General features: G+C 37.9%; 2 protein-coding genes across 3 annotated transcripts in view; one reads left to right on the top strand and one right to left on the bottom strand.

Annotated features, from left to right (window-relative positions):
* Positions 1-88,398: 88,398 nt before the first annotated feature.
* Positions 88,399-248,071, bottom strand: diaph2 (diaphanous-related formin 2). 2 transcript variants are annotated; one of them, XM_066649669.1, is made up of 6 exons: positions 247,951-248,071; positions 197,097-197,261; positions 184,527-184,662; positions 157,867-157,959; positions 150,635-150,685; positions 88,399-91,109 (listed from the first exon to the last, which is right to left on the bottom strand). In XM_066649669.1, the coding sequence occupies exons 1-6, from the start codon at positions 248,038-248,040 to the stop codon at positions 91,051-91,053; spliced, it is 594 nt and encodes a 197-aa protein (XP_066505766.1). In that variant the 5' UTR covers positions 248,041-248,071; the 3' UTR covers positions 88,399-91,050. The 2 variants fall into 2 exon arrangements, with proteins under 2 accessions (XP_066505766.1, XP_066505767.1); XM_066649670.1 differs by lacking the exon at positions 150,635-150,685.
* Positions 248,072-274,624: 26,553 nt separating this feature from the next.
* Positions 274,625-288,358, top strand: part of LOC136674058 (hemicentin-2-like) — a 25,036-nt gene continuing 11,302 nt past the window's right edge. Inside the window, exon 1 of the mRNA XM_066649914.1 lies at positions 274,625-274,858. Within this exon, the coding sequence (XP_066506011.1) occupies positions 274,625-274,858 (234 nt within the window). The remainder of the gene's footprint in view (positions 274,859-288,358) is intronic.

Raw genomic sequence — 288,358 nt, 5'->3', positions numbered from 1 at the left:
CTGCTAATAATGGAATCACTAACAAATGTTGCTTTTAAGCAAGGGGCTTGGGAACAAGGCACACAGAAGATTCCACTACAGCTGTCACTAACACTCTCCACTCTCTCTCTCTCTCTCTCTCTCTCTCTCTTTCTCTCTCTCTCTCTCTCTCTCTCACACACACACACACACACACACACACACACAAAATACAGAAAATCTGTCAATATTCAGAATTAATCTCATACTTATAAAATGCTCCAGCTTCATCAACTCTTGGAAGAATCGGATGTCTATGTAAACAGCTTGTTCTCAAAAATCTGCTCAAAATATGCCAGTGGACATAAGAGGGACAGAATCACAGAGGCTTTTATCTTCTTTTCCCTATACACTGAATAACTGCTGTAAGGATTTCATTGCATCTGGCCACAAAACATTAGGTCAAGTATTGATGTTTAGTTCTAGATCCCACAGCATTCCAGAGAACAAACAACAGAAGGTTGAGGGAGCTTTATACTCTGTGTGCTTGGCCTTGAGTATGGGAAGTTTAAAATAATGTGCAGTTTTTCAGAGCATCATACGATGCTTTTTTCACTGCATGGTACATACTTTACTCGACTCTATTCAGCTCTACTCACTTGGTACAACCTGGCCACAACTCCAGGGAACCTTTGTAAATGAACAGGGTATGAATTTAGTGGCTGCTGTCATGAGTCAGATAAAAACAAATGTGATCTCTACTGTAGCTTGGAGGTATTACAAATGACTAGTTTGTGCAGGATGTCTGAATTTCATCTTTATTGAGAAGGTTCTCTGGCAATAAGTGTTCAGCAAGGTTTGCACATCACTATTTAGCCCCTACTCATGTTTTCAAGTATCAATTTGCCTAATGGAAATGCAAAAAAAAAAAAAAAAAAAAAAGAGTATAGTAGAGTATGTATCATGCAGTTGTAAAACACCAATATCCTTTTGTTAAGAACTTTCTAGGAGTTCTAATGCTGCCCTGCCAGTAGTTTGCACATTGGCAAGGAACAGACTGTTCCATTTATTTCAGGAGAGATTACACAAATATGCCCCTATTTGGACCTCAAAAAAAAATGATTTCATAATAAGGAGTTAATATAAACTTTTAGACATACTATGCATTATTGTATGACATTATTGTACTGAGCCTCCACTATAAGGAATGTTAATTTCTGAACTGATTATGCATACAATTTTTATTTATTTCTTTTTGGCTGAGCTGTAGATGAGATTACAGTGTGCAGGTGATGCTCCTCTTCATATTTGATTTACTCCTGTGCCAATTTGGCCTGAGTCATGAGCAAAAACTATAACTTTGGCTTGGGATGTTTAGGTTTGGAGGGGAGCAGCATTTTTTCCCCTACATTCATTTGCGAATTGAGACTCTGCAAACCAACAAACCAAGTGAGTTATCTCTGGCTGATTGATCACCAAATCAGAAATCTCCCATTCTGCTCAAGCTGATGCCATATGGATTCCCCCAGAGCATGTCACGGGAAAGTGGGTGAAGCAGAAGAAATGGTGCAATCAAATGCACTGATGTGCACTAGACCTAAGCCCAATGCTTTTTTTACAGGAACAAGGAAGTCTCATCAGAACTGCAGTGATTCTGCTGCCAATCGCAGGCCCAGAGAAGAACTGCAACAAAAACAGATCATAAGCGCAACCCACTTCACCCTGCTATTCAGTGGTCAGGACCACCACAGAGCAGGTGTGATTTTTGGTGGTAGATATTTCAAAGCACTGTGATGGTAATGTGTTAATGTGTGTTGTGCTGGTACAAGTGGATCAGACACATCAGGGCTGCTAGAGTATTAAAGCCCTCAGAGTTACTGCTTCATTGAGAATAGTCCACCAACCAAAAAATGTCCAGTACAAATCATCATGTTATGTGTCCACTGATAAAGGACTAGTGGATGACCAGCACAGACTGTGCAGCAACAGATGAGCTACTGTCTCTGTTAGGTAGGGGTGTGTAAAAGAGTGTACAATGGGTGGACACAGTACAAGCGCAACACAGTCCAACACACCACCACCACCACATCATTGTCCCTGCAGTGCTGAGAACCTCCAGCATCCAAATCATACCTGCTCTTTGGTAGTCCATTGAAGGGAAGGGTAAAATGTAGATGAGAAATTATGCCAAGAAACAGAGGAACTACAGAACTACAAAGTGTTATTTTATGGTCACAAGGTAGGTGTTCCTAATCCAATATAGATCACGGAAGCCATATCATCATGCCAATATAATGCATTCCAGGTCTATGCTGAATTTCTGAATTTCAGAAAAGTGTGGGATATTTTGAAACTCACCATTCTGTGGTTCCAATACTGACAGTGTGATATGATTATGTAGTTGTGCCATGCCCATAAAAGGATTTCCAGGTCGAAGGTGGATTTCTCTATGACAGAAATGAATGGGATTTTTTGCTGCTCAGTGAATAGGAAAATCACTGCTCTGTGATAAACAAAACTAGATAAAGACATTTTTTTCTCTGAATGTGCATGTATCTCCTGGATTATAAGGATATTAAAGAGTCAAATTTTGAATGATGCTGAATTTTGAAAAGCTAACACACCATTACCACCACCCCCCATGCATACCCCCAAATTAAGTCATAACAAATCCACCTCAGACCTGAAATTCCTTTTATGGGCATGACAACCACTACAGAATGACACATTACTTCAGTGTGGTGTGTGTGTAGTAATGGAATATAGGTTACTGTGTCTCTCTGGAGAGTAAATGTCAGACATGTCTACACATCTGTTATAACAGATTTCTGCTGGAATACAGTTACACGGTTCTGCGTACAAACAGGACATGCACTCCTTACTGCAGACACTCTGTATAAATAAAGCTGCCTCCCACAGCACTGGGTAGGGTAATAGAGCTTCCTCCAACACCATTTGGATGGTGGAGATGGTGGGTGTGGTGATTAAGGTCCAGACATAATCATATCTGACCTAACTGATGTTTTAGTGACTGCCAACCAATCCTCACAGCAATGTTTGGTAATAATATTAAGCCCACATAGTGCACAAGTTTAAAATAAATTTAATTATAACTCATTATAAGAAACTTATGAGGCATTATTAGAGTTTATAAGCATGCATACAAAACATTTTTACCAAAATTACCAAGATTTTTAAATATATTTATAAAGACTTCATAAATTGTGTTTCAACTCATTCATTAAAGGCAGATTGCTTACTTTTTGTTTCCACAAGGAATAATGCTTAAAACATCTAAAATTATCTGCCGATGGAATAAGATACATTCACTGGATACATTCACTTTAAATAGGTAAAAAAAAAAATCTAGAAATAGGTTGAATAAACTTATAATACCCATATAATAATTTCAAGGAGAAACATTGGATATTTTGACTAGGTCTCAGACCAATTCACTGAATAAGATGTCATTGTTTTGTACTGAGCCTGAGCTCAAGTGGATATCTGGAACCCTATCATTTTTCTTGGAGTGACACAAGCTGTCTTAGACAGCAGGAGTTAAAGCTGGAAATGCTCACCAAAAAATACATATTATTTAATGTCTTTTTTGATTCTCTGAGGAAAACTGCAATATTTCAACACTGCTCAACAAGATAAAAACATATACACATTGCAACAAACATTACTCCTCCAAACCTCCACTGAGAAGGTCATGTAGAACAGACTAAAGGGAATAATGGAGAGAAAGGGAAAAAAAATAACAGTTCCTATGAATCTTGTGTTCTTTTTATATTTGCATTTATCAGAGGGTATATTATATATTGTTATTTGATGTAATAATTTAGCCACTGCGTTGCAATGCTGGTCCCAAAGCCCAGATGAATAGGAAGTGTTGCATCAGGAAGGGCATCCGGCATAAAAACTGTGCCAGATTGATGGTGCGGATCATGGTTGATCTGCTGTGGTGACCCCTGATGGGAGGGAGCAGCTGAAAGAAGAAGAAGAAGAAGAAGAAGAAGAAGAAGAAGAAGAAGAAGATTATTAGGTGAAATAATTTCATTATTTATATATAAGCTGTTATATGGCTTATAATGTCATAAATCTGTATTGTTGCTTAGTGTTGGTAACAACAGCAAACTTTACATTATATAATAATAGAACAGAATGTTAGGGTTTATACTAAATTCTAACATGTTTTAATAAGACAATCTACAATGTCCTTATGAACACATTGTAATGTGTTATAACATCTTGCATTCCTTTGACATGTAGCATTGTATGCATGTAATTTAAAGTATGCTAATTATTATAAGATATTATAATATATGCAATAATCACATTTTATAAAGCCTTGTTTATACATTATTCATAGGAATTTTAAAGTATTCTCAAAGCTAAAACACAACTTATGAAGAGTGGCACTTCTCCTTTTATTTTTATTTATTTCATGTTAAACAAATATCATCAGAGTAAGAATTAACAACTTCTTTAATAAAAATGTTTTTGTTTTTTTTCACTCAAGATATTTTCTTTTTTTGTGAACCATATGTAATATGACGATAGTTTTTAAAGTTTAATGTATTTTAGAGCTTTAATGAGATTTATATAAGGATAAAACAACAATTTTATTCATTAAAACTATAAATTCTCCTTTCTTATCGGTACTGTGTCATTAATCTGATTTTTTTTTTTTTTAAATACACAGTTTGTACACTTTAGAAAAGCCTGAAATAATGAGATATAAACCCTCCCCAAGTTGTGTGTTCTCTGAAGTGATGGAGCGACATCCGATACCTTTGGGATGAGCTGGAATGAATGATTCAATAATAGTCATCCAAAATCTGTATCTGACCTCAATGTTCATGTGGCTGAATTCAATCAAATCCTCTCAGTAATGTTTAAGAAGCCACAGAAATACTTAATCAGATACAGGAAAACCAATGTACATTAATGAAGCTATTTCTAGCAGCAGACATACATCCTACATTTATCATAGTCATATTTGCTAATGGAATTCAAATTACTATGGATTAAAATCACACTGTTGATCGTTTGATCATCTCAGCATGAAAATATTTTATGAGTTTGGCCCAGCCCATCCTGCTGGGGAAGGTTTCTCTATTGTACTTGGCAAATAAAGATGAGGAATCTTCATGAACTCTATTAATTTTAATATTGTTGACTGCTGGAATCGTTACTTGAAATAGACTCTATCATTCAAAGACTCATTGATTTTCAATTTTTCCCACAGTAATGTGTAAAATATCACAGTGTTCAGGTAAATCTCACCTCTTCCTAAGTATGAGAGGTCAATCTTATGTTATTTTCTTATAGAAGTTTGATTATTGTCCATTTCATAAATTATATGTTTAGACAAAGAAAAATACACCATACAAAATTCAACATTTCTACTGTAACAAAGGTATTACAGTTAGCTTTTCCCTCTTCACTGCAGAAATGTGCTAATGCACTGAAAAAGTTTTTTTTGTTTTGTCTTGTTTGGTTTGTCTTTACTAATATTTCACCTTTAAATCATGTACGAACGTTGTGTATTGAACGTTGTGCCTGTTTTGCATCATGGGATTACCTTCATGACTGAGGAAAAAGTATCTCAGTAGGTGGCACATTTAAGGTATCTAAGACATGGGACAGCCTACATGTGGAGAGAATGCCTACTTTGGCATAAAATTATCTTTATCATACTTTGTTTATGTGTGTGTCACTGTGGGCGTTTATCGTGGAACATGACTCCGGATATAAGTAATCAAATTTGAGAATGATTATAGCATTTTAGAAGAGAAAAGAAAGTAGAAAAGAATTTATTATCTACAATTTGGATATTCATCTTCGATCACTTATGGCATAACAACACAAAACACGAAATGTATAACTTATATAACATAAGGGCATTTATAAGATGTTATGTTGAAAATAATAACTTCAAATGCCTAATAAAATTCAATGTTTTTTTTATGATTATGATGTATTTTGTGAAACCTGAGACCTATGAAGTAATACACTCTTGTTTTATTTTGTTTAATCACTTAAAAGCAATAATGCAATATATTATGTCTTCCATATAATGCCCTAATGCATATATTAATCTTATGAATACAGGATACTTAGGAAGCATTACCAAAGGAATAAATACTGAATCAGAATATGAATCCTATATTTTATCTTTGTAATGCATTATGCATACCGCAGCATGATATTTCTCATTGTTATGGCAAGTGAACGGTATCAAATGCCGAGACTGAATCATTCGAATGGTGGATACTGACATGCAATCCTCAGAGGATCGTAAATTAATCTGTCAGTGAGAAATGTCACCTTAGCTCTTTGTGATAGACTACTAATTCCTTTTTGTTTAAAAAAAAGATACACTGTGGAAAGAGATCTCAGGTGAAAACAACTTAAACCTTTTCAAATATTTCATGTTGATTAGTGCTCATTATAAGATTGGTTTAGGCATACCATCACATTTAACAAAATTTTTCATACATTCTAAATTATCTGCATTATTTTTTATTGATAAATGCAATAATGACTAGACTGACAATATTCTTTCTTTTTAAAGCCATTTTATCAAGTAAACTTTTCTTTTTTCCACTGACAGGTAATTTCAGGAAATATTGTTCATTCTGCCTTACTGATTACTGGGAAATTAATAAGAAACTTTCTCAAGGTTAACTCTCACACACCGAGCAAAAATATCTATAAATAAGTTGTTAAAATGGGTAATATTCTTAAGGGAACTTTTTCATAATAATATCCCCTTTTCCAAAAAGGATAAGGCCAAAAAGAAAAACCCCAAAAAATATTTTTATAATTAAAAATAGATACAAAGTAAGTTTTTACAGTTTATTGCTGAATTGTATCCCCAATTATTTTGTTATCGCCAAAATGCCTCTTAAAGGGAAACTTCTATGATTGTGGGGAACTGCAGTTCTCTCTTGTTTGTTTATGTTCAGAAGCTCACCTTTTGAATTACCACAGAAACGCATTTGTAATTTATGTTGTTTAGTTTTGTAGTATCTTTGGTCTGTTTAAATTCATGGGGTTAAATTTGGATATATGTCCACCTTAAGTAATCTGAAACATAAAAAAAAATTAAAAAATGAGTCAATATTGTCCACCTACAGAGCAGGAATAGAGCAATATCTTTATCTTCATGCTTGTCAATATTTGGAATTCTCTCAGTTGTCTAAAAAGACAGAGATAAAGCTTAGCTGGCCAGTTTATAGACATTTACAAACACCATGACTTTGTAAAGACATTAGACATGTATTGAGCATACAAAAATATTGGAGAGCTAGCAAATGGCGAGCAAACATCCTCAGAATTTTATAAAATTATAAATGAATTTTTAAATTAAAATCATGAAAAATCGCCTTTAGCATCACCTTTGTATGATGTACCACAGAAATAACTGGACTTCAGGCAGGTCAATCAAGCACACAAAGCTGTTTATGAAGCATTGTCAACTGGCATTAACACCTTGTATTGTCAACATACTGAGAGTGTGTAAAAAAGTTTTGATCCCCACAATGTGATATACAGTATTACTGCAACACATAATCACACTATGTGCAGGGAGCACATAAACCTGGAGTAACAGGTTGCTAGCCATAGCCCCCATAGTGTAGCATCTAGGTTAGGTGCCTTACTAATGTAGGTTAGGTACCTTACTCAAGTGTACATCAATCATTCTATGTACCCTTCCACCATTTTCCTGCCTGTCTCTGGAACCAAACCATTCACTATCCACTCAAGCCTACATCTCTAACGTAAGTCCACAGCTGCCACAAGTGTCTTGTTTTTATTGTAATTTATAACATGTTCCAATTTTTTTAGGTTTCAGAAATATTCGATTTATTAATCAAATTTGAGTTTATTTCACTTGACTGGAGATCATTTTCACAGTGCACAGAGGAGAGCAGCTCAGTGACATGAAAAGTTGTATTGTGATTTGAATGTTGTGCCAATTGGGAGCAAATTAGTGCTGAACTTTTTGGTGGAGAATTGATACTCCTCCTTGTGCTTAGTTTGCCTCTAATTATCACAATGCTTTATGCAGAGGACTTTAAACCTCTACATTAGTCTAAATGTCTCAGGAGTTTTTAGGTATAGGTTAATGAACTGCTGGGTTTCAGTTAAAGAGCAAATCATAGCTCAGTGATTATAGCCAAGTGTGTAATATTTCTGTATTATTGTCAGATTTAGGCAGTATTCACTTGTACTGTTAAATTCATAATCTCAGATCTAGCTGAAATATCTAACATTATATGAGAACTAGATAGCATTTTTACCTTAACATTACAGAGTGGTTGTGATGCTTCACTAACCTGTAACAGGGAGAATAGAGCTTCTATTATTGTGACTCTGGGCTTGGCACTACAGAAGCTGCAATAAGGTAGGAAAGCAGCCCCACTATCCACCCTTCCTTTTGATATAAAAAATATATTACCTCAAAAATATATTACAGTCTGCAACTATAGGAGGCACCCATTAGCAAAACACCAAATTTTGCCTAGAATTCCTTTAAGTCACACAAATCCAGGGACCTGTAGTTTGTGATTTCAAGTCTCGCTCCGGGTGAGAGTGCGAGTGAATGTGTGCAGCCCTGTGAAGGACAGGCACCCCCTCCAGGATGTGTTCCTGCCCTGTGCCCAATGATTCCGAGTAGGCTCTGGACCCACCGTGACCCTGAACTGGATAAACGGTTACAGACAATGAATGAATCAATTAAATATTTATTATTATTATCATTTCTTAATTAAATTTACAGAGAAGTGTCTTATTCCACTGACAGACAATTTTACTGCTTACAAAAATGTAAAAATAATATGCTTAAATTCATACATTTTCTGTGGATATATTCACTCAAGTAAAGTAAAGCTCTCTAGGAATATGTAAATCTTGTAATATTCATAACTGGTAATCTCGTAATGTGAAAAATTGGATGTATTGACTAGATATTTTTAATTAATGAGATATATTTTTGTAGTATAGTTACAGAACTGCAGACACACACACCCCCACACACCCCACCACACACACTTTCCTGTAAATGAGCTCAGCTGAGGGATTATTTCAGTGTCTCTAATTATCATGCACAGCTCAGTCTATGTAAGATTTGCTTAGCCTTTGGCTTGTCAAATGATTATATAATTGCTTGAATTAATAATGATAAGTGGTAACTTAGAGCATAAGTTTGTGTGGAAAATGAATGTGAGCCGAGTACAAATGTAAAATACCATGAATTAAACTAAGGTACCTCAGTAAATCCCTTTTTTTCCCAGTAAATATGGCAGTTGACCTGTGTTATCTGCAAACTCAGTAGTGAGTATACTCTTGATATTTATGCAGTTTATTAATATTTTATATACATGTCAGGGTGGCACACAGTTAAAAATGCAACTGGTAGTGTCACTGTCACACAGATCCAGGGCTCTGAGCTTATGCATTGGGTCAGGGGTTTAGAGTGATATCCCAGTGTCTGTGTGGGTTTCCTTCCTCCAGGTTAATTGGTTTCCTCCCAAAATCCAAAAACATATGCCGGTAGGTGGTCTGGCAATTCAAAAAGTGCCCCTAGATAAAGTGGTGTTTGCCATTCTGTACTAATCATCCAACATTAATACCTGATCTTGCAAATGGCATTTTCCCCTGCATGATACCTACTGGAGTTTGCTTTTCCACTAGGCAAATCTGCTACCTGTTAGTTCCTGCTCCAAGTGACCTTTCTGGTTGGCCAGAGAGATTTCTCAGTCATGGCAAAAACAGACATTCTCTCCAATTTGTCATTTTTAAAATCTCCTTGCTACTGTAGTGAAAATATTTGTTTTTATCCAACTCACAAGGACAGCTCATAAAATTACACTGTGGTCTATTGAAGAGTTTCAAACACTGCTTGGAGCTGTGGTTGATGAAAGACTCCAGTGAGAGTTGAACGGTGCAACTCGGAACAAAAAATCTACTGATCTGTCTGAACTGATGCATAGAGCTGTGTTCAGTCCCAAAACACAACAACAACATGTGAGTGCATGATAAGTAAACTACAAATAAGGTTACCACCACTGGAACAGTGGTTTCCAAAGCTTGTGGTTCCTGTTAGACATGGAGTTTTGAGACATCATAGGTTACATTTCAGGGGGAGCTATGTTAATTATAAAGCTACCAGCCATGGTGTACCAAAAAGTATACAGAGCTGAGCCAAGACATACCATACAATGGACAAGTGTCATAATGTTTGTGTTTCTGAATGTCATCAAAACAGTTACATTTTCATCTCTAGAGGTGGATACAGCAACAAACAGGGGAACCAACTCCTGATTCTGAAGAAATGGTGAATGAGGATGTAACCAGAAATTCATCAAAACATTTTTATTATCTTTGAAATGGGTCCTACGTTTTATTAAAAAAAACATCTGTAATGGAGCAAGTATAATATAAATTCTCACAAGATCAGAACGGCGGAACCAGGCTTTGGAGCACTTTTGAAGCACTGCTATTTTGTATTTCTGTTCTTATCCAGCTCTGGAAGGGTCATCCCATTTCGTAGGTGAAAATTTTAACCAATACATCTTGTATCTCAGTTCCAAGGGGCAAGATGATACTTGAAAACAAGGGGTAGAGGAATGCCTAATGCAGTGAGCTGGCTAGAGGGGTATAAAGCACCTAAGCATTTTGCTATTATGTTCTCTGCATTTTGGACATATACCAATACTTTTGAGATGGGGTGGAATAGTGTTTGTTTTTCAAAACTTATCATCCAAAATCAGTGACTAGATAATGGATTAAACCTAAAACCTTTACAGAATATGAGATATTCTTATTGCAGTGAAGGGGAAACAAAAAACTGATTAACACCCTTCATTCCCGAAGCAATGTTAGATGAGCATGTCATATATTTTTCCATAAAATAGACCCTTCACAAGGTCAGAACTGAGAGCCCATTTCACTTTGGCAAATAGTTCAGAAACTCCAGAGTGTTTTCCTTAGAAGGACAGATGTTGAAGAGGTTGGTAATGTCAGAGGAGATGAGGGGAGATGAGGGAGAGATCCGTGCCAAAGTACACGGTTTTAGAAGCAGACACAGGTATACATACATCCAGCTTGGAGGCACCAGGAGCTGGCACATGCTGAAGTGGACTTGGCACTGAAGCTGGAGAACAGATGTTAATCCAGGACAGATAATTACATCAGCACCAAGAACAGACATTTTTCCACTTAATTTCCGTCTTTTAAAAGTGTGACTTCTCCCAGAGGCTCTGACAGAACGCCCCCGGACCTGTTTCCTGGGAGAAAGCCCAGGGAGGCCAGCTCTTCGTCTGATAGGAGGTTTTCACAAAGCTCTTCATCTCAGCGGGAGTGAGGAAGAAGGGGAGGGAGGAGAAGGAGGGGGATCTCAGAGCTTACAATGAGGTGAAGCTTCGCAAAAAGCCTCCATTTGTCCTGTTTTAACTCATTTACACACAGGCCCAGCCATTATTACCATAAATTAACACTGTGAGAATTAATAGCTCAAAGAAAATAATTCTGTTGATGTCTCCTGATGTCTTGGCAAGTGAATTCATCTTAAAATCTGGTTGCTGTATAATACATAAAAAATGATATTGAACAGCTACTTCATATGATTTGTGTAACTACATATCCAGTTCAAATTTCTGTATTTTTGGGTGTCTACCTGGAAATACTAGGCACAAAGCAGGAATGCATGCACCCTGGACAAGATGCCAGTCCATCACAGTGCAGAACACACTCACACATTCACAGCCATGGGTGACTTAGTCCATTTCCACCAACGTAGATCCGGTTTGTTCCTTTTCGCAAACTGTATGAACCATCCACCACATTTCAAACAACCTAAATTGGTTTGTGAACCAGAATATTGTGTTCCATGAACCATGACAGTGTCTGTGGGCATGTTGAGCTAAAGAAGCTCCAGAAAGAGTGTGGAGCTTCAAATGAAGTATTACCGCACAGTGGAGTTGGACGAGTCATTTACAGCATATAAATAAATAAGTGTGAAAACATAGCAGTAAAGTGCTGTCTGTGTGTTTTCTGGGACTGTGTGCATTGGCTACTTTACTTTGCTGTGCACAAGCCCTGCCAGATGGCTCCAAAATCCAAAAAACATTTCCACTTGTGTATCATATATCACTCTGATCTAAATCTGCTGTAAATTGGATGAACCATGACTTTGTCTTGCCTCTATCTGTTTATATATGGCAAACCAAGCAGTTGAAGCCAAAGTTTTCTCAGTTCTGACCTGTTTTGGGATGTTTGTCCAATTACAAAAAAGGATGCAAGAAGATCAGTAAGTAGCTACACATTAGCCAAAACGTAGTTACTATGGTCATTAGCAAAGACGTCACTAGAGATTTATGAATAGGGGGCTAAGCTTGCAGCAAGGCCGACATGGTAGAATAGTAATACAACCCAATTAACTAGCTTCCTGGTATCGCATTTAATTAACATATTTGAACTGTGTTTAATGTAATTTTACTGAACTGTTCAATAAATTGTTTCTTAGGAAGTGAAAAACCTATTAACTACCTACATTGAGGAACTCACTTTCTCTTGCATGTTCCACTGCACCAGAAGAGACTGTGGCTGCTTCTGGAACCAATAATGTACATTATAAGTGTTGCTGCTGGGCTGAGGCCATCTTCATCCAGTTATGACAGCAGAAATAATGCATGTTATACAAAAAAAAAAAAATATTATGGCAAAACTTTACATTAATGTAATTATAGAATGAATAATGATTAATTTCCCATTATTTGCTCAGTAGTTAACTCTTCATTAGCTGTTACTTAGTAGTTGATTAAATTACTAGGCATTATTAAGAACCAGTTTCAGTAACCGATGATCAGAACGCCAGGGTCCCCGCCCTCGGCTGCCACTCAATCCACAATGCATCAGACCCGGATTACTACTTCTCCCACAGGTGGTGGGCCCATGGGAGAGTGGACCCATGTTGCTCCTTTGGGCTGAGCCCGGCCGGAACCCATGAGTGAAAGTCCAACCACCAGGTGCTTGTCAAGGAGCCCCTCCCCCAGGCCTGGCTCCAGGGTGGGGCCCTGGTAAGGGAAGCTGTGCCCTTGTTATACCTTTCATCAGGGTCTTATGGATCACTCATTGTCTGGCCCATCACCTAGGAACATTTTGCCATGGGAAATCCAACCAGGGGCTATTGCCCCCGACAACATATCTCCTAGGCTTATGCACACAAACCCCTCCACCACATTAAGATGGTGATCCAGGGAGGTGTCTTTAGGGGTCTACCAGATCTTTATGCTCTACAATCAATTCTTGAATTAAAATATCAATACTGTGTTGGCCACTTCAAGCTCACCTGTTTTCTGAGGGAAATGGATCAGAAGTGCCCTGTCATCTTCCCTCTCTTTAGTAACAGAGAGTAGAACCATTAGAAACCAAAATACATTTTATTCCTATTATTAGCAGACTGTCTACCTTATAAAAAAATGTGTCTGAAAAATAACTTCAAATCATCTCAGTCAGTGTCCAGACAGTAAGCTCAAATATTCTATTAAGATCACTTATATGGGCAGCATCCAGGAAGAAATCTATTACTAACAAATAGGTACCAAACTGCAAAACTAAATATATTCTCTGGTCAGCTGAAATAAACTTGTTTGGATCACATGAGGTTTGGCATGTTTTAAGAGAGCCTTGCCAGGCGCAACACAGTGGCTGCATAGTGCCAACACTGAAACATGGAAGGGTTCAGAGGGTGGAGGTTGGAATTTTATAAAGGGCCGCATCAACCCTTGTGTATGTACCAAAACACTACATGACAATTCAATGACAATGATACATGATGTAAACACATAAAACACACAAGCCAAACCATTATGCTGCCAAGAATGTCCCTGGACTTGAATGAAATAGAGAATGAATAGAGAACACCTAAAACGGTAGCACAAATTTTTCACAGATCTGTGCTGAACCGAAGACCTCTATGTGAAAGAGGCTTCAATCTGTTGTTATATATATATTTATATATATATTACTTTGCTATATAAAAAAAAAACATTTAAATATAAACTGGTAACATAAAACATTCTGTTTGTCCTACAATATTAAAATTATTGTACACTCATTTTAAAATTATATGGAGTATTACAAAAGTAGTTTTTCTGGTAAGCAGTGTTTAATATGATGTTCTTTTGTCTAAATCTTGCTAATTCTTTGTATTGTCAAACAACTAAAACCCTGATTGTGAAAGTCAGTGTAATTTACTTTAGATCTGATACAAGTGGTAAGAAAAGCTACTCAAAAATGCTGTAGTAGTGTTGTGTATGTAGCATCACTCTCACACCACTCGGGCTGCACTGGGCAGTGTCTTCTTTGTAAACATTTTAAAAATAAGGCATGACATATAATAAGTACCTATTAAGTAAGGTTTAAGAGAATTTAAGTAGAGAGTAAGTTAATGGTTAATAGTTGCCACGCCCTTGTGTGTTCCTGCTCTTCTTGTGTCTCTCTTGTTTCCAGTTATCTCTGTTGGTTTTCTTTTGTGTCAATAAAGTTTTTGTTTTATTCTGTTTTATTGCATTTGCCTCTGCCTCTGTCAGTCCGCCCGTTCGTGACAACTGTAGAAATATATGTTTATTACTGGGTACCTTACAGTATAAACACTTTACAAATAAGGCACGTAACTACGTTTTCCCAATACTTTGTACTTCGTGTACATACATGGGTAGGACAGGGAATATGCTTCAGTGTCATCTTCCAAACTTAGTAAAACTTAGTACCCAGTACGTTCCTGTAAATTACTCTTAAATACCCTATAATATAGGAAGTGCGGGCTGAAAATTAAAGTGTAACCTGTACTTTCCTTTTTTTTAATGTAACCTGTACTTTTCATTTTTTTTTAAACTACCTGGTACTTTCCTGTAACTTACTCTGTACTCTGTAATATAGGCAGTGCAGGTTTTAAATTAAAGTGTAGCTTAGTACCCGGAACGCTGCTGAAATTAACCACTATGTTTGATGTAAGTATAGCTTAGTACCTTGTAAAATGTAAAATAAGCTGTGTGGGTTGTAAACTGTAGTTGTAGGAATCAGAATTTAATTTAGCATCCTCACTGCAAAAGCTAAAATGTTTGGCCTGAAATACATATTAACTAAGTAGTATAAATACAAAACCTGAACATAAGGAATAATAAGGAATTAATTAATTAATTCAAATTTCCAATTCAAACTCAATTTTTTTTTTTTGCTTATTTTCTTCCCTTGTTCTTTTCCTGCTTCATTCTGTGGGACAAACTGGATTGCAAATGCAATTACAAAAGTAGTTGTTGATATCATATATACCCAAAAACTTTTTGTGAGAAATAGTACAGGTTTATACAAGCATTATTAGGCTTCCAATTATCTACTTTTGTAGGCTTCCACTTTATAATTGTGGCAGAGGCCATTTCATGTTAGTGGTGTTACATGATACAAACGATCGCAAGGCAATTGTAAAACAGGCCTAGCATTACCTGCCTGTACGGTTGCAATGTTTTTGGTTTGTGCTCCACATGTCATGTGACTGTTCCTCCTGTCTTGTGCCTGCTTCCTGCTTGTTCCCAGGTCATGTGATACCCTTCCCTTGTGTTTCTTGTGTCACATATCTTAATCAGTTCCCAGGTGTTTCTTGTATGTGTTGTCTTGATATAGTCCTTGTCAGTGTTTCCTGGTTGTGGGTCATTGTAGATGTATGTATGTTTGCGGTCTGTGCTTCATGTCTCTGTTTCATAGTCTTGTTATTTGTTTAAAGCTTCTTGTTTAGCAGTCTTGTTTAGTGTTTAGCCTTCTTGTTTAGTGTTAGCACCTTTGTTCTGTTTAGTTCTTGTTTAGCATCCTAGCCCTAGTGTTTAGCATCCTAGTCCTTGTGTTTAACCCCTTTTTCTAGTTCCCTAGCATTTCTGTCTCGTTTCCTTGTGGTTGTAAATAAAGTGTCCTGCACTTACCTCCGCTCCTATTTCTATTTCCTTGACCACACTGACACACCCCAACACCCAACTTGTAACAACTAAACTAATGCATAGAATTTCAATATATTCAAAATTGTTGTTACATGCCTTATTTCCTGATTTTTCTTGAATAATTTCAATAAAATATCAATCAATCTATTAGTAAAATATTTGTAATGTAGCTGATAATAAAAATATACGTCTACTGTCATATCATTAACTGTGCTTATTTTTTTACACTAAAGAGGTAGTTATTATGTGTCCATTTAAAATGTTTGTAAGAACTTACATCTATTATCAAACTCTTTACTTAGTCTTTACTATATTTTATCATATGCCTTCCTTAACAGGTATTTACACTTCAAATTATTTAACATTTTTGTAAGATACCTGCACAGCAAATTCTCCAGTGTTAATTCAACACTATTAGTGTTGATTTAACACTGGTTAATTTACAGTGTGGTAAAAATTGCATAGATATCATTTACATACTCTGTACTGTACTTGTTTTTACACCCTACTTAACATGTACTTATTTTGTACTTAAGTGCAACAACAGGGCCATAATTTAAAAGGTTACCCACACCAACATGCAATATACTTTCCAATACAACTTTTGTGCAATTTTTGAATGTAAAATCCTTCTAAGTTGAGTTTCTATTACACGCTTAAAATAAAGTACTACAAAAGGTTCTCTGAGAGATGCCATCATGAGCACATTTGGTTCCATAAAGAATAATTTTCACTAATACCTTTTAAATGGTCACTGTGACCCTGCACTGTATAAGCGATTGCCTTGGGTCACTATGAGGTGTTTGGTGGGACTGGCACCCTGTCTCGAGTATATTCCTAACTAGATACTGTAGGCTTTAGACCCAACAAAATCCAAATCTTGATAAAGTGGTTACAGAGAATGAATAAATTAAAATTGGACAAAAAATATTTACACTACTTGGTGGAATACAGAGACCCGCTCCGGGTGACTGTCTGTGAGAAGTTTGGTGTGTTCTCCCCATGTCGGTGTGGGTTTCCTCTGGTTGCTTCTGTTTTCTCCCACAGTCCAAAAACAAATGTTGGTAGGTAGATTGGTGACTCAAGAGTGTGTCCTCCAGGGTGTGTCCCCATCTTGTGCCCAATGATTCTGGGTAGGATCCGGACCCACTGCGACCCAGACTGGATAAGCAGTTACAGAAAATGAATGAATGGTGGAATATTAATGCTGTGATTTGATTGCACTCAGCCACATGAATAGTAGTAAGGTCAAGTACTGATTTTGAACGATCAACTGTGGACCACAAAGATCACTCAAACTTGAATAAAAGATATTTGATAAAGCTACATCACTCCAGAGAATACAAAGTGCTTTTGGGATTTATAGTTCCATATTTGACAACAGGACTGGCCATTTTTTGTCCATGTATGACTGCTCTTATCTGTGTTATTTGGTTAAGACTCTTCTGTAAAAAAGGCATACATTATGTCCAAAATTAGTGAACATTATAGAGGGAATATATGCTTTTTTGTACATATAAGTAAATATGAGCAAATAGAAATTACTTTTCACTCCTTCCCTTTTTGCTAACAAACATGATATTTTCCCTCTTAACACTAACTAAAATAAAATGTGTAGTCCTCCGAAGGGTAACTCCATGGGTTTTATAATCAGAGGGGAAGGCTGCATTAACTGCCCTCCAAATTTACAGCTTTAAAGACATTAGATAATTCACGACGTAGAACTCACAATAAATAACAAATGCGAGCGCAGGTAAATAGGCTTCCATTCTGACTGTCATTGATGGCAAAGGCAGTTTTTTTTCCTGCCCTTGACAAACCATGTGGGCTCCAATAACCTCAGACAGCACCTCGTCTGGATGCTAACGTCCTTCATGGACTCACTGTCAGAAAGATGTATGACAGTGATAGTGTGAATACTCAGGGCTCATACATCTCTGTACGTAGCATGTTCCCATCTTATTTACTGCAGCTAAAACCTCAAGTGAAGGAGAATTGGGCAAAAAAGACTTACTATAGATTTCTAGTAGTACTAAAGATTACTAGAAATATATATAAATATATATATATATAGAGAGAGAGAAATATATACTAGAAATTTCTCTCTCTCTCTCTCTCTCTATATATATATATATATATATATATATATAATTAGGTAGAGTAACAGAGGGAAATGAAGTGTATGGTATCGAACTGTGCAGACAGAGAGAAATAAAGAGAGAGAGAGCTGCTTCTCCTATTGATTACTACCAGGAACTTACTTTAATGTCCTTGGAAAGTACAGCAGGTAATCCATCGGGTTATTAATCTGGGAGGGGCCAAAATAGATCTGAAGCCAAATAGCAGATTTCTTGGGAATTCCCATTACAGAAAAGGTGTTAGATTCAGCCGGGCATTTCAGCAGCAGCTAAAAGGGAACAGCCTTAATTCTCTGTAACCCATTTCTCCCCTGACCTCAGGTATTATGATGTTTGACCCAGAGAGTAGTAGAAGGGAATTGAGCTGAGATTTGTTTCCTGATGGAATTAATTTGGTGTTACTTATCGCCTGTTGGCATGGAGACACAGCAAGTGATTGTGCCCTCCCCCCACACCCCCACTCCTTCGTGGTCAGAATGTGATCGGAATGACGAGTTCTGGGAAAATGGATTGTGCATGCCACTGGAGAATGACAGACCATAATGACTCTGATAACAGCAATGGAAAACCAATGGAAAAATTCTCTGTTTAGAGATATAAATCCTGTACACGGAATAAAAACCATTAAAAAAACCATAAAACCATTAATAAAGGCTTTATACATTTAAAAGCACACATTTATTGACCTTTGCCGTATAACAACTTGTAAACGCATGAATGCAAAGTACTATTAGGTGTCAGTTATAAACATCAAATTAAAAGAAATAAACACTATTATATCAGTCTGTGTGTAATGAATGAGCATAATATACAAGTTATATATATATATATATATATATATGTGTGTGTGTGTGTGTGTGTGTGTGTGTGTGTGTGTGCTCAGTACTCCCAAAAAAAACTTTTTAGAAAATCTAGTGTTCATCTGGCAGTGTAAATCTGTTCATGAGGCAGTGCATTGTTACATTCAACTCTGATTACAAGAAATTAAGAGGGTGGTCTCATTTCCCTCCATCTTCAGTTGCTGATGACACATCCCCACTACCTTCTCCTCCTCCACCTGCAGTCAGTAACATATTTTACCTCACCACACAAAGCCAGTCCAGTCCAGTGTTTATTGTCATACACTGCTGTATGCCATAGGCTAACTTTGTTGAATTTATCACCAAACTGGACTTGCAGACCCTCTCTCAGGACAGAACTCGTTACTATGTAGAGGACTAGCTGAAGTTAACCAAGCAAATGTGACTTACTTTTCTTTTTATAATTCTTTAAAATAATTTGAACAAATTATGAATGATTTCATAAAGCATCATGAATGTAAAATTCCTAGGATATGCTGCTGGCTATTTTTTACTTTAATGCTGGACTGCACTGGATAGCACTGATATATAACTTTTTAGAGGGTGTGGAACTTTGTTCTGGAGTCACCTGCCTTCGATCTCTAGCACTGATTTGGTCTCTAGGTGTTGAATCATATGATGGACGACAGACAGAAGCTGAAAGTGAGAACAGGACAGGGCAATGGATTAAAAAGATGTGTAACTGAGAGAGAGAGAGAGAGAGAGAGAGAGAGAGAGAGAAAAAGTGATGAGGGATTTGAGGCAGATTGAAGTTCTCTGTCCCTCGGGTCAGAACTCTGTTTTGCTAAGTTCTCCAGGTCCCAGTCCACAATATGTCTCAGTTATGTGTTACTGCTTCTGGCAAATCCTGAGATGAAAATTAAGTTTGTCCACTACCTCTTTAGTATCAGACAACAAGAGAAACACTCTACATGTTGAATCAAACGTAAATTCCTAGCACTGTTACATGACATAATAAATTGGAAAAGTTCTGGTCCTAAAATCTGATTGACTGAGCTGCATTAGATGCCATTGTAGAATAATATACCACCTCACAAAATTTGAATTCCATATTAATGTGCCATTGTTTTAAACCCAGCCAATTCTACTTTATGCAATTTCTCCTTTAGAGTAAAAGTACCTTCAAAACATAGACAAACGTGTACTTTTCTACCCAAAAATGTGAACACACATGAACAGATTTTTTCTTTCATGGAGTGGCTATGCCACATTCATTTAGGTAAACATTTGCCTCGATGTTGCCTAGCAGCAGTGTTCATTCTTAAGGGAATACATTGTGTGACAGTAGCTTTGATAATTTAACTTGTTAAGAAATAATGCACCAAAAACACCAAACAATTTGAATAATCATAACATATTATCAATCATAATGAATCAAACTGAAGATGGGCAGATAAGCAACAAATCTTTATGAACTATTGCTAACACAATGTCAAAGTACAGTAATATACAGTATTAATAAAGAGAACAATAACTGAACTGATTATCTCCCCATGATAGGGCCAAAGCTTAATATTTCACTTAATATAGCTGTCCTTTGCACATAGAACATGAGGTGAGATGAAGTGCTTAATGCCCAGGTCACTGCTATAAATAAGTACTTAGCATGTGAAAATATTCTAATATTTCTCCTTATGAGACAGCTGTAAGCATGTTACTCTAGTCAGTCCTAAATGTTTTTGCTTGTTTTAAATGATTTAAATCCCGTCAGTACATTATTCCTTTACCGTGTTATTTTGCTTGCTATATTTTCTTGAGGGCATTAAAATATATCTTAATGTAAAACAATCACTGGGAAAAAAAGAACTTAAAACAAATAAACAGAATCTAGAAATAGGTCACAATATTACATTCTTACTACGATTCCATAATGAGAATTACTGAAAATATTGATTAGACATAAGAAGCTGTGGCTTAACAGAGATCATTTATTTGCATTGTGTATACCCTGACTGAGACAAGATGGGGAGGTTCATGCTCAGGTGTCAGAACGAGCAGAAAAAAGAGAGGGAAATAGAATAGCTCCACTCTGTAAATGACACCTCCAGTGTGAGGCGTGTTTTGAACGAAAGCGATATCAGTAAACACGAGAGAAGCAAGCGAGGACTTGAGAAGCATGGAATGGAACAGAACACAGCCCTGTTCATAAATATTAACCTAGCGTCCAAATTGAATGCAAATAAAGCAAGATAAAAAAGCGAGGCTTTGTGCAAAAGCTCATCATCACAAGGAGGAGGAGGCTCTGCTTTATCAGGCTTCAGCTGTCAGCAACGTCAATATCTTCAACACGGAAATGTCAGACGAGTGTCTGTGTGTGAGTGTGTGTGTGTGTGTGTGTGTGTGTGTGGTATTTTACTTCACTGTTTGCCTCCAAACAAATCAATACCTCAGCACTGCTCATATGTAACTGTGATGTAAATCAGTTCACTGTTCCTTTGTAACAAGGCCAGGATTTCATCTCCTCAGGTTAAAAGCTCAGATCAAATGTTATCTGCCAGTTTATTCTGAGATTAATGTGTGTGTGTGTGTGTGTGTGTGTGTGTGTGTGTGTGTGCGTGTGTGTGTGTGTGTGTGTGTGCATGGCAGGAGGATGTACAGTTTTTTTTTGTGGCATTTACCTACAACATCCTAAAGAAAGGGTGTTGTAAAGCCACAGAACTGTGAAAAAGAAATGTTATCTACTCATCCAATATCCATCCATCCATCCATTATCTACTGCTTATCTGGGTCTGGGTCTGGGTCATGGGGGAAGCAATCTGAATAAAGAAACCCAGACCTCCGTCTCTCTAGCCACTTCTTCCAGCTCTTCCGGAGGGATACCAAGTCATTCCCTGGCCAGTTGGAACATGTAGTCTCTCCAGCATGTTCTGGGTCTTCCTGGGGTCTCCTCCATGTTGGACATGCCCGGAACACCTCACCAGGAAGGCGTCCAGGAGGCACCTCATCTGGCTCCTCTCGACATGGAGGAGCAGTGGCTCCACTCCGAGTCTCTTCCGGATGTCCAAGCTCCTAACCCTGTCTCTAAGGAAGAGTCCAGACACCCTGCGGAGAAAACTAATTTCAGCCGCTTGTACCTGCGATCTCGTTCTTTCAGTCACTACCCAGACCCATAGGTGAGGGTTGGGAGGTAGATTGAACAGTAAATCAGCGAAACTGTTACAGATGCCACACATCACTAACTCACAGCAAAGAGGGCACCCTGTTGCAGCATCTTGTTCACTAACCTAATTTGGAATCATTATGTGCTTTTCCACCAAAATAAATTGGTTCCTAAACCAGAAATGTTCCTTCCCAACTGGAACCAAAGAAGAGTAGTGCGATCAGTGGTGTCTTATATGGCCATGCAGAGCTAAAGAAGCTACAGAAAGAGCATAGGGTCTCAACTAGAGTTACAGTGCAGTGATGCTTCTCCTGGTCATTTACAGTGTGTTACATTGACATTGGTGAGCTGGGTAAAAGACCAGAGGACCAGGTAGGACTTTGTATGTTTTCACCTTGAAATGGGAAATAAAACTAGGAAAATGCTGCATCTGTGTGTTTTCTGGGCCTGTGGTCAGAGCAATATGAGATGCATTGGCCCCACTGTTCACAAGAGTTCTACCAAATGTGACCACGGGGCTATGAGAACTGGGGCGTTGAGCAATGTTCAGTTCAAAAAATAAAAACAGCACACAAATACACAACTAGTAAACAGTGCATAATTTTACAGCTGACATTATTGTGGATTTCAAAGCATGCACTTCATGTTGGGATGGCATTTTGCAACATGGGCTTGCATTTCACAGGGGAGCTGTGCCTGTGGAAAAGCGAAAAGCTAAAAGTGAGTCGCGTCGAGCCGAGCCAAGCCTAGTGGAGTTGAGCCGATCCTAAGAACTGGAAAAGCACCATTATAAACTTGCAAGCTCTTTGTTTGGGGATGTGCATCGGTGGTTGTAGGGGGGATGTGTCTTGTTCTCCCTATGCTTTAGCCTTGCTGAAGGGACCTGGAGTGTAAGTAGGTGTGACTGTGTGAGTGACTGTGTGTGTGTGTGTGTCTGTTGCCCCCTCCATGGTGTATTCCTGCCTTGCGCCCAATGATTCCAGGTAGGCTCTGAACCCACCGCGACCCTGAATTGGATAAGGGTTACAGATAACGAATAAATGAATGAATTATGAGGTAGTATATATGCTTTGTAATGCATTATGAATTCATGTATAGAGTTTTATGAACACAGAATTCAAAGGAAGTGTTATCAGCACCCTAAGAAATGAGTAGTCTTGCATGGTTTCACATCACTACAAAACACCCATATGAAGGGTAATAGCAGTTGCTCTGCAGAGAGGGGAATTATCTCCAGATCACAGAGAGAAAATGGTCTTGTGCATGCCTAGTTGAACAGCTTCAAAGTTAAAAAAAAAAAAGATGGAGGGAGCACAAAACAAAACATGGAGCTTATTCAATTTACAGCATATTTACTCTGGGGGATTAAAACCAGTGTAAGTGCTACAATTATGAACTACAGTATTGTACTGTAATGAGGAACATTGTTGTGCAAACTCTCATTCGTATATCACCGTGGGTTTAATGTAAGCCATTAGTCATTGAAATCGAGCAAGAGTGCTTTCCATGAATCTAAAGCAACTCAAATATTGAGCAGTTATTTACTCCCTCTTAATCTAGCAGCTAGGGGACTATAAAGTTTAATATCAAAACAAATGAAAATACAAAAAAATTATAATAATTTAAAAAATCAATGCATTAATCCTTTAAAGGTTTTAACACCAAAAAAATACACAAATGAATAAATATTGCAGAACATCTGCTTCTCACAATTCTAAATTTGTTTTTCAAAACAGAAACTACCAGACTTTTTTTTTGGATAAAAAACTGCAAGAAGCATCTGGAGAAGAAGTGAATCAGGATCGTGTTCTGCAACATGTTCAAAAGCTATTCTTTAGGATCATGTCCTGCAACATCCAGATTTAAATCCTTCTGTGAATGTTTTGTTATTTGTTTTACTGTATTGTAATGCTGTTAAAAATAGTCAGTTCTGAGTGATCTATATTTAGATCTTTCCATTTGAACGTCTGCAATACTTCACCATTTAAAGAAGTCAACTAGAAAACACTAAGTTCCACCATATTTACTTTATCTCTTTGTTGAATTCTCACTCATTTATTACAAATACAAAGCCTCATCTTGTGCAGTTTTGGACTTGAACCTTTTTTTTTTTGGCACAGGACTGCATGTATCACAATATATTATAAGAATTTAATTATGACTTACAACAAATTCCTTTGTTTTCTGCTTTCAAACAACATTTAAATGAAGGCGTATTATTTACAGTGGGAGGGAGCAAACAGGGTAGGCCATTAGAAATTAATGAATGGCCAACTGGTCGCACAAATGAAGCAATTTGCACTTATTACGGACCTGCAGCTAATTACAAAAATAAAGGAGGATGCATTATAAAAGTGCTCCTTTATTCACAAGCCCCAATCAACCCTCTGTTTCAGGCCTAATGTTTTAATCAGCGCACAAGGCTAGTCCCCCTGCTCGATTATTGCAATTCAATTTGGCATATTAATTATAGACAATGCCAAAGGGCACTTTCTCTCTTAGTGGGTTCAACCTGATGAGCTTTTCCTCATTTTGTCCTCTTCATTCTCCCATCCTGAAGTGTTTGCTTATCTTGCACCTATTTAGCATGTGTTTACATAGTATTGTATGCCTTAATTCATATTGCATTTGTCCCTGGACTTGACCAGTGATTAGACAACTCAGTACGTTAATTTCCCAAATAATTATCTGGAAAAAAAGAAGTAGATTAATAATGCCAGAAATGAAACCTCATGCCTGATTCTCAAAGAAAGTGGAAACATACTGGATTCTCAAGATACAAGTAATACTACATTCCCAAATCAGGGGAGGTATAATTACAAAATTACCAGCTCAAACAGAAAAAAAAAAATTTCCTCAGTCACAAAGTGTATACACCTTTTTACACCACTTACCCAGACCACAAAGAAGAGGCTGTTTAGGCCAGATTTCTAACTTACCTCTCACACACTATCAATCCTCTCATACACACGATCAATCATCTCACATTCACCATCAAACCCTTCCACACACGCCATCAAACACTCTCACACTTGTCATCAAACCCTCTCATGAGAGTGAGTGTGAGAGACACGCGAAACAAAAACTCAGTTTGGCAGTATTCCTCTTGTTGGTTTATGTACTACATGTCTTCAAGTAGGCCTGGTCTCATACATTTGTTTATCCATTCATTCAGGATCTCAGGAAATATCCAAAGTATTTCTGTAAGTAAAGGGTTACTTACAGAAATAAACAAAGTGCGAAGTCCAGCACTCTTGTCCTGTACAGTGTTAAAACACACTCTCCCTCTGTGCAGCACACTCTATTTAGACAGATCTTAAAGACAGTACACACAGTTCTAGCAAATTTACAAAAGGTTACAGTTATGTTTTAGGGTTAGATTTAGGGTTAGGAGCATTTTAAGATGGATTTTTCAAGTCGGTAGCTCTTAAAACTTTCTATGAACATCCCATCACTGCAGTAAAAATACAAACTGTTCTCTGGGACAAATTTACATGATGTTTTACTTTTCGTTCATTTTCTCCATATAGAGGTAAATCACACTGCATCCAAAATCAGTACAACTTAAAGTCAGTCAGTTTTAGGGTGACCATATCTTGGGTTTTAAAAACGAGGATGTCTGGGGCAGGATGGTGACTTGGGGCAAGATGGCAGAATGGTGGAAAAAAGTTTACCGAAGCTGTCGTCAGTTTTGAAATCCCAGCCATATGGATTTTTGAGCCTTAAAAAAGAGGACATGTCCAGGAGAAAGAGGACGTATGGTCACCCTATGAATTTCCGATTTATTAGGGGTATCTACAAAGTTTTGGACATATGTCCTTGTGTGTGTAAAGGACTTCCTGGCACAGACTTTCTCACACACGCACACGCACACACACACACACTGCCAGATGGGCTCTGCTTTTATGAAACTAATCAAGGAGGAATTCACTCTCTCACAGACCCCAACATCTCACATCCATTATTCATTGCCAGTGAAGAGAGAGCAAGAAAGAGAGAGAAATAGAGACAGACGCAGAGAGTATAAACTAGGAGAGGAGAGAGAAGGAGAAGAAAACAAAGTTAAGGGAAAATGAGAAAATAAAAAGGAGAAATGAGAAGAGAAGAGAAATGACGAGAAAAGGGTGGCAGTGAGGAGAAACAAAAGTAGAGAGAGAGGGAGAGAGAATGCTGTCATGATAACATAAGGCTCACTTTAGCATGTCATCCTGTTGTGCTGCTCCCCACAGGAGACTGCTGTAAGGGTCATTACCAATCAAACTCACCTGAAAGCAGTGTTTGTGTGTATGTGTGTGTGTGTGTGTGTGTGTGTGTGAATGTGTGTGTGTGTGAGAGAGAGAGAGAGAAGGAGAGAGCGTAAGCACTATTTAACTAGCAGCATTAAGAGTCACATGAATGTCCAGTGCCATTTTCTTTTATGCATTTTTATATTTCAAATTATTTCAGACTCTAAATGCAACATTTATGATTGTAAGGAAACACTGTTTTTTTCAGCTCCCCGTGTCTTTTAAGGTGGAAATGTATATTTGAGGGGAAAATGAACATTGCTGAAGTTGAACTTGTCTGTAAATTGTTATTCCATGTGGGGATTACCACAGTGTGTGGTCTGTGTTTACTTTCATGCAGTTAATGCTAACCATAAATCAATATTACCCACCTGTGGAGCAGGAATAGAGCAATACCCTCATCTCGGTTCATGCTTTTCAACATTTGGAGGACTTTGAAAACCTCAAGATGCTGTTTCTGTGCCATTTACAGGCACTGGGGCTTCTTCAACACATTAGACATGCAAGCAGTCTGGATCGCTAGCAAACGGTGAGTAAACATCCTCAGGAATTTGTACATTTTTTTTCCCCTTAATATTAAAACCGTGAACATCACATCTGATATTTGGTCATTGATGAATCTCTGTCCATTCATTTTTAATAAAAGGTGTGGATGTTTTTCTTCTTTTTGTAGTCAGAAAAGAGGTATAAATTCCACTAGGGTTAAGTATTCTCATTCTGGTATGTTTCATATAGAATGGCTCTGAATAGCTGTTAATATCTCTTGAAGAGGCAAAAAAAAAAAGGGTGTGATTCCCCTTAAAAGCCTAAGAATAGCCCGCCATATGCTGCACACTGATGGCTACAAATTTCTTGATCACCACCGTCGGTTGCTTGGAAGGAAGATAAAAAAGTAATTGATTCTGAGCTATGAAGTGTAGGTTCCAGGTGATTAAGCGCGTAAAGATAGCTCTGGTCACTGATGAGAACTTCAGGTTATTTATATATGAATTAAAAGGCTTTAGACACCTTCAATTAGTGCTTTCATCTACTTTTAGGTTCACCAGTATATCCACAGTGTATTATCTCTGTAGAAAAGCATGAAATAACAAAGGATATCCTGGAGCACCTGTACATGAGCATCCGTTTACCATGCCCGATCACAAGTGTGGGCACGGGAGGTCTTTGGCGCGATGGAGCTCCATCAAATAAATTGGGATGAGTGGAAGTGGTGTTAATCATCCACCTGGCTAATGTTTATGTAGCTGCCATCAAACCCTCACAGCAATGTTCCAGTATTAACCGTAGAGCCTTTTCAGAAAAGTAAATTCTGCAAGAGCAGAAAAAGCAGCAACAAACTTCTTATACATTCATTGAGATGAGTGGTTACTGAAATTCCAGTTGAGTAAAAGCAGAGGACCTGGCATCCCCGGTGACACATGGTTGGGCGTGCGAGCTTTGGGATTCCTGTGGAGAGTTAATGCCTTGGTGTCTTCAGCAAGCTTTAATATCTGCATCAGATCATCACAAACCTCCTGTCTCTCTTCTCCTGTCTTTCTTATTCTGTCTCACCGCTACTGTTTACCCGCTCTCTTGTATTTGCTCCTGTCTCTCTGCTTTTGTTTTACTGCTCCTATGTCAGTCTTCATATTGCTCATCTCATACCTATCTGCTCAAGTCTCTCTGTCCTGCCTCACTGCTCCCATCTCACCACTCCTGTCTCTCTCCTCATGTCTCTTTTATTCTGTGTCTACTCATGTCCCACAGCTCCTCTCTGCTTGTGTGTCTCTGCCTCTGTGTGTCTCTCTTCTCTGGTATCTTTCTGTTTTTGCCTAACTGAGCTTGTGTGCAAAATCACTGCTTATAAAGGTTCTGGAGGCAGCACTGCCTTCAAGGCAGAAGCAATGTAATTGGTTAACAGCCAAAAGGCGGGGATGTATGTGATTGGTTAGCCCACATAGGGTGGAGATGTTCAAATACAGGGCTACCCATGGGTTGCAGTCTGATGATTAAACCATATTAGGGACTGATTGTCTGGTTTCAGAGCACAATACTAATTTAAACAAATGGGAAAAACAGATACATTTATCTCAGACACAGCCCCTCTCCCTGCATTTGAGGGATTCTTATAACATTATAACACAGAATACCTCCACATCTATGTAAAGATAAAGGATTGGACTTTGTAGAATAATAAGGAATAAAAATCTATTTTCTGCATTAGCATTTTAATCATAGGATCTAATGGAAAGGTGTTAGAACATTAGACTCGAGTGCATTGCTCTGCTCTTGTGACTGAATCTGTGCGAGTCATACAAGCTTCAATAATTGTCTTATTTCTCTTGTTTTGTTACATTTTTTATTTTTTTTTTTTTTTTTTTTTTTAGCATGTATGAGAATACAGACACAAGCCGGTCTAATTGTTTTTCTATCTGGGACAGTATTATTAGTTTCACTGTCTGTGATGTGAAAGTAGGGGCATGGTGCTGCTTTGGGACATGGCCCAAGATCCTCTACTGAATGACACAGACAAACTATTCTACAGTGTGATGTCAGTTGCAACCCTTGAATAAATCGTGAAAGCTCCACCTAGACCCCTGTGGCTTTTCTGCTACATTTAACACATTTCATATATGATTTCTGCCTCTAAAGGAGCTACAGAGGCCACTTTGTCTTAGCCTGTGCCTCAGAGGAAGCAGTGTATTATTGTGTAACATTCAGTATCCTTCAGAGGCACCAAACACAACTCAAATGTGCAGGAAAGTACTTCAAAATCTGCCTTTTGGCTGGTAACCAATTACATTCATTCTGCCTCAAAGGCAGAGCTGCCTCCAGAACCATTTTGAGATCTTGATTTTGCACACAAGCTCTCACTGGTTGCGCCTAATTGTTGCTGTGTCACTGCTCGCTTCTCTCAGTGTTACCTCACTGTTCCCACCTCTCCTCTCCTGTTTCTCTGCTCATGTCTCTTTGATTCTGTCTCTCACAGCTGCTGTCTCACTTCTATTCTGTCTTTTCATGTGTCTCTCTTTCTTGTTCTTCTCTCACTGCTCCTGTCTCTTTCATCCTGCCACTTTTCCACTCCTGTCCTTCTCTGCTTCTGATTTACTGCTCATTTCTTTCCTGTTTAAGACTCACGGCTCCTATCTTTCTGCTTATTTTTCCCTGCTAATGTTTCACTGTTTTTAACCTATTTCGCTCTTGGTTCAGCTGCCCTGTCGCTTTGCTTCTCTCGCACAGCTCTTGTCTCTCTGCTCCTTTCGGCTTTGCAGAGGGTATTTGGGGACACCTTTTCTTTAATCCCTCACTCTTTTCAGGATGACTTTTTCAGGATATTCAAACTCTGTCAGTCTCTCTCTCTCTCCCTCTCTCTCTCTCTCTCTCTCTCTCTCTCAGTTCCTCTGCTCCTAGGCCTAAGAACATAGAGATCTTCATGTAAACACTTCTGAAGACTCCTCTTGAGTTCGGTGTTGGGTTTTACGAGAGCTGAGTGGAGCTCACGATGAGAACTCAGAGAAAAGCATGGGGATTTTCTGCAGAATGTTCATGTTTCTCTGCTTTTAACTTATTTTTATTTCAAAAAGAATGAGATTTTTTTCCACATCCAGATTGAGAGCAGGGGAGATGCAGCTGATCGACTGCCAGAGCTGTGCGTACTGGATGTGTTAGTGACATGAAAATCGACTTCCCAGGGAGGAAGAAAATAAAAAGAGTGAGATCAAGGGATCTCATGTGCAGGGGTAGAGGGGTGGAGAAAGAGAAAAGATGAAAAATAAAAGAGAGGAGAGGAAAAAAAGCAGAAGTTTGGAAAAGTAGATGTCGAGATTTCATTGCAGTTTTATTGCAGTTTCTGTTTGAAAAGAGTGGGTTTGGGCTCAATAGCACGTGTAATTAGTCATAATTTATGGCGCCTCCTCCCCCGTGACCCTGCTGCTCAGAATTCCCAAGACACTAGCGAGACCATGTTTCTCCTCTCAGCGAGCACCACTCAAATGATCCACAGCATCCTCGTAATGACCCACTCCCCACCAGCTCCCACTTCGCACAAGGTAACCAAACGTCACTCTGCACCAGCTCAGTGAGGCGTTAGCTCTCATTTCCATCCATTAAAAAAAGATTAAAGATGTGAAGAGAAGGGCACACAAAGTCCAATAAACACTGCAGCCGCAGTAGCAGTATGTTGCTCTGTCAAAAGTTCACCAGGGGATAGTCACTGTTGCCGGGTACTTGCTCAGCATTGCTTTCATCCCGCACGTTATTGTGTTATTTCCTGTAGTTTTTAATTGGACTTTAGCACAGCTGCATATATGAAAGTCTTCTGAGTTTATCTGAGGAAATATTTTGATGCTACAGGTTTTAACCATGTGTATACAGCAGCAGAGTCCGTTTTAAGTCTTACATATCACATAGGTCACATACTTGTTGTATATATTGTGAATGTACAGTAGTCAAAGGTTTGGACATGTCATTCCATGGTTTTACTTTGTTGTTTATTATTTTCTACATAAACAGTAGCCACCTTTTACTTTGATGACAACTTTGCACACTCTTGGCATTCTCTCAATTAGCTTCAATAGATCGTCACCTGGAATGGATTCAGTGGACAACTGTGGCCTTGTCAAGCACTGATTTGTAGAACTGCCCGATTTCTTAACGTGTCTGAGACCATAACTTTGGTTGTGCAACGGTAGGGGCTGGTACACAGTTCTATACAGTGACTAACCCTATTCCTCCAATAACTAATGAGAAGATGAGATGAGAAGAAAGTCCAAATTTTGACTGGTTTTATTTATATATATATATATATATATATATATATATATATATATATATATATATATATATATATATATATATTTATAAATATCTGTGAGGAGTGCGGTGTGTTCTTCCTGTGTCTGCGTGGGTTTCCTCCCACAGTCCAAAAACAAACATTGGTAAGTGGATTGGCGATTCAAAAGTGTCCGTAGGTGTGAGTGTGTGAGTGAATGTGTGAGTGTGTGTGTTGCCCTGTGAAGGACTGGCGCCCCCTCCAGGGTGTATTGCGCCCAATGATTCCAGGTAGGCTCTGGACCCACCATGACCCTGAACTAGATAAGTGCTTACAGATAATGGATGGATATATATATATCCATGAAAAGGAGATATACTTAAGAAAAAGTTCATGTGAAAATGAAAAAAAATGTAATCATGTGCAAATCAATACACCACACAATTAATTGAAAATAATGCATACATGCACCCATTTTGATCACAGCAACACATTCCAATACAGTTGGGAGGATTGGGCAACAGAACACTGGTTAATTTATCTATAGTTCACCAAAAAAGTTATTTTAGGAGCATAAGACTTCTGCACATTACTGTATATATGTGTGTAAGGCAGACTTGTTCATGTGGTGGAAATCACTGCATGGGCTCAGAAACACTTCCCATAACAAAAAGTCTGGAAACACTGTTTGTCTCTGCATTCACAAACACAAGCTGTAGCTCAAGAATTCTAACAAGAGGACTTATATAAACAGGTTCCAGAAATAGCACTGCCTTCTCTGGGCCCAAGCCCATTTAAGATACACTGAGAGGAAGGAGAGGAAGTGGATAAATGTCCTGTAATCTGACAAATCGAAATTTGTCCCTTTTTTTGTAAATTTGCTGAACTTTTGGAAAGAGAAGAGGGACCATCCAGTTTGTTTGAAAGCCAGCATCTGTGATAGTATGTGGTGCATTAGTGCACATAGTGTACATACCTGCTGAACACTAAATACAAGTAGTTTGGGGCAACATCCATACAATGAATTTTTCTGGGAAAGCTTTGTTTGTTTTAGTAAAACAAGGCCAGTTCCTATACTGCATGGATTGCAACATCATATATCTTTAGGAAATGACTCCAAGCACTAAACTTCTTCTGATATGTCACCCATTAAAAACAATTGGCGCATTAAGAAAAAAAATAAAAGATACAGTAACAGAGACCCTGGGGTATTTAGCATCAATGGAAAAACATTTCACTTTCAAAACTAGAGTTGATGTCCTCAGTTCCCAATTATTTAAAGGAACGTGAAATGAAATAAAATGAAATGAAATGTGCAATTACTGGTCAATTTACAACTTACAACAAAATGTGTCTTCTGCATTTAACCTATTCATGCCATTGAACACATACCTGGAGCAGCAGGCAGCCATTGCCAGCACCCAGGGAGCAGTTGGGTGTCAGGTGCCTTGCACAAGGGCACCTCAGCTGTAGGTTAGGGAGTAGGGCAGTGCTGTTCCTTCACTCCCATCACCCCCTGCAGGTTGTGGGGATCAAAACAGCAAACATCTGGTCTCAAACACACTCATCTTACCGTTAGGCCATGGCCAATTAACCTTAAAAATATTGTTAACCTCTGTGTGGTATTCAGGGACCTTTTTTCATTTTTCATCAAAGGAAATAAAACACAGTTAATTATTTTTTCTAACTCAGACTTAGCCTTGGCTCATGTTTTGTGAAGAATATGTATTAGAACACATTTTCACACATAACACACACTTTACACTCCCCTTACACATTTATATTACATACAGGATGTTCGGGTCCACAGGACCCATGGCTAATAAAGTGTGTACCTTCACTCTGTCCTCCTCCTGTCTGAGTGTGTGTGTGTGTGTGTGTGTGTGTGTGTGTGTGTGTGTGTGTGTATGTGTGTGTGTGTTTGTGTGTTTTCTGCCCCTGCTATCCCTGGACAACTGTCTGTAAAAATCTGATTGTCACCACTTAGTCCCTAAGTAATGTCCAGAACAACTCTTATTCCTTCATTAATAATAATTTTTTTTTTTTTTTTTTGTAACTGTAAGTGACTAATCAAGGAATGAAAGTTGTCCTGGACATGTCTCTGTGGATCACTTGTAACATTTTTTGTTACATTCCACAAGCTGAGACAGAACCTCCTGCAGAAGAAGCTGACCATGGTGGGAACCATGTGGAAAAACAAGCCTGAGCTTCCACCGTAACTGCTGAAGACAAAGAACACACTTTCCAGCTCTTCCAAGTTTGTTTACACAGCCGACATGTCCCTGGTATCCTATGTGACAAAGAAAGGCAAGAATGTGGTACCTATGAGTATACTGCTCAGGGATGGGAGAATCTCTGGCTAGGAGCATCAAAAACCAGAGTTCATCCTGGATTACAATGCCACAAAAGGAGTGGTGGACAACATGGACAAGCTGGTGACTGCCTACAGCTGCAGAAGGAGGACCCTACGCTGGCCACTGGTGATATTCTTTGACATATTGGACATTTCAGCATACAATGCCTTTGTCATTTGGACGACACTGAATCCAGAGTGAAACACAGGAAAGCCCCAGAGGAGATGCCTCTTTCTCAAGGAACTGGGAAAAGCACTGGTGAGACCTCAAATGCAGAGAAGGAAACGTGTTCAAGAACAGCCCCTGCAGCCATCATGAGGAGGATTCCGCTGGAGAATGCTGCTTCAAATGTGTTCATTCGCAGAAATCTTTTCCATCTCTTTTTTTCTAAATTATCCACTTTTTCTGAGCGTAAGATTTATTTTTATTTATTTATATACTTTTTGCAATATTTGGGTGTTTTGTGGAAAAAAATATATGTTAAAAATAATATATAAAAAATATATGTAAAAATATGTTACAGAAGTAAAAATGCCCCATCCCTAATTTTTAGGAAAGTGTTGGTGGCTTTAAACTTCAAAACTTTAATATTTTTCAAAAATTAAGGCAACGTTCCAACATTTAAAATATTGTCATTGACCCATTAACAATTGAATATAGGGTTTAGTGATTAGCACATGATTGCACTGTGTGTATGAAACATGTGGGTTTTGTTTTCTTCTCATCTCCTTCACCCTTCAGGTTTTTTCTGTTTGCTCTGGAGGAGCTGGACATGTGCTTTATTATCGATCAGTAAAACTGCAGGGTGTTACAGCTCTCCATTTTACAACCTTCCTCTAATCTCTCCCCTACCGTCAAACCCAGGGAGATGAGGAGGTGAAGAAATGCCAGAGAAAATAAACTTGAAAACAGGACATTACAGGAGTTACATGGAGGTTTGTGGGCAAATGCTCATTAAATATTTTTTTTTTAACAATAAAGATATTAACCAAATGGTTGTTCCTATTTTATTGCAGTAATGGTCTCTAAGCATTTGGGAAGTCTTTATACCAGATGCTGGAGCAGTGCTGTAAGGATTTGGTGGAATTCTGCCACAAAAAAACCTGAGCGAGATGAAGAAAAGAAGGCAAAAGGCAGCTGGCTTGACCCCAGTGGATTAATTAGTCCTCTTGTGCCCACGATTTGGAGAAAAGTGAGCAGGAATTGCAAAATCATTAGCTCAAAGTAAAGCAAATGGAAGCAGGAACTCTAAATTTTTCTCTCTAACTATAAAAAGCATGTGCATAAATTGCAAATCATTCATGGAAATTAATATTTATTTTTATTAGTGCTGGGCAATAAAATGATATTGATTTGTTTTGTGATAAATATTTGCTCGATAACGATGATAAGCTTAGGGTTACTCTGTACTCCTGCTATTATGGTAAATGAATGTAGGTTGTAGTATCCTGTTTACTCTGCTTTGGGGTGTATTTTGTCTGGTATGGTAACCCCCGGTCACAAGCGCAGAAAGGGAGAACCTTGACCTCGCACAAAGTGGGATTTTCTTCAATCAAAGTGTATTTTCGTTTTGGGAAATATTTGCGAGAGCACTATTCTTTGCCTGAGGCATTTTTCCTCACACAAAATTATTTTCTCTCACATTTTATTTGGATCTGACGCCATAGATCAGCCTGGATAAGCGGTTACATGTTACATACAATGAATGAATGAAAACTCAAAATGTTCTGGCTTTCCCATCCGTTACAAGCACTGTTCTAAGCCTACTAATGGGTTAAGTGCAATATTTTAAATTCTTCTTAATCGATCTTTTGCTCGTTCTACCTTTTTAAACTGTTGAAGTGGTAATGCCCTATGAATGTGTTCATGACACAAGACATAGATATTACTTTTTTGTGGTAAGAAAATTTTATTGTTCCAGTGAAAACGTTCTTTGTGAATTTGAGTTATTAGCATTTATATATATATATATATATTACTAATATTTTTGAGATCGATCAATATAGAAAAAATGATAACATTTTTGGCCATATCACCCAGCTCAAATATTTACCCTTGTCATCTACGAGGCTCTGTATTATGGGCTGGGAGCAAACACACACCTGGAGAGTTGGGGGTTACATGCCTTGTTCAGATGCACTTCAGCTGTGGAGACTGAATGAGGAGAAAATGCAGTTATTTCACCCTCTCCTCCCCTGTAATTCCTGCCAGTCATGGGGATAAAACCGGCAACCTTGCAGTCCCAAGCCTGCCTCTGTAACCTTGAGTGAGGATCACCATCACTGCAAGCTGTCCCACAGAGTGATGGTGATCCATCACTCCAGAGAACATAGAGATCAACACTGAGAGTCTTTTTACTCCTCTAGCCCACACCTGACATTGCACATGTTGGGCTGAGGGCCCATCTGCTGCTGTTCCAAATCACCCCATTTCATTTATTGCTTTTCTATAGTAATTATACACACAGTGTGTTTAAAACTAAATGTCAGTGTACACAACTATAAAATAGAATAAAAAACTAATTTTTGGACATATGGTGTAGAAGAGAAGAGAGCACAAATGTCCTGAAGAAGTGCTGTGCACAGAGGAGAAAGAGCAAATACAAAAATAAAAAAGTGAGATGGTGAAAGAGTGGAATCCTGTGCTGAGATTCCCCTGCAAACATAGACAGCACAGACATTAACACTTTGCTAAAAAAAAAATACAGCTTTAGCAAAGCCTCTTAGCACAGCACCACAGGTTACACAGCATTACACTGCTGCTAGTGGCTAATGGCTAAATATTAGCAGCTAACAGCTAACCCCTGCCAGGCTGGAGTGAGGTGGTCCACAGCCAGGGAAGGAATCTATTCTCTCCACCTCCTAATTCGCTTTTATGGTTTTAATCTGATTATGTGTTGTTGTCTTGCTGTTTTTTCACTGGGTCTCTTTGGAGTATTAGCTTTTCATTTTTGACCACCATGACCCAAAAAAGAAAAGGACAAAGTGGCGCACACCAGATTTATGAATTTTGATTAAAATGTCTTTATTCTTTAGGGTTATTGGTAAAACGTTACCGTACAGCTACATGAAATTACAGTAGGTAATACTCTATTGGTAATGATTTAGACCTTAAACTTAACAATTACAATTAACCATTAAGGAATACTTAAAAATATCATCATACCTAATGTGCTCTCAAATTTCACCTGGTAAATGAACGTCCAGTGCTCAAAGGCAATGTTTGCAATTTTAAAACACTTTTTATATAATTCAGAGGATGTCCCTCACCATCTGCTGGCTATCTGGTCTGTTTGCATATTGGAAAATATCTTGTTTGTACATGGCCCTGGCTCTGTAAATGGAAGGGGAAAAAAGGTATCTACCTAAAATGGCTCAGGCATTCTCTGTGTGTCACTGGCTGAGTCACAAGGAATGTCATCTGGAGGAGTTTGGACAGTGAAGAGACCCTGAAGTAGAGATGTATGAAAAGTATTGAGGACGTCCCTTAATTTATGCTCCATAGATGGATATCATTGACTATTTTTGCTGTTACAGATTACTTAATATAGAACTGACACCAAATTCAGGGGACTGCTAGCTGCATAAAAGTAAAAACATAATGAATATGCTACATATGTGGTGGACAGTAACGAAGTAAATGTAATTGGTTACTTAAGTTGTTTTTGTGTATCTGTACCTTACTGAAGTTTTTTTTTTTTTTTTTTTTTTTTTTTTTGTGGGACTTTTTACTTTAATGTCACTACATTTCAAAGTCAAAAACCTTTTAGTCCATTACGAGAAATCTGTCATTAATTCTGTCACATGCATGCAAAAATAGTAAATTTGCAAAGAAAGAATGGGTAATCACACCAGTCAGTTTACAGTGCACACTTTATTAAAGTGAGGTGGCCCAGACAGAGCTCTCCAGGTCAATGTCAGTTCAGCAGCTTCAAGTGCCAGTGGGAGAGCGTATGCTGAAACTACTACAGCACCCCTGGCATCATTTTTTGTGAATTTATACAAACTCTTTTCGTTTTTTTTGTTGAGTGTGTTTATGAACAAAGGCATGCAATTATTTTATTTTTTTATAATTAAACTTAAACTTGTAACTAAAATTAAATTCACAGCAATTCGGTTCTACATAATGAACATTTGTCTTCAGTGTTTTATGCTTTTTGATACATTTAATATATATCAGTGCCAGACTAATTAATTACATTGCATTTAAATATTGGTGAACTAAGAGTGACTTGAAAAAAAGTGAAATGAAAAAAATACCTGTGAGTCATAGGGCATTTTACTTTAATGTTACATCTCTTGGATAAAAAAAAAGAAAAAAGACAACAACAATTTGCTGGATTTGAATCAAAAGAGCTGAAGAAGCTGTCTCACACTGTAAAAATTATATATATATTACTTCCACAGAACTGGTTCAGTTGAAAAGACAAGAAAAAAGAAAGACATCACAGAGAAACAGCTGGTGGATTCCAGTCCAGCTGGGCTCAGACTGGTGGCCAGCGATAAAGTGAAGGTTAATAGATAGCGGATTGGACAAAATGAAAAGTATATCATATTTACAGCCTGTGCCTATCTGGCCTGAGTTTGACAAAGGGCTAAATGGCAGTGTCACTGCTGTGCTGACAACTCTCCAAATGCAATGTGTCCCAGTGTGTGTGTGTGTATGTGTGTGTGCTGAGAGGGTGATGTGATGTGGCAGGCACATCTGCGTCCAGACGATTTTGGTGCACTGCACAAAAACAGCATTAAAGTATCCACAGGAAAGAGTGGAGGCCATTCCTTGCTTTGGCGAAAAGATGTAAAAAAAAAAAAAAAGAAAAAAAGATCATTGCTATCATTAAAGTGAATTGCCTCAAACAAGAAAGAGATCTGCTTAATATTACTGTGCTTTCTACCAGACAACAATGAGACTAAGACATTTTCTGCTTGGATATTTCTCCTGAGAAAGAAAAAGGAAATGCATTTGTCTCCTATTGAGTTTTGCTGGAGATCTGACTATGCTCAGGTTTGCTGTGATAATAACACTCTGAACTAAAGACAAGAACTCAAACACTCAATAACACTAAGGACATTTTCCCACCTGCACTTTTTGGTTCATTTAAATGCAACTCTGCTTCATTTTCTTTTGTAGTGCAGTTCTTTCGAGCAGGTGTGACAGAAGTAATCACACTGAGATGTGGACCAAAACAACCACACCAAGACTCGGTCCAGTCCCAAATGAACTCTGGTGTGGTTTGTTTCTGGTGAAAATGTGATCTTACCTCTATCTGACCCAACTAGGTGTATGCAGCATTGGACATTGCACGCAGCAGAGCAGCGTCTATTTGGAACGATATATCCGCTGCCCCTGCTGTGCAATGTGGCTGAATGGGACACACACCCTTGAAGTGTTAACATGACTATGGCTTATACACGAAACACACTGGTTTGAAACCAAACTGGGCTTAAATTTACAGCATGTTATCAGACGCTTAAACCTAAATATGTTGAACATTGTTGTGTTCATTTATAATAATATCTTATGAATATTTGGAGGCTGTGACCCAAAAGCTTTAACTTTCTGCTGTTTATAAAAAACAGTGAATCTCATCTCTCACTACATAATCCTCACCCACATACCGGACACATCTCTTAATGCTTTTCTGAAAAGGTCACCTCAGCTTTTCTGTTTAATTTTACACCAAATCTATGGAATATTAAAAATACTCAGTCATGTCTGACCAATCGTCAATGAGAAGATTCTCACGTGGTTTGTGGCCACACATTTTTTCTCTGTGTGAAAACAGTCCAAGCCAACGGAAAAACCCTCGAGTGCTGTGTCCCAAATGGTTCCCTGTTCACTGTTCCCTATATTGTTCACTATATAGTGCAATCTTATAGGGAAATGAATTCAGGAGGGTAGTGAACACTTTTGAACATTATCTTGAGCGGGTGTTTACCAAATAATTCAGTGGAATTTGAGTAATTTGTTATCGTTAGTGTACATGGGTTGTACACTACTTTTTGCAGTGCATTGTTGGATTGTTTGACTGCACTAAAACTGCACATCTCTACTCAAAAATGTTCTGGAGGCAACACTACTTCTGAGGTAGAAGGAAAGCCATTGGTTACCAGCCGACAGTATGTATGTGATTGGTTCAAAAGGACTGGGCGGAGATTTTAAAATACTGTTATATAAGTAATTTGTTTTCCTTAAATGGAGGATAATGTAGCTCTGTGCCTCTCAGAAACCTGCAGAATGTTCTGTTGCCTCTTGATCTCTGATTGCTGCCTCTGAAGAAGGTGGAGAATGATGAACAATAATGCTTTGCTTCCTAAGAGGCTACAATAATGTACTATTCAGCTTTGTCTTAGCCTCTGCCTCAGCGGAAGCTTGGAATTATTGTATAACATTCTGAAATTCCTACAGATGCAGCAGTCATAACTGAAATATGAAGTAATATATACTTTTTCAGAATCTGAATCTATAACTGGGCGCAAGGCGGGAACACACCTTGGAGGGAGCACCAGTCCACAGGGTGACACACACACACACACACACATTCACTCACACCTACGGACTTTTGAGTTGCCAGTCCACCTACCAACGTGTGTTTTTGGAGCGTGGGAGGAAACCGGAGCACCCGGAGGAAACCCACACAGACACAGGGAGAACACACCACACTCCTCACAGACAGTCACCCGGAGGAAACCCACACAGACACAGGGAGAACACACCACACTCCTCATAGACAGTCACCTGGAGGAAACCCACACAGACACAGGGAGAACACACCACACTCCTCACAGACAGTCACCCGGAGGAAACCCACGCAGACACAGGGAGAACACACCACACTCCTCATAGACAGTCACCCGGAGGAAACCCACACAGACACAGGGAGAACACACCACACTCCTCACAGACAGTCACCCAGAGAAGGTCTCGAACCCACAACCTCCAAGTCCCTGGAGCTGTGTGACTGTGAACAAAATAATATGATTTTTACCAACAAATTATGAACCAGATCTAAGAAAAAAAAAGTTAAATTTCACATTTATTCTTCCAGATAAATTTCTGGCAGAGAGAGAGCATGAGGGTCTAAGCCCATTCTGTTTTACCAGTCACATTCATCCCCACCAGTTGCCTGTTAACCACTTATATACCTTCTGTTGAGTAGTGAATTTGCACGCATACTTGGGCACTATGAATTCTGACACTACTACAAAATGGCGGAACCCCAAAATAGTGCACTGTATAGTGAACAGGGCACAATTACCGACACAGTGCAAGAGTATGAGCTACTTAACTGACTTTGACCACAACAAATGAACTACAGGTGTGTAAAATGCCATAGAAACTTTTTTGATGCAGAAAGTAACTTTACAATTCTTATCTATGACAGAAGTGTTTCATTTTTGACTGATGATGGTCCTCTGAGGAATTTTAGGAGAATTTGCACTGAATCCCTTGTACCATCAATGAACAAATTTTGAATAATAAGAAATAAATTCTGTCCAGTGTTTCAGGAATTAAGCCACCACCTATCGTTCTTGTCAGTAATTTCTCAAGACAAATAGCATGACTACCCAGCCCAGACACCCCTTCAAACCCACACACACACATACACACACACACACACACTCACACACTCTCTCTCTCTCTCTCTCCCCACCAGCAGACTGCCTGCACTAATTAGCAGGGGAGGTGTAGAGGAGAAATCATTACTTCATCCATACACAGTTAACCCCCCCCCACTCTCCATCCCTCCATCCCTCCACCACACACTGCAGGGAGGGGGGAGTCCCACAGAGAGAGTGAGAAGATGTGAGCTGAAATCAAAACGAGGCTAAATGGAGAATAGGCGAATGAGCAGAGGAGGGAGGGATGGAAGAAAAAAAAAAGAAAGGTTGAGTACATGGGGCTAAATTAGAGTTAACGAGATGAGGAGAGGAGCGAAGCCTGTCTCTGTCTACCTCTTGTCCCACTCTTATTTTATCCCACCCTACAGTACATGTCCAAATATTTGTAGACATCCCTCACTCAGGTTCTGTGTAGTGTAAAGCTTTTTTAGAAGAGTATAAGGTGTTAATGCAGCAAATCTGTAAACTTTTGATCAATAGGCTACTATTTTGGCTACTGTTCATCTTGACGGCCCACTCACCCCGCAACCAAATGCAACTGGCTAAAATTGCTGAAATTTAAAGTGCATCTTAAACAAGCCTAACAATGGAGGAGAGGTTTGAGCTACACAGCAAAAAAGTACCATAATTCATACATAGTACAGTTCATTGATTATAAAACTAAAATTACTACACCCAGAGAGGGCAGTAGTCTGACAGGGAGATGGGAAGTTTATAGTCTCATATAAATTGTTTTATATTTTTACAGAAACTCCTATTATATACAGTGCACTGAGCACAGTATAGAACAGAGAGAGACAGATACAGGCCATATTTAAACATTTATGAATGTGAATGATCAGGACAGGCATATCCGAGCCATGGAAATAACATTTAATTGTTGAATGAGGTTTGTATGTGAACACAGCCAAAAAAAAACAGAAATATTATCAGAAACCATTAAACAGTGCTGAGGATTTTACTGGGTGCACTATATTCTACAAACACAAAACATACCTTTACTTCCTTTTATGATTATTTTTTAGTTATTTAGAACTTAGTGATATGTCATTGTAGCATGAGGTGAGGCTGTGTGTAGTATCATTCAGACAGTAATGTTCCCCACCAGGGAACAAGAGACGCCACAGCATTTGAATATGTATTGATTGCATTGCAGTAGTTTACGTAAAAACATAATACAGATAAGATGTGGATAGTGTACATAAGTATTCATGTTTCAAAATCAATGCCAGGAACTGAGAAAACAGAATAAAACCTGCCATCATTGGCAGCAGGCTGTAATTGTTGAGGTTGAAGTCTGATTGATGACAGAGAGCCCAAGAGATGGTGTGGACACCTCCATGTGTATGAGTGGGCTCTCTCTCTCTCTCTTTCTCTCTAGCCAGGAGCATGATTCATGAGACTGCTGCTTTTCTCTCGACCCCAGCCACCCTGCAGCACAAACCATCAGGTACAACTCAAAACAGTTGCACCCTTCAAGATTAATGAGCTAACTCAGGATATAGCACAGATCTGGTGCTCAAGTGCATTCTCTCTCTCTCTCTCTCTCTCTCTCTCTCTCTCTCTCTCTCTCTCTTTCTCTCTCTGACACTGGCAATGCTTATTTGCAAAGATTCATTCTGATTGTAGATTACAGCTAAAAAGTTTATATTCACAGTCTACACTGATAAAAATTATATGTAATTTATAATATTATGTGCAAATATGTACAAACTTTTAGTGCAAACATTAATGTTTGCCTTGAAAAATATATATATATAAATAAATAATAAGAAAATAAGACATGTACAGAATGCACTCACAGTTTTTAAATGAGTAAGTGATCAGCCTGGTCACAGGATGTAGCAGTTCCCAAGATACAACTTAACCCAAGGGGAAATATCATTCTAACCCTTAAGATGAACCTAAAACTAAGCCTAAACCTAAGCTCCAAACGATCAGAAGCAGCAGGATATTATTTTCCCTGCAACGCTTAAATTACCTTCCATAGCAATCTACCACACACTTCCTTTAATACATCTCTGAGTACATGACAGATAGATTTGATGGATTGAAACAGCATTATTAGTAGACGGGAGCTCGCTTGTAGTGACTGTAAAATAACTATGAATCATAAATAGTCCATGTACAAGTGCTGCACTTGAGTATGAGTGCTACAAATACCTACAAAGACTTGTTTTCCATGATATACTTTACATGCTAATTTTGTTAGACTTTTGAATCAGATACAAACATTTGCATGGGTATGCTTCATCTTTTTTAACAGAACATAAGATTAATTTATTCATTCATTCATACATGGAATCATTGGGCACAAGGCAGCCCTGGACAGTCCATCAAAGGGGACCATAAACTTATCCAATCAGACATCATTTCACCTCAGTCAAATTTCTAGATAACAAATGATTACACATTGGCTTGATATACAGTACCAGTCAAATGTTTGGACACGCCCTCTCAGGGAGGGTTTTCTTGGTTTTAGGCCATTTTCCACATATCGCCAATGTCCAGCACCAGTCAAACGTTTGGACATCTTCTCATTCAGTTGTTTTTATTTGTTTTTTTTTATTTTCTACGTTGTAAATGAATGTGGAAGACATTAAAACTATGACGGAAAACATATGGAATTATGTAGTAAACTAAAAAGGGTTAAACAAATCAGAATATATTTTCAACTTCAGATTCTTCAAAGTAGCCCCCTGTTGCTTTGATGACAGCTTTGCACACTCTTGGCATTCTCTCAATCAGCTTCATGAGGTCGTCACCTGGAATGGTTTTCATTGACCAGCTTTGACCTTGTCAGGAGTTAATCTGTAGAACTGCTTCTTCATGTGTCTGAGACCATAACTTGGGTTGTGCAGAGGTAGGGGCTGGTACACAGATCTAAACAGTGAATAGCCCTATTCCAACAATGACAAATGAGATGGTGTGTCCAAACTTTTGACTGTCATTGTAAACTAAAGAATAAATAATTTTTTCTTAAGAGATATATCTGAGACTTTTTGTCTTCTTATTTGAATTTGATGTTGTCTAGCAAAACTGCAGAAGTATTAAGGAGAAAGTACAGAGAAACTCCAAAGGAGACACATGAGATTTCTTGGCTTCTTATATCTGAGCTGCAGGAGATTTCAAAGCCAAGTCGGCACCATCTTTCCATTAGATTGTCTTGCTGTCTTGAAGAAACTACAGAGATATTGAAGGAAACTACAAAGCTATTAAACAGAAATTACAGAGCTATTCTTTCCATTTTTCTTTAGCGGAGAAGAGATGGAAATGTTACCTAAATTCCTGCCACTCGTGTCTGGACACAAATCGCCAGAGGCAAACAACGAGACAACAGAGATTAACCAAACAGGACTCCGAGACGGAGTGGAGTGTCTGCGAGTTCTGCCGCAAACTCTCAGGAAACCGCTGAATATTTCAGTGTGGCTCAGTTTGTGTGCAGGCTTTTAAATGGGCGATCTTTATTTCATGGGGACAGAATGCATTAAAACCTCCCCAAAAGCCATAAGCCTGTTGCATTCCCTTTCCATTTCAGTGCTGCACTTAAACTAAGTGGCTCTTACAAACACAATGCACTTTAGCTGTTTGCTGTTTCTCTCCAGCTGAGCTTTACCTTTCTCTCTCTAGAAAACCCAGAGACTCTGAAAGGTGAGGAGTTAAAGAAAGGTTAACCTCATGATTACAGGCCTTATAAGCAGCTGGAACCAGCCATGTTATCCATAAAAAGGTATTTGAGTGACACATGGAACATAGTGAGCCAGGAAGACAAATACACACTATTTTAATTATATATATAATGAAAAAAAAACAAAATAGATTTAAGCTGACAAAGGTATAATATTTATTAAGTGCAAAATATGCTTTAAAGCATTTTTATGTAACATAATATTGTAAATCAGAAATCAAATATTTTCTTGCTCTTTTGTCATTTTAAAGTAATTGTTGCATAATCTGAAAAATCCATCCATCCATCCATTATCTGTAACCGCTTATCCAATTTAGGGTCGCGGGGGTCCAGAGCCTACCTGGAATCATCGGGCGCAAGGCGGGAATACACCCTGGAGGGGACGCCAGTCCTTCACAGGGCAACACAGACACACACACATTCAATCTGAAAAATGTTAAATGTAAATAAATAAACTAAGTTAATGATAGCTAATATCAAAATCACTGTTTTTAAATTGTCTAAACCAAAATTCACACATGCAATTTATCCCTGTGAAGTCCTAGGTCACCCTCAAATACAGTGTTACAGACAAATGTTCTACATGCACCCTGTAATCTAAAATGAAATTCCACTGAAAAAGCATATAGGGACCTCATAATGAGACCCAAATTTTATGGACATGGTCAGTGAGCTAGCCGGGGTTTGCCTATGGTTCTACAAAAAAAAATAAATAAATAAATAAGTAAAATAAAATAAAAAAATATTATTCAGCATGTATTCATAAAGATTCTCTAATGGCATCCACTGGGACAGCAAGCCATCCCACCATCTGAGAGAGAGAGAGAGGGAGAGAGAGAGAGACAGAGCCTGGGAGACATCTTCATCACCAACAGAATAGAAATGATGCCCCATAGGGGTCTATTAGGGAGCTTTTACATACAATGGAAAAGACTGGGGCCACGGAGCAGGGAGACAAGCTTAAACCTGGGCTTAGTGTCTCCCAGGAGCTCAGGGTCAGTAATGAGAAACATCCCGCATTCGAATCTGTACAAACCAAACACTGTTTCACTTTGGAAAAAGCAAGGGATGCACTTAGCTGCAACAACAAGGACTTATGAAGGTGATTTAACTCAAGTAGACACAACAGCAGAATTATTTGCACTATATGGACAAAGGTTCATCTAAAGCTTCTTCTGAAATGAAGGGTAGTAATCAGGGCATTGTCCCCTCTTTGCAGCACGAGATGATGAATGTTGCTGTGAGGATTTAATGGCAGCCAGCAGTGTTGGTAAATATACTTTTAAAAAGTACAGTACAAGTCAAATATTTGGACATGCCCACTCAGGGAGGGTTTCCTTTGTTTTGGGCCGTTTCCCACATGTTGTGAATGTACAGCACCAGTAAAAATCTGGACATCATTCAATGGTTTTACTTTGTTTTTTATTATTTTCTACATTGTAACTGAATATGGCAGACATTAATTATGGAATAACATATATGGAGTTATGTAGTAAACAAAACAAATGTTAAACAAACTAGAATATGTTTTATACTTTAGATTCTTCAAAGTAGCCACATTTCGCTTTGATGACAGCTTTGCACACTCTTGGCATTTTCTCAATCAGCTTCATGAGGTCGTCACCTGGAACAGTTTTCAGTGAACAGCTGTGGCCTCCTCAAGAGTTTATTTGTGGAACCGCCTTCTTAATGTGTTTGAGACCATAACTTGGGTTGTGCAGAGGTAGGGGGTAGGGGCACAGTTCTATACAGTGACTAACCCTATTCCTCCAATGACTGATGAGAATATGTATCCAAACTTTTGACTGGTTGTGTATTCCATTACAGAATACAAAATGAATGTCTAAAATGTCAACTGTGTTGTATTCTTTTACTTTCCTTAATATGAGTAACATATTCTGAATACTTTGGAATACATTTTCTTACATTTTGAAGTTTGGAATGCTGGCTAGAACATATTGTTTTCGGTACAAAACTTCTTGTTTGCTGGGTTTGTTCAAATCTTGCATTCACTCACTGTTAACTCTGTTAGACATGCTTTACTTGGTTCACCTTGTAGACGTAAAGCCAAAGAGAGTAGCTAACCTCTTTGCATAGTTTGTATAAGTTGTCCTCTAGTCCTTCATCAGTGTACATAAGACCCTGAACACAGGACACTGTTGGCTGGATATTTTTAGTTGGTGGACTATTTTCAGTTCAGCAGTGGGACTGATGGCTATAAAACCTCAAAAAGCACTGTTGTGTCTGATCCACTCGTACCAGCACAACACACACTAACACAACACTGCCATGTCACTGTCAGCGCAGCACAGAGGATGATCTACCACCCAAATCATACCCGCTCTGTGGTGGTGCTCACCATTGAAAAACAGTGTGAAATGGGGATAAGAATGTATGCAGTGAAACAGGTGGACTACAGTCTTTAATTGTAGAACTACAAAGTGCTCCTGTATGGTAAGTGGAGCTGATCAAACATACAATGAATGTAGATACAAAGAAGGTGTTCCTAATCCAGTGATGGTTCAGTATATTGTTGCTTTATAATATATATATCGATATGGTAACATTTTAAATTACAGACCACTAATTACTGGGTAAATACAGGTTAAGTACCTGTTAAGTAAGCCATAAGATAAAATAAGTAATGAGTAAGTAATGGTATGATAGTAGAAATATGTGGTTATTACTGGTATCTTACAAACATTTTACAAATAAAGCACACAGAAAGTACAGAGTAAGTACCTATTAAGTAAAGTGTAAGATAAAAAAAGTACTGAGTAAATAAACTTTATGATACTAGGAATGTGTGTTAATTACTGGGTATCTTACAAAAACTTTACAAATAAAGCCCGTGACTATGATCAGAGTCCATTTGTACCTCTCAGCATAATTATAGATTATAAAATTTAATTTTATAAAAAAGTATGACAGTCTATGCAAGTGACTTTTAATGTAATTTTTTTTATAAATAAGGAATGCAGCTACTATTTTGAATTGACTGTAGTTCTGAATGACCCTCCAGGGTGTGATCCCACCTTGCACCCAATGATTCCAGGTAGGCTCTGGACCCACCAGAACTCTGGACCCTGAACTGGATAAGCAGTTACAGATAATGAATGAATGAATATAGTTCTGAATACAATTATAGGTCCTTTAAAATTATTTACAGTGCACATACAGAGAAAAACATGGTCAGCTACTTTCATTACAGGCACTAGCAGAGTTTCATGGGGCTTTGTACACATTAGGTTCAGAACATGTCATTTACCACAATAATAAATCACATATTTTACAGATATTTTACACGGTTTAGCCTATATGTATTAATATATGCACATAGCTGACTAATGTTTGTAAGATACCAGTAATACACCGCATCCCTGAAATGGATTAAGCAGCAAAGATGATGATGATGATGATACCAGTAAAAACCTCATGTTTGTAGTATCATACCCTCAGTACTTTTGACTTTATGATTCACTTAAAAGGTACTTACTCGGTACTTACCCAGTAATTAGCAGGCTGTAAATGTGTTAGCATAAATACTCTATACTTTATCATAAGGCATTATGTATAATGTATAATAAAGGTATTTATAAAACATTATGAATACAGGATTCATAGAAAACAAACTTCTTTCTTTTACTTTTTCTTTTTTTTCTGATTTACAATTTATAATTTTGTCTACAATTTTGAAGATTAAGAAAATCCTTCTAGAGTCACAGCAACGTTCTCATTTTGTCTCGTTCTTTTCTTAAACATGTCTGGGCAAGAGATCTCGTCATTTCTTCCTCCTCAGTAACGGAGAGCTCGTTCATAATTGGCGCTCATTAAACCAAGATTGGCATGGCACTATTTTGGCTTATTAGCTTAATTGTCTGCTTATGTAGATGGAGCAGATGACATTGAGGCTGTCAGAGCCAGAGGACAAGCTCGGGTTCGAAGCCAGATCTCATCATCAGCTCAGATGATTCATGTACACCACACAGAGTTAGAGTAGAGACTCGTTAAATGAGCTCACACATCCATTAAGGACAGTGAGACCATAAATCAGATGCAGATTAGTCATCAATCAGTGACGGAAGCATCACCAGGAACTGGTGTTCAACTCCATGTTCGTCTCAGCTCAGCTCAGCTGGTCTCAGTCATGAGGAGAGCGAGACATTACAGCTCTCGCATTATCATATACTTCTAACAGTCATTGATTCTAGAAAAGTCCCTAGAAAAGTGGGATGTTCTGTAAAATGCAATAAAAACAAAAATGTGTCACTTGTTTTCATTTCCTTCCTGGATTTCCAATGTTTTCACTAATAACTTGATTGTATTTAGTAAATGAAGATTTTGAATTTGATGCCTGTAACCCAGGCTTTAAGTGTTTGGGATGCAGTTTAACACAAGATGCTCATTGTAACGTATTATTATTATTATTATTAATTGTTGCTGATTTGAAATTGGACTATTTGCCCTTCATTGCTTGATACAAGATTTTTTACACGTACAAAATAAAATAATGTGAATGTTTTCTTTCTACATGTGTCACTCAAAGATCACATATTTTTGTTCTTATGGCATTAATAGAAATATTAATTATATATCCTGTATCTTTCATGTCTGTCTAATTTCTCCAAGAGAACAAATGTATCCAGTCCAAAGGACTGTTCTGCTATGATATTTCTCCTGAGATTAAGAAAACTGAGCCAAGGAATTTCACATCTCCTCTGGTGTTTTAATGCTGTTCTCAGTAAAGTCTTCTTTGTGACAATGCCAAATGTAAATAAGTATTGTTCATATAAAAGTAAATTGAAAAGGACTGAAACTAATTGAAAATTCTAGTATATCTGATCATTTTAATTTTGCCTCCTCTGAAAATGGATTGGGAATGGAATTTTAACGTAATCTTTTCATTCTTACATTTATAAAATAAACTGTTTTAATGTTGAGGCTGTTTATAATATACACAATTAAGTTTGTGTGTTCTTTTTAAAAAGTACTTTTACTCTAGTCAATGTTTTATAGTCAATGTGTGACTGTCTGTGAGGAGTGTGGTGTGTTCTCCCTGTGTCTGCATGGGTTTGCTCCGGGTGACTGTCTGTGAGGAGTGTGGTGTGTTCTCTCTGTATCTGCGTGGGGTTCCTCCGGGTGACTGTCTGTGAGGAGTGTGGTGTGTTTTCCCTGTGTCTGCGTGGGTTTCCTCCAGGTGACTGTCTGTGAGGAGTGTGGTGTGTTCTCTCTGTGTCTGTGTGGGTTTCCTCCGGGTGACTGTCTGTGAGGAGTGTGGTGTGTTCTCTCTGTGTCTGTGTGGGTTTCCTCCAGGTGACTGTCTGTGAGGAGTGTGGTGTGTTCTCTCTGTGTCTGTATGGGTTTCCTCCGGGTGACTGTCTGTGTGGAGTGTGGTGTGTTCTTTCTATGTCTGTGTGGGTTTCCTCCGGGTGACTGTCTGTGAGGAGTGTGGTGTGTTCTCCCTGTGTCTGCGTGGGTTTCCTCCGGGTGACTGTCTGTGAGGAGTGTGATGTGTTCTCCCTGTGTCTACGTGGAACTCCGGTTTCCTTCCACAGTTCAATAACACACGCTGGTAGGTGGATTGGTGACTCAAAAGTGTGTGCAGTAATAAACTATTTTTACTTTAATTTCTATCAAAGTTTCTATCAAACATTTATTGTTATTTATTGTTTTTTATTATGTTATTTTTCCTTTCTCCACTAACTTTATGGATTCTGAAAATTCATGGACCTAAATATGTTAATCTGGCATATGAACTAGGTGTGAGGAGTGGTTAGTGTGTTTAAATGTATTTAAGAGAATGTGAGGGTATATAGCTGATGGTTTGTGTGTTGAATGATATGAATGAGTGACCTGTGTGAGTGTGTATGTTTGTGTGTGTGTGTGTGTGTGTGTGAGAGAGAGAGAGAGACAGACAGACAGACAGAGAGAAAGAACAGAGAATGAGTGAATACAGAAATGGAATCAGATACAGAGCACAGTCCTTTCCTCCACTCCACAAGACTTAAGCTCTGTTTGATTGGCACATTACATGCGTGGGAGTTCTGGCGCTTCTCTGCTTTCTGGCTGTAATGAGAAAAATGACATGTTCACTCGGTTCAACATCTTACAACGGCTCTGAAACAGGAAATCAGACCTTTTACCCTCACTGGAGCACCATTGTGTGCTTTCTTTTTTATATTTTCTGTGAGAATGAGAGGGAAAAGCACATAAAAAGCTTTCTCTGAAACAAATCAAAAGATTTAAATTCTAAATTTCAAGGGCCACAGAAAATAGAGAGGTCATTAACAGCCTGTTTATTCTTATTTATTTCTGTGTATTCTAATGTCCAAAACAACACACAACATACAGCCTGTCAAACCAAGACCTAAAGCACAATTCAGACGAGTGCCATATATCTTAAGATCCATCCAAAGTCAAGTTTATATAGAAGGTCATCTTTGAGTGAACAACTCCCACTCCTTCTGCCTTGAACACGGGCACAAAAATAAATAAGTAAATAAATAAATATAAAGTGTTCTGCATTTTCAAGATGCCTTGAATTGAATGGGTTTTCAGTTCAAAGTGGCCAGAAGTTTATTCATTTTGCTTGGGGCAGCTCCTTTAAGATGAAAACTTCTCCCAATAGAGGAATGCCAAGGTCTTAAATTCAAACAGATTTAAAAGGTGGTTACATTTAAATACAGAACAAACTATAAACCAAAGGATTTACTGCAAAGCACATTCTTTCAGTAAGAAACAGTTTTCACAATCTTCACTGTTCTCCAAACACTCAGATCTCTTTCACAATAGACTCCCTGAGGTGTCACCGATACAATGTTAGAAACTTCTGAGAGTGCAACTTTCAGTTAGAAACTAATGGTGGATATATCAACAAATGTCTGTGGATACACATTCAAATTTGTGATTACCCATTGAAAACACATTGAAAAAATTGCTGTACCTACATTTTTATCACTAAAGTTACAAAAACTGTAAACGCACCTTTAAAGGTGCAGCGGTTGTTCATGTCAGTTCTGTGAAGTTACATTTGGTGAACATTTGTAAGCCTTCCTTACAGAGCTGTGTAAAAGCACATAAGTCCAGGAGACGAAATTGGGAGTATGAAATCAATACTACTTAAATATCTACAATTATAATACAATAAGATACAATTATGTTGCTTATTTAAAGGTAACATCAAAGATTTTGGGGAAACACTGTTCTGTGGATTGTTTATGTTCAGAAGCTCCACATTTTAAAGGGGAAATAAAATACAACTGTTGTTTTTAAGTGGCTAAAGTTTAACTTGTCTGTAAGTTTTTATTTACTGTTTGATTTACCACAGAAACACCTTTGTGATCAAGTTGTTTCATTCTGTAAACCTTTCAGTCTTGTCTTTACTTTCATGCAGTCAGCACTCTCCTGAATTTAGAGTTCCATTTACAGCAAAAATAAGTCAAAATTACCCACATATGATGCCGGAATATAGCAATATCCTCATCTCAGTTTATGATTTTCAAAATGTGGTTGCCTCTCTGTTGTCTAAAATTCAAACTGCTGATTTTCTGCCATGAGAAGAGGGAGAAAAAGCCTACCATAGCAGACACTGATTTTTACCCATTTACAGACACTGGGGCTTCGTAAACACATAAGACTCGTTTTCAGCATGGTTTTCAGACTGGAGACCTACCAAATGGGGAGAAAACATCCTCAGAAATGTATGAAAAGTGTTATTTAAATAAATTCATAGACATCGCCTTTAAAAATATGAATATGTACCCTTGAGGGTACCACCAAAGTGACAGTTATTCTGAGATTGTAAGCTATGCATAATCTATTTAAAAAAACATGAAATAAATTGGGATACACTGGAACAGACACACATGAGCCTAATGTCAGCATACTCGATGCCAAGCATAAAGGGTAGATAAACAACCCCCTGCATCACTGGGATATGTATTCTCTGATGTATTCTCTCATGATAGATCTCCATCCCATTACGTTTAGACAAGGCAAAGTGGTATTTGTAATCTATAACGAATCATTCAAAAAACAGTAAATGATTTAACTAATGATGCGAATGATGTAAAGTGGCTTTGCAACGTCTGTTGTAAAAAGTTCTATATTCATACATTTTGGTTTGATTTGACTTGACTAATGTTGTTAAGGCAGAATGCCATCAAATCCTCAAAGCAATGCTGAACCAGCTATTGTGAAGCCTTCCCAGAACCATATAATCTGTTAATACAGCACAGAGGAACAAACTCCTGATGCACTTCAGTCTCACAGTGTGCTCAGATTTGCTGAGGTAAGCTAAACTCTCATCTCTTCTCAGCTAATTTTTCTTTGTCTAATTTTATTTCATTGTATTATTCTGCAGGAGGTAAAATGACAGACAGAGCTATAAGGTGTTCCATAACTTGAAGCCGTTCAGTGGTGTTTCATCATCACATTGGAAAGACAGAAACTTCTATTAGAAGAAAGCCTTACAATGGGTGAGTACGTTCAGAGCAGTGGTGCATGGAGTCCACCACTATTTCCCTGGAAAGTGAAGCAAGAATAAGTTGGGAACTAAAGTGGGAACCTCTCTGCCTCATCAATTTCGGCTGTTTCCTCCTTCCAAAAATAGGAAGTTCTGTCAAAGTTGTAATCAGCACAACTCCACCACAACAGGGTCAGATGGGTAATGTGTTTCCTGAGCTCATTACTCTAGCAAGACTGAATCTGTTCCATGAGAGAGAAGCACTCTATGTTTCAGATGAATATCGTATTTTATCTTTAACAAATCGTATAACTATGGAGGTGTGACTTAAAATGCAAAGAAAGCAGGCTTTCAAACATAAAACATCTCTCTGATGCACTCTTTCTCACAGGAGTGTAATGCAAGGCCTCTTCTACATTTCTGCTCAAAATACCTCTCTCAGTCGCTATATTCAGATTCAAAGCAAAAGTGGTTTAAAAAGGATGTAGGTGTGGTACATTCTAGAAGTAAAATATACGTCCAAAGATCTACGTTCCTTTATAATGAATTAATGCTAGTGTTAATTTAGTCAATGATAAATATGACAAATTTATTTGTTGATGGCAAAATAGAGGAAAACTGAATAAAAATAATAATTTGTAGACAAAATATGACCAAATGTTTTTCACTTTTCATCCGCAAGAAAAAACAAACTATAAAGGGAAAGACTAAACAATTGCTCATTCTGATTTGAATACAAAATAAAATCAGGAAAAAAGGTTTCGTCTGTTTGCTGTTGTCATGGTGACAACACTCAAAGATATAATTCTTTGGAAATTGACCCCTCTTCATTACCACTGTTTACTTTAATTCTCTTCCCTTATTTTAACAGTGGTTGTGTTTCACTTGAACTATTGCCTGCACTGCCCCAAGGACTTCCAGAGGTACTGCTTTATTCTACCTACATACAGTGCATAAGCTTTCAAAGAATGTCAAAATTAACACAGATTATGAACAGAAGGCGTTGTACATATTAAATACTGCCAAATTGAACACTGCTGAATGAAGCTATTTTAAGGTGCATCCATTGCACAGGATGTATATTATTTATAGAAAAACATAAACACAATGCAATGAAAGAGATGAGACTCTCTAAAACAATAAATATGATGTGATGCTTGTAAGCCAGAAATGATAATCCAACACCAATAACTCACCTCACTCATGTTCTTGTGGCTGAATGCCATCAAATCCTTACAACAATGATCCAAAATCTAGCACAACCAAAGCCAAACAAACCCCCTAATTATTAGTACTCTGGACCTGTCCATGAACATTTGGACAGACAGTGTTCTTGTGTTTGGATAAATCTCTAGTTTCCATGCTATTTACCCTCTCTCTCTAATCTGTTCCAAAAGGAAAGCCTCAAAGGATGCTGACATCCCCGCAGAACTAATAATATTTGGACGAGAGCCTGGTAAGATCGACCATCCACAACAGCTCGACGAGTTCTGGCTGAGACACTTGAGTCGTTTTGCTCCAGAACATGAGGTTTTATAAAGAGGAGGCTGAAGAGAAGAGAGAAGTATCCGGGCGGGGGTCTGTTATTGTGGCTCAGGTGAACAGCTGGACTGTGTAGTGTTTGGCTGGCAGAGAGAAGTGGCACAGCTGGTTTTTAAGAGGAGGCGCCCCCTGGAGGCCATGGGAGGTCACAGCCTGCTAGGCCGCGAAGCGCCGTGCGGCAGGAGCCACATGTTGAAGCAGAAAAGCCTTGATTTCACTGGACAGATGTTGCTCTGCTTCGTTGGGTGTCTCCTTGCACCTCTGTCTCATTTATTTGGCCCAGACTCCAACCCAGCATCCTCCATCCCATCATCCTCTTTGCAAACCCCCCCTCGACCCACCGTCTGGCACTACCACAGATGCTCCATTTCACTCATTTCCTCATGGCAACACTATCTGTATGACGATGGGCCTCTTTCTTTTCTTTTTTTTTGGTGGTGACTTAGGTTGCTAGATGCAAAATATAGAGCCTGTAATAAGGCAAGCACCAACGTCACAGGACTCAGAATATGCCAAAAAATGTGCATATTTGTGTTGCCACACTTAAAATCAAGTAAAATACCACATGCAAAATCACATTGCTAGTGTTAGGTGGAGGAGATCACTGATTGCTTCTTTAAACACTTAATTGAAATACGGATGAGTGAATGTTTAATTCAGTTGGCTCTACACGTTGGTGTTTGAAAAAGAGACATTTTTCTCTCAATAATTTATGCTTCGTTTCCTCATGGCAACAGCAGTGCTATGATTATGTGCCTTCATTCAGTGCCTTAAGTGGCTAGATACAAAATAGGCTGCCTTTAAAAATGAAGCATCAAGGCCTCTGCACTACCAGAACACAGCTTTAAAAAGTTCAGTGTTTAGTATACTCCAAAAAGGGGCTATTTAACAAATGTCCAATGGCAACCTTCATTAAAAGCATCGGCATCATGAATGGGAGAATGACCTTCAGTTGTCCAGTATTTTAAATAATTTTAAACCAAGATGAATACACACACACACAATCACATTTGCTTTTTGCTAATTTATTGACCAGCTCAGAGCCACGATTGAAAAGAAATGACACAGTCCACAGAACCCAAAGAGAACTTGGCACATAAAGCCTCCCATTGTGAGTGAAGCTCCCAGGAATAAACTCCAGAATAAATGAGTGCACTTTCTGACCCAAGGGGCTGAGTGACATGACACCTGAGGAGCCGCCAGCATCCATCAAACGCCAGCGTCAGCAGTGTCCTGACAGAGACGAACCGAGACAAAGACAGGAGTGAGTGACAGACAGAACAGAGGAAAAGAAAAGAGGAATGACACCTCGTCTGGACCATGATGTGACCTCAAACACAAACTGTTTTTAAAGGTACACTGCGGTCTCTGAGCAAGTGAATTTATTGATTATCAGATCTATCATTGAGTCTGCCCTAATAATATATATATATATATATATATATATATATATATATATATATATATATATATATATATTTGTGTCTGTGTGTGTGTGTGTGTGTGTGTGTGTGTGTTTTGAAGAGAAGATTTTCAGGAGAAATATATATTTTTAAATAGTTAACATGTCAATTGTTTTTGTTGTTTTTAATAGTAATAATAAGTGACTGACCATTTTGTCTTTGAAACTTTCAGACTTCGAAAAACACTCTGAAATGGCCAGATTTCAACAGTCAGGGTTCCATATATCACAGACCTAAGTAAACAATCCTGTTAACTTTTAGTACAGAACTTTCAAGCTGCAGGTGGAGGGGGATGTTGTGATGAAGTCCTGGATTCATTGCATATTCATAGAACCATACAACCAGAATGAATGCAAGGGTTCAAACCATGGCTGCCTCATTAGAAGATGTATTTTTCTTGGAAATTAATTTTACAATTACTTGATTGGATGTATTTTAAGATTTAATGCATTGAGCAAGAAAAATGATCTGCCAGTGTTTTTTTTCCCTGTGTAAGATACAAAGCTGAGAACTTAAAAAATGGTAAACTATCCATGTATATCAACAAAGTATCCCAATGAGGTCCAATTAGCATAAAATACATTTGTTCATCCAACATTATAAATCAGAAGATTTATTCCTTTAAAGTTTATTACTGCAGTTATAATCTGTACTTTTAATGGATCTGTCAGGACTGCGGCAGACACACTTGCAATAACACAATGACTTTTAATTATAACAAAATATAACTAAACAGAGACTTGGATAATGCGAGATACGTAAATAAAGAAAGACAGAGACCGAGAGACTTGAACAGAGAGCTAAACTGAGACCTAGACAAAAGGGCTAAACAGAGAGAACTAAACAGAGTAAACTTGGACACAGAGCTAAACAGAATAAATCTGGATACGGAGAGCTTAACAGAGTGAACCTAAATGGAGTAAAGACACAGACATGAGACAGGAGAGATGCAAAGACAGACTTCAAGGGAATGAGTAACAGATGAGACAGACCGAATGGAGATAGCAAAATAAAGGTAGAATGTCCAACAAACAGGAAGGGACACAAAGGAACTTAAATATACAACACAAACAACAGACACCTGGAACAGATAACGAGAGGGCAGGACTACAAAGGAGACACTGACGAAAGGGTGGAGTGAAGGTGGGACTAGGGCGGAGACAGGAACAATAATAAACAGAACCATGTGCAAGAGCACATGGTGGAGAAAACAGACAGGACAGGACCAGGTCATGAGATACATGCTGGCAATCTGCTGTGAGGGTTTTATGGCAGCCTGCTAAAAGAGGGTACATATAAAGGAAAAAGGAAAACAAATTATAAACCTTTGCTTAGGTGATTAGATGCACAGGAGTAAAATAAAAATAAATAAATAGTTCAAATAGCAGAAAAGCAGGTATCAGTAATAACATTTCTGATGTAAATTTTGAAAGTTAAGATTGACATAAAGGTCTTTAATTTTAGTGTTTCCTGAAGCATATTCCAATCTTTTGGGGCAGATGACTGGAACAATGAGATGGCAAAGGTGGAATTTGTCTTAGCGACTTTCAATTGGATGTACCTGCAGGACCTGGTGTTATACAGTATGTAGCATACAGTAGGGGTATCAAACCACTCTAGCTCATACTTGGCATTGAGCATGGTAATTATAGGCTCATGTGCAGATTTGCTAGAGTTTCCAATATCATACCATCTCCACAACATTTAGCACCATGTCTGTGGCATTTGCTATCCCAATGCATCAACTCTAGGATATATGATGAGACTGATCCAGCACAGACCTTTACTACAGGCCTCCACTATACCATACAGCCTCCAAAGTTGCTTCCATCCATACAGTTTTAAAGGCAACATTCACAGTTTTTCTATCGAAAAAACACTTTTTATAAAATTCTGAAGATGTTTCCTCAGCATTTACTGCTCTCCAGTCTATTTTCATGCTCAAAACTGGTCTAATGTGCTTATGAAGCCCCAGTGTCTGTAAATGGGTAAAAAAAGTCAAAGAGAAATTGTTAGGTGAGGATATTGCTCTACTGCTCCAGAAGTGGGTAATATGGATATATTTTTGTTGTAGATGGAACTGACTCTAAATTCAGGAGGAACTGCATGAAAGCAAACACAGACTGAAAGTGCAACAAAACTATAATACAAATGGGTTTCTAAATAAATAGGGAAAAATTAAGCTTCTGTATTGTCCCCTCAGAAATAGCGCTCCACCTTAAAATACACAGAGCCTCTAAAAATAAACAAACAATCATTTTTTTTGACCACAAGAGAATGGGTCTCATTTTGTGTGTCTTGATTCCTTCAACCAGTTTTGAGGGATGATTTCTATTTCCCACAGACGCTTTTGGCTTGCTTAGGGATATTCATTTTGTTTCTTTCACTATATCTGATACTTTTTCAGGAGAAATTTACATTTTTAAATAGTTAACATGTCACTTTTTTTTTGTAAGTCTCAGTGACTTACCATTTTGTCTTTGAAACTCGAAAAACAGTCTGAAATGGCCAGATTTCAACAGTCAGGGTTCCATATATCACAGACCTAAGTAAACAATCCTGTTAACTTTTACTGCAGAACTTTCAAGCTGCAGGTGGAGGGGGAAGTTGTGATAAAGTCAGGGATTCATTGAATATTCATAGAACCATACAACCAGAATGAATGCAAGGGTTCAAACCACGGCTGCCTCATTAGAAGATGTATTTTTCTTGGAAATTAATTTTACAATTACTTGATTGGATGTATTTTAAGATTTAATGCATTGAGCAAGAAAAATGATCTGCCAGTGTTTTTTTTTCCCTGTGTAAGATACAAAGCTGAGAACTTAAAAAATGGTAAACTATCCATGTATATCAACAAATCAATCAATCAAAGTATCCCAATGAGGTCCAATTAGCATAAAATACATCTGTTCATCCAACATTATAAATCAGAAGATTTATTCCTTTAAAGTTTATTACTGCAGTTATAATCTGTACTTTTAATGGATCTGTCAGGACTGCGGTGGACACACTTGCAATAACACAATGACTTTTAATTATAACAAAATATAACTAAACAGAGACTTGGATAATGCGACAGGATACGTAAATAAAGAAACAATTGCTCTACTGCTCCAGAAGTGGGTAATATAATATGATATAATTTTCTAATATTATACAAGAGTTTTATTAAGATTTTTTTAAACATTTAAAAAAATAATAATTACCACTATTTAGAAAGCCATGTGACATCAACATTAGCTCTTCATGACAACATACAAAAAATATACATAATCCTTTATAAATGTTTATTCTAATTTGCTTTTAAAAATCAGGCTGTAAAATGTGAAACAGGGAGGTGAAATTAAGGGAGGGTTTGGAATGCCCCACTGAATAAATGAATGCAAGAGGTGGAGACATGGTGAGCTAATTTGTTCGACACGTAAATGATGAGAGTTTGCAGGGTATAGGGCTGAGGGGAGGTGTTCGGGTGTGGTCCTACTCCCACAATTATGTTATAATTAGTCAAGTGGCATAGCCATTGGGTGACATTAGGTTCTGTCATGACATTTTCTGGGTTAAATTGACAGGGCACTTTTGTGACAACTGATTTTGTAGCTTATGTAGGTGTCATATTGCCTTCTAAAATGTGCTCTATTGTACAGTAATACCAAACATTTTAATATTTGATGCATAAAGCTTCATAGCTCCTAAGTACACTACATTAATACCATGTTTATTTGGTAAATCCTTTAGTTAAACAATCAAGACACAAACACAACATTGTTAGTTTTGGCACCTATTCATTATTTTTTAAAACAAGAAATTGCCCCCAAAATAATTACATCAACCTTTTCTCATTCTTCTTCGGAGAAAAACAGAGAAAATCACATTTTAATAGCTCTGGTTTTCACTTCAAATCTTGTGTTAACAAATATTTTTGTTGGCAAAACAATTTGGGCTTTAATAATTCAAGGGAAATGCAGAGGCTTGCTATCTTTATTCTGCAGTGGTTTTGCTCTGACGGTTGAAGGCAGAGATCATGTTCATTTTCTGACAAAACACGCAAACCTCTGACCCTATTTCTAATGCATTATTTAAACAAATTCTGCCGAGAGCTTCCTTTAACACGGACACAGGAACGAAAGCATAACACACGCCACTGTGACCTAAGAGTTTCTGGCAGCAAGAATAAATAAAGGCAGTTGACTTTGAGTGATGGTCATGGACAAATGTGCAAATCCTCATATTTCGCTTTTAACCTTCAGCTCTGCCTTTAAAGGCCGCGAAGATGAGAGCCATAAAGAGGCAAGGACTGCCTATAAATTGCTTCTGTATTTTGTAAACATTTACAGAGCTCCTTTTAGAAGCCCAGAAGTTATAACCTATAGTTACAAAGAAAAAGCCAACTCTAGACTGGGATCATTGCAATAGGGTTAAGCTACGTGTGCATGTTTTAATCACAGTGATCAACAAGATCTAATGATCTAACACTGTCAGAATGAAATGATGAGTTCAGAAGGTTGGAGACATTATTAGAGTTGAACAAAAAGAACAAAAAACAATATAAAAGCTTTATCAGCTTAATTACTTATCATCAATTACTCTAGCATCACTGCTGTGTCTGATCCCTTTGTACAGTGCACCAGACAGTACCACACACTAACACGCCACCACAATGGTGGTCCAGTGTGGGTCCTGACCATTGAAAAGCGGGGCGAAATGGGGATAAGAAAACAAAAAGAGAAACAGGTGGACTACAGTCTGTAATTGTAAAACTACAAAGTGCTCCTGTATGGTCAGTGGAGCAGATAAACTGGACAGTGAGTGTAGTAGATAAGTAAGTGTTCCAACTCCAGTGTAAATATAATATTAGCACTTTCTCTGGGTGTTTGAAAAAGTGAACAGTTGTTCTTTTAATCAAATTTTGATCAATTAAAAAAAACAAAAAGGCCTTTCCTCTAGGGCAGAGTTCATGAGGCTACATGCTTTCATAAGCTCATCATAACAATTGTCATAACCATACACAAACATTGATGAAAGCTTATTGCAGTCTGTCATCACAACAGCTGCTTTTGTCAGTGTTGTTTTGTAGCTTAATATAATCCAAATGCCAAATGCATTAATTTGAAGTGTAAAATCTGATATCTTGTTGGACACCTTCCAGGCAGAATAGTTACAGCTTTGAAAAATAAGGGAGTGTGAGAGAGATAGAGAGTGAGAGGTGGCCCTCAATGTCAGCGGCGACACGGCCACTTTATCAGAAACCCTGACCACGGCCGCGAGCCCGAAAGGAGAAAAGAGAGAAAAAAAAAACTGAATTATTCCATGTTTTGTTGTTAGATGCAACAAGGACAGAGAGAAGCCGGTCGCGACCTCAAGCAGACGGAACATCCCGGACTTATCGACTACTCTGTCACCCGTCCGGCCCACGCCTGATTTGACATTCCATTAACGGCTCCCCTGAGGAGAGGACGGAGGGACGGGGGATGGAGGGAGGGATGGAGGGATGGAGGGGCAGGATTTACAGAGGAGAGAGAGCTCACCCTTCACCGCCACCCATTAATGCACCACTCTGGCCTCTGGCACACTTACTGCTCCAGTGGAAGAGCTGTATAAAGCTGGACAACACACAAAAACACAGCGATACATACTCTGTCTCTCTCTCTCTCTCTCTCTCACACACACACACACACACACACACACACAAACAAACACACCCCAGAGGAAAGAGCTCTTGCTAAAAGTTGCTTGTATATAGCTCCAAAGACTTAATGGTGATTCTCTTAAAATACTTCAGGAGAAATGGCATCAGAGAAAAGAGAGGTGAGTCACTTCTGACCTGATAAAAAAATACATAATAAAAATGTAACAGATGTCATCAAAACTGAGAAATGATGAGAAATGTTTGAGTCCCACTTATTCGTGTGTGTGTATGTGTGTGTATCTTTATTCACTGTCACGTCTCTCAGCTGTAGTTTACTGCAGTCTACTGTAGACCTACAATGTGCTCATGTATGGTCAGTGGAGTGGAGATAATAATCCAGTGTAGAAACAAGGAGGGGGCCATAATGTTATGGTTTGTTGATGTGCGAAACTTTAATGTGATCGGCACTAAAACTATAGTGAAGACATACAGGGGTTGGACAATGAAAGTGAAACACCTGGTTTTAGACCACAGTAATTTATTAGTGTGGTGTAGGGCCTCCTTTTGCGGCCGATACAGCGTCAGTTCGTCTTGGGAATGACATACACAAGTCCTGCACAGTGGTCAGAGGGATTTGAAGCCATTCTTCTTGCAGGATAGTGGCCAGGTCTCTACGTGATGCTGGTGGAGGAAAACGTTTCCTGACTCGCTCCTCCAAAACACCCCAAAGTGGCTCAATAATATTTAGATCTGGTGACTGTGCAGGCCATGGGAGATGTTCAACTTCACTTTCATGTTCATCAAACCAGTCTTTCACCAGTCTCGCTGTATGTATTGGTGCGTTGTCGTCCTGATACACGGCACCGCCTTCAGGACACAGTGTTTGAACCATTGGATGCACATGGTCTTACTGGTGCAGTGTGGAGTTAATGAAGATTGTCCACCAGGCTGCTCCAATTTAGCCATGACACCTCCCACACTACAATGACAGGTGTTTCACTTTCATTGTCCAACCCCTGTGTGTAAGTTTTTGTGACTCTTTCTCTTTTCTCAGAAGCAATATCTGAGCAAAATAAAAAATAAAAAGTCACCTGTCCTCCCAACTGAGCTAAAACTACAAAAACATGAATGGGACCTTAAGGAGTTCTATTGACTTTTCCTTGCTGTTAATACACAGCAAACACAGATACACAAACCCACACAAAGGTATAACTGGAGCTAAAGGCAGAAAATTAGGTCATGCACTGTAGAAATAGAAAGAGCAAGGGGATAATGGAAAGCAGAGGAAAAAAAAAACAGACATGGTCTGGAAAAGCACAGTAAACTTTTGTGACAATGACTTTTTTTTCCCGTGTTGTGTTTGAAAGGCGAGTGTTTGTCCTTTACAGCGCAGTGCCACAATAAAGGCCAACAACGGGTGACCAGCCTGGGCTTTTCAGCCTTGATTCTGCTTGGTGTAGCATACAGCCAGCAGCCGTTGTCCTGAATACACTCGGCACATACTTGTCTGAATCACACTTCAGGGACGCCGCACACATCATGATATAAATGTGTTTTATTACCACACAGCTGGTGGTAAGGCTGGAGAGGGTTTTTTCTGAAGCCCTCTTTTTTGGCCTTAGTGACTTGACCACCTGTTCAGAATAAAGGCCACCAGCTTGGCTTCCTTTATAAACTTACTCCTGTACTGAGACACTGAGACACTCTATAAAGCACTGTGAAAACAGGGTTCATAGGAAGTGTTTCCAGCCTTCGCTGTCAGACCGAAACCGTGCATCCCTGGTATACACTGTGGATAATTTTCTTTGCGACTGACCTATAGAACTGCTCCAAAATTACAATGACATATTCTTACTCTAATATTCATAGTCTGTTTCATAAACAGTTTCACTTCAGTTACCTTTTGGGATATATGTGGTCTTTATTCAATAGTGATGATATATACACTTAATGTTCAGTCTTTTGGGCCGTTGAGCCTTGGGGAATAGGGTGAGTTTAATAATCTTGAACTCCTCAGTGTCAGAAAGGGACCAAATACATTACATCAAAGCAAACGTTTTGACATTGTGTTTAACATCTTAATCTAGAAGGAAATGGTTGGGCTATAATACAGGAAAACACACACCCTGAACTGTATTAAATATTAATATGAGAGGTACTGACACACACATCTGTCTCAGAGCACATTTTTTATTTTAAATTTTTGTGTGTATAAAGCCAGGGAGACTGTTGCATGTTGAGCTGGGTCTCTGATGAATTCCCTCCTTTACCCCTCACTTCTCTCAGTAATGACCCAGCGTCATCTCTGACATCTCTGTTTGCTTAACCTCCAGGATAACCATCTGACTACTGTGCACATGCACACACACACACACACACACACACACAAATACAAACATCATTCTTATTCGGTGTAATACAGTGAGTTTAACTGTAGACCCTACTTCTATTACACACTGTGTATAACCTCTGAAATGACATTGGATGCTGTGGAGCTCATCGCACCCAATGCCAAATATTGACTAGAGGGGTATGAAGCCATGCCACAGCTTTGCCAGAAGAGTAGTGATTTTAAGGCAGCAAAAGATCAACAAACTCCTTTCTTTCATTTCAAAGAAATATTAGTGTAGTAAACATGTCCAAATGTTTAGACATATAGTGTATGTATGTATATATGTGTGTGTGTGTGTGTATGTATATGTGTGTGTGTGTGTGTGTGTGTGTTTTCCCAGTCTGCTGGGAGGGCTTTAGTTCCGTCTGTCTCTCCTTTGGAGGCACTACACAGCCGGATCAGTGTGGATGGCTGAATAATAACGGAGTTTATGAAACGTGACGAAAGCAGAGCTTCTGTTCATGAAACGGCAATGAGGGAGCTACGGCTCGGCTGCTCTACATCACACTCACCTTCCACTGCTCTGAAAAGGGCAAAACAATGAGGGAGGAGACATAAATGAGTGTGAGGTAGAGACAGAGGGATGAACAATACTGTGCATACTCAATTCTTTAAATTCAACACCAGAGATTTAAAAGATAATCCTGATTAATACCATCACAATGGCAAACAAATATTAAACAATTTAGTTAACACTTCTTATTTATCATGTATTCAATATGCTTTATTAATTCAAGATGTTACACAGCAAATATAAAGCTATATAATGTCTGACATTGTCTAAAAACATGTGTACTTTTATACTAATCTCTTTAATGAAGATGAGTTTGTAAATCCATAATGCCAGATTTCATAATGCATAAAAACATTATGAAATTGAATAACATAATCTGATAAGCACTTTGTAAAAACTATAATTCATTAAAGCAAGGCAATGGTACAACTGTTTAAGAGAAATATGCCACGAGTTTGAGCCAATCATTTTAAGTGTTTTTCACTCTATGAGTGTATTCATAAACCCTTTTGAATATGATATTCATAAAACATCAATTATTTTTTTTTATTTTAATTAAAGTAATTGATTAATTAAATAATTAATTTAATTGTTTTATTTTTAATAAATAATAAATGTGTAAACAACGGATTCTACCAACTGCATTTCCAGAAAAGGGTCATGTAAATTAAAGCAGAATGCAGTGATGTGCAAATAATTTATACCCTGTATTTAATAGTGATTAGAACAAGGAAAATATTTCAAATTTAGAAATTGAGAAATTGTATTTGGAATGGGGCGACACAAAGCAGATGCCCCCCAAATGCCTCACATTTATCCAGTCCAGGGTTGCCGTGGGTCTGGAACCTAACCGGAATGACTGAGCGCAAAGCAGGAACACACCCTGTAGGGGGCGCCGGGCGCCAATCCTTTGCAGAGCGACACACACACAATCACTCACACACTCACACCCGTGGACAATTTTGAGTCACCATTCCTCCTACTAACGTGTGTTTTTGGACTGTGGGAGGAGACCGGAGCACCTGGAGGAAACCCTCGCGGACACGATGAGACAATGATCTGCCACTGTGCTGCACAATACCTCACATATGCCTGACAAATATCTAGCAGATTTCATATCTGGACTTTAAAATATATTTTTAACTCCATGGAGTTAATAGTGTTGTGACTGGCAATTGGATGAGCTACAGACACAGGTTGAGGAAAGAACTACACTAGAACTGTACTTGAACTACACTCTCTGGGCTATATTCTGTACTTCATATTTTTCATTTGTAACAATGGCATTGTCTGCACCCATGTTTTGAGTTGCACCACAGTCCTGGAGAAATACTGTTTCTTTTAACTGTGTAAATGTGTATAGGTGACATGACAATACAGGCTCTTGAACCTGAACTTCAACAATATATAGTTTTTATGAGCATACATGTGAATACACGAAGGCTTTTCAGTAACACAAGCAGACAGCTACATTTTCATTACAAAAATATTTATTTCCCTCCAACTCTCAGTGCTAAACAGACAAACCTTCTGTCCTTGTACATTCTCTTATCTGTATTATTTTACTTTTCTTATGTGTGCTTTCACTGTAAACCAGCATAACAACAGATTTTATTGCTCATACCTGGGCTTGTGTACAGAAAAAGCATTGTGTTACTTCTTATGTGTGTTTTTATGAAGGTTATTTTAGAACCTAGAGAGACTCATTAGGGGTTCCTCCTGATAAAGGATCTTGTAATTTGTGACCCCTTGTCACCGATGAGTCACATAGTACGCACACCAAAACCACTTAAAAAGAAGACACGTTTTGGAATACGAAAGGTACAGAAATTTGAAAAGATGTGCAGTATGTACATGGCATAAGATTTACTGAGGTGATGCTGAAAAGTGTCCTGTGGTTCGATGAATCAGAAACTGAAATTGTGTTTTGTTATTCATCGATGTCATGTACCCTGGGCTAAACAGTAGAGGAACCATTCAGCTAGTTTTAAGCACACAGTTTAAAAGCATGCATCCATTATGGTATGAGGGTCGGTCATTAGTGAACATGGCAAGGGTGACTTACGCATTTATGCTATGATATTTATTTGTCTCCTCAGTTAAAATATGTTTTAAACAATTGAGACATCGTTGGCTTTGTTTTTATTTACATTTTGGAATGTTTGAGTTGTTATTTAAATAAATAAATAAATAAATAAATATTCATTCATTCATTATCTGTAACCCCTTATCCAATTCAGGGTCGCGGTGGGTCCAGAGCCTACCTGGAATCACTGGGCGCAAGGCGGGAATACACCCTGGAGGGGGCGCCAGTCCTTCAGAGGGAAACACAGACACACACACACATTTACTCACACCTACAGACACTTTTGAGTCGCCGCTCCACCTACCAGCGTGTGTTTTTAGACTGTGGGAGGAAACCGGAGCACCCGGAGGAAACCCACACAGACACAGAGAGAACACACCAACTCCTCACAGACAGTCACCTGGAGGAAACCCACGTGGACATGGGGAGAACACACCAACTCCTCATAGACAGTCACCGGGAGCGGGAATCGGTCACCCGGAATGGGGGCCCCTGGAGCTGTGTGACTGCGACACTACCTGATGCACCACCATGCCGCCCTAAATAAATAAATAAATAAATAAATAAATAGACAAATAGGCCAAATGCTTGCAAAATGATTCCTTTTGATGGTTGTCACTATAACTAAAGTAGGAAAAGCTGAATGATATATTGGACTTAGAAGGGATAAGATAACCATGTATTCATGCCCTGGCTTGGCATCAGAATATTTGAGGTGGAACTGCTGGATTCTGCAGCAAAAATGTACCTCAGAAAAAAATAAAAAATAATAATTTATCATCCTCTATTTCACCACAATTTTCAATATCATACAGAGGAAAATAATAGTGAGGAAGCAGAAGGCTTATTAGTGGTTCTCTTCCAATTCTTTATGGGAAACAGATGAGACAATAATGAGACACAAGCAAAACTAAAGAGATTGCCAAATATTTTAAACCTTGGTTTTTAGTTTTTAGTTTTTAACTTGATATCGCCACCAAAACTTAAGAGGAAACAGATGGATTTACTGAGGTCTTAATCTCAGGAGGCACATTTGACCATCAAGAGGTTTATGCTAAAGTCTCCTTTGTCTTTCCATCATTATTCTTTGTTGTCTAGGAGAACCTACAAAGGTATTAAGGTTTTACACACTTAATACTACACTTTTCAATATTTCAAGCAAAGACACAACCCCCATAAAATGACATGACTTTAGCCAACCTAAGGTTACCTTTTGTCTATGTGGCAAGTTCAAAGGTTTTTACAGTCAGTCAATCAGTCAGTACACAAAAATGCTTCTAGGGACAGAGAAATATATCTAGACCAGGGGTGTCAAACTAAATCCACGGAGGGCCGTGTGGGTGCAGGTGTTCTTTCCAACCACGCAAAAGCCCCACACTACTGAAAGTCAAGATCTATTGATTAGATCCAATGATTAAAAACAGGTGGAATGAGGTGTGGCTTCTGTGTGGTTGGAAAGAAAACCTGCACCCACACGGCCCTCCGTGGATCTGGTTTGACACCCCTGATCTAGACTATATTAACAATATTTTCACTTTAAAAAGATTTTTTATACATTTCTTCAGGGAATTAAATGCCATTTGCCAAGTTTAGGTCGCGTCATTATTTATTCAGAATGAAGGCAGACTGCATCTATGTTTCTGTTCAAAGGTTAATGAAGAAAGATTAAACTTTCCTTTCTTCATTTAGATCATGTAGTTTTCCATTTGTCTTTTGCTAGCAAAGTAAGAATAGTGACATGAGACAAGAGTCCGTGTGCTATGGTTAGGACTAATAGAATTATGCAAAATCAGACACAGTAATTAATATACCTTATTTCAAAATAACCACTAATTAACTGGAAATTATTCAAAGGCTGTAAACATATTCTGATAACACATTACATATATAGGATATTTTACATATCCTTTACTACTCCTGTTCTTTTGGATGAAGTGGTTGTTGACAGGTTTTTAAATTAATCAAAAGTTCCTTCTCAATAGGCAGTTTTCCGGTTTTCATGCATCACTGGGAGGTAACAGACGGTCAAACGCCAGTAACATTAGTCAACTGTTGTATCAAGGTAGATTATTTGTAAATAATTGACTCAATAATAAAGCACAATTTCAGAGTTGGATCTATCTATTTGTTTTTCATTGATATTTATTTAAAGTTTCGTTTAAGTTCTGCTAATATTACAAGCATAATATGGACACTATCTTGATTTTTCTGGGATATAACAACATTTATTTGAGACATGTGCCTCAGTGAACTTGGTCTAAAATGCCCCTGCTTTGGGACAATGGGGACCCCAATCCTCTCTTTTCATGGCCTTGGGTCCATAATCTTCTGTGAATTTTGGCAGGGATGTGATACCCTAGGTTTTTTTTCCATACAACTTCTGCATGGTTCTGTACACTTTGTCATTGTTGCTCTTTAATGTGAAGAGTGCTAAAGTCAGATTTTTATTCACCAGTTTTCCCATTTCACCTCAAATTCTGTAGCAAGGAAAATTTACTTGCTTGTTCACTGTATGAGGATGATTATTATATTTTGTTCAGTTCTGTGGGTGAATGATATGTATGAATGAAAATGTTAAGTAAATAAACATAATGCTGAGAGGAATGGCACAGGGGCGCAGCAGGTAGTCTCGCAGTCACACAGCTCCAGGGACCTGGAGGTTGTGGGTTCGATTCCCGCTCCGGGTGACTGTCTGTGAGGAGTGTGGTGTGTTCTCCCTGTGTCTGTGTGGGTTTCCTCAGGGTGACTGTCTGTGAGGAGTGTGGTGTGTTCTCCCTGTGTCTGTGTGGGTTTCCTCAGGGTGACTGTCTGTGAGGAGTGTGGTGTGTTCTCCCTGTGTTTGTGTGGGTTTCCTCAGGGTGACTGTCTGTGAGGAGTGTGGTGTGTTCTCCCTGTGTCTGCGTGGGTTTCCTCCGGGTGACTGTCTGTGAGGAATGTGGTGTGTTCTTCCTGTGTATGCGTGGGTTTCCTCCGGGTGACTGTCTGTGAGGAGTGTGGTGTGTTCTCCCTGTGTCTGTGTGGGTTTCCTCAGGGTGACTGTCTGTGAGGAGTGTGGTGTGTTCTCCCTGTGTCTGCGTGGGTTTCCTCCGGGGGACTGTCTGTGAGGAATGTGGTGTGTTCTTCCTGTGTCTGCGTGGGTTTCCTCCGGGTGCTCCGGTTTCCACCCAGAGTACAAAAACACACATTGGTAGGTGGCTTGGTGACTCAAAAATGTCTGTAGGTGTGTGTGTATGTGTGTTGCCCTGTGTAGGACTGGCGCCCCCTCCAGGGTGTATATTCCAGCCTGGCGCCCAATGATTCCAGGTGGGCTCTGGACCCACCGCGACCCTGAACTGGATAAGCGGTTACAGATATTGAATGAATAATGTTGAGAGGAGTCATGGATTAGAATGGTTTGTTGCTTGGTTAATCCACAGTTAAAAGAGAACCATCTTCATATTGAGGTTGGCCCAACTGCTAAAAAAACAAGTCTATGCCTCAGTACATCTGTGAGCTTTCATTAGTGTTGTTGTGTATAAGGACGTCTAAGTATAAGATGTATAAGAAGGCATTATTATACTTCCCCAATATCAGCTAATCTTACAGTTCAGTTATAAATCTCTATCCAGAACATAAACAACACTTCCAACATATTGCTGCTGTCTAATTAAAAACATGTATCTCCATTTTTGTGGGTTTTTAGTGTATAACATCATTTGAACACAGCAACTGTCCGTCACATTCCGTGAAAATAGATGGATGATGAATGTATCAATTGAAATGCTCCAAAATTACTTGGAAAACAATTTTTTTACAAATTTTTTTCCTTCTTTCTGTTTTGGGTGATACATGTTTTTCACGGGACAGTAACAATATGTTGTGATTTTTTGTTTGTAAATTTCTTTTGTTATATCATTTTAACCAGCAGGTATAAATTATATTACAACAGAAATGTATAAAAGCAAAAATCACAACATATTGTCACTGTTAATGCATGTCCTTACCTCAGTCTCCTGCATTGTGTTTTTCAGCTCCTGTTCCCCATCTGCTTTTTTTTTTTGGTGTGTCATTGGAAACATATGACTGATAACACCCTATTACCACCGCATGTAAAGTTTATAACTGTGCCATGAATTCCCAACATTCTTTCTAGCAACAACAGATGTGGCAAAATTCTGATAGGGAACTTAAGGGGCTTCTTAATTTAACTCCTCACATTCCAACCCAAATTAAATAGGCAAGTTTGTTTTATTTGCTCATTTTTGTATGTGTATGCCTGACGATTGGCAAATTACAAGAAATAAAATAAAATTAGAACTGCTCACATTTAAAGTATTATTTTTAGAATACCTCTGAGGGCATAGAATGCCAGGATGATTCCCTTTTGGTTGAAGTAGTGTTTGTGATGCAAAACTAATCATCCACCTTCAGCACTTGACCTCACTACTGTTTCTGTAGCTTCCATCAAATCCCTAAATATATATTTCATCCTCTAGTTTACAGACTACCCAGAAGACAGCAGAGGCTGTTACTGGCGCAAAAGACGTCCACATACCTGTATCTACAGAAAGCAAATTTCTAGTGAAAAACTAAGTGATCCTAGTATGCCAAAACAGCATAAATTCTTATGTTCTCTGTCATGAACTGTGCTTGTTTTTTTTTTTTTTTTCTTTTAAGAAAAGCAACTGCATTACACCTTAAACTGCAGATTTATCTCAAAAAGCCTTCTATACGTTCTTGAGAATGGTTCAAATGGAGTCTTCTCCTTGACATTTAACAAAGAGAAAGCCCAGGGCCAATATATTATCTGTATTTATGGCAAGAGTGAGGGTTTTACACTGGAGAATATTGTGGTCAAGACAGGTCTCATTGAACTTTATTGTACATTTTTCAAACCTAGGGGAATGTGTTCATTTTTCTTCTTACATATTCATTCATTATTGGTGTGTGTGGAATTGTGTTTAATGCTGAACAAATATGACAAAAACACATATACATTATGACCCACTTAGAGACTAGAAATTGAGACTAGAACTGCTATCTGTGCAAAAATCTTTTTTTTTTTTACTTGTCACAATAGAGCTTTTCTTTTTGAAGGTCAGGAGTGATATATTACAGTTTAAGCAACAAAAGCATAGCTTAATAAAATAAGACAAAATTAAATAATAAATAAGTGATAAGCGTGACCCTGAACTGGATAAGTGGTTACAGACAATGAAAGAAAGAATGAATGAATGAATGATAAAATAACATACAATAAAACAAAGAATATTGGAGACCATACTCAATGTTTTGTATTGCTAAATGGTTATTTTAAATAAAACCATGTTTCAAAATATCTTGAACATATTGTAAAATGCCATAAAAACAAGAATCTGTAATTTGATCATTCTATTAAAACTTCATTTAACAGACAATATGTAAAGACAGCAATTCCTATGTTTTCACTGTTTGAGCAACATGATTGAATTTTGTTAATAATAACAATTTTAGAATGTAATGCTTGCAACACTACAGAAAAATGTGGTAATATCAACTTAAAATGAATTACACTTTTTAATAGTTTGGCAAATTATCATAATTGTTGAAGTTTTGCAAGAGTCATTTTTGCCCATTCTAGCCTGATACATCCCACCCCTAAGTCAGCAACAGACATCACTTTCGTGAAGAAAATAACCCAGGATCCACCATGGGCCTGTGATGTTCCTTGCAGAAACCAATAAAATGACGCCTTGGAAAATGGAAAAGCACTAACCCTTTAAGTGTAATTAGAACCATTTATCTTTATTTAGACGTGTGGGATTTGAGTCATGTTTTAAAATGCTGAAGGGAAAAGCCCTGTTTAACTGTAGTTATGTAAATGTATAATCATCAGGCAGTTCAGTTCATAATAAGTAATATATACTTGATAAGAAACCAGACATTTATGCACAAATATTTCTGTAATAATGTAAATGTCTGATCAATAAATTATGCTCTATGTAATGGAGGTAACAGACTCGTTTAATAAATATACAGAAAAACTCAATCTCTGGTGTCCATCAAACGTCATCAAAGTGCACACTTCCAGGAAGGGCTTAGGGCAAGAATTGGGCCAGGAATTCTGTGTCTATGAAGCCATACTTGCACTTGCAGAATAAGGCGTGGCCTTTTCCCACATCAGAAGTATTTTTACAAACTTGCGACTCACTCATATATGAAACATGTCCTTGCTCCAGTTAGCTCTAGTGTTTGATTAAGATAAATATCTCTGCTGATAATGAGGCTTTTCCTACTTACAGCTCTGTTTTGGTTTATGTAACATAAACTTATATTAAACATAATGTTTTGCCAATGTTTTCCTATTCTGCTTTGTGTTTAAGAAGGTTTAGAATTATTTTACACGTCATTTGTAGCGATAATGCCTTACACATTTTTCTTAAGAGGACATTTTTATGTTAACAACATAAAACTTGTTTTGCAGGCAATTAAGGTGCCACAAATATTATCATTAAAGGTGTTGACATCGTAGATAATTAGCCTTACTCTTTTGGTTCAATGAGTTTCTACAGTGAAACCTGTTTATTAAATTACACTTTAAAATGTGTATACATTTTCTAACCTAATTAAAAATATAATACATAAAAGCATGGATTTGGTTGGTCAGATTAAAGTATATGTTGTAATTTCAAGAAGCTACCCATCACTATCTCCAGTGATTCTTCCTTCAAGGGACTTTCCCTTGCAACTGTTGCCTTCAGCTTGCTTTCATTGGGCTTTGATTTAAATGTTCTGTTCTGATACTAATTATGTGAAGCTGCTTTGTGACAAGGTCAGTTGTAACAGGCACTATATAAATCAATTTAATTTGATTTGATTTGAGATGCTTTTTTGTGTTATGAAACAACTATTTAGTTAGATATACAGGTAGAGAGATATATAAGAGATTCTATTTTAAATATGGATGTGAGAAAACTGCTATATGGAGTCTAAAGTGGGTAATTAAATTAGCAATCTGATTCTTTATCACAAGAAATATATAATTGTTTGTTAAATATATTAGTGTTTGGTCATTAAATTACATATTTATTTATTTGTTTGTTTCTTTGATTTTAGACAATGTAGTTACCCTCCAGCTAAAATCCAGTTTTTAACCTTGTCAACATGACCATAAAGTTTTTTTTTAAGTTATTTTTATTTTAATGATATACTAGAAAATACATCATGAACAAATTAAATCTGTCAATGCCAAGAGAGTGCATTTCTGCCTTCCAATTGGTTCAGAAACCAAAGTTTTTTTTCCCATTATAAGCCAAAGGAACCAATCCTGTCAGCTTGGCTTTGGGCTGCAGGAGAAAGGCTAAAAGGTATATGGAGAAGATCCACATGCATTGAAAGAAGAAAAAGGTGAAAATTTACATTTAAGTAAATTTTAAAAGATTAGGGGAGTTTATTTCTTGGAAACATCTAGTTGATATTTAATTTTAAGCTTGTAGGATTTTAATTGATTAAAGTATGGGGACTTTTATTTTGTACACCATTTACTTATGTGATTAACTAAAGTGGTTTTATTTTAGTTAATATCTCTATATTCTCTGTTATACACCCATAATACAGTGCAAAGCCTTGTCTCCACACACTGAGTCTATGCAAGGGCTCAAGCTTGGCATTTTCTGCAGTAATGTTGACACACTGAGCGAATATTTACAGAGCAATGTCAGTATCACAGAGTCAATAAAGACTCTGTATATGAGTCACTGGGCCTTGACTCAGCCCTACACACACACACAACGATTAAATCATAATCTCCTTCACATTAACAATGTCCAACATCTCTATTTTTATCCAAACAAACCCTCTTTAAACGACTGACCATCTGGTAAAAACAGCACAAATCAATACTGACCCAATGAGTCACTACCATCACTGCGTTCTATACTGATAAATGTACATAAACCATATACTTATAAATCCCTACAATCAGTAAAATGCTTATGAATTCAGTACTCAATTTAAAATATTTTTTAATATTTTGAGTCATAAGCTCTCAAAATAATGAGAAAGTATCTCATAATAATAAAATACTATGACTAAGTATCTCATAATAATGAGATAGTGTCTCAATATATTGAGATAACAACTTGCATATGAAAGAAATTGGCACCTTTCTTAAGGTACCGAAAATAATTTGGTGGAATAATTTTTAATTTGGCGGAAATGAGCTTCAATAGTATGTCATAAAGGGTTTAATTAAATAATGCCTTGGTCTACAGTATGTAATTAAAATATAGTATGTACATAAAATGAATATTGCATTTTTGTTTCATCCATTCTGTATCCAACCACTTATACAGCGCCCTCCATAATTATTGGCACCCCCAGTTAAAATGTGTTAAAAGCCTTAAAATAAATAATTTTTTATTGCAGAAGCATAATCTCACTCTGAACAAATTTAGAAAAAAGCAACCTTTAACTCAAGTGAAAAAAAATCCTGACTAAGAAATAATTATTTCCCATAAAACGACCTGTTCTACAATTATTGGCACCCTGAACAATTTCTTGGAAATAAATGTATCTGAACCATTTATGTCATTTCTACTGCAGTGTATAAAGTGGATCAAAGTATCTAGGAACCTGTAATTAGTAATACATCACTTCCTGTTTCCCTGGGGTATAAATATGGTGTTACACAGAGGCCTGTTTCTATTATTCACTCTTAAACATGGGAAAGACAAGAGAACACACTATTCAAGTAAAGCAGATGTGTGTCGACCTTCATAAATCAGGCAATGGCTACAAGAAAATAGCCACTCACCTGCAGATGCCCTTATCTACAGTCAGAGCAATCATCAAAAAGTTCAGAACATCTGGAACTGTGACAAACATCTGGAACTGTGACAAAGCCTGGAAGAGGACACAAGTGTATCTCGCCACCACGCACAGTGAGAAGGATGGAAAGAGAAGTAAAAATTTCACCAAGAAAATTAAGAGAATTGAATCAAATGGTAGCATCTTGGGGTTACGAGGTTCTCCCAAACAACCATCAGGCGCTATCTACATACCAACAAGCTGTTTAGGGGCATGCACGGAGAAAGCCTTTTCTGAGTTATAAGCGTAAAAGGGTGGAGTTTTCCAGCGGTACTGGGATTTTAACTGGGACCGTGTGCTTTGGTCAGATGAGACCAAGATAGAGCTTTTTGGCAACAAACACTAAGTGGGTCTGGCGTAACACCAAGGATGAGTATGCAGAAAAACACCTCATGTCCACTGTAAAGTTTGGGGGAGGATCGGTGATGCTGTGGGCCTGTTTCTCCTTCAGAGGACCTGGGAACCTTGTAAGGACACATGGGATCATGAACTCTTAGGACATTTTGAATCAGAATCTGGTGGCCTCTGCCCGAAAGCTGAAGACTGGTCGTCATTGGGTCTTTCAGCAAGATAATGACTCTAAACATGTGGCCAAATCAACTCAGAAATGGTTCACAAGGCACAAAATCAAGCTCCTCTCATGGCCATCTCAGTCTCCAGACCTCAACTCAATAGAAAACCTATGGGGTGAGCTGAAGAGGAGAGTACATAGGAGAAGACCCAGGACTCTGGACAATTTAGAGAGGTTGTGTAAAGAGGAATGATCGAAGATGCCTCTTTCTGTATTCTCCAATCTGGTGAAGAGTTATAGGAGAAGATTAGGTGTTCTCTTATTGGCAAAAGGAGGTTGTACAAAGTTCAAACACCAGGGGTGGCAGTAATTGTGGCACACGTGATTTCATTCAAAAGATTTATTTCTTAATGTGGGATTTTTTTTCCCACCAAATACAGGCACTTGAATTAAAGTTGTAAATGTTTCTCTTTTTTGCATTTTGTTCCTATATTATTAATTCTAAGTTATTAGAAGCCAAAGAACACTTCTTAAACTAGGTTTGTATAATTTCCATGGAAAAGCATGAAATGAAAACAATTAATAAGGCACTCAGTAAGAGATGCACATGAGCCTAACATCACCATGTCAAATGGTGACAATCTGTCAGAGGGCCCCCAGCATTACGCAGTGTGTTCTCTGGACAGATGGATCCTCTTTCATTACTTCTGCGACAAGTTTGTAGTGGTGTTTATAATGCAGAGCTAGTCATCAAGCATAGGAAACTGATTTAATTGATACTGCCATAAAGTTCCCACAGCAATGGTCTTTTATCTGCAGCGAAGGGAGAACAAACTCCATATTGATGCCCTTCATTGCAGAAGGAATATTAGAATAGTATGCCCTACAAATGTTTGGGCGTAGAATGACTCAAGAGCATATCAAGGCTAGCCTTACAAATATGTTTTCCTTTTTAATTAATATTGAAAAGAAGTAGTCTCTCTCTCTCTCTCCTGCTCTCTCCCTCTCTCTCCATGTGAAAACAAAGAGTGTTTTCCTGAAGTTGTTTATTTGCACGCATGTACATACCAACTATATCTTGTTTCCTTTCAGCTGGAGCATTATTAATGACCCAAGGTTAAGGTGAGAGGTTTTAGAGTAATAGTATGCAGCCCTGAATGGAGGACCTGTGTTATTTTTTCATGAATATGTGTTTGTTTGTGTGAGTGTGTTTATATGTGTGTCCCTGCTCTTGTGGTCAACCCTTTTATCCTGGTGTGTGTGTGTGTGTGAGCAAGTGAGTGAGTGAGTGTGCATGAATCCCATTGGGAGTACTTCAGCCAAGGGCAAGAAAAGAGAGAAAAACTTTGGAGAAGCTTTTATGCACTTCTGAGTGAAACGATCCACAGAAAGGCTTTTATAAAAACTCATTTTATTCTGGAATACACTTCCAGGGGGGCACTTACTCAATTATGATGCTTTTCCTCCTTCCTTCCTTTCTCCCTTCCTTCTTTCCCTCTCTCTCTCTCTCTCTCTCTCATATCACGACCGTTAACATCACTAGCTCCATGGGCTAAGAGAATTCGCCTGGTTTGTGATGCATCATGGGATAGAGGTCAGCATGTGCAGCAGAATGGCCCAAAGCATCAGCAACACTCAGCTTCAGAAAACATGCAGAAATACATAAAAGGAATAGCAGGAATCATTTGGCTTAAATAAAAAATAAAATAAAATAAATAAAAAATAAAAAAAATACACAATCAGAACACAGTTAATTTGAAAATCAAATAAAAACTCAAAAAAGCTGACAATAACTAACACACAAGGGAAAAAACACTTAAAATGTACCTGGGATTATTTGAATAATTATTTTCCATTCCTCATTAAATATTGCAGTAGTTACATGCGGATACCTAATGTTCACAGTTTTAATTATATATATATACTTCTACATATATGCAATACATTTTACATACTTCTTTTTCAGATTTTCCATTCCATCTTAAACTATGAGACAAACACAGAACATGCTAGAAGATTGGCAAATTCATGCTCATGCCTCAATGGAGCCATCAGCATGTGCTCTTGTGTCTCACGTTCATGTCTTTTCACACAAATAGACCTCTGAGGCAGGCTTTCAGAACACATACACACACAAACCTACTCACCTCCAGGGCCATTGTGTTGTGAGTTCCAAGCCTATTGGTGTGTTCTTGTGCCTGTATGTGTTTTCTCTGTGTCCTCCCACAGTCCAAAAACACATGCTCGAAGGTCACTTGGCTATTCAAAATTGCCCATAGGACTGTGTGTGAAGTGCCCTGTCATGGACGGGTGCACTGTTCTCTGTGTGGTCCTGCCTTGCACCCAATATTCCATATGATCCTAGGCTCTGGACCCTCCCTGACCCTGAAATGATAAAGACAATGAATGAATGAATGAATGAATGAATGTTGCATAACAGACCACTGTTATTCTTTATTTGTACAAGTCTCTTCCTGCAACAATAACAGCCAGAACACTATAACTTAATATTTATGGAACTGTTATGAAAAATGTACCATGCTGCTGAATATTTGTTTGAATAAAATGACAGCAGTGATTTATGAACCTCACTCAAATGATTGCCACATAAAGACACGCTCAGTTTATAAAGACTTGATGCAGCAAGGCCTTCACATGTTTTATTACAAGATATTATTAGTTTAAAATTTACCACAAAATATCCAAGGCCAGAGGAATGTGTTGTTGCTAGAGTTTTACAATAAAGTGATAGGAAAATATGGAAGATAAAAAATATTTTATGAAAAGACCATTTACTGATGTTTTTCAAAAAGTTTTTAATATTAAAGCTTTGTCTTTTTTTGAAAAGTTTTGCAGACACTTCCTCATACAACAGTTCATCTGAAATGAAAATGATTTATCAGGGTTTTTTTTTTCTCTCTTCTGATAAAGCATTACAGTACATGTGGAAAATTGTTTTGAGGATTAAGTACCTGAGGTCAGGTGCAGACTTTGGATGATTAGATCAATCACTTTAAAAGGTCCAAACATAACTGGACGAAGCTCAATACAACTACAGAGAACACACAACACTGTGTTGGGGAGACTCATGCCCCTCTAGTCCATGGTCTGTGTATAATCAAACATGTCTGAATCTCTAGAAAATCACTAATTAAAGCAGTGTCCGTGGACCTTTGGACAGTCTACTAGTACAGGGTGAAGCTCACACAAATACACACACAAACCAAAAGAAAAAAAAAAAAAAAGAAAAAAACACACATGCATAAACTTGAGCTGAGTTGAGAGAAGTTGCAGACAGAATGAGAACAGTTCTGTGGTTCTTTTATATCCCAGTTTTCCTAGCTACATTTCAAAGCAGAAAGAATGCAAAACACATCAGAATTAAGCTGTATTTCTGCTGACGGCTCACTGGTTAGAACACTGAGGGAGCAGTGTGTGTGTGTGTGTGTGTGTGTGTGTGTGTGAGGGGGCTGAAACTGTGTGTAGCTGTGAAGGAATAGAGATTGGCAAGAGATAAAGAAATAAAGAGAGAAAAAATGAGTGTGTGTGTGTGTGTGAGAGAGAGAGAGGGAGAGAATAAGGGAGAGAGGGAGGGAGTAAGAATGAAGATGTATGAGTGTAGAGAGAGATTTTGTGTGTGCGTGTGTGGTTGAGCTCATCTACTTACCTCAATGCGAAGATAATAAAACAAACAATAAACACACCCCACACACACACCAGTCTCATTATTGTTATTTCCTTTATCAGCATTCATCACACACACACACACGCAAACTACTCTGGATGGGGTCGCCCATCCTTCATTTTCATTTCTGAAAAATTAGCTGTTGCATATTTAGGCCAAAAAGCAGCAAGAAAAGAACAGAGCTACTCAATCCGTCTTGTTTCTAATGAGAAACAGACCTTAGAAATAGATCTGGGAGATAGACCTGAGAAACAGAACCGAGAAAACTACGATTTTTTTTAGGAATAAGACATCAACCACAACTGGTTGACAAAATATGCATTATATGGGATTACTGACATAAACAATATCTTTTGGAAAATAGGGATGAGTGAAACAGTTTGATTAGTACATACATCAGTTTGAAACAGAAGCACAGCATTAAAGATTACTGTTTAAAAGGTAATGTCTAGGAGTGTAGGGAACTGCAGTTCTCTGGTTTGTTCATGTTCAGAAGCTCCGCATCTTTTAAAGTGGAATGGTATTTTAGAGGAAAAAACGACTGCTGTTTGTACATTCCTGAAGTGCAACTCAGCCCTCTCTGAGTGTTTGAAATATACACTTTAGGGGGTGAAAGCTGAGCTTGTTGGGGGTGGGGTGATGACAATGATGCCAAGAGATAAAGGCAGGGTCATCATGATTTTTAGCCCTACGGTAAACATTGACACTCAAGTGAGATGCGCAGGTGCCCGTAGGCCCCATTCCTCCTCCAATGCCAGACGTGGAGAACCCTGTGACCATGGGACCCCAACTCTACAGACAGAGTCATGAACCATGCTCTCTGCTGGAGAGCTGCTGCTGGACTAACAAGGCTCTCCTCGGCTTTTTGCAGCTGCCTGCTGCCAGAGCCAGGGTCCAGTTGTCTGTGGGGCTTTCCGTTGTACTCCCCTCCTCTAAACAGCTCCGTTATCCTTTTCCAATGGGGAGAGGCACCGTGTGCCACTCAGAGCTGCAGGGGAACTTCCCCTACACTCTCAGAAATAAAGGCACAGTAGAAGTTCTTTATTGTTCACTAAAGGTACAAACAATTTAAACCTATCTTTAAAGGTACAGCAGTGGTGTTAAAGTCCAGTTATGTTCCCTAAAGGTTCATTATAATCTCTTCTTTTTCAGAAGAGGTGAATATTTGTAATCTGAAATATTCAAGGTCTCAAAAAGAAGAGACTTCATGTGAGTGAAAAAATATATATAATAAATAAATTAAACATAACATTAACCCTGAGTCGAAATATGTTTATAATACAAATAACATAATTTACTTTTTAAAAGGAATTTGTGATAGTGGTATAAAAGTAGAACAACTACCGTCACAATGAATAAACTACATTATCATTAGCTGTGTGATCTTTTACTGATCTACTTGCCATTAGTCACATGATTTGAATTAACCAATGAATGAAGAATCCCATGCATTAAAAAATTGTCTTTCTCCTACCCAATTTGCTGACAGTGGTAAAGAGCAGGTGTCTTGAAAGGTCAGACAGATCAGCATTACCAAGTATGAACATTCAGAATGTGTAAGGTCATCTGTAGAAAAAACGGACATCCCCAAGTCCACAGTTTGAAATGCTATAGAGAAATGTACAGCTTTTGAACCTGCAAACTGTCTTCTAGGATGCAGTGGTAAGAGTCAAATTAACCAAACATTGGTGTGAGTGGTTGAAAAAAACAGCACCTATACAATCCAAAGAGCTTCAAGCTGATCTGGATAGACCTGAAGATGTGGTTTCAACCCGTACTCTACCCAGCACCACACAAAGTAGGATTCATGGGGGTCTTGTTACTGAAGGATTTTCATAAAAATGCATGTGATCTTTGCCCAAGCAAACAACCGTCTTCTGGAAAAAGCTCTGGGGACTGATGAATCCAAAACAGAGCCCTTTGGCAATGCAGAGCGTTGATTTATATGAAGTGTATTAGGAAAATCACACCCTGCAGATCCTGTAATATTGCGGGGCTGCTGTGCTGGAGGCCTTGAGGAAATTAAAAGATTCAAGAAATCAGAAGGTTATTAAGATATTTTACAGTGTCTGAGTCAACGAAAATGGGTCCTTCAACAAGATAACAACCAAAACACACATCCAGATAAAAAAGGTTTAAAAAGGAGAAGTTAACTGGTCACATTTCAGTCCTAAACTAAAAACCTTGGCAAAGAATTGGAATCTGCTGTATTCAAGAATAAGTGGAAAAAGGACCTGCCATCAGAAAAAGTGCAGTAGACTTGTAGATATAAATATAAAATAAAATATATGGAGGCTGCCTTTTTTGCCAAAGATTGTGCATTTTACAATAGTACATGTACTGTACAAAGCATTTCAATTTTTTATTATTTTTTCTTAATGGGAAAATGCCTTGTATGCGTTTAAACCACACCACAGCCCTGAAATGGATTAAGGGGCAAATAATATGATGATGATGACATTTAAACTGGGCTTGGTACTGGAAGGTTGCCTGTTCAATCCCCTAGTTCAGCAGGAACAGCCATGGCTCAAATGCCCTTGAGCATGGCACTGAAACCATAACTGTTCCCTGGGCACCGGGTATGGCTGCCCCCTGCTCTGAGTTTGTGTTCAAAGCCCCAGTTCAATAGTGTGTGTGTGTGTGTGTTCACTGCCACAGATGAATTAAATGCAGAAGACACATTTTGTTGTACAATGAAAAATAATTGCATATAATACTTATAATTGCACATTGTCATTGCACAAATAAAGACCTGTTTAGTCTGAAATCAGTAGTAGTATTATGCTTACATCTCATTGTAAGTATGGGATGCCCTTTAGCAGCTACACATGAGTTTAAGGCCAACATGCTCAATTGCGTAGTTGGGCTAGAGGGGTACAGAGGCCCCCAGCATTGAGTTGTGTGTTGTTTGGGGTGAAGGAACTTCATCCAATACCTTTGGGATAAACTTTGGGAGTTAAATTGTGTTTGTGATCCAAAACTGTGCAATAGGGGCAGCGTATTAGTAAACATGTCTACAAACATTTGGACATTGCACATGGTTATTCACATGTTGTTGTGTTCACCCTGTGTCTGCAAAGGTTTCCTACAGATGCTCTGGTTTCCTCACACAGTACCAAAAACACATTGGTAAGTGGATTCAAATGTGTGCATAGGTGTGAGTTTTTGAGTGACGGTGTGATGCCTGGACCCACCATCATGCTGAACAGGGGGGAAATGGTGAGATATATCGAGAAATAAAAGGGGAGAGTGCGAGAGAGAAAAATAAGGAGGGCGTGGTAGAGAGAGAAGTGCGTGTGTGTGTGAGGGGGGGAGTAATACAAAGCTGTTTTTAAGCATTAATACACTGGCATTATCTTCTGCTGACAGTAGCTTTGCTTTCCAAAATCATCTGTCAACTCAAATGGATGTCATTCTTGTAGAAATAAAGTACAGAGTGGATAAAATCATTTTCTGTCTAACCCTCAGACACAATTCTCTAGAAAAACGCTGTTCAATTCTTATAGAAAGATGGATTTATAACAGAGAGAGGTTAACTACCATCACACAATTTAACACCTATGTACAATGTTATTTGTTATCAAATTGCTGCAAAGGGCTGAAAATGTTGTACATTCTGACCACATTCTGAGAAAGCTGCATATGACATAAAGGTGAGAGCACTTGTCCAGACACTTTCTGGATGTTATGATGAATCTATAGATCATGGTTATACAGTGTGGGCCATTTATATGGATACGCCTTATTAAAATGGGAATGGTTGGTGATATTAACTTCCTGTTTGTGTCACATTAGCATATGGGAGGGGGGAACTTTTCAAGATGGGTGGTGACCATGGTGGCCATTTTGAAGTCGGCCATTTTGGATCCAATGGGAAGCTGGTCATGTGACACATCAAACTTATTGGAAATTTTACAAGAAAAACAATGGTGTGCTTGGTACTTTATTCTTTCATGAGTTATTTACAAGTTTCTGAGCACTTATAAAATGTGTTCAAAGTGCTGCCCATTATGTTGGATTGTCAATGCAACCCTTTTCTCCCACTCTTCACACACTGATAGCAACACCGCAGGAGAAATGCTAGCACAGGCTTCCAGTATCCGTAGTCTCAGGTGCTGCACGTCTTGTATCTTCAGAGCATAGACCATTACCATCAGATGACCCCAAAGATAAAAGTCTAAGGGGGTCAGATCGGGAGACCTTGGGGGCCATTCAACTGGCCCACGATGACCAATCCATTTTCCAGGAAACTGTTCATCTAGGAATGCTTGGACCTGACACCCATAATGTGGTGGTGGTCTTGCTGGAAAAACTCAGGGAACGTGCCAGCTTCAGTACATAAAGAGGAAAACACATCATCATGTAGCAATTTCGCATATCCAGTGGCTTGAGGTTTCCATTGATGAAGAATGGCCCCACTGTCTTTGTACCCCATATACCACACCATACCATCAAGATGTGATGGCAGCACTTTGAACACATTTTATAAGTGGTCAGAAACTTGTAAATAACTCATGAAAGAATAAAGTTATGTTAAAACCAATTTTACACATTGTTGCACACCATTGTTTTTCTTGGGAAATTCCCAATAAGTTTGATGTGTCACATTACCCTCTTTCCATTGAAAAAACAAAAGTTGGATCCAAAATGGCCGACTTCAAAATGGCTGCTTCAAAAAGTTTCCCCCCTCCCATATACTAATGAGCCACAAACAGGAAGTTAATATCACCAACCATTCCCATTTTATTAAGGTGTATCCATATAGATCATGGCTTTATTCAATGATGAGTATACAAAAAAAGGCTTTGTTCAATTATTTATAGCCTTTAGGGGGCTTTTTTTTAAATCAATGGCTATGTTTACATACAAAGATTTAAGGCAATTCTGTTGAAATGAGATTATACATTCAGACTAAGCTGTTTGGCTGCACACAGAGGTATGTGTCTGTGAGTGTGTGGTGCCCTGTGATGAATTGGCACCCCATCAAAGGTGTGTTCTTACCTTGTGCCCAGTGATACCAAGTAGGCTCCAGATCTACAGAGACCCTGAACAGGATAAATAGATTATGTTATGGAAAATGAAGTAATCACATCCAAAATTATAGGGCATACATAGAATTAGTGTAGAGGTTAGCATGATAACAAGCATCACCGGTGTTCAGTCAGAGTTAGTGGCTCCAGATTTATGGAGCTGGCAACTTTGGAATCACCTCCTTGAATTAATTTCCTTTCACACAATGTTTTTATTAATTAAATCTGTTTTAACAAAAGCAGTGCCTGGGAAGTGATATATGATCAATTAGTAAATTGTGCAAAGTTCTGTCTAAGTTCGATATGGGTTGGAGAACACACTCACCGCCTTGCGCCCAGGATCAGACCATATTGAATGCTGTAAATTTCAAATTAATCAGGTAATGAGATATAAGAATTCCATTGGCTATCGTGCTTCTGTTTCATTGATTATTGACAGGATTACCAACTCTCATGCTCAATCACAGCTTAACCAAAATTGCTTGAATTGAAGTAGTCTAGATTGAGTAATACATGCACACATAATGTATTTAGTTTGAGCTTTAAATCAGATTATTAAAGGATTACCTTATCAGTCTGTAAGAAAACATATTATTATTATTCTAAAGCTGTCAGCATAAAAAGTTTGAAAATGTATGTGTTCTGACCATTTTATAAAAAAGCTAGATATAAAATAAATATAGGAGCATAAATATTGTCCAATTATTTTATGTTACTTAAGATGTATCTGTAGAGCTTGATCTTATTAGAACAACTTTAAATCAATGCAATTATCTACAAACTTTTTACTAATCTTAAGAATGTAGAATCATAAGAATTAATTTGTACTTGAATGGTTTTACATTCATTTATAGAAATATACTTTCATTATAACATTCATTTATAGAACCACCCAATCAAAAACTTTAGGAGAACACACACACGCAATTTGAGATTCCATAATGTTGGACGATCTTTTCACGTATTCAGGAAGAGTCATTATCGCCATAGTTATATGTCGCTTTGTTATAAGCAGTGCATAACACATTTGTTTCGGTCTTGTTTGGTAATCAAAAATGTTTTTAAACATGTATATTTAATAAAAGCTCCCATTATACAATAAGCATCAAATTCATTTTTTTTTTTTAAATCTTGGTTGATAGTATGTACAAGACTGCTTTATGCTCCTGTGTGTCCCTGTGATTAATTATCTATGTGCTTTTGTTCCTGTCTCATCATGTTCCGCTAGCCACACCCTGCACATCCATTGATCCGTTGAATGGTGCTCATGTGACAGAGAGCACAAGCCACATTATAGTTTGAGAAATATGGTCTTTACAAACTGCTGAGTGATCATTATAACAGTTACTAAAGTATTTGTAAATTTCACACAAGAGAACTTCTCATTTGAATAAAACAAGCAATGAATGAGTTGATGCATGATGAATATAACATGAAGTATTGTGAATGCTGATTGAAATGTTAAACCTTATGAATAAAGGTTCATCCTACAACCTGGTGTATTTTTAAGTTTATTGAACAAAGACTTTTATTGACACCCCCACCCCGCCCAAATATGTAACCATTGAAATAAATTGAAACCAGCCACAGGAAAAAATAAAACAATTCATGAAGATTTTACAAATATAAATCATACTCAAGACAACCACACGTAATATTTAATAATGTTGACATAAGGAAAGGTAGGCAGGGCTATGGCAGCTTAGTACAAGAGTACAACATTCTGAGCATCTTCTGAGCATTCCTTCTTCTGTCTCGTTCTGTTTAATCGACTTTAATGAACAAAAATAAGACAAATTATGGAAATTACGATTGAAAACTGCTCACAGATCAGTGTGTGGGCTGTCATCAAATTGCAGTGAGGCACAATATAAACAGGCCAAAGTGAATATAAACACAACAGGGACAAGTAATTCAGAGGAGAAAAAGAAATAAAGAACCCTTCATACATGCATTTAAAAACCTGTTCCCGTGGTTCTGTGTTATTCTTTGAAGTCAGATTTTAGATTCAAACAAAGTTTAATTTCTGAATTATTGAGGGCTGACATTTTTATATTGAAATATCAATTTGAAAAAATCAAGATTTGTTTGCAATATTAATTGTAGCCCACATCACCAATAACAACAATTTATGATTGCTGGGAAAATGTTGCTAATTTATAACAGAGGCAGTCAAACACTTTGCTGTTTACATGATTTCAACCACAACTAAATGACAGCCCAACACTCTACAATCAAAATAAAAACACAAATCTTCTCAGTCGTCTTGTCTGTAAAACAGGACTGAACTTTAATTCACAGAAAATAACTGCAATTTAAATCCCAATCTCAATTGTGGTCAGAAAAATCACACTTAGATCAATCATTCAGCTCTAGAAGGGACTCCTAGGTTTAAAAACCTAAAAATGGCACATTCTTTGAAGTCTACTAACACAGAGGCTTCATTAAACATACATAAGCATTCAATAACATTTTTAAAAAGCAATATATAAATATTTATGAGCAGCCAATTTCAGCAAGTCAGTCATATCAAATGTTATAGAGGACACAAAGAAGTATAACCACGTATAAACATGTGTAATTATGTCCTTATGAGCACACATTCAGCCAGACTTGATGACATCACACACTCTTGTGTAACAAAATGTTATATATGTTAGTGTAACTGCTTAAGAGCAGTTATTGGAGGTATTATATAACACATTTTAAACACATTTGCAATGCCTTATGAATAAAAATATGCTCATAGGAGGTGGTACCAAACATGTTTTTATTTTATTACATATTTATAAGATATTGTAAGAACTACTTTGAAAATGTTATGTAATGCTTATGAAAGTGTTGTGAGACCACTATGTAAGTCACTTCCAAATGAGGCATTTCTATAGCCTCTATAGCATCAAAGGGGCATAACAAGCCTCAGTCAGTCTATAAAATATTCTAAAATATTCAAATGGAATCACATCACACGCATATAACACGAGGTACAACAACCACTATGGAGTAATACAATGGATTTAATATAAAATATAATGAGCTCTATTATAAACTGTGGCTGCAGCAGAGAAACCCTTCAAAGAACATTTTTTTATAATTATAATTTTTGAAAGTGTATTTTTTTCATAATTAAAACATCACACAATCATAGCCCTGGAATGTGTCCAGTGCTTTTATGACATCTTTCTTTTGCTTTTAAAACACATTAACATGAGTTTTGTAAAGAAATAATCATCACACTATGAGAATATTAGTGTACTTTAAACATTTCATTTGATCAAACTGAAAATAAAAATTAAAACTAATCCCTTTAATAAAACCAAAATTATTCAATGATAAAAAAGTAGTATAAATTGCATAAACTGCAATTTCAATAAATTGCAATTGCATAAAATGCAATTTCTTTCTTGCTGTAACAAAGGTTTGACAAAATTATCAAAATGTATGCAACGTATTTTATTTTGATTTTTATTTTTTCTTACTTTTTGAGAGTGACCTCCAGGGGAGACAAGAGTAAGGGAAAAAATTCATTTTGCAATGATCATGCATGTTTTCTTATTCAGGATTCTTTTGTTTTCTTTTATAATTTTACATCATTTTACTTCATTTATGCTTTTAATTATAGCCTCACTTTCTTAATTCTTATAAATTACATTCTCTCTCTCATTTTTCGATTTTAACTAGCAAGATATTTTCAGACTGAAAACATGGGCACTTTTCTGCTATGAATCTATTATCTGTTGTTCTCTTTCCTGCTCTTACTCAAACTTTACAATATATTCCTCACTCTCCAGCATCGGCTGTAGTAAGAAAAAAAAATTGAAATACAACAAACTCCTGTTAAAGTTAATAAGAGCAGAAGAGTAAATAAATTTAACCCCTGTGAGCTTAATCTAACACAGCAATCTGTTACTCTCTCTCCATCTCTTTCTTCTTCCACTCTGACTCCAGCTCCACATTCTGCTGTTCTTTTCTTTTCTGCTCTTCCTCCAGCGCCATAATCAATGCTTCACTGCTCTACTCTTACTCCTGCTCCCCAGTCTATTCTGATTAATAGATGTTGTATCTGGAGTAAAACCTGAATGAAAATTGAATGTTTTTGTTAATGTCAGTAAGAGCAGAAGAGTGAAGTATGTAATTAACATGAATTTTAAATAGCACTGGGAGCTGGGAACAGGAAACAGTTTCTTTGTGTTACAACTAAAATAGTCAAAGAGCTTGCTCTTCTGAAGATCTCATGCCAGAAGCGAATGCATTCATAAGGTGTAATATGCCATACATAATGCGTTATAATGCCTGACACAAGAGCTTCATGAACATAAATCAATAACCATGTGTAAAAGGTATAACAAATTTGGCTCATGAGAACATTTTAGAAAACAATGTTATATTTTTGGAAAGAGACATGGTAATGAGCAATTAAACCTAAGATTATAAATCATAAATCATTTGATATAAATCATTTGTGTCATGAATATAATGCCAACAAGCTCATGCCAGGCATTATAAGGAAGCATGTGTGCCATTAAATTAATTTAAAAATCCTCATTAATACAGGATTTATGGGAAGATTTACCAAATGTTCTTGTAGATGTTGAAAGATTTGAATATAGCGCTATGCAAGATCTTCATGAACCTTGTGAAAGTTAAGTCTGGACTGGAATTTTAAAGTGGGTCATATAAGTCTGCAATTATTCTAGTTATTCTTGAAAATAATATTTGGGGGAAAAAAAAATTACTTTTGAGTAAAGAAATGTGATACTCATTGTATCCTTGTGTAATACATGATTATGTGTAATATAGCGGTGCTCTAATGCATGTGCAGGATATGCTTGAAGTGTTTCGATTAGATTAAAAGCTTTCATCTTTTAAAACCACTGCAGATACCTTAGGGAGAGCTGAATTCCACATCGCTAACGTCTCCTCACAAAGTACTTAATGATGTCTTATTAAGTGAACACATCTTCAGTCAACTCAATGTTTTAAAACAAGTAAACTCGTCTAAAAATAGGTTAAATAATCTCATAATATTATTACAACAGTATAATAATGAGGAACATTAGACTAGATTTATGTCTTCACTTAATAGGATCCAACTCTTGCAGTGTATGAAGTTGTATAGTTTGAGAGACTATAGAGTGAGAGGCGTTATTTTGAAGAGAAACTTGCTGCGTGGCAAATCAATCAAGCAGAGGTTTTTTGTTCAAATCAATGGCAGTCCCTTGGCTGATATACATAGCTGGCCTTTTCTCAACAAGACGACAAAGCAAGCCTTGTGTAAGTCCAAAATCCAATACAAACGTATAGCAAAAGATCAAACTGCATCTAATCATAGATATCTGAACAGTTCTCAGAAGTCAGAACAGGAAAGGGCAGGACAATGGAAAAAGACGATAAACAAAACCTGCACAATCACAAAGATGGTAAAAACAAATATTTAAAAGAGTTCCTCTAAAAGAGTTAACTAGGCCCTTTATAAATTGAAAAAGTGAGAGAACACACACACACACACACATACACACACACACACATATATATAATTTGTAGGTAAGGCAGTGTTACAGTAACTAAACTTGTGAAGTTGTAAAAAAATTCTCTGTTGTTTTGATCATTGTTTATGTTGTTTGTATTTTTATGTATATGTTGCTTGTGTTTGTGTGTGTGTGTGTGTGTGTGTGTGTGTACACACTACAAAACTGTCTTGACAAGTGTACCAATCTTAAAGCCATTAAATATATTTACAACATAACTTGAAACCAGGAGTAAGTTTAGTTGTTTTGGTAATTAATTTTAACTAGAGAACATGTATTACGTGCTCCTTTTATTATTTTGTATGCATTAAGCTTACAACATTCTTAAAGAATTCTCATAATGTAAAGTATTAAATATATTTCCTAAGTTTAAGAGATATTCTTTGCAAAGACATAATTTTTGCAGTGTGTTTGTAGCAGTGAAGCTTAAATATTAATCTCTTCATTTTGTTCTTTGTTCATGTTTGTTTAGATGTGTGTGTGTGTGTGTGTGTGTGTGTGTTGTTAGGGGTCAGGCCCATGCCAGATAGCACACATGCAGCTGGAGACCATGTCGGTTCAGGCCTCATTGTCCCTGCTCTTGGGTCTTTGGCACTTGGCTAACGTCCGCCAGCCAGCCATCATCGGACCAAAGGGTTGTGGCGCGAGCGAGATCTTTCCAAACCAGTGCGACGGTTGTCTGCATGAAGAAAACAGAAACAAGAAGCGGGAAGTGGCATGTAAAAAAGAAGTCTGAATTGCAATAACACACAAGAAAAATACAAAGTGATTGTCTGGCTAACACAGTTCCCAGGTGGTTGCTATGGGGTTGATATGTAGTTGATTTGGCATCCCTTGTTGTTGCTAGGTGATGATAAGTGGTTACTATGAGGTGTTTTGTAGTTTGCTATGAAATGTACATTTGAATGTGGTGCTCAAAGTGGTTTCCAGATTGCTGATATACACGTGCTATGATATTCCATGTAGTTGCTAGGGATTTTCTTTCCAGGTGTTATGAAATTTCTGGTGGTTGCTAAAGTTATACTATGTGGTTAATTTAGAATTCCAGGTAACTGCTAAGTTGTTGATTTTGTTGCTCCATTCTACTTTTATTTTTATAACTTATCATTCATCCCTATATAGGGTCAACGTTAAAGATGTTTGCAATATTTAAATCATATACACAATCAAAAAATGTGTATATGCAAATTACCCTTGTGCAGTGCTAATCAAAGAGGCCATTTTTTTAGCTAACTACTGAACAGGTGAGTTAGTGTTCTCCTCCAAGCTTGTTGAGCTCGAATGACTTTATCTTAAGAAAAGCTGAGACTGTCAATCAAAATCACTATATATATATTAAAATAAAATACCGCGACTCTGAAATAGAGAAGTGGAAAAGAAGAAGATGATGATGATGATGACAAAATAAAATAAAAAACCAGTAGAGGTGAAAGATAGAAGGACCCATACAAAGGAAAAAAGAGAGAAGGAGGAACAGATCGAAAGGAGAGAGAGGAAAGTAAAGAGACCGTCAAGGACCAGAAGTAGTCTGGGTCTGGTTTTTGTCTTGTGTGTGGTGTCACTGGAGTTACACTCAAGAGCTTCTCCACTTTCTTCATAACACAACCTGGCACACTTAATGCTTGTATACACACAGCCCTGAGCAGCAAACACACACTCACAGCTGCACCTACTCATACACTCAAACACACACACACACACACACAGACTCATCCACACATACAAACTCTCAGGAGGCCAAGGGCTGTGGAGAGAGACCCTGAACACACACAGAGCCATGATTTAAACACATTCAAAAGGAAGCTGCTGCTCTTTCTAAATCCCCCCACACACCCACAAGGGTCCTTCTCTACTAACACACTGTAATATGCTCTGTATATACTATCATCTTTGGTATATGTCTTAACAATTTAAACACATCTTTACTACAGTTTTTCATCTGATTTTACTTACTTCCATAGCAACAAGGTATTAATTAAGGGTATAAATATGGTGTTCCCTTTTGTTGCAGTGAGATGTGAGACTCATCTGAGAAGTTGTTGTGAGAATTTGGTGTCATTTAGCTGCACACATTAAGGTCAAGTGCTTATTTTCGATGATTAGTTCTGGATCATAAATATCGTTCACTTCATACCCTTCTAGTCCACACTTTGCTTTAACATTTTATTAAATACAGTTTTTTTTATTTGTTTATTTTATGCATCATTATTATTATCATTATTATTATCATTATTATTATCATTAATATTATTATTATTATTATTTAGAATGGATTGTTGCCACGTGTTTTTGACTTTCAGCTTTGACCCATTTGAAGTGTGAACACCAAGATCAATCCTTTGTATAAAACACTTGGCATAATAAAGTGATTCCAAATCAGAAAAACTGGACAAATTAATGACTGTTACGACCACTAGACCTCAGTGCCACCAAAACTACTGAGACAACAATGACAGAGAAATGAAGCTTTGTTTAAGGGAGCAGACCTCTTCATTTCAGATGAATGAGCTCAGAGAGAGAGAGAGAGAGAGAGAGAGAACGTGTCAGAACACAGAACCCAGGAGCAAGGTACATAACTCCAGAGTCAGTTTTACAGCTGGTCAAACAGAAAAGAAATGGAAACGAGAGAGAGCATGAAATAGAAATAGAAATAGAAAGAGAGAGAAGCATAGAAGAAAGAAACAGAGAGAGAGAGAGGAAAAAAGATAGAGAGGAACATAAGAGAAAGAAGCAGGAGAGAGACAGAGGTACACACACACAGAGAGATAGCGGGAAAAACAGTAGAGAGAGAGAGAGAGAAAGAGAGAGAAAGAGTAGGAGGAAACAAATGATCTAAAATCTAGAGAGGCAGATGGAGGGCGATTGGCCGAAATTGCTTCACAGGACAATTTTCGGCTGCATTAGTCGATGTTTAAGATGTTGAACCTTGAACTTCATGCATTTCCATTTGCAGAAAAAAAAATTCAAGTCTTTCATCCACTTCAATTCTGAAAAAAGAGAAAAAGCCACCGAGGAGTTGGGTCTCGCCCTTAAGGCAGAGCGCCAGCAATTACATGAACAAAAACAAACGAACAAACACAAGGATACACTTATCACACTTTGCTTTCATTCCCCTTTTTCCATTTTCTTTTTTTTTTTTTTTTTTGATTTGCAAGTCCAAAGAACACTCCCTGTTTTCTGCCTCGGCCTCTTCCTCTTACCCCAAGACCTTGGCTCTCCGAGATTCCGTTTAGAAAATAACGTCTTTCGCTTATAAACGACGGGGGTCAGCTCATCTCCGTCTACGTGGGAGTGAGAGAGGAGGAAAGAGAAGGAGAGAGAAAGAAAGATTAAAGAGGAGAGGGACCGGTCGAATAAGAGAATGCAGAGACGAGAGCAAGGATGAGAGGCGAGAGGCAGAGAAAACACAAAAGCAAAGTCTAAGCACAGCTATTGCTTTTCAATTGCTTCAAAAGGCACCTATTTTTGTAGGTATACTGAAGGCTGGCATGAAGCCTGTATTGTATATTGTTTGCTTTGTTTATTTATTTATTTATTTATTTGTATTATTTCTATTTTATAGGTTTATATATTTATTTTTGTGTTTTTGGAAAGTGTGGGGTCTCCCAGCAGTTCCTTCTTAAATTAAATACAGAGGAAGAGGAGACTTTGGGAAGATATAGAGCAGTACTTTGAGATGACTGCCTCAAGCTTGAGGAAATTCAAATAAATCTATTGTTAAAACAAAAGGATGAAATAAAACCAATGGGTGATCACTCTGAACAGCCCTGTTTCTTTACTTGAACTTAAAAGCTTTCTATCTTCTGATCTTAGGCACCGACCCATCTGGACACAACATCCATCTACAGGAACACTTACACACACACACACACACACACACACACACAAAAAAAAAAACAGCTATTTCTACAGGGAAAAACAACCATCACAGTTACTCCCCCTCTACAGGAACCAAAACACATCCACAAATAAAACAAAGTGAAATTAGCAGAAAACTAACTGATAGTCCTCATTAGGACACTGTTGTAAAAACATATTAAAAGATTGTTCATCCTATATACACATTAACTCTGTAAGCACTTATACAGTTCAGGGTCGTGGTGGGTTCAGAACCTACCCAGAATCACTGGGGCGCAAGACGGGAACACACTTCGGAGGGGGCGCCTGTCCCTCACAGGGCAAAACACATTCACACATGCACTCACACACTCACACCTACAGACAATCCAGAGCAGCCAATCCACCCACAGCAGGTGTCTTTACACTGGTTGAACATTTCATGATGCATGAATAAATAGAAATGCTCCAAAATTACTTTTTTTCCGGTGTCATAACCCACTGACTTTTTTTGCAGGTAAACTCACTTCAAACCAGTAAAGGTTTATTTAAAAAATTGTTTAAATCTCATGATATTCTTACCACAATTTCACAATCAAAAATAATAAATACAGTGTCTAGATTTAAGATGATTTCCCTTGAGAACAGATCCTTGTTTGCAGTAAAAAATAAATAAACAATAATATAAACTTCTGAGAAACTAATCACATCTGTCTAACACAATTATTGACCCCTCTTTACCTGTTTCTTCCAGAAGAGATGTCTCCAAGACAGAAATGAGGAGAGAGAGTGGTGGAATCAAGAAAACAAAAGAAAGACAAAAACATCATTCCATGTTTCCAGTGGGAAAATATAGACACTCCTGAAGTTAATTAGACAACTTTGTTTTAGGACTGCATCTAGGGGGATGAGCCAGGGGCACGGCACAATGACACGAAGAGGAAGACAGGAGACAGGAAGAGGAAGGAGAGGTCGTCCTGGTGTTACATCTAGGTTTCATACAATTTATATTGGCTATGCATTCATTCAGACAAATTATGATATTTGAGTATCCGTTAACAAAGGGTTAAACACAAAATAAATGACAGACCAATGAAGAGCTGTACTTTTATGTTTTTAGGCTATAATAACACATCATTATCAAGCTGTTAACAATGCATACTTAACAATGTCTTTAACGTCACTTTCTTAACAATGCATACTTAACAACAAATCCTCAACAACCATTCTGAACAACATCTTCAATAACACATCCTTAACAACTGTCCTAAACAAAGCCTCCTATACAACACACACTCTACAACATGTTCTCAATAACATGCCTCTAGCAATGTACTTTTATGTCCTTATAAATGGTTAACAACATCTCGAAATGGATATTATATTAATCCATAATGCATTGCTAGGCACGCTTAAGCCGTGTTTATAATCCATTATTGCATATAATATGTGTGTGTTTAATGCACTTTGGCATAAAGTCATGCTTATGAAGCCTTTTCATACATAAAATATGAAACTTTTATACAGTAAATATATTTTTATAAAGTCTTGAAGGCAAGGTTTTCCATTTTAAAAAGTTAGCAAAAAAGGCTTTTTTCACCCCTAGTTTTGAGTTATGGAGCTAACAGGGAGAGAGTTGAAAACCACAGATGCGTCGAAAAGTGAAGTCAAAGCAGAGTTTGAGCTCTTTGAAGAGATAGAGTTGAGACAGATGAGAAGCTTTAGCTCCAGCCAGGAGAAAATGGACAGAGAGAAGAACTGAGACCATGCCTTATCCTCAGGAACCTCAAACAAACACCTACGCACACTTACACATACCTACAGACACTTACTACACACACAAACACACACATTCACACACACTTCAGCCAGTGTACTGTACGGGGCTCTGAGAGGCTTACAGCAAAACAGAGAAAAATCAGAAAACTTGGAAATTTACATACAATAATTGACATGGACAAAAAGACATACATGGATTTTACATGGATACATACATGAAAGGCCTAGAAGAGGCATTTTTTCTTAATGACTGGCTGATTGACTGACTGACTCCTAATGTTGAAACGCACATGCAAGAGAAGGAAAACTATTTCACTGAGAGAACTTAAGGTGGCGCTAATACACCGTCTTTTCAGCCATATTCAATATATATAAGCCATATATTCACACGATGCTTTCCCACCGACGATTAACGGAACGGTTCCAGTTCGTGAACTACATCTCCCCTGTTTGGCACATTATCTCCAGCGACATAAACTGAACCAGAAAATTCATTACCAGCTGGAAACAAAGAAGAGTAGGTTCTTCAGCGTAAACCATGGTTTCGTCCGTGGGTGTGTCAAGGTTAAAGAGCTCCCAGGTTCCATAAAACACCTTAGGTTTTCCCTTAAGGGAAAAACTTGAGTGAAAAAACTTAATTTTCTTTCAACCAAGGAAAGTACTTAAGTGTTTTGCATAAAACCTCAGATATGTCACTTAACTAAGGGAGAACGGTAATGGATTTACTGTAGGGACTAAGGCTTGGTTGCAGTAAAGTTCCACTGTTTCCATGACAATGACTTAACTACACAAACACTGAAAACCATTGTATGAGAGTTGCCTTTGCAGGGTTTTAAAAAACAAAATGGCAAGTTCCCTTAAGGCGGCATTTTTTCTGCAACACACGTAACTACAGGGGATGTTTAAGGCAAATCTTAAGCTATATTTTCACTTAATTAAAGTGTTTTACCGGGTCTCAAATACAATGTCATCGACCAGTGGAGCTGGGCAGGGTCATCTATATGAATAATTAATAAAAAAAGACAGGAACACGCTCTGTTTGTGAGTGTTTCTGGGGCTGTATTTGTGTTTTTTCACCATGCATTTTGGCCTCTGGGCAGCATGGTGGCGCAGCAGGTAGTGTCTGCATGGGTTTCCTCCGGGTGACTGTCTGTGAGGAGTGTGGTGTGTTCTCCCTGTGTCTGTGTGGGTTTCCTCCGGGTGACTGTCTGTGAGGAGTGTGGTGTGTTCTCCCTGTGTCTGTGTGGGTTTCCTCCGGGTGACTGTCTGTGAGGAGTGTGGTGTGTTCTCCCTGTGTCAGCATGGGTTTCCTCCGGGTGACTGTCTGTGAGGAGTTTGGTGTATTCTCCCTGTGTCTGCGTGGGTTTCCTCCGGGTGACTGTCTGTGAGGAGTGTGGTGTGTTCTCTCTGTGTCTGCGTGGGTTTCCTCCGGGTGCTCAGGTTTCCTCCCACAGTCCAAAAACACACGTTGGTAGGGGGATTGGTGACTCAAAAGTGTCCGTAGGTGTGAGTGTGTGAGTGAGTGTTGCCCTGAGAAGGACTGGCGCCCCCTCCAGGGTGTGTTCCCGCCTAGGCTGGGAGGCTCTGGTATTGATTCCAAGTAGGCTCTGGATCCACCGCGACCCTGAACTGGATAAGCGGTTACAGATAATGAATGAATTAATTAATTAATTTTGGCCTCTGCTGGGCATGGTTAGTTATGTTTCTCTGTTGTTCACAAGCTCAGCAGGATGCCTCAGAACCCAGCAACATTTACACAGGTATTATATCTCACAGAGAGAGCAGGACTGCTGAATTTGTCTTATTTCACGTGAGTGTGTGTATTTGTCTGAAATATTGTAAAGGGAAGTGGTGGGGACACAGTTTGTGGCATTAGTGTGTTTGTTAAACTCCATATAGATGCGCACAGCCACTTTAAACCTGACATGCTTTAACCTGTTACATTGAATAAATAAGTAATCGTAATTCTTAAAATCAACAAAATGTTCTTGGTTTTCTTTGTTCTTTGGTGGTACATCACTATATTATATAGTTGCTCCTGCATGTTTATATTTGTTTCTGCATTGATTAGTCCTGCACTCCACATTTTCTGTACAACACAATCACATAATAAAAACCACATGTCAACAAAAGACATTGATGTGAAGCACCAAAGCTTCTCCAGACCTTGCAGTGGCAAGGGTAAGTATTAGGGGCTTTCCTGTTTTTGAAATGACAGAAACACCTCTGTGACAGTGGCTATATGGATAAACTAGTCTTGCCTAGCCTTGTTTTGCAATACCACTACATACATAATATATACTAATACATATGCACTAATTCTAACATTACAGTTACTACTATATGCACCAAAACAGAATGCAGAGTGCCATGTTATTTACAAAAATGTATATTTGCATATTAACAAATAAACTCTAGGAGCCCAGCAAAATGATACATTATATATATATATATATAAACCGAACCTAGAGTTCCAATCCCTGACTAGAGAAATATTCCTGCCTACATTGTTGTCAGGGTTTAAACAGAGCAGAACAGCAGCTTTCTGAGTGGCTGATATTGTTTATTTTGAGGTTGAGACATGAGCTCTTAAGTGCTCTCTCTACTGTAACTCGAGAAAGCGAAGAGTCTCTGTGAAAAACGGTGAGGCAAGACGCTGTAATCCCACTCTGGGTAAAGTATGTGTGTGGCTGGTGAAGTGTGTGTGTGTGTGTGTGAAAGAGCGAGAGTGTGTGTGTGGGTAGAATTAGAGGTGTTTAGAGGAGCAGTGGGGTATTTGTCAATTCAAGCAAAAGCATTTACATCAAAATTCCCACTGAAAGAGTCTGAGACACTCTGGAAAACTCACTGAAATACTCTAAATGACTCTGAAAGTGGACTGTTTACAGATAAGAGAAGGATATTAAATGCTAATCAGACAGTTTTATCTGAGCTGTACTGATCTGAAATCATGCAAAGCAGTCTATTTTATACCTTAATCTGTAAATGTTGTGTAGCATTACACAACTTTACCAGTCATCTGTTACCATGTTTTATCATCAAATTCTGAATGGGAAAATGAAAAAAAAAAAAAAAAAAAAACACTAGGGTTTGTGTTTCAGAATATGTAATTCTCAGCAGAAACTTTTCCCCAAAAATGCACCAACTGCATCATTCAGTAGTAACACTTGCTATGAATCTTGCATTTGTCATGCTTCAAAGGCGCATTCATAAAATCTTATAAACCTACACAATAACTTAGAATGTCTAAAATTACTTGCATAACATATCTTGCAAAAAGCATGCACAGCTAATTTCAAAGCCAGAGTATGTGAGTTCACAAAATCAGGACATGCTACGATTCCTGTTCTTAATATCAGACCAGAATCTTGTTGTAGTATCTCAGTGTTTACAATATTCTTATGAAATGCATTATCAGGTCATATCAGGTCATATAAGCTTTTTATAACTAATTATAAGCAATACATGCTATTACGTACGCCTTATAAATGTACTTATATACACTGAGTGTCCAGAGGAAGTTGTACTCATCCAGACAAAACATGGCCAACATTCAGACAGGATTCAAATTGGAGTTAAAAAAGCTAAATAGCTTAATTAATGCTTTCTATCATGGTTCTCAATCAAAGACAGCCTCTCTTCAGATGTTCTCCCCAAGTGAGTGACCCAGAATTTTAGCGTTTTCTTTTTTACTCTCTATATCTTCTTCTACCTCTATTAACATTCCAGCCTCCCATTGTAGTACAAAGAATGTCTTATTAATGGAAATAATCTTAAATGTAGTGAATATATCTAATATTCCCCACGACTGTTTCGATAATTTTACAAATATTTAACTTATTTCTAGATATTTTTGCAGCTTATGCATCTAGAGAAAGTGTTTTACTCCATTGGTGGACCATTAGGATTATTTCAACTCAAGATGTTTTGTTGCTGTTTTCAAAAATATGACCTTAAACAGCAACACCAGGGGCTTTTTTGTCCTACTACTTTTCTTCTCACTCCTTTAGGGTTCTGTGAGAATGGCTGCTATCTGTCTTCACATAATTGTGGCAGGACATTTTACAGTAAGATTCTACTTAAACCGCATAATATTAACGAGCAGGAATGGTGTTCCTGTACAATGACCAACACTGGGTGTAGCTTACTGGCTTACTTAATGGCTTACTGATCACTAGTGATTACTTTTGTGAAATATGGATATTGTGACCAGCTCATTGCTCACGAGTTGCTTTTATTTTTGTGTGTGTGTGTGTGTGTGTCAGCTGTTTTCTCGTTCGGCGTCGTCTTCACATCACCTGACTATAAATAATAGTTAAATAAATTCTAACAGAGATTACTACTTTGAGAGACATTTCTCACATTAACAGTCGTAAACAACCAAAACGAATGCTTCCAGATAATGTTTTTGTTACTTTTTTTTAAATCACACTGGTGTTGCTCTTTAAATATACCTAGATGATCTAAAACAAGCAAGCAGTCTAGACGTACATTAAGAAGTCTTGTAATAGTCTTACAATAATCACACAGTGATAAATACCAAATAAATGGACTAGATTCAGGATGATTTAAGACTTGTGCCTGTTGCCTGAATTACATGGGTATGGCTTCTTGGCAGATTTTACCCTAGACTCCCAACATTCAGACCCTCCGACTCTGCTTTGGTTCATTGTCATGTGTTCTCTCTCTCTCTGGTCAGGGATTGAAAGGGGAGCTTGGTCTGAGAGTAATGTCTGCTGACAGCTCAGCACACAATACGGCACAGGAGAGCTGGAAATCACTACACATGTCGATAAACAAATGCTTATTTTTAGAGGAGAGAGAGATGGGGGTTGCTTTAGTTTATCTCTGACAGCTCTGTAGCAGCAACAAACAGAGAAACGAAGAGAAAGTGTTTCTGGCGGCCAGTGAACTCAGACAAGTCTGCAATCTCTCTGTCTCTCTTAGACTTGCTCTCCTTTTCTCACTTGCTCTCTTTCTCTCCCTCTCCCCCCACCTCCAGACCCAGCAACAAGACCCCTTTTGATTAGAAATGAAACGAAAGGCCTGACATTCTCAAGCCTGCCGTGATTTCTCATCAGCTCCATGGACAAACGAGCCGAGTTTGTGAGCCGTGAGACCAGCTCAGTCTCATAAAGAGCCGGAAAGAGTGGCAGGTCTCGGGATGCTTATGGGCACTATCCACCAAAATAAAGTCCGAGAGAAAGCAGCAAAGAAAAGGCCAAGGCTCACACGGATGCTCAGAGCAGTCAGATGAGATGCCTTTTAAAATCGATCATAGCCCTGGGCTAATCCTCACCGCTCATCATCAACTCTGAGCCTTGGTGAGAAACTCCGCTCCAGCTGTGAGATGAGTGAGTGCTTATAGACAGGAGTGGGAAAAAAAGAAAATAATAAAAAAGAGGGGGTAACAAAACAGTCTCTCTCTTCAGCAATGCGGGTTCTCAAGAACTTCCTGCTAGTAAGACTTCCTATGACTCCTACATTCATTAGGCTATAGATATACAATCACAATGTGGTATATAATGCCTTACAATGCCTGCCATTACACTTAGATATAAAAGTCTTCATAAAACAATAGTGTATATGTCCCATAATGCATTGCACATACTAAACTCAGGACTAAAGCATGCAGTGGCATTTCTGGAGCATGTTTTTTAGAAAAGGTTTCTGCATGGCACAAAAAAAGGGTTCTTCTATTATCACGATGTCAGGCTTGTTACAATAGAAAAGGGTGCTACAGGGTTTTCAAGTGTTCAGGGTCCTATATAGAACCATTTACTTTCATAAAAAACCCTATTAGGACCATTATGTTTAAGAGTGTACGGTTAAGTTCAACATGGGCATACATTTAAAAAAATAAAGTATAAACATTCTTAGTTTCAACATTCATTTGAAATACTGTATTGGTGATATTTTCTATTTAATAAATGTTTAAATGATTTAAATGATACATGTTTATGTTTACTATTCGCACAGCATCCCAACTATTCTGGAAATTTCTGTGTTTATACATTAAATCAACAATTGTTTAAAGACAATTAGAGAAAAGAATGCTGAAGAGTTTATAAAGTGTGTAGGAGTGACTTTAACAAGGAATAACATCACTCCTTTGTGAAATACTCCTCCACAACTGGCTACATTTGTATTTAATTTCCTCTCTGAGGTTTGTAAACAGCAAATTTTGGACTCGTCTTGTTATCATCGTGTATGGTATGTTTAACAGAAACATACTTCAGTGCTCAAGTGTGTGTCACACAATCCATGAATTCACCAGCAGAGGAGTAGAATCAAGCTCAAAGTTTTCAGCCAAAGGCAAACATGCAGTTTTATCTTGTACTTCTACTTATACACACATTTTACAATTATACAAAATAAGGAAAAAAGTTTTTGAAACATGATATAGTGTATTTTTTTATATCAAGGGTGTCTAATCTGCCATCCTGCCAGTGTCAGTTTTTTTTTCTTGGTATGGGGTGGGTGAGGGAAATTGTTGTTATTTAATTATTGTCACTATATGGATTCTTTATATAGTCATTTTGTTGTTATTTTGCACAAGGGCCCTTTTATTCAAAAATACCATTTTTATTCTAAGAAAAACCTCCAAATAACAGTTTGTGCCAGTGCCCCAAATATATACAAAGGCAACCATTACAAAATGACTCAAAGGTGAAAACCACTGCCCACAAACTGGCACAAAACTGAATGAGAAAGCTTCTGAAAGCACACAGAAATAGGCCTGAGCAATAGTGACTAGTGAATAGTTATTTAGAATGGTTTCAGCAGTTGTTTATATTTTTACATTACTGTGCTTTGTATGATTGTTTTCAGTACTGTAATTGAAATGCACATTCTACTGTAGCTGTTAATTTGCCTTCCCTAAGTATTTTGCATTTGACTAATTTTTTGACTACCCACAGCCCAAAAGGCAGAAAAAACAGTAGAGAGTGAGAGTGATTGCGCTTTGCAGGTAACTGCACTCATAAATGTTGCTGTAGTGTCAAGTGAACCATACTCTAGATGATTTACTTGGCTACAGTAAGTACCGTGAGGTTTACCATCACCTGTAGTAGCAGTGGGGTGAACTGTAATATGTTCAGGACAATTTAGACACTGTGGACATGTTTGTGTGGAGAATTTTGGTCAGTGGGGTATGGGATCTTGCGGATAGGTAAGTCTGGTTCAGTGAGGAGCAGTTGGGGCAGATTGGGGCAGATGGTTCTTGAGGTATGTCTGGCCCTCAAGTCAAACTCTGGAGAGAAGAGTGGCTAATCCATCAGTTTTCCATCAGCTAGCCGAGATTCAGGCCTGGAGGGCTTCTTGCCTACCGTCCAACACCGACTGGGGCTCGGCAGGATGCTGGACGCCTGGAGGATGAGACTGATGCCAGAAAAAGGGCCCAGATCGAGCCCAGAAGGAGGTGACCTGCTTGGGTCCAGTCTGGTGCCAGTTGGGCATCATTAGGGTACCTAAGCCAAGGAACCAGAGACTGGACAGAGATGCTGCCTTGCATCAACCTAAAATATTAGCATTTATCCATAGGAACAATGATTTAGTGACAGGAGCCATTTGGCTTTGAATTTTTTTAGGATAATTGGACCTTCCTTCAAAACTGTATTATCAACATGTAACTGCATTTTTATATATGTAATTGCATTTGTATATATGCATCTATATGGAGTTATGGCATGAGATTGCCCTTGTTAGAGCATGACTGGAGCCCAGAAGGGTGTGACCTGCATTTAGTAGTCTGGTGCCAGGACCACAATGCCAAAAATCACTAAGACCAGACAGTGCTGGGCATAGCATTTATCCATAAGGGAAAGTATTTAATGACTGGAGACTGCAGGCCTGTATAGGCAGGTCAGATATTGTGGAATGTTTCTACCTTTGGAATATGTATGGGAGAAAAGTCAGGAAATAGAAAATGCACAATTCTGAAATATATCAGCTGGAGATTAACAGTTGTGTGAAAATCCAAGAGAAAATCAGTTAATGTATCCTTCAGGGAAAAAACCTGAACAACTTTTAGTGCACACTATTTGGTTGCAGGATATATTAGATAAGTACACATTCTTTTGGATTATATATATATATATATATATATACACTTAATTTTTTTCTGAAATCATCAGCTACTTTTTTTGATATAGGAGTATTAAAAGCAAAATACAGTGTAAACTGTTGAAAAAAAAAGGGAACCTTCGTTTTACTTATGTTGCTACTGGGCAGTGTTTCCATTGGCTGTTCTGCTGCATAGGGCATAATTTCAGATGCCTGTTCTGGGCGGGGTCAACATAGGAGCACAGCGAATCAAAACATGCTTCTGAAAGAAAATATGTGCATAGCAATATAAATTAGCCAATCCGCATCCTTGAATTGGACCCACACTGGGCGCTTCACCTGCTCCCCCAAAGAGAGTCAAGTCAGTGACGGAGTGAAGACCTGATGGTTATTGTTGAATAGCCCTCTGCGGTCGAAGAACACACCGGCACGTCAAAATATTTTGTGATGTTTCTATTACTATCTTATAGCGATAACACAGCACAGTTCAAACACTCTCTGAATGTGTAGGAACTGGTCTTTCGATTGCATCTGATTGCGAGACTGTACGAGACTTACATCCCGAGCTGTGAGCCTGTGAAAAAGCTTGAGGCAGACCTCCTCTGCCTCTGGCCGTGTCTAAATGGTGGATTCACTTGTCTGTCATCTGCATCTCTCTTGTCAGTGGTGAATCCATCAGTGTTTTTGTTTGAAACTGATCAATGGACGATCAAGAAATCACTAAGGACTTACCCACCCCTTCAGTTACCCTCCATGCTTTATTCAGTCAACGTCAGAGAAATGGCTTGAAAAACTTTACATGCGCTGAAGTTGGTGCGGAGCATTTGAAAAACAGCGATGAGGAGAACAGGGCTTCAGAAACGGAGGGGCTTTATGCACATGACAAAGGGAAAACAAAGTTATAACTGGTTATAGCTTTTACACAGTGAAGCATATACTTATGGACAGGCAAAGAGATTTTACACAGTAACCTAATTAATGTTTCATTTTGTCAAAGTTGCATGAACATTTTGTCCTGTGAGAGTGAGAGATGCACTTTTACTAAATTTAATTTGAGATGATTATTACATATTTATACAGTATTTCATTTATACAATCCCTTATTTTTGTGAGCCTAAGACTCTGATAAAACTATTTCAATCACAAAACAATTAAACCATATGAGTAAAGGGATGTTTTCACTAAAATCTGGGTTTTTCAGGGTTAGAGACAGATTTTCTCTTCATATAATGCTCTAAGTCACATGGGCATCTCAAAGAGTGAGCTGAGATTGTTCTGAACATTTTGATATAAAACATATGGGCAATATAAACCATGTACTTTAAAGGTGAAATTTGCAAACATTGAGAAAATGTCATTAGACCCAAAAGAGTTAATTGATTTAACCCATTTTATGTAAAAAAAAAAAAAAAAACATGATGAAGAGCATGTAAATGTGAATTTAAGAATGAAGATTCACTACATGCTCTAAACTACCAACATTATGTGCCACTATAGTTATATTTCACGTAATACAGATACTAAAAGCAAGGTTAAAACTAACTAAATAACTAAATAAATAAAAATATGTGGAACAATCCTCAGATATTTGTATAAAATCCATGAAATATTAGATACATGTACTTGAGTTAAGCTGGTTTTACTTACAAAGAAATACTTTTTTTCCAGTGTATGCAACACCAATTTGCCTGACAGTGTACTTACTATGTGTTGCTATGTGAGCTAAAGCTATTGAGACCCCGACTTGGTACTGATGGCATCTGCACAGACACATCGCAGTATGACATGAGATTTAATGGAGTTGGAGATAGAGATGTGTCTGAGCGCTTGTGTCTTCTCTTGTCTCTCACTCGTTATTTATGATATGTCTCAAAAGCAATCTCATTTTAAAAAGGAATAGAATAAAACAATCTATCGATCTACAGCCGTATCAACACTCCATCTGTGTTTATCTTTCTATTTGGATCCCCATTGTGACTCTTGTTTTTTTTTTTCCTCTTCACCCACACAATGCATTTTCCTCCTCTATTTGTTTAGTGATCCATCAGTCTATTTACCTTATCATGCTGCCAAACCATCCATTTACACTTCCATCTGTCTGTCAGACTACATCGTACTATCCATTCGTCTAACTATCTCTGTGTCTACTTATCCCGCTGTCAATCAAAGCTCCTTCCCAGCCATGCAGTTTTCTTTGGCTTCTGTACAGGCTTCATGATGTAGTAAAGTTGAAAAAAAGCCTTGTCTGAGTTTCTGCCTCCAGGTCAAGACTAAACCATGCCTCTGAATTACTGCTCATAGAGTGTAAAGATTTTGCTGCTTTTGTCAAGATATCATTACAGCTGATTTAGAGAATGAGTTTTAATCTACAGGCAGGTATTATTTATTGAAGAAAATAGAATTTTCTGCATTAGTTCTTCTCAAGATACGTTGAGAAATTCTCTAGGCATTCATTTATAGTAGAAAAGAAAATGTTTATCTCATAACATTCTTACAAACTCAGAATGAGAAATATTGGTAACACAAGGGAACATTAATAATTGATACTTAGGGCAGTATAAAGTAATAAGACATTAAGTAATAAGCATTACTAAACAATTAAGTAAAGTCACAAGTAAATATTAAGTAATGATTGAAACAAGAACGAGCATTAGTTTAATCCTTAAACAAAGCTAGTTTAAGATACTTGTTGTTTCTTACCATTATTTAATGATTAATTGTGACATTACCTTACAATTTAGTAAGGTTTATTTATCACTGTAGTGATATAACATACCCTTATTTTAAAATGTTGCCAAAATAATAGCTACCAAAATAATGTACACACAGGTCAAAAGATCACATTTGCAGTGAAAATAATACAATCTCATCTGCCCATAAAGCTTTGAAAATGTCAGAAAGATTAGAATGTGTTTCAGAGTTTCAGAACCTCAACACATTCAACTTTCAAAAGGTGCTCAATTTCCCCAAAGAGAGTCAAAAGCTTTACAGAGTGTCCATTAATGGAAGGTCCATTTCTGAAAAGAAAAATAAAATAGCCCATCTCCATCTCTCTCCCTCTCCCTCTCTCGTTCCCCATCTCCCTGTCTTTCAGTCTGAAGATGCCTTATGCAGACGCATAGCTAAATAAAACATAGCGTCTCTTCTTTATTTATTTACCTATCTGTCTTTTGATGTTGCTCTTGGTATAAAAGAGAAAAGCACAGAGATCATGGAGGGCTGAAACCTGAGGCCATTCGCTGAGCTCACCGGCATCAGACAAGAGGGTTTTTTTTAACACGGTTTCTGAATCATTCATGTCAAAGGAGTCCCTAATGTACAGCACACTCATCCACTGATGGGCCACTCTTTCACCTCTCAGACCTATCAACTCTATCCATCCCTCCATCAGATCCCTCCATCATAGCCCTAAACACGCAGTCGATGCATCACTTGCTTTCTTACTGTCTCTGTCTCTCTCTCTCCTCGTCTCTAACTTTTTTCCTCACTTACTTCCAGCTTCCGTTGTTCATAGATCTTTTAGTGAGTGAAATATATTTTTATATTGCTCATTTATACAGTAGTCCATGATGATATAAGTTGGTTTTTAGACAATAATATTGTTGTATATGATTTTTAAAATTGTCTCTTTCCATTGGCTGAAATTTCAGATTGTTTCATGACATCATTCTTTTTCCATTAAACCCAAGTAAAATGAGCACAAATATCAAGTACGCTGAATAATCTCATAATATTTTTAAAATAACAAGAAGCTCAGAATAAGAAATATTAGATATATAGACTAGACTTAGATGTTTTCTTTTCTACATAACACCATACCTCACTCCTGTTCTCTGTCTTTTGTTCTCTCAGGCTTCAGAGCTCTTTTTTCCATCCTAACTGGAGGGTTTTAAGTTTTCATGCCTTCCTTCTCTTTCCCTTAAGTGCAGTTTACAGCAGAAGAGAAGCGACACTAAATCAGACCCAGTTTTTTCCTGATTCAGTGGTTTATTGTAAAACAATAGTGAATATGAACGATCCCATGGCTGTGACCATAGTGTCTTAAGACTTACTTTAAGCGTCTCTAATAACTCTATAGTTAAACAAGTAAATAACTGGGGGTGTTGTATTCAGCGCTACATATTAATTGCATTAGTTCACATTGAGCAAATATGCAAACTTTTAGTCATTAAACGAGTGTATCTTGATTAAAGCTATGTAATTACATGTCAAACAGTAGTAGAAACTGACGTTTATTAATAGGTGTGTTTATGTCTAACTTCACAGTTATGAGAGGCTCCAGTTAACTGCTGCAGCAGATCCCCTGCAAAGTAGGTGTGTACATTGATATTACTTTGCCATTCGTTTTCTGTTGTTGCTGTAGTTTAGCCATTATTTTGCGATTGTCCAGATTTATTTTTTTTTCTGTACATTCTTAAAAAAAGAAGGTTGTTCCAGGGTTCTTTAGTAAAGGCTCTTGTTCTGCTATTGTTCGGTCATTATTTTGCTGTAGATAAGCTGTTATTTCACATATTATCTGTCTGTTGTTTTCCTGTGGTTCAGAGACATTTTGCTGTTTTTCAACTGTAATTTTGCCTCTATTTTGCTGTTTTTTTTTTTTTTTTATTATTATTTTGCAGTTATTTTACCATTGTTGTGCTGATGTTTGGCGTGGGCCAATGACATGTCCCCACCGATGTCCCGGCGACAATGGATTTCACACGAATGAAAAATTCATCTGCACTGACTTATTTATTCGGGAGGAAGATTTCTGCAGGGGAACCCCCCAGAGACTTGCTGGCATGCAGCCCGCCACCACTTTAGCCGCAAGGTTTTCAATAAAACAAGCAAACAACACGATTCCAACACCTATAAATAAGTCAGAGCTCCTGAATAAAGTGCTGTACACAGGACTCTGTCCCAGGATCCTCATCACTCTTTCATGGAGAAGATGCATGGACCCAGGCATCTCTGAACAAGAGAATAAAGACCGGAGCACCATGGGAACACAAGGACAAAAACACCTCATCATTGTTTGAATAATTTGTACTGCAACGTCATCTTCACACACTGAAAAGTGAACATGGGACAATTACAGGGATTCAAATACACCTTTTGAGGTAAGAAGCAATTTACTAAGGAAACCTTGAATCGAGTCAAAATATTTAAAATATTTAAAATATATGACTACAGCTAAATTATGTGCCCATTTGTAAGTTAAAATATTTGTCAGTGGAAAACTTTCATTCACTGGAAAAAAAAATCACTTCATATTCATCTTCATCTTCAAAACCATAAGTACTAAATATTGTGACTACATTTATGATGGTTTTTAATATGTGCCCCCAAAACCTCAAATCTATTTATTTCTCCCCAGTTTCCAGAGTCTCAGACAGGTCCCAATCAAGCCTCAGGAACAGTGTTCTTAGGGAGCGCTGAATATTCAGCGAGATTTTGTGCCAGATGCTGAGGCATCTGTGAGTGTGAGCAATTGTTAGAGAGTTTGATTAAATCTTGTGACAGAAATGTTGTACTACAGAGAGAAGCAGAAAAATAAAATGTGGGCCCTACACCTGCCAGGGATCCGCCTACAGCTTTAACTGCTGATAAACACGTGTAGATACAGGGGAAAAAAATCTGCTGTGCACTTATCACAAAAATCACAACTGTTATCAGGCTTCCAGTTTCAATACACAGCCAAACAATAAACAAATGATCAACCCACCTTATAAAAAAGCTGAAACTAACAGAGATTACTAAATCGTAATCCTTGACAGAAGCATAGTTTGAAATTATCCTCCAGATTTGAATGAGACACTTCACGTATATAAAATCAATCCTTACAATTACAGCTCCCCCTGCAGTGTAATTCATTTTAACAGCACTGCCCTGAAAACCAGGTGGAGTGTGTGGGGGATGGGGTCTTTGGTTTCCTACCCTCCTCCAAAAGCTACATAGTGCAGTTTCTGTAGTGCTCAGCACAGAGTAGCAACACTGAAAAAGATGACACAATGCAACTGTAGGGTGTGCACAGGAGCAAAAATACCAAACCTTTAAACCAATTTTCCTTTAAAACAAAACATGCATAGAAATTGGAATATCTTAAAATGATAAGTATTAGACTGACTAAATTTAAGTTGTGTTCAATTAAGAGACCATTATCTGCAATATAGTGTTGTTCAATATTTGTATTTTTTTCCTTTCAATACCAAATGCAAAACCAACCCAAGACAAATGTCCAGAAGACTCCATTCCACAAGACTTTTTTTTTTTTGGACAGTAATGTGGGTCATCCCCCTCTCAGCCGGTGGCTCTCTGTGTGGCCTGTTCCTGCTGTTCTCTCCCTCACAGCTCTCCATCTCTCCACTGCCCTGAGGCAACACACCTGTGTCCGGCACCTTCCCTGGGATCAATTAGCATTAAAGTTTCACCCAGAGCTCACCCTCCATTCAGAAGCTAAATGGAATGTCTACAAACCGGACCTGACCCTATACTGGACTGTGTACTCTGATTTAAATACAACGACTGGTGACCAAGGCACAGTCCAGCATTCACAAACAGATCAACTTCACTGTCACTTCAGCTGAAGTCCACAAGAAATTGTGGAATATTAAGACACAATGCCAGGTAGAACTGCAATGATTTTGCATTTCCAAAATAAAATGTCGGACACTGTGTATAATGTAAAGAAAATTAAAATACAATGATGTGCAAATCATTTAAACTCTATATTTAATTAGAAACTATTTAAAAAATAAACATTTTAATGTCAAACTTAGAAACAAAACAACAGATATATATGTAAACATATATTTGCCCATTTTTACTTGGATGTCAGCAACATCTTTCCAAAGTATTTGGGAAAAGGTTATGTGTTGTATCACCTCCTCCTTTAACAGCCCTTTTAAATATTTGAGAACTGAGGGTTAATATTAGAAGCAGCCATGCTGTTATCATATATACAAGGTGATGAAAAGATGTTCTCTGTATGACTACATGCTGCTTCAAAATCTGTATATATATATATCATTCAGCATTAGCGGTACCTTCACAATGTCACACATGCTTTAAAATGCATTTACAACAAGCCATAATGCCCCTCTCATTTTCAGTCTTCATGAGGTGGCATCCATAATTTCAGAAAAGTTGGCAGTGTTCTATGATCTTTTCTATATGGTGCCTTCTTTGCATGCGTGAGGTTTAACTTGCATTTGAGGATGCAGCAACAAATTGTGAACTAAAACACAATAATTCTGTGAAGAATCTCTGAGTCTATGCAGTAATTTCCACTATAGTAACACGACTGTTTTCATTCAGTGCCACTTGAGGGTCAGAATATCACCGCTAACACTGGTTTTGTGCCTTGTCCTTTATATAGGAAGTTTTTTTCTGGATTCTCTGAATCTTTTAATAATATTGTAAACAGTAGATTATGAAATCCCCAAGTTACTTACTATTTTAAGTTGAAAAACCAACATTCTTGAAATGGTGCACTATTTGTTCACACAGTCCTTAACAGAATGATGAACACCTCCCCATTTTTACTTCTGAAAAACTCAGCTCCACCATTTTGAAATATTCAACAACAAACAAGTGAATTGTTGCAGGTGAAGGTGCCATGATTGTTTACAAAAGGAACATCCAAGCAAAGATGTGTCTTGGCTCACCACTTTCTGCCAAACGTGAAGAAATGAAGAAATAAACAATTCTCAATGTAATATGGCAAAAAAAATAATATAATAATACTATAATAATAATAATAATAATAATAATAAAGAATAAAGTTGGTCTTGACCATCTACCATAAAAAAAAAGGAAAAGATCCAGGAATCCTGAATAAATTTCAATCCACATTCGTCAAGGCCATAAACTGTTGAGTATGAATGACCTTCAAACCCTCAGACAGCACTGCATGAGAAACCCTCATATCTAAGGGTGTTTTTATATTTAAAAATATGATCACGTTGGTCAGTGAAAACACTGGAAATATTTGGTGAGTTATATTTTCAAGACAATTTACAAATTAAATTTTTTTTGTTAGTTTGTTTTTATTGCATTTTACAAAAAGAAAAAAAAGTCCCAGCATTACTGGACATGGGACATTTGTTGTTAATTTATGATTTTTAGGTTCATTATAATTATAAAAGAACGACTGACTATTGATTAAGAAACGGAAGCTCCAGAAGCTTCTGTACAGAATGTACTCTTATACGCTCTGAAGGGGTGAGATGTTTCTGAAAATTCTCAACTTATGCCACTCTGTGCTTTTGGGTTTAGTCCCCAACTCCTCTTTCTCCACAGTTTCTTCCTTCTTCCCCTATTTCTCCTCTTTCATCACTTTGTCTTCAGCAGGATGTCACAGCCGGTTCTAGCCTTGGGGCTTGAATCCGTTTATGGCTTATCTACCTGTTCTGGTTCCATTGGTCTCCTGATGGTTCCCTTCACATCATACTGTGGCTCTGGCCATAAGATCTGACAGATATGCCTTGTATACAACCCCCCAGCCCCACCCTAACACCCCCAAACAACTGCCTCCCTTCACCACTACCTCCACCTTTTTACTCTTCCCGCTTCTCCGCTTCCTCATCATACTTGTTAAGAAGACACAACTCCTGATGTTGTTGTGGGATACTTGGTAAGAAGCTAGATCTCTAAAGAATTTATGTTTATTAGGTTACTGCATTTATTATGAAGAAGAAGAAGGAGTAGAGGAAGGTTCTATACAGGACATACTTTCATGAATTCTGAAGGGGCTAAGTGTTTCTGAACATCTGCTGGTACCATGTGCCTTTGGGTGCATTCCCCACACATCATTTTCCTCCTGTTCCTCCCTTCTTATCTTCCTCTTCCTCTTCTCCTTTCCTTCATTGCTCCTCAGCAGCAGGGGGTCACAGCTGGTTCTAGCCTTAAGACTTGACCCGTTTGGGTTTTTCTACCTGTTCTGGCTCCATCTATCTCCTGACGACTTCCTTCACATCACACTATGGCTCCGGCCATGAGATCTGACAGATGTGCCCTCTGTACAACACCTCCCCCCCCAAACACACACACACACACACACACACACACACAAAACACATCTCCCTCCACCACCCTGTGAAAACCTACCCACCCCCATCCCCACTGCCCAGCAACACGCCTGACAGCTATCAATAGGATTCCAGCAGAGCGGTGAGCAGACGGCTGGATAAACACAGGGGGAAGAGGCATAAAAAAGAGAGAAAATCAAAGGCCGTACAAGGTACCCTATTATCCCCAAGAGCAGGAAATAATTTGCTGGCAATTTGTGACTCATTTTGGTTCCTTCTGTGTGAGGGTGCTATTTGTTGGAGCATAAAAGAGAGAGAGAGAATGTGTGTGTGTGTGTGTGTGTGTGTGTGAGAGAGAGAGAGAGAGAGGGGTCCTTCATATTTAAAATATAAGCTTCCTCAAAAATGTCATAACAACCAAGACCACTCATCCAACACAAATCAGGTCCTTTAAACCACACTGATCCACCAAAAAAATAAAAATAAAATAAAATAAAAAAAATCCCGCATTCATTAATTAATTCATTCATTATCTGTAAGCGCTTATCCAGTTCAGGGTCGCGGTGGGTTCAGAGCCTACCTGGAATCAATGGGCGCAAGGCGGGTATACACCCTGGAGGGGGCGCCAGTCCTTCACAGGGCAACACACACACATTCACTCACACACACACCTACGGACAAACAGGAACCCACTACCAACGTGTGTTTTTGGACTGTGGGAGGAAACCGGAGCACCCGGAGGAAACCCACGCAGACACAGGGAGAACACACCACACTCCTCACAGACAGTCACCCGGAGGAAACCCACGCAGACACAGGGAGAACACACCACACTCCTCACAGACAGTCACCCGGAGGAAACCCACACAGACACAGGGAGAACACACCACACTCCTCACAGACAGTCACCCGGAGGAAACCCACACAGACACAGGGAGAACACACCACACTCCTCACAGACAGTCACCCGGAGCAGGAATCGAACCCACAACCTCCAGGCCCCTGGAGCTGTGTGACTGCGACACCACCTGCTGCACCACCGTGCCGCCCTAACAATCCCGCATTAATAATTTAAATATATTGAGAATCTGTTATGTACAATACATAACTTACATAGCCTAATGCTATGGTTGTATAGTTGCATGTAAGAATGAATAAACACTTTACAAAACACAAACATAATTTAGTTAATTTCATCATTTCAGATGTTATAACAAACTACAAATATATTTTACACCTAAATTTATGAAGTCATTTCCTCTCACTGTCTAAAGAAAAACATCTCCATATTTGTTGATATTTAATTTACCACATCGTTTGAACACAGCAGCTGTCTTTCATGATGAATGGAACAATAGAAAATGCTGCACACTTGTGTGGAATCAAATCAATTTACACTGACTTTATCCTTCTCCTGTAAAGTTACTATATTGGAGATGCGTGTATTTCTTTGGACAGCAATGATCTGCTTCAGATTATTAAACACAATTATACCTGGCATCTTAGAGCTTCATCATTAGTCTTAAGATTGAAAATACCTCCACTGTCCATTTAATCAGGGCCATTTTGTAGGTTTACAATTATGTAGTCTAATCCATCTGTTGCTATGTAAACTTTGTTAGCCTCATTTCACACTGTTTTTTAATAGTTGAGAACCCCATATATTAGGCTGAAGCATCATTCTCAGCACTTTACTAGAACTGGTGTATTGGTTATGTGTTTTTGTTTTTTGCACTGGTAAAATTGGATCAGACACAGCAGTGTTGTTTGAGTGTGCTGCACAGTCATAAAACACATAAAACACAAACATAAAACACTGCTTTTCTATCTTTCCGGTAGGCTTTGTGGTTTGGTTTCCACGTTAAGCTTAGGGTTAGGTTTACAGTTAGGCTACAGAAGGCTGCTTTACCATGCCAGGTTGCCAGATATTCAGATCTCTTTTGTACATTTACAGGTCCTGGGAAGGGTCTTTAGTAATGTATGTATGTTTTCACCTTGATACCAGATGACTCTCTATGTTGGAACAGCTCTGTTTCTGTTGGATTACAGTCCTGTAAATCCATGTTCAAACATGGATTTGTCATAAGTCTATCTAATGAGATTTGTGCCAACTTTCACCAACATCTGTGTTAAGCATAAACACAGTTCACCATTAAGGCACAGTGCTCACAGGAGGATTGCTCACAGAGGGCTTGGGAGCTGGGTGTACAGTATGTTCAGTTGTGAAATTATATTTGTCCTAAGGTTACAACATACTGAACAGGCCTATTCTACATATAATGTAATTTATCCTTAAATTATCTGCATCTATTTCTCTATAATTGTTAACTACTGTAAACATACAGTATGATAAAAATAGTATATTACTACCTATATATTCAAACTGATATTATTACATAATACACCTATTGTGTAGAACTTATAGCTGACAGGTTTGGGGGTGGGGGTGTTGGGGTGTTGCGTAGTGAGGGTTATAAAGGACTGTAAGGACAATGCTTCAAGTTCCAGAGGAGAACATGTAAAAGACTAAAGGTCCTCAGTGACAACTCCACTGGGAGAGGAACATCTGTTCAACCAGCTGTTCTCCTCTGGTTTACACACTGCAGTACTTAAAGGTGGCCTTTAACATTATACAGCTACAGAGGAGAACATTAGCTTATGCTAAATCCTAATAACTCAAATTCATAGCAAAACAAACCAATTATTAAAACATTATCCAAAACAAATATACAAAACCAGATGAATTGTTCCTAATATCTGTGTAATTACAATTTATATCCAATGTAAGAACTGAGGATATAATCACACATGGACTAGAATATCTTAATATTATGGACTAAAATACACATAAAACCTTATAAGAATCATGTTTCCCTCTGTATGTTGTGACCCTATTTACTGTGGGATTATGTAAGCTTTAAAGAGGGGACCATTTCTTTACTTTAATGCCTGTACATATTCATATGAGTCATGGTTCCCAGTCTAGTTGAAGTGCCTCTAATTACTATTGATACAAAAAATAACAATGTACTTACAGTTAAAACATTTACTATAACAGATGAATTAGAATGACATAAGATATGTAAATACACATAAGCACAAGTTTAAATTTTAAAGGCCAGTGCACATTTACCTGTTTTCCTGGGTCGCTATTTATATTGTATCACTAATAATCAATGCAGTTAGACATTAATTATACTGTATATGTTGCAACTATGTAACTACAATACTGAATATTCATTATTGCAGATAGATAGCACAATTTACGTAAACAGAGTTAGCAAAGTTTGTTTTATGTAATCGATATATAGCAATAAAAACATCATTAGAGCCAAAGAAGAGTGCTGTAGTTCACCTCAGCTGTGCTGTTATTTCACGACAACACACGACCTTGTGTTCTAGTGCTTTATACAAAAGTTCAGGTAATAAATAAAGTACAAAATAAACCACGGATGTGGTGTCAAATGTGATTATATTTAAAAACAATTATTATACAACTGTTAAATCCTTTAGCCAAATTATAGTTCTTCAATAAGAAGCAAGTTGCTACTCTACTGCACTGCACACACCGCCCAGAATGGATCAGTTATAGGTAATTAACACCTCACTACAATACCACTAACCTGCCGAGTAAACTACCCACACCGCTAATCTGCTAAATACACTACTCCATGTAAACTTACATAAGCTCAAAATTTTTTTTATCTAGCCCAGTTTGCTTAGTCGAGCTGCAACTATCTCAAATTTCGGTACGTTTCCTTTGTAGGGCACTATAAGTAGGAAGGTAACTTAGTGGATTTAACTGGAAAACGGTGCATTATACTTCTAATATAACACTATCCACTGAACCATGGCTAAATGCCTTAATTTTAAAGATTCTGTGCTCAGTTATATCAATATAATGTTAGTGAACTATGTAGGGAAAGAGGAGTGATTTGAGACACCTCCATTGGGCTCTCTCCCCACTGGTATTACTTATTAATGTTTTAACATAAAACTACACTGATGATTAATGTCTTATTTTTTTATTTGTCTTCCATAATATTTTATTTAATGCCAATCACTGCCTTTAGTCTGCATTTATTACAAGAAATAATTTAAACATATATGTATATAACAGTGAAAACTAGTGTAAGTGGTCTATGATTTGTATCTGTACTAGTAGCAGTGCATTCCCTCTCAAGTCGACTGAATACAGTTTATTGTTGTGAAACATGAGCTGAAGGTAATTTACTGGTGAAACCTAAGGATAGAGTTGTTCGCAGTTCACAGTGGTTGTGAAAAAACAGTGCTGATATTGCAAAATAACAGCATGGTTAGAACGCTTCTCTACCAATCAGAGTGCGTGATCGGATCTAACTGTTGTATAAGCTGCTCAACATAAAGTGGGACCAATGACTTTTATAATTGTTGTTACACATTACTATTACATGTGACAAGACTGTAATTACTAGTGATGTATTCACTGGTGGATTACAGTACACAAGTTGACATGTGTAATTACGTGTATTTACTCTGTAGTGTGTGAAAATATATGTAATAACACAAAAGTGTTGCACATGTATTTACATAACTTATACTACTGTAATCCATCTGTAACAGTGAACACATCACCATTACTGGTGTATTTCTGCATACACACACACACACACACACACACACACACACACACACACAGAGCTTCTTGTCTAAGGTCCAAGTGCTTCATTAGTGTTGATTCCTTGCCAAGGAAAATCATGCAAGAGAAAGAGAGAAAGAGAGAGCGAGAGAGAGAGAGCGAGAGAGAGAAAGAAAAAGAGAGACATGGGGGTGGTACTATATGGTCTGTTAAGGTCAATGCCCCTTCCACTGGCTTACTCTTTAACATTGTATATTTATACACATTCACACACTCATACACACACACATCTCCAGAGAAATCACACAGAAACCTGGCATCTCCACTGACTTGGCTCGACCTCTGTGGGCCGGGTCGGAAAAAGGCCTTGGTCAAATTAAGAACTTCCAGCCTCCTCGATACTCACTGTGGAGTAATGAGCGAGAAACTCAGAGACACGGTGCTCATACTTATTCCATATAAACTAAACATGTGGCTTCAAAACAAGCAAAACTGTCTGCCAATGAAATAGTGCTGAAAGAGTGTAATGATCTCACTATATTAGTAATACATTTTTTCTTGCTTTACGATATGCATTATATAATTGATATTCACTACAAAATAGAATAGAATAGAAGCTATTTATTGCAACTGAGCAGAAGCACAAACAGTTTTAAGGTGGAGTTATATATATTTGCTTTAATCTAAATAAAGCGTGAGGCAAACCTCCTAAAGAAAGTTGTTGCTTTAAATCAGGACCATGCCTCTGTCATTTATAAAGTTTTAATTCTTGCTTCTGCGGGTAGCTGCTAATTTTTCTCAGCACATGGCACTTCATTAAAACTTGATTTTTCTGTTGAAGACGATCCGTCTCAAATTAGACACAGACACTTGGACAGCTGTGGGTTTGTCTTCATTTATTTATTTTAGTTATTTTAGTTATTTATTCCACAGAGCTGCTTCTATTTTTAATCAAGTCACAGCCCCTGCCTTGAGCCCTACAAGGAATACTCTTCCTTCATCTCTCTATTCCTTTCTCTCTCTCTCTCTCTCTCTCTCTCTCACTCCCTCTCACTGCAGTTCTCTCCAGTTGTCTCCTTTCTCTCTCTCTCTCTCTCTATTCCATGATTCCATGGTCTCTCTCCTCCTCTTACTGCATCTCTCTTCACTTGTGTCTTCTCTTTGTTCCTCCCACACTCTGTTCCATGGTCTCTCTAAATTAAATAATGGAGATATTGATGACAAACATACACACACACACACACACACACATACACACAAAAGCACTACAATACTTATGTGGAGACCAGTGGAAACATAATAAATAAAAATTGCTAAAATAAAATCTTGAATAGTTGTTTGTTGTGTGAGAAAAAAAAATCAATTTCCAACAAGTTTGTTTAGAGACCATTGTGAGAAGGACAGAATAACGCCATCTTATACCTTCATTCTCTCTCATTCCCTCGCTTCTTCAATAAGAGGTTGGCAGTGTTTACTTGCTCCTCTCTCTGTTTTTAATTTGACACCTGTTCTTATTCCTTTTCCATCACTGTAATCAGTCTGAAAAGGGATGATCCATCACTATTTTCTCTCTTTTTTCCGGCTGTTGCTGTTATTTTATTTTTTATTTTTTTATAAGCACCTGTTTTTTTCTGGTGCATTGTCAAATTGCAAAATATCTAGGTTGCTCTCCCATGGCTCCAGGGTCCTGGGTGACTGTGAGAAGTTTCATGTGTTCTCCCCGTGTCCACATGGGTGTACTCCGGGTGCTCCGGTTTCCTCCCACGGTACAAAAACACACGTTAGTAGGTGGATGGGTGACTGAAAATTGTGAATAGACGTGAGTGAATGTGTGAGTGTGTGCCACCCTGTGAAGGACTGGCGCCCCCTCCAGGACCCACTTCGACCCTGAACTGGATAAACAATATACACTGCTCTGCCATTACACAGAAGTGAGCTCTTTTCTCTACTCACTGTCCATTTTATCAGCTCCATTTACCATTTACCTGCACTTTGCAGATTTACACTCTTAAACATTGTGGTTCTACAAGGGTTCTTTATTAAAGGGAATGGTTCTATATAGACCCATGGACACTTAAAAAGCCCTTTGCAAGATTAAAGGGTTCTTTGCATCATGATGTGGTTCTCCATATTGAAGGAGATTATGCTATAACTGCTTGTATATAGCACCTTACAGAAAAGGTTTCTATAGGGCACCAAAAAGAGTTCTTCAGACTTGTTACAATAGAAGAACTGTTTTTGGTGGAATTCATTTCTAAAAATTGTTGTACACATTAGAACCATCTATAGCACATTCTTCAAAATGCAAAGCACACTTTAATCATGGAAAAACATTATTCAGGTGTTCAGGGTTCTATATAGAACCATTTTCTTTACTAAAGATCCCTTGTAGAACCATCATTTTTAAGTGTGCATAGTTAGAGACTGTAGACTATCTGTTGCTCTGCATACTTTGTTTCCCCTTTTCACCCTGGTATTCAATAGCCAGGAAACCCCTAACACAATAATTGTGGGCAAGCGTGGCCTAATAATTAGAGGACAGGTCCTGGTTCCATGGCTGAAGTGTCTTTGAGCAAGCCACAACTGCTCCCTGGGCGCCGGGGATGGCTGTCCCCTGCTCTGGGTGTGTGCTCACAGACCCTAGTGCACTAGTGTTTGTGTGTGTGTGTGTGTGTGTGTGTGTATGTGTTCACTGCCATAGATAGTTTAAATGTGGAAGACATATTTTTTGTACATTGTACAATGACACATAATTGCACATTATTATTATTATTATTATCCGAGTAGACAGTGAGTGGGCCCATTGATTTAAAAACTCCAGTAATAATGCTGTGCCTAATCCACTTGTACCAGTGCAGTGCATATTAACACACCACCATCAGGTTAAAGATACACCATCCAAATAAATCCTGGTCTGTGTGGTCATAAGAGCCATGGTGACCACCTTGTGCTAACAAAAAGCAAATAAATAAATAACATATGCACTACAGTCTGTAATTGCACAAGTACAAAGTACACCTACATGGTCAGTGGAGCTGATAAAACAGAAATTCATTTTGATTTTAATATTATGGCTTTTTCATTAGGATATTTTTCTAAGAATATTGATAGATTATCCAATTCTTTTAGAAGGGTTTAATGTTTTAAACACTTTTATTAAGGGAAACAGGCCAAATTATGTGTCAAAAGAAGAAAACAAAAATAATAAATACAATCAGCAATATTTTGAATAATTATCTTATTATAATAATCTAATAATATAAAAAAAATATGAAATATTTTAATTAGATGTGTGGTGTATTCACTGACTAGGAATTATTTTTAGCAGAGTTATATTTGAAGGGAGTCGTGTGGTGAGCCGCAGCAGAATAAACTCAGTTTGACGTTTGGCCTCCTTCGTCGTCATCATCATTGAAACACAGCAAGACACACAGCCTTATGGGACTTAGATTATGCACACATACCAACACACACACACACACACACACACACATATGGACCTGCAGCCTGTACGGAATTACGTGGTTTACGCAGAGTCATTGAGACTGACAGGGAGCAGTAAAATATGCATCCTATTAAAGTTTTGTATAACTGCCAGTTTAAACCCCCTTAAACCTAGAAAATGTGTATTATCTGTAGGAATTATTTTGCTTGTTTTATACTGAGTCAAAAAAGGGTCAAGAAGATTTTGAGTTTATAAAACAATAGTCACAAATGTAACGGAATTTGTAACTGCGTTTGAGCAACTACATACACATACAACTAAAATTCACAAATGTATTGGAATGCACACATTTTAAACAACAACAACAAAAATAATACTAATTTAAAAACACAAATGTGAAAAATTGTAATGTATAGAAATAATTTTTAAATGTGTAAATAATGTGGTGAATGTGTGAATCAGTACCTTCTCAAACGGCTTAAAATGTGCAAAAGCAAACATTTCTGAGGTTCCAAATGTGACAATGGGTTTTTTTTAATGTGGTGGGAAAAATCCACACATTCACCTTCTCTGCTGCGTGTGAGGAACCTCTTTTTGCAGGTGCAGTTTTAAGACCCAATTTGACGGCCAATTGATGGACCAATAGGAAAGATATAGCTGAACCAATCAGATTGCCAGGTTTGTTTAACCAATCAGAACATTGATTTGTTGCTGTGAACCATAGCACTTTTCAACCAAATGAACTCTGGTTCTTGAACCGTTTCTGTTCCTGATTCTTGGAACCTTGGTTCTTTCCAGTGAACCGCTGCGTTTCTACACGTTTAAAAGGGAACCAGGAAAACTGGTGCTGTTAGGTGCTATGCCATGTACGTTGGTCAGAGGTTACGTTGGTCTTGGTTACGTTTCTCCTCTGTTCTCAACCTCAGCAGGACAGCTCTGAACTCTGCAACATTTCCATAGTATTATATCTCACTCTGGTCTGACTCCACGGTAAACAAAGAATAAATGACCCTATCATGACTCTAACAGTTTATCTTTGGTTCTGACGCTGTGAACCGCGGCAGTTCACTGAAAAGAACCAAGGTTCCAAGAATCAGGAACTGAACCGGTTCAAGAAACAGAGGTCTTCTGGTGGAAAAGCGCTGTGGGTGATAGCAACAAATCAATGTTCTGATTAGTTAAACAAACCTCGTGATCTGATTGGTTCAGCTAAAGCTTTCCTATTGGTCCATCAATAGGCCATCAAAACAGGGTCTTAAATCCTCAACTGCAAAAAGAGATTTGCACACGCAGCAGAGTCATTCACAAACTCCCACTGTCACATTTGGAACCTTAAAAAGGTTTGCTTTTGCACATTTTAAGCCATTTGAGAAGGTACTGATTCATACATTCACCACATTTGATTTACAAATGTAAAATCTTTTTTATAAATTTAAAAATTATTTCTATACATTACAAATATTTTTTCACATTGGGGAATTGTGAATATTTTCCACATTGTGGGTCTGTAGTTGCTCAAACGCAGTTACAAATTCTGTTACATTTGTGAGTATTTTTACAAACTCAAAACCTTTTTGAAACTTTTTTGCCTCCATAGTTTTATGTGATTTTATTTTGCTTAAGTGTGTTATTGCACCTGATCTGCCAAGAGCAAAAATCATAATTACATTTTCACTGAAGCTGAAAATAATACTTACAACAATCATATAATGAGAAATGTTACCTACATGAACTAAATTTAAAGTGAGTCTATTTAATTAGGTTCATTGTTTCACAGTGTGTAGAACCAAAGAGACAATAACATCATCTCACATCTCGTAACTTGGAGACAAATATCCAACTTATATTATCATGTCCCTGCTCCAGCTCCGTTTTATATATACATATATTAAATGGTTATTTTAGTCACTGTATAGCTGTCAGAAATTTGTTTATTCATCTATTATGGATGGCTAACCCTTTGCTCTTTTGCTCCCCATGACACGTTTTTTAAAAATGAGCAAAAACACATTAAAACAAATTATTAAATAAAGGCTTCAGGGTCTAAAAATGGTGATTATCTCCCTGTGTCTGTTTCTGGGCTTTGGTTAAACAGCAGATTAAGGCTAAGCTGCGAGGTGAAGGGCCTGGCGAATCGAGCCCATGCAAATAGAACAGCGCATGGAAATAGACATAATCTCAGCAAAGCCATATTTTCCAGGAGAAAGGAACATGTCAACTTGTCTGCCACAAGGCACTATAAGCCCTTTATGAGCTCTCAGAAGGCTGCAGCACTTGGTGGAGGGCAGAACCAATTAGCTTAAGTTTAGCAATCCACATCCCACACTGATAAAAGTGCTCAATGCTCAACGAAGAAGTTGTCCCACAGACTTTTTGGATATTGGATTTTTTTTTTGGCAGCTCTGCCCATGAATCCTGTCTTCTTTATAAACACATTTATAAGGCAGCATATGACACATATGAAATCTTATTATGTGGTATATGTTTGTGAATTTTGTTTTAAATCATTATATAGACATGCACAATGCTTCACTGATGATACAAAAACATCATCAAAACATTCTTTAATACGTCCTATTGATTTATTTATTTTTTTTTTTTTTGCTTTTATAAGGCAGTTCATGGATCACAAAATTGTAGTTCATAAAACAAAATTATATAACTTCATAATGTGTAAATTATCATGTGCTTTAATAAGAATTTTGTTCAAAACTTACCGAAAAATGTTCAATGTAATTTCTATTCTATCTGAAGATTAAACAATAGATTTTATACTAAACATGTACCGTGCTGTACAATCACCTTTTTGGGAATAGTTGAGTTTATTTGTTTTTTTTGGTAAAATGAAATAAAACCTCTGTAATATGTCATATATGATTATTTAACTGAGAAAATGTTTTTATAGTCCAACCTGATTGAATTTTGTAAATATAAACAAATTTGATATCTGCAATCAACTAAAAAGCAAAAGTAGGGACAGAGGCCACAATGTGATATTACCTTTCCTGACAACTTGGCTGAAATAACCAGGCAATTTTCAGTAACATGTATAGCCCTAGTGGCAGCATACATCTCTCTAAAATCCAGATATACATCTCAGCAAAATTGGTAACTTTGCACATATGCAAATCACCCATCCCATAGGTACTTATGCGTCCCAATGCCATGAGAGACGCTGGCTTTTACATTTTTCACTGGATTGTCTGAAATGTGGACTTATCAGAATACAGCATAGACTTTCACTGTATTTTCAGCTATCTGAGAAGAACTTGGGCCCAGACAACACAGTGTAGTCTCTGCCTATAATTCATGTATTATTTTCTCTTTGTGTAACAGAGTATGATGCTTTATAATGATTCCAGTGAGAATGCTTTCTTGAAATTCTCCTGAGCCCATGTGTCTATATTAATCAAGGTAACATGGTGATTTACTTCATGCATTGCTTTCTGAGGGCACAAAGTTCATGCACATTCGATAATTTCATTTCTGGCCTTACCATACATGGACCAAGATTTCTAAGGATAGCCTGAATGTTTTCACAATGTTATGGTCTGCAATTAGTAAAAGGCAATACATTTGCAAACTTTCTCTGAGACATGTTGTTTTTCAATTGTCTCACAATTTGGCAAATGGTAGTGAGCCACAAACAATATTTGCTCGCAAAGACTTTGGTATGTATCTTTTATATTCACCTACTTATGCTGAATGTTTGTTTCCACTGTTGTTTTCCACTCATTTTGCCCAGTTCCAACTTTTATGAAGTATGCTGCAGGCATGAAATTCAAATTTTCAACTTTATTTAAAAAAAAAAAAAAAAAAAAAAAAAAGAACTGAAATAGACACAACTATTTCAGTGTAGCCAAAAAACTGAAAAGCTTTCATTTGTATATTTCTCAGTTAAAAAGGTTGGAAATAATTAACAAATTAAAAAATAATAATAATAAAAATGTGCTTTGTACCCAGAACCCTCATATAGGGCATTATAATGTTATATATTTTATATGTTATATATATATTAATGTTATAATGTATAATAATAATTATAATAATACATTGCATTTAAATAGAGTGTCTTTAATACCAAAGGTCCCTTGTTGGTTTACATTATCTATTACACTTTTTTTTATTAAATGTTTATATTTACACTTATACATACTGCTTTAACCACACATTACATGAGGTGTGTCATACATTTACAAACTGTCACTCAAAACAATGGGCATGTTTCCCACACATTCCCACACACAAAAATTTAATTCTTATTAAATCAAAATTAAATCTTAAATATAATCAATGTATGTAGTAGTTATTTTTTATCACATTGCTGTAAGAATTATATGAGGATATTAATTTTTACAGCATTTTACATTATTTGTAAAATGTCTTATTTCATTAGCACTAAAGCACCCACCCTTTAAAAAAGCTAAATAATCCCATTATTTCTAAACATGTCAAGCATGTAAAACATTTAACTGGTTTAAATTAATTTTAAAAAGCCAATTATAATATCACCTTATAATACCATTTCAACAAAGGAAATATTCATAATATCAACTAAGTTGATTTCACTGGATAAAATATTTTTTGGGCCATGACAAATGAAATATCCACTACAGCAGTAAGGGGGGCCAAATTTAGCAGCAGATTGGGAGATATATTTATTAATGCCATTATTTAAGGGCCGTTAAACAGAGAAATAGAGGCACAAAGCAAGCAGGGTTTATGGAGGTCTGCAAAGTCTCCTCAACACACAAAAGAAAACAGAAAGAAAACAAAGGGAAACATTTCCATGAGCCACTTGAGAAGGAGAACATTAAACATTATAGCCTCGTAAAATATTTCTGTCATGTTCAGCTTTATCTGTATTTGTGGAAACAGATGCAGAGTTAAATTGAAAAAGGGAATATCTATGCTATAAAAATGATCTGTTATAAAGTGAAACCAACTTAAATCTAGTCCGTACAGCTATTTTTTTTTCCATTCTGTGTTTGTTGTGGTAACATTACACTCACGTGCCAAAAGCCATGGGATAGCAGCATATTAATTGATTATGAAAAGGCATTACTTCAGGGGAAAACTTAGGAATCCCCACACCTGTATAAATTACTAGTGAGGTTAAACAATGGCCATTTTGCTCATGACAAGGCAATGTGAATAATCACAATTGGTTCATGGGGTCTGGCCTCACACAAACCCTACAATCAGCTTGAAACAATGCGTACTGTGACTTATCAGATCACACCACATGTAGCCAGTCCTCTAAAGTCCAGACATGTGGGATATGTGTGTGGGGACACTGTTATCCCATGACTTGTGGCATGTTTATATTTTACATTGCTTCGTTTTCTTTATGCTTTTTTTTATAAAATCATTTGACTTGTTTCCAGAATTAATGCTTAAAGTCAAGTGAAATAATGCATTTTCTCTCTTCTTTTATATTCATTCATTCATAATTCTTATAATGAGGAATGTTGAATATATATATATATAAACTGAGTTGCCAAGTTGTTACTTTCTGCACAGTATAATAGAATTCAAATTATTTCCCCATAATTATTTTACATCTTAATTGAATCCAGAGGATATGTCTTACTCCAGTAGCAGGAAATTTAAATTTTTTTCAAATAGAAGCAGTCAATGAAAACAGAATACACTTTCTAATAAAGCAAGTAAGATGTTTAACAAAATGGGTTGAATAATTTTATAATAACTTACACCATCATCTCATAATGAAGAATATTACATATATTGACTAGACTTAGGTGATTTTACTTAATAAGATGTCATTTTCTGTTGTGTGGAAGCAGATGCTGAGTTAAATTGGAAAGTGAGTCTCTGGTCAATGGCATGAAAAACGAATAAAAACATTGTGAACGGATTCAGTAAACACAAAGGGACTATTAAAGAAAAAAAATAGACACGTCCCTGGAGTTTTCTATTAGCATTTAATTGACAAGGCATCGCATTTAAATGCAGCACTTCCTCTCTTCACTCTCCCCTGCTGTCTGCTGGAGGCATCTGCTATTTTTAGCCCATCATGAATAAATAAATAATATAAAGTCAATATTAGTGCTGTCAAAGTTATTGTGTTATTATTAATGCCACTCTTTTCTGTGCTTCTTTAAATGATGTTAACACATCTTCCTAGTTTGACTCTTCACACTATCCATAGCAGCGTAAGCTTAAGCATAGTCGCTCTTGCACTGTATATGCTATAGTCAAAGGTTTTTAGATAATAATTATAACAACTGCCTTGTGCTTTTTTAAGCTGTGGACACAGAGGTTCAATTGTGGTACCAGCAGTTTTTATCATCTATACAAAATAATAAAACAAAATGTGAAGCTCTATAGCTGATGTACATGAGCGTAAGGGCATCATGACCAATAACAAAAGTCTCAGAGATATGTATAAGCCCTCCAGTGTTAGGCTTTAGGTTGAACCCCAGGAATGCCATCCATCCTTTTGGGTCTCCTGTGATCCTAAATTAATTATCCAATATCAGTACCTGATCTGACTCATTTTCCACTGTCTGCATGCAAACCTCACAGCAAATGTTCCAACAGGTATTCCATAGTTTTGCCAAAAGATTACAAGCTGTAACAACAGCAAAAATGGTACAAAACCCCCATTAATACCCTTCATTCCAGACATGAAGACAGGACTAAATTGTGGAATTTCTCACGGTGATATTACTGTAGTTATTTTCTCCTTTATCTCTGTGAGTCACAGGGAGGTACAGAAGGGCACTCTGACTCACACTGGTACTGGTGAACAGCCTCAGAGCAAAGATCAAAGAGCGGTCAATGAATGTGGCCAGTAAAGTGAAGAGGATCCTATAAGAAGGATTACATTAGCTCTTGTTACTAGAAGCATATAATTCCACTTTTCTATCCTTTCGAATCATTTCAAATGTATCTGCTGGCCAAAGGTTCAGGGAAACCTGCTGATCCTGTAGTCCTTCTTAAATAAACAGTATGACTGGAGAGTTTGTCACCTCTTTCACTGCAGTGATATTCTCTAGTCTTCTGGAAAGGCTTTAGTTTATATGCTGGATGATTGCTTTGAGAATTTGATGGTATTAAAATTAGTTAGTATGGTAAGGTACTGATATCTTAACAATAAAGGTCCTACAAAATGTTCTTTGAGCAATTCCATAGAAGAACCAATGTTTATTTCATAAAGAACTGTATTTGTTTAAGACATGGGGGAGTATTTATAATCCATCCCTTACCCATTGAAACATTAGTAGCAAAAAGTTTTTTTTTTATGAAACTAAAAGTTGTTCTTATGTGGCATTGCACAAAGATCATTTATTTTTAAGTGTAGTTCTGTTTCACCGACATCATTCCAACTCCTCATATTAAAAGCTTTTAAACACAATGGGTGCACCTTAAAATGGAAGATCTCACTCATTACTGTCAATTTTGTTCATGTCTCCATCTTGCATGAATGAAGAGCCTTTGATTCTCCTCATAAAACTGAAGGTAATCACTGTTCCTGCACTGCCCATATCATGAATAATTAGTTGAGAACAATGGGGTCTTAAAAGGTTTCTCTCTTGAGGCTCATAATTCAGCTTTTAATGCACTGGCACTCAAGCAGCGGTGAGTGTAAACAAGCTCATTGTATAGTGAGTCAAAAGCTCTTCTGAGCTGAAAAATCACTTCCTGTTTACCTCTGAAAAACCGCCGCCTGCTCCTCACCACTGGGTTGAGGTGAGAGGAAGTGACACGTAAGGACAAATAACATGACAGGAAGGAGAGACCCCATGTTGTCGAAGCTGTCTGGCAAGGGAAAAAAAAAAAACACTAGGAAAAGACGAGACATGGCGGTGCTGTGCTATCTGGGCCAACGGAGCTTCTTTGATGAGCTTTGGCATTAATAAAGGTCTATCCCCATCCAATAAAATGGTCATATTCGGGCTTCAGATAATAGATGTTGCCATTCTGAGCCAATAATAGTGTCTATAATGAAATCAGCAGAGCAGAAAAGAGGCGCTCTTTCATTTCCTCTTGTGGACCGCATGTTTTTGTACGTCCCATTATTCATCGGCTCCCACGGCTGATAACCGACGAATTTGCATCTGAATCAAGAATGCTTCATAACCTACACCTAAACACTGCTCTATGCAGATGAGCTGACCCAGAAAAGAACCAGCAGCTTGGATTAAGAGCAGAGGTTCACCAAAGCATCAAGTGGAGTACATAAACCAAAGCATTGCAAGGGGGCTAAGAGCTGAATCAGTTTCACTCTGAGGGAACATATGCACCTAAAGAACAAAGAAGGCAGAGAATCAAGAGCTACAGGTCAATTTTAAAAAATCTGTGCATGGAGAAGGAAACATTTGTCTTTGCTGTATATGCATTAATTACTACATCAAAAAACACATTTACTCCACAATAAGAATGACTGCTCATTAGAGATCTGCAGTGGATCTCTCGAGCAGATGGCATCCGGCTGTCCTGTGGGTATGACACCGATCGAGCCTGTTGATCCTTAATTTACTCTGCGAGTGTGTGGACCTATTTTTTGACTCAATCTAACAGATGTAAACTAGTAGATCATTCCTTTCAGAGAGACAATATGTGTAGTAATATAATATGTTATAACATATATATATATATATATATATATATATATATATATATATAAATATTGTTACTACACTAGTCATTAAATGGAAATGCTTTGTCTGAGGTTTGCTTACTTTTGTGTTACACTTAAAAGGTTTTTTTTAAACATTTAGGAACAGAGAATACTAATTGTTGCCATTGTGAACGAGGAACAGTTGCCAATTCCTGCTTGATACAAGATGTCCACTTCTCAAAAATCCTAAGTTACCAATATTTAAATATGATTTTCATGATGCACCATACAATTTCTACAGCTGATAAGTTTGGACTAAAAGTCAGGCACAAACAGACTGACTGACTACGAAAGCCTGCTGTTGTAGCACATGTAGAATGAGGACTGGCATGGCCTTGCTGAAATGACTATGGAGTCCTGCAGAATTTGCCTCTTTAAAATTCCGATATATACCTCCATATAAGTGGCACCTTTACACATATGCAAGTCACCCCTGCCAGGGGCAATGAGCCACAAATTGATGTTGGCACAAATGTTGGCACAAATTGATGTTGGCACCAATATTGAAAACAGCAGAAATGGGCTGGATGGTAATTTTATCTAGTGCATTGAGAATTTCCTGTTGTTTAGGAGAATTGTTCATTTCTCCTAAAAAATAAGCTGAAACATGAACGCATCTGAACACATTACATGTTTGCACTGTCTTTCAGTGAGATGAAATTACCTATCTGAGAAGAACTCGGGCCTAGAAAACAGCTGCCCTTAGTTTCTGGCCCATGATGCCGAACTGCACAAGCAAGGATGTGGCAAACTTGCTTAAAACACCTATCTCCACCAGTCTTACAAGTGCTTTCCACCCGTGGTCCCTCACCTCAACTACTATGACCGCATACTTCAGCTAATTCTTTTGAATGCTTCATCTACTGCTTCCTCAAATGGAACTGTTAACTCTATGAATTAGACTATCCATTTACTTTCAGAATAGAGCACCATGTCTGGCCTCAGTGTTGTTAATGCAATGCACTCTGGGACCTGCAGTTGTTACCTATGGCAATTTCCAATCTCTTGCTTTTCCCCATCTACCAATATTTGTAGCCTGATAACATTCTTGAAAACAATCATCCTCACGCACAAACCTTTATGCATTAACATCTAGCCGTTTGCTGTCCAACAAACATGCTAAAACCTTTAGCACTGGATTATGTCTCCATGTATACAGACCATGTGACAAGTTAACCTTATAAGCTGATAGAATACACTTCAGTGTGCGCCAAATACACAATTAGGGTCTTTACCTACCCACTGTCTGAGTTTTGTGGTGTTGGAAAGATGTCATAACTTAATATGATTTGCCTCCATCGAGCACAACTCTTGTCAGAAAATCTTCCAATCCTCTAGATTCTCCCTTCAAAGCCACTGGCCTTGTTTTGCCCGTGATGCTGCTGTTGCACACCGTGCCTCCTTCTCCTGCTCGAGACACTAGTCATCAATTGACTTACTAATATCTTACCAAGCATCACCTGACCCGAGGCCTGTTCTTCCGCATTAAACCTGGCCAATCACATCCCTTAGCTCTAATGATCTCCAGGCTACCTGTACGTCCACTTTTAGATTCCACTTCCTTCCTGTCTGACACTGCTGCTTTTACCACTACATCCTTTGATCCTGACAAAGTTACCTCGTGACTCACATTTGCACATATATTCCTCAACAAAACTACAGTACCCCTCTCCCATACCATGCCATGCTACTGTGGCACCCCTAGCCACTTCCTTATGGCTATGATTGATTAAATTAAGAATTATTAAAATACTATATATTTACTCAGTGCTTCCTTTAGTTTAGTGACACCAGAGAAACAGTGTACAAGGTAGCAGTCAGATAAAGCTGAAGAAATGTTTTTATTCCTGTCAGATTTCTCTTTGAAAACTCTTTCTCTCTGAGAGAGAGAGAGAGAGAGAGAGAGAATACATAATATCTATGATTAATCAAAATGACAAAGACAGGCAGGGATTTAACAACTTTGTATCTATATTGACAAATAAATAAGTAAATAAATAAATAAATAAGTGATGTTGCTTGTTCTCAGTAAGGTCCAATCATTCAAAGCATGTTATCAAAAGCCAACATCGTGCAGAATTATGTTTAATAACCTTGTAACACTCTTACAACAATCTCAAAACTAGAAATATCAGATCAATTTTCAAAGAACTGGAATGCTATCATTTAGCCTATTGCAGTGCATGTGGTTACACAAAATTACAGCTGAATATTGCAAAACTTAAAATTGCAATTCTGATGTTAAAAATGATTAATCTTTCAGTTCTGGGAAGTTAAAGTGTAGAAAAAAAGATTGTCCCTTGCTCTTGGACCCTGGTCAGTAAATAAACTGGCAGCGGAGAGAGAACGTGTGATGACAATGATGTATGAGCTCAAAACTTTGCCCCTTCCTAAGTCTCTCTCACTCTCTCTCTCTCTGCTTTCCTTCTCCTTCTGAAATACAAGTCCCCAAGTCTCTCTCCCTCTCTCTCTAGCATGCTCTAATTCCAATCCATTCACCCATTAAGACAAAAATGATTAATGCCCCACTCAGAACATGAACCAATACAAATAAAGCATCCTTCTGAATTTGTCAAATACCAAAACTGTGTCAAAAGATTAATATGACCCTGAACAAGCTTACAAATGGTCAAATACAGTGTACAGAGTGTTGCCACACTATGCTGATAAAAGTAATTCTGGGTTTAAGCAGGATATCTCTATGACATAAATGTAATGGATTTATATGTAATGGAAATTATTTGTACTTCACTTTGTTGACATTAGTTTAAAACACAGTTCTACCTCAATAAAGACAACCTCAACTCTGATTTAAAATTCAGAGTATTGTAATTCAGATTAAAAGCATTCAGACCAGTCTAAATCAGATTAGAGTAACGCAGGACAGTGTAATTTAGACCAAATTAATTCCAACAAGTGTAACTCTGATCGTTGTTATGTTTTGCTGGTAAATCTGGATGGTCCCTAACATCACTGACACTGTAAATTTGATGCCTGTTTTAACCCCCAACACACACACACACACAAACACACAAAGCTGGATCTGGAATATGCACTCATCTGACACCAGCAAATGTTTGCATGTCTTTGAACCATCTAAAATGCTGTCAGACCCACAGACTTCAGCAGTTTTTCTATTTAGCTTAGACCCCAAACCTACTCAAAAATTCTTCTACCTCTCATGAGCCTGCTGTAGAACACAGTACTCCCACACTGAAGACCACAACTCTACACTCCAGAGTAATCCAGTCTATTGTAATTCTGATAAATGCAACTCGGGTCAATGTCATTCAGACCAGTGCAATTCAGAGCAATGTGAATTTAAGGCACATGTGGTTTCTTGCAACCTTCAAATCACCAACCCCCCATCCCACCCCTCCTCACAAGCTCCTTGCCGATTTCCCTTCAGTTCCGTTCTGGAGAAGTCCTAGCCACAGAAGTGTGTCAGTGGAATGTCGTGGGGCTCAGCACACACTTGTCTTTCTGAGCTAACTAGCTTTGGAGCGATGTTGTAACACAGAAGAGTGGGGAGAGGGCTGAATTATGAAGGAGGGAGTTAATTATGGATGGAGAGAAGCAGAGCCTCAGACACCTACCTGAGACTCAGACTTAGCTTTTTGTGGTGAGAGACACAACACAGCCACAAGGAGCTGAGCTGAGCACCCTTAATTAGTGGCTTAATCTGATTTCAGTCCTTTTTAGTCAGGAAAAAATAAAAAGAATTCTTCCTGCTGGCACCACAAGCAAGAAAGAAAATGATGACAGAAAAAATAAAAGATCAGTACTCAACCTCCTGAGGAAATGAGTAACTGACAAGGCACAAGGCACACTAATATCTAAAAGTTTGGCATAGTTTATAATTAGTTAATTCAGGTGGAAAAGCATTTAAAAAATAGAATAATTAAGGCTCTCATGCCCAAAGCTAAGAGTCAGCTGGAGAAAATAAAGAGGTTCAAAGACCATCAAGCATTGGGCTGTGTGTTCTCTGAATTCATGGCTCTCCATCCAACCCAGATAATCTTGAGTGATGTTTGGGATCCAGATCTAATCACTCAATATCACAACCTGACCTCATTATTGTTGTTAAGGTTGTACAAACCTCAAAACCTTACAGCAAATTTCTAATATTCATTCTAAAGGATTCTCCCTAAGAGCATAAGCTAGTGCTGCAGCACAAAGGAATAAAACCTCAGTAAATACTAATTTCAGAAGAAATATCATTCCATAAAATATTGGGTATTTAGTGTTGACACTAAATAGAAAACAGTTATTTTCCATTCTGTCAAAAAGCAGTTCCAGGTCCACTCAAAATTCATATAAATAGAGTCAAGAGACATTTTTCAAAGTGTCCTCTATCATCCAGATACAGAAAAATATAATCATTTGTCATCTGCATGATTTCGATAAATGGAGGTTTTACATTTATCATTTATATGTCCCGCTGATTCCATTTCCCAGAAAAAAAAACCCAAAAGCCTGAAAGCAGTTAGCACCTGCATGCCCCTCTGCCTTCCAAAAAAAAATAAAAAATTAAAAGCTGTAATGGACTGTCAACTTCTCTCAGAAAGAGAAAAAAGGAAAAAACTACACCAAAAAAGGCCAGTTCCCAGTTTAAAAATACAGAGAGAGAGAGAGAGAGAAAGAAAGAGAAAGAGTGGGGGGTGGAATGGGAGTTAGAGCTGGAACTAAAGAGGGGCGTGTCCCCGGAGCTCCAAAACAATTCTGCTCCTGGGAAGATGAGTGGGTCTGGATGACATTCGTGCTTGAGGGGGCTGGGGGTGGGGATGGGGATAGGGGTGGGGTGAGTGGGGGCCTGGTTGCCGCTTTGTATTTGGTCGTGGATTGATGACAGCACACACATTGGAGCCAGCAGCTGTAATTAAGAGGTCATGTCCGGGACTTTTATAGACTCTGCCCCACACACCAGCACCTCTCTTTACCTCTGTAGAATGAGAAAACACCACCATCCACCTCCAACAATGTCCCACTCTTCCACCCTTCTCCACAAAAATACAGCAGGGAGACAGATAACAGTGAGACAGCTGCTGACTCCAGAGTGAGAAACCCCTTGCAAACACAAAAGGACATTATCCTGACATTTAGGCAAAAGTAAGACGAGCACTATTTATGCCCATTAACAAAGAATCAACTGGAATTGGTTTTCTACTTTAATGCAATATTTCTGAGCGAAAAATATTCCAGACTTTATTAGTGAAATGTGAAGCTCTCATTTTACTGTCATTTCACCTCATTTAACCTTTCTGTGACAGTGAAAACACAAATTAGTGATTAGTGACCTTATAGATTCTGCCACATGAACATCTTTGAATTTGAGGAAACACTCACCAAACAGAGCTTTGCAATTAATCGAGCATTAATTGAAATTGATATTCTGAATTTTCCATCAATGTAATCTTGCTTTGTCGATTTTATTGATTTTTCTTTTGATGCAATTAATCATGTTTTTTTTTTTTAATAATCCCCTTTTGTCCACCACTCTGTCTTTACGTACTATCCCCTTATAACCTTACTACCACGGACATAGTCATGTGATTCTGCCCTATCCAATCTGCCACATGGAAACAACAAGGAGGACAACCGAGCAACTCAAGCAGCTTGTACCAAAGGAAAATGCAGTGAGTATAAAGATATCAAATACAGCAAGTCTGTTTCAACACACGTTTACAGTACAAACCTTATCAGTGAACTCTGCATGCAAAAAACAAAACTAAATAAAGGTTCATTTATCGTAAGAGTTAAATGTTTAATTAATCATGACATTGATTTGCTGTCATATCGCCCACCACTGTAATAGAACATCTCCAACAATATCCAAATCTTCCATCCACCTCCACAAAAATCTAACAGTGGGACAGCTGCTGACTCAGGAGTGAGACACTCCTTCCAAACACAAAAGAGATCCCAGCTCTGAGACACAAAAAGAAAGAACAGAAGCGGGAGGAGGGGATGGTGATGAGGGGTTAATGGTAGACTTTGGTTAAAGGTCTGCTTTATCCATAACATGCCTCAATTTATATTCACAGCCCTTATATATGTTACTAGAATATGAAGTTGATTCCTAACCATGTCCATATGTAGTGTCTTGTTCAAAAGAAGGAAATGATCAAATCAAAGACACGTTAAAAAACAAAACAGAGGGCACAGTGATCGAATGTTGATATCTGCTTCTTTTCTTGTTGTGTGACTGCAGAGTTTTGTTTCCTGATCTGACAAAAAGAACACGAGAAGACTTCTACATTGCCAAGACCAGTCACGCATCAAGAATACAAAGAGAAAAGGCAGTTTCAATCCGTCTGTGGAGAAGGAGGCTAATCCCAGGCCAAGTAGTGCCCAGCGGGGCCTTTTTTGGAGGAGTAGGCCATGGGACGTCTATTCGCCCATTCGCAGCCCTTAAAACATTCAAAACCTTCCTTTTAGAGAGGCCAACTTTTGTTCACTCACAAAAGGCCAAGCAGAGGTTCCGCTATAGAGCGTGCTCCGTTCAAAATCAGATTACTTCCAGTGAAATCACCCTTTTTTCCACCTGCCATTTAACTATGTAGCCTCTATTGTCTCCCATCCTTGAATAACCCAATTCAGAGTGATGGGCAGTGGCTATGTATTCCTTCATTTATTGCTACATTTATTCCTTAGCAAAAAATAAATAAATAAATGAAAAAGGCATACCCCCCCCCCCTTTTTTTTTTCTTTTCCTTTTTTTCCCTATATTTTTGTTCCTTTTGAAAAAATCTAGGACACATGCCCCCAAGGAACACAAAGTGCTTTAATTCATTCCCACCTTTTCTTGCCGGCTGCCATCGCTGACGCTTCTTTCTAAGCCCAGAAGTGATTTGTACAGGCCGGACCATCAAAGCAATTATTGTAGCGGCCTGCTTTCCCATTATGAGGCGAAGATGACTGACAACAGCCGGATGGTTGATGGCGGAGGGCACTTGGCTCCAATTTATTAGATCTGAAAGCTTTTCCCTCATCGGGAGCAGCTCAAATACTGATACATAAACAAAACCAAAATGGGCAATGAGAAAAAATAAATAAATTAAATAAAATAAATAAATAAATAAATCACAATTTTCTGTTGCAGCATGCATCATTTTAAGAGGCTCCCTCTTGACCAGAGAGTCCATGACTGAACAGGACACTTAAGTAGGTCAAGACAGACAGACAGACAGTTTAAGCGAATTCTAGGGTCAAATGGTCTGGTCATGATGTGATGTAATTAATGTAATGGACAAGAGAGACATTTCTGCAACCTCTAAAAAGCCCTAAAAAGCTCAAGAAAGTGAATGCCCATTTAACAACAGAAAAAAAAATAGTTTCACGAAGACAATTAGTTTTACATAGACAAAGGAGAGTAAGTCTTGCTCAGATATTTCTCTTGAGAAATAGACTACTAAGTCTAGGACTGCCATGGGTCTTCCCTTGAGTTTAAGTGGAGATCTCAGTAAAGTCTCACACTGTGCTCAGATTTGCTGAGATAAGTACTTATCCATTTCTAATCAACATTAAGAACCTTCTCAGCTTTTATTTTTAATCTGGACAGAAGAGTCTCATGTCTGCTTTTATTTGATGAAAATCACTATTAAGTCTCCTGAGCCATCGGGGAGCAAATTCTGAGCAATAAAAATGTTCCTTTGGGCTGGTTGCGATGAATGAGACTTGCACAAAAATGATCTCTTTCCCCAAAAGGAACAAAGGCTGGCAGACGATGAAGGGCCATGAATAAGGGAACGGAAACACAGATGGTGATTTAGTGAGAGAGAGACAGAGAAAGAGAGAGAGAGAGAGAGCGAGAGAGAGAGGAGGAAAGGGCAGAGCTGGGTAGAGGGGCAAAAAGGAGAAAAGCGGATAGGGCGCAGGCTTGAAAAACACTGTATGCCATCTAATAACTCTCACAGATTATTGCTCGGATGCCATTCCAGTGTCTCACCATAAAAAGCTTCCCCTGTCTCTGATTCCTCTCCTCTATTATTTAGGATTTATAAGCAGGAACCATCCATTCTGTTACCAATGGATCCAGAAGAAAAATGAATAAGTGCTCCGTCAGGCTTATCGGCGATCATTAAAATTTTACAATGGGGCAGCAGAAAAATCCATCCCTCAGACAGACGCTTAGCCCACAGTAAACATATTAATAAAAGTCTGTGGAGAAATAACAGTCATTGGCTGTAAAACTTCAGCTTCAAAACTTACAGCACAATATTCTTTACATGCCTTTTACACTAATCATATTCAGCATTTACTGTATTCAGTGAATGACGGTTGACTTAACGGGGGAGGGGCTTATCAGTCTTGAAATTGGCCTTTCTAAGTAGCCACGTTTGAACAAGAGATATTTATGAAAACGTCTCTGAGATTTTAAAACTTCTTTAAGAGTCTTCAGAAAATGTAAAGACACGATTCAAATGGGAGATCTCTTTCCAGGACATCCCTATTTTCAACTAACCCTACCTCTGGTTGAACCCTAAATCAATGCACCGAAGGAGGGGTCGTTGCTAGGAGTGCTGTAGACAGGGTGTTTGTTTTGTATCTAAAATGACAGATAAACACCCACACAGAATGGAGATCAGTGCAGAATGGTGCAATGAGGTGAAAAATGTGCTTGTGGACACAATTCTCCAGTACAAGCACCATCTGGGGGCGGGAACACTGGCTTAAAAATGTACATACGGTGATGCAGCTACGTCATCTGTGCCAACAGGAAAGCTGAACCTGAGGAGGGCACTGCAGAAATAACCACGATAAAAAAAAAGTTTTACACTGACAATTTGGAAAAAGAATATACTGTGAAATTCTATTATTAAGTCATATTAATTATTACAAATAACTTTAATAGAACATCTGCACTGGAAACCTAGAATAATCAACAAAGCTGCTTTTTTCTGAGTTCATTCATTCATTCATTCATTATCTGTAACGCTTATCCAGTTCAGGGTCGCGGTGGGTCCAGAGCCTACCTGGAATCATTGGGCACAAGGCGGGAACACACCCTGGAGGGGGCTTTATTTTAATTTGTATCTAATAATTAGTGATTAATGCTGCCAACATCTAAATGCTGATTTATACTTCTGCTCTGAATCAAAGCAGAGTTCCCTATGCCTTTGTGTTTAAACTTCTGCGTTGGTGTCTGTGTCTCTCTGCAATTACACTGCCAAACCACTAGGGCTGAACCTCAAATATCTCCCTCGACACTATGTAGTACACAATGTAGTGTTGTAGTGGTATGTGTTTAAAAAACCCTGTAAAGTGAGGTATTTAGGGAGTAAGGCACTAATTGGAACAGAACATGGTTTACATGAAGTGCCAGGAAAACAACAAATAAGATGCTGGTCGTTTTTTCATATGTGCTCCCCCTCCTTGTCATAAAGACGATTTCTTTTCTTTTAAGACATCCATATTTTTATCTGCAGTCTATGGAGTGAGGAAGAGTTCATATTTCTGGAATTCTCTCCTCTGCTTGATCCCTGTTCATCCATCTGCGTTCCAATCACAGTTAATGCGTTCTGCGTCGACACGCAGCTTAGTTACATTTCTAGGGACGTGAGGAGAAACATTAAATGATTAAAAAGTTTTGATTATGTTAAAATTATTTGAGTTTTTTATTTTTATTTTTTCCTGACACTAAAAACCCATAAAATATATACTTAATAAATGCTTCATTAAAATCTCCTTATATTAAATTAATTGAGTTTGGTCTCTGACTTCTGCACAGACTTGAAGATTCACCCACAACCTAAACCTCACACAAGAAAGAAAAATATGAGGAAAATAATGCAATCTTATGGGACTGCAGTCATGATGCAACACTGTGTAGAACAGTGACCTGACCCACTGGAGGAGGCATATCTGGGGGAGGGGGGGGGGGTGGCTGCCCTTCCAGTCGAAGAGAAGTAGAGTATCTCCTAATCCTGCAGTTGTTCTTATTTCCGGAGCATAGAGGTTACACAGCTCTGCAGATTCCTGCTCTTTCTCTTCCCATGAACCCTAATCAGAAGCATGATCTATTGGCCTTTAATCGATTTTAGCTCAGGGCCTCAACCCCAATCTTCCCTTAATCTCCTGTTTATGGAGATACAAGGTTTTGCTCCACACATCGATCTATTTTTGAACCTAGGTATTAGTCATCTCAGTACAGCAATTTATAAAACTGAGGAGTATCGTACTGAGAGAGAGAGAGAGAGAGAGAGAGAGAGAGAGAGAGAGGTATTAACAATGTCCAGGTTTACAATGTTCTCAGGAACACATATAAATCTCTGTAGTCTAGACATTATAAAGTCACTGACTCATTTTACAAGACGGTGTATTTCTAAAGGTAAATATTTAAGAAGAGTAGTTATGCCGGGATTATTCCATTTATGTCTTCTCATCATAAATGTTTGACACAGTTTGAACAGCATCTTGTAAAATTATATCAAATTATGAAAAAAATATAACCCCAAAACCAGAAATGAATATTAGGTGGCCACAACAAAATATAGACTAACGAGAGCTTGAACCAGAGTTTGAATTACCAGGGGAAACCTGAAACCCCCCCCCCCCCCCCATATATCCTTCTTAGCTATAATGTTAAATGTTACTATAAATTTACAACATACACACTTGGAAGAACCTTGAAATACAATTTCAAACACTTGCTTCAATATAAAGGCATTCCACCCCTCTTCCCTAACATTTCACACTGTAGATGTTGTATTGGTCCCAGTGTGAATGGATGAGACAGGAGAAAAGCCTAAGCTACAGTGACTGTGACATTATTCCCATTTATTGAGAATTAAGTAACACATGTTTCCTGTGGAAGAGACTCTGTATGATATGAATTTCACGTTCAGAGAAACTGCTGATAGATTTTGATTATTGGGTGGTCTATGCCTTTAATGTTAGTCAGGTACAGGCCTAAATTTTGTATGGTAGTAACCAACAGCACTGTGTGATTTTGCTCTCTCTCTCTATATATATGTATATGTATTGTTGGTGACTCCTAGCTACAAAGGTTGTTGTGTGCTATTTGACACATTAATGATAATTGCATAATTAAGCAATTGTAATTGTATAATTCGCACCCTGGCCTGAACAACTTCAGGTCCATGTAAACAGGCCAGACTAAATGGATCCAAATGATCCCCATAAACCCTCTAGAGAGAGAATGCTTTTTGCAATGGGCCAGGAGGCAGACCCAGTACACGGACACTGCTCCATGGGTGGTCCGAGAGCTGAATGAAGGCTAATGACCTCAGAGAGCTCACTGGAGGGTAATTAAGCATTACTGATCTCTCATTGCTTCCAAGGACAGTAAATATGCTTCTGGAGGAATAAACAACAATTACAGTGACATGTATCGCACTAATTTCATTATCACAGGGAGGAGCCTTAATGAGGAGGACATTAATATAAATGGACTTTCCTGTCTAGTATGTCAGAAAAGGCCTAAAAATGTTATACAACACCTCCCACCCCCACCCACGCATGCAATAAAACTGGCCAGAAATAAGTTTAGTACAGCATTAAATACTGCATCTTTTCTTTTGCTATGGACTTTCCTGAAGAGTTGTTGTGATTTAATCTTGTGACTCAGGTGCGAGGGGATATAATGTTTCAATGGAGAGAGAGAGAGAGAGACACAGAGAGAGAGAGAGAGAGAGAGAGAGACTAAAATCAGTGGGATTAATGCTAAGTATCTAAATGGGCTATATCACTTTTCCATTACAAGAGAGAAACAGCTATTTGGATGTCAGAATATTAAATGAAAAAGGTGGAGAAACCCCCTTTAGGAAGTGGTCGTTCATTCAAGTGGAACTGTCCCACACTCGCTGTCTGCTTTTATTTTTATTTATTTTATTTTAGAGCAAATGGAAATTTTCCGCCTTCTCCCGGAGGCCCGTGGATAAATAAATAAACTCCACGTAAATAAACAGATAAATAAATAAAAGCGGGAAGAGCCACAAATGGCCTCTGTCAGCATCCGTCCGTGATGGAGGGACGTCAGCCGAGATCACGCTTCGTTTGAGAAATAAGAGGCAGAGCGAGGGATGATTTCTGCTGATTGCGTGCTCACAAATACACACACATACACATTTATACACAAACACACAGCATATGCATTTAAACGGAAACAAAGAAACATACACGCGCTTGTAAATAGCACAAAGATTCACGGAGGAAAAAGACAACAAAAAGTTTACAACAAAATAAACACATTCAGAAAGACACTCCCACATTTCCAAAGAGGGAGAAATAATAAAAATACAAAGTAGACATTGAGACACACATTCTGATGTGATATTCTGACCTGTTTACGTAATGATGTCGTGTAGTTACACGTAACATGGCATACATTCATTACATAAATCATTTAAGCACAGCAACATGTTCAGTGGAAAATTACTCTGCGTTCAAAGAGTTTGCTTCAAAAGACTAGTGACTCCTGTCATGTGGATGTGGTTTGGATATAAAATATCTATATATATTTTATAGAATGTCAGAAACTTGGCAAGTTTCTGGGAATCAATAAAGTATCTGTCTATCTCTCTATTTATCTAAGTTACGTTTTTTGTACAAAATAAGCAAATGCTTACACCTTTATTTGTTGTTCCTTCTGAATGTTTGAAATTGTTAAATTTTAACAAAAATAAAATGTTATATATATATAATAATATAATAATTTAAATAAGATATGTAAAACATTATTAATTGAATCTAATTAATAATAATATATCATTTATATTATAACATTTATCTTGTTGTAATAGTGTGTTCTGGAAATTAATAAAAGTATTTTTCAGTGTTATTGTCAATAATATTTTTATCGCCAAAATACCCTGAAATATCATGGTATTATTTTAGAGCCATATCACCCACCCCTAATTTATACATCACACATTATCTCAAAACTGACAAATAAAATCTTATTTTTCAGCCAGCACAAAAGTGAGTGTCCTTCAACGTCTAATTCATTTTAAAAATGTCTCAAACAGGAGCTAATTGGTTCTGCTACCTTGTTGCGTGTCACGTAAGTGCTGTCACATTCTGTCCTTTACTAACCTCTATATAACCTCTTTATTAACCTCTATATAACCTCTTTATAACACAGAACCTCTGCTGCAAACTGCAAATCTAAAATATTAATTTCCATCTCAGCACATAACAGACTTCAAATGCAAACACTGTCGGGTTTCTAGTTGACGTTGGTAACAGACACCACACAGAACTATAGGCTTTTCTGTATTTAGTTTGACTAACACTCTGGATAATAACCAGAGAAATATAATTAACATTGAGAAGTGAGTGGAGACTGGAAACAAATATATAGTGATGTTATAATGCCGATCATTGGCCTACATACCTGAATAACTCCAAATATTGAATATGTCAGATAATTTAAAGAATAATTCTGCCATATTTTGTGAATAAAACCTAATGTAACTGAACACCTGACAGCTCTCTTACAAATGTTAAATGGCATTTTGTTACCATTTGGCTTCAGTAATAGACATCATGCATTGAAAGAAAAAAAAAATAGAAGAGTACAAGCAATTTAAATTCCACAGAGTCATCATCATGTTCATCATCATTAACATCATCATCTCCAGAAGAACTATGAACTTTTCTCTGTAAATCTGTATTTACTCTGATGACCACTATCAGATAAAACTGGAAAATTCTGCTCTGATGCGCTCCGCTAAATTTTTTTCCATCTATAAAACGATATATATATGAAATTCCTCAGGAAGATTATGAAGTCCATACTTTTGGAGTAAAGACAGAGTGGGGCTGTCCGTAAGATCCTCGGCCCTAAATTCAAAGTCATAGCTCTGCTTTATTTATTTATTTGTGGTTTTTTTGGGAAGAGCGAGTGAGTTACGGCTTTATTAGGAACGCCTCGCAGCCGGGAGCCAAATCAATTCCATCGTGAAAATGTGCCGCAGCCTAAAAATCAGATCAGACTCTCAATTACGCGGCACTGAGAAATATTTGCTCGGGTAAATTGATCTGGTATTGACAATTAGCACTTAGGATGACCTTTCCTATGAGCCTACACTCACTGAGATGGAGCAGGAGAGCAAGAGAGAGAGAGAGAGAGACAGAGAGAGATCACTGTGGGACTGCATGGATTTTACAAAAGAAAACCCCAAAAGATACATTAGATTAGAAAATATAATGTTGCAGAAAGAGAGAGATACACAGAAAGAATGTGAGACAGAGAGAGAGAGAGAGAGAGAGAGAGAGAGAGAGAGAGAGAGAGAGGCTTCCTTTCACATCAATTTTACTGAGAAGGAACAGAGCTGGACAAAAGAAGAAGATTCTGAGATCTTCTCAATGTGGAGCAATTGACTTCCACAGAAAGGGGTTTGACACCCTCAGAGCTCACGGTTCTTACACAGTTCACATACTGCTCACACACCACTTGACAAGCCTCTGTGTCCTTTCAGGGAACTTTAGAGGTTGAAAGGCTATGGACAGAAATAAAAAGTATAAGCCAACACGCTACAGCGTTTTACCACTGGGATTTATCCTTTAAGAACAGACATTTAACCAAACATCTGCCACTTAAACCCACATATCATCAGTGTTGGAGCCTTGCAAATCATTTATGGTGCACTTCTTAATGTCTCAACTATCAGTGAATTCCTATCAGAGGAGAGTGAAGTCCTAACATAAAATATTTTTGAAGCGTATCGTGAAAAAATTTCACACAATGTGATGGACAGCTGCTCATAAGCAGAACAAGAACAACTTGAAACCTGTTACTGATGTAGTGCAGTTTAGTGTTAGGAGTCTTGCTCAAGGACTATTATTAATGTAGTGTTCAAACCCCAGTCAGCTCAAACAACGCTCAGAAACAAGCATTTACCCACTTTAACCCTTGTTATACCAAGCACTACCAAGAAAGTACTGTCAATGTACACAAGGCTGCACCATGGTGAGCGTCTATACCTATGCATTGATATGTGCGTTGCGCTGCAATTACACCTCCACAACACTAGGGCAGAATCTCCAACACCTTTCTACACTTCCTCTAGTACAAAATGTAGTGGTGCAGTAGAATTACATTTATACACCTTAAAAGTGAACTTTTTCTAGTAAGTAATAGTTTCTAAGTAACTAATGAAAAGTCAGTGCATTTTCCCCGAATCGTCCCGTTTGTCCTTGCGAGGGTTTTTTCTTTTGGAGTCATTCGTATTTTTCCTTTGTTCAACCTTTTTATTTAATCCACCTGTTGCCTAAGGCATAGGTTGGATGCAGAAGAATACACTGGGCTTAAATTGGGCTTTGTTCATTACAATATATGCATGTGTTCATAAGAACACTGAAGACAATAATCTTAATTATGGTACGTTACTGCATTTTAACTTTTGTTTTTATCAATTTTGTCCCCAACATTTTTTTTTCTGAACTGTATTGTATGTAATAAAAAAAACGTATACAAAACAAACTATGCAAGCTCATGTCATGCATTATAATGTGTTATAAATATCAAGTAATGCATGTATAAAGAATATGTGCGAATGTGATAAATAGTAAGTTTTATAAAATATTTTATTCATTTTATTTATAAGTCATTTTGCAGCCTTTTTTTTGGTGTATTTTTAATGCCATTTTTACACAAAGAGCAGCTTGTGCTTTCAAATAACATGAAAAATACATGGTAAGCCATGCTTCTCATTCTCTGCCTAAGCTCTGATGATGTTTATGTTCCACACGCTCAGTGGAGTGAGCTCCCCTTTATAATCTTTAAGATTCCTCGCTGACGGTCCAGACCTCTCTTAAGGATGGAGGGATGGAATCATCTCCACTTTTGGAAATCAAACTCCTTCTCATGTCAAATCCCTGGTTTTGGCTCTTTCCATATCTCCTGTCCCCTTCTCCCCAGAGCTGAAGAGAAACACTCTTATCTCCACAAGCAGGTTTCAAGCAATAGTCCACAGACTGATGCTCTCCTTCCATTTGATATCTGCAATCTACTAAACCATCCGAACCAAGGCCAAGTGCAGGGTCTCCTCCTTACTACCCATTCCCCCACAGGGCCCCTCGGCCCCGAGCAAATCATATTAGCCTCACTTCCTTTAGGAGCGCCCCCTGGGGCAAGAACCATGAATAACATCCATCAACACCCTGAAGTGGAGAACTGGTGGTCTGGGAGCTGTCAAGGAAAAGTGCTACACAGCAACAGTCCTATCCGACGAGAGAGTGTGTGTGTGTGTGTGTGTGTCTACGAGAGAGAGAGAGAGAGAGAGAGAGAGAGAGAGAGAGAGAGAGAGAGAAAAAAGTAAAAGAATGTCTGTATGACAAAGGTCAAATTGTTATGGGACACCATGTTCATCATCAATTAATTGAAGAACAATATACGAGCTTTAATCTAATCTTAAAATCATCCGTATCAGCTGATTGCACAGAACTGAACAATGTCAATAGATAATGACTGAAAACAAACATAAATCATCTAGAAGAATGAATGTGTGTGTGTGTGTGTGTGTGTGTGTGTGTGTTGCCCTGTGAAGGACTGGCACCCCCTCCAGGGTTTTTTCCCGCCTTGCGCCCAATGATTCCAGGTAGAATCATTGGAAGGAATCACCTAGAAATAAGAGAAATGCCAAATACATGCACTAAATTCACTATGATGTCACTTATTAAGAAGTAATTCTGCAGTATAAAGGAGTTAAAACAAAGCCTCAAATCTGATCTTCAAAAGCATGATACCAAAGAGGTAAGAAACAAATTATAGACCGATCATTTATAACATGACATAACGAATGAATAGAGACACAAAGAGCTAGAGAAAGGGAGAAAGAAGAAAAAAATTAATCTCTGTCCAGAACACCATCATGCTCCTCTGCTCCTCTCTCATTCGCTTCTTCATAGATTCATTCCCTTTCTACCGTTAAAATTTCATGAGTGAAAATAGGTAATTTAATCTTCATTAAACATACAGGGCCCACTCTGCCTGGACGAATTAACCGCCAGAGTCGGACAGATCAGACAGTTGGGCTCAAATCCCATAACTCCGACAAGCATTATATCACTGCATCTCAGTTTTAATGGAAGAAAGACAGGCCTATACTGTCTCAATGTCAAACAGAGGCTCTCTGAATGGCCAGGAACTTTAGATTTTAATAACTGTCAGTGGAATTACTCAAAACAAGCAAAAATGGTCTAGGAATCATTCTAATTACTACATTTTAAAATTGCATGTTAAAATATCTGTTACTTGTGCTTTCACCTTCATATCCCATGGTTTAATGTGTTTTTTTGATGAAACTATGAAAATAACACATATGAAGGTGACAAGACTTGCATCCACTATCAAAAACATCAGTGAACGCTCACATAGCTCCTCAACTTTGAAGGTGTTTGCTATTTCACTTCCATTGTTCACTGGAGCACCATTTTTAGCCAAAACAGACTCTGTTAATCATTTTAAAATACTCTCAGTGAAGACAAATGAGGCCCGATATCTTCACCATAGAAGAACTTCAACACCTTTAATGTGTTTTCTAAAAGGCCAGAATATCAGATCTCTTCAAAAACAATTTAAAAAGACAAAGGCCTCATAAACAGAAAATTAGCAGCTCGTCCATTGCACCACTTGCCAACTCCTTGCTTTTATTCCTAATACTATTTAGGAACCAACATCATCTGTGCTCATGAACATCATGAAGATTATCTTAACAAGGAGAGAGTGTTCAATCTGATGTTCACTCTACCATTTAAGAATCTTCTTGTCCTTTTTTTTTTTGGGGGGGGGGCAGCCATTTAGTTTACATTATAAATATTTAAATGTATTTTCAATTGTATAATATGGTTGTATTATCATTTTGAGCAGTTAAACATTGGGAAAACAACAAAGTCTATAATTCTTCACAATTTTAAACATCTCTTACATTAATTTATGTTGCTATGCTCTAAAAAAGCTATTTTTTTGGTAAACAGTGCTGCTGGTTTAGATGTTTCTAATGTTATATTTAAAAAAAAAAAGAGCAATGTGCAGTTTAGATGACGGTTAGTTTTCATCTGATGAAAATACAGGTTTCATTTATAAACAGCTTTGTTATAATGCTTAAATGTGTGTGTACAGTCTTTACATTTTCAGAGAAAGCATGTTCAACACAGTTTCAAAAATGTATTCAGAAAACCAGACAATCCTTTTTTGCCTCACAGCTTCTTGGACTGCTCCGGCAGTGACTTTCATATTCCACAAATGCCAACAAAGAACAATGCAACACACAAGCAGTGACTGTGTAGTGCGGGGAGTGTAGACATGCTTATACAATCCATAACCAGTACTAAATTTCCTACACATTCTTTGTTTATGTCACAGAAGCAGGCATGCAGCACAACAGGTGTATGACAAATAGATATATATATAATTTTAATAATAATAATAATAATAATAATGCCAATAATAAAGAGACCCCTCATACAGAGAGGAGCTCTGTCACAGTTGTTCCAAAGTAGGCCAGGGCACAGGGAGGCTAGAATCCATTAAAAAAAGACGAGTATTTTTGTGCTGTTGTGCATGGGTTGACATTCTCTCTCGCATAATGCCAAGCCACAGAGAAAGAAGAAGGGAAATCGCAGGGAAAATAAATAAATAAGGGAATGAATAACCATCCACAGATGGGTGAAGACAGCGGCCGTGAAGAGCGGACACTTTCTCAAAGGTTTGGACATGCTGCCATGCTCCATCTTGGTGGAAAAGTGAAGTTTGGAAATTTGCTGGTCACTTGCTGAAGAAATCACACCGAAAACTCTGGAGAAAAACAGACCTAAGACCTTTCTACCGCACAAAAAGTATGTCTCATCCTAAATCATGTCAATATATCTAATTCATCTGTTGTAAGAATTTCTCTAGATTATTCTCCTGTTTTAGACATGTTGCTTTTTAAAGCATCAATCGGTCAAAGTATTTACCATAAAAAGTAGCATTATAATTACTTATAAAGGAATTATTTGTTATTTTCACATTCTTCAACTCAAACACGATGAAGAATCAAATTGCTTTGTAGTCCCTGAATGAACCAGTTTATCCTCAATAGAGTGGATCCCACACATGGGAGTGGCTATATTTAAAACAGGCCTCTTACAGAGTCTTTGACACATTCAGGCTACTTTATTACATTATACATTTTGGTCCTATGAATACAGGGTGTACAGGAAGTATTTGAAATAGGCCTTTTCCATTGGCTGATGAGCAAATTCCAATGGAATGGGACATTTTCAGTGGATACAATGATGTAAAACTAATTAAACACACACACTATATATATATATATTTTTTTTTTAATAAGCTGATTTTACTGGATAAGGCACATCAAAACACTCTGATCAGATCTGCATTACTTTGTCCCTTTAAAGACAGGACTTCTGTCGTTTAAAACAAACAATGTCTTAAATGTACATATACTGGCATTTAAAGTCCTGTGTTACTCTGGCCATTCCATAAATTTGGGGTAATTTGGGATCTAGAACTACTTATTCAACATCAGTATCTCCTCGCATATTTCTGGGCCTCAATGCCACAATATGTTAACACCATTGCTCCAGTGTCTAACTCCTTCTCTACTACCTTTGGTTTTAGAAGAAAATTTAGACGAGCAGATATCCACAAACTGAAAACTAAAGCCATATTGCAAGCATATTATGTTTCAGTTCACTGTTTAAATCAGCGATTGCTAAACAAATCAAATTGGAAGCACACACAGATTTCCTTAGCTTGTGAACCAGCTCTGGGTAATTTTCAGGGAATATAGTGAGTATAACAGCCAGGAGAGCAAGGTGAGGTTTCGGAGGTAGTCAGGGGCAGAGGTTTGTGTACGTTTTTGCCACTCGTTTTTCACTTAAAATAATTTAATGGGAAAAGTTGAAACAACAGTCAGTCTTAAAATTCAGATTTCTCAAAGTGGTAAAAAAGAAAAATATTTTCCCTTTGGAAAACAGGAAACAATTTGCTGTCTGATTTTGGCTCTTGGCACAGAATCAACTGTGCTACACTTCTCTCCCATTTCAAAAGAGCTGCTGATTTACAGTGTGAGGACAGACTAACACTAGACACTAAAAATTACCACAAACAACAGAGTTCACAGAAAAGGATACAGTCTGTGAAGTGCTGTGCTTGTTTCAATTACAAAAAAACATATCTCATTATAAATCACTGCGTTTAACTCTGCCTCGTTTGAGTATCAGAAGAACGATATGGGGAGCGGATTCCCAAAGAGTCTATTCTTTGACTTGTGTGTTTGAAATGAACATTTTGAGGGGAGGTGAAATGCAAATCTAAGTTATTTAATTGTCAAGTGTTGAAAATAGTTAAAAATTAGCATTTAATCGTGCGTTCCACATCATTTCTTTTTTTAATTAGTCTAAAACGGAACATGATGTTAAGATATATACGTATCATTTTCTGCTTAATGCTTATAATTATTCATTTATTTTTTAAAGTGTTAAATATTGTAAACATAATCTTTTAGTTGAAGCTTTACAAAAGTTCATTTCCAGCACGAACACAGGTCTGTTCTGTTTACACCACATTGTGTACCACACTGCTGAATCTCTCTAAACAAAACATATACAGCATATGTCAGGAGCCTGGATAGGTTAGATCTCACTTGGAATTGCAAATTAAGTCCAGATTTATGAAATCAGACAATGTTACTTTCCACTGTTCCACAGTTATAAGTCAAATCAAAGAATGGAGAGTGGGTGATTTCCTATTCAATAGTAAATAATAGAGTGGCTAACACGTACACACAGGGGAAAATAAATCACAAAACACAGCTTGATTCCATTGTTTTACCATGATTAGCACCCGGCCACCGAGGGGCTGCACTGGAGGGACTTTGATCACCTGCAAGATCGACGAAGATGTGGACAGAGTGAGACAGAGAGAGAGAGACAGAGACAGAGAGAGAGAGAGAGAGAGAGAGAGGCACGTCAAACATAAGGTATTTCAGGAGTTCCTTCGCAACCAATTACCCACTCCGAAAAACTCTCAGTGTTGTCAAACTTCAGCCCACACACATGAGAGGGTGACAGAAGGGGAAAAAGAGAGAGAGAGAGAAGAGAAAGAAGAAAAGGCATATAAAAGAACACAAGACAGTATGAGCGAGAAAAGTCTGGTCCAAACTCTCTTTTCCCCTGACTCCTCTCCCTCTCTCTCTCTCTCTCTCTCTCTCTCTCTCTCTCTCTCTCTCTCTGTCAGTCTCGGTGAGACAGGCGTCAGGAGGTGAGGGCCCAGAGTGCAAGGGATGAGAGGTGAGCCGGGAATGGCATTCTCTCCCCAGCGGACTCTCTGTCAGGGCCAGTGCTGAGGCTCTCTCAGAGTCTCAGCGAGAGGAAGACAGGTTTGATATGGCTCGGTGAGAGGAAGACAGGTTTGATATGGCTCGCCGAGAGGAAGACAGGTTTGATATGGCATGACACTTTACTTATTCAAGCCTCTTATTAGAGCTCTGAGCTGGCAGCAGGGATCATGGAGAGAAGTTTGTGGAGAGAAGGAGCTCAGGTAACAGACACACCGGTGAAATACACACCGATGTACAACAACATACTTACATTTGCATTTAATCCAGAGGGACATACATTTTCGTTAATCTTGATAGAGATGTAGGCGAATGCAGCATTAGGGGACTTGTGCAGGGGACTCTTATGGGTGTAGTACAGTGTTCTTACCTGAGCTGGGAAGTGAACCCCAGTCTGCTGTGTGGAGGGCATTAGTGTTGTATGTAATACCTTTACATTTCTGGCATTTGGCAGAGGGACTTATCCTGGGCTTTGTACAGCTGAGATTCCTGCTTCCTTGTCGTTCAGACTCTTCTCTGCTTAACTCTGCTATCTTTCATATGATTCTATATTTTCAGAGCTTTTGGAGCTGCAGTGTCTGAGCTTGTTTTATAGATCAGTAAGGCGCATTACGGAGACATTTCTTCTAGTTTCTTTTGCACTTTTTACAGGACAGACAGTTTCGCTACAGACACAGAATCAGGGAAGTTCCTGTTGTCTAACAAGTTACAAAAGGCCTCTTTGGGTTCCAGAGCACATGCGCTGCCGGAATGGTTACAATCTCCTAGAATCTTTTAGGAGCCTGATCACCACACAAAGCTATTTTCTAAGATTACTGGTGTATACACTGATCGATCACTGGATTAGGAACACCTACATCTTATCTACATTCACTGTGTATTTTATCAGCTCCGCTGACCATACAGGAACACTTTGTAGTTCTACAATTACAGACTGTAGTCCATCTGTTTCTCTGCATACTTTTTCATTTCCATCTCACCCTGTTGTTCAATGGTCAGAACCCCGAGAGGACCACCACAGGAGCAGGTGGTGGGGGTGAATAATTCTCAGTGCTGCTGTTAGTGTGTGTTGCGTTGTTATGAATGGATCACACACAGCAGCTCATATTCTTTCTGACTTACATCTCTAAGGTGGATGGACAAGGTAGGTGTTTAACAAAGTGGAAAGAAAGATGGACCAGTGATCGGTCAGTATAAATGTCTTAATGATGTAGGACCAGCATATAGTCTGTTAGTCCACTTTTTATTCTAAATAAAATTTGATTTTCTTTCTTTAAAATGTATTGTTTTAATAATGCAGTGGATTTAAGGAAACCGTGGATTTAACATCTTTACTTTTACAGTTCAAAAGATTTTACATTATTTTTGAAGCCAACTTACAGTTTGAACTTTCCTTTTCTACTTAAAACATACTGTTTTAAAATCATGTTTTACTCATGTAAATTCATCTAGATGGTTTTTAAATTTAATTTGATATATCTTTGGTTTTTCTTATCTGTAAAAGCACTTCTAAAACCGCAATGTAGGAAATGTACTATATAAACAAACTTGCCTTGCCTTGCCTAAGGCTATAACAGATGTAGAATTAGGAGACTTGCTCAGAGGCCTTTGGTATAGTTTAGTGTACCTGCCTGAGCTGGGAATGAAGCCCAGTCTGTCATGTCAAAGGTAAACATGGTTGCCCATGTTTAATAGTAATATTCACAATGTGTGTCCATCTCTGCTGCTTTTATCCAGAGCAACCACAACAAATATTGGTTAATGAAGTGTTAGGAGTCCAATTGGTGCATGCATGGTGCACAGATATTGGGCAACTATCATTATTTCATAAATAAATAAAGATTCCAGAGTATATTTTCCCTTTATATTCATGTTTCCTATTAGAGCTCAGATGTGGCACACAATGCAGAAATATGCACATGTTTGCATTTACACTTTCAATAAAGATCACAATTAGAGAACAACAAGTCACTGCTCAACCCAATATAAAAAATGTATATGTAATAGGAATAGAAGTGGTATAGGTGAATATCACATCATAATTTAAGAATATTCTATATCACAATATTGATAAACAAATAAATGTTAAATTGGAAAAAAAATCTCTTAGAACAGAATTAAAGAACACTTTGTGATACCCCACAATCACTGGTGCTAATTAGGCAGTTTGTGCTAAGTTTGTTCCAACTATCTGACAAGCCATATGTTCTGGCACCACATGTAATTTTCTCATTTAAAAAAAATGGAGAGCCACTCAAAAATGAAAAAAACAAACAAATAAATAAAAATAAAATTGTGACAGTTGGTCGTTCAATTGAAGGCAGACGGATTGACCCTTTCCTTTCAAAAGTAGTTGGTCATTCCAAGATTGTGATTTCTAAAATATTGAAGCTTTAAAACTACAAATATATAAAAGAACAGGCTGATACGGTGATCCTTGATGGGAACTCAGTTCAACAGTGAAGCTAAAATTGCTCGCCAATTCAGCATTCAATGGGCAAGGTTCTGTCTCAGCATACGGTGTCACAACGTCTGAGGGAATTCAAAATGAAAGCCCACTCCACTGTAACCAAGCCTCTCATCAGCAGAAAAAAAATAAATCAAAAGTCTGGACTAAACTTTGCTGAGGAGCGTGTTATATGGAAGGAGGAGAATTGGTCCAAATCCCACTTTAATAATGAGGGCAAGGTTATTTTAGATGGATGACATGATTTTTGGCATTGAACTGGAGATAAACTGAACCCTACGTTAGGTATGGTGTGGGATGTTTCATGGTTTAGGGGGTGTTTTGTTCAGAAGAACTTGGGCCTGTTACTTCGAAAGGTGAATGCTGGTGTTAACCAGAACTTTCTTCAGGAACATGCAGTTCCTTCCCTCCTAAAAGTCAACACGTTTTATGCCAGACGATGCATACAGCACACCCTTGAAGCTGTTAACAAGGTGATAATCCCAGACCCGATATGAGCCAGACTGAGAATTACTGGATAATCACTGGCAACAAAGTAATGGCTAAGAAACCCACAATATTCACCAAAGTGTGGAAACGATTTGAAGAGCAACCAAATACAATCCCACTAGAACAGTGTAAGAAACTGGCGATGTCCTGCAAACACAAATCAAAGTTATTCATAGCACCTCTACACTTCCTATTAATTTTTTTAAAGCAGTGACAATCAAAAATTTAGTTTGGAAGCTTCTTTCCTTCTATAACAATTGTTGTCCTATAACTTTTTTTCAAAGGCCATATTTATTTTATGGGCTTTTGTTTGTGATGCTGATTTGTTTTTAAATATGAGATGTGATTCATATAAATCTCTTATTTCATGATAGGATAACTTTAAATTGGGATAAGCAGAGACTTTGAAAATCAGAAGACACTTGCTATGAATCCTAAATTGCTATTTAACCCTCTGGGGTGGAAGAACGCACCGGCACGTCAAATACGACCATTCGCGATGTTTCTATTAATATCTTAGCGATAGCACAGCGCAGAAATACAGATCAAACACTGTTAATGTGCAGAAACTACTCTTTCGATCACGTTATTGCGACTGTACACGATACTGTACATCCCGAGTTACCAGCCCATGTATAAGCTTTAGACACGCCTCCTCTGCCTCTCGCCGTGTCTCACTGGTGGATTCACTTGGTTTTAAGACTCTGATAAAACTATTTAATCACCAAAACAATTTATCCACACGAATAAAGGGATGTTTTCATAAGAAATATAAAGAGTATCTCTTCATAAACTGCTCTAGGTCACATGGGCCTCTCTTAACAAGAGAGCTGGGATTGTTCTGAACGTTTTGATATAAAACATGTGGGTGATATATTACAATACAAGTGCTTTAAAGGCGAATTTCAGAAAATTGAGAAAACGTCCTTAGACCCTGAAGGGTTAATTAAGCTTTATTAAATGATCACATTTATCACACGTTTAATGCATACATCACACCCTGACTAAAAATGTAACTATAGAAATGCTGATTGTGAAAACATTATGATGCATTGTAGAAACAGATTTTAACGAGTTTAACATACATTGGCCAATTATTATCGCTGGTGTAATGTGGTTTTCCTACCTATTCTATTTATGATTTGCATTTGCATATATTTGACGCTCTTGTCAGAGTGACTAACAATTTTAACCCTTCAGGGTCTAAGGACATTTTCTCAACTTTCTGAAATGCACCTTTAAAGTACTTGTATTATAAGTATATCACCCATATGTTTTATATCAAAACGTTCAGAACAATCTCAGCTCTCTCATTAAGAGAGGCCCATGTGACCTACAGCATTTTATGAAGAGATACTTTTTATATTTCTTATGAAAACATCCCTTTATTCGTGTGGATAAATTGTGTTGGTGATTGAAATAGTTTTATCAGAGTCTTAAAACCAAGTGAATCCACCAGTGAGACACGGCGAGAGGCAGAGGAGGCGTGTCTAAAGCTTATACATAGGCTGGTAACTCGGGATGTACAGTATCGTGTACAGTTGCAATAACATGCGATCGAAAGAGTAGTTTCTGCACATTCACGGAGTGTTTGAACTGTATTTCTGCGCTGTGCTATCGTTAAGATATTAATAGAAACATCGCAAATGGTCGTATTTGACGCGTCGGCGCGTTCTTCCACCCCAGAGGGTTAATGATGTTAAATATGTGGTCTAATGTTGCTTTAGTAGTCTTGCCCAAAGGAGTAGTTTGCCATGTTGAGTGAAGCAGTGTTATCCACTACACCAGTGCTGCTCAATCCTGTTCCTGGAGATCTAAATCCCTGCAGAGTTTAGCTCCAACTCTAATCAAACACACCTGAAACAGGTAAAGAAAGCCTTCAGGGGCATTTGTATATTAGCGCATGTTGTGTTGGATCGGATATCTCCAGGGTGGTAGATCCCCAGGACCAGGAATGAGCCGCCCTGCACTACACTATCCAACCGTAACACATCTGATAAGGCTCAGTGTGTGGCTCATTGTATTCTGCATTTCTGAGATGTTTCCCTTTAAAGATGCCCGATGAATAAATAAACACTTTGGCACATTTTTCCTTTCCCTCTGTTTCCTGAAGCCCCTAATGATATGTGTGAGGCTTTTGTTCCTCCATCTCTGTACACAACTCCTTGGGGAATTTCTGATGACACAGGTGAGTTTGCAAGCAGTAAATCTGCATGGACAAGGACTTTGGAATTAGAATGACGTTTTGGGGCCACCGCAACTATAGCAGAAATAGCTGGAGTGGGTATAGACACTTGTCTCGCTGTCCTTGGCATTTTCATTCAACATGGCACCTCTGCCAGGTGGCCCTCCCCCTCCTCTTCACGTCTAGACAATTCATCACGGCAAAGACGGAATATGTTAACATTAAGATTATGTTAAACCGTCCTCTGTGGACCCAATCCCTACAACCCAATTTTATTGTAATCAGTGGCTTATGAATGGCTGTGTAGCAATGAATGTGCTAGGAGCTCTGTGTGTGTGTGTGTGTGTGTGTGTGTGTTGTAAAATATAATGAAGGGTTTCGCAATATTGGACTACAGAAGAGTAATACCGAAAAAATACAGATGAGTGAATGGAGATACTTTAGAAAAAATGTATAACAGATGTATTACTGTAACTATATCTACATGTTTTACAAAGAACCAGAAAAACTCCATTAAAATTACACGATTATTCTAAAATATCCATTAATGTTTAATTAACATGTATTTCTATCTTTCAGGAAACAAATACGGTGGTGTGTTATTAAAGATGGTCATATCTAATTTATTATTACTCCCTAAACCATGTTCATGAAGCATCCATAAATAAATATATAACTGAATACACTTGAATTTATTGATATACGCATCACGAAATACGCAGAAAAGATCACAGAGTATGTTTAAATTCACTTGCTCCTTATGTATAAATGTATATACTTTCAGATCAAACATGTAATGATACTGCTTTAGTGTTCCTTAAATTTGAATTTATGCTTAATCTGGAAAGCTTTATAAACCTGACTGAATGAGTGGTAAGGAATGTAATAAGATGATCATATAAACATCACTGTGCATATCATCGCTGTCCAAGAAAAAAACGTATCACTAATGATGCAACTTTACAGGAGACGAAAAAAACCTTCTTAAATTTCAATGGAAATCCATGTAAAAAGATTTTATTCGAAGTCATTTTGAAGCATTTCTAATGTTCCATTCAACATGAAAATGTCATACAATGTGAAGGACAGCTGCTGTTTTCAAATCGTTGTAAACAAAAATCAACAAAATATCGATATATCGACAAAATTGTTGTTTTGTTTTTTTGGAGACAGCAACATTATAAGTTTTAATGTAATCCAAATGCATTCATTTCTTGCAATGAATGTATTTCCATTTGAAGCAGTAACTACAATAAAGTGCTACAGTATAATGGTATAGAACTTTACCCAAAAAGATTTATTAGTATTAGATTTAAATGACACAGGGAGTAAGTTCCAGAAATCCTAATAAATTTCGTGTCATCTGAAGATCAGGAGGAGCGCTTTGAGGTGTGTGTTCGTGTTTTGAGGACATGACTCCTGCAAATATAAAAAAATAATATGTGTGCGTGTGTGTGTGTGTGTGTGTGTGTGTGTGTGTGTGTGCGTGTGCATGCATGCATGCACTTTTTTTTCCATTCTCAGGTGTGTTTGAAAACTCTTATTGTCTCTTAAGGATTCTTATCTGTGTGAAAGGTGTGTTTTACCTGTGCGTGGGGTTCGTTTCCTTCTGTCTCGGAAAGCTGCCCCTGACTGCAGTGCCTCCATCAGGCTGTCCATCACACCCGTCTCATCTCCTTCTGTGAGAGAGAGAGAGAGAGAGAGAGAGAGAGAGAGAGAGAGAGAGAGAAGGAAGAAAGGATTAAAATTGTGAGATGGTACTTTGGTTGGAAGGGGTCCAATATGTTTCCAAAAACTACTAAAATATTCATTGCTAAAACAGTAATCAACCATGGAGTTAATACAATTGTCTTCAGCTTTTAACATTTTACTTAATAAAAAGTCATTTATCAGAAAAAAGGTAGAGCCACAAGTTCCTTCCATGTCAGTAACAAACTTGTGCTAATACACACCCCCCAAGTCATTTCTCAAAAAAAAAGAAAAAGAAAAAAGACAGCAACAAAATATAGCCATAAAGTCCTTCCATGTCAAAAAGCACCCGCAAGAATCCACCTCCACTTTCACTGCAGATGGAGAAGGTGCAGGAGGAGGAGGAGTAGAAAGTGGAGAAGATGGGAAAGTTGAGGCTGAGAATGAGGAGGCATTGCTAAAGAGCAGCTGGAGGATGAAAGCACTTGCTCTGTAAAGAAGATGGAGAAGATGGAGATGCTGGGGATGAAAGGAGGATGAAATGTTAGGCTGATGGACACTGGCAGATGTTTCTCAGTGGTTTGTACTGGAGCTAAGTGCTCTTAACAGTGATTTACTGCAGAGCAGCTCAATGCTGAGGCTGTGTCTCATTGTCCTGTCGATGACTGTAAGGTTCTCTTTAAACAACAAACGGTAACTGAGTGGACAGACGTCTCAGGAGAAAACCCAAAGGAGGATGTTACACTGTAAAACGTATACCGTAACCTCTTTATTGCACCTAATATTAATTTTTATGAGGATGTTGTAATTAAAGGAACATTTCATTTTTTTCTCCACTTCCTTTTGAAATTTTAATATAATTTCACTGAAGTATTCATTCATAATGATACATAACACAAAACAACTGACGAACATGAACATAACAGAGTATAAAGGCTCATTCCAACAAGTGTCAGCTGCCTTAAAAGCCGATTTAAACCTAGACAGTGTTATAAAAACTATTGCAGTTAATATTAGCTTTTTAAATAGGATAATGACAGTAGCTATGAAAGAGTTATGCAGGTGTCATAAAGACTTATGAGTGTACACTGACTTTAAAGTGTTGCAGAAATCTCTGTGAAATAATATTCCACTAAGATTGAATGTTGTTATTGGTTTAATGTGAGACATGTTACTTATTACAACAAACCACTTGCTGATGCTTAATGAATTCTTCTGACTTCTGTGAACACGGGCAGATTATGTTCATATGAACATATGGCGCAGAGAACACAAAACATCTGTCAGCGATAAGGTTCAAAAATACATTTTTAGTGCTTTATCTGGGTCATCTATCTTTACTCTATAGGCCAAACTAATGAGTCCAGGGTCCTGCTTCATCACAGTGGTCCGGCAGAGACGTTATTTTAAACTGCATCATTAGGGTGACTTATTGTAGAGCGAAACACAGGGTCATCAATTCTTTGTACGATGCAAGGGAGCGGCTATTCTGAAGCGTACCAAGACTTTTGGAGCCTGTTTTATGACAGAGAAGTGGATGACGGTGGCTTTAGGCGGCACATTCCAGCGTGGTAATCAATCTTTTGTTTTTTTTTCTCACGCATTCAAAGCAGATGACAGTCAGCAAATTGAATTTATAAAGAGGGCGGCGAGAAAAAGTTGACACGGCTACATAATTAATTTGAAGAAATGCCACACACGCTGCACACTCCATACACACTGGAACTGCAAGAGTGTACGATTTTGTTCTTTGTTATTTGTTTTTCTCATGAAGCAGCAAATCTGCTTTCCACACTGCAAAAATACACTCTTATTAATTAAAAAACAAACCATTTTAAAACGAGTAAATGTATCTCACACTTCTCTTGAGATTAGAAGTGAGAATATTATAACGTTTCCTTTAAGAGATCTTATCTAATAAATGCCTCTCATTCCACTGATTGTTTCAAGATTAATTTCTTTTTATTTCTGTAAACGAAATGCAGCTGGAAAATGGTTAGATTGGGTATTTCTAAAGAAGTGAATGCAAGTGTGGTACTGTAATAGGATGCCACGATAGCTTTTATCTGCTGGACACCTGAGCAGTGGACATGTGTTCATATATTTGGGAACAGTTTGTGGAAGGTTTTTTTTTGTGCCCCAGTGCACAAAGCAAGGTTCATAATGGTTGGGTGAGTTTAGTGTGGCAGAAATTGACTGGTCTGTAAAAAGCCCTGAACGCAACTCATCAAACACCTTTGGGAGGATCTAGAATGGAGATTGTAAGATAGGCCCTCTCACCCTATATCAGTGTCTGACTTCACAAATGCTTTTATGGTTGAATGGGTAAAATTCCCACAGACACACTCCAAAAACTTGCATAAAGCCTTTCCAGAAGAGTAATAACCACTATAGAAGCTATGACAGCGGCAAAAGGGAGACCAATTATTAATTATAATTCATATTATGATCTATGGATTTATGGATTAATAATGGGATGTCATAAGGGATGTTATACCTTATTGTAGGTGTAAGGTTATATATATATATATATATATATATATATACAGGGGTTGGACAATGAAAGTGAAACACCTGGTTTTAGACCACAGTAATTTATTAGTGTGGTGTAGGGCCTCCTTTTGCGGCCGATACAGCGTCAGTTGGTCTTGGGAATGACATACACAAGTCCTGCACAGTGGTCAGAGGGATTTGAAGCCATTGTTCTTGCAGGATAGTGGCCAGGTCTCTACGTGATGCTGGTGGAGGAAAACGTTTCCTGACTCGCTCCTCCAAAACACCCCAAAGTGTCTCAATAATATTTAGATCTGGTGACTGTGCAGGCCATGGGAGATGTTCAACTTCACTTTCATGTTCATCAAACCAGTCTTTCACCAGTCTTGCTGTGTGTATTGGTGCGTTGTCGTCCTGATACACGGCACCGCCTTCAGGACACAGTGTTTGAACCATTGGATGCACATGGTCTTACTGGTGCAGTGTGGAGTCAATGAAGATTGTCCACCAGGCTGCTCCAATTTAGCCCTGACACCTCCCACACTACAATGACAGGTGTGTTTCAGTTTCACTGTCTAACCCCTGTAGATATATATATATATGATTAAAAGATTATGCTTTGCATATGAAAGCACTTGACATCAGACAAGAGTCCCAAATTTTCTTTTAGTACATTTTAATTTCTTTCTTTTTTCCTGAAACACTTCCCAGAGGTCACCTGGAATCAAAGGATCTCTCCCGGAGCCGATGCTCCTAAAAGTAGCATAGATTAAATCAAGCTAATTAAAGAAGCTATTTCACAACAAAAACAGAGCAAAGAGCAGAACAAAGCAAAGCAGTGATTTATCTCAAAAAGCTCCCTGATTACTCACAGATATGTCATCTCTTTCTCACAGGTTTAAACCAGTATACAGTTTTCAATGTCAGATACATACACACACACACATTCTCTCTCTCTCTCTCTCTCTCTCTCTCTCTCTCCAGATGTTTAGGGTCAGATAAATATTTACTAGAGGAGTGTTGTATCTTCATCTTGAGTAGTGTTTGGATTTTCTCTGGTACCTCTTGGGTTTGTTGAAGCACATTTTTCTATTCTTAAACATTCACTGGCTTCAAAATGAACACGCAAAGAAATCCAGAAGTTTCTCCCTATTTTTCTTCATGTTATGATTTTTTTAAGTCATTGTACTGATATTAGCATCCTGGATGTATTAGAGATTCTGTATTAAACTGTAATATTTTATAAAAGGCTATCCCCATATGGGCGACTTTTCAAGATCGTTTTGGGACAAGCTTTAAAACAGAGAACCAAGAGTATATTTTGCTAGTTTTTGGTGGTAAAATAATTGCTACTTTCTAACAGCGTATGATGTTCAGAACTTCTCAATGTCCTCAGCAACTGGTGTCTGCTTCAAAATTAGGACCAACCTAGATGTTTTAAGTGAGAGTGCCCGAAAAAAACCAACACAACCAGGAACACAACTCATAAACACACACACACACACACACATGCAGGCTAGGTGTTTAGGGGGCAGGTAAACATTTATTAGAAGCAACACTGGCTCTGGAAACTTCAGACAGCTCCTTCTTCATTTCCTTCTTCTCTGAGACCTGGGCATCACAGGGGGCACCTGACACTTTGATCAATTTGTTCTGCTTCTCTCTTTTTTCTCTCTTTAACTGGAGCCCAATTCATCTTCTGTAATGAGCAGGACTGAGTTCAGAGCAACGTCTCAGACTCACCGAGGCAACTTTACTAAAACGGGAAACATGCTCCCGAGTGACCTGGAACCGTTTCATTAACAATGTCCTGTTGGGCTGAGCTTCTGCGGGAACTAACTGGACCTCTACCTAAGAAACTGCCCGAGAAAATGGACCACTCAAATCTCATCGACTCTTGCAGTGAAAAAAATCATCTCTTTACAAGTGAACCATCTATAGTCTGGCCAGTACACCGCTGTATATCTACAGATATTAAACCAAGCTACAAAAAATATTTGCAACCCATTTCTTATTTCTGGAAAATTATTTTATCCAGCGAACAGGTTTCCACTGATTTCTTTCAACAAATCATTCTAGAAGCAAACAAAAAACAACTATGGATCAAAACACATTCTCCAGATCAAAACATTTGTCTAAAAACACGCAGAATAATATTAAAACATTCTTTTAACACTCTCAAAGGAGATGAATTATTACATATATTTAATATTTTAATTATACAACAGAGCTATTTTCAGCAAGTCCAACAAACTTAAGAGAATAGGAAGAAAAAATTGAGGATTAAAAATCTAATTTGTTATTATTTGAAAAGTCTTGCCTTGTAATCCCATGGCCAAGTTTCCTGATGACAGGGCACAGTCTATTTTGCTTCTCTGCCCTGTTGCCACTATTCTCTCCGCCTTATTTTGAGCTGATAAAACCCAGGGCAAACATTCTTGCATTTCCCAATTAGCACATAGCAGATTGTAGTCCTGGGTTTTACACAAATGCTCACCTTCTTTCCCTTCTGCTCAGTCTTTAGAGAAAAAGACGCTTTCAGGAAATTGCCTCTGAAGTGGGTTAAGATGGGCTAAAACCTGAGGAACTGACAAAAAGACTGAGCAACCGAGCAACTGAAGCTGTGGGCGAGCAGTTAATGATTTGACAAAGGTAGGAAGATTGAACAGGGTAGAGCTCTGGGTGAGGGTCTTAGTAGTTTTAAATATCAAGGTTAGGCAGTTGGGCAGCTCTTCACAGGGGCTGAATGATTTGTGGAAAATATTTCATTGTGATTTTAAGACCAATATTACTCAAAATGAAAATAACTTATCGTTCAGTCTTAGCTCCTTACAATGAGCAAGATTCGTCTGTGCTTCAAGTTAAACCTGGTTTATTGATTTAATAAAAAAAGGTGTTCTGCAGTCTTCTGATCTTCAGGAACTTTTAACTAAATGTGAACAGTATTTTTAAATTATTCCAAGAGACGAACAACGACAAAAAGGGAGATATGAGATTTTGTCGCAATTGCAACCATACATTAGATTATTTAGAGGATAACATTGTATTCACAAATTTCAATCATCAAATTAATTCATGAACAGGAGTTATTAGCTTATCCCCTCCAATGCAAAGAGACTCTGAAGATGTACAGGAAGTGGAGTGCAAAAGCAACCTTGAATGTCTGAAGATAATGTGTTGCACCTTAATATATCATATGACTAATTTCACATTGGGCAGCATGGTGGCGCTGCAGATAGTATTCTCCCTTTGTCTGTGTGGGTTTCCTCCGGGTGACTGTCTGTGAGGAGTGTGGTGTGTTCTCCCTGTGTCTGCGTGGGTTTCCTCCGGGTGACTGTCTGTGAGGAGTGTGGTGTGTTCTCTCTGTGTCTGCGTGGGTTTCCTCAGGGTGACTGTCTGTGAGGCGTGTGGTGTGTTCTCCCTGTGTCTGCGTGGGTTTCCTCCGGGTGACTGTCTGTGAGGAGTGTGGTGTGTTCTCTCTGTGTCTGCGTGGGTTTCCTCCGGGTGACTGTCTGTGAGGAGTGTGGTGTGTTCTCTCTGTGTCTGCGTGGGTTTCCTCCAGGTGACTGTCTGTGAGGAGTGTGGTGTGTTCTCTCTGTGTCTGCGTGGGTTTTCTCCAGGTGCTCCGGTTTCCTCCCACAGTCCAAAAACACACGTTGGTAGGTGGATTGGCGACTCAAAAGTGTCCGTAGGTGTGAGTGTGTGAGTGAATGTGTGTGTGTTGCCCTGTGAAGGACTGGCGCCCCCTCCAGGGTGTGTTTCTGCCTTGCGCCCAATGATTCCTGGTAGGCTTTAGATCCACCGTGACCCTGAACTGGATAATGGTTACAGATAATGAATGAATGACTGAATAATAATGTGCAATAATTTGTCATTGTACAACAAAATGTGTTTTCCGCATTTAACCCATCTGTGCCAGTCAACACAAACACTAGTGCAGTAGGGGCTGTGAACACACACCCAGAGTGTGCCAGGCAGCCATCCTTGGCACCCGGGGACCTTTTGGGGGTTCAGTGCCTTGCTCAAGGGAATTTCAGTCTTGGATTTTCATTCCAGTCCTGGGGATCGAACCAGCAACCTTCCAGAATCAATCCCGGTCCTCTAACGCTTAGTCCAAGGCTGCCCCCTAATGACATATCTTTATTGATCAACAATTGCTTTAAAATATGCAAAATTATCTGCCAAAATATTAAAATTGTTTCACTTGATCTTATTGAAAACAAATAAATAATCTTATTATACTATTTTCACAACAATCTCATAATGAGAAATATTAAATATATTCATGGATTTGACTTGAGAAGATATATTAGTTTCATTGAGAGGAGTGGGGTGAGGAAAAGAGGAGTGAGAGAGGAGGTGTGTATGTGCATACATTGTAGAAATAATTAAATGTCAGCGTACTCCTCCAAGAGGGTCTCGCTGGGAGTTTTATTAGTCGTGTTCTTTCTCACTACAGCTCAGCCTCTCTATGACCCTGTCCTGAGATATACTGACACCTCAAACACCAACATTCTTTCGAAGTAGTGTGTGATAAACTCCACACTCAGAAAGAAGGGGCTATTAAACTGTCACTGGGGTGATGCCCTCAGTGAATTTTCTTCATAATCAATGGCACTTCACTGTAATTCAAACTTAAATTTGCATGAATTATATATAATGATTTGAATTTGTTTTATCTTATTTTGCTAACACTTTACAATCAGTGTGCAGTACAAACACGTGCTTAAAATCAAATGACATGCTTTAGTGATGGTTTATTTTTTTAAGTAGAGTACAACATTTAGGCCTAAGAGGTGTTTACAAAAAATATACATAGAAGTTTCTTTGTTGCTAAGGGATCATTGAATAATGAGCATTACTATAAATACATTTCTGAATGTAGTGCCTCAAATCATTACGTAAAGGTAGAAATACTGGGCCATTATTTTGGACCAGTATTAGTATACATATTAATGCTTTCAAAACTCGTTTTGCAATATAACCCATGCGATGTTAATTAAACTAAGAAAACTAAGAAAAAGTGCTTAACCAGCAAGTGCTTTAATACTATCTTGGGTTAGGGTTATGTATATTTAAAAAGTTAAACACTTATCTGAGGTCATGACTGAACCTAATATCCATCATTCTGTACTATCAGAAATACATTAAGGTACTATACAGGTATGTTACTGTTCAATAAATGTATAAACAGTGTTAATATATCTTTAATATTACAGCAGGATTCTTAAATTCTAACTGTGAACCTCTAAATTATGAATCACTTTAAAATAAGAATACACGTGGCTATTAAATAGGATTTAAACACCTTAAAAGTCATTAATAATGAAATGTAACGCAAAGAGAGGGCAACAGTGACCTGTTTGTTTGTCTAATACTGAAAGTAGGGCTGGATAATAATTCTGAATATATCAGAGTTGTATTGTATCGACTAAAATTAAGAAATAGGGATTGAGATATAATTTTTTGGCTATATCGTCAAGCCCTAATTTAGAGTTTCAGAACTTACTAAAGAGTGGGTCCTGAGCCTACCCGGAATCATTGTTGCACAAGGCAGGAACACACCCTGGAGGGGGCGCCAGTGGGCGACACAAACACACTCTCACATTCACTCACACACTCGTACTTATAGACACTTCTGAGACGCCAATCCACCTACCAACATGTGTTTTTGGAATGTAGGTGGAAACCGGAGCACCCAGAGGAAACCCACGCAGACACAGAGAGAACACACCACACTCCTCACAGATAGTCACCCGGAGGAAACCCATGCAGACACATTATTATTATTATTATCCATTACCCTTGATACATTTACATAAAGAAACACTAGGTTGTATATTTAGAATTACAGCTTCAAAGACACTGTGATGCTTCATTGACATGAATAATATACTGCTATGCCAGGCCCAGCACTGCAGAAACTACACTATGTAAGAAAGACCCACCCCTTCCCTCACCCGTAATTTCAGGAGAGTGCTATAAAAATGAAATGCACTTTGTAACTGTACAGGAGGGTCTGGAGCAAAAAGATAAACATCCCTCACTTAGTGTTTTTAAATAAGCGCATTATGCACAGAAACTGTAATATATTATTCTAAAAGTCTCATAATTGTATCTCATATCACATCTGTCCTAGCCTCTCTTCACTGGGTCCCTGTACATTTCCGGATTCGTTTTAAGGTCTTAATGTCTGTTTTTATAGCTCTAGACTTCATTCAAACAGAAGATGGGTCAGATCTACAAATCAACAAATCTTACATGTTCCATGGTGCCTGTGCCTTTGCAGTTGCTGCCACAAGACTTCACTACCACAACATTCTCTTAAAAACTAGGTCTGCCCCCTCCACATAAGCTTTAAAACCCCAACTTAAAATCAACTTATATTCTTAAGCTTTTGAAGGAACTTAAATGCCTCTGAGGGGAATTTCTTTCTTTGTTGACGTTCTTTTTCAGTACATCAGGTAACTTTTTCTACACACGGTGATTTTCAGTTTACACTATTTGACAAAAGTTTACATTCTTCTGCCACGTCATGATCTCGACTCACCCTTTGCAGCTATATCAGCTTTAAACCTTCTGGAAAGCCTTAGGACTGTGTTTATAGGAATTTCTGAGCATTCTTCCAGAAGCACATTTGTGAGGTCAGACACTGATGTTGGGCAAGGCCTGGCTCACAGTCTCCACTTTAATTTATCCCAAAGGTGTTCTACTGGGTTGAGGTCAGGACTCTGTCCAAGCCCAGCTCCTGAATAACAACCTCACACCATAATCCACCCTCAACCAAACTTTAGACTTGACACAACGCAGTCAGACAAGTCCTGTTCTCCTGGCCACCGCCAAACTCAAACTTGTCTATCGGTTTACCAGACGGAGAAGTGTGATTCGTCACTCCAGAGACCCGTCTCCACTGCTCTGAGTCCAATGGTGATGTGTTATACACCACTGCCTCCAACATTTTGCATTGACTCTGCACCTGCTGTTGGTGTAAGGATTGGATGCAACTGATCGGCCATGGAAACCCATTCCCTCTCTATGCACTGTTCTTGAGCTAATCTGCAGTTTGGAGGTCTGTAGCTACTGACCCCGCTCTGGTGTTTAACATGGTCAACCACTTTGTGCTTGAGTTGCTGTCGTTCCCAATCGCTTCCACTTTGTTATAATTCCAATGACAGTGGACTGTGAAATATTTAGTAGTGAGGATATGTCTTGACTAGAATTGTTGCACAAGTGGCATTCTGTCACAGTATCACGCTGGAGTTCCTGAAAGTGACCCATTCTTTCACAAATGTTTGTAGAAGCATGGTTTTATACACCTGTGGCAATTGAAGTGATTGGAACACCCAAATTCAATGATTTGGAAGTTTGAGTGAATACTTTTGGCAATATAGTGTATATCCACCATCTAATTTGCTTAGTTTATTCTGTATACGTCTCATGTAGAATTCAGTTCTATATTACTGTAATTTTACCCTTTTATTTTGCTTTTAATTCTGATAATGATACTGCTTTCTTTGTTGTATACAATTTTATGCTTTAATGTACCTTCGCAAGTTTTTACTTTCCTTTTGAATTCTCTTCCTTCCATTTTTTCATGTATTATTTTGTTAAATGCTTTTGTAAAGCACTTTGGGCAATGGCAGTTGAAAATAAATATGCTCTATGAACAAATACACTATTATTTACTATAATTGGATATATAAGTTACATCATATAGATCCATGCTGATTTCACTTTATAAGAGAGAATTATACTTTCAGTGTACGCCTCTCTCTCAAATGAGGTCTTTTATTAACACTTCTCTGAAACTGTACGTGAGACTTAATAATGTATGCACACAGCTTTTTTTTTTTTTTTTTTTTGAGAAGAAACCAAATCAACAGGATTACAAGGAGAGGCAGAACATGCCAATAAACCCTCCACAGATCCTCTCAGTCTGAGTGTTAATTGGTGAAAGGACAGCTACCAGAACAGCTCTTACTCCACTGTGTTATAACTCCATGTGGTTCCATCTGTTTACAGAGAACCAGAGAGCCCTTAGATGATCCATATTAATGTAAAAACCCTGAGAATTAATTCGAAGGCACGTAATCATGAGATTAATCCATGCAGCAATTTTAAACTGGTTTCGTCTGATTTATACGTATTTAGTGTAAGGCATTTTGTCATTCGAGATGCCTTACGACATCTGGCATGAGAGCTTTGAAGTAGTTACATTTATATGCATCAGCAATTCCTAAAGTGTGTATAAATGTTCAAAATAATTACAATGTCCTTATCAATGTGTAAACTTGTGTACTCATTATAGCAAGTGCCATATAAATAATTGCAAGCTATTACAGAGGTGAGAGCCAGGCATTAATAGGCATTGTGTGTGCATGACATATATTCATCCATTCATTCATTGCCTTGTCCAGTTCAGGGTGGATCCAAAGCCTACCTAGAATCACTGGACACAAGGCAGGAACACAGCATGGATGGGGGACCAGTACATCACACACACACACACACCTGTGGACAATTTTGCATGGCTAACCACCTACAAATATATTTGGAGACTGTGGAAGGAAATATTTTAAACGTATTTATAAAGCATACTCACATTCATGAATCTATAGAAGTAGTATGGAATTCTCAATTTAAAACACTGTAAAGAATGCAGGAATTTTACCCTGGTAATGTAAGACTGAACAGTAATGATCTCACAATGCAGCAATACTTAGACACAAAGACACCATTCTGGAAGAAGGAATTTATAAAAACCACAAAAATCAATTTCTTTAAAGGCCTCCACACAGAAGCAGTGGCCTCCCTCTCTCTCGCTGCTTCTGCATTCTGAGACACATTTCCTTTTTAAACATTCGTGCAATGGCTGTAATTATGCAGGAGTGTCAACACGCTCTGTTCATAAATTCAATTTGCTCACTGTCGTCTCGTCAGAATGCAGAGCGGGAAACGCATGCGATCGATCCGAGAGCTAAATTCCTGCAGGAGCAGAAGACATTGCCTTGGAGAAGAGCGCACACACACTGTTCCTGCCTCAACACAACAAAAGACAATCAGATTTTCAGTAAACAAATTACACCTAGTCCTGAACAAGACTGAAACTGACTTCTCACTCTGTAACCACATCTAAAGTTATGGTGCAAAAATTACATCTCAGCAAGTGAAATCTTAAACTGAGTTTATATATCTTATATTCGCTCCCATAATAGTATAATATCTCATATGTCTCATAATGGGAAACTGCAGATATGTTGAATAAACCTAGGATAGTTTTACTTGATAAGCAAGAAAATATATATGATTACAAACTGCATATGTTTGCAGTGCAGAGTGGTACACATTTCACATAATGTGCTAAAAGATGCTGGATGCTCACAACAAAACTTACTTACTGCTTAAAAGGATTTACTGAGAGTCTTCTTATTGAATATGCATAAAATCTGGCTACTGCAATGTTTGATTTTATAGAATACTTTGAATTCATATCTGAAACTCTCAGCATTTAGGCAGAACGACTGAAATGATTTACAGTAAAACAAAGGAGTTACAGTTAAATCCCATTTGCTCAATAATGAGATCTAATGGAGGCTTGCAGCTTATTTTTTTTCCTGATGAGCTCTCTTTGTCTCTCTCTAACTCTCCCTCCCTCCCCCCCCTGTAAAGAAGCATGGGGAAAGGCAATAAATAGAGGAAACCTCTGCAGGTTTGTTCTTTTTTTTTGCTCTTGTTTTTGAGCACATTTTACTCCATCTGTTGCCCTGAGGAAAGTCACCTGTGAAATTAACCTGGAGCTTTATCTCGAACAGAGCAGCGTTTAGGAGCCAGGTGGATTCTATCGCTTTACTCTTCTACTAATTTGTCTGCTTTGTTTTTATTCTCTTAATTTCACAAGAGGACGCGTCTTCTGGTCTATCCCTCTTTCCGTCTGTCCATCTGAGAGTCCCACTTACCAAGCACTAACAGCTCAAACTGTTCTGGGGTCAGACTCACACCTGCCACGAGTCTCTTGTCTCTAAGTGAAAGATTGACGCTGTGACCTCACAGTGCGCGCGTGTGTGTGTGTGCGTGTGTGTGTGAGAGAGAGAGAGAGAGAGAGAGTGAGCGAGAAAGGAAAAGAGAGTATTTTATGTGGTAGAATAAAATACTACCATGGAAAAATGGAATAATTCATGTTCAATGTGCATGAAAACCTAAAGAAAACGTAGCAACAAACACTGAATGATCACTGGATTAGGAAAACCTACTGTGGTGGTGGTGCGTTAGTGTGTATTGTGCTGGTTCGGGTGGATCAGACACAGCTGTACTGCTAGAGTTTTTTAAGGCCCTCAGTGTCACTGCTGGACTAAGAGTAGTCCACAAATCAAAAATATTCAGCCAAAAGCGTCCTGTGTCACTGATGAAGGACTAGAGGGCGACCAACACAAACTGTGCAGCGACAGATGAGCTACTGTCTCTGACTTTACATCTACAAGGTGGACCTGAGGTAGGTGTGTTTAACACAGTGGACAGTAAGTGAACAGTGTTTACAAACCCTTGAAAAATCCTTGCTTTCTGCATCACTGAACTGAGTCGCATGATCTGCCAATAACGTAAGACACTTTCTCTAGATAAAATGTCAAAACAAGCTAAAATAAATGTTTAAAAGCCCCACTAGAAATGGCTAGAAATAGGTTGAATACTCTCACAATATTTGTACAACGATCATAAGAGTGCTGCACTGTGAGACAGAGAGGGAGTCGGAAATAATGAAGAAGATGGATGTGGCACCAGGAAAACATTTCGGAGCGTTTTGCTGGAGCAGCTTGATGTGAAAACCCACTTATGTCCAAGTGTAATTTAATTAGCGGAGCTCCGTCCTGCAGGAGGGCGCCAGGGGGTCTGCACCTCCTCTGAGGATGGAGGCATGGAGGGATAGAGAGATGGGGTGTAGAGGAGAGAAGGGAAACTAGGACAAATGAGGAAATGAGACCGAGACATTAAGATGGACTGATTATTCAGCACTGGCCACTGTGACTAACAAGCTCATGCTGTGACACTTCCTATGAATCCTGTATTTATAATACTTTAAGAATGCATTAATATGGTGTTATATAACATAAATAATACTTTAAGGGCCCAGATGTGATATCTAATTAAACAATTTAATTATAATATACAATTTTCATTTTAATTTTACTAAGTTTTGTTTCTTTAATAGAAAATGTAAACACATACTGTAAGTGATTACACATTTCTGTTAATAGTTTTAAGTTCAATCAAAAACATAAATAAATATATAAATAAAATAAATAAGGTTAAGTTAATTCTACAGAGAAAAGCCCTCCAGTTTTTCAGCTTGCTGTCAGTGAGTAAAGCAAAACTCAGGAGCTACTCATTTTAACCAGTATATCTGACATTTATAGCCACTGCTTCATAGTTGGTAACCTGGTCTCCAAACGTTGAAAAGTACCGACCCAGATGAAGATCTTGTTCTATTCCTGCTCCATAGGTGGGCAATATTGACGTATTTTTGCCGCATCACAGAAATTGCTACAAAAACAAATGTAAACAAACAAGAGAACAGCATTTCCCCACAATCAAAGACGTCACCTTTAAGTAAGTTATGTTAACCTAAGACTCCCTCTACTGTTTTTAAAGCAACAGGTTTCCTCTTTTTTTTTTAAGTAAATTCAACTTCTCTGAGCTAACAGTGCATTGTGACATGGCTCTGGTATTCAATGTTCTTATAAATGTATATTAGAATGCTTTATGAAGCATAACATTGTTTTGAATATTTAACTACACTAAAAATATATGTAATTTTACAGGGAAACCCTTACTTTTTCATTTAAATATATAATATTATGGTGGACTGAAAAGCATTATGGGTATCTTCGCTGTAATTATGTCACTCCCATGTGAGCTAACAGCAGGGATGGGAGACTGGCCGGTCAGCAGGAAACATTTGTAGCATGAGGAATTTTGTGTTTGCTTCCTAATATATTTTTGCTCAAAAAGTGTTAATAACTAGTTCGCAAAGAGGCAGTTAAATAGAGTATTGATAGAGGCTCAGAAGAACTTTTCTTAAGTTTTTATTTTCATTAATATTTTAGCAGTTTTAACAGCATGGCCTTGATAGTACAAGGACTTTTATGATGACAAGCCTGAATGTGGGTGAGTTGGGTTCAAGGAGCTGGGAGGTGGAGTGGAGTCTTTATCAATCGCCTATTTAGCAATAATATTAATAATAATCATAATAATAATAATAATAATAATAATAATTCTGTATTATTATGTAACTGCTGTAAAATGTTAAAGATGTAAACTATTTTTGGATCATAGCAATGTGCTGTATTTGTTATTATAGTATAAATAAGCACAATAATGATGAAACTGCTGGCAGTAAATGACTGTAAATTTACAGCAATATTTTTAGTGTAAGAACAGCCATATCAGATATTATAAGGTGTTATGAATGGCATATATAAAGGGGTAAATAAATGAGATGGGGAGATGGGTTACTATATTATCTAATAACATTTTCTATTAATTCTGTGCTAAATTGCACATAAAACTATAAGCCAGTTTCTTCTAAGCAGTATACGTATAAAGTTCTGTAAAATGTTAGGTTTCATCTTGCATTAAAACTCATGTTCATCAGAGCACTGTGCATATTATAAGGTTTTATTACAAGGTTTGGTCTACAAGGTTTTTGCGAGTTCATACGAAACCACTTTGTTGCATCAAACACTAATGTTTTATGATGTGTTCTGCATGGCTATAACTACTTGATAATAGTTTAGATAGATATTGATAGTGGTACACAACATACTTGGTCTGTCTCTGTCTCCACCACCTTCTCTCTCTCTCTCTCTCTCGGCCAATGTGCTTGGAACGCAAGAGGATTAACTGTGGTGGCTATTTCCAGTCATGGCACAGACAAAAATATAAATAAATTAAAAAATAAATAAAAAATACAGAAACATCCACACTGCCCCAAATAGCTGGACGCATGAATAAGTAAACAAACAAAAGCAAAAATAAAGCTTCCATCTGGACGGATACTGCGAGGCCCCATGCGAGGATGAGAGGAATGAGAGAGCAGCTTGAGCTCCAGCAGTATATCTCTCTCTCTCTCACTCTTTCTTACTTTCTCTGCCCCTCTCCTAACCTGATATCACTCTCATTCTTCTCCCATATCCCAATCTCTCTCCCTCTCTCTCTCTCTCTCTGTCACGTCCCCCATTTTTTACCATCCTTGTCCCCATAGAACAGGAAAAAAAAAAAAAAAACATAAAATAGAGATCCCCTTAATATCTTTGTAATTTCTCATAGGAAACAATGAGACCAGCTGGAAAGACATGGGGAACTTATTCTGCTGCTTTGTTTCTCCTGAGAAAAAGATAAAAAAATGCCCCAGAATCTCACATTTCCTCTCAAATTTTAGTGCAGATCTCAGTAAAGTCTCACACTATGCTTAGATTTAATGCAATTATAACATATTCATATTTATTTGCAACTAATGTTTCTTTTGTCTTCTGTGCCTCATGTCTTCTTTTTGTCTGATTGTATTTCTCCAGAATTATTTTATGAGAATCCCGATTATGACTCCTTATCTTATTTCAGGGCAATGAAACATTTCCTAATTCACAGTATTTTGTTTGTCAATATGGCTCCATAAAAAAAAAAAAAAAAAGTAAAGTTACAGTTCCATTTGATTCATTAAGTTGAATCGAGTCTTATCTGAGAATACAGCCCTTAACACATCAATCAGTCAAGCTAAAAAAATACAAAATCTCACCCCTAAGTACAAAGGAAACAAACATGTTTGTGATATTCTTATGAACACATATCACTTATGAGCATATGCCACTCTACAAATCCATGGCACGAATTCTGATTTATAACAATCCATATTCCATTACAAATGCATTACAAATATACCTTTAATAAACAAATAAGTCTGTGTCAACATTTCTTTAGGAAATTATTCCGTTTTTATAGTTATATACACGGATGTGTCACACAAAAATCAACAGGAATATAAAAAAGTAATTATATTTATTATGTCACTAATTCATTTCCAGATGAAATTCAGCAGGACATCATCGCCTGAAGGGAAAAACACAGTCCTTTAGATGATAGGTTCCCAAACTAATATTTAAGTATTAGAAATGATACACCTAACCAGATAAAACGGATACCCTTGTTGCCACCTTTCAAGAAAAAGACAGAAATTCACTATGGTATCCACACCCCAACTCAACCTCCACACTCTGTGGCTATGGGATTAAACATAGGCTGTGTCCCAATTGTCTACCACTATGACAATGCCCGTCATACCAAGCTCCAGTTGCAACACTGTCATTTTTTTTCAGAGGCTGAAACGCAAATATCTCCCTCCATCTTGTTCTAATTATGTAATGTGGACTTTTTTTGTACTCAACTTTGACACTTGTAACTATACTTCATTCTCCACACTGAAGCACTAGTTAGAATTAGTACTGAGTGTGCAACTGGGATGCAGCTATAGTCTTATTATTAAATATAATGCATGCGGTTTACTGACAACTTGTGAAAATGAAATCACCAAAGTGACAGAACAGGTTTATCTACAGACATCACCTGAGATCATCAATGTCTTCAATACACTGCAGCAAAAAGTACTGTGAGGAATGATCTGAAACTTCTTTAAAATACTATAAGATTATTACATTTATTTGAAGTAATTTATTGCTGGTTTAAATCAATGTATTATTTTACTTGCAGATCATTTAACGTTATAATGAAAATGAACACTTATAATTACAATTATGTATTAAAACCTTTCTTTGGACAAAATCACTTTAAAAAAAGTCTTTATAAAAGTCTTAGACAACCCTCATTATGAACAAGGCGTATATTGTTGCAGTGTAAAGTGCTGAATATATAATTTTAACTACTTACAGGCAAGTATACAATCTTATGTCATGCATTGTAAAGACTTATATACGCCAGATGACACTTTAGAGATTCATTTCTAAAGTTGGAGTCCAGGACTTGTGGAGTTAATAAAATAAAGATTTTGCCCTTGAAATTAAGTCACTTCAAATAAATGCATTCCATTAAACAACGGCAATATCAATTCACAACTGACTGACTGTTTCATTCCAAGAAGGAGCTAACTGGCTCCTATAGTCTGCAAACTGAAAGAAAAAAAAAATAAAAGCATGTAAATAACATCACTGAAGTGACAGAACATGCTGATATTCACTGAGACACACACAGACAGCTCTGACCATAAATATCTTTCCAAATATAAGTACAGTGACATAAATCTGAAATCTGGATTTGTGTATTCCTGTTCTGAAACCTTTTTTTTTTATAGGCAACTTAAAGCCAGTTTTATCTGCGTTATATGGTAATTCAATATGATTTAACCATTTGTTTGTGTGTGGGGGACTTTTAGAGGAATTCTAATTAACACGCCTTATGGACCCTATATTTCTATGCTTTATAAATACATATAAACACTGTTATAAAGCATATACATCAATCAAATTTAAGACTAAAATTACCACCTGTTTTCTACGCTTTTTTCATTTTATCACTGCACTGCAGTGACACTGATGTGGTGGTTGTGGAGTGTTTTTAAAAACGGTATTATTGTTGCACCTCTAATAATCTAGTCCTTCAACGAGGGTCACAGGACTCCGATGTGAGGACATTTTTGTTGGTGGATTATTCTCAGTCCAGCAGGCACACTGAGATGTTTAAAATCTCCAGCAGCATTGCTGTGTCTGATCCAATTGTCACAGCACAACATACACTAATATAGACATCTGTGTATAATTAATTCCTTACACAGGAGCTGATGTCATTATAATTGCATGTAAAACACTTTATAACCAATAGAGTAGAGGTGCCATAACACCATTTAATAAGAACATAGCACAATGAAAAAAGGCTGTGGTTTAAAATATATGCATAAACATGTTTTAGAATGCTTTATGGAACCTGACTTTATGAAGTCACCCGCTTTGATAAAGCTAATATGTGTGAATGCCCTTATTTTATTTAGTAAATTGGCACAGTGGAATATATTTTCTGTATTTCTTTCAATATGTACTGTCAACAGTCAAGCGAAACACTCCATTCCAGAAAATAATTCATGAATCTACTTGATGTTAATCTGACCCGTACGCATGTCCTCCTATCTTTTTCATTTGTTGCATCAACTCAAAGAAAGAGGCCTTTTTTATCCTCTGCATCTACAGATATCTGCCAATTCCCTGCTCCACAATTACTCCCATTACTCCACCACTTTTATATACGCCATAAAAACCATTCAGAGCGAAGCTCAGAGTCTCTGAAAATAACAATTTTCTCCGTCTGAGGCGTCTTCAGCTTTAAATCCACTCAGTCTAAAAGCCACGGAGGAAAAGGAAGGTCTGTCTCAAAGTATTTTACTTATAAAAAGGGATCAGACTCTTTTTGTGATGACATTAGATTGAAGGGCAGCAGTTCTAGAAAGCTATAAACAGACAGAATGGAAAATGAATGTGTTTGTGTCACTTTTTTTCTTCTTTTCCTATTTCACATATTGTCCATGCTGCAAAAACGATCTGTTAATACACGAAAACCACTTAAATCCCTCCAATGTACTCATGTGACTCATGTGTTTCACATCATTATTCAACCTATTTCTTGACAGTCTTTTTAAGAGATTTTATAGGGAATATATTTCATTTAATTAGAATTTTTGACGCATGTTTGTAAATAAATTGGGAAATCTATTTTCCAGTAAAATACACACTCTCAGAATAAAATCACCTGTATTCTTACTCAATCTCACAACGAGAATTCTTATACCTCAGTTAGATTTATTTTCTTTTTCCTGCGCAAGACAAGTCAAGTCTAGTGTGTGTGTGTGGGTGTGTGCCTCTGTCCGTTAGAGAACTGCAACCCCATGAATGGCATGTTCCTGTTTGTCTTTAGCCAAGGAACATTCTCTTACACAATACTCGTAACTTTGTATTACAGACAAAAGATTGCAGCTGTTTAAACATAGGGACTGTAAAATAATCACCCCCCCTCCCCGACACACACACACACATTATTTCCTTGGCTGACACCCTAGGGAAGGTCTTCACTGCTGAATAACATTCTAAAAAAGCCATAAAAAATTACATTGAAAAGCTAAACTGCAGTAAAATGTTACCCACATTGATTTGTTGTTTGTTTTACTTCATCTTTTTAACCAACATATGAACTGACTGTGCTTCACAGCTGACCCACAAATGAACAACAATCCAACTGCTAATAACAACAAAGAACTACAACATTCAACAACAACAGCTGTCTTCTGTCTTCTCCCAAGGTTTCTTAATAAAGAGAGGGTGCTTTGAGGGAGCTTTTCCTTGCCACTGATCTCTTTGGATTGCTCACATGGGGTTATTAGTGCTCTGAACAGTAACTGCTTGGAACTCTATTGTATTTGTTACCATTTTATCAGCTCCACTGAACATACAGGAACACGTTGTTGTTCTACAAATACAGACTGACGTTTACCTGTTTCTCTACATACTTATCCACATTTCACCCTGTTCTTTAATGGTCAGGACCCCCACAGAGCAGGTGTGATGTGGGTGGGGGATCATTCTCAGAGCTGCAGTGACACTGACGTGGTGGTGGTGTGTTAGTGTGTATTGTGATGGTACGAGTGGATCAGACACAGCAGTGCTGCTGGAGATTTCATAGCCCTCAGTATTCCACCAATCAAAAACATCCAGCGGACAGCGTCCTGTGTCACTGATGAAGGACTACCAACACAAACTGTGCAGCGACAGATGAGCTACTGTCTCTGACTTTACATCTACAAGGTGGACCAATGATGTAGGTGTGTGTAAAAGAGTGTTTAAAAACCAGAGCAGCACTGCTGTGTCTGATCCATTTGTACCAGCACAACACACACTAACACACCACCACCATATCAGTGTCAAATGCATAAATATATATATACATATATATATATATATATTTTAAATGTATTTATTTAAATAGGAATAAAATATTAGAATCTTGCTATTTTTTGTGTTTTCCAAAATGTACTGCACCTGTAGGACACAGAGCTTAAAAAAAAAAAAAAAATTAAAGGACAAATCTCTGTGTTTATTTTGTTTTGGTGCTTCCCTCATGCCATGTCACATTTAGCTCAGTGCCAACTGTGTGCTCTGAGGGCCTGTCCAAACAGGAGCGGTTCTGACTGGCAACAGTGTGCAACGAGTGGCACACACATGCATGCGGTCCTCTGCTACGAGCCTGGCACCATCCTCCTACAAAGCCCCACTCTCTCTCGCTTGCTCGCTGCGAGGGAGGCACATTGTTTCATATCTGCTGGCATAATGACTGCCCTGCTGGGATGAAACATCTTTTCCTATTAGAGACAGAAGGATTACGTAGATTTAGGCGTATTTTACATCGTACGTCCATTTACTTTTGGTGGTAAAAGCAATTTGGGGCAAACGCCGAACATCTGGTCAGTCTAAAAGAACGAGGGCATCCACTTAGAGCAAATTAAAACAAATGGAGTGTCGTGTAATGATTTCATAAGCAATTTCCTGTATTAGATTTTGTAATACTTTACAAGGACAACAGATTTTGCATCTGACTGTCACCTACATCAATCACAAAAAAAAAAAAAAAAAGGTCAACTTGCCTTAAGGGAAGTATTTCTCTAATTGACCTCTCAAACATTTTAATTCCAAAGTGTCAAAACATGAATATTATTACAGACAAACTTTGAGAAGAGGATAATACAGGGGTTGGACAATGAAAGTGAAACACCTGGTTTTAGACCACAGTAATTTATTAGTGTGGTGTAGGGCCTCCTTTTGCGGCCGATACAGCGTCAGTTGGTCTTGGGAATGACATACACAAGTCCTGCACAGTGGTCAGAGGGATTTGAAGACATTCTTCTTGCAGGATAGTGGCCAGGTCTCTACGTGATGCTGGTGGAGGAAAACGTTTCCTGACTCGCTCCTCCAAAACACCCCAAAGTGTCTCAATAATATTTAGATCTGGTGACTGTGCAGGCCATGGGAGATGTTCAACTTCACTTTCACGTTCATCAAACCAGTCTTTCACCAGTCTCGCTGTGTGTATTGGTGCATTGTCGTCCTGATACACGGCACCGCCTTCAGGACACAGTGTTTGAACCATTGGACGCACATGGTCTTACTGGTGCAGTGTGGAGTTAATGAAGATTGTCCACCAGGCTGCTCCAATTTAGCCATGAAACCTCCCACACTACAATGACAGGGGTTTCACTTTCACTGTCTAACCCCTGTATTACAAAATGACTTTGGTATCCATGAGAAAATTTCACACCTATGCTATGTGTCCCATATCATAGATAGACACTTCCTACAACTCGAAAAGCTGTGTTTGTTGTTTGTTTATTTTTTTAAAAGAAAATGAGCAGCTATTACTTTTCAACAAGACACTGCCCACAGACCAACCACCAGGTTAATCAGCATCATGTTCGAAACTGAGTGCAGATTAAAATTTTTGAGATTGATTCTAATATTAATACAAAATAAAATATATATCACACACACACAAATAGTCCTATATACATCCTCGTATCCATTTATCCAGTTTCCTTTCTTCTTAACCCTAAAATGAATTAAATGAATTAAGAGCTCTCATTAAATATGCATTCCATTGTTAATCATGTGTGTGAAGAGGATTAGTTATCAATTTGCAAAATGACGCTATATCCTTTCGAACAGAAATAGAGCACAATGAAAAAGATAAAAAGTGTTTAAAAAAAAAAAAAAAAAAAAAAAAAAAAAAACTTGATGAAATGACCCTCAGATAAAAGGTTTTATAAAGGCCCCTTAATATACAATGTACTATATATATATATATATATATATATATATATATATATATATATATATATATATATATATAGCGCTCTTAAGCTGTTTCAATATTTCTTAAACAACAGTGTGTAACATCAAAATGTCAGATCTCATAACTTTGTAAATTGTAATCTTATTTTTCTTTTCAACAAATGGTTAAATGACACCTGACATTATGACATCCAACACTCTTCTTTTATATGTTTTACATGTAATTGTAACTATACATACTTATAAGCAATTATACAAACTTATCCCAGGCATAATACAACATTATGTATCTCCAAAAACTCCTTATAAATGCACAATTTGTATAGACGTATGATTCAAAGGAAGTGTTACCAACTATGTAAAAACGCCTTGAAGAAAAGGACATTTGAATTAAACTGCATGTCTCTTTTCTTCTTTCCTGTCCTTTCTTGCTTCCTTTTTTCAAAAATACAGGCCATGTTTGAAAGGGAATACATTGCTGGAGCTAGTCCTCTGCAGGTGATCAAAAAAGGCCAAGCTGGATTTGTATTCAAGGCATTTAAAAAAAGAGAGAGAGAAAGAAAAAAAAATAAAAAGAAAAGATTCTTGGCACATTGACATCTCTATTCTAAACAAAGAGCTGAGGGCGAAAATCCTGAGACAGGCAAAAGAAATCTCCCTCTCCAAAGCACACAAACACTTTTGCATTCTCAGGCCCAGCCTTAAGCACAATGGAAATCTTTCTATGGATTTTAGATATTCTTCTCCAGCTTCGGAATTCCAAAAGCTGTTTTAGAAAATCATTCAGTTATACACAAGATAAACAATATTTTTAACACACAAACATGAAAGGCACATTTAAAATGTACATCTGCTTCAAGAAATAAAAAAAGGCACATTTTGTGCTTCATTGTGATTTATACTTTTAAATGTTGCCCTCTCTTTTTGTTAAATGATTAAGTGTGGTTAAGGCCTTGAAAATAAATGTGATAGAAAACTACTAACAGCTTGTATCTGACTTGCTGAGCACCAATGTTTAGAAGTCTGAAAGTCCCCTTCCCCAACGTACAGATTGAAGACATTTGTAGGTGGTCAGATCCTAACACAAGACCCAGTTTGGTCAGTCAGATCAGAATCATTAAAGAGTGAGGTTTCTTTTATCCACACCGTAATTGTTACTTTGGCAACGAACAAATAATAGGACTCGAGAAGCAAATCATACTTTTCCTGCAGTGTGAACAAAACTGGTGTAGTTTCACATTAACAATAGTGCAACTATTCACTTTTACAGACGTATTGCACTAGTACAGTCTATGTAAACATACATTTATAAATGGGAACGTTACAATCCTAAAACTTCATTGGTTGAGCCATGTTGAAAACCATTATCAAATACATGATACACGCACACCTATGACCACCTCACAACTTCTGAATTCCATATTAATCCATAATAAACCTAGTCCGGTTCTTTCAGTTCTATGGGGGTGTGATATCGGGGCAGAAACGTCTCTCTATGAGTCTTAACTAATCTGTTCTAATCTTCATTAACATTGCTCACAGTGCGTAAGGATAGTTTATCATTTTTAGTTTGAATTGAACATGGATGTATTTAACAATATTTTATACTGACCGTTGTTTAATAAATAATTAAAAAGCCCCGTGTGTAACTTCAGTTTTTGGTCATGTAATTACATACAAATATTTAGTACACTAGTAAAGTTGATACAGGGGCTTTGCTACTGAAATCCATGTATAAAAATGAATAGCTGCACCGTCATTAAGCTGGAACTGGTTTTGTTCACACTGCAGGAAAAATGGATTTGTTTTAAATTCTGATTACAAGTGTCTAAATAAGATCTGTCTGATCAGTCCTTAGTAGTTTCAGTTGCTGGTTGCCACTGTAACAGCACAGCAATGAGTACAGTATATGGGTGGATATAGAAGCAGCTTTGGCCCTGAATGATGAATAAACAAAATAAAAAGAAAACAATCAAGAAAACCACATGAAATACTACCTGACTGGATAAATATTGTCCAGATTTGAATACAGACGCTGTAATAAACATTGCTATTGCATTTATTGTTAATGTGATTTTTTTTCCAATGATGACTTGAATGCTGACACCAGGTGGCCTGGATTTTTCAAGGAATCTATATTAAACCTATAATCTATATAAATACTCCCACCCACATGTCAGGGACCTGCTCCATGTGGTAAATTCTGGGAACCTTAGTATCTGTGTTTCTTTATTGCACGAGCAACACTTTATATATAAAATAATTAATAAATTAACAATACATAACTTTCATAAATATTGTTTGGGAGTTTTTTGGCAGTAAACCATTAATTATTTTTTTTCTGAAATAACACAGAGAGTGTCCATAGGATCACATGTATTTAGCTCCGTCTCATTAATGCTGTCTTTTCCACATCATTACAAACTCACAGCTCTCACTGAGGTCACTTCTGTCTTTCTTTAGAAACTCGAAGCATGCATCAATTATATTGGAAGAACTGCAGTGATAAGAGTGATATGTCACTCCCTTTCTCTCTCTCTTCCCACTGCCCCACACAAAAAAAGAAAATAAAAAAGTGTCTGAAAATGACTGCACTCGCTGTCACATCTGAAGCTGGTAGCTTGAGAAAAAACGCAAAGAAATCTTTAAAAAAAAAAAAAAAAGCTGCTGTAGATGTCAGAAAGAACAAAAAAGACCTCACTGGCTGCTTTTGGCCGGAGGCAGAAATTTCTGCCTCATTGTAAAGGCTCAGAATAGCGCAGTGCAGACAGTCTTCTGAATCTCTAATAGCACATTTTGTAGCTGCATGAGACCGAGTGCACACAATATCTGCAGCTCCAAAGGAAAATAGAGATTGGAGCTAAAGTACAGTTCGGAGGGGAATGAAAAGGTTACGGATATAAGGCGAATGAAAAAGTCCTAAAATCTAGACCCCAGTCTCTTCAGCATCCAATCCTCCCTGTATGCCACCATACACCATGCAAAAAGTATTTTAAAAGCTTCTTAAAACACTTTTGAATGCTGGCTGTTATGTATCTGTTATGTCTGTATTTCTCCAAACTTCAACAGCAATAGAATTGGGATGTTGAGGTTTACATGCATCAGTTGTAGCTCTGTTATGTCTAGAACATCCGTTATGTCTTTGTAGTGTCTGTATTTTATCTCTAAACTCAGAAAGCAATTCACCCGTGATACATGTCCCTTTTAAATATATTGTTTATGCCTCTGTTATGACACTAATTTCCCTCAGTTATATAAATATATCTACACTGTGAAGGCAATGGACATGAGAGTCACATGCATCCACCTCAGATCTGTATAATCGCTGTAAAAAGCTTTAATAAATGTTATAAAATAATAATGTTTGATCTCCATTTCTCTCTAATTAGTCAAAGCAAATACCTTGAGATGCAGATGTTTTCAGACATTCATCCATCTCTGTTAGGCATTGAATATTTCTGTTCAGCAACTTTAGATGCAGCAATTGATTTGAGATGTTTCCATGTGTCCACTGTACCACTTTAATGTCTCTGTAATGGCTCAGTTTTATCTCTTTAACGTATAACTCTGCAATATCTCTGTTATGTCTCTAAACATTTTAAGCAGTGGACATGAGATGTCGATATGTGCATGTATCCACTGCAGTTCTGTCACTTCTCTGTAATGTCTCAGTTATATCTCTAATGTCTCTGTTATGTCTCCAATTGCAGAAAGTAATGAACCTCAGATGCAGAGGTTTACTCATCTTCACTGAAGTTCTTTAATGTCTTCATTATGTCAATAATGTGTCCATTCCCACTGTGACCTCTATAATAAGTCTCCATAGCATCACGGTAACGTCTCTGTTATATCTCTAATGTCTCTGTTATTCCTGAATAATTTGTTGGTGATGTTTCTGTGATGTCTCTGTTATATCTACTATTTGTCAGCAGGTGAATTGAGTGTATTGAATGTGAGAGCACCTAGAGCTGGTATACATACTCTGTACTCTAATCTTCCTGTGTACTTAGTGTGAGTGCAGGGTAAAGTGTGTGTGAGTGTGTGTGTGTGGGTGTGTGTGTGTGTGCAATTACAGCGTGAGAGAAGGTAGACAGTGTGATGTCTCCTGGTTGATGTACAGACCATTCCTCCTCCTCCTACGAAACCTCTTTTCAGCGTGAAATGGTGAAAAGGTGAGGTACCTTTGTTCATGTCGATCAGCTGCTTCTTCTTCTGCTGTCTCTCCTGCTTCTCTCGCTCGGCTTTCTCCTTTGCTAGCTTCGCCCTCTTGCTCTTCTCCTCCATCTCTCTCTTCTTGTGGTTCTCCTTCACAGCATCCTGGAATGAACAAGGAAGAGAGTTTGAACGCCTTGCACTTGAAATGGAACTGAAAAAATGTACCCCTAACTGTAGCTCACAGCCACGGTGTGAATTCATCTCTGACATTTTACTGTAGGCCATCTTTCATAAAGGTACATAACACTTAAATGAAAGCTGTCTCATAAGGCTGCATAAGCCTTTCATTAAAACTGACTTAAATGTCCTTCAAATCTATGAAAGCTTTTCCCAGCAGGTAGCCGCTGTTTTAACACTTTCTAAACAAAAGCAGACAAAAAAGGAGCTTCCATGACAAATGTGGTTGAATACAGCTTTACACATGTTCATACAGGGCTTATGGCAGAATCTCCAAAGAGTATTCCAAGAAATATCAGTTGTTTTAAATGTTCAGTTTAGAATCGTTTTTCAAAAATAAAAAACCTTGGCATATAAACCTTTGAAGAAGTCAATTTGTACAAGTTTGTCTCAATTAGTGACACACAACATACCGCTGTGTACAACACACACAACACAAGCTATTTATTATTTATTTAGAGTATAGAAAAACTAATTCACACACACACACAAAGAGAGAGAGAGAGAGAGAGAGAGAGAGAGAGAGAGAGAGGAGAGGAAGGATGTGTTCTCATCCAAATAAACATTTACAGAATAATGAATCCACATGATAAAAACAGCAAGGGTGCTTGTTAACACTTCCTAAGATGCTTCACAATGCTTAAGTGCATTCATCAAACATTATACAGCACATATCACACATTGTAAATCAGGGGACCATAGCAATCTTGGGTAAGAAAAAACACAGACAGTTACAGAAATCACAGGAAGCAGATGCACTCAGGTTAATGCTTCATAAAAAGGGTTCACACAGATACATGTGGGGGTTCTACAGTATTACTACTGATAGGTTTAATGCCTTGATAATGCCACATATAGCACATATTTACAGGATATTTTTATTTATACATTTATTTTGGTGAATGGGGAGGAAGCTGATGATAAAAAGCTTTGCAAATATCTCTCGGATTCTTTTTTGTTTTTAGTTTTTTTTAATTTAATCTCATGTAAGAAAAAGTAGGACTCAATTAAGGAAATTGATAAAATCATAACTACTGCCCTGAGCCATAAACAGAACATTTGAAAGCATATTTTGTTTCCATAGCAATTAGAGCTTTTTACATGTTTGATCAGGCTAAGATAATTATCTTGTGTAATCATGTTTGCAGTCAGAACCTCTTGTTTGTTTATTAAAGGAAAAAAAATGCCAGCAGGAAGAGATTTTGGAGCTATAAAAAACTAAAAATCTAAATTAGGTTTTAATACTCAGTAGCAATTGAAACATATTGATCATTATGTGATTAATTTTTGATCTAATGGTGCACTGTTCACATAAATAAATACATAAAGCTCTTTTGGGAAGGCTTTACTGTAGACACTGGAACACTGCTGATATTCAGCCACAACATTAATATGTTGAAGTGTGGGTGTTAGATGATAAACTGGATTGGGAACTCTCACCTTGTATTTACACACACTGTCCATTTTATCAGCAGCACTTTGTAGTTCTACAATTACAGACTGTAGTCCACATGTTTCTCTGCATATTTCTAATCCCCATTTCACCCTGTTCTTCCATGGTCAGGTATTATTTGGGTGGTGGATCATTCTCAGCGCTGCTGGTAGTACTGGATCAGACACAGCAGTGACGCTCAAATTTTTAAAGAGTCACTGCTGGATCACGAATAGTCCAACAACTGTGCAGCAACAGATGAGCTACCACCTCTGTGTCTCTGATGCACTCGTACCAGCGCAAACCAACAAGAGCTCACCACCACCATGTCAGTGTTATTGCAGCGCTGACAGTGATTTACCACTCAAATCACACCTGCTCTCTGGTGAGGGATCTCTGGTCAAGGATGGAATTAACTTTGTGGCTTAAATTACTACAAGCATTATAAGGACTGTCTACAAATTCTCTCTCTCTCTGACCCTGGGTCAGTGAATGAACTATTAGTTTTGAACTCATTATTGAACGCCATTATGAGTTGTTTTTCTAGAGCTCTCCTTTAATCTTCCTGTCTTGGCACTGAACATGAAAACCCCCTGGAGAACTTAGGGGAACACCCGGGGGAGTGAGATGAGGGGTTAACTGTCGACACTCATTAAATCAGTAAGCGAAAGGAACAGTGTTCCATAAAGGAACCCAGTGTTGTCACCTTTAAACCAGACGAGTGCCCAGTGGGGCCTGGGGTGCTGAGACCTTTAGAGACGATGCAAAGGTTATGGAGCTCTAGTTTCTTCTCTCTCTTTCTCTCTGTCTCGCTTTCTCTTTCGTCTTCCACGCTTCTTCTTCATACACTCTGACACCTCCGTGACATTTAAGGTGGCGCCAGGCAAGAGAGAGGTATCACGACATATTCCCCTAGTTTCTCCAAGTCTGAGCTCTTCTCCTTCCCCCAGGAAACACACCACATTTAGCAATGGATCAACATCATGTGCTCTACATAGTCACTGAAAGCTTTAAAGGTTCTCAACGCTGAAAGTTCTTGGACACAGCTCCTGCCAGGACTCAGAAGCAATGTGCCCAAGAAATCTTTTAAAAATAAATCTTCAGTGATGCCAAAGTAATGCGTAGCCTGGATTCCAGTAAATCGGCCTGGTTAGGTGGTCAGGGAGACCCTCCCTCTATCCTTGGGCATTAAGTGTTTTTCTCTCACACTTTCCCTGTGTTTTCATTCTGGTTTTAACTCACCCTCGCTTACTTCGAGTCGCCACTTGAATTGTGTTAGATAAGCCATCAGAGTGGTGAGGGAGGTCAACACTAGCGATGACTTCAGAATTTGCCCAGAACTTGACGCAATTTCCATAGCAACAGCGAAAACATTGTTTTCTCTCTCACACACACACAGAAAGAGAGAGAGAGAGAGAGAGAGAAAGCTGCTGTTCCATTGCCTACTTTGCTTAATTCCTCCAGACCTGAACCTCGAGCTTCACTGTATCATCTTCCTGAAACTTTTACTCAGCAAATTAAGCGATTCTAATTCAAAAATCATGAAAATTACACTGAGATATTATACTTCAAAATAAAACAGAGTGGTTTCCTCCAGCCAGTTTTCCATGCAAATCACACTGCACATTATTTCCCTCCCAAAAAAACAAGGAAGGTAGTAGCATTTTATTTTTATTGTTGATTAAATTGTTTAATCAACAGACACTAGTAATATATATTCATCCATCCATCCATTATCTGTAACCCTTATACATTTCAGGGTCGCGGTGGGTCCAGAGCCTACCTGGAATCATTGGGCGCAGGGCGGGAATACACCCTGGAGGGGGCGCCAGTCCTTCACAGGGCGACACACACACTCACACATTCACTCACACCTACGGACTCTTTTGAGTCGCCAATCCACCTACCAACGTGTGTTGCCACTTCTGAGTGGTCAGTGGAAAGGAAGGATGGAGCTGTTATCTGTATGCATATCTGACAAGAAAAAAGATGGTTTGGGTGAAATGACAAAGCAATGGATGAAGTAAGCACATCAGGAGGTCCTCGGGTTGTCAGAAGAGGCCACTAATCGATATGTTGAGGTAAATTAAGTCTGGATAACTTGTGCTGGCACTGAATAATCTAAACTCATTAAGAAAGCTGATTATAAAAGGGGGGGGGGTCTTCCGTTAAAACACTTTTGCTTAATTAGTGCATTCAGCTTAAGGAGGGTTATTTAAAAACACATTCTCATTGATGAAGATAGTCTCTGTCCAAGTCTGTGTTTATCTGTCTGCCTGTTTGTTTATCAGTCTCTTTGTATTCATGTCTGTCTTGCTCTGAAATAGCTGTAATTATATGCACCACACTTTATAAAACAAGAGTGTATGAATTAATTAAGGCTTTTTAACATATTGTCTATTGAAAAACACTGAGGTTTATGGGCTGGTATCCCAGACAGGAATTAAGCTTAGTTTTGGACTACACGGAATTTCGAATTGAAAGGAAGATATAGTCCAGGACTAAGATTAATGCCTGAAAACCAAAAAGGCATCACAAGATTCCAGATTATATTGTTATACACCGTAGTATTATAACGTGTAAATACTTACAATCAATTGCGCCAGAAACAGTGAGGTGTCCTATACATTATATGGCTTTTGATGAATAAAGAAATATAAATACAGAATTCAAACTCGTGTTACCAAACATTCTCCTAGGGTTTCCCGTCGGGGTTCTCACACAGGGATTTAAGTTTAGTCCTAAATCATACGTTAGTCCATGACAATTCTTAAATCCCATCTGGAAAACCCACCCTTAATGATTGCTTTTTTTCCCCTGGACATACACAAACATATTTGACAATATTGAAAGAGGTACTAAACCTCCTGTATTCACTATGTTTTATGCGTACTATTCTTTGTAAGCACCATATACAGTACAGCATATAGTTATAACAAATAATAACATCTTAACAATGTGTTTATAAAGCATTATGCATAGAAACTCCTTAGCTTGTGTTTTCCTTTTATATATCCACAGAAATTTCAGTGTGGACATTCTATATCTATATGCTGAGCTGATGAATGAATATATGATGTCAGAAGTGACTTTGGGCAGTGAGCTTACAGTGAGCCATTGAGGACTGGACACCTTTATACAAAGCATGAAGGGTCTCCACCACAGAGACAGACAGAGAGAGAGAGATAGAGAGAGAGAGAGAGAGAGAGAGAGGATTCTTCTTTTTCTTCATCTTCTTCTTCTCCTCTCACCCTCTGTCTCAATAATTCATGAACACTGTTCTGCTGTTCCCTGTAACCTGGCACCCACGCTCATATATTTCTTTTACATGCTCACAATCTCCCTCGATGCATTTCAACCAGCTGCCCACCACACACACACACACCCGCACACACACACACACACACACACACACACACACACACACACATACACATATGCACAAACAGGTGAAAAAGGACTCAACTCTGGCTTTTGTTGCATTTATTCGACTACAGCCCAAGTCATGTTTAGTAATAATTTCAGTGTAATTAATTTAAATGTGAAAAGGCTAAAGTTAAGATGGTCTGGCCCATATGGATGTGCATATATTCATCATGCTCTGGGTATAAACCATAAGCTTGTTTTTTTTTTTTTTTTTTGCTGCAGTAAAAGCCTCTACAGTTATGGGAGGCCTGTATGCTAGATGCTGAAACATAGCTGTGAATCTCATGTCAGTGGTATTGGACATAACACAATTCCCAAAGATGGAAGGCCTTTATAATCCTCTAGCCCACACTTGGCATTGAGAATGATGGCTTTAGGTTAATGGGCACCCACTAATCCCACACAGGTGGAAAAGGACTTGTCTCTGGCTTCTACAGCATCTGTTTGTCTACCACTAACATTCGTGTTAAAGGAATATTCATTAACTCATAATTTTAAAATAATTACAGAGAAAATGTAAAACGTTCTGGCCCATACGGAGCATATTTTGAACCTCCATCTTTTAGGTTTGTGTCATTTCCATTAGTGAGCAGGAGCACGGAAAGCCAATAAACTGGATGTAGTCAAAATTGAAAGGTACTTTTCGAAGTTATTTGGGCAATAATTTGTGCATTAGAAGTGATTGAGAGAGAGAGGGGGGAAGAGAGAGAGGGGGGGGAGAGAGAGAGAGAGAGAGAGAGAGAGAAATGAGCTAATGACAGGGGAGATGATGATGATTATTTCAAAAGTACAAAATTAAATTTGGAGCAGAGGCAAAATGCAATTTGCTGTAGTGGTAAATAGTGTTATAATGATACCTTCAGTTTTACAGTCTCTGATCTCCATCTTTGGGTGGTTACTTTAAAAATAACTTTTTCTAAAACCACGATTTTATAGTGAGAATAAAACCAGAAACACTGAAGAACACCAAGCTCTTAAAACTATTGTGTTTCAGCACAGAGACTTAATTGGGGTTAAAAGAACAGTAGTTCTGCCTCGTTAAACACACAAGTAAAATAAATTATCATTTAAAATATCAACAGAATAAATGCCACACCCATATATTTACAATACCAACTGATCAAAATAGCCTGATTCGAAGGTCAGCCAAACAGAGACTTTTACCAAGCATTTTGCACTGTACGCCCAAATTAGCTAACAGAACAAAAAGGCAGTCAGTTGCATTAACATTTTTAAGTACATAAAGTCAAACATCAGAAATATGCATTATCTACTGTATCAATTAAAGCTTAAAAGAACAACACAATAAAGTAATCAGTTTTGATGAGCTACTGTCTCTGACTCTACATCTACAAGGTGGACCAACGAGGGAGGAGTGTCTCACAGAGTGGACAGAGAGTGGACACAGGGTTTAAAAACTCAAACTTAGGGGAAAAAATAAAGAAATAGAAGACAATGTTGGAGGTAATTGGCAAATTAACAGTATTTTAAGTTAAAATCACTCAATCCTGTTCATTACTTTGAACGGTAGGGTTTACATTGACAACAGTTTATACTTTCACTAAATACTAATTAAATGGCTTTCCATCTGCTCTTAGCTGTGAATCTGTGTATGATTTGTTTCTTAGACTGATAATGAAATTAATTATATGGCAAATTAAACAAATGTACAAGGTATTCATTAAATCATAATTTTACATAGAATCTAAGCATTGCATGATATCTGCCATGTATATATATGTATGTGTGAATATTTATTCCAAACAACCTACAGATGTTAACACTTTCTGGGGTGAATTGGAACAGCACAAGCGCTTCTTGTTTGAAGGAGCCTTTATAAACCTTTATGCAAGTTTATGTGAAAGACTTATGTAGGTGTCTTGCATCATTGTATGATCTCTCTCTCTCTCTCTCTCTCTGGGCTCTTATGGTTTTGATGTGTGATCACTCCTCCCTAAACCCGTTTAACTGGACTGTACTGGAGTTTAATGGAGTTTACTGGGCCAATCAACAGCATTCTCAATTAATCAGAGTGAGATTCTCCCAGTTCAACCCCCATCTGCTGTTCTTTGATAAGTCATTAATGCAGTGATATTCATCCTTAGCCTCTGGTAAGGATTACATGGTTGAACAGCAGTAGGTCGCTCCTACTCTCTCTCTCTCTCTCTCTCTAGCGCTTCGAACATGGGTGGTACATCAAACGAAGAAATTTGACGGGACACTAAAACAAACTTTGTGCCAAAATTTAATTCCTATTGACACGGAAAGAAATGCAGCTAAAGTGATTCCTTATCTGTTTGTGTGTATGCTTCAGGTGTGTATGCTGTATGGGGACTAAAATCTGTTTATAATCTCATATGCAGGGACCTATACTCCTTGTAAGGATCATGAGATGATTCATCATTTACTCATTACATTTTAAAATGAAAACATGAGACACATTTTAAGACTAAGGCTAGGGTAAATGTTAGATTACTAGCATTTATAGTAAGGGTAATTAGTGGAAACAAATTTTGTGTGTGTGTGTGTGTGTGTGTGAGTGTGTGTGTGTGTGTGTGATTACTTCATTATGAGAGCTAGCTGACAGCCAATATTTTATTTTATTTTACTTATTTATTTTTTTCTTCCAAATGGATCTGTCACTCAGCCAATTTACCATCACTCAATATCGGTCATATAGGAGGATAAATGTTTACGCTAAAACATTAAAAGGTCTAAAAACTATGAAGTGCCATAAATACACTTGTGAAGAGAGTGGAAAAAACTGTCAAAGAAAATCAATTGGAGAATTTAATGAGATGCCTGTCATGAATACACATTTTCTTAATAACCTTCCTGACACACACAAAAAAAGAACAGAAGTTACGAGAAAGAAAGAAGAGAGAGAGAGAGAGAGAGAGAGAGAGAGAGAGAGAGATTAAATTGCCTTATTGCCAACAATAAGTCAACAATCTTGGATGAGGTTAAATAATAATAGTTAGGAGGATGATGATGATGATGATGATGATGATGTGCTAGACTCTGTATGACCAAACCTTTTGTATCAACATGAATTCTGAAATGAAAAGTTCACCACTTTGTGAACAACTGCGTGAGCAAATCCTCCAACAGTTTAAGAACGTTTCTCAATGTTCAATTGCAAGAAATTTAGGGATTTCATCATCTACAGTCCATAATATCATCAAAAGACTCAGAGAATCTGAAGGAAATCTCTGCAAGTAAACAGCAAGGCCGAAAACCAACACTGAATGCCCGTGAGCTTCGATCCCTCAGGTGACGCTGCATTAAAAACCAATATAATTCTGTAACAGAGCCCACATGGGCTCAGGAACAGTTCAGAAAACCATTGTCAGTGAACACAGTTTGTTGCTACAGTTACAAGTGCAAGTTAAAACCATACAAAGCGAAAGTCATATAGCAACAACACCCAGAAACACCTCCAGCTTCTCTGGGCCCGAGCTCATCTGAGATGGACTAACGCAAAGTGGAAAAGTGTCCTGTGGTCTGACAAGTCCACATTTCAAATTGTTTTTGGAAATCATGGACGTCGTGTCTTCTGGGCCAAAGAGGAAAAGTACTGTCCGGATTGTTTTCAGCGCAAGGTTGCCAGCATAAAACCCAGCATCTCTGATGGTATGGGGGTGTGTTAGTGCACACGGCATGTGTAACTTGGACATCGGTGAAGGCACCATTAATGCTGAAAGGTACATACAGGTTTTGGAGCATCATATGCTGCCATCCAAGCAACGTCTTTTTCAGGGATGTCCCTGAAAAAGCAAGACATATTTTTTTTTATGTTTTACACACTGTCCTGACTTCATTGGAATTGGGGTTGTAAAATTGTTAGATGTTTCCTCACTCTCTGCTCACGGGACACAGAAAAGGAATTTGGGTTTATTTTTTGACAACAAATAGACCTCCAAACGCTGAAAAGCACAAACCGAGAAGAGATTATTGCTCTATTCCTGTTCCATAGATTTCCATAGATTTATTTTTGCTGTTTCAGATCACTTAAGGTGGAACTGACGCCAAATTCCGGAGTTACAAGTGAGTTTCTGTGGTAATACAGTGAATAAAAGCTTACAGACAAGCTCAACTTCAGCCACATACAAACATACAAACAAGCTGACTAGTGAAAATGACAAGTTTGTGCAACCCATACTCCACAGTTCTCACCATCACTTCAACGTTTACTCTCCACAGCTCACAATCACCTTAGACTTCACTACCCTTACTCTGCTCAACTCTTACAATCAGGTTACACTTCTCAGTTCACTATCAATTTACGATTAACTCCCCTCAGCTCACAATCACCTCAGTGTTTACTCCATTTACACCACAGTCACATCTGAGATTAAGCTATTTGGCTCCTAATGATATAATAATTATTTGAATATAATAATTATTAAAAAATAAAATAATGTTTTGGTTAATCTGCTCTTTATAAATGGAGGATATGAAAAGAATTGGGGCATGCCTCAGACATATGAGATATTATAAAATACAATAATAATAATAATAATAATAATAATAATAATAATAATAATAAAATGAAGAAAAAAAAACTGAGGTAAACTTTCCTCAAAACACTGGGGTGTAAAAAAAAGACTTTTTGCCATGTTCAGAATTAAAGTCTTCTCACAGCCTAAGAAGCTAATAACCTATCAAATTCTCCCTTAAAATTACATCTTATGGTGTTTTCCACTGCATGGTACCTGCTCTACTCTGCTTCTGTGCTTTTCTATTAGGCAAATTTGGTATGTGGTACTTGCAACCAGGTAATTTTAGTCTTTACTTGCTTGTGATTCCAAGCAAGTGGAGTAGGAACTAAATATGACATGTAAACCTTGCCTAGCGCTGACTGGCCAGAGACTTATCAATCACAATTAAATGCAGACAGCAAGCACAAAATCTCCAAGTTACAGCAGAGATCACATTTTTTAGCAGCTCCTAAAATAACACCATTGCCTTTTGCAGAGGTCCAAACTCTCCTTGGCATGGTGGCCGACGAAAAACTCTAGCAAGACCTGGGCATGCAAGAAGGAATAAAAAAAAATCTACCTCACTGTTGGAACTGGGACGTGAAACTGTATTCAGTCCCAAATATAACAAACACAACACGCAATAAACACAAAGAGTAAACAATGCTTAACATTACCACTGTTGTTGTTGTTTTCAAAGCCCACGGTTCCCATTATAGATGGGGTTTCACGACGTTACCAGCTATATTTTGCAATGGGGCTGTGGCACTGGAAAAGCTTTCAGACACAAAGGAGTGAAACCACGCCATAGAAAAGCACCGATAATGAGGTACCTTAGTAGGCGGATTATTTAAGGTATCTTGGAATTGGAACAGGATACAGATATGACATCAATGCTGTCTAGGAACTAAGAAACACAGGTGTAATTTATCCTCTTATAAATCCAGACAAGAAATCAATAAATCTCCAAAAATATATGCTTTTGTTTCCTGATGTAATTCCCAGTGCAACTGCAACAACTTTCCTTATTTTGGAAGGGTGAAAAATACTTAATGCTGTGTGCTTAGATTCACAATTGTTTTATTGAACAACAACAAAAAAAACAAGCAAACAAACAAACACAAATAAACAAAACAAAACCACATATTCAAGAATATTGTATATGAAGTATGATATTTTCATCTAATGTTAATACAAAATAATAGAAATAATAAAATAATAATAAGGAATGTATAGCCACCCTGACATTCCCACAAGAGGGAAAGCCTTAAGAAAAAGTGCCTTAAATAATTTCATAAAGCTCTTCCCCACATCATGTCTTAGCCGATTCTAGGTGGTAGGCAGGAAAGTAAATAAAAAAACAAACAAAATGTTTCCCGAAGGAGAAAGTCTTCTGAACCTATTAAAGTTAACAGCAAGGTCCCCTTCCCTTCGACTTTCATTCTCTCAGATCAAAGTCAAGCGAAGGACCCTCAAGGCTCCACATCTCACAGTTATAAAAAGGGGAATCTGTGGAAATGAATCAATTTCTAAAGCAAATGTCTGCTTATGAATAATTTATTAACTTAAATTTAACAAACACACATGTCCTGCATTAACATTTATACACCATATATCCTGCCGTCCAGTTTGTACTCACCCCACAGGACCCAGACAATATTTTAATTCAAGTGTTTGATTAGACGTTTGTAGAAAGCCTTTATACTGAGTGATCTTTATAGAATAACATCAATGTGGGACTTTCTGCAGCAGCTCTACATGAGCCTAAAATCATGCCTTATCCCAAAAGACCCTAAGCATTGTGCAGTTCAACATGTCTGGAATGAGTTGGAGTGGTGTTTGTGATACAATATAGTAAATGCGCCCGGATGCCTTCAAATCCTCGCAGCAATGTCCTGTGTAACCTTGCTTTACTCATTCACACAAACCCTTGTCAAATTCGATGAACTAGATGCAAACTAGATGCAAATGTTGGGCTGTTTAAGTTGAAGTGAACAATTTGATGAAAAGCGGCTGAAAAATAACTGCTGAATCACTTAAGGGTGGAACAGTAAATTTGATGAGAGACAGCAGAATGTAACTGTGGTGCCATCTGAGGTGGAACAGAATATTCAGTGAAAAACGTTGGACTGTAACTGCTGCACCAATTAAGGTTTAATGGAAAATTTGATTAAAATTTGATTCCAACTCAGACATATGGAATAAAGCAGATCTCCTCTCTCTTCTCTTAGAGCTAACCCAGCAGCAACTAAACCTCAGCTTCAGCTTTAAAGATCGAGCAAGGGGGCGTCTTCTAGATTTCCGACACATACAGCTTGGAGCTAATATGTTTAAAGGATAAGAAGATTCCGGAGAGTCTTTTATCAGCACGGAAAGCTACACGCTCACTGATACATTATACATTCCATTCTCAGTGCAGTTTATGTACGCTTTAATCTGCAGTATAAGCCTGTCCTTCCATGTGCTAACCGGGCTGTCAGGGAAATTTCTTTATCGAAGGCTGATAAAATAAGTTAATTCACCACCTACTCTTAAGATAGGGGCCAGGCTCAGGTAGTTCCTGCTAAGGATTATACACCAATATTAAAAGAAGAAGACGAAGAAGTGGAAATGAAAGAATGATATGCCACTTGCAACTCGTCTTTTTCGTGTGTGTGTGTGTGTGTGTTGAATTTTGGGGAGTTTGGAGGGGTTAGGGGTGGTAGGCAAGTGGAGGGAGGGGCCAAATGATGTCTTCCTCATTTGCAATGACTTAACGTACTAAGAACAAAACCAGAGAATAAAATATAAGATAAAAGTAGAGAATGTGTGAGAGCAACATCCTTTTATCTGCTCTCTAAGAGCCTCATGCTCACAAAGGGGGCTGTGATTGAGGGGAAGGGGGGTAATGAGAAAGAGAGAGATGGAGAGAGAAGAAAGGGAGGTAAAAAGGAACTACATATGTGAATCATAGGGAAACGGTGTAAAGACAGATAAACGTAAATAAATCATTATTTTAATCATAGAAAATATTAACTCACCATGAAGAGTGAACGGAAGTTGGCGAGATCTCCGAAAAACTCCTCAATGCTGACAGTGTGGGGGTCAAAGGTGAAGTAACTCCCCAAACTCTCATAAAGCTTCTGCATGTTCTTGTGCATAGTGGAGAGTTTCTCATACTGTTCCCTGGAATTCTTTGCAAATCCGTGAAGAAGAGATAATTAAGGAAAAAACTGCACAGTGACCAAAACCACAACACACAAAGGAGACCAGATAGAGATGGTGTAGTTAGTTAAATCTGGTCTCTGACAAAATACAAAACAACAAATTAAACTAAACAAATAATATTACAATGATGATGAACACCATTTTGACAGGTGCAAGCACATTTAGCATTTTAATTAGGGTTTGTTATGAGAGATTTTTTTCTTCATTGTTTCGTTTACTTTAAAGAATACCCTGGGTTTTCTTTGGCTGTAAGCTATAATCATCAACATTTAAAGAAATAAACACATGAAATAGATCACTGTTTGTAATGAATCTATAAATTCACTTTCTGATGATGTTCTAATAGTAAAAGTATGATTTTCTGGAATAATCAAATTTAAAGCAGCAGCTGAGTTACCGAATTATTCCAGTGTATCTAAAATAACGTATAAACTCTGGCAGAGTGAGAATTATATAGTGGCAATTGGGGGCTCGACCTCTCTTCCAGGACGTAAAGAGAATCCAGTTAAGTGCAGGCGCATGCTTCAGTGAACTGAAGTCTTACATTTCTTACAGTAAACTAGCTGATCTTAGCATTCATCCATATGTAATTGACACAATCTAATTCAGAAGCACAAAATGCAATAAAATATAGTGCATTAAACAGGCTAGATATTTAGCCCTATACATTAACATTCAGTGCCTTCTCTGGCTGCACAACAGCGGCATTAATGAAGACATGAAAAATGACGGGAGTGAGGCAGGGAAACAAGACAAGGAACAGTATGATCCACTGTAGGAGTGTCTGAAATTGTATTAGAAAATTCTTCCAAGCCTGAAAATGGAACATATATAGTAATATTTACAGTTACAATGAGTAGAATGTCATTGATGTATGAAGAAAAACGTGCATTTTCAAACAAGTAACTTTACAGAACTAGGAAACCTTATTCCGAGTCGTTTTGGAGCATTTCTATTGCTCCATTCATCATGAAATGTTCACACATTTTCCAATGTGAAGGACAGCTGCTGTGTTTGTAGTAAACTAAAAATTGACTAAAAAAATGGATGTACATGCATTATAATTATTTATATTACGAACCACACGTAAATTATATTTTAACTATTTTAACTTTATCTATTTGGGGGTCTAAGCCTGAATCAACAAGGTCAGACAACCACACTCCACCCCCCGCCTCAACTCCACTGTAATTTGACCCATGATCCCTATATGCAGCCAGTCAACTTTCTATTTCCCCCACTGCATCAAAAAATGTTCATTAAAGGCCAGGGTCCTCAATGAATGGAAGTGAATGGTGATAAACGACCAAAAACACAAATTACTGATAGTGCCTCACCACTTGTCCAGGACCTGTCTTAATTTTGGAAAGTAGAATGATGGCTTTCAGTAACAAAGCAAAATTAATTAACTGGTATATTTTGTTAATTATTATTTTGTTATGTATTATTATTAATGTCATCATCATAGACGAGGCATTTTTATAGTCTTATAACTGGAGCTTAAATTTATAAAAATATATAACATTTGTGTTCAAACATGTGTTGCTTTTCTCTAATATGGAAATGGGTGCATTTTCCAGTATTAAAATGACCAACCACAAATAAACGACAACTTTACTCAATATTTGACTCACTCGGGTGCCCTCTGCTGTCAGATATTATATAATAATATAATAATCATTAGGATTATGATTCATGTTATATAATAATAATATTTGAACCTACATACTGTCAAATATTGCAGTCAAAATCATGTCTTACTTTTACTGTTGGCCATTATATGTTTTGTAGCTATGGCAACAGTGACAGAAAAAGATTGTATGTCAAACCAACAGCAGATATATATATAATATGATGTAATCAAAATATGAATACAATTTGAATACAAATGTATAACGCTGCTGTTGTGATGGACATCAGAAAAACATCAGGTCATTTTTATAATCTTTCAGCAGTGAAATTACAACAGAAATCATGACAAAACCCTGGGCTTGGAGCATGCAAAAGGGGTCAAAATAAAGCGCGTGGCCTTTCGACAGGCTTCTCGTCTCAGTGGCATGGTCACTAATAGCTGTGGTTGAAGAGTGATAGAAAAGCGTTTAATCGCCTCGGGGCAAACACGGATGGCTCTGAGAACGGTTGATTGCAGTCATTGTTTTGTCGCTTTTTTCACTCTGAGAGCCAGGTCAGAACCCTGGAGAACGACGCCGCTGTAATTTAGAGAGAAGATGAAGGCAGGCTTTATTTCACTGAATGGTTATTGACAGCTGCTGTCACTCGTGTTATCTCATCGTTCGCTGAATACACACCTCACAAACACTCACACACACACCAGACACGCACTTGAACACACTCAAACAAACAGAACATTCTTTAGATGGACAGAAAACATCGATACAATCACAATTCAGCCTTGAGAGCATGGTCTAAACATCTGTCTTATCACAGAGTGTCTAACCCCACCAAATAAACACCTGTCCACAGGTGTGGTGGAGGGTTGGAGGGTTCTATTCTTTTCTGCAGACACCTGTCTTCTTGTATCTCACCTATCAATCATCCTACTTCGCTTGATGACCACACACTAACTTTGTCTAAAATAACCCAGTGTGTTCACTTACTCCCCACACTGTCCGAAAAAAAAGGTACTGTACAGGTACATTATTGGTCACTAAAGGTACAGATAGTGTAAACAGTGGTTTTAAAGTCCAGTTGTGTTCACTAAAGGTACATTACAATCTCTTCTCCAGAAGGAGAGGTGAATATTTGTAATTTTTCATTAAAGAACTGTGTAAAATGAAATAATTAAATATAAGTCCTGGAGATAAAATGGAGCGTTTAAGATCTACAATTATTAGTCCAATGTTGTACAATATGTTGCCTAACTAGAGGGAGTGCATTTTTCAAGAGATCATGAAAAAAAACCACACACTTAACACAACCTCTAAAGACTCAGCTTAAGTCCTGGGATACAACATTTGTGAGCATTAGTTAAGAAATCTGTCTCTCCATCTCTACATGTAGATAGATATTCATTTGCTTAAACTCACAAATCTGGAAATGTGTGATTATAACATTCAACACTTTCTATAGGTGTGATCGAAAGCTTGAAGACACATGCTGATCCAACATTTCTACTGAAAGGAAATGCATTAATTGGGAGTCTGTTAATATTTTCTGCCTCTACAACAAACAAAGCTCTGTTTATTTTTGTTCCAGTGCTTCTCTCATGCCATGTAACATTTAGCTACGGCCTCTGGGTTGATTGTGAGTGGACACAGTGTTTAAAAACTCAAGCAGCACTGCTGTGTCTGATCTAGTGGTATCAGTGTGATACCCATTAACACCATCTCAGTGTCACTGCAGTACTGAGAATGATCCACCACCCAAATCATACCTGCTTTGTCTTGACCACTGAAGAGCAGGGTGAAATGGGGATGAGAGTGTATGCTGAGAAACAGGTGGACTACACTAATTGTAGAACTATAGAGTGCTCCTCTATGGTCAGTGGAGCTGATAAAATGGACAATGAGTGCAGACACTAGGTTGGTTATTCCTAATCCAATGATCGCTCAGTGTATAAGCTCATGTGCAGCTGCTGCACCGTTAAGAGTCCTATAGTATGGGCAATGCTTTTTATAGAGATTATTAATGTAGTTGAAATCTACCAGTCCACATTTTTCCCTGAACTGTCCTCAAATGGTTAACACACACACACACACGCAAGCACAGGGAATCCATAAGAACAGATCGCCACAGGACGAAGCACATTAACTATTCAGCACTGTCCCATTAATTAATGCTTAATCACCTCTTTTTCTGCAGCATATTTCCGAACTAATTCGACGTTTTAGTTAAGAAAACTTAATTTTAATTCTAACCTCCAAGACTTTCCCTCTGTTCTGAGTGGAATTCCTTCACAGCCACCTGTACAGAGTGCCATAAATTACCTGCTCTGTTTACCTTTGTGCATGCGAGAGTTAATAAAATGGTGCAGGGCTCCCTTAGGCAAGGGCCAAAAAGCCTCCTTAATAAATCTTCCCTAACCCACTTCCATTAATGTTTATCTAAAGCTTTGCTGTGTGCCTGGCGGCTCTGGGCTTGGGGCTGGATGGCCTTTACCGAAGATCTTTACTGAAGGATTCTCTCACCAAAAACTACATGGACATCTGGGCAATCTGCGAGGGTTCAGTGTGGACAGCGGACAGTAGATCAGAGCTGAAAGACTCTTAGCAAGTCAAATGATCCTAAATCTAGTCAAGATAATATTGTTTTATTATGAAACTGTTTCAACTACTGAGTAGATTAAATTGATATAACTTGCTAAGACATTATTGAAGGTCTCAAATTCCAGCGTCTGGAGTAGTTTCTGGACAATGGCCTTAGAAAGACGGTATTTAGACTGTCCTGAAATAATAGGAGTAGTGATTCTTCTGTACTGGTTGTGGGATGCCAACAGTCTGAGAAAGAAAGAAGAGGAGAGACAGATGGGTGGCTCCTAGTGTGGAGCTATTCCAGAAAAAGAGAGAGAAATTGAGAAAGAGAGATGAGAGATGAGTTGCGGGCCACAGAAAGGAATGAATGACTACTAACCAGAACAGTTTGGAAGGCTGACATTTCCAATATGACTGGAAATGTTATGTGTTGTTCTCCTTGTGATGAGCAAGCAATGTGCAGAGCAATGCTACTCAGTCATTTCTTCAGTCAAGTCATTTCTTATCCAAATATTCTATATGCCTTAGGTAATAACACAGAGCTTGTAAAACAACTACAATCCCTCAGACACCTTTTGAAAGATTGTACAATACACTGCAGGTCACTCTCAAATAAATACACTTGGCCAAGCAAGTTCTGTATTGAAAACAAGACCAGAATGAATGTAACTGAACTATGACTTTAATTTTGAAATCCTGATGTCATCATCCAGTGAATTTCCTGAAATAATTATAATCAAATAAAGTATTGTGAACCGAAATTTTGTCTCCCACACACTTCCCTTTGGGGGATTACATACATCACCCATTACTGTGCTCCTATTGTTGGACGACTGTGTCATAACTATTGCTGCAAACGAATACAGTCCCATGACACAGCAGAATACAATGAGAAGAATATTCATTTGGGAGAAAAAAAAACCCACCACATTCTCAAATAATGACGTTGACGTTCAGGCTTATGAAGACAAATGAGAAGAATGGAGAAAGAGCTCACTCTCTCTCTGACCGAACAGCTTGTTGTGTCTATTGCCGAGAAGGTTGGGGAAGAGAGACGGAACAAAAGTCTGGTTCATTTCACATGGTGAAAATAATTAAAATTGTACCAAATTGAATGTCATGGCACCGCGGAACTCTTTGAGGATTTCTGGACAGCATCCAAAGTAATTAACACAACACCTTGGACGAAGATCAACCGAGCACCGCTGACAGACTCAGCTTCCTGTTCGCTGTCGTCTCGTCAAGCTCCCGTCGTCTTTGCGATCCGTGATTGTCAGATAGTGTCTCCCAAGGCTCCTCCATGTGTAATTACGCCTCATTGTGCAGCTGCATAAGCAATCAGCAGCTGAACAAATCAAACTTTCCCTCAGACCTCGTTAGAGAGGGGAGCGGCAAAATTTCTGAGAGCAATCTACTGATTAATGGCCCATTATCGACTGAAATTTAAGCCTAGTATGTGATGATTTGTACATTAATTACTAAAATGCGATGGCTGAAATCAATGCGAGAAACAGAAGAATGAGGCGATGAAGTTGATGAGGGCTAAGATTCCAATTACTCACACCAAAGCATTTGAGCGCAGGAAAAAGGAAAAGAATGAAGACACATTTGTGCTGATTCACACGCTCAGAATTGGACGAGGACGAGAACAGGCTGGGCATTGATTAGTTCCTGTGAGACCAAAATGAAAAAGAGGCACTGGTGGTCTGCTGTGGAAAAAAAAATGTTGAAACGAGGCGGCATGTGATGACTACAGTTTGGACTCGGATGAAACAGGCAATATTTAAGCAATGCTCTTTCAGTGATGTCCCCATTGAGGCTGATCCAGGCATTTTATTGACCAAAATATCTCTGATCCGCATTCGATCCCTTTTTCTTTTTAGTCCTCTATTTACGCCACTGTAATGGATCCAGATTCAACAAGAGGCATGTTTCACAAAATAACAAAGTGCTTTAAATATGTGTTGGACATTTTTTAAAGTGCCATTTCTAAAGCTTTATATATAAATGTACATGGAAACATATGGAGCAAGTTTAAATCTTAAAATTCAAAAATTCTAATTAAAAATTCTGTAATTTTATTGATATTACATTTACACTGAGATTTAACTGCATTACGAGTGTCAACAAATGTCTCAAAATAATATTACATTTTACATAATGAAATGTTATTCTCCAAATACGCATTTGCAGAAGTGACAGCTCATTTAAAATGTAACTTTCAAACACATCACCTCACCAGAAAGATGGTAAAATTCAAACGTTGCAGAATTTATGCATTTCATTTACATTAGCACCCCCACTGTGCTCATTCTGTGGCAAAATGTTTGTGAAAGTGCAAACTGAACAGACTGCATTTTCATTTTCACAGCCCTGCACCTCAGTCAGCCAATCAGGGCGAGGCCAACGCTGTGGAAATAGCCACACATGAGCCAGAGTTGACTATGATCTTTGCCAACCTTCCCATCATTGGCTTGAGTGTTCCTTGGAGTGGTTTGTGATGCAGAACTAATCATCACTACATCAGTACCAGGTCTAAGTATTAACGTTTACATGGTTAAAAGTAACCAAATCCTCACATCAATGTTCCAACTGTTCCTGCAGCAACAGAGAGGACCAGACTCTCCTTCATTTTTTTGTAGAAGAAATGCTGCAGGAGTGCACAAGGACAACAGGTCTGAATTAATGTAATAATTCCACCAATGCAGGAGAATACACACAAGCCCACCCTCAACATCAACATCAACAATTACATGGAAATGAGCTGGTTTAGCTCTGTGGCCTTCACTGTCCCATGATTCTCTCAGGTCTTTTATCAGAGAGTAAAGCTGACAGTGGAGAGTGAGGGCTGAATGCAGATCAGCTGTTCAGTGTCAATGCCAACAGATTCCCCAGCTCCCTCACAGCACTCACAGCTGGAGGTGCCATTTCACCTCCGTACACAAACCGGTAATTACAACCCAAGCCCCTGGCCCCGTCCACGCGGCCATGTGTCGGCCGTAATGACGAGATGGCAGATAAGTGAATCCCTCCTCCTTCCTCCGGGTGCCGGGTCATGACCCCTCATCTCATCTCGTCTCATCGCCAGCTCCATCGCTTCAGCGCTCCTCTCCTCTTCATTTGAAAAATTAAAAGCCAGATTCAGAGTCAATTTCACTGTCAATTTATTCCGCAACCCTGCAAATGAAATATTTATGCAGGAGGGAGGTGGCAACCCCCACCCCACACCCCCCCAACCCCACCCTGTGTTCAGATGCTCAAAACTCGAAAACTCAACAACAGGCAACCAAACGTGGAAAGGAGAGTATTTGAATATAGAAGGGAAAACGATACCATTCTAGTCACATAATCACAATGACAATAAATAGATGAAACAGTGCATTGTCCTGATGTACTCTTTGATTAGACACTAAAACTTTCTGTGAGTGAATGAGGCCTTTTTATAAATACTGCATTATTAGGCTAAGTTCACATTACCAGCCTGAAGTGACTTAAAGGCTACGCTCACATTACAAGCCTCATTTATCAATTCCAACTTTTTGCGCAGATCGGATATGACTCTCCTGATGGTTCAAATTCATAAACGTAAGTGGCCTGTATCTGTCTTTAGTGTGAACAAATCATTCACTGAAACGACACGCATGCACACACTGATGTTTATGCACACCGCCTCCTTCATCAACAACAAAAAATATATTAGTGGGATGCCTTTACTGCTGTACTGAAAGACTGGCTAAATCCAAAATGTCTCCGAACACCCTTTGTAGTGCACATTGTCATAAAATAAATGTTTCCACACTCACGCAGTGTAAGTCCAATTATTAAACCATTTATAACAGGCTGTAAGTTTCACATCGTCCAGTAGAACTAGTGCCCTGTCTGGGTTTAGCAGTTTTAGAATCTGTTAAGTGCACTATATAGGATGCATGGTTCTATTTGGGATGTAGCTCATGCCTTTCCTCTACTGCTGTTTTGCCATTCTGCACGTGCTAGCTGCGTACAGGCAAAAAAGTTGCATGTAATCCAATGTGTACATTCACATTTCTGTTGCATGCTCATTACTCTGAGTTGATCTGATCTAGGGCCACATATGAAAGTGACTCAGATGTGATTTAAGCGACAAAAGCGAGTTTTTGTTGTGTCCACACAGCCCTGAAAAGACCAGATTTGAGTCACATCAGATCTAAATAATTCCACCAGTAATGATCTAATAAAGAGCTAAATCTGAATTTTTCACACCCAGAAAGGGCACTAGCTCAACTGGAAGAGGCTTTACAATTTGATATACACCACGCTTTATGAGTGCTGAAAGTGGTATATGACCTACAGTGTGCACTACAAAGGGTGTAGGGAGACATTTGGGATTCAACCACTTTCTTGGCACAGCAGTAAAAGCAAGCCGGCGGGCTTTTTCTCTATGTGACAGAGCAGTGAAGTAGTGCTAACAAAATATGTCGTCCCATAGATTGTAGACCTCTTCTATCGGTCCATTCTTCTTCAAATGTTTACAGAGTGTAAAGGGCAGCTGGTATTTTCAGACTGTGAAAAAAGGTTTGGATGATAAATATGAAGTTGAATTTCTACTGTCATGAAAGCAAGTCTTCAAAGCAAAACCTTGATTCTTGATTGTGAATTTATAAATAAAATAAAATAAAAATAAACTGGTGGATCGTCTCACTGAGGACAGCCTGACAGAAAAGAGCAGTGTGTTTACAGAGGGAACAATCTCCTGAGCGAGTAGAGGACAAGTCGAGGTAAAGGTCATCACTATTTCTCTCTCTCTTTCTCTCTCTCTCTCTCGTTTGTGCCATCAGCTTCATACAGTGACAGGGAAGCATCACACACATATCTAACACAAATAGATTCAGAACAACACATGCACACACACACACTCACTTCCTCCTGTGCATCAAATCACAAGGAATCTGACCTAATAAGGTGTCTATCAACTTCTAGTAGAATAAATTTGTGGCTGGAGAAAAAATAAACATATCGTTACTTCTATTTTGTTGTGTTTGAGAGGCTGTGATTGACAGAGTTCCTCTGCTGCCAGAAACGGCAATAATACTTTTTTGAAGGTTTCTTACACAGGGACTTACTAATGCATACGTTTATAAATATACACCTGTGAACCTGAAATCACAAATTACAAAAATTACAGCAGTATTCATAAGAAAATATATAATCATGATACATGCATGAGTATTTATCAGACCTCGGTACTTCTGAGCCACTTCTGTCAGCGTTCACCTGATGACAAACTGTTTTTGAAGTTCACTGTGCTAAAATAAGACAATGGACATTAGAATGATTTAAGACACTGTTAAAAAGCATTGTTTCCAAGAAATGGAACTATGTAAGATGTGATATTTTTGCTCCTGGGCTCCCCCCTAGTGTTCATGAGTTTAACTGACTTTTAAGACACATTCCTAAAATCAAGGAAGAATGGAGGGTGGGTTGTTTCCTACCCTCCTCCACATGTTACTTAGTGCAGTTTCTGCAGTGCTGAGCCCAGAGTAGCAGTGACAAAGGCTCTGTTCTCCTTATTACAGGTCCATGAAGCATCACAATCATTTTTAAGCTGTAATTTTATGGTAAAAATTCTACATAGTGTTTCTTTTAAGGTTTGGATAAGAACGACATCTACCAGTTCTATGAAATATGTTAATGCCGTCCTATTTTATTTTCATACAAATATTCACATATAACTATAATTTTATGCACACAAACAGTTCAATCAAAACATTAAGATGGGCACTGATAATGTTGATTATATTGTAAATATTGTCTATTAATTTGGGGTTCTGTTGGGTATATGTTGGAACCTAGTACATGCTGTGGAAATCCCTAGGTTCAGATGTTTATGTGGCCATCAGTTTGATAGGGAACACTGACCTAAACAGAATATTAGGTAGGTGGTCTTCATATTTGTTTACGATTTTAACAGCTTTCAAATGAAAGCACTTTGCTTTCGCAGTTTAAACCACCTAGAGAGCATCTCTTCTTTAAGTAACGCTATAGGAAGCTTTCATTCTCTCTCTCTCTCAGCATGGATTCACCTGATAGCAATTAAGTTTATCATCTCTAACAAACTGCACTGTGATTAAACAAATTACACAAATGAATCCAGTGATTGTATCTTACAGCTGCTGAAATGAGAACAATTGCAGGCTTTTCATTTTAATTGAAAAGCACAGTGGCATCCGGCTGCTTCTGAGAGAAAGACAGAGAGAGTGTGAGTTTATGAGAGAATGAGTGAGAGGTGCTAACTGTATGGTGTATGCTGTAACTGTGTTTGACTGAAAGGGAAAGAAGAAGCATGTTGCAGGGGATGAAGCAAGAGCACTGTGAGCTCTGTTTCCACATTGCTTTGTCCATTTTTCAGGTGTTGTTGTGATGGGAAAAAAAAAAATCAATGAGAATATATATATATATATATATATATATATGTGTGTGTGAGTGTGTGTTTTTCACTGCTGAGGTCATTGACACATCTAGACTGGATTTTTGTTTTTTCATAATTAAATTGTTTTTTAATCCCAAAGATTTTGCAGAATTTTCTGCCCCATACTGAGTTTCCCCTAAGAGTGAGTCTCAGTTGATCACCTGATATAAGATTTCTCCAAAATATCTGAGGCCAACCCACCATTTCATTTTGATCAGATGCTAATGTAAGTCCACTGTACATCTTAGAACACCAGAGAATGCAAACTGCCAAGATCATTCACATCAGCTTAAAAAAATCAAAACTGTAATCTCCTGAAGTAACGTGTGTCATTCATTTTCAATAAAAGCTGCAGACTTCCAAAAAGAGGAGGGAGTTTGAACATCAGTGAAGTGTGAGGACACTGCAAAGTAACAGATCTGAGCAAAGTTGAACTTTAAGCAAATTAGGAATGATGCACTGATGCAATGATTTATAATCTGATAAATGCAAGATACATCTTTTATCTCTGCTATTGGCCCTTGTCATCAGTGAAAGAATGACAGTCAAAGGTAATCTAGTTCAGAAATGAGGGACATGGCCAGCAAGAGGTGAAGAGTCACTGACGGAATGAACACTTTTTCTTGTCAGTGGTGCATTACAATGATTTTGAAGCTGTAATTATTGTAAAAATGAGTTATGTTGTATTAGTCACAACATTCCAAGATCATGATTAATCACAAGTTAAAATGCTAGTATTTCCTTGATTTTTGGAAATGTGTAGAGAGTTAGGCATGACCAATATATATTTTACATTATTGTAACATAAATAACAGAGTATTTTTTTATCAGGGGATCCAGGGGGGCATACATTTTGCGACCAACACTTCACACTTCAGTTCATTCTTGGTGAACACCGGCAACTTCACGTCTTCAACCAATAGCACTGCTGCTCTGGCTGCAGAGACCATAAAGAAATTTCGCATACAGCACTAGATTGAATATGGAGAAAACAGTAAAAGTGGCACACAGTCTGTTGGGAAGATAAATTAGATGGTATTAATCATTCGTGGTGTTCTTTTTTTCCAATCTGTTCTCAATCAACACTAAGATCCTTAGTTTTAGATTTTGATCTTTTTATCTGGACAGAAATATCTCATGTTTTCTTAAACTCCTGAACCATCAAAGAGTTATGTGTAAGTAATAAAACTTTCCACTGAATATTTCCTCCAGTGAATGCTGAGATTGTTTTAGCGATCAGTTAAACTCCTTCACAGCTGGTCAGACAGAAGTGAAAGACAGAGAGGAGTTTGAGGTAAATTGGAGACGAGACCTGAATGTAAGACCAATGTATGGGACCAGCACAAGCTGTAATGGGCTGCAACTCCATTGGAAAACATTATCCTGATCCCAGAACAGAGCAACTCAAAGGACAATTTTTTATTGTTTAAACCACTAAATTACATTAAAAGTCCCATCTATAAAGATTCCTTTGTTCAGAAGAGATTCAGTTTAATCCTCTGCCATTATGTAGGTTATTATTTATGCTATAATTATATATACAGCATAAAGCTCAAAAATATGTACTAGACGACTATTCTATGCATGCACAAACATAACCATATACACTGTAGTTAGACAATTTAGGTTAAAGGATTAAAAGTACATATTCCATTATAATAATACTGTTACTGTCCAGCCCCAAGCTTATGCAGGTTTAGACAAACACTAGGTAATATTTTTACCTTACAATTGTGGCTTCAAAATCATTGTGATGAACTAGTTATCTGTATTAGGGAGAACAGAGCCTTTGTTTTCGCTACTGTAAACTCAACACTGCAGAAACTGCACTATGTAACTTTTGGATTAGGGCAGGAAACCACCCCGACTCTACCTTGATTACAAGATAATGCTGTAATAATGAATTGCACTCTGTTGGGAGAGCCCAGGAGCGAAGATAACTATGGAGTCAAAAAAACAAATACTGAGCTTGAATTTTGAGCATTCCAATACATTTGTGGATTTTAGTTTTACCTGTCTGTAGTTGCTCAAATGCAGTTACAAATTCTGTTACATTTGTGAGAATTGTTTTACAAGCTCACAATTGTTTTACTCTTTTTTGACTTCATAGATAACAAATCAGATTTATTAAATCAGCTTATCAAATGCTGACATAGATGTCTTGTAACTTTAGAAAGAATGACTTACAGTAAAGGAGAGTATAGTATATTGTAGACAAGTAAACACATGCTTATATAATTATTACTGTGTAACAATGCTGTGACGTAGTTCTTCAAAGAGACGAGGGGATTTCTGTGTTTGTAATTGAGCATTTGTCATGCACTGAACTACGTCTAATTAGATTAAGCGCAGACAAGATACAAATGTAAATCATATTTATGGTACCACAGCTCTAGCATGGATTTCATGTCGAGATCTTAGAAAAGGAGGAGGAGAACATGCTGGAATAATGAAACCATCTCCAGTGGAAACGGGAGAGAACAGAGACTATTTTTAGCAAATTAATTTAAGGCTCTAAATAATTAACTGATAATTATCTGGCAATCAAGTGTAAGATAAAATGATCTGGGCAAGTTTCTCCGGCGAGGCTGAGGAGCTTTATTGGGGATGTAGGTCTCCAGTCTGAGGCGCCAATACTGCAGCAAAACTAATTGACGGCGGAATGAAATGCGTATCCTGGAGGCAAAGTGGATTTGTGAATCATTAAAGTCTAATGAGTGGCAGGAATCTGGCAGTCACAGGATGTTTGTTTGTGACATAACTGCGAATACTTTATAAAGCCAGAGTTTTCCAAAAACTGCACAGAAGGGGCTTGACAAACTTCCTAGGGTTTTTCCTAAACAGTTTCCGAGCATGAGAACACCCCTTAGGTGGAAAAATAGAATAGAAAAAAATAAACAAAATGACTGACACTGCCAGGTTGATGAAGGTGGGAAAACAGACATAAGTGAAGCTTTCTCTTCAAACTGAGCGCATTTACATTTGAAGCAATACTACAGCAGTTATCAGATTATGCAAATTATCCTTTACACAATATACACAAAGACTTTTACATTTTTCTTTTTTTTCAAAACCTTCTACACCTACTTATAAAATGAGAATGAATAAATGATGCTCAAATTATATCTGTGGATGCAGATGATTTAAATAAATGCATCACTTTTAACATAAAAAGTATATTATATCAGATTAAAGTTACTGAAGTTTAAAACATAGAATGGATGCATTTCACAGTGCAGTCCTAAATAAATAAATATGACTAAAAGTAATCTATGTAAAAGAAAGTTAGTTTTTCATCATGAGAGGCACTGTTTTCTTATTGTCGTAAACTAAACCTGTTGAATTGATTATTGCCAAAATATGATTTTATCTGATTATTACGTGCATATATTCTGCTCTTGAACAGAATCAAAAATACAAATAATATCCTCGGTGAACTGTGGGTTTCACATTCTATAGTCGTCACGTCCCTCCAGAGGGAATCTGTACTAAAGTATTCTGAAAGAAAGGGAAAAAAATAAAAATAAATAAAAAAGAGACTGTGCCAACCCAGAAGAGGGCATTTTAAAATGTACTGTCACTGAGAGTCAAGGAAATACTGAGCAGAAAAAATAACAGCCAAAGCGTATCTGACTGTAGAAAACAAATTACATTTTCATTTGTCAAAGCTACAGTGTGAATAATATATAACTCACACTTTAAACACACACTGTACATTTGAATTCATTAGCAGCCAGTTAAATAAAATCAATCAAATAAATCACTACTTCTGCATTCTTAGAACAAAGGTGCTACCAAAGGGTCTTTTGGTCCCATAAAAAAACATTATTGTAAATACATTTTAACAGAGAAAAGAACCTCAAGATGGAGTGATGGATTATTTTTATCTTTTTAAAGGTTCTTTTAAACAAATGTGTCTTTTTATGGAACCAAACGTGGTTCTCCTGTGGCATCACTCTAAGAACCATTTGTAGCACTTTAAATTTTAAGAGTGGCAAAATTCCATGGATGGCAACACTTTTTTGCCCTAAGAAATTGAAGCATTTGAAGCATTTGTGTTCTCTCTTTGTCTGCGTGGGTTTCCTCCGGGTGACTGTCTGTGAGGAGTGTGGTGAGTTCTCCCTGTGTCTGCGTGGGTTTCCTCCGGGTGACTGTCTGTGAGGAGTGTGGTGAGTTCTCCCTGTGTCTGCGTGGGTTTCCTCCGGGTGACTGTGTGTGAGGAGTGTGATGTGTTCTCTCTGTGTCTGCGTGGGTATCCTCCAGGTAACTGTCTGTGAGGAGTGTGGTGTGTTCTCTCTGTGCCTGCGTGGGTTTCAATGAATAAATGAATGAGTTAATTAATTAAATAATCACATTCATAACTATTGTTTACTATTTACTTGGTGGTAAGAAATATAAATATGATATTTTCTCATTTCTATTCACGCTCATTCATTATCTGCCATGTTTATATTTCTCTCACTGAAAAACACTGCAGTCTGACAGAGAAAAGAGAAAGTTTGTGTTTACTGCCTGTTGGCTATGTTTACAGCTGAAGTAAAGGCAGGGCAAGGGAAGAGAAAGCATTCCTGGCCCAGATAGATCCACTCCAACCCCTGAGAAGAAGCCTCCTATAGAGCGTTGGAGGGAGGAGGAAGAAGGGAAGGAGGGAAGAAGGGAGGAGTGCTGACAGTTGATGAATTGCCCCGAGCAATGTGTGTTTGTGCTCCGGCTTGTGAAAATCAAAGTGTCTTGCTTTGCTGCCGTTCTCAGCATCTACCTGCCTGCCCCATCTTCCTCTTCTTCCCCTTTTTCCTCCACTCTCCTCTTCTCTCCTCCCTTCCCCTCCCTGTTTCCCTCCACTCACGCTCCCCTCTATTTAAACATTGTTCCACCAGCATATTCATGTAGAACCATCTGTCAGACTAAGTATATCAATCTGTCAATCCTTCCATCTTGCTGTCACTCTATTTTTTCCACCCCCCCCCCATCCCTTTTCCCCCGTCTCCACAGCAGCTGATATCCAATTTTAAGAACACTGTACCTCCCTGGCGACGGAAAGGAGCAGGAGGGATGGAAATGCGGATTGCAGCTCTGCATCATGCGCCTGACAGCTGTTTTCAAAATCAAAAATACATGAGGCTTCCACTCCACAAACGGCTCACCAGCATAACCCTCCTGAATAAGAGAGCAGAGGAGGAAGCAGACGGAGAATAGAGCCTGTACTGCCATGCAGAATTACAATAAATATAATGCTAATACTACTACTAATAATACCAATAATAATTTCAGTAGAATTTGGCAGATATTTGTGGATGCTTATGGATGTCTGGTGATGTTTTCTTATGTCTATATGTATCTTTAATGGTGTCTGTGGAGGTGAGCAGATGTCTGTGGATGTTTGTGGATGCTTGAGGACATGTGGTGATGTCTGGTGACGTCTGTTGATCGTTGTTGATGTTTGTCAATGTATGTTGATGTATGCAGATGTCTGATGATAATCGTAAACAACGTATGCACTTATTTCTGGATGTCTAAGGTTCTCTGTTGCCATCTGCAGGTGCTAGGATTTCTGCAGTTGTCTGTGGATGTCTGTGAATGTCTGCAGATATTTGTGGATGGTTGCAAATGCCTGGTGATTTATGAACATTTGGGAATGTCTGTGGATTTCTGGGGATGTCTACAGATACCTGGAGATGTCTGTGGATGCCTGTTGATGTCTGTAGATATTTCCGGATGTGTTCAGACATCTGCTGACATTTGTTGATGTCTGTAGGTACCTGTGGTTGTTTGAAGATGTCCACATATGTCAGAAAATGTTTGTGGATGGCTAGGAAAGTCTGCAGATTTCAGTGGATGTCTGTAGATATTTGTGGATGTTTGTTGATATGTGTAGACATCTGCAGATGTTTTAGATGATTGATGATATTTGAGGATCTCTGCAGATGTCTGCAGATGCACAATTAGCTCGACATTTGCGATGTAGGCAGCAAGGTTGACAGGGCTAGCTACCTCCCACTGTGCAACCTTTTATAAAATCAATGCAGCAGCTAAACGTAGCTTTCCTCCCAACCACAGCATCCACCCATAGAGCTGAGAATAACACAGATAAATCACCACTACACCAAAACATAACTACAGCCCACAGAATCAACCAGACAAAAAAGTGCTTCAGCATGCAGTCTCACAGGTTACAGTATGTGTAAACACACATTAATAACACACGAAACAAACACTGTAACTGCCTGTAATATAGTCACTATTACGGTAGAGATTTATGAAAACACAAGCCTATTATATACACCATCCGTAACAGTGAATGTATCAAGAGCAACAATATTACACTGTTAACACATGCATCTTAAGGTGTAAGTACAGTTAATATAGAAAAAATGCTCATTGTCTCTGAGCATACTTCTGCCCAAAAACTGGGTAAAACCTCCCATGTATTCAGAGGCATTATATGGAAAATATTATATGACAAAATACTATAACCTATGGCAGATGGTTCTATTTACATTACACCCGCCTTAAACTCTTATGTATACAGTATAATTAAAATGACTTACAAGATATTTTATGACTAACGCCTAGGCATTGTAAGCAATTGTGTGTTATATTAATGCTTTTAAAAATGCTTAAAATATGCATATTATGTATTTATGAATACACTATACATAGAAAATGATTTGGCAAAGTTGCTGACCCTATGCCTTTGTAAGATATTTGGTAAGATATTTACAATATATGTGCAATGTAAAGGCTAATAAGTGAATGAACAGGACTCAAAGGAACAGTAACTAAAATCGCTTTATGGAGAAAACTACAAAAAAAAAAGTGTAGAAATGTGAAAGTGGGATCTCTTTGTTGAGAAGTGTATTCTGAACCTTATCTGACCAATCATCTCCAATTATGTTCAGTGAGAGCTCAGAGAACCAAGGAGACACTAACACCCCGTGGTTTCGGAGCAGAGCAAAGGTTCAATGATACTTTGACATGTTCGATGGCTGCACTTTGATTAAGTCAGAGGAAAAGCGAGAGAAATCCATAAATATATCATAAAGCATCCTGAGAGAGAGAGAGAGAGAGAGAGTGAGAAAGAAAGAGGGCGGGCGAGATAGTCTGAAGAGTCGGAGAGTCTGAAGCCAGGCCGGTAAACAGACATTTGAAAAAAGTCCTGCCTTCAAGCTTCAGAATAAAGAGAGAGAGAGAGAGCGAGCGAGAGAGAGCTCTCACATCTATTCTATGAGCGCTCGTCTCCAAGAGCTACTTCAAACTCGTCCAAAGGATCGAAAATGATAGTCCACAAAGAGCAAGACTTTTATTGGATTTATTTATATAACTACCTCGCGCCTCCACCATCATGGCATGAATGCTCAACTTTTCAAAAAGAAGAAGGAGAGACTCAGCGAGAAACGAAACCTGACGCTCTCCGTGCAGCAGACTGAGAGCAGTCATTGATCCATTACAGGGGGAAAAAAAAGGAGAAATAAAGGCAATTGATTACGAGCTCTGAGTGCCAGCATTGATGACTGGACATGGGTCGAGGAGCTTGGACACGAATAGAGAGAGAGGGGGGGGTGCTCTTAGGAGAGGCAGAGAGAGGGAGAGAGAGAGAGAGAGAGAGAGAGAGAGAGAGAGAGAGACAGAGAGAGAGACATAGCCCTATTAGCAGAGGCCAAGATACAGAAAGTGAAGAGAGAGGGAAAGGAGCAAAGAGAGAGGAGGAGAGGTGGAGCTGTAGGCGAGATAGACAGAAGTAGGAGAGATCTATAGAGAAAGACAGGTTGGGGGAGAGAGAGAGAGAGAGAAAGAAAAAAACTGGACTTTCTTTATGACATGAGTTCACATTTCACAAGTTAACACTGACTCACATGAAAATACTGGTGCATCCAGAGTGCCATTCAATCTATACACAAATTAATAAAAACATAATTCAGTCATCTTTTTTGCATAAAGCCTTGTCACAATCCCATACATTCTCAACAACATCCAGATTAGTCTTTGTAAAACATGAAATCCTCCTTCATTTTGGTCTGCATCAACCTCTTAAGAGAGACAGACCCAGAGAGAGAGAGAGAGAGAGAGAGAGAGAGAGAGAGAGAGAGAGCATTAACAGACTGAGGGGGAAATAAACACAGCTTTCACGTAAACTCCATTTCCATTTGGCGCCAGTCATCTGGTGCTCTTGGTGACACTCATTTTCTCGATGAGAAATCTCCCAGCTCCGGCAAGTCTCCTCATTAACGTTAAACTGGAGCCGTTCGGAGCCTGAGTGCATTAACCCACTCACTCTCATAATTACCTCTTCTCAGCTTTTAGATTATCAGCTTCTAGCCCTGACCTGAGAGGGCTACTCTCTCTGCTGTCTATATTTTCACTGAAACAATGTCAGACCCATCCATAAAAAAACAGTAATACCTTCACCTGGAGTAAACATCAACAACACGGGGCAGAGAGATGAGAAAAAACACTGATTTTTACATTTCATAGACGTTATAAACAGGCTGAGAAGTTTGTGATGCACGTTAAGAGTTGAATGAAAATTCCCAATACACAATTAGCCCTTCTACAAAATAGAATAAGAAAAAAAAACCTTCCAATGTAAGTGAATCAAAAAAGATTATATTTCAAGCAGTGACTAAGCATTTCTATTGGTCCATTCTTCATTAAAATTTCACAGTGTGAGGAACAGCTGCTGTATCCAAATGATGTAGTAAAACTTGGAAAAAACAATGGATATTGGCGAAATACGTAGTCACAGGATGTAAATCTACAAATTTTAGTGCCATGTGTCTCGTGTTCAGGGCAGGCACTCCAACCCCTACAATCCTCTGGAGAGTCACAAGGATTTAAAGTGGAGGCAGCACAGCCAATCAGAGGGCAGCACAGCCAATCACCGGAATATTAATAAACTACACTTAAACAGTGTTGGGAAACTTTTTGTTTTCCTGCGCACACTGTTTTTTTTTTTATCTCTTGTTTGTTGCTACGTGTATAAATTGCTGCTGTTTCTTCGACCTTGCCTCTGCGTTGCCTCTTTTTTGCAACTGATGTTCTGTTTTGTTTTGTTTAATCTCTGTGCATTTCTGTGTTTTGAATCTGTTTGCCCTGTTGTAAAGAAGAGTCTATATTGTTACGTCTGCCTCAGCCTTGCCCTTCAGTAAGCGATACCCAGGTGGTTATTGTGTGCTTGTTGTTGTATTCCGGAGGGGTTCTAAGGTGGGCTAGGGCAGGGTTTCTCAACCGTTTCTATCTCATGGCCCACCTGTTTATTAACTAAAGAGCCCAGAAGAAAAAACACAAGGTTTTAGATCAAATTTTCATTTTTCTTGTTTTATTTCTCAAATTCTGACAGTGAAAACTTGAGAAACAGGACCCGATTCAACCACAGCAGCTAAAAAGTGTAAAGACTCTGTAAAAAGCCAGGGTGTTTTTAGCAGTTGTTACAGTATTTCACTCCTTTGCTTGGCTGTTAATACAGTGTTCCAAAGGGTAATGTGCCTTCTAGGATGTGGATAGGTGTTAACTACATGGTGATACAAGTGGTTACTACAGTACTGCTGTTTGCTTGCTGTACTTTACTATTTTCTGACTGGTTGCTTAATTACTTTAAAATGTACAGTAATCCCTCGCTACTTCGCGGTTCATCTTTCGCTACTTCACGGGTTTTTTCAATGGGGCTTATGGCCGCTATATCGCGGATACTGAGGGAAAATCTAGGAAAAAAAGATGTGTAAATTAAAATTATTTTTTTATTATTTACATGTATTCGACGAGGCCTGTAGGTGACACAATATATCATTTAGTATTTACGTAAAGTGTTTCTTACGTACAGTACATGTATTGTTCACGTCCAAAGCCGAGTGAAATTTACTGACACTAAATCACAGCTTAGGAATGACTATATTATAGAAACTGGGAGGATATCACGTGTAGTTCCAGCTGAAAAACATTAGAGAACGACTGTTTAATGCAAAGGGTGGGTTGTTAACAGCAACAGGGAGGGGTTTAAAGTCCAAATACTCGTTAAATACATAAAAAAATATATTTCCTCTACTTCGTGGAAATTCGTTTTTCGAGGGTGGTCTTGGAACGCATCCCCCGCCAAAAACGAGAGATTACTGAAATTCCTAATGGGTTATTATTCAATTTTTTTGTTGCTTTTTTAATAGAATCACACAAAAATGTATCCTTTCTTACAGGAACCTTTTTTTTCAACAGAATTTCATTCTTCTATGAATGGACTTACAGTATATACATCTCTAGAGGTGAGAGGGTTAAAGGCCTGAGCATAAAAGCATGACATGAAAGCACTCAAACTTGAACCTGACTGTGGGCAAAATAATGAGGCCAGGGTTATTTCTCAGTTTATATCTTGTGTATCCTTACATTGTCATGTTCCTGCTTAAATCATCTTCCACTGCAGAAGTTATGTTCCATTACTCAAGAACAGAAACGGCAAGAATGTTTAAAATACTTGGATGCTGTTCTCGATCTGCACCTGAATCACGAGGACGCATCGGTGTGTGACTTACCAATGAGAACAAACTGAGAGTTCCATCCTTTACCACCACACTGCAAATCAGCTTATTTAGGTGCGGTAACTTCTCAGGAAGATTCTTGTAGAGAACACAAGTCTGTTCTTGAGAAACAGCCCAGAAATTTGATTTGATTTACTGCAAAGTTTTAAGTTTTTTTGTTTTGTTTTTTTACTTTAATTATATTTTCATTGTCCCTTTCTTAACTTTCAAAAGCTGTGTGAAGTTGTAAAACACTTTCAAGTACAACTGCTATAGGCAAAGTACAATAGACAAACCATTAAAGTGATTGACTGAATTATAACTCTCTCTCTCTCTGTGGTTGATGCTATAACATGATAACAGGTTGTTTACATGAACATTCTCTCCATTTGTTTCTGGACATGGCTTGTCCAGGCTGTTAATCCCACGCCAGGCTGGCGGATGTTTTTCCGGTGGGAAAATGGTGATAAGGCTTTCTGCCCCACTGCCCACACACACACACACACACACACACACGCGCACGCACGCAGAAAACACACTGAAAATCCATCTCTTGAGCTCCTGGTGAATGCCAAACAACTCATTCATCTAGAAAATAAGGAGGACAATTTGTGCTTTGAAGAGAAAGGCTAGATTTACGGGTAATTCTCATTATGTCTTTCACTGTCTACATCACATGCAAACGCAACCACAAGGCATTGAGAATGATGACTAAATCAGCCTCAGATTTACTATGGTGAGGTGAAACAAGCTCATTGACAGAAAAACAAGTCACTTATCGAGTAAAAACATCTAATGAATATATATTATATAACATTCTTCACTTTGGTAAGAATTATTACATTTCTTTAAAACAAATGAAAAACCTACCAATGAAACATGACACGTTCTATGGCATGCGGCACAACAGCGCGACAGGTAGAGCATCAGTCACACAGCTCTAGGGTTCTGAGGTTGTCAAACCCTACTTTGGGTCATAGTCTGTGAGGCTACCTGGAATCATTGGGCGCAAGGTGGGAATACACCCTGGAGGGGGCACCAGTCCTTCACAGGGCAACACACTCACACACATTTACTCACACACTCACACCTACGGACACTTTTGAGTCTCCTATCCACCTACCAACGTGTGTTTTTGAAGCATGGGAGGAAACCGGAGCACCCGGAGGAAACCCACGCAAACACAGAGAGAACACACCACACTCCTCACAGACAGTCACCCGGAGCGGGACTCGAACCAACAACCTCCAGCTCCCTGGAGCTGTGTAACTGCGACACTACCTCCTGCCCTAACGAGAAAGAGATTTTTAAAAATCTGCCCAAAGAAAATCATGTATCTCCAAAACAGTAGCTTTATATGAGAGAAAAAACCTTAACTTTCAAAGGAAGTCATTGTAAAATTATTTTATTCGAAGAGATTTTGGAGCATCTCTATTAGTCCATTCACCATGAAACTTTCACACGCGAATGACAGCTGCTGTGGTAAACATGGAGATGTATATTTCGTTGGACAGTGATCACATATAGTTTAGATTTACATTTAAAAATGTTAAAGTACGTGTGAAATAAAATGATTCTGATTCTAAAAGTTTAACAGGAAAATTCCTGGTGTGTTTCGTATTAACATTTTTGTTCCTTGCTTTACTTATTCTTATGCAAATTAGAACACTATTCATACTATTCATCCTTTTATCATCTGCATTCAAAGACGAGCACAGTTTTAATTGCTGCAGTGTTTTATGTTGTAATTCTTAGACAAAAAAAATAGTCTCCTGGAGTCTCAGGAGAACTGAAGCTGAACCTGTGGTAGACTCCAAAATTCCTCTGGGAAAACATTCTTTCCTCAACCCGCTCTTCCTCTCTGTCACCAACCCTCCCACATCACAATTTCTTTCTTTCCTCACTTAAATCCAACTCTCTCTCTCTCTCTCTCTCTCTCACTCACTCACTCTCCCTCTCACACTCCCTCTCTCTCTCACTGTCCCTCTCCACCCCCCCCTCTCTCTCTCTCTCTCACTCCCTCTCACCCCCCCTCTCTCTCACTCTCCCTCCCCCCCCCTCTCTCTCTCACTCTCTCTCACTCCCTCTCTCTCTCTCTCTCTCTCTCTCTCACTCCCTCTCACTCTCCTTCTCTCCCCCCCTCTCACCCCCCCTCTCTCTCTCACTCTCCCTCCCCCCCTCTCTCTCTCTCTCTCTCTCTCTCTCACTCTCCCTCTCTCTCTCTTTCCCCCCTCCCTCTCTCTCTCTCTCTCTCTCTCTCTCTCTCACTCTCCCTATCCCACTCTCTCTCCCTCTCCCTCTCTCCTCCCTCTCACCCCCCCTCTCTCTCACTCTCCCTCCCCCCCCTCTCTCTCTCTCACTCTCTCTCACTCCCTCTCTCTCTCTCTCTCTCTCTCTCTCTCTCACTCCCTCCCTCTCACTCTCCTTCTCTCCCCCCCTCTCACCCCCCTCTCTCTCTCACTCTCCCTCCCCCCCCCCCCCTCTCTCTCTCTCTCACTCTCCCTCTCTCTCTCTTTCCCCCTCTCTCCTCTCTCTCTCACTCTCTCTCCCTCCCTATCCCACTCTCTCTCACTCTCTCCCCCCCCTCCCTCTCTCTCTCTCTCTCTGGGATTGAAAAGTGGTAATAAACTGATTTTAAGACTTATCCGATATGAATGAGCAAATGAAGACTCTCTCTCAAAAGCCAGGTAAAAGCCAGAGGTGAGAATTATAGCAAATATCTGACTGACACCATTAAAGAAAATCAGAATTTCTTTTTATAAATGATAGGTTTGTTCTTGTGATCTCTTGTGAAGTCACCAGTGGTGAATAGATGGCTTACAGTGCTGAAAATACAGTGGTGTAATGTCATTATATGTTCTTTTTTATGTCAGTTCTAATGACACTTTTCCTATGAAAGAAGGGTTTGAATTAAAAGGGGCTTTTTCTAAACCCAAACGTGTCAGATGCAGACATATTAACACTGACCTGGACAAATGCTTTGATATGAAAGGAAGCCCTTTATTCTTCCAAAAATAATTGGAATTAATATACTCACATAAGAAGAATTAAAGGCCACATTTGATACATTTGTAGATGCTTTGCTGACAGAAAAGAACAAGATACTTAGTTCAAAGTAAGTTTATCTACTCGAGGATGAGACAAAAACAAGACATTATTAATCAGTCCAAAAAATAAATAAATACAATGTCTTGTCAATTGAAATTATTATACAATATATTAGAGCCTCTGTTGTTGCTACTCTGGGCACAGCACTGCAGAAACTGCCCTATGTATCACCTGAAGGACCACAGAAAACCCATCCCTGCCCCTTGATTTTAGGACAGTGCTGTGACCTTGAATTACACTCTGCAACTCTGGGTGGAGCCAGGAGCAAAAAATACCAAATATTACGCTGTGTTCCTTTAAATTAAAAAAAAATAAAAGTTGAGAACCAGCAGTGTAAATATGTAGATAATAGAGAACCGTGTCTGTGCGACTCTGAAGTGAGAGGGTTATCTTCCCTTTGTTTGGAGCAGTTTTCTCACTTTGTAATTAAATTAAAGAGGAACTGTCCATTGAAAGTGGAGCGAAGGCTCATGAGCACCTAAGGCAACTCAGAAACAAGAAAAATTAAACTTAAAAGCATTATAATGGGGGAGAGGGGCTGTTGCAAACATCTCTCTCTCACATACACACACACACACACACACACAAAGGGAATGAAACACACTCAGTGGAGAATCAGAGGCAAATAGATTCTGACAGAGCAACAGGTGAACAACATGTGAGCCAATTACACCACAGTAGGGCTGAGACCCTTCGTAAACACTCCATTACATGCTGTACACTCTCTGCCTCACGCTATTACCATCATTCTAAATGCATTCTTATTGTTTCTGCACAAGCCTTGATTAAAACATGAGCTGTTACAGTGAGATACAGTAGCACATACAGTCACTGTGCACACACGGAGCTTGCATAGTCTTTAGAAACAAATAAACGGACTATAAAGTGCTCCTATATGTTCAGGGGGAACTGTGGTCTGTGAATAGCATGAAATTAGCAATGATCACATACATCTACACTGTAGGCATTCAGTTAATCCATTAGTGTTTCCCCCCCCCCCCCCCCCCCCGACAGGCTCCAGAGTCAGAGTCAGATGCTGACAGGTATTTGGAGGTGAAACCCAGGGAGGTTTCCACTTTGAGTGAAATTCCATTAGATCCAGATGTTGCTGAGGATCTGATGAGGGCTGGAGTTGGGGGGTAATTACACAGCAACCTTTTTAATTTGCTCTGAGGATGTAAGCACTGAGGAGAGCACCTAAGCGCACACAGACGCTCGTTAAAAAGGCGACTCTGATTCTGAATTAAGCGCCGGCCGTTAGTGTGGAGGGTAACGAGCTGGAGGTTCGGGATTGGGCGAGTGTAGGTCACAACTGGAGGTTAATTAGCAGAATATGATGGAGACTGAGACAGAAATCGATGTATGGGCGAGCCTTGAGGAAGGAGAGAGAGAGAGAGAGAGAGAGAGAGATGATGTATCCTATGGTTAAGCGCATGGCAGGAATTAAAGGGATTAGCCGTGGGATCTGTGGGCAGACGCCATGGAGGAGAGAAATGTTGTGCGGTTAATTGAAACAGAGCAAAACCTTCAATCTGGAGAGATTTTACAAACAATCTACTGTCCAGATGAGTCTCCACACAGCCAACCACAATAACACAATTCTCAGGGAATGAGGTCATTCTTTTTTCCCTTTCAGTTTTTTAGTGTAGTTTTGAGTTTAGTTTTGACTTTTTACCTTTCGTTGAATCACTAAAATGTGTTTTTACACAAATCTCAGCAACTAGGACATAGATGTGGTACAGTCTCAAAATTAAAGGTGCTACAAAAAGTTACTTGAGGGACGCCACAGAAAATCCACGGTTCCATAAAACTTAAGATGAAGTGATGAATTTAAAACCTTTTTTCTCACAAATATCTTTAACAAACATGGTTCTTTATGGAACCAAACGTGGTTCTCCTATGACATTGCTCAAAGAACCCTTTGTATGACCCTTTATTTTTAATAGTGTACATCCAAGCACCTCCAGCACCTGGAGGAAACCCATGCAGACACAGGGAGAACAGAGCTGTGTGACAGAGAAAATACCAGTTGTGCCACCATTCCACCCTCTGGTCCAACACTGATATTGGAATATTTAGCACGGGCCAATGGAGACAATGACCCTGTAATTTTTACAGCAAAAATACTACAGACGCAGCACTACAATAAATGCTTTGATGTCAGAGCACTGATAAACTCAAGTTCATTTTACACTATACTTGTATTCTTTTTGTATTGATATTTATGGTTTACCTCATCAGTAAATAAAACATAACATAGCAATATAACTTTGTTATAAATAAAATGTATTATTATTTTTTTATTAGTTATAATAGAACTTGTGTGTGCCCCATTTGATGCAGCTCCTTCACTGTGTGTGGCTCATTATCATTTAAAGGAACAGGTGCTGAAACTGTGGTTCTGTTTAGACACAGGTGAGAAAAATCACTGCTCAAAATGGTTTGGAGAAAAAAGGGCAGGGAAGTACAGGGGTGGGACAATGAAAATGAAACACCTGGTTTTAGACCACAGTAATTTCTAAAACCAACTTCCATTCGAGTGAAACAAAATACTGACATATTTGCAGCACTTCCACATTTATTTCTTTCAAAGTAATTTCCACCGGAGAAACTACAAGGGTCTAAACTACAGACAGAGACTCAGGTTTAAAGTCTAGGCCGAACACTTCTCTCATTTTAGCTTGATTGTTGTAGTTAGATCTGTTCAAGTTGCTCGCCACACTCTGACAATATTCATAATCTCTTTAACCCTTAAAAACAAACTAATCTAAAGCCACCTCACTACTCCCTTTGAATTAATGACTGCCCTCCTGTCCTTGAGACACTGATGGAGGACTGGCTGCCATAGGCTCCTACTCACCTGCCTTCAAACCAGTAACCTGCCCTCCAGTCCCAGTATCTGCTACACTCCGTACCTTCACACCACATCTGTGGCCCCTGTCGTCAGCAGCCCCTGGATATCGGAAGAGTCTGCACAGACCTTAACGAAAGACCTCCATTACACAGACTCCAAGGCTGCAGTTTTAAATTAAAACTCTAATTAATTTTTATAGAGCTGGGCAATTAATTGAAAAACAATTGAAATCGACATTCAGAACTTCTAATCGATATAATGTTTTCTATATTCATTATTTTTAACTTTTTTTTACTATTATTATTCACTTATGTCCCCACTGTGTGTTTATGTACTGTCCCTTTAAAACCATTCTACCAAGCTGTAGTCCTGTGAGTCTGAACACATGGAGGCAACCAAAACACTTAAGCAGACCAAGCATCTTGAGCAGATAATTAAAAAATAAATAAATAAAACACAGCGTCTGTGGTTTGGACGTGCTGTGTTTTGACTATAATTGATACCACACTGAACAAAAAGAAGTCAAATGTAAATTCTCAGAAAAAAACAGCAACCAAAGCACAATCACATCACAAGCAGTGATCAGAAAACAAGAGAGGATCAAGCTCCCAGCGACATTAGAAATACATTCCCATCTTTAATAATGGAGCATATTTACAGCACAAGCCTCATCACTGAACTATGAGGGTCAAAATACACACACACAAGAATCGTTCTTTAACTTTAATTGTGGTAAAATGTAAAATTAATCGTGATACTGATTTGCGCTCGTATCGCCCAGCACTGATTGTTTATAATTTGTTTGACCAGAGGAGGAGGGGTCCCCCTTGTGATTCTTAGTTCCTTCCCAGGTTTGTTCCTTCACCTTTTAAAGAGTTTTTCCTTGTTATAGTCTTCACCTAGGGTTATTACTTAAAATTCTAATTCTCGATTTCTGTAAATCATTTTAATCCCATTCATCCTCGCCTGAATGTAGCCAACGTTCCTTCAGCCTCGAAGGCAGAGCTGCCTCCAGAAGTTTTCTGAGTGGTGATTGGGGTGTCTGATCCGTGCACTATTTTGGCCAAAGCATCTGATAAATGTTTCATTAAAGACCTGAGAGAAGTCTGGTAACATGTGGAAAAGAGGTATGTCATGCGTCATGGAAAAGTTCAACATAAGTTATCAGTTTTCCTCATTGTGTGTCAATAACTAACTCACTATTGAAAGCTGAAAGGTACCAGATGAAAACGAGTCAGTTCATTGGGTGAGGAGACAGAAGGTTACGCAATGTTTCATTTAAAATTACTGCATTTAAAATACACTATGTTTTTCTTTGTCTGATTTGAATTTAACCTGAGAACTAGAAGTCGTGTGGTCTAATGCGGCTTGTCCACTGTCCTCTAGCTAATTAAGAACCTACGTTTATTTTATTAATACTTTTGTTTATCTCAGGGCCCTAGGTGTAGAACCAGCCGTGTAAATAATTTAGACAATAGAGAGGAACCTGTCCATCGAAATTGGAGCGAGGATTCATGAACACCCTTAAGCAACTCAGAAACAAGAAAATTAAACTTAAAGGCATAATAATGGGGGAGAGAGGCTGTTGCAAACATCACACACACACACAAAGAGAGAGAGTCCTCTCCCAACCTTTCTATTGTAGTGCACACACACGTAAGTAATTATAGAGAAAGCTTTCAGCATGGGACACAATTAAAATGATTACAGTTCAGCCTTTTTATGCCCAGATCTCCGGACACAAATGGTGAGGTCATTATTAGTGGACCAGCAATAGAGAGAGAGACAGAGAAAGAAAGAGAGAGAGAGAGAGAGAGAGAGAGAGGGATGTGGTCTCTGAAGGTCAGATAGAGTCTCAGGGAAAAAACAAAGAGGCCAGAAAAAGTTTGCTGTCCATTCCCCACACAGTCAAAAGATCATCATACCCTGGGGGTAGCGCCCTCTCTCTTTCACTCTCTCACCGCTCGTTCCACATGCCAGTCCCATTTCACAGCTCTCTTTGGATCTGCAGGATACACACACACACACACACACACACACACACACACTGTCCCCCATCACCTTGCTCTGAGATGAATGAAATCTCCGCTGTCCTCCATCATTTTAATCACTACATTGGAAAATGCCTTGTTCATGGCTATCATTTTCTTGGACTGCCTCTCGGCAATTCTGCCTCCCTCTGTGTGTGACAACCTCTCTCCCTCTCACTCTCTCTCTCTCTCACTCTCTCTCTCTCTGAAAAAGGTGAGGCTCTGATAACAGACAGCCGATGATTGGAAGAAACCCCCAAATCTGCCTCCACTGCCCTTTTTGGATCAAGTTTGGGAAGGAGGAGGGATAAAGGGATAGAGAGGTGGAAAGACAAAGAGGTAAAAGTTTGGGGGATGGTGGAATAGAGGTTTTGAGGGATGAAGGAAAGGATGAATAAGAAAAATTGAGAGAGAGAGGGATGGTGGTAAATAAAGTTAGAGGAATGTCAGGGTGGAAGGAGAGGGGGATGCAGAGGAGAGGAACGGATTGAGGGCTGAAGAGATGGAGCATGGAGGGAACCCAGTTTCACAGCATCTCATTACATTTCAAGATTTTCTACTGAGGCTATACAAGCTGCATTTCACACACACACACACACACACAAACACACACACAAACACACGCGCACACATTCTGAGATAGGTGAGGCTCCGGAAAGCAGATGGCAGATGATTGGGAGGAACTCCTAAACCTGACTCCTCTGCCCTTCTTGGATCGAGTTTGAGAATGAAGGTCTGGTGTGATGTGTATTTTTGTCTGTGGGAGGTGGAGGGAAGCAGGGATGAAGGAATGGAGGGATAGAGAGGTGTAGAGGTGGAGAAATAGAAGAGGGGTGGGTTATACTGAATGATGCAAGAACCAGCTAACAGCACAGCCACCTGAGACACCAGAGCACTGCTGCCTTTCATTTAATTAATCATTTATATGGTACAAAAGAGCTACTTTTATGGTGCATTATTTAAGAAATAAAGAACCAAAGGGATAGAAGAAAGGGATAGAATAGGGATACGAGAAAGAGAGAGAGAGAGAGAGCTGTCACACACCACAGAAGACAAGAGGCAATTTGTAACAGATCACAGGTGTAACACACTTTCCTTTTCACTCTTTTTTATATCCCATTGAAATCAGACCAGGCTCCAGGACCTGGCTCTTTTCCTTTGGCCAAGAATGAATTCTGAATATCCAGATTTACAAAAGTCGGTGATAAGCTATAAGTCTTCATCTGTGAGAGTGAATCCAAGGTCTCTCTCGGTTCCAGCAGAAGCAGAACCATAGTCGTTCCACTGACAAATCCTTAAGTAGTACCCAGTAAAAGTAGAAGCTGTAATCTTTCTCTTTAAAACAAAACAAATACATGAGCTTTTGGAGTGAAGCAATAAGCAATCCACTTAAAAGTAGGCTACCACTCCAGCCGACGAAATACACAGCTAACAACAGGAGTGTGTGCTATTTCAGGTTGCATTTGTGACAGTATTTCACTGGATTCATTAAACTTGTTTTTTTTATTAGCGAAATATATTTTATTACGTTATTAATATTATATTTTATTATTTAGTATTGTTTACTATCAGTTTATATATATATATATATATATATATATATATATATTAATTTCATATAATGGAACCTCTCAAAAGTATAGAAACTCATACTAGGTTCAAGTGATTTAACCAGTGAAAGAGCTGTCATCCATTGACCTGCTTCAAGGAAAATGAAGAATAAAACAGGCAACGTGATCTGCCAAAGGAAAACATACCCTTTCATTTGATAAAGACACTTAAAACTTGCAAAAAAAAGTCTAGGCGTTGTTTTAACGGTCTAATCACATTCCTACAACATCATAATGAGCATTACACCATGCACTGACTAGATTTAAGATGAATTCATTTAATAAGAGATCATTCCTTTGCAGTGCACACATTACTGTCTCTAATGGAATCAAGCATATGGAGAAGTCTCTATACAGTATAAACACTGGATAAAAAGTCCTATGGCTATAATTACAACACAGCTTGAATACAGAAGGGAATTAGACTCTTATTTTGACATATATCTGTTCCTGCAGCAGCAGAGATGATCACATTTGCACTAATGTGATGCTGTTAAAGTAGAGAACATTCCCGAGCCCATCTTCTCAGGAGATAAAGTTAATATACAGATAATATACACATAATATACCACTGGAAAATGAGAGTGTTGCAGATATTTGTCTTATTATTAGATCATGAAGAGAAATAACTGACCATCTGAATATGCAAATTTGATTTCTGGCCACTGGATGGACAGCAGGTCAAAGATAAGGGTCACATTAGAGTAAATGGAGAATATAAATGATACTGTGTTTTCTGGCTAATTTTTCAGGTTAAACATTGGACTGGATGATTTGGTCGTAAGGAAGTCTATCGTATCCATTTTGATCTGTATTACATGTCCCAAAATTAGGGGAATTGAACTCATCCTTCTTCTGAAATGAGTGGTATTCTGGGATACTGGGAACATTGCTGTGAGCATTTGAAGGTATTCGCCACTTAAACAATAGTGCGGTACAGTACTAAAGTTGAATGACTTGCTCTGGATCAGAAACAGAAACTAGTACCAAAGCCACTGGATGTAGATCACTCTCACAAAGAACATATAAACCAACATTGGGAGGTCAGTACCTCTTTTGTAGACCCCTGTCACTTGTGTGTAGCTGCTCCAGAAGATTACCTTTTGTTTCATGATTATCTAGTTTATATAGAGTCTGTTGTTTAGAATAATCTACAAATGTGATGAACAACAGTCTAATATTCTTACAATAATTTCGTAGAGAGAAATGTTAAGAACAACTGACTATAATAAAGATGTATTCACTTACAGTCCTTACAATTATTCTAGATGTGGTGTGTCTTGCTATGAGTTAAACAAGTCTGTGTCTATAAATGAAGATGAGTGAAAACTCTAGTCTTCTATATGAGCGTTTCTGAAAATATTCCTGAGAAAACATCACTGAGGACTCATTATTTCTTTAAAGTATTGGAGAATCTTTTAAAGGAGAAACTGTTTTTACATGTCTTTAAATCCACAGAGCCTCAGCTAAATATAGAAATACGCAAAATAATAAGAGGATGTCAGAGAACCAAACGTTTGTATTTCTGTATTTTATATGTTTTTTTCCCATCTAATTTTCACCAAAGGCAATTTTCTGTCTGCTTTCTTTTTTTAATGAAGTGAAAAATAAATTTAAATATAAACTACTTGACACATTCTTGGGTGTAAACAGCTAATTTCAGACATGGTAATGTGGACGAAAAAATACCCACTAAACAATAAGCCTTTTATTTTACACTCTTCTGATCATGCAGCTAAAGAGTTCTGTGTCCTGTGAAGCTTGTATATTTCAATATTTCAATGTGCATATACTACCTTGTGTAGTATATGCATGCACACACACACACACACACACACACACACATAATCAGAGTAAAAAAAATAATAAAACAAATAAGAAATATAAGACAACTGTTTTTCTATAAAGAAGTAGGTGGGAGTGAGTTTCATGTTTTGTTCAGATTCTCCTTGATTGCATGAATTTGTTAAATCAACACCACACATTATTTACAATCATTAATTAACCGCTAAAACTAGGTATGGGATGATAACCTCAAATAATACAAACTCCACAAGGAGAGATTTGGAAAAAGTCAAAACCAACACATTTACACCCAGAATATTACACTCACTGGAATAAAGTTATTTGGCTTTATTCTAATGTTGGGCATTATTTGTTATTTGTTTATTTTTTTTAGCAAATAAACCCTTACGGCTCGGATAAATAGCTTTTAAAATCTCTGGTGCCTAAAACTTAATATATATATATATATATCAGTGGCGATTGTTCTAAGACTGTAAGGGAAGCTCAGCTTCCCCTAAAATGTAAAAAATAAGTGATCAAATATATACTGTTGTGTGTACATGTCATTGAATAAATATGCACTACAATGCACTCAACTTTTTTTCAGAATCAGCTTCTTATCACTGGTAAAGACGCGGCTTTCCTCTCAATCTCTCCACTGACCATATAGCAGCTCTCAAATGTTCTACAATTACAGACTGTAGTTTGTGTGTTTCTCTGCATACTGCAGGTGGTAGAACATTCTCAGCGCTGCAGTGACACTGACTACAAAATTTTGGATTATAGCCATGAGTTAAAAATCTCAGAATGAAAAATGATTTCATATGTTAAGGCATTACTTATTGCAGTGTACGTAAATTAGTTTTCTGTAATGTCTCTGAAGCGTGTATATTCGGATATATATGTATGTGTGTGTATGTGTGTGTGTGTATGTGTGTGTACAGATGGTGACAAGATTCAGCTCAGGGCTGCATCCTCGTGATTGATGAGGCTAATTTTGTCAATTAATGAAGAAACCCCAGCAGATTAACATCAGATTGTGGCTGGTAACTGTTAGTGTTCCTGATGGTCTCAGATTAATTTTAATTAAGCGTGTTTTTAGCTCCCTCCTCCGACTCAATTCCAAGTTCGCTGAGCCCCGTCCGAGGACGTGTCCAGGAAATTATGTTGAGGAAATGTGTATGCTTTAAGAGCCAGACTCCCAGCCAGAACAGCCCAGCACTGACGTTATAACGTCACATTTAATTTGCACGCAAGCCATAATTAGTAGCTTTATTTGCATAATGGACCTGCTAATTGGTTCATAAGAGGCAAGTGAAGTCAATATGTCCGGTTAATGGCAGGAGCCCGAGTACAAGAAGAGTAACATAACAGAATGAGACAGAAGGACACAGACAGACACACAGACGGAGACAGATTAAGACAGAGACAGAAGGGAACAGAAGACAACAAACAAAGACAAGAGAAAACAGAAAGAAAAAGGAGACAGACAGAGAAATTAGAAGGCAAATGCAGACCGAGGGATACAGAAAGAGACAAAATGAAAAAGACAGTGATAGAAGGAGACAGACGGATACAGAACAGACATTGAAGAGTCATGGAACAGAACAAACACTAAATGTGGAAAGCTTATTGTTGCATTATTGCTCTAAGAACATTATATGATTATTCTACTAATATCTAACTAGTTTTCAGTGATTATATCTGGAGAAGGTCTTTATTTCTTTGGTGAATAGTTAGATGTGCTTCACGACATAGTTCAGTTAAATTTACAAACCGGCCATTGTGTCATATTTTTCTGGATAAAATCACTTAAAACTTACAAAATGTCTCGAAAAATTGTTCAATAGTGATATAATATTTTTACAAGAACAATAAAAAATCTCATCAAAATAGTAACTTTACAGGAGAAGAAAAAATCTTTTGACTTCCAAAGGAAGTCAAAGTAAAAAGATTTTATTCCGAATAATTTTGGAGCATTTCTATTGGTTTATTCATTCATTCATTCATTCATTATCTGTAACCCTTATCCAGTTCAGGGTCGCGGTGGGTCCAGAGCCTACCTGAAGTCATTGGGTGCAAGGTTGGAATACACCCTGGAGGGGGTGCCAGTCCTTCACAGGGCAACACAGACACACACTCACACACTCACACACTCACACCTACAGACACTTTTGAGTCTCCAATCCACCTACGGTGTGTTTTTGGACCGTGTGAGGAAACCAGAGCACCTGGAGGAAACCCACGCGGACACGGGGAGAACACTTCTATTGGTTCATTCCTCATGAAATTTTCACACAATGTAAGGGACAGCTGCTGTGTTCCAGTAATGAAGTAAAATAAAAATCACAATCACATATATTTAAGATTATTTCATTTAATATAATTTATATGAGTGTATGTTGATTCCTGGCATATTACCTTAAAGAATAGGCAACAAACCAAACACTTCCAAACATAAAGCATGAGCAGAGCAAGAGAAATGTTCAAGACTGTATCTCTCGAGGAGTTGTACTCATCGAGGAATGGGTACAATCCCTGTTCCGTTCCAAAGATCTGAGGCACTAGTGGAGCGATTAGCAGCTCAGGACTCTTTTCCGCTCCAAATTGGTGACAGGGCTCATTACCGTTGTGCTGAAATCATAAAGAGAGCTTTGTGTATCTGAGATTATCTGTCCATACTCTTTACAGTATCACAATCCTCTCAATAATCCCACAACAATGCACCAAATAAAACAAAACAGAACAAAACAAGGCTCAGAACAGGAGCAGCTCCAATTCTCCAAATGCTGCCACACACTCCAAAACAAATGTAAAATCCCCCCCCCCCCCCCTCTCTCTCTCTCTCCCTCTCTCTCCAAGAGAAAATCAACCTCTCCCCGCTGCTGCATTTGCATGTGATAAAGTAATTTGCCGACAATGGCTCGATTCAGTGGAGAGAGGAGTCTGTTCTTTCCATTAAAACGTGGAAATGAAAGTGAAATCACGAGGCGTAACGACAGGCGTGCAAGCAGTGAGAGAGAGAGAGGGTGTCGAGGGTGAGTGAGCAACAGGAGAGAGAGAGAGAGAGAGAGAGAGAGAGACAGACAGAGTTGTTGTCGCTGCAGGATTAGCACTGCAACAAGTGCTCAGAGCTCTACATCAACCCCAAAGGCCCAAGACAAATGAACGACACAGCACAGCATCTATTAGACAGCTTTAAACCCAGGTCTGGGGGAGGGTGTGTGTGAGTGGCAGTGGGAGTGGGAGGGCAGAGTGAGAGGGGGGGTGATGGGAGGGCAGAGTGAGAGGGGGGGTGATGGGAGGGCAGAGTGAGAGTGGGGGGTGGGAGGGCAGAGTGGGAGTGGGAGTGGGGGGTGGGAGGGCAGAGTGAGAGTGGTGGGTGGGAGGGCAGGTTGGGAGTAATGGAGTGGAGTCTGGCTCAAAAAAGAATAAACTTCAGAACTTAATTACATTGTCTCATGGCCCTAGAAAGACAGGCATCAAAACATCTGCTGTGTAGTGAAAATTATGTTTTAATAAGTTAATAACAATATAAATAATCTGAAATCTAGTTACTATATGTAGTATTTCTCATTGTGAATTTGGTGTAAAAACATTATTCAACCTATTTCTAGTTTGTTTTAATTTGCATTTTTTCCAAATAATAAAGCAAACCTGGCAGTGAAATAACACACACTTTAACTAAGCAAAATCACTTTAAACAAGCAAAAGTATCTCAAATAACCGTCAAATAATATTTCTACATTAGTCTAATGAGGAGAAAGTGCAATATACTGCGAAAAGAGCTCATTTGTTCTAGTGAAATATTGCCTTTGCTTTTCTTGCAGCTGAAATACGTGTTTGGGTATTATGCAAAAAAAGGGATAAAGATTTAATGAAAACACACTCACCACTATTGCCCTTCAGTATGAAATAGACAAGATCCATGTTGGACCAGACACTTTGAAATGTATTAAATGTGACCTTTAACTCTAAGGTCAGCCTTTTAACCTGTAAATATATATATATATATATATATATATATATATATATATATATATATATATATATATATATATATATATGAGATATTTTTGTAAATTCATTCATCATTGAGCTGCATTTTGTGAATTTGTACATTAAGCCACATATAAATAAGCTCATTAAAAGACGTAAACTACGCCCACAGTTTGACCCTGTCAACTCTGCCCTGTAGAAGAAGGCAATTCATGGCCACGTTTAGTGGTGAAAGGCACTCCAAGACGAGTGGCTCAGCATATCATTGAGTTTGGGCTTTTTCAATTGATTCTATGCAATATTAATTAATAAAAGATAATATTTTGCTGTGAAATACCTGTTGAAGATAAGTATAGGTTTTTAATGAAAGCTGTCTATTCTTCATTTTAGTACATGAATGAATACAGCCTGAATGTTATGTGCCAAAAGACAAAACCAATCTTGTGGACTCTTACTCTGTCTGTACAACGTTAACTGGACTTTTTTTTTTTTAAAAGGGAGCCATTACATAATGGGTTTTACTGGTGTTACTTTTGAAGTGTCCCCTGATCTCAATATTCCGGACAAGTATTTCAAGAGGCCTGGGCAATGGTTAAAGGCTTCTTCAATCTTAGTCTCCTCCTTGAGGAAAGCTTACTTAGAAGGAAATTTAAAGCATGTGATAAGCTACTTCTGCAGCCAGGAGGTGTGTCCTGAAGTAATGGATAAATAAATAAGCAGTAGAGAGATCATCAACTATTTCCCTTCAGAAAGCAGAAAGCCTGGAGTGATTCTGAGCACAATCTAAACAATGGTAGTTGCCTTTCTTGGAAAAACATATTATGGCAAAATAAAATAGTCTAATTTTGGATTGAAATAAACAAATTATGAAGTGATTATGATCCAGTGATTACTGCAGTGATTAATATGTTGTAGCTGGTAGCAATTATTTCAATCCTAACTGCAGTGGTGACTAGCTTCTCATTTCTTAAACAACCATGTGGTTGACATGTCATATGATTGCGCTAAAAAGGTTACTCTGTTTCAAAAGCATCTAATTATTGGTTTTCATCAAGCAAAGAAAACAACTGGACATTGCTGAAATTAATGGAACTGGGTTAAGAATTGACTCTTTCATTATTAAAACCAGGAAGAACAGTGGTGTAATGGAATAAATATTGAATTACAGTCAATAGAGATCAATTAAATGTTTGGTGAACTTGAATCATGAAGATTCATCATGAAAATAAGAGGAGTTTCACAAGCACAATTTGATGGGATTTTGGGGGTGGGGGGGGGGGGGGGGCACCTGTGTGAACATAAGAAAATCACTAGTTCATGAGGTTAATTGGAAAACTAGGCTTTAAAATCTAAGCCAGATGCTGTCAGTCAAAATAATGATGTGTGACCATTTTATTTATTTGTTGAGGCAATGTATTTTCAGAAACTCCAAAGAACACCAAAATTCTCCAGGATTTCTCTTTAGCATCTGACTGGATTTAAACATTTCTGAAAATCGTCATAGATTTCCTAATTTCAGAACGATCATGCAAGGAGTTTCATGTGTAATTGTCCATATAAAAGTTTCATTGCACTGATTTATAAGTTATGTGAAGCTCTAATATGCGCATCTCTGATCAAAACTCAAAAGAAGAGAGCAAAGAAGAAATTCCTGTAGGAAAAGAATGCATCAGCAAAACCTTCAAATATAAAAAAGAGAAAGTAAAGATCAGTAAAAAGGGTGGAAAAATGAAGATCTGGGTGGAAAAATAAATAAAAATAAATACAAAACTGAAGAAAGTGAGTAGAGTATGAAAACAGAAGTAATTATATCTGAATTTTACTTAAAATCTAATGTAATTATTATTAATATCCAAATGCATCATACAGGGCTCAGTCCATTATTTTTACACATTATTATACTGACACCTAATTGCCTGGATGTGTCTGAGATTCTGTACTAAACCTATAGCTTAAAAATGTCCACTTTCATGGGGGGCGGCTCTATGAAGAATAATTCAGCGTCTCCAAAGCTATTGGATTCTTCATAACATGTGATTTGCACTTTATATTGTTTGTGTTGTTAAAGGAACGCTAGGTAGTATTTTTACCATAAATGTACAGCTTCAACATCACTGTGATGCCCCACTGACCTGTAATGGGGGCCTGTAATTTGCTCAGCAATGCAGAAACCACATTATGTAACTTTTGGAGGAGGATAGGAAACCAGTCCCTCTCATTCCCTCTTGATTTCTGTATAGTGCTGTAAAAGTGAATTACACTCGGCAAATGTAGTGGGAGCCCAGAAGTAAAAATACCAAATCTTACCTAGTGTTCCTTTATATATAGTTTGTTCATTTTGATAGCACAAAAAAGACTAATTGCCCCTTTAAACTGAACTTATTTAGTCATTTCTGCTGCCCTGGACAGTCTATTTCTTTTACTGCTACTCTAATATATCTGTTCATCAGATTTTCTCATGTTACAATCTATAAATTTCAGCCAAACAGATCACATCATTGAATGTTGGAGTGTTTCCGGGGGTCTGAGCTGGAGTCTCCAGAGAAACACATCAGTTCTGCTCTCCATTTGAATAAAAATGACACTTCCAGAGGGAGTGCACATATTTCACTAATCATGTTTCATAAATCACATTTTTGTCATTGCCCTGTCTGAATTTTTAATGCAGTATGGTTTTTCTCCCTTCACCGTGTCGGTCAGATGGAGAAACGTCTTGATGTGAGGTTTATTCTGAGAGTGAACTCCCTGGAAATTCCACAATCAGCGTCTCGTTAGGAGCAGGGAAGTGGGACTGATTTGGCAGCTCCATTAACTCAGAGGAGACTGACATGAACACTCTCGCTCTTACTCTCTCTCTCTCTCTCTCTCTCTTTGCGAACACCTGCATGCCCAACATTTTTTTTTCTTTTAAATGAAGAGTATTAATCAAGAGTTAGTGCCTTTTTTCCTGCAGTGAGTATTTCTACTCTTCTGGGAAGACTTTGCCCTAGAGGCAATTTAACATTGCTGTGTGGATCTGATGGCACATTAGTGTGATCGGGAACTGATGTTAACAGATTAGTTCTGGACCACAAACAACTCATCCCAAAGCTAATGGATAAAGCTCCCTTTTTTCTAGAGAACAAAGTACCATCACCAGTCCTTGGGTGCTTTATACCCCTCTGGCTCATGCTCAGTATTGGACAGGGGGATTTTTAGGTACATGTGCAACATTTCAGCTTCCAGTTAAGTTTACGTTTTCTATGTATAGCCACATGAAATGAAGACTCAAATTACTTTGTAGTCACTAAGTTAAACAGTTCATGCTCCATAGAGAATGACCCCCACACGTATGCAGCCATGTTTAAAATTGATTTATTAAGAAATCCCAGAACACATCCACAATCCCTACACTGCTATTGATGCTATGACTCCAAAACTGTTCAAATACTAACAGTACCCCCTTGTGGATCATATTGAGTCTGTGGGTTAATACACATTAATAAATATAGTTTAAACTATAAAACAATGACAAATAACTATAAATAAAGCAACAGATCTAAAATAAATAAGACTAAAGCCCCATTCAGACAGGATTGGTTTTACCTGGGGACATTTTGTAAAGTCATTATTACTGGAGTATCTCAGCGGTTTTTGTCCAAACAGACCATTTCATTCATCTTTCTGGAGTGCGTTCTCTCACCTCTGGAAAGATTTCTGAGCCATTTACCTACTGTAAATGAGCAGTGAAAATATTTCAGGCTATTTTAATCCCATGCAAATGGACAGTTTATAATATCAGTTATAATAATTGGGTGAAGGATTAGTAAAGGTTTTTTTTTGCCATCTTCTCACCCATTATCTATTTTGAAGCAGTAGAAGAAAAGGTTGTTAAGGGCCGTATATGTCTTGTGGGAGTGCTGTTCTCAGAACAGTAGTGACAGTCTAAAGCTCTGATAGCTCTGCTGTGTCTGATCCACACTGTGTTAATGCAATGTGTGAATCGAGTAACCACTCCCATCTCTTATATTTTCACCAAGATTTACATCCATTGCAAATACACCATACATCTTAAAAATATTAACACAAATCTGAAAGTCCATTTTATACAGCTGTACAGTGGAGAATATCCAGTTCACTTCCGCAATGCTATAGTTAGCATATATCTATCAGTGTATCCTCCATTAGATTGATTTACAAATCACAGATAACAGAACAAAACTTTCTACCTCAGAATTTGTTGCTTAACATTTTTTTATGTCTAATTATTATTTTGCAAACAGCAAAATGTATGCTTTACATTGTAGTGATATTTTGTAAAAGAGGAACACAAAAAGTGTTGAAAAATTAAACTGAGTAAAATGATTTCCAATTAAATTCCAATAAAAGGAGGTTGAGACATTTTTAAGAGGTATTTCCTTCTCCTGAAAAGCTACATTTTCAGATATGGTCGCTTGTCCCACAGCGAGAGGGGGTTGGGCTGAATTATCCAAGCTCCAGAACTGGGATTTGAGGAATTTGGGGAATGTGGAGAGGCAGCAGAAACTGATCCTTGTTCTATTTCTCTCTGGCCCTCCCCAACAAACAACACATTGAGTCAATGGAGTTAATTTGCATAATTAGAATATGCAAAATCATATCACACACAACACACAGCTCTGACGACATTCCCCCCCAAAAAAACACAAATCTCCCTGAGACAGCGACATAATCAGAGTCTCAGTGCCAATTCTACTCTCCCTCAGCCCCTTTCTTTATGACCAACATCATTGAAAACACAGTGATTATTTGGGCCTGATATTGTTTTTGGGGCTCAGCACCTATTAGAGGGTTGTTAATTAAAATCTTAACGTCCCTTGTGACGCATGCTGAATTAATGTGGCCTATTGTTCCCAAACAATCTCGTAATTGTGTGGATATAAACACAACTAATAAAGGCCAATATGTATTCCATACCAATCTCTCTGCAAAATGAAAAATAAATAAATCTAAGACTTATTTGCAGATACTTCTAGAGACTTTTATTTTGAAAGTCATTTAATTTGGAGAAAGTGGAAGTTTGACTTGTTTCAAGCGTCTGCCAATGGAAAATGACACATTCCCTGGATGCAATGATGTAAAACAAATTCAATTTTCTATGAATTTATCACTGATAAGACTTTTAATACATTTAAATATTCAAAAGAGGATTGATCATATACACTGACTCGTTTAAACCTAGTTTGGACTTAAATCTAGTGCACACCAGTTCTTGTTTATTTACTTTACTTCCCACTTCAGCTGAAAGGCCTGGGTCTCTATTTTCCATATATATTTTCAAGCACAATTTCCAAAGCAATGAAGGAAGTATTTGCAAACACGAGAGCAGCACTGATATAAACATGCCTCCAGATTCAGAGGGTGACCTAATTCCATAATTAGCAGAGCTTTACCACTAAGTGAAAGCACAAATACGACACAGAATCACCATCACACAGTCTTGGAAATATACTTTACATGTAAAAGTTTGTGTACACTTTTTATGCTAGTGATTTCAACTACATTAATTACTGTACATTAACTGTAAATATAATTTCCCTAGAAAAGCATGGAATGAAATGAGCCTATGCACTTCAACAAATTTAGGCTAGAGGGGTATAAAGCCCACTGGTATTGAGCTGTACATCCCAGTGAGTGAAATGACATGGGATGCACTGAGGTAGGTGCCTATGAGCCCTACACAAGCCTAAAAAATAGTAAATCCAGTTCATTTAAACAGCAAGAACCATGGACAAGCACTAAATAGGTACAGGGGTATAAAGACTCCAGGATTGTGCTGTTGAGTGGTGGAACTACGCTCCCTGGAGGTTTGAAGCTCCACCCAATATTTGGAATGTGCTGTAGTGGTGTTTATGATCCAGAACTAATCATCCAACATCCATATCTGACCTTACTCATGCTCATGATGCTAATGTTCTGACATCTAGTATAGAAAAGCCTTCTTAGAAGAATAAAATGTGTAAGTTCATCAATAAATATGCATGAGCATGTGTCAATACGCCATGTATCTGGTATAAAAAAAAATGCCCATGAATAATTTCCAGTACATTTCATTTCAGGTCACACAGCCTTGAAGGGAAAGGGGGAAAAAAGCTTTCTAAACACACTGCCATGTCCAGAGACTTATGGCTGACAGAGAACATGTTGGTGCTGTATTTGTGTGTTTTTCAGTTTGTTTCAAGATGCCTAAAGCAACCGAAAGAACACATTTCCTGAACAGGTGCTAAAGCTTGCTCGAAAAATGTGTACAGTGTTTTACTGCAAATAAATCATCACTACAATGGCCTAAAGCTTGGGTTCTCAAACTTTTTAACCAAAGGGTCAGCCTGCTGTTTGTCATCCCTTGAGAGCGGCCGAACTGAAAAAGTAAACATATACACAGAAAAAAAAAACGATTTGACATATCATAAAGTAATAATTATTTAAGTCACTCTAGACTAAGGGACACAATCTTGTAGGAATTTACATTGTGGTTTATGACAGAACGTGTGTGAGTGTGGATGGAAACCTGCTTCTCGTTGAAAGGAGCTGATGTAGACGCTCTAAAAGATGGGCAATTGTTGTATTCTTCACTTTAGCTAACACTAGTAATGTTCATTTGAACACTGTACTTTACTGATCCCTGGCCTAAAGAATGAGTAGAGTCTCCTTTCTTAAAATTTGAAAGCACAATAAATCCTGAATATGTGAAGTAATTCAAATTATTACATTGTTGCACATATATTACAAGTTCAAGAATCATATGTATGGATTCTTAGGTCCTATAAACGTGAATTCATCTGGAGAGAGTGTCTCATTTCATTGCCAGATAATTGCAACTGATTCAGAAATAAATATACATATAATTAATGTGACCGAATTAAGAAATTACACTTTTTTTTAATTCTTAAGTTTTCTTATTATTATTATTCTTCCAACCATTTCTTTTTTTCTTAAAAGACTGTCCAATCCACCTACCAACGCATTTTGTGGACCGTGGGAGGGAACCAGAGCGCCTAGAAGAAATAAAATCACGCTTTTTAACACCTGTAATTGTGACCATGTTTACAACACAGTGTTCAAGATATAAACATTTGTTACTTGTATTTGTTTTTTGTTTTGTCTTTATTAGGGAAGAAAGAGTGAGCAAAAAAAGGCACAAAATACTGAGTACATTTCAGAACGTTTTAGTCAATTGAATAAGACACTTTCTCCAGGTGAAATGTTTTATAAACCACTCTCTAAAAACATGCTGCTTCATCTTCTACTTAAAACTATCTTATCATGAGAAAAAGTAGGTTTATTCAATAGATCTACAGATGATGATTTCTCTTGTATAAAGAGCATTTTTGCTGTGTGTGCAACTTGTAGCTAGTTGAGAATTCTTGTAAAAACAAGCTTTCTTCGCATATTTTTGCTCCACCTCCCCATTAGTAACTTTTGGAAACACAGAGGTCAGCAGTACATGTGCTACTTTGACCACAGGGTTAGAAGAGACAGAGCAGTGCAAAATAAATGTTACCATAACAGGTCATACCACCATAAACCTAGTAATATATCTATTATTACTCATCATGCTATGATTATCACAGCGACCCTGAAATGGATAGGCGGAAAAGATGATGATGATGATGTTATTATTATTCAACCTATTTGCAGACTATTTCACTTGTTTAAAATGTAAGATATATTCATTAGATACAGTCACTTATAACAAGCAAAAGCATCTATAAATCATTTGATTAATCTTATTCAATTAAGCCTCATAATGAGAAAATTAAATACATTAACTAGACTGAATATGATTTAATTTAGCATGGCATTATCACATGCAGTATATCATCGGATAAATCCCCCCACATTCCTCACAATACATTACATTCTAGTGAAAATGAGACGTGTCAATTGTGAAACACAATAAAACTCTACTTCTGGGAAACTTTCCAGAATCCAGCACCTTTCTTCTGAACAGAGCTGTTATATGATGCACAAAAAAACAATGCATTTAATGAGACTTGCGCAACCTTTTTTTTTTTTATAAAAAGTCTATTTATAAGAACATAAATAAGATACACATGAAGACACAACATAATCAATTCATTTTAGTCCTTTTTTTTTTTTAAGTTGGCTAGTGCTGTAGGAATATAATGATGAAAAGCAGAAAATGTAGAAAAGTATGGTAAAATGGAAATGGAAACACAACAAAAATTCAAAGTACACTTTCACTTCTTTCTAAATGAGGACACAGACTAGACATTTAAGATTAATTCGTATAATATTATTGCTTTTTTTAATTTTTATGGTAAATATAGAGGCAGTTTAGAGCTTCTAGGAAATTCCAAGTATTGCCTGATGGATGGCTGGGGATCAACACCTTGAGGCAAACTGCTGCATAGAATAATCCAGTTGTATAAAGTTTAGCCAGCAGTTGCAGGTTTTTTTTTTATTATTTTGACCCTCTACAAACAAACAAACACATTAATAATGAAATAATCTGGCAAATCTCTGCATGTCCATATCAAAATTCAAGATTCATGAGTAAAATAAATTAAATAAAAAAAGAAAGTCCAGTGCAGCTCTGCAGCTAAAGACATTTTTCTCGAATTTCACTTTCCTATGGAGACTTCCCATGCAGGAGAACCACCCCTAACACCAAGAACCACCCGCCCCCAACCCCATCCCCAACCCCATCCCCACACACACACAAAACACAGCTGTACTGAGTTACTATTCTCCGGGGGGCTATAGTTCAACTAAAAGCCTTTGTGGCGTCCCATTACTTCTGATAGATAGATATCACTAAACTGCTGAACAAACACACCACTTAGTCATTTGCATATATTACAGTAATGGAGTGAAAAAATAAACCATTTACATCAATAAATGTTGCACAGATGAAACATTTTTTGCTTGTGTGGACAGTTTGCAGGGATGTGCTTTGAGCCACTAGCTTCAATAACTGTTTTTTTTTTGTTTTTTTTTTATGTACTTGAAATTAACAACCTGTGTTGGGGATTTACTGAGGAAACTTGACAAACAAGGTCGTCTAAATTGGTAATTAATGCACATTATTTAGGAGCCGATTATCAATTCTTATTTTTTCATTGTGAAATATTCAAGAAAATGCTCTAGTGTCCAGGGTAATGTTTGAGTTATTCCTCAATAACTCAAAATCTGAACAGCCCTGTGAAGGACCGGCGCCCCCTCCAGGGTGTGTTTCTGCCTTGTACCCAATGATTCCAGGTAGGCTCTGGACCCACCGCGACCCTGAACTGGATAAGAGTTACAGATAATGAATGAATGAATGAATGAATTTTATCTGAATACACACATGGCCATGTTGAAAATGCATGTATCTGTATTTTACCTTTACTTTTTTCCCCAATTAATCACTGTCCCTCACAACCCCACACTGTTTCTGTTTCTATTTTAGAAACAGAAACAGAAACAAGAATTATATCTCACCTGTATACTGCCATGAAACATGACATACGCATAACCAATGCATATTTGTTCTAGTGGCTCTGATATCTTTATGTGAATCTAATGCGATATTTAACCTATCTTTATATCACAAAATGTCAGCACTTGAACTATAAGAAGGCTGTTATTATGATGGTGATATAATCTAAACAAGCTGGGGAGACCGTACTTACAAAAAAACAGAGGCAATGCCTGCCTTTTTGCCTTGAATCTTATGCTTGTTTATCTCATAAAATCTGCTGCATCCTCCATTCTTCTCTACTTCCTTCAAGGCAGGGTTCTAAATCTGATGTTTGCACTTCCATAAAAACAGGAAAGAAACAAATGTTCTGCATGTGAAACCTGCTTCTTCACAAACACATTGTGTTGGCTTTCCCTGAAGCAGAAACTTGTGAGAGTGTGTTGTGGGTGGGGGACTTGGGGCGGGGGACTTGGGGGGGGGGGTAAAAATGACAAGAAGGAGTGTGATTTCAGGTGAAATTAAATTACACAGTTCTCAGCGCTCCAGATTGTTAAAAATAAATAAATAAATATATAAATAAATACAAAGTGTGTAATACAGAAGTGATTGAATCCCAGCTCAACTCCTGGAGGATAGTGTTTTGTGGTGTAATATCTAGAGGCAACAAACCTGTCTGTGAATACATAGCACATTAAGAAAGAAAGAAAGAAAGAAAGAAAGCATCAGTACCATGTCATTTTTTTAATGTGAGCTCATAGAGCGTCAATCGATGTGTCCCACATCACATCATGTCAAGTATCTCGTCAGTTAAAGGGTCATGCTCAGGTCAACCCCATAAAGAGGGAATTATGGGGCAGTTGCTATGGCGACAACCCCTCCTTCACCCCACACTTCACCCACCCTTCATAAACCCCTTTCACAAATTCAATATCTCTCTCTCTCTCTCTCTCTCTCTCTCTCTCACACACACACACACACTATTAGTAGCACTCTATGGCCTAACATTTATAATACAACCCTTATAAACAGTGAATTAGCTTTTTTAATGTTCACTAATAGTCCACTTACATTGTGTATAGTCTCTATACTGAAAAGCATGAAAATGAATCTGCACTTGAACCAATGCTCAACTTGTCTAATGCCAAGGAAGGACTAAAGAGGTCTACATCCCCCTAGAATCAAGCTGTGCATGCTCTTTGATTGTAATTATACACAGTCTTACATGCGCCCGTCACCCGCATTCTCTCACCTCAGCCAGTCTCAGCAAGTCAGCGTACTTCAGCTCCATAACCTCAAATAGATTTGTTTACATTATAAAATAAATCATCTGGTTACATTCAGGGCACAACACTACAACACAATGCATTCTGGGACCTGAAGTTTCTGGGACCTACATCTGCCAAGATTTCCTGGCCCCTCACCCCATCTAGCAATATATAGCCAGCACTCACTCTCCACTGAGATCGATTTTGAGAATTAAACATAGAAAAACAGGTACCCAACCTCTCTAACACTGCTGTGCTCTTGTAAAGGCTGAATGCCATTAAATGTTTCCATATCAATGATGTGTGGTTATTATTTTTTTCAACCAGGTAGAATAGAATTTAATTTAAACCCCTCAGATCACCAAGCAGACCATAATCCTGCCCAGTCTGTCAACCCTGATGAAACCTGGTCGCTACTCCTGAGCTGTTCTTTAACAGTTCTGCAGAGATACTGGCAAGTCCAGACCCTTCTACCTATTCTGTTTCCATTCACTCAAGACCAAATTTTCAGAGGACGTGTCTAATCGATAACAGCACTCTGTCCTCATTTCAGCCTCAACCTGCCACCGTTACAGAGCTACCTTTCCTTAATCACTTGACTCTAAAGCACCACTCATTGACTCGGAGCAGATCGCTAATGCACGCAGATGCTATTATTCTTACACCACCCAAAGTGCAGCGCAAGCCTCCATAAATCTCTACACTGGGCTCGTGAACAAAGAGCTAAAATAAGGTTAACTGCTGTCTCTCCTGCTCTCAGGGAACATATGGGAAGTCTTTTTGACTTGATAAATCACTGATTAATGAGTCCTACTCGCAGTTAATAAAAGAGGCGAATAACTAGGGGGAAATAAAGTCGGCCTGTCACTCAGATTCGGAGGACAAAAAAAAAAAAAAAACAGAGCAAAAAACTGAGCAAGAAAAGACAACTTTTTCCCTAGTCTCATGGCCAATATTTCTATTTGAATATATAAATATTTCCATGTGATTAAGTAAAACCCCCAAATCAGTTTTGTCAGATCCCTGTACTCTTTCTAATAGACTCCTGGAAATGCCTGAGCATCACTAATTGAATTAAAGTGTTGAGATTAGCTCGCAGTGGAGCAAACATACTCTGATATGGAGACGAAACAAGCGCAAGGAGAACTCAGGAAGTTAAAGAGAGAGGGCTGTGGCTGGTCAGGAGGTTGAATCGGTGCTCTGTGATAAGTACACATGGCTAAAGAGCACTCCATTATGGTCCACAGGGAAACAAGAAGTAGTGAAGGAACGTTGTATAAATAGCTGCGAGGCTCAACTCCCTCTGTGAGGTGGATCCATCAGATAAAGGTCTCACTCCTTCTCACAAAGTATGCCTTCAGGAGCACCAAGGGCTTTAGAGACCACCACATCATTTCTCTCTGTAGGAAAGGAGTTTTTACATTGTTGCAAATGACTAAACTTGTCTCTCACTTAGGGGTGGGCGATATTTCTTGGTATTTTCATGATAATCTTGGTGATATGATGAAACAATGAAAAATACTTTTATTAATTTCACTAATACACTGTTACAAAAAATCTATATTAATTGTATATTGTATATATATATTATTTATATGAGGGTGGCGCAGCAGGTGGTGTGGCAGTCACACAGCTTCAGGGACCTGGAGGTTGTGGGTTCGATTCCCGCTCCGGGTGACTGTCTGTGAGGAGTGTGGTGTGTTCTCTCTGTGTCTGTGTGGGTTTCCTCCGGGTGACTGTCTGTGAGGAGTGTGGTGTGTTCTCTCTGTGTCTGTGTGGGTTTCCTCCGGGTGACTGTCTGTTAGGAGTGTGGTGTGTTCTCCCTGTGTCTGCGTGGGTTTCCTCCGGGTGACTGTCTGTGAGGAGTGTGGTATGTTCTCTCTGTGTCTGCGTGGGTTTCCTCCGGGTGACTGTCTGTGAGGAGTGTGGTGTGTTCTCTCTGTGTCTGCGTGGGTTTCCTCCAGGTGCTCCGGTTTCCTCCCATGCTCCAAAAACACACGTTGGTAGGTGGATTGTCGACTCAAAAGTGTCCGTAGGTGTGAGTGTGTGAGTGAATGTGTGTGTGTGTGTTGCACTGTGAAGGACTGGCGCCCCCTCCAGGGTGTATTCCCGCCTTGCGCCCAATGATTCCAGGTAGGCTCTGGACCCACCGCGACCCTGAACTGGATAAGGGTTACAGATAATGAATGAATGAATTAATTTTTTATATGAATTATATGTAATATATATATATTACAAAGTTCTATTTTACTGCAAATGTAATTTCAATAATTCAGAGCCACTTTCCACCAGACTTCACTGTGCATAAATGACTCATGTAAAGAACATATTCCATATTATTGGCTAATTGCATGAGGTCAATACACTCTACGAAAATGTGTCACTGTGGTGGTACCTTCTGCTGTTTCTGTGGTGGGACGCTCAAGTTTACATATTCAGTGCCTTTAATTAGGGAACAGAATTCTACCTTATTTTAATATAATTGCAGATTTTAAAAATGTGCTGATTTCATACACTCCATTTTACCTCCAAGACTGGTTTTAGAATGATATAATGAATAATGGTATAATGAAAGATTACAAATATTTCTCTCTCCTAATGGATGAGAGGATGTAATGTACCTTTATGGAACTTTTAAACATTGTTGTACCTTTAAAGGTAAATGTACACAGTTTTTACATTTAGTGACCAATACTGTCCCTCTACCGTACCTTTTTTTCTGAAAGAGTAGGTTAGACTATCGCGATATCACAATACTTACTTTTTTAAATCGTTGTCATTAAATGACAATATTTTCGCAAATGATACGTTAGAGCACAGCTCTAGTCTCACTTTTTATCACCATTTTTAATCACCAGGTGCCGTTTATGGTGTGTTAAAATTTCATAATGAATAGGCAAATTGTCATTACTTATTCCTCCAAACAAAGCTTACAATACCATAAACTGAAAGTTAAAAATCTAATTTTCTTTCTTGGTTTTCGTTCAACAGTAATAGCGCACATCTATCCAAACAACCTCTACGCTTGATTCAATGGCACAACTGACTGACAACTACAATACTTTCTAAACCTCATAAATCTTTTCTGTAGTACTCTGAGCCATCTATTTACAGGCTGAAACTCATTATATCCATGCAGCACAAGTGATGGGACATCAGGACACTCCCCACTAATCTTTCCGTCTTTCTTATGAGCTGTTATAAACCTGTCATCCAAAAAGTCAACCACAACCTTGGAACAAATACGTATTATTCCAAACAATTTCAGCCTTTAATTTCCCAGAAAGACGACTAAGCCACACTGTCACATGGTGTTATATACCGCATCAGCGTCTGGGTTATTGTGGTGTAAAACAGCACTACAAAACATCGGTTATTTTAAGAAGACAAAGACAATAAAACACATAAAAGGATATTGACATTTTTTCAACAAACTTATCCTGCTTGTCGTCCGTCTTGGGGAAGTTCTTGATGTCATTCTCTAGTCTCTGGATGTGGCGCTCCATTGTGTCCAAACTGCCTTTAAGGGTCTGTGCGGATACTGTAAAAAAAACATATCACATAGGTTACATGTCACATGTCTATATAGATATTGTTTTCACGTCTGACTGGTAACATTGCCAGTAAGAAATGATACACATAAGTATATGCAGATGTACAGAACGCAACTGACAAAATCCTGACAGCGAGGCCAGCGTAACTTACTGAGAGTATCAGACTCCATCTGCTTGTGGGCAGAGCGTCTTTGTCAAGACTAGAGGAAGACCAACACAAACTGTGCATCAACAGGTGAGCTACTGTCTGACTTTACCTCTACAGGGTGGAGTGTCTCTAACAAAGTGAACAGTGAGTGGACACAGTGTTTAAAAACTCAAGCAGCACTGCTCTAACACACACTACCACCACCACCATGTCAGTGTCATTGCAGCACTGAGAATGATCCAACACCCACCATCATACCTGCTCTGTGTGGGTCCCTGTGCATACATACGTACCTGGCAATTCAAACACAATACGATAAAAACAGGAACCACACACTCACAACTCTAATTGACCAGAGACTTCACAAGAAGCCACAACACTTTTTAAAGAGACTGATAATTACCAACAGGTGTGAGCCGAGTAGTTGGTGACGCTGAGTGCGGGAGCTCAAGGAGAGGCGGAGTACGTGTGACAGTTATTTACCATTACAGTGAGAGAGACATCAAAAGTCACTCTGCAACATAAACTTTAAATATCTAACATCACACGCACTTTCAATAAAGACATGATTTTAAGGAGGCAGCACATGAAAAGGACCTGACATTACATCTGTGTTACAATGCTCTTTTGATGAAGTGTGTTCTGAAAAGGAAACATATACTTGCTGTGAAGGGTTCTATATGTGAAGATCTCAGATGACAGCGATAAAAGAAAACGACACAGGCGCCAGTGGGAAAACATTTTCTGTTATTACTAAATTATTGTTTTGATATGAACCATTTCTGCCATTACTATAATTTATTCCAAGCATTAGAAGGTATATATATATCTCCTGACATCTGGCAGCTCAAGCTTTAATCTGGGCAGAAATCTGAATGGATGCATATTAAAGTTCCCTCCAAAGAGGTCACCAACCAAACAGAGCAGAGCATATGTGTTAGTTACCCAGTTATATTAATACCTATTCTAATTCTGAGACCCGCACTAATCTAATTCTAATTCATTCAGATATCTGCTGTAAAAATTAAACAGGAGATTTGTAATTTACTACAAAAAGTGAAAAACTATTTATGAACGTGATTATTTATTACTATTTTTTTCAAAGGTCAACTGATAAGAAGTGACGAACAAATTCATTGCTATAGCGCCTGTATTACAGAGTTTATTCTATACAGCACAGGTACCCACATGGGGCAGCTAGAATCCATGACACAACCAGATCACTATCTGTCAGAATAACAGCTGTTTCACAGCATGAAGTGGAACCATTAGAAACAATAACTGACTGCTCTTTTAAGACTGATTTCAGTTTTGGTTCAGGGAGTGCAGAGAGAGAAGCAAATCCAGACCAAAATCTCCTAAAAGGTAGAAGACTAAGGCAATAAAAACCCAAACATGAAATCTGAACCCCTACTAAGCCAAGTAAACATCTGGCAAACAATGTTCATCCCTGACAAAACCCTTCTGAACCCAGCATGTCCTGTGGGACATTCATGTCCCATCTCCACTGGAAGAAATGACATTCATTTCTAGCTTTGTTCCAGGTGCTTTTAACTTCAACTCTCCACAGCTTCAAAGGAACAGGGCCAATTGTCAGTGCTTTAAATCTGAGGGAAAAGCAAGGGCACTGCCAAAAAAAAAGCAGTAAAAAAAATCTAGCAATTGAAATACTTTTAGATCTAGACAGGATCTTCAACATTTCTAGACTTAGGTTAAGTCCAAATACACTTTCTCTAGGTAATATGTCTAACATAAGCTGGACAAATGTGTAAAAAAAAAAAAAATCAACATTATCGTAATTAAAAATATTGTATAAAAACAGTGTTGATTTAGAATGATTTCACATTTTCACTGAAGAACAGTTCTGATGAAGCTGTGTGATGCTGGAGGGATAGAATTATAGAGAGATGAAGCAATGAAGGACGGAGTGATGGAATGTTGTAGGGAAGGGGGGGACTCTGATGAGGCTTTGTTTTGAGGCTGAGCTAATAGTGTGCTGTGAGGTGGAGTGATGAGGTCCTCAGGACTAAGGGAGCTTAATTAATCTGTAAATAATCAGTGTTTACCTCTCAGATCCTCTCTCTGAGCTCTTACTGAAGCTTTTAAGTCCCAACTTCAAAGCATCTGCAGTGTGTTAGTGGGATCTGGAGATACGTGGTGCTGTGTTGTAAGTGCTGTATGGCTTTACAGTTACTGATACACACAGGCAGAATGATCAAGACACTAAAGAGAGGCTTTGGCACGCTGCAGAGGGTCAATCTGCTCATTCATTAGAGGGAGGGCTGAATTCTTGAAGTGAATAAAAGCATCATCTGACACGGTACAGCTTTAGAGCAATAAACCCAAAACATTACGTCCACCTGCCTAGCGCTGTTTAGATCAGTGGCATCTGTCACATACATATCCGTATAAACACCAGACCCAGAACATTGCCTAGAGCATCACAGTGTTTCAGAAAGGTCTTAGGATTTTGGTTAATGTGGTGTAAAGGTATGTCACACAAAACAAAACATTATGTCCTTTTTGGGTCAGTGTCATATTTCCAGTTCACGTTCCCATTCATTTTCCAGTTGAACAGCACCAAAATCTTTACTAATATAAATACTATTATATCTGTGTTGTTACACTGTAATTAAACACAAAGTAAAGCTGAATCAACAGATATTCTACAGTTCATACATTTGATCCTGTTCACTCCTCGTCTGCTCTTCTTTATTTCAAATTATATTTAAATGATAAGGAGAGGTGAGTGAGAGAGAGAGAGCGAGAGAGAGAGAGAGAGAGAGAGAGTTATTGAGCTCACATGCCTGGTTTAAGGTCCCTTACAGAGATAAGCTCCAGTCCTGAGAGAACAACACACACACACAGCACAAATAATCTCGGACAAAGTGGACAATGTGGACAACATGGACAGTAGAGGGAATGTCATTAGGAGCTTGCTAGAGTTACGACACAACCAGGGATTTACTGTCCCCTAATCAAGCCTCACAAAGCTGGGGTTAATGCTCCCAGGGCAGAAAAGAACCTGCCCAGAACCAGAATGAAGGCCAGAGTCAAAGCCTGGACAAACTCATCTGAGAGAGAGAGAGAGAGAGAGAGAGAGAGAGAGAGAGAAATCCGTTGAGGCTTTAAATTGGACGATGGAACACTGTGTGGATCTGATGCGATTCGGCCACATAAACATTAGTGAGGTCAGGTGCTGATGTTGAATTATTAGTTCTGGATCACAAACACCTCTCCAATTTGTAGTGTTCCACTGCTCTACAGCCCAGTGGATGGGGCTTATAATCACACTAGCCCATGCCTGGCAAGCAGCTGCTGTCATTTTTCATTAAAAACGCATTACTACTGAGACTGAACACACTGTGTCCACAGTGGATTCACCGTAAAATAGATTCATTTGTTACCGAGGCCTTTATAGCATCAACATATTTCGATACAGAATTATTTGATAGAGAATAGTTGTTAGTAAGAATGAGATATCTATCTAAATACCAGAAAAATTAAAGAAACAGTAGGTTGTATTATTACTTCTTACTAAAATTATGCTTCAGTGAGTTGCAATAAAGAGAGCAGAGCCTCTGATGTTACTACTCCAGGCTCAACACTGCAGAAACTGCACTATGACGTTTTGGACAGTTTATTTGAAGTTGAGGACAGGGCTGTAAAATGAATTACACTCTGCAACTGCAGGGGGCGCGCAGGAGCAATAATAACAAATCTTACATCGTGCTCTTTTAAAGGAACAGTTAAGATTTGGGTTTTTGCTGCTGGGACTTCCCCTAGTGCGATTCAGTTTAACAGCACTGTATTGAAATGTATACGGAGAGGGGTTGTTCCCTACCCTCCTTCAACATTACATAGTGTAGTTCTTGTAGTGCTGAGCCCAGAACAGCAATGACAGAGGCTCTATTCTCCCTATTACAAGTCAGTGAGGCAGAACACTCACTTTTGGAAGTAGTAATGTTAAAGTAAAACTTTATGTATTGTTCCTTTAAACAAACAGCATCCAGATCATAGTGTTTAATTCAGAAAATAGATTCTTGTAAAATATCTGTTTCACACAGATGAACACAGATCCAAAGCATTTCCTCTGGAAGAGACACTTGTCTTTAGAGTCAAAGCCATCATTCACTCTTCCCCTGGGACTTGGGTTCAATTCCAGTCATGAGACACTTCTTCCAGTGACTGGGATCAAAAAACTGAAAACCAACAGGTGAGACACCATCTGTTGGACATCTGCTTATTCACAGAGATCTCTCAGTGTGATGAGTTCCTCTACGGTGATGAGTTACTGTATGCTCAGTGTAGCTACAGATTGGCAGACATCTCTTGGAATGAAAAAATAAGCATTATACTGCAGACAAAACTAAGTCATATTGAGTCTAGTCAATATCAGTTATATATCTCATTATGGAATTATTTTAAGAAAATTACAAGATTATTCAATATGTTTCTAAATGTTTTTATCCAGTTAAACATTTGAATCCCATTGTTTTATTATTATTTTACCCTACAATTGTTTTCAAATGTTATCTTGCCCATAGGAACTAGAAGTTACAAGGTGTAGTGGTTAAAACCCTTCCCTGCGAAATGGGACGACCCTTGAAGAGCCTGGTACGTCACTAGAACACAAAAAAAAGCACTTCACTATGCTCCAATGGCATGTAGTTAAATTTAGGGCATAATGCCTTCAAAAGCATAACACAATCCTATTTTATTACTCACACCTAACTCTCTGTGATAATAAACTGAACTCAGATGCTTATTTTTTGTTTAAAACTTCCAGTTCCACCTTAAATGTCTCAGTAGCTGCAGGCATTACAATGTAATTGCTTCACAATTTAAGGTGGAATTGGAAATTCTAGACATAGACATATTACTTGCTAATTTTTATGGTTGTTATGAAGTAAAGGGGCATAATGCATTTAAACAATAAACACAATAATAAAATGAATATCATAAACATTTGTGATTTTCGTTAATCACGTGTATGGCCATCTTGCTGGTTCACGTTTCAAGAGTGCCCCTGAAAGATCTTGGTCTCAAGGTGTGTGTGGCTCTATCCTTTGGCCCTACCACCCTTTCCCAACACTTTTCCAAAAACTGAGTCACCCTACCCCTAGGCAAAACAGAAGGGTAGGGCTAAGTTGTAGGTCAAAGGGGTGAAATTGGATTCACACAAAGCATTACTATACATTGGCAAATCATTGGAGAATTGTTTGTGTGGTTTTTTCTTTGATTTTTCATTATTTTGAGAGTGTATTCATGATCATTTTGAACACACAGTACCAATAAATGTTCATGTAATGTTTATATCATTAAAGCCTCATTACAGCCATGTTGGCTAATATCTTTGCATTCGGGAAATGGCCTGGACCCTAAATTCATGAAAAAATAATTGCAAATTATATCACAGTAGTTAAACAATACAATTTGTCCAAATCATTTCACCCTAGTTATAATTCACCCTTAACTCCAGTCTGTGTCTGGTCATTGGTTCAATGCCTTACAACTACTTTCCTATGCACTACAGATTAAGGTTATAATGTCAATAATTCAGTAGAAAAGCACTGACATTTCATGAACAACCACTCAGATACTCAAGGCCGAGGCAGCGTAGCATTGTGTGTGTGTGTGTGTGCCAGTGCGACCAAACAAAAACCCTTAATCTGAGGAATATGTAAATGCCTCTTTTGATGCGGTTCTCAGCGCAAAAGCTTGTTCACTTTTTCCTTTTGCAGCAATAAATCTGTATCTCAACAGCCACTCTCCGCTTTGCTCATGGAGTGCTCGGTGGAAGGCTGGAGGAGAGTGAAGCAGCCGCCCTGTTGGGATATCATTAGGAACATTAATAGCAAAAAATAAAAAATGTTTACTGGAGACCAGAGGAACCACATTAATATATTTCAGACATTTGTGTCATAGGACGAAAAAGAAGAAGAAGAAGAAGAAAGAGAGAAATATCACATCCTTAAAGTTTCCTGTCTTCTTCACTCTCTCCATTTCTGGGACATGGAAAATTATACTAATGACTGTTGTCAAGATGATTCCGTATATTCTCTAATAGCATGTGCCCAGGCATTTATCATCTCCTCAGGTTGAAAATATTTATACATTACTTATAATAATGGAGGTTTCAGCATCATTACTTTAGAATACGCTAAGCCTGGCTGCAGTATCTGTCGGAGCTGAGTGCACATACAGTGGTAAACAGAAACTAGTTCTACATGCGGCAGACTCATTTCTATATACGTTTGCATTGGAATAAAACTTTTAAAATAGAACATTTCACTTCTCCCCAAGCATTTTTTTCTTTTTACATAATGTCACAGATTTTTATTTTTAGATGAGTTATTTATTGGTATAATGTTTTTTGTTTAAAACATTATTGGTTACTTTACTTTCTTTGTACAGTGTCCTTAAATGTATAGAGAGTTGCTTGAAAAAAATGTATTATTACTATTACTATTATTATTATTATTATCATTATTTTGAACAAGGCCATCTCCATGCGGTGGACACACCCTAACAAACCTAGACCCATTCATTCAAGTGCCCCAAAGCAATTCCATTCTTCTTCTTTTTGTTTTTGTGTGCTTAGAGAAGTTGACAGAAGAGATGATTAGAGAAGAATAGAGAAGATGACAAACGAGAAGAGAAGACAAGAGAAGAGCAGATGACAGAGGAGAAGAAGAGATGAGAAGAAATGAGAAGAGAAGAGAAGAGAAGAGAAAAGAAGAGAAGAGAAGAGAAGAAAAGAGAATTTATTCTCAGGGCCAGAGGACAGAAGAGGACTATTCCATTAAAACCCTGTCCCATTTCCCCTCGCTATAAAGCGCCCAGAAGGAATAGCACATGTCATAAAGAGAGAGGAGACGCGCCATACAAAATACCAAATCATCCGCCTTAATGTGAACCTCACTCTTATATTCCGCCGTTTGGTGGATGGGGCCATTTTCGATTCCGATTTATGGACGTGTTGTATCAATATTTCATAGCTCAGGCTTGTGGTGCTTTCAAAGGTTACAAAGGCAATGGAGATTTATTTTGGAACAAGCCTCCTCCTTCTCCCTCCAGAGCCATAAACGTTTTAAATAATCTTTATACTTGGGCAAACAAAGGCGAATTAAATGTAAAAAAAAAATAAAAAATCAAGTAGGAAGGTCACACATAGACTTCTATTAAATGCCAAGTGATAAACGACAACTCTTCATTCTCACCTCAGTCTATATTTTTCTTTCCCAATTTGAAGGCTTCCTAAGGACTTCATAAGGCATTCATAAATATTTCACAACACAGGTCAAAAATTATATTTCTGGGGACTATTTTCTATATAAGTGTAAATTTATCTGCTCTATAATTACAGCACCTGGTGAAATTTGTTTAATGATTTTTAAATAGTATAGCAATTAATAAAAGAGGATCATCTTGTGGTGTATAGTAGGGGTGAGTGATATCACAAAAAAATCACGATTTATTATTATTATTTGTTTTTTATTTTATCACGATCTTTTTCATGCTGTTTTTTTAACCTCTTACTCTCCAGGTTTTTTTTTCCCATTTTCCACCTGAAATTACATTCTCAAATCTTGAGGCAGTGAATAAACTAAATGAACTAGAGGTGCCTTTATGAAGGAATCTAACTGAAACGCCTTTTTAAAGATATTGAAATTAATATTTAGAGGTCAAAATATGATTGAAACAACAAAACATAAGCAGTACTCTTCCCCTTTAAGGCCAGACATGTTGGAAGGAGGAAGCTATCCCTGATTGGCTTTAGAGTTAGGCCGCCTCCCTCACTCCTCCTCCTGTGTTTAAATGGTCTCAGTAGATAAAGGGCAGACAGTGAAATGTATGTAGACTATAAACGTATTTATTGTTTTAATTGTTTTATTTTGATTGCTGTTGCCATATAAATCTCCCTGTCTTGTCTGTTGCTGTGTCTGTTAGTGTCTGTTAGACGCTGAAGCTTGGTTGCTTCCCTGCCTCCTAGGTTGAGCATCACCCCTGATTGGTCCACAGACTTGATTGATGTGTCATTAAAGCTGAGAGCCCAAGCTACACGGCCGTAGCAGAGATCCACAGGGAACATATTTAAACTTTTTTTTTTTAATTTGTTGTACTGTTGTATTTTGAACTGTTGTGTTTTTATTTCTTTTTGCAAGTCACCTTTACACAAACACGAGGGTTACTAACGAGTGGATTGGCTCAAATTTGGTCTTGTTTTGAAGGGGCTGCAGCAGACTGTAGGTGCATTAGCACAATCCAACGATCTCCCTGTGATGGTGTATCATGGACAAATTCTCATAATTCACAATCTAATATAGTCATATTACACACCCCTAGTTTATAGCATTAACTGTCATACAATTTCCAATAATACAATTTTATATATATATTAATATTTATGTTTTTACATTAAATAAAACTGAATGACACCGTTTCTCTGCATAAATTCTTCCTCCTGCTTTTCTTTCCCCCAGCGCTCAAGACCCCCACAGAGCAGGTGTGATGTGGTGGTGGATCATTCTCAGCGCTGACAATCCAGACAATCAGCGTCCACTGATAGAGGACTACATGATGACCAACACAAACTGTCACTGACTTTACATCAACAAGGTGGACCAATGAGGTAGGAGTGTCTAACAGAAGTGACAGTGAGTGGACACAGGGAGTGTTTTTAAAAACCCGAGCAGAACTGTTGTGTCTGACCCACTTGAACCAGCACAACACACGCTAACACACCATCAACACAATCATACCTGCGCTGTGGGGGTTCTGTGGGGGTCCTGATGATGATCGGAAAATGGGGAAATTAAAGCAGTGGGATAAGAAATTATCCAGAGAAACAATACCTATGCATATCTTGTATTATCCATATGTAAATGGGTTAACTTTCAAATGCAGCAGTATGGGTTTTATGTTGTAGTTTCTATTAGGGCTATTAGCGTGTGTGTGTGTGTGTGTGTGTGTGTGTGTGTGTGTGTGTGTGTGTGTGTTAGAGAGAGAGAGGAAAAGATGGAAGAGAAAGAGATGAAAGGATGAATAAAAAGAAGCCTGCATGATTTAAAGCTGTGGCTAATCACTTGACAAATTGAGATTTCTGTTTGGTTGAGGAGAAACAGCTGTGAGAAGACGAGAATCATTAGAGAGAGAGTTCATTAGAGTTCACTGTATTCAACCCACACACACACAAAGACAGGAGGAGAACATGGTAAAGTTAATTAAGATTACTTACTCGTAATGAAATGAAACAATCTGGAGCCTAAGGTCACCATTCTCAGTGTCAAGTGTGGAGAAGAGGAATGAGTTCCTCTGTGAAGCCAAAGAACTGTTCTCTGGAGTGATGGAGCCATATGTAATGCTACTGGAATAAGTTGGAAAAGTATTTGTAAATTCAGAGCTAATCAACTCATTCCATGACCTCACGAATGTTTACGTGGCCTATTCTCACAGCAATGTTCCAACACTTAGTGTAAAGCTTCCACAGAAGATCTCTATTAATATAGCTCTACATTCACCTGCTGTTCCGCTCCTGCTCTTTCTCCTCCTGAGAAAAATGCTCTGGTGTCTCCTCTGGGATTTTAGTGGAGATCTCAGTAAAGTCTCACACACTGTTCAGATTTGCTGAGGTAATACACACTTTTGTGTATCATTTCGTATTCTTGTCTAAAGCTATTTAATGCACAAAATTCCAGAAAAAGTGATATGAGCAATTAATGAGCAACATATGAGCAATTCCACTAGAGACATGTTCCAATGAGAGTCTTCACTTTCAGAAATCGCATTCGCAGACAATTCCACTCATACCAAATCACTGCAGTTCATAAACAATGATCCAAATATAGAGGGAAAAAAATCACGACATTAACACGAGATCTGATATTTCTACTCCAGCTCATTCTCTGATCTCACTGCTTCTCTTCACTCGCTCGTCTAAAACAGTGCACCTTCAATTGCTTAGAAGAAAATATGCTTGCGTTGACGTTAGCACCTGAGATCAACAACAAAGTAATAGTACATTTCATCAAAACAAAAGACAAAGGCGTTTCTCAGCATGTCTCGCTTTCAGGATATCAAAGTGAGCGAGCCGTGGAGGTGAATGTGAGGCGCTCGCAGTGACAAAGCAGCAAAATATCTCACTCTGATTAACACAGATCTCATAAGCTCCAAACAGGGAGATGTTATTTAAATAAATAAATAAATAAAATTTAAAAATGAACAAACTCCTTAGAAATAAGTTGATTTGCAAGTATGCACACACACACACACACACACACACACACACACACACATCATTTTACAGGTTGTTGAGGTGGACGATGAAGAGAAGACCTTTTCACATCATCCACTTTTGACGAAAGCACAAGAGAACAAGAAGATATAGGGACTCTCAACTGTGAATGCGTTCAACAATGAAGCTGGAAGAACTTGCATTTCAGAGACGAACAGACGAGGTTGTGTCTCAGCATAAAGTGTCTCGCCGTGTGAGAGAATTCAGACTGAAAGCCCACCCTGCTGTAGCCAAGCCTCTCATCAGCAGAACAAACAGTAAATCAATCAAAAGACCAGACTACGTTTTGCTGAGGAGCACGCTGTGTGTGAGCGGAGGAGAACTGGTGTGAAGCTGACGAGGGCAAGTTTAATTCAGGTGGCTCAGATCGGATAATGAGTGGCGTTGAATTGGTGTGTAAAGTCTGTGTGAAGTCTGGAGGAGGAAGTGTTATGGTTTGTGCGGAAGATTTCTACAACAGGAGATGGGTCTAGATACAGCTGCATGGCAAAAAAAAAAAAAAGCTCCCAACAAATCAGTCACCACTGTGTTTTATTCTGTGTGTGTGTGTGTGTGTGTGTGTGTGTGAAAAAAGAAAAATCAATTCAGATTCAAATCACACTACCAATGGACTTTTATGATCATTAGAACTCTGAACATAACATTATCTTTAAAAACAACAGAAGCAAACAAAACAGTGCACAGTTTGTGCACAATTCAATTAATTTCCAAAAAAAAAAATCACACACAAATCCATGCCACACGCAGACTGAGCATAATTCATAATTACTGCTACCCATCGACGGTGCACTAATCGGATGGAAAAGGAAGGAATAAATCCTTTTACGTTTGCTCCATTTATTATTTTAATTTCTATTTTGCTTTGGAAATCCCTCCCTTCACAGAGCTTTATCATTATCGAGGGTTTATTTATTCACAGATTTGATCATTTTTGAAGGATTTAGTGTCAGGGGAACATCCTTAAGGTTAAAATATGCTTCGAAATGAGCTGTGTTTAAATCCTCACTGCTGGAATCATAAAGAGTAAATAATACACAAAAGGGAAAAAAAACAATGAGAGAGAGCAGGAGTAGGCAGGGAGAGAGAGAGAGAGAGAGAAAGAGAGAGAGAGAGCAGGAGTAGGCAGGGAGAGAGAGAGAGAGAGAGAGAGAGAGAGAGCAGGAGTAGGCAGGGAGAGGGAGAGAGAGAGAGAGAATAATTAATTCGTTTTATAAAGGATTTTATAAATATACGGCACCATTTCTAATATCATCTGCTCTGAAAGAAATACATTTGTATACATAACACTTCATAAAACTAAAATGTGTAGCTACATAAGAACTTCATAGAGCAGTTATAGTGTCACAGTATTTTAACAAACAGATAAAAACCAGACAATGTGAAGTCATGTACTCTTCTTTTACACAGTGTTATGCTCATCATGAGCTCTTATAAGTGAGTATTCAGGCTTATGTTTGTGTGTGTGTCACATAAAAGCTTAGAAATGCATTCATGAATACAGCATTCAATTAAAGTGCTTCTAAAACATAAAAAAAAAAAACAATATTTCACAGATTCACATTCATGCCGCAGCCACAGAGCATCTTGGCCAAACACAAACAGCACCGAGGCCTGTCTATATGCCACCATCGATCAAGCATGTGATCTGTAATTGTCAGCCTCTCTCTCTTTCTCTCTCTCTCTCTCGATCCTGTAAACAGTGCTAGCCGATAGATTACAGCATTCCATTGTTCCATTGTGAGATGTTCCTTGCTTCAACGACACCTTTCCAACATTGAAGCCTGTAAAAAGCCACAAAATTATTTATTTGAAGCTGTGGATAGACCAACAACTAAAGAAGGTGAAGATGTCAAAAGAAAGGAGAGCTGAGAAGAAAATCTGTTGTCGGGACCAAAAAAAAAAAAAAAACACTGCAGAACAAGGGAAAAAACTGAATATTTAATATCTGACTCATGAACTTATTGAAAATTGTTTTGCTTTTGACAGTCAACACTTTATCATTGCATATACAGGCAACGGTAGGAAGAAGATCTCACATGAAGACGCGACAAACCGTTATGAATCAGGTAACAGCTCACCACAAGTCCAAATAATTCACATAAGTCTTATAATAAATAAATAAATAAATAATCAGCCGAATTAAAAACAAACGGTTAACACAGATATTTGAGGTCTTAGTGAAAAGTCCTCAAGTACCAAGCAACACGGCAACATCCTCCCCTTATCTGAACAGCCCTGTTCACAATGAGCACCTGTTCCTTTAAATGAGTGAGCCACAGCTGAATTCAGCACGAGAGCCCAGGAGTGAGTAGCGAGGAGCAGAAGCTCTGATTCGGAGCCACGTCTGCTTGGTTCTCTTTGTTTTCTGTTCATGTTCTTGTTAAATTTAATCAGTGGTCTTTTGTCTGTGTGTTTATTGTGTTTGTTTTGCTCCATTTAATTTAATCTTGGTACTCTAACATAAACACAGGTCCACAGCTGTGAACAGAGATACACAGACGTGGAGGTGAGATGATGCAAAAGTGTCTGCACTCCATGCAAGATGCAGCAGAAAATCACTCGTTTTATCACACGTTTACTGACTTAGGCAAACCACAAAAAAAAAAAAAAAAATATGATCTGACTGGGCTGATTTGCAGGGATTTCAGATGCCCAAATTAATGTGTGAATGCACTGAAAAGGTGATTAAATTATATGCCCCCTTAAGATTACCACGCCTATTCCCAAGTGTTGGTTAGAAACGTATAAAGACACCACACGTTGGGCTGTTTGTTCTTTAGTGTGATGGAGCTTTATTCAATACATTTGGGACAATCTGAGACTGGATTGGAGAAAGAAGCTAGAAGAAATCCTGCTGTCAAAAGGTGAGTGACCCGAAAGTGAACAAAGAAGACAATAGAGAATAAAAAGCATATCAGGTTCAATAAAGGTGGGTTTTTTTTGTTTGTTTGTTTGTTTTTAATTCACAGGCCTACTACACAGACAGAACCATATACTATATATATATATATATATATATATATATATATATATATATATATATATATATATGAAATATAAAGGAGTTTTTAAACTTTAGAAAAGCATTAAATGAAATGAGATGCTCTGCAGCAGGTGCACTTGAGCCTATAATGTAACCATGCCCAGTGCCAAGCGTGGGCTAGAGGACATGAATGAGTTGAAGTGGAGTTGAGAGTGGAGAAATGAAAGAGGCGAGGGAAAAAAAAAAATAAAAAAATCCTGACATCGAGAAAAACCTGTTGTAGTGACCTGAGAGCTAATGGACAATCTGAAAGAGAGAGAGAAAAAAAAACATGTCTCAGATTCACGCCATGGACTTTTTAGAAAGTGGTTTTGCTTTCGGCAGCCGTCAGAAACAGCAGACACCTCAGGAGGCCCTCACAAATTGAGTCAATTACGTTATAAATATGAGTGAATTTTTAGACAATGACCCGAGGTGATCACAAAATCCTGGCCTCGAGAAGAAATCAAATGTGCTGAGTGAGCGTGAGAGGGGAAAACATAAAGAAGTCAGACGAGTGAGTTGCTCACTATCTAGAAAAGTAAAGTAAAGAAAAGGCAAAAAGGAAAAAAAAAAAAAGCCTTTCAAGTCAAATAAAAATGTGACTCCTGACGTTAGAAAACATGTCATTCCCAGAGACTCGCGGCGCTCGAGTGGCTCGAGAGGTCGTCCAAGTCTCACAACCGTCTCACTTTGATGCTCAGAAACGTTAGAGACTCCGTCAACAACCTACTGCCACGGGCTACAGCCAAGAGATGCTCGCATTGAATAAATAACGGCTTAAAATGAGAAAAAGGAAAGATAAACCACCTGACACAAGAATGAGGACAAATAGGTGATCATTGCCCAGCTGCAGGAAGAGAACTGGATTTGTGATCAGGCTGAGAGTTGGGTTTGGTTTGGATTTAAGTTTACGTATGGGTTTGGGTTCTGTGTTGTGACTTAAGTTTTGTTTTAGGCCTGGATTTGGGTTTGTGTTTAAGTTTAAGTTTGGGTTTAGCTTTGAGTTTGGGTTTAACTTTGGGGTTGGGTTAAGGTTTAGATTTGGGGTTGGGTTTAGATTTACCTTTGGGTTTAGTTTTAACTTTGGATCTGGATTCTGGTTTAGTTTTAAGGTTAGGTTTCGGTGTAGTATGGGTTTAGTTTCAGCTTTGGATTTTCGTTAAGGATTAGCTTTGGTTTGGAGTTTAGGTTTAGTTTGTGTTTGCATTCTGAGTTGACTGTTTGGGTTTAGATTTGGGTTTTGTTCTGGTTTCATGTTCCTGAAAAAATATATATATATATATATATATATATAAATAAAAAATAAAAAATAAGCGTGCTGTGGGATTTAGATGTCAATATACACTACTTTAAAGTGATTATTACTCTGGAGGGATGAGACAAATAGAGACAAGTGGAGACAAGACAAGATGAGGGTGTCTTGTTTAATGCTCAACTTGAGCTCAGAGATTATTCTGTAAATTGTGCATCACGACTCAATGTTTGAAAATGACATGAGAAACGTGAAAACAACTGATTGCTTTAAATGAACTGCTGGTAATTAACACTAATAAAAAAATGCAAATAATATACAAATGTACAGCTGTTGCCCTGTGAAGGACTGGCGTCCCCTCCAGGGTGTATTCCCGCCTTGCGCCCAATGATTCCAGGTAGGCTCTGGACCCCCCGCGACCCTAAATTGGATAAGCGGTTACAGATAATGGATGGATGGATGGATGTACAGCTGTGACTGAAAAAGACAGAAACACTTGATATGGATCCTCTATTCATGAGGCTGTATATATTATTTTATAGTATCTACAACAGACATATACTATTATTATACCATGTATCTAACAAGTGTACAAGTTTGTATAACAAGTTTTTATAAAACTATTATACATTTTCATAATCTTGTTTTACAGTGTGTTTTTATAATTAACTTTGTGTATGAATTTTGGATGAAAGTTTTAACAGGTGACATGTATATCATACAACCCCTTAACACCCAAATGCATTTATGTAACCTTATGAAAACTAGGAAATATTACCAAAACTCTAACACTATTGACAATATATCAAAAGGCTTCATGTATGCATGATGTGATGTGCTAAAAAGCAGGATCAAAAAGCTCCTGTATTTTATGTTCATAAGAAAACAATGAATGAATCTCAAGAAACGTATATATATATATATCATATTTTAATGAACCTGACATTTAACAATGTATATTTATGTTGTTGTATATACCACATGTAATTAAAAAGTTAAATCAGGCACTACAAAGTCTTATATATGCCATATGATGCCTAATACATGCATTTACATGACCTTATGTACACATGATTCATAGGCAGTGTAACTATTTTTATAATATATATTTTATAATATTTTACAAAAGTGATATTATATACTTTTGTTTTGCAAGAGTATATAACATGAAAAGTGATGCCTGGTACTATAAAGCACCATAAATGCTCTATGAAGCCTCATGAAAATATGTATAAAGACTTATGTATGCATCTGAATTCAATCTGAAGTGTTACAGGGACTGGATGGAAACACAGTAGATAGAGAGTGCCCTTAAGAGGGAGAGAGCTAGAGGAATGTGGCAAGCTCAAGGCTAACAGAAATGGCAATGTGATGGGAGTGGTGGGGCAGGTTGACTCATGTCTTCACACTCATTGACGACTTCAAAGTCACAGTTATCACATGCTGCAGCCCATTTCACCTCACAGCGGCTCACAGACACACACACACACACACACACACACAAAGAGCCACTCCCCTCACACAAAAATACATACACAGTTACTTGGCATTTCAGAGGAAAGGTACCTTCCCTTTATCTTCTGTTTGTGAGGAAGCTATGATAAGCACATCACAAATCTCTCACCAGGGAATGCATGGGAAAACTGTCTAGAATAATCTGGATACACCAATAAAAACAAATATTATATATTTTGAATATATTTAAGACGATATATTTTGCATCGTGACTAGATATTACACAAGTATATTTCCTTACATCTGTTTAAGTTTCGAGCATTCCATTTATGTCACGCTGTCCAACTGCAGAGCTTATGTAACAATTTCATGACAACAAAGACATCACTCAGCAACTCAGAGGTTGCTTTCTCTGGATTATTAGAGCAGTTCCTGAACTGTACCTTGTTTTCATCTTAACTATGTGAATCACATTACATTTTATAATGTACAGACTATATTTGGTCTGCATATTTATGTCTCAATTTAACTGAATAAAAACCTCAGCAGTTTCCTTATGACAGACATAATCGCTACATGTGAGAGATATGTTTTCACAATTAAAAAAAGAAACAAAAATTACTGTATGTTTTTCATTCACTGCTGCATATTTCTGCCTGTGTGTAATTTGCATCATCAACTGAATCATAGCTCAACAGCTCCCTCTATGTGTAGTGCACAAAGGAATAAGAAGACACTGCTCTCACTTTGACGTTAACAATGAACATTTAATATAAAGTGGTCCCACTTTTTGATCAAGTGTCCGTAATAACAATAAAATTACATATTAATAATTAATGCAACAACATCGGAAGTACTAGTGAAATGTTTGGCGGTACAGATGGATTAAAACAGTGGTTTTCAATCTGTGGGCCATGGCCCCCCAATGGGCCTCAGTGGTACTGCAAGAAGGGCATTGGCCCATATTTTTCTTTTTCTTCTTTTCCTTCAGTTTTGCCAAAGTAAATAGCATCATACAATGACACATGCAAATTATTTTGACACAGTTTTAGTTAGAGCTCTTTGGTTTGTCTCGCACAGTACATTCACATGACCGAAAAAGCTACTGATGTTAATTAGTGTGAATGAAAACTGGAAACTGAATTGTATTGTTTCACCCGCCATAGATAAATGATTTCAACCAGGTTCTTTCACACCAGAAGATCCTGAGGCTGGACCACTTACAAATGAAGTGGCCACTCTTATCTCTGACCAGAAAATCAAGCATAATCCAAAGTAAATGAAATACAGAAGTGAGTACAGAGTGCTGGAACAGTAAATGAACTATTTCCGCTGCATTGTTGCTCAGGTCTTGTTAAATAACGATTTGCATGGTCACTTTGAGACTGATCATAGTGAGTATGCATCTAAAACTAAAAAGGCTACATTGCCTACTGTGCTGTATTTGTTTGGATTTTAAATGGTCGATTAAATTTCTGTGTAGGCCGTGGAACATTTTATGGTGGGGGGTAAGTGGGCCGCCACTTGTAAAAGGTTGGGAACTTCTGAATCACAATCCATGTGAATTCATATATCTTATCATATATCAAATCATGAACCAAGGTTTATGAACCTCTATAAAGATTGGTACATATCATTAGATACACCAACTGATACCAATCATCAAACATCAAACACACCAAGTGACCTCAGTACTGCATTCTAAAGGCGAACTGAATTCGTCAATCTTCCAGATGAATCTAATAAGCAAATGGATGTCTTCTCCAAGTTCTCCATATTCAAATACAGTGAGAAGATTATAGCTAGCAGAGATCATCTCTGGAATGAATGTTTAATGACATGGAAAACATAACATTTCCATTGTCAACTCTGAGAGCATTACTCTTTTTTTTAATGTATTAAATACTTTAACTCTCTATCCACCTGTGAAACATATTATAGTGCATCTAAATTGAATCTAAAAACAGAGATTCACAACACATTGATTGATAATAAACCAAAATAACTTATCAAATGAAGGGTATTAATTGTGAGTTTGTACCCCATTTGCTGCAGAAACAGTTACTACATATCTAGGAAATATTTATGCTAATGTGTAGAATACCGTGAGGATCTGATAGCAGCCGTATAAAAATTGGCAGCCATGTGAATATTTACACGGTGGAAAATGAACAGAAAAACAAAAAAATAATCATGAATCACAATTACCACGCATTTTTGGACAATATAATTATAATTATATTCTAGATGTAAATTTCCCAGGCACTGTGAAAAATGGAGGCTTGGCATTAATTTGACATTATGATCCGAGTGATTTTTAGTGTGGATATGATCATTTATTTAATTAGACATGTTCCAGATCAGTGAGTGTGCTTGTGGGGCCGTGCACAGTTCCTAGTGTTAGTTAAAAAAGTGAAGAGAACATTTACAGACAGTTCACTGTTTATTTTCATAACCGAGCTCTGGAACATGATGAGTTTAATTTCATCCAATGAGCTTAAAAACAAATCCCAGTGTAAGCCATAGCAGTGTATGAACCAAAACACAGGTTCATAGAGTTCATCCCTCAGTTTTGTTACTGTCTGGGTAAGAAAGGACATTCTTTAATTAAAAAAAAAAAAAAAAAAAAAAAAAAAAAAAAATTACTACATCAACAGATGACAGAATTGAACAGGGAAGAATGAGCTGGAACAGCTGCACATGAGCGGGTGGTACACCAGTGGTGTATCTACCAGTATCTGACATCACTTTATGGCTGACTGTCATCAAATCTTCACAGATATATGTATAATGTCTAATATAAAGGCTTTTCAGAAGAGTAGAGACTGTTATTGCAGGAAAAGGGGACCAAAATATTGATTAATTGGTGTTTAACCCTGTACAAGAATCTTGGAACGAACACACTTACTATTCTCCTTTGAAATTTTTGAATAGGACCCGAGTTCCAAATCCACAGATGATGAAAGCAGGGCTGGGCTGCTTAATGCTATATTCACTATATGCAGTGTAGGCGTACTTACATGTATGTTTTGAGCTCTGAAAAACGTCAGATATCATTAGCACTACCACTGACCTATTGAATTTTTAATACACAATTCAGGTCCTGAAACAAAATTTGCTGCAGCTGTTTATTTGTGAAATTTAACTAGGCTTAGGCAAAAAAGAATGTCCAGCTTGAGAAAGGTTTGTTTTGTTAAGCCTCTGTGCGAGGTCCTACAATGTTTAAAAACAAAATAAAAAAAAATAAATAAGTAAAATAAAAAATAATAAAATAAAATAATAAAAAAACACCTTTTATCAACAAGGGAAATTATCCCTTCCTTTGTGATTTCCATTGAGAATCGTGACTGGGGAGTACCACCAATGGCCAACACAGTTTTTACTGAACAATAAGAGTTTCAGAAGTAATTTAACAGGGCTCCTGGTGCCTGTATGGAGGATATTGGACTAACAGCAGGTGTGTGTATTAAGCTCCCTGTTATCGCCAACGTTTAAAGAGGAAGTGCTCAGCAAGGGGCATTTTTTTATTAATTTTTTTTTTTTCCTTTGCTGCTGTATCCATGCCTCTATCTCACTGTACAATACCGCAGGCCCAGAGCAGTGAGAAATGTCCGAGTAGATGTAATAAAAATGATCAGGGAATGTTTACCCCTGCAGGAACTGTAAATGATGAATTAAATTGCAGCTGAACAGCTGGATGCTAAGTTGTAATACTTCAGGGATGGATGATTTTCTCAAACTCTGAGTTTGTTCTTCTTATAAACAACATTGTCCACCGTCACTGACCATTAGTCACTGGAACCATGAGGCTTAATGGACACAGGTGAATGCAAGAGATCCACTTAATATCTTTGCAGCCAATCCTAAATTTCTCAGTTTACTCCTTATGTCTTTGTAGTTGCTTCTTAATATCCTTCAATGTTTAGGAAATGCACAGGAATAGCACAGAACAAGTCACCATGTAATGACTTCAGCACACAGCACCTGAGGTTGAAGCAGTTGATGCACAAGTAACGAATAAAGAAGGGGAAAAAAAGACTTTCAAGAAAGAAAAAAGACAGCATGAAGACATCAGGATTCTGATAAATGTAGATGCAGTTCTCCTTGTGGGTTACTCTGCTTGTAGGATCCACTCTTTAGATTAAACACATGTTAAAGCCTTTGAAGCCTTATGTTTTTCCTTTTTTACCACTCTCTCTCTTATTTTGACATTGTTGTAAGACCACACAAATACATTATATGGTAAGTGGAGTGTAAAATAGAGGAGTGTAAAATTACGTCCAGGAGATGAAATGAGGCGTACAAAATCAACACAATTTAAAAATGTAAAATTATAATAGAATAAGGTACAATTAGATTCCCCAGCTAAAGGTACAAGTTTATACACCTGAGGATACCACCACAGTGACAGTGCGGAGGTTTATGAACATAGCATTCAGAGGAAAATTTACCAGAGACAGTTCAGATGTGATTGTATATATAATTCCACTTTTACCGCTGCACTTGTGTACACTCAGAGACAGGTTCTGTGGATCTCACTGCTGACTGCAGGTTGATTAATGTTCCTCTGAACACAAAAAAAGCTCTGTTCACTGAAAGTGTGAGCAGCTCTTTTCTGTCGATTGGCTGCAAGAGAAAACTGAAGGGTTTTTGAAGAGAGGTGTCAACCATTAGGAGGTCAGGGGCATACAGGCGGCCATACATAACTGGACGAGCTCCCTGTGAGAAAGAGATTGATGCCAGACAAAGGTGCACTTAGGGGGAAGGGGGAAAAAAGACATACATGTTTGATTGGGTGGTGAACAGTGAGGTTCTCAAATGGTCATATTATTGGTTAATATTATTTCCAAGTTTGCAGGCCCTCACATTCATAATCACATGTCAAACGTCATACTGTGACTACAGGTTGGTTGAATACTACCAAGAAATAAGAACTCTTTAGAATACTTCTGAATAATCTCTGTGTTGTTTTGCACATGTATCGATTTGATCTTTTAACTGCTGCCTGAGAGCGGACGCTAAAACTGCATTTCACTGTTTCAACACTGTTCTTGAACATTGTTTTCTCAGCGACAATAAAAGCTATTCTATTCTATTCTCTTTATTTAAAGGATGTAGCACGATGAATTCTATTTAAAAGTGCAATATCTGACATTTTAAATATCTACAATATAGCGCCACACGGCTAATTTCAGTGTAAAAACAGTGGAGTGTGCAGTCACCCACCCTCTGTGTGTGATGATCTCAGCCTGCACTTTACCTTGTAGACTACTTATGGCCTTTCTAATAAGGATTGAGCATTTTTGTTAACATCCCGTACAGTGTGGTACTGGGCAGTTTGGGATTTGGAAGAAATAACACGGTGGGAACTGCGTTTGATGAAATTTTTACCTTTTATTGATGTACACACTGTAACTGACACCACAAAGTGAAGACAATGTAGGTGAGAGCCTGTAGAGAGGTGTTTTTTTTTTTTTTTATTCTCCCTCATGTACAACTTTGAACGTTAAAACACCCATAACCACTGAAATATAATTTTATATCAATTATTGTTCACAGTTGATGTTTCATGATGTGTCAACATTAATGCTTTAGCGCCTATTATTCATCTGGACATTTTAACATGTTTATCTTTTTTAAACACAAAATAATAATTTAACCAAATTTACATAACAGTGTCGTCTAATCAGTCCGCCAACCTTCCACAAAAAAACTAAACAAAACCGATTTTACAGATTTTGTAATCATTTAGGAGTGACTACATTGGTCACATCCAACTCAGAATTTTAAATGGCCTTTATTTGTCCAAAAGTCTGAACAATCCACAAAAAAAAAAAAAAAAAAAAAAAAAACCGAACCGAACCATAAGTTACATAATGTAGTTTCTACAGTGCTGAGCCTGGAGGTAGCAATGACACAGGCCCTATTATCACTGTGATAGATCAAAGGAGAATCTCAATAAGTTTGAAGCTGTTATTTTAAGGTAAAAATACTACATACCTTCAATACTTATACCTCTATGACTCCTCCTTAAGATCTCAGTCATTTCTTCTTAATACCGCTGACATTTTTTTTTTCTCTTAATATCTCTGCAGTTTCTCTTTATTTACTCATTATATTCTCTTTATCTCTGTAATATCACTAGAATATTCCTATACGTTCCACTTAATATGTCTTTGTCTTTGGGGACGAGCTCAAACACAGAAATAGAGAATAAATCAAAGCTTTAGAAGCATCTTCTATCAACAGTGTCCAGATATTTCTAAGGAAGCCTCCTTTGGGGTCAAAGTCAGATTTACTTTAAAGAGGAACTTCAGCCAAACATCTTTTTGTTTGTTGGTTTATTTATTTATTTTTTTGACACAGCCTTCAGGTGATGACATGATGAAATGAACAACGTATCAAACTTCTACATCATTTTCAAAAACTTTTCTCTGAGGTTTGGAGAGGAAACAGTCAACAGGGTGCATTATTTTTTTTTTTTTCCCAGACAAACCAAGTGATGAGTCTTGCATCATATCAAGACTCAAGATACTCACTGTTTGAAAAGCAAGCTCTGCTCTGACCAGATTCTTTCTGGTGATAACAAATAATGGAGAACAATGACTGACTTCTGATGCGTCTGTGAGTTTTGCGATTTCAAAAAATCACATTAAAATGAAATCATCTTAAAGGAGCAATCTGTAATACGGACACCACACATTTAAAATCCGAACCATAACACAGTTTCAAAATAGTGGAGGAAGCTGTCTGCCTACTCCCCTCATCCCCAGAAGTGAAGCTCGAACAGGCTGCCAGTTTGAGGAAAACTGAACAAACAAGCAAGAGATAAGTTTAAAGACTTGGGCTGTAATCGCTAAGAAGAATGTGCCATAATCAACATATTTAAACAAAAAAGTGTTCACCATTTCACTAAAACATCTACCTATGTGAAAATGTCAACATGCAGCTGCCATTTCCCTGCATTTACAAGTCTTTTATGTCCAAATCCACTTGAAATATTTAGACTAGACGAGGCTGGTGTTACTTATTGATTTTCCTTTCCACCATAAATGTCGTTTAGGAGGCAGATCTTCTTATCCACAATTGTCATAGTCAAACATTTCATTCCACCTTACACCTCTGTTTACGAGTCCTAATGGTGTTTTGATTGCCAGGTTCTTGAATTCTCTGTTCCACCTTAAGAGCCAAAGCTAGTACTAGGTTTATAAACAAAACTTGTTTACTTTCTTACACGTCTTACTTTGCAAAATTGTATCCATTTAAAACAAACAAACAAACAAGTGTACATCATGTCACTAAAACATCTACCAACTAGAGAAATGCTTATATTTGTTGTGTACTACCAAGTTGTTTGATTTCTCCAATCCACCTAAAATAGGTGAATGCGCAAGGCTTTTCAAACGCAATTTTTAGTCCTTAATTTGTTTAAACACACACACACACACACACACACACACAATGGAGAAATCAATTTCTTTAAAATAATGGTATTTACACCATTTACATTCAACCATGTTGTTGTTAACCTTCTTCATATAAAACACAAAACACAGTCATGTCCCCTTTCAAACGTTGCTATACCTCACTTTCTTTACACATCCTATGGCATTAACTCTTTTTAATCTCTACACATGTCTGTACTTTTATATTTTTTCAGAAAATATTTGCTGTTATCTGTTCAGGAGTAAATTAGCCAGCTCTAGTTCTGTTCTGTAGCCTTTCTGCTCGTCTCCCTTCACTTTTCAAACATAAGGCCAATATTTCCTCTCATTTTACTCCGTCTCTGGTCAAGGAGATTTTGAGAAGGGCGATGGGGCTTATTGGGTCCGGTAAAATATAACATTAACTCTGTTCCCTTTGGTCATTTCATGGCTGTGAGACACTGTTTGTAGACCTGGCAATGTGGTGGACTATAAAATGATTGGACAGAGGGCGGGACACAGGCAGGACCTTGGAGGGCGGGATCATAAGAGTTCTGCACCGGACTGGTCACTTCTCAAAGAGAATTTACTGCTTTAGCAGTGCTGTGAGAGGTAGTAGTGTTTTAGCTTTGATTGTTTCTTTAATCTATGATCTCACACCCTGGACATTTTATGAATAAGTACAGGAACTATCCAACAGATTGCACCTTTAAATCTACTCAATATGTTTAACTTTTAATTTTATTATGACACTCTTGTGAGAGTAAGAAGTTTCATTTATTTCTAGATTTGTTTAATTGTTATTTAGATTTCTAGACATTGTTTTGACATCATCTAGTTTTAAAGTATTTTCAAGTATCAATGTTTTCTTTCTTTTTTTATTACTGTTTGGTGAGCTTTTAAAATAGATAATAGGTAAAGTAAAAAAAGCACAAATGACACCACGATCTTCATTGGCTTGACATAAGGGTGTATTATGTCGCCTGGATGCAGCGATTCTTTCGTCACAGAGCTGCTTTACACCACCCACCGCTGACTCTGACGATAAAACCACACACAGCTGCTCCATTCACTGGCAGCTTTATCATTTTTAAGCTTAATGGAAACATGGCGAGGAGCAGATTAATGTCTCTCTGAGAGAGCGAGGCTCAGAGAACTCTCTTCTTTTTTCTGGAATTATGGAGAGTTGAAAATTTTAGTAGATTATGACTGTCCTTCAAGAGACAAGAGACAATGTTAAATACAAATGATTTCACTGTACGCTGCGGAAGGTGTTTTTATTGCCCTTACTATTTACGAGGAGTGAATATTTTAAACTAAAGATGAAGTTTGTAAATGTTCATATGGATTCTGCACAATGCTTTATCAATTAATTCATAAGATGTAATGCATTTCAAAAGTCAGTATAGTTCCTTGTCAATGCCAGAGTTTATAAAACAAGTCTACGTAATAAAGCCAGGTTCTATAACACATTATGACATCTGCTCATAAGAATGTTGCAAAGTCAATTCATTCATTGTCACGGTGTGGTTGTGGCAGGAAACAACCTGGAGGGGGCGCCAGTCCATCGCAGGGCAACACACACTTACACATCCTCACACAATCACATGTATGGACATTTTGTATAGCCAACTCAACTAATTCAATATGTATTTTTGGATCATGGGAGGAAACCGGAGGACTGGGAGGAAACCCACGCAGACACGAGGAGAACACACCAAATTCCTTAAAGAGAGTCACCCAAAGCAGGGCTCAAATCCACAACACCAGGACCCTGGAACTGTGTGCTACCTTGCCACCATTCTTATCTACAATACATTTATGAATACATTATAATGCATCATAGAACCTACATTTATGATATACTCTTATTTTATGTGTAATTCATACAATTTTAACTGTTAACTATTTTTCTGATTATTATAAAGTGCATACATCATTTAGAAAGCCTTAGAAATGCATTTTTGGGAAGAAAAAAAAAACAACTAACAAAAAAACAAGGCACGTTTAAATTGTGTTAAATAATATACAACATTAAACTGGAAGACCAGGGTGAAAGGGGGCAGAGCAACAGTCTGTAATTTTAGAACAACAAAGTGTTCACGTGTAGTCAATAAAACTGAGAGAATGGACATTGAGTGTAGAAACAAGGTGGTGGTCATAATGTTTTGGTTGACCCAAATAGACAGATAGATGTTACCCTGAATTCCATCAAAACCTCACAGCAATGTTCTATTATCTAGTGCAAATCCTTTGCAAACTAATTGATCCTGCTACTACCGTAAAGAACGGTAACAGTCTCTAACTCTAGATTAAAACCCAAAAGACTATATTAGATGAGCAGGTGTCCACACACATTTGACCATAGTGTGTTTAGACGGGCAAGCTTAAAATGTTTGAAAACAATGTCCCAAGGGGAAATGGGGGTTTGGGGGGGGTGGTGGCAGGCATCAAAAGCATGTAGCTCCAGCAGAACAAACACAACTAAGTAAGTGCACATTCAGCGTGTGTTTAAAAGGGAAAGTGCTCCGTATTGATCTGACACTGGAGATTGGATCGCCCATTTGCCTTTTGTTTTGCATCCAGCGGCGACACAGAGACTATAAACAGAGCTCTCTCTGCTCTCTGTCTCTCTCTCTCTCCCCCTCCCTCCCTCAGGCAATCCTTAAACTCATCAACGTTTTAATGAGACTTTAGAGTAGGGAGACAAATTAACTGCTTTATTTCTTTTTTACTTTTTTTTCTTGAGCATATAAGAGTTGACAGAGTGATGAGCTCTATATCACTAATAAGAATTTCAACAACAATACTTTGTCACGACATAATCTCATTTGCAGCATACAGACATTATACACATTCATTACACTCTCGGACTCCACTCCACTGGTTGGTCTGGAGTGAAGATCCAGACAAACATGACCCAAGAAGCTATGACATGCATAGAGGGAACATTGTGTACCCTGCCCAGCAAAGGGACCTGAAGCCAGGCCTGGGGGTAGTGTCCACCGGTGAGTGCCTGGTTGCCAGCCAGCACAGAGAACCTGGCCAGGATCAGCCTGAAAAGACAATGTGGGAAGATCACCACTCGCAAGATCCAGTGAAGGGGTGTGGTGCACTGCCCATTGGACGTAGGACATGGGCGAAAGTGGCCCCTGGCGGCATGGGCCTTGTACAGGGTTGGTCATTTATATGGATAGACCTTAATAAAATGGGAATGGTTGGTGATATTAACTTCCTGTTTGTGGCACATTAGTATATGGGAGGGGGGAAACTTTTCAAGATGGGTGGTGACCATAGCAGCCATTTTGAAGTTGGCCATTTTGATTTTTTAATGGGAAGAGGGTCATGTGACACATCAAACTTATTGGGAATTTCACAAGAAAAACAATGGTGTGCTTGATTTTAATGTAATTTTATTCTTTCATAAGTTATTTACAAGTTTCTGACCACTTATAAAATGTGTTCAAAGTGCTGCCCAACCCTCTTCTCCCACTCTTCACACACTGATAGCAACACCACAGGAGAAATGCTAGCACAGGCTTCCAGTATCCGTAGTTTCAGGTGCTGCAAGTCTCGTATCTTCACAGCATAGACAATTGACTTCAGATGACCCCAAAGATAAAAGTCTAAGGGGGTCAGATCGGGAGACCTTGGGGGCCATTCAACTGGCCCACGACGACCAATCCACTTTGGTCGACGACAATAGCCACCATGGTCACCACCCATCTTGAAAAGTTTTCACAAACAGGAAGTTAATATCACCAAACATTCCCATTCTATTAAGGTGTATCCATATAAATGGCCCACCCTGTATACAGAAAATGGAATGGTACAGGCATATAGTGGTTCATTAAATGTACAGCCAGATTAAATGGATATATATAGTTAACAACGTGTTCATATATATTGCTAAGCTACACCAAATTCTCTCTTTTCATAAAGTTTTCATATAGCTGATCCTTTTTTGAGAGCAATAATAAATTAACAATAAGATGTATGAAACAATTCCACTTAAAACTACACTTAAATGAGAAATATGTAATATATTTACTGTACTCAGTCATAAAATATCCAGGGTGTGTCGTTATAGATTAAGGAAATAGGCTAAGTTGAAGCACTGATGTCTCTGAGAGCAGTGCTGCAACCGCTAAAGCAACATCAACAAGTAAGTAACACATGGCTTGTCTAGTTGAAATACTTCATAAAGATTAAGACAGAAGACTTGTAAATGAAAATGGCAGCCAGTCACTCACTTTTTTGCCTTTCTCTAGGTGAATGCTTTAGTGAAATGGTGAAACAATATCTATGCAAATATGTTGATTATGACACAGTCGTTGTACCTATTAAGGTCCAAAGTTGTTAAACTCATCTTGCGCAGTTTGTGTATGTTCAGTTTTCCCCGAACTGGCAACCTGGGTGAGCTTCATGCCTTGGGGGAGTCAGGAAGGGGAGTAGGCAGACAGCCTTCTACACTGTCTTCAAACTATTGTAGTTCCAAATTTAAGTCATTTGTATTACAGATTTCTCCTTTAAAATGTAATATGCTACACTCATTTTGCGCCATTTTAAAGGTTTGAATATGTAATTTTGAGGGTACACCACAGTGTCAGTAAAAGGTACTATCCCAGTGACGGTTTTTATGAAATTTTATATGTGTCTGTGATGTAAACTGCACACACACACTCTCTTTATAAAATCTTTAAAGAAAAGTATTAAATGAGTGAGAGTAACTAAACAGAGCCTATGTTCACCATGCTCAAAGACAAGAGTATGTCAAGGGGGTGAAAATCCACACAACACAAGGCTACGTCATCTCCAATAGAACTGGGTGGATATCCCAGAATTTATTTTATTTTTTGCGCCAAAGTCTATCCCTCATCCTCTATATTCATAACACACCTGACATATAGACATATGGAATAATGGCACTTGAGTGGACTGCCCCTGTTTGCCACATGAGGGCCACATAAACACCAATGTAGGGACACAGTCAGCCAGAAATCAGCACTCATGACTTCAGCAGAAACCATGGATAGGGATGTGATCACCTACTTTTAACTATACAGTTTATGTACAAAGAAGATTTATAAAAGGTGGGACGCTTGGCAATATATATATATATATATATATATATATATATATATATATATATATATATATATATAGTATGCATTGATATGCAGATCATTTAACTGAAAAATACGCAAAGAAAATGTTTGACCAATTTTATTGTGTTTAAAAAATATATTTTAAAATATTTGAATTCCATGCAAGCAACATGTTCCAAATAAGACGTGATAGGACAACACAAGACTAATAAAGTGCAATGCTATAATAAAATACTTTAAATAAAATACAGGTCACTAACAGGACGGGGCTTAAAAAGTGCATCTCATGGAGGCAGAGGCTTTCAGAATAAAGATTGGGAAGGGATTACCATTCTGTGAAAGACTGTGTGGGAAAATAGTAAAGCAATTTTAGAATCAAGCTTCTCAACATAAAATAGCAAATAAATATGTCACATAAAACAATTAAATATTCCAGAGAACCCAGAGAAACCTCTATCTAAATGAAACAAGGCCCAAAACCAGTATTGGCCGGCTTTGATCTTCATAAACTAAAGTGGCACTGCATTAAAATCAGACAGGATTCTTTATTGGAAATCATTGCATGGACTCAGAAACACTTACCAAAACCACTGTGATCACAGTTCCTCTAGTTAAAACCATGCAAAAAAGGATCCAGTAACACAACAATAGTTCAAAAGCCAGCATCTGTGATGGTATGGGGGTGTATTAGCACTTGCACAGCTGTGAAGGCACAGTAAATGCTGAACAATATGTACAGCCTTTGGAGCAACATGCTGCCATCCAGGCGTTATGATTTCCGGGGAGGGCTTTGCTTATTTGATAATTAATAATACAATTTAATCAACCCATTCTGCTTGGATTACAACAGCATGGACTCACAGAAAAAGAGGGGTGCTAAACTAATTCTGACCCATTAAAAACTATTTGACTAAAAATTATTTGGCTAAACAAATAAATGAATGAATGATTGAATTAATTAATTAAAGACTAAGTGAAGGGCGGCATGGTGACGCAAATGTTTCAAAATATTTACAAGGTGCTTTTAAAAGAAGAGATGATGCAACACAGTAATAAACACAGTGACACACCAACTCTTTTGTAAGGTGTTGTTGGCATCAAATTACAAATTGGCAAAAAAATTCATAAAACTATAAAATTTCTCAGTTTCAACATTCCAAATGTTTTCTTTGTACTATTTTCAATTAAATACAGGGTTTAAATGTTTTCCAAATAAAGATCATTTTGTTTGTATTTACATTTTGCACATCATTTAGACTTTTCTGCAAATGGGGTTTATAGGCACCTGTATATTTTCACTTATTTAAGCTTAAAATGGCTAAAAACAAAGTGTAGAGACCAGTGTTCAGTTGCTATGGGTGCATTAGTCCAAACACAAACGAGCAGCATCTTTTACTTTATGTTTTACTTTAATGTGAAGAACAGAACAGAGAGTGGCATTATGAACATACTCTTCCAGGTGAAGATAAAAGAAGACATCAGAAGAGATCAAAGCCTCTATTTCAGCTGGGAGTGTAGCATTTATGTTATAATGCACAGTGCATAAAAACTACCTAGTCAGGAAGACTGTGGATGTGATATGAGGAAAACCTTGCTTCAGCTGAATGAAAAGGAAAAAAAAGAACCCTAAACAGGGGAACAAAACCTTATTTATTATTATTTGGAAACTCTTGTGGCTCTCAATATTGTGTTAGAAATTCAAGTGACCCATAAACATGGTCCAAAATGGCTGAAGAAATTAGTTTTTTAGAAATTAGAAATTAGAAATTAGAAGAGGAAGAATGACCTACAATGTAAGTAATGATAAGTTATTCTCACATAATGTAAAAAGTGGAGTTTTGTGTTTAAAAGTGTGATGTAGGCTGTATTTTAGGCTGAATATTAAATGAGCAGGTTTTTGATGAAGAAAACACTAATACATAAAAACTGTGTATCCTTTTAAATGGAGAATTACACAACATAAAAAAACAACAGCATAAACATCAACTGACTCCATGATTTTCACTTTTAAATTGCTTGGTATGAGAGGGGAAATACAGTTAAATTAGCTTTAAAACTCTGGTGGATATGCCACATAATAGTGTAATATTTGTCACAGAAACGATTGCACTGTTACCGTTATAATGTCTCTAATCTTAAGCAACATAATAATACGCCTTAAGGCTGTTGTACTGATTTACATGTTAAAAAGGCAAAACTGTTTTTTGGGTTTTTTGGGGTTTTTTGGGTTTCATAATCTGATAGCATATGTAGAGGATGTATAGGTTTAACTGAGCTATAGAATAAAAATACTAGATAAAACCTGGGTGTGTATATATATAAGCCTGTGCTAGCATTTCTCCTGCTGTGTTGCTATCAGTGTGTGAAGAGTGGGAGAAGAGGGTTGCACTGACAATCCAACACAATGGGCACCACTTTGAACACATTTTATAAGTGCTCAGTAACTTGTAAATAACTCATGAAAAAAGCACACCATTGTTTTTCTTGTGAAATTCCAATAAGTTTGATGTGTCACATGACCCTCTTCCCATTGAAAAACAAAAAACAAAAGTTGGATCCAAAATGGCCACCATGGTCACCACCCATCTTGAAAAGTTTCCCTCCTCCCATATACTAATGTGCCACAAACAGGAAGTTAATATCAGCAACCATTCCCGTTTTATTAAGGTGTATCCATATAAATGGCCCACCCTGTAGATTCAAAGTGAAAAAAAAATTCTTAATTTCATTTAACATTAATTTAACATTCAGATTAGTTTAGACATTCTGGCACGAGTAAAACTTACCATTTGAGATGTTATTTAGGGATCCAGTTGGATAACGCAAACCAAACATTAAAATAAAGACCTTATTTATGCTTAAATATTTTTATAAATATGCACAAGTTGGTCAACTGTTTTTATTACATTTTATTTCTATTTTTATTATATTAGACTTTTTATTACTGTTACATATTTTCTTAGTCTTTTAGTAGGAGTTAGGACATGCTTTGTAAGGCCACATCCCTGTGCTGAACAATAGACATGTGGCTGCCAGACTGTTGGAAGGGAAATGAGCTTTGCTCCTGTCTCAGCCTGGAGCCACTGACTAGGTTTTACTGACCACAGAGGGACAAGAGCCAGGTCATGACTGCACAGATGACAGGTAAAAAAAAAAAAGTTATAATGATAAAAGGTCAGATTTTGGGGTCAGAAAGGTAGAAGAAAAATTAAATCAAATAATTTTGGAGGAAAAAAATAAGTCCATACTTTGCCTTACTCCCATAAAATGTATTTGTAATTCTCTTTATATAAAATATAAAAACTGCTAAAACTACTGAAACCGACACATTAAAAATTACATGATTTTTACTGAAGGCCATTTCTAATATAAATCCTAAAAGGGAATATTATATAAAGACTTAGAAATGTTCAAAAATACACAGAATGTCTTCTAAGAAGAAGAATAGTTACTCTTAGTACTCCCCTTGGGGAAATTGATTTTCTGCATTTAACCCACCCGTGGTAGTGAAACACAAACACACTAGTGAGCAATTATCAGCCACACACTAGGGGCAGTGAGCACAAATACACACACACACACACACAACCGGAGCAGTGGGCTGCCAGCCATAGTGCCCGGGGAACAGTTGGGGGGTTAGGTGCCTTGCTCAAGGGCACTTCAGCCATGGATGATTTTTTTTTTTTTTTTTTTTTTTTTTTTGAAGTAAATAAGTAAATAAAGGCTGGTTTGCAGAAAGGGAGCTGTTAGCATTGTGCAGACAGTAACTGAGGCCAGTACATCCTTGGCTGGTGCCTAACCCGAGCCCCAGGAGCTGTAAGACTGAGGGATAGAGGGATGTTTTTCCTCCTCCTCCTCCTCCAGGCGTTTCCGTGCCTCATCCCACAATACCGCCAATTACCTCCAAGCACTTCAGGATAACTAACAGCCACAGGCCTCCTACCCAAGAGCTATCTCTCTCTCCCTCTCTTTCTGTTTCTCTCTCTTTCTCAGACGCAGCTCTGCAAAACTATGATTGTATGTCAGCACCAAAAACATGGAGAAGAAGGGACTGGCATTCTTGGGAATACTGGTATAAGACAAGATTTCTTGCAAGAGAACAATCCCTACAGGACATAAAAACACAAAAACACCAGAATCTGTTCGAAGAGTGTGTGAGAGCGCTATGAACTTGCTAACGCTCCCCAGGAAAACTGAGTCTCACTGAGACCAAAACAGACCACGATGTATACCAGATGCCGTATGAAAAAAATAAACTAATTTCTGGTCCCACTTTATATTAAATGTCTCGAATAACTGTGTAGTTACACATGAACAACAATGTAACTACTGATGAAATAGTACCTGTTACAGATGGATTACAGAAGTAAAACTTAGGCAATTACATATGTGTAGCAACTACAGTTTCGCCTTTTGTAATTGAACAAGTGAATATCCATAATTGTACCAGCACATTCTCTCTTATGTAATTACACACATTTAATATGATATGTGTAATTACATTAGTAATCAGACTGGAACAAGATTGTGTCCCAGAAGCCTTTTCTGTCAGGTATGTATGAACTTACATTGAGACATTTAGTTAATATTTGTTAAGGTTGAGACATTGTAACCAGTTTCAGCTTTACACCATTCTGTAATGGAATAGTTCCGTAGATGTCCATAATTTCATAAAGTCACATTAATGAAATGATTTAATGTTTTACATTCATATTATTAAAAATAAAATGCAGCCCTTCATTAATCTTATCTAATTAGGTTTAATTAACTCTTAGTATGTTATGCAATTCTGCAGTAATAGCATATATGGTGCAATGAGATAAAGAGTATTTTAATTTTAATTTGTCTTTAATGATTAATTATTCCAGAGTTATTATGTAAAAGTAACACTCTAAAATAATTAGACGTTTCCTGTGTAGTTGGTATGTTAGTACTGTGTAACTACAGAAAGATATAATGGAATATTATCACGTTACAGCACAGTTATCCCTCATTAATTGTGTAAATCTAATAGTTTATGTTCATTGCTTAGTGGTAATAATAATGCAACACATTAATATAATAAATGTTATGAAATTATGGCATTTATCACATTTCAGAATGGTTTAAAGCTAAAACAGCAAAACAATTAGCAACAGTAACATTAATATTAGCTAAATGTTAAAAACTATGGCAAATCCAGTTTAATATTCCAGTGTGATTATTAATGTAATTACACATATATTATTACAGGTGTGTAATTACATGATAGAGATGCTGTTACAACTACAAAAGGCAAAACTGAAGATGATACACACGTCATTACCTAAGCTTTACTACTGTAATCCATCTGTAACATGCACTAATTGATCAGTAGTTACATTGTTGTTGCATATGTTGTTCATGTGGAACTACGATACATACTAAGATATATAAAGTGGGACCTCCTGGGTACTAAACTGAAGCATGAGCAGTGGAAAATAATATTAATCAAGCAACAGAAGAAAAGCAAAAAATGGCCTACTGAGGAAAAAAAAGAAAAATAAAGTCCCTGGCATCACTTGATTAGCTCTCCTCATTTCACTGTGGTAAAATAGCACATGAAATGATGACTGTGCCGTCTGGCTGCTGTGTATTGAAAGAATGAAGATCCATATGCAGACTGTGAACTCAGCAGTAAGTCTAGCCATTGTTCTGAGAAATATGTTCTTTTGTGTATACTTCCTTTTCTCTGCGTGGGTTTCCTGACAGCTCCACATCCTTTCAGAGCCATAGTGTTGGAAGGATAATCACTAATACCTATGGATTTGAAGTGGGTGGAACTACATTTTCTGCTCTTGTTCAAAGTTAAAAGCTTTAAGCAGGGTTTATCTGATAAGGACAGTTTTGTTGAACATCATTTTTTTTAAATATTGTTTTAAACTCCTGATCTTCCCATCCCTTAAGAAATACATGGATGATTTTGCCTTTAAGCTGCACTTAATAATTTAACTTTTTTTTCCCAGTAGCTCACTTTCTTTCGTTTAGCGTTTTGTATTATTTTGGTGTGAATTCTGGAAGCTCACATCCATCCTTAATTTAATTAAAGCTTCTATTAAAACGACAGAATGATCCACTGCTCAAATCATAGCTGTTCGGTGCTGGTCCTGTGGAGTTACTGACAATTGAAGAACGGGGTAAAAGGAGGCAAACAAAGTACACAGAGCAACAGATGGACTTCAGTTTGTAAGTGGAGGGGTCAATGGCACTAAGCGTGGAATGTGAATGTAGAAACAAGGTGGTGGTCATAATGTTATGGTTGATCTGTGTATTCCGATAAAGAATGTGGCACATTGCTTTAGGGTGGAATGAAACAGGGAGGAAAGTAAGAGGAAGAGACATGAGGAAGAAGAGAGGACAAGCTGGACTGAGAGCAGTAATGTCTCTGGTTGCTCCTAACACCCTCCGTCTGAGATTATATTGGCAGCTCTTCTGGAGAATAGCGGTTTCCCATTATGACTTAACGCATCAAAATGGCAGTGCGGCACACGCAGAAAAGGCCACCTGAAGACAAACACAGCGCCAGCACGCTGTCAGCCTTGAGCCTGCCACCACACACTGCCTCAATTTGGCCGAAATCAATTGACTATCCCCCCTCTCTCCATCTGCCTGCCCAAACCCTTCAAAACTGAATACAAACTGCAAAGCCACAAACCCTTGGTTCAGGCACAAAGTGTCTATTATATCTCAACTCTCAGGAAAGACCAGACTTTCAAAAACACTGCCATACATTTAAGTATAATATAATGTTGTACTGATCCTGAGAAGAATAAAACAAAGAAAGAGCAATGATGTATATTAACACACTTTGCCTTCATTGAAGTATGATTTGTCAGACCCACATTTCGATTACTGACTCGTTGTTTAATGAACAATATCTATGCATTTTTTATCACTTCTTATTTTTTTTTAGGGTTTTGCTTGTGAGAATTCCCCCATTTTAAAGTGACTTTTTCACAAGTTAGAACTGCTCCCTCCCACTCATTGTCAGTTGTACAATTATCGACTGTAGTCTGCTTATTTCTCTGCATAGTTTATCACTGTCCACTTTAGTAGACGCGCCTACCTCATGGGTCCACCTTGTAGATGTCAAATCAGACCCAGTAACTCATCTGTTCCTGCACAGTTTTTGTTGGTCGTCCTCTAATTCTTCTTCAGGGCGCACGGTGACGTAGCGCCCTGGTATTGAGTTCAAGTCCCGCTCAGGGTGACTGTCTGTGAGGAGTTTGGTGGGTTTCCTCCAGGTGCTCCTCCCACGGTCCAGCAGCACTGCTGTGTCTGATCCACTTGTACACACACTAACACACCACCACCACGTCAGTGTCACTGCAGAGTTGAGAATGATCCGCCAGCTAAATCATACCTGCTCTGTAGAGTTCCTGACCAGAGAAAGAGTATGTAGAGAAACTGTTGGACTATAGTCTGTAATTGTAGAAGTACACATTGCTCTTGAATGGTCAGTGGAGCTAATTAAACGGACAATGAATGTAGATACACGGTAGGTGTTCTTAATCCAGTCATCATTCAATTGTAGATATCTGTATTAAAGTCATTAAGCAAACAAGTATACAGTCTTTGATTCAAAGCACAGAGCACCACCCCCTTGTGGAGCAGTTCCTAAACATGAACAAGTGTGTATCTGAGTGAGTGAGTTAACGGGCAGTTCCGGTTTTTCATTGAAAAACTGTGTGGCAGAGAGTAATATCAAATAAAATCAACCTTTCCCCTGGTGACCGCTTTTTAATGCCCCCTTCTTCCTCATCTGCAATATGGAACATGGCTCCCCGCTGAGCCGGCACTCCGTTCCGCTGATCAGCATGCACAAGACCTGGCTCCAAATCCCAATTCTGTTCCTCAATTTCACATGCAAATGTGCTGCGGCTCATTTGAATACATTTGAATATGGATCACACTGTGCTGGTTCATATCACAGGACAAAACAAGGAGGGAGAGGGAGGGAGAAATGCAAATCATCCAGATGTAAAGGAAAGGTCACGTCGAAGACCTATTGGAAATGTTTTTAAAACATGAGTCTGGAAACGAGAAGTGATAAAAATGTGGAGATATACATAACTGCATGAGCTTACAGTAAACTGATGAGTGTCATCTAAAGGCTAAAGGATATATATGATATTTTTCATTATATTGTTGTGAGTCTAATATCAGATTATTCAGTTGGATTCTAGACGTTTATTTGTATTTATATTTTTAGCGAATGTATATTTTTTCCCCTCTGACAAATCATCTGAATTTTTTCACGAAGTAAAGTGGAGGATAATCTTGCTTTGAAAGAAATGTAATTATCTGCCTATGGAATAAAACACTTCCCCTCGCTAAAATGATTTATTGACCAGACATAACATATTTTCACTCATTAAGATATCTTTCATTCTAATGGAGAGCTGAAGAAGCAGTAAATTCCTGAGAGATTACTTTCTGCATTTCATCTGATTTAACTAGCACTCATCTTTCTCACCCTCTCCCAGGACAGAGCGATTTAAACGTAGAAATATGAAGCGAAGGCTAAGATCATGGTTGAAGGCTCCTCTCTCTTTCTCTGGGACATTAATCACGGATGTTTTATCTTCAGCTTCATTGACAAGCTTCAGCCAAACTGTCCCCTGAGCCCAATACAAACCAGTCTGCAGCTAAGAGCAGGGTTTTGAATTACACATGAACTAAACTGCTTTAAAACAATGACACATGTCCCAATCTAAGCCGAGACCTGTAACCCTACAAGGGGTAGTAAAAAAAAAAAAAAAAAATATGTAAACATTACTCATGTATTTCTAGATTTTTTTCTATTTCTTTCCTATTCGTGAAGCACTATATGAGGCAGGTATAGAACACAGGAGCCAGTTAAGCACATGCATATTCTACAAAGCCTCACTGTTGTAGCACAAGCAGAATGAAGCCTGTCTTTGTGATAATCTTGGCCTGCTGAGGAAAAGACACAGTACTGACAACAAGACTAAATGAATAACATACTCCGTTAAAGTATATGTCTCTCTGAACTTCTGATGTACACCTGCACACAGAGAATAGCACGTCTGGTTTTCCTGAACATAAGTTTGGACTCATTTGACCAGCGCAAACATTTCATCATGTTTAGACCAGCTGTGATAAGCTTGGGACCACAGAACTCAGCAACATTTTTCTCATTTCCTCATATTTTTTCAGGCGGCATTCTTTATACAGAAGGTAACGGTGTTAAGTGACATCATCATCATCATCATCATCATAATAATAATAATTAGTTAAACTTATATAACACCTTCCACAAACCCAAAGACACTTTAAAATCATAAGTGGGGAGAGTAGAGAAAAACAAAAATTATTAATGAATTCTGAGCCCTTGTGGTTATTTTTATCACAGTAGCAGAAGATATTCACATGCACTGCCATCTGAGGGCTCAACATAAGTGTCTGGGCCTGGCCCTAATTGGCCAGTGATTTCTCGGATTCCCTGAATCTTTTCACAATATTATGTACGGCAGAGGTTGAAAGACATACATCTATTGGAGTTTTGCATTGATAATTATTAATTAATTAATTTATTTATTTATTTATATTTCTTTTCAATATTACAGAACATTTGTGAAAACCCCAATTATTTAATTAGTTATTTTTTCTGGAGAAAAATATATTCCAATTATAAGGGAAAAGGGTACTAATTAGCCTACAGTTCTCCGGCCTACGAACAAAACAGAAACATTGATCAATTGTAATTCTAAATGTTATGCACTGTTGTAAATGCCTGGTAATTTTACAAAAGTTACTGTGTAAAAGTAATGTGCAATATATGAAAATAAATAGTATGTGTGACATGTACATAAAAACATTACCACTTAATATAATATACAATTTCTAGATTCCTAATTTCTGTTCTAGAAATAAGTCCTTGTGGAGTCAATAAATTGCAACTGACACTTTTTAGAAATGTTACTAAGAGCTTGCTGTGAAAAAAACAGAAAAATGTTTGTGCCAAATTTTCAGTTTTTACAAGAAGCAAGTTGAATGTGAGGGCCTTGAATAATAAACATAAATAAACAAAAAACAAACAATGAACAGACTTAGGAACACGTAGCAACAAGACTAAATGAATGACATACACCGTTAAACGAACACCAACATATGAACACATAGACAAAGCTTATAAAGATTCACTTAAAAGGCAATGTCTGTGAGCAATCGCACTCCAGCAGCTGTCCTTCAAAAAGCATGTATCTCCAGCAGCTGTCCTTCACACTGCGTGAAAATTCCACGATGAATGGACCAATAGGAACGCTCCAAATGTACTCTGAATTAAATCTTTTTTATACTGACTTCAATTTAAATTTAAGGTGTTTTCATTCTCCTGTAAAATGACCATTTTGGAGACGCTTGTTTTTCACTGGACAGTGACAGTATGAGGAAAAGCCTTGTGTCCTTTATTAGTCAAAATAAATGTGATATTTCCTGCCATTTTTGTGAAATGTACATTTAATAAATAAATTAAAACCAGGATCTAAAGTACCCAAGTCTAAAGTACCCTCCAGGACCTCTGATAATGAAGATATATGATGTAGACACTGCCTGGCCTTGTTTACTGAGTTCTGAAATATGCATGGATGGATTTAGCTTTTTTTTTTATAAGCCTGACCCATCTCCCGCTTAATGCTGAGACCTGTTGATACACACAGTGAGCTGGGAGAGGCCTTTATTAGAGTGTTCAGCTTCAAACACGTTCAGCTTTCAGCCATCAATAAAGCTCCAACTGATTGACAGAACTCAAACCCCAGCAAACCTCTGCCTCATGCCTCCCTTGCCTCCAGTCATATGTTTCTTCACTGCTATCAAATGTATAATTTAGTAAAGTAGTTGGTGTATGCAATATTTCACTTTATAAGACTGATGTAAGTATATTACAATATTATTGAACATATTTCTGAAGTGTGCTCAAGAAATCATACAAGTTATATTTCATTATTTCAAGAAATAATAATCATATAGTATTTTTACAACTATCTAATGATCAGAAACTTTAAAGACATTGACTGGATTTGAGATATTTTTGACTTAAAATCTATAACTAGACTAGAGTTTTTGCATTCCTGGAGTTGGTAACTGATCTGTATACACAGAGGATCAGTGACGCTCCTGTATGCATAGTGTCTTTATTGCCTGGAGTTCTTCGATTTGCGCTGCGCTTGGCAATGGGAATACTTTTAGAGATGATTGACAGCCTTGATAATCACCTTCTCCCCTTCCCACGATCCGCAAAAATGTCACAACGCCTGATCTTAATTTTCAGATGACATGTATCAGCAGACACAAAGGTCAGAGCAGGTTTGGGGACTGCTCCTTTATTGATATCTGTTGCAAAACATGAAAAATGGGATTTGAAATGATCCACCATCTGTTTTAACCAGAGAAGCATCCTGCTACTTGCATCACAAGCCAATTACGTATTTATAGAAGAGGTCTTGATCCCTTCGTGGTGGGGGTCTGACCTCCAGGGGTGAGTGTGTGTGTTGTATGAGAGAGAGAGAGAGAGAGAGAGA

The sequence above is a fragment of the Hoplias malabaricus genome, chromosome 17, assembly GCF_029633855.1.
Source record: "Hoplias malabaricus isolate fHopMal1 chromosome 17, fHopMal1.hap1, whole genome shotgun sequence".
NCBI lineage: Eukaryota > Metazoa > Chordata > Actinopteri > Characiformes > Erythrinidae > Hoplias > Hoplias malabaricus.
Note: the sequence above shows the minus strand (reverse complement) of the source record. Positions and strands in the feature narration are given on the sequence as shown.

Bases quoted from the DNA above. Each gene is read 5' to 3' on its own strand.
- diaph2 (XM_066649669.1), bottom strand. From the start codon at position 248,040: ATGGAGCGCCACATCCAGAGACTAGAGAATGACATCAAGAACTTCCCC. The intron at 157,960-184,526 runs GTACCTCACCTT...TCTCTCTCACAG, and splicing joins GCTGATCGACATGAACAAAG to AAGGAGATGAGACGGGTGTG. The intron at 150,686-157,866 runs GTAAAACACACC...TCGATCTTGCAG, and splicing joins GAAACGAACCCCACGCACAG to GTGATCAAAGTCCCTCCAGT.